Consider the following 288,358-nt stretch of genomic DNA (forward strand, 5'->3'; position numbering starts at 1 on the left):
TCGGGGGCTACATGGCCTTATAGATCTTTTGGCCTCTCCATATAAATACATTTAGTTGTTTTGATTTCCTGTATCTTCCTTTCTTCAAGAAAGAGACTGCAGTCCCTACTCCAGACAGGGTGATTGCCAGAGCAGTTGACACACTTTGGAGGAGATGCACAACCAGCATCTTCATGGGGAGCCTTACCACATTTGCCAAAAGTGGCTGCTCCCTTACAACCTTAGGTGGTGTGTCCAAAGTGCTGACATGTAAAACAGCGCATTGGGTTAGGAAAATAGGGCCACGTGCAGAGGCGGAGGAAACCAGCCTTAATGTGCTATAGAAGTTTTGTGCTGCCAACAATCAGTATAAATGAGTCTGATTTCAAGAGATCACCATCTACTCATTTCAGTATGTTCTGTACATCAACGATGCCTTCCTAGGACCACTCAGCTTTCAGTTCTCCTCAGGGAATGTCAACCACACCCTTGCAAGCCACAACACCATTGCTATAGTTTAAGGTTTTGTGCAGTTCACTTTCTATTGCATACTCCCCAAGGCACTGAGCTTTCTGGATAATCTTCACTTGTTGGGAATTGGATGTTTCTACCAACAGGGTCGTGTTTCGCAACTGCTTGACAGATTTTAAGCTTCCAGCGATTCCCTCTACCCCTTTTTGTATGTAAAAAGGTGAAACTTTCTCAAAGCTCCCTTCTTTCCATTTAAATATAAGAAACACATTGTGGCCACCAGTATGCATACTGTTACTCAATACAGACTAAATCTGTGTAACGCCCAATTCTGGAGGGCTGGCTACATGAGCCCTCTTGTTTAATTGGGTGTTGGTACGTATCAATGGCCCACCATTTCACAGGGAGGAGAAAGAGAAGATTTAGAAGGATTCATGCTGGTTTCACAAGTAGCTAGGGAAATAAAAGTCCACCTAGACACAGGCCTGCATGTCTAGGTAAGCCTTATACAACTGAGGTGTGGTAGGTTCACCAGAGGTTGCCTGCTAATGACTGTTCCACCTCAACAGCCATGCATTTCATCAGCGTATAAGCTCACCTTGAGATTGAGGTGTTTTTAGCTTTTTACCATCCTCACAATCCAGGTGGTCAAGCCTAGATCCTCGTTTCACTGCCATGCTGAACAGTGGTCGCTGAAGCATGTCCAGAGCTTATGGTAACAGAGGACTGGCAGTATGACCAGTCCCCAGCTCAGAAACCCTATGGTCACCAAGCCCGTACCCAGCAAATTAATGCCGAGCCCCTGAGGGGGATAATATTCATAACAGTTGGTCATCACAACTGGGGAAATGTTCAACAAAAATCGCCATGGTCCATTTGGCCTTAGAAAGCTTCCAGGTGGGTGTAGGTGCAGGTGGAGTAGGAGTCAACAAACAGATAGCATACAGGAAGTGGTTGCTTGTGTGATGTCAGAAAGAATGGGAACAGGTGTGTGTAGAGTCTGAAAGGAACTTGGGTGCTCCAATGTTAAGATAGATGAGATTGAGTTGATTGAGAAGATCAGCCAAGAGGGAACCTGTTGGTCAGGTTCTCTAAGAGCTCTGTAGGGAATGGTAGAGTGTTAAGAGTCATCAAGCAGTCAAAACAGGTGAGGGAGCTGACCAACAAGTTGGGGAAAGTCTGCTCTGGTGACAGCAAATGACGAAGGGATGTAAACATTACAAACAGGAAAGGCGAAACAGGGAAGAAAAATGCAGACTGCAACAGCTTGCAGCCAGGTGTTCAAAGGAATGGTTTGGCTATGGATATCATCCCAAATGAGCAGTAAGATTCCCGCATGAGATGTAATGCTGTCTTCAGGGAGAGAGCAGCAGTAATTCCTCCTTGTTGGATCTAATGCCATGAACATTGCACAAAAGAAGAGTCATAACAGGGACTGGGGAGGAGGAAACAAATGAAGGACAGTAACCTTGGTGATTGTCAGTGCCAACCTTCGAAGACTCACTGGGTGGAGGATCCTGTTCCAAAAATCTATGAAGATGTCAGCATTCTCCCTAGGTCAGCCTGTGGACTCTATGGCAGAAAAACGGTACACACTGCACGCTGGCAAAATGTAGGTTGGCGGAGTGAGGGTTATCATGCGGTGTCACCGTTTAAGAGGATCTCCGAGTCAGGGAGTGATACTATTTCCCTTTGTTAAATTTCTTAGAGCCTTTATGGTTGACAGACAAAGACTAAGACTTTGTTGGCTGAAAGGAAATAGAAAGTCTTCACGGGAGTGTTGCTTTTATCCTTTCCAGTCTGCTGGTTGCATTGCAGGTCATTTCGCTGCTGGAGGCAAAGATTCAGTGGCTTGTTGTGCAGCTCTAGGAGGAAGAGACGCGGATGCTACCATGATACTCGGCAATTTCACAACTGCGCTACTAAATTGGAGGTCGCAAGTCTGCATGGGCATATATTTTGTGGAACAAGGCATAGCAAGAACTGTACTATAAGTGCCTTATGGTAAAATGCACAGTTTCAACTGGCCAACAACTTGCAAGTGACAGGGTAGAGCACTTTTTCCTTCGTTCTGATCTCCAGTACAGCCTGCTCATCAAGATACATGGGACACTCACTGGATGAGATGGCATGGTTGCCAATACAATTGATACAGCATGGAGAAGAAGGCGGGCATTGTGTAGGTACATGGTGAAATAACCGCAAGATATATATATATAATGCGGTGTCACCGTTGAAGAGGATCTCCGAGTCAGGGAGTGATACTATTTCCCTTTGTTAAATTTCTTAGAGCCTTTATGGTTGACAGACAAAGACTAAGACTTTGTTGGCTGAAAGGAAATAGAAAGTCTTCACGGGAGGGTCTTTAAATATGTCTGCTTGTGTCTGTATGTGTGGATGGATATGTGTGTGTGTGCGAGTGTATACCTGTCCTTTTTTCCCCCTAAGGTAAGTCTTTGCGCACCCGGGATTGGAATGACTCCTTATCCTCTCCCTTAAAACCCACTTCCTTTCGTCTTTCCCTCTCCTTCCCTCTTTGCCGATGAGGCAACAGTTTGTTGCGAAAGCTTGAATTTTGTGTGTATGTTTGTGTGTCTATCGACCTGCCAGCGCTTTTGTTCGGTAAGTCACCTCATCTTTGTTTTTTTATATATATATATATATATATATATATATATATATATATATATATATATATATATATATATATATAAAAAGAGCAGCACCAATTGACTGTAAGCATCAGCAAAGACATTAATTATGAATGCGTGGTAAGGCAAAGAAAAAAAAATCATTCATTTTTCTTTGTACATGATTTTGTTTCTCACTCTTTCGTTTGTAGAAGGACGATGAAGATGTACGGCTTTAAGTATGAAGTATTACGAGTGTTATGTATCATACGTAGGCCTGAATAATAGAATATTTAACAACTGTATTAAGTATTTTTATTGAAGTGAAATGGAACAAAGTAAGGAGGATTTTCTTCATTTATTTGACAAGCACTAGTGTCCTGGAAGTAGGCTGACTGCATCTACAATTGGAATGTAAGAGACGAAGTCCGATTAGCCTACATTTGTAAATGCAGAAATTTCTAATAATGCAATTATATTAGCCTTTAATTGTTTTCCATTCATATGTATGTTCTTCTTTTATTATTATAACACAACTGGTGACCTGGGTGCCATGACTTCAGGGCATTGGTTGTAAATAGGGATTGTTAACTATTGTTATAGTAAGAAATTTCTGTGACATTGTTATGAGTCAGAAAAACTACTTGTCTATATTTTCTGTTTACATGAATCACAAAGGGAAGCAAGTAAAACAAAAAGGCAAAAACTGAGGAGAAAATTTTGGAAAGCAATAGGAATTGGACGCAGATTATGTAAAATTTTCCGTAGTAAGCTGCTTTGTTCGGCACAGCAAAGGTAGGACGGCTACGCAAGTTGCTTGCATGGTTACACGTGGTAGTGTCTCTTTTGATGTAGATAGAAACCTTTTCCTCATTATTCCCTTCCTTGAATTTTATGGTGGAAAATTTACAGTAATTTTTTACTGTGACATGCATGATCAGTACAACATAAAGAATTGCGACCAACAATTTGCGTATCATAATAGGCATAAAACAGGCTATGACATCACGTAAATTAAAATTATCAAGTGTAATAATTAGCATATTAAATTTTAACATTTTTGTGAAATTTTTATTTTTGCATATTCATATAACACGGTCAAAAAATATATGTCCACTGTTGATAGCAATAGCAAAAAGGCAATCAGCCAAGACGGCATAGAATTGTGCAATCAAACAATTGAAGTTTAGGTGCCATGCATACCTACTGCAGAAAGTTTAAGTAGGTCAGAGATGAGTGACGCATGTGTGACAAATGATAACAACACTCCACAGCAGAATAATCTTGACAACACGTTTACAATTGATGAGACAATGTCACGCATCTCCCAGAGTGATCTAGCATTCATGAATGAAACATCAGAGAGCAGTACAAATATGAATCTTGACAACATGTTACAAACACCACTTGTTCACAACACCAACATTAACTTGGAAAGCACAGCTGACAGCAGCCAACATAGTACAACTGATGCACTGCTATGGCAGTTATCTAACATAAACACAAAATTAGATAATATGAACACCAATTTCAATTATATGAAACAAGATATGGATACCAAAATTGATAATTTGACACAGAATCTGAACACTGCCTCACAAGATATGAACACGGTAAAACAGCAACAAAACACTGTTACACAAGATCTAAATACAACGAAGCAAGACCAAAAACAAGTATATTAAACACACAAACAAAGTTGACACATGGCACGGTGTCTGATGGGAGTGACTGTATATGGCAAATGCCTTTACGGTCGCTCCCAGCAGCCACCATGCCGAGTATCAACTTTGCAAATACAGTACAAGGATTTCCAAGACACGGTCTCATAGAAATTCAATACCCTAGCCAAAAATTTTCACACTGAAATCAAGGAAAAATTGAATGATATGAAAAAACAAGTAAAGTATGAAGTACTTCCTGAAGTTAACAGTAACATTACGGAGTTATAACAGAAGGTAGATTCTTTTAATGACCTTCATGATCTAGTAGGGAAATAGATAAAGAAAATCGCAGATGCAAACACAAACATTAAACCCACACAAAACTAGTTATTTTTGACAGTAAAAAAGGTAACCACTGTCATTAACAAACTAAATAATGACTATGAAGGTGTACCGCTAACTGTAGAAGAGCTTACTTTAAGGATAGCAACATTAGAAGTTGACTCGGCATGTGCTAAGAAGGAGAGAAAGAGAGAGAAGATCAATAAAAATCTGAGTGATATCATTAGTCAAGCTGAAGCAGGTATGTTAGATAAGGGTAATACCATAGCAGAGAAGTTAGTAACTGATTGTAAGCTATATACAGATGTAGGAGAAACGGCTATTCAGAAAAAAGAAAATGAAATCGTGAACAAGGTAAACATTAATCTACAAGGCGCGGAAGATAGGATCCACAATTTTTTAGAAGAAAATATTACCAGATCTCAAAATATGCATGCAAATAACACACAGGCTACAGTGAACAAACCACAGCCTGTCAGTATATGTCTACAAATTGTTACGAGTCCCACAGCTGGTACGAGTAACAGTTGTAGAGTGCAAAATGTAAACATACCCACAACTCCAATACCTGAGCAATTACCAATCAGAATTACAGGTAACTACAATAACCACATAAATATGTCAGAAAATGCCATGTGTATATCACCTACATTTGCAGACGAAGGTTTGCTGAGACATCGACAGTTTCCTACACTCAATACCAAATGTAAAAAAAATGAATCCAGTAGTGTTTATCAGTGCTTTTCATCATGCATTTCCATGCAACTGGGCAGAAGCACAGAAAATCAGATTTGTCTTGGGATATATGCATGTGATTTATGGGCAACTGAAGTTGAACGTGCTTTCCTCAACAAATACTGGTCTGAGTCAGTGCAAGAAATCTCAGATGCGAGGTTTTCCATCCCACACCATTCAATGGCAAATACAGTAGTCTACGTGGATACTTTCAAAAATACCTGAACAAGACATGCTAGTGGATGAACTCTATATCACAGGTAGACATGTTGAAAATTTTGAAAAGTCATTTACAATTGCAAATTAGAGATAAATTAGTTACAATGCCAGAGCACGACACTGAGTATTTTCTGTCAGTGCTTGATTCTATCGACATAATCTATGAGGAAAGACCTGTACCCAATAGAGCAACAGAAAATCAGGTACAACACCAACAACGTTATGTAAATCAGTAAGTAAAATGTGTAAAGCAAAAAAACAAATGATTTTAAAGAAATTTTCAAAACAACAGGAGTAATTTCAATGCATGAGTGAATTACAGTCCACTGTTGCAAGGCCCTATGCCAAACATGAACAGAAACAATTAGCTGCATCAGTGGCCAGTGCACGGCAACAATGCCATGCCTTACGCTGTACCTCAGCTGACCTTTGGGCATCAAAATAGCAGCACAGCAGCTAATGACATAAATTGGTGAAGTACCCACACAGTGCAACTAATCGAAATTACTCCAGGTAACGAATTAAGTCACATTACGCAGTCTGAAAACACCAACTGGTCATAGTTAAGCCCCAGGCTATTGACCTCTCTGGGAGTGGGGGAAAAGCAAAACTACAAACATATTTCATAAGGTTTGACAAACAAAGTGACATTAAGGATGCAAATGGAAATGAGCATTTGGCATTATTGGCCGGGAGGTCCCTTACAGGGCAGGTCCAGCAGCCTTGGTGCAGATCTTATTACATTCGACGCCACATTGGGCGACCTTCACACCGGATGAGGATGAAATGATGATGAAGACAATACAACACCCAGTCCCTGAGTGAAGAAAATCCCGACCCAGCCGGGAATCGAACCCAGGCCCGTACGACAGCAATCCGTCACGCTGACCACTCACGACATTAAGGATGATCTGTATCAGCATGAGTTAGATACAAAAAATAATATCCAGGAAGAACAAGTACAAGCAATCATTATGGTCAAAATATTTAATATTGACACACAGTTAATTTTAGATACAGGTTCAACTACCAAAATAATGTCAAATGCATTTTTCTGTGAACTGAAGAGATGCAAATTCCCAACATTTCCTGTCCAGAACTGCAAGGTGCAAACTGCTACAGGCAGTAAGACTAAATTGGTTAAACATCAGGCACTTATTCCACTAAAAATTGACCATTTTACAGTGATGTGCAATTTTCTTATATTGTCAAACTTATAGTTAATTGTCTTATTGGCATGGACATGTGTAGAACATACAAAACACAAATTGACATAAGTAATGGTAAATGCCACTTTTATGTAAAGGATCAGATTTTTTCTATTGATTTAGCCAAAGCACCTGATGAAAGTAACAAAACCAAACCAGAGTCAAATGTAATTGTACAATATTCCTTTCCAACTGTATATTTCACAAACAAATTTGATACTGAACAAGAAGCAAACACTGAGGTTAATTACAAAATGGTAGAGCAGAAACTAAGTGAATCACAGATGCTAAATGATACGCAATGACAAGAACTTTCTAACTTGTTATTTAAGTATGGAAATTTTTTCAGTAAGGAGCTAGGAGTAATCAAGGACTATGAATATAAATTTGAAGTCTGTCCACATGAAACATTTTGTGTAATGCCATATCCTATTCCATGGGCAAAACGAGAGGCAGTAAGGGAAGAGATCAATCATATGATTAAATGGGGAATTATACAACTTTCATTTTCACACTATTGTAATCCTATATTACCAGGGAGTAATCCAGATGGTTCTGTAAGGTTAGTTCTCGATGCTAGAGGTATCAATAACACTATAGTACTAGTACGCATAAGACCCCAAAACTTGGACGAACAGCTTCTAAAATTTTATAATACAAAATATTTCAGTATACTCGATCTCAGGTAGTCCTACTGGCAAATAAAGCTCCACGAAGAAAGTAAAAAATAAACAGCGTTTGTTTGTGGTGGCAGAAGTTACGAATCCTGTGTTCTACCTTTTGGACTGAACATTAGCGCAGGCATGTTTATATCTGTACTGGACAAGGTTATAGAACCAGAATTGTTTAGCAAAGTCACTGTTTACATAGATGACATGCTAATAGCCACCGACTTGGTTGGAACATACTAGGCTCATTGAACAGGTGCTTCAATGATTTGCAGATTACACAGAAAGAGCCAATTTAAAAAAGTCTAGTTCTGGTAAGGAGCAAGTCAAATTTTTAGGACATATTGTATCAGAATGAGGAATATTACCTGATCCAAAAAAGACTTGATGCAATATGTAATTGTCCAGCTCCAAGGAATAAAAAACAAGTAAAAGGTTTTTTTGGGACTAGCATTTTTTCTGTAATTTATACCACAGCAACTGATGAACAGTGATGCATTGATCAACTTGTTACAAAAAAATAAGCCTTGGTTATGGGATGATAAGTGTCAGGAGGACTTTAATAACATCAAGCAGGCATTAGCCAATGCAAACATTCTTAGCCACCCTGACATGTCCAAGGATTTTTGTCTATGCACAGATGCCTCATCTCAGGGGCTGGGGGCATGCTCATTACACATGCGAGAAGAAGAAAGTAAAGATCAAACAATGGAAAATCCAGGATGGAAAGTAACAATAACAGAGAAGGAAAGTCGCTAGTCACCATATAGCGGAGATGCTGAGTCGCAATGTGCACAACAAAAATATTCACACAATTATAGCTTTCGGACATTAAGGCCTTTGTCAGCAGTAGACACACACACACACACACACACACACACACACACACACACACACACGCAAACACAACTTGCACACACGTCTGCAGTATCTGAGAGCTGAAACTACACTGCAAGCAGGAGCACCAGTGCATGATGGGAGAGGTGACTGGGCGGGGGTAAGGAGGAGGCTGGGGCGGGGAGGGGGAGGGAAAGTATGGTGAGAGTGGCGGACAGTGAAGTGTTGCAGTTTAGACAGAGGGCAGGAGACAAGGTGCGGAGGGGGGAGGGGTAAGTAGCGGAAAGGAGAGAAATGAAAAGAAATTAAAAGACTGGGTGTGGCAGTGAAATGACGGCTGTGTAGTGCTGGAATGGGAACAGGGAGGGGCTGGATGGATGAGGACAGCGACTAACAAAGGTTGAGGCCAGGAGGATTACGGGAATGTAAGATGTATTGCAGGGAAAGTTCCCACCTGAACAATTCAGAAAAGCTGGTGTTGGTGGGAAGGATCCATATGGCACAGGCTGTGAAGCAGTCACTGAGATGAGGGATAGCATGTTTGGCAGCGTGTTCAGCAACAGGGTGGTCAGCTTGTTTTTTGGCCACAGTTTGTCGGTGGGCATTCATGCAGACAGACAGCTTGTTGGTTGTCATGCCTACATAGAATGTAGCATAGTGGTTGCAGCTTAGCTTGTAAGTCACATGACTGATTTCACAGGTAGCCCTGCCTTTGATGGGATAGGTGATGTTAGTAACCAGACTGGAGTAGGTGGTGGTAAGAGGATGTATGGGACAGGTCTTGCATCTAGGTCTATTACTGGGGTATGAGCCATGAGGTAAGGGATTGGGAGCAGGGGTTGTGTAAGGATGGATGAGTATATTGTGTAGGTATGATGGACGGCGGAATACCACGGTGTGAGAGGTGGGAAGGATAGTTGAGTTGTTCCAGTCCCGGATGGTACTGAATTATGTGGGGAATGCTCCTCTGTGGTTCGACTGTGGGACTTTGGGAGGTTGTGGGAGACTGGAAAGATAAGGCACGGGAGATTTGTTTTTGTACAAGGATGGGAGGATAATTATGGTCAGTGAAGTTTCAGTGAGACCCTCGGTATATTTTGAGAGGGATTGCTCGTCACTGCAGATGTGACGACCACAGGTGGCTAGGCTGTACGGAAGGGACTTCTTGGTATGGAATGGGTGGCAGCTGTCAAAGTGGAGGTATTGCTGGTGGTTAGTAGGTTTGATATGGATGGAGGTACTGATGTAGCTATCTCTGAGGTAAAGGTCAACATGTAGGAAGGTGGCTTTTTGGGTTGAGTAGGACCAGGTGAAGCAAATGGGGGAGAAGTTGTTGAGGTTCTCGAGGAATGTGAATAAGGTGTCCTCACCTTCAATCCAGATAGCAAAGATGTCATCAGTGAAACTGAACCAGGTGAGGGGTTTAGGATTCCGGGTTTTTAGGAAGGATGGCCCATGAATAGGTTAGTATATGATGGTGCTATGCGGGTGCCCATAGCCGTATCGCAGATTTGTTTGTAGATAAGGCCTTGAAAGGAGAAGTAATTGTGGGTGAGAATGTAGTTGGTCATGGAGACTAGGAAGGAGGTTGTTGGTTTGGAATCCATAGGGCATCTGGAAAGGTAGTGTTCGATAGCAGTAAGGCCATGGGCATTAGGAATGTTAGTGTACAGGGAGGTGGCATCAATAGTGGCGAGCAGGGCACCGTGTGGTAAAGGGACAGGAACTGTGGAGAGTCAGTCAAGGAAATGGTTGGTATCTTTTATATAGGATGATATGTTCCGGGTAATAGGTTGAAGGTGTTGGTCTACGAGAGCATCTCCGCTATATGGTGAGTAGCAACTTTCCTTCTCTGGTACTGAAGAAAGTAAAGAAGTACCCAAGGTCATGTTTTGCTAGTCACACATTATCAGGAGCACAAAGATCTTAATCTGTGTCAGAAATGGAAAGTTTAGCTGTAATATGGTCATTTAAAAAGTTTGAAATTTTTTTTTTTTTTTTTTTTTTTTTTTTTTTTTTTTTTTTTTTTTTTTTTTTTTTTTTTTTTTTTTTTGTGGGGCAAGAATACCAAAGTTACTGTGACCATCAGTCACTGTCAATTCCTTTAACATGTAAACTATTGCACCGTAGATTAGCTAGGTGGTGTCTATATTTACAAGAATTCAATTACAAAATCATTTATATTAAAGGAAGTCAGAACATTATTGTAGATGCCTTGTGTAGGCTACCACTAGGTTTAGAGGAATTTAGTGAATTAACAGAGCAAGGTGCAGAAATCAAAACGTTATTAATGCAAGGTACAACACAACTGTCTGATCACCATAAGTTTAGTAAGCAAATGAAAATTATACTACAGCAAGATCGCAGATGGAGTAAGGTCATACAAAACCTTAACCAAGATGAAGGTGGAAAGGTAAGTAAATGGTATCAGGAGTACTGGGCCGTTTTGTTTCATAGAAAACATGAAAAATCTGATCAGTGGTGTGTGTGTGTATTCCTGAAGATTATATCGACGAATTTATAAGACACACGCACTAAGTATGGGGAAATTATGGAGTAGGCAAATGTACTGAAAAAATTGCAGCACTTTGTTACATTCCAAATTCGAGAAGGTGAGTCCTACAGGTATTAAGAAAGTGTGCAATATGTCAAATGTCAAAACACTCCATTTTGTCAGAATATACTGAGTTACACCCAATACTCACAAAAACCCTCTTGATATAGTATACCTGGACATAGCTGGTCCATATCCAAGAAGTAAATGAGAAGTAAGATACATAGCAGCACTATGTGATATTTTCTCGAAACATATCAAAATGTACGCCATTAAAAATGCAACAGCCACAAATATCAGAAAAAGAAATGAGGGAGACTATTTGAGAAGAGTAGGTCAACCAAAGGTACTACTAACTGATAACACTTCATATTTCGTTGGGCAAAAGTGGAAATAATTCATGACCTCGCAGGGTATAAAGCACATATTAGTAAGCTTTTTTCACCCTGAAGCAAGCCCAGTAGAGTGAGTCTTTAAAGAATGTAGCTGGTTTATTAGGACATACACCCCTCACAAACACACCCGATGGGTAGAATACGTAACTTCTTTCATGCAAGTTGTCAATAACCTTCCACATTCTTCAACAGGTTTCACACCTAACGAATTGATGTTCCGGACAAAACAAACAAATGAGTGGGAGTCGTCCATACCGAAGGTATCCACTACAGAAACGACACTACAAGACAAAATCAAACAAGCCATGGTTACACTAGAAAACAGGGCTGAGTATAGAAAGAAAATTTACAATAAGAAACTGAAACATGTTACACAATTTTTTGAAGGGCAAGAAGTCCTCTTAAGGATGCACCCTAAATCAACAAAATTTGACAAAATGAATAGGAAGTGGCATTTACCATATGTAATTTCCAAAATACCATACCCTAGGACATACAGATTAGTCTATGAGACAACAGTCTCCACTCTCACAAAGATATAAAAGCTTTTATAGAATGATGAAGCTTCCTATCACAATGTAATTGTACATAGTATACATAAATATAGGGGTAATTTTTCTTCTGGAGTGTATTTTAAGATAAAGTAATGTGTACGGGCATAAGTAATTCTTTTGATTTGTACACATAGGCATAAAATTAACAGCAATGAAAGGTAATACACCACTTCACACAAAGCAAAAGTATAAACAAAATTAGCTTATGGCTCAGCTGTCTGCGCTCAACAATATGCACTGATGTCAGTAGTAGGAGAGCAGACATTAACTTGGGTGCATGCGTGACAGACTGGCAGAAGGGGCAACCAAATAGGAATGTGATACGTTCAAACACTTAACTTGAATACAAAGTAAACGGAAATACTAAGCAATTACATCCACTGTCTAAGAACTAAGGAACCTATTGATATATGTACACAGAGATTTAATTAAATATTAAGCATTACAGAACGTATTGGCAAGCAAAAGGAAACATTACGAAAAAATATATATATTTATATACAAGACGTGTAAGCTAAGGAGAAACGACAAAACACTGTAAGAAGTATCAAATGATTTTCTTTGCAGGGTAAATGATCATAATGCATAAGAGAATAAACAAATGTCTATGAATTTACACGAAGTATGGAAATATCTGCAGACAGATGTAATGACCAAATATATCAGTGGCCATCGAGCTACATAATGAAATTAGTTTTAAGTTTTATTCTTTCAGTGACCAGTGAATGGTCATGACACAGAAGAAGAGAATTACGTCGAGAATAATAGGTACCAAATGAAGAAATGGGATGCACCTCGAGTAAACAATTTAGTTATAATGATATTTATACAAAGGTCATAAGGCAAATGAAAAATGAAATATCCGTCGCTGCAGTATATCTCTGTGACATTTACCAGTTCCTATTCACTGCAGAGTGCACATAAACATTTAAGCATGTGATTTTACAAAAACCAATTAATTTTTATCATGTCACATGAAAGCTTGAATAATGACATTTCCAGGCATTTGAGAAAGGTAAGACTACAATGGTCAAAACTTCTTCATATTTCACACTAAGCTACACGTGAATTGAATTAAACAGCACTAACACATGAAGAAACAACATGAGACTACGTGAATGATTAGTCAGTACACATTATTTCCAGAAAATAAATGTTCCTTGGCAACTAATCCATGATTGTATGAGTAACATTTCCTCATAAATCCTTCAACCAGTAGATAAGTATTTCCTTTCTTCCCTCCCAAACAAAGGACGCGGCGCCAAGTGTAGTTAGGCCAGCAATGCATAATGTTTTAGTCCCATTTTGAATGTTTTTCTCCCTCCTCTACCCAAGGAAGAAATGAGCTCCCATGAGTGATAAAAGCCTATCTATAAAATGAAGCATAAATGTATCATAATAATGTGATATGTAATTAATTTGTATATGTGATGTGAATGAAGATAAGTTGAAACTAACAGTCAAACTGTTGTAACAGAACACAGTTAATGAAGAATTTATGACGTTTTAAACTTAAGAAATTTATGTTCATAATGTAAGCAATGCATGGAATGTCAGCCATAGGTGTACGCTATCATGTCATGTATATTGTTGTTAACTCAATACTTGTATGAATTTTTTATTGGAAACCAAAATCCACGTGAAGGAATGAACTTCGACGACAAGCAATTTATACAATGTTCTGGACGGCTATATGTGTCTTTCAACAAGTAGACGCTCAAGTGTGGTGACAGTAACATAAGTGTGGAACAAAACAACTTCTAAGTATAGTGGCTCACAATGCTTCACACATTAATAAGTGAACTACAGTTGTTTGAGTCACTACTTACTTCGTCAACACATGCTGTTGGCCAGGGTTCTCTCTGCTGAAAACACGAGTATGACCGGTAATAATGACACCCGGGCCATAAAAACGGAGATCTTCTGCCACAGCATCGGATTTTGAGCAATAAGCACAGACCCACTGCACCACAAATGAAGAGAAATGCCACGGCAATTCTTCAATACGTGAAACTCAGATGAAAGTGTGACATTCAATATGAAATCAACACTAAGAAAACGAGTGCATGCATGTGCAATGGTAGCATCTGACATGTTGACCATTAGCGACTAGTTCTTAGCCGCCAAATCTGTCAGTGCGCAACATGGCAGTGAGGCCGAAGCAAACTGAACATTATTGTCAGTGCGCTAAACTCAAATATGTAATGGACTGTCATATAAAGTCTATAACCTTTTAATTTCTTGCAGAACTCTAGCATACATAGGATAAGCTGACATATCCATTCCATTAAATAAAAGAAAAGCTGACAAAGGGCACCAACCCCTATCAGTAAATGTAAAATACACTGTACATCTCCATACCATGTCAATGTACAGTGTGGGGGCAATAATATAGATACATGGTGAAAGACCGTCGGGGTATCATAAATTTAAAATTTATTAAAACAAAACAAAAAAAATGAAACATCCATCGACCAATCGCATCGGCAAAGACATTAATTATGAATGCGCAGTAAGGTGCAGACAAATGAAAAAACAACCCATCATTCATTTTTCGTTATACATGATTTTGTTTCTCGCTCTCTCATATGTAGAAGGACGATGAAGATATACAGCTTTAAAGTATGAAGTATTACGAGTGTTATGTATCATATGTGGGCCTGAATAATAGTATATTTAACAACAGTATTAAGTATTTTTATTGATGTGAAGTGGAACCAAGTAAGGAGGATTTTCTTCATTTATTTGACATGCACTGGTGTCCTGGAAGTCGGCTGCCTGCATCTACAATTAAAGTGTAAGAGAGGAAGTCCGATTAGCCTAAATTTGTACAAGCAGAACATTTCTAATAATGCAGTTATATTAGCCTTTAGTTTATTTCTTTCCATTCATATGTAGGTTCTCTTTTTTACTATTATAACACAGCAATCATCCTGATGAACACCTCTACCACGACAAATACATTTGGCAGAGTTCTGACAGGACACGCAAGTATGGTTATAACACTAACACTGGTAGCAATGCATTAGGTTTGGAATGTACCGTCAGACTGTGAAGACTTTATAGCCTGCCTTTATCTTTGATGGAAGCACTACTTGATCAAACATGAGTGTAGGCACTAAATTTGCATCAATCGTTTTCATTACCCAATGAACTGCAGTTACATCTTGATCAGAGAGAAAATTTTGGATTTTTCCCTTAGTCAAACCATAAAGCAGCTGAGTGTAAATACACCACACGAAGAATTCATTGTACGATGGACCTCCCAAACATCAGACAGAGGGACGAATTAGCAATTGGGAAAGTAACAATTCAAGCAATCACCCCTCCCATGCCTAGCCTGTACCACCAAGTATGTGCAAAACCATAGCAGCTGGGACTGGGAATTATGCATTAACCAGTCACTTGTTAAGCATCAAACACCTAGGTTCAGTCTTCAGGAGCACACAGGCAAGAAGAAGAAATGAGGAGATACCTCAAATGCCGAAGTGGAGGAGATGGAGAATGGAGACAGGGGGAGAAAGTGGACTAGGGACTGTTCTGATGTGGGCTACTGAAGCTTCAGAATGCATTTTCGAAAATATCTATGACATGTTCCTGCAGGGAGAGGAAAAAGAATAGCATGAGGATAGACACACAGTACAGAAAGGAAAGAGCTGGTGCAAAGACTGGAGGCAAGTAGTAGCCCAGCATGAACTCGCCAGAGAGTGGTGAGGCTGCTTAATGCATCTACTTTTCTGCATATCTTCCCTGGTTTGTGGATTACTTTATACTGAAATTCACCGAGTTTAATGCCCCTCTAATTCTGTCTACTAGATGGGTGCTTCAGACCAAGTAATCACTTCAAAGCATCACAATTAGTCACTTCTTTACGTTTCCTACCCTGCAGGTACCACTGGAAGTATGTTACTCCGTACACATGGCTAAGCATTTCTCTCTCTCTCTCTCTCTCCCTCTCCCTCTCCCTCCCTCCACTGGGGAATAATTTCTCTCCACTCCACTCCACTCCACTCAGTTTTTCGATTCCAAAGCAATAAGGTGTTCTTCCATTGACTTCCTGGCTCAAAATGCACCCAAGAGCATTATTCAATGCATGCAAGATAATAATTCCTTCCCAAAATCTGGGCATACCAACAATGGATTTGACAAATGCTTTCCAACACTCCTCAGGCCACACAAATTTGGTACCTTTCCTCACTAATAGTGCAAGCAGTTGAACTCGTCTGCAAATCCTCTCAAGTTTTCTGCCATAATTCTTTGCTTGTTCCAAGTACTAGAGAAATCTTGCACTCCCTGTATCAAACTCTGATCAGCCCCTATACCATCCTTACTAACTTCAGTGTCAAATGTGCAGCCTGTAACCTCTGGAACACTTCCTTTAGTTTTTTCCTATGTTCTTGCACATCTCTTGAAAAAACAATTATGTTGTCCACATACACTAAACATTGATGAAGCTATAACCCTCCCAACACCCCATCCAACAAATGCAAGAATGTCACTGGCACTCTTCAAACCAAATGGCATCCTTCTGTCCTCAAGGTATTGCAAACGCAGTCTTCGATGTATCCTCTGCACACAATTCCCACTGATGGTACCCCACTTCACAAGTCCATTGTCAAGAAATACAGGCACTGCCCCAGATTATCAACGGTTTATTTAATTGTTTGGAATGGGATAAGCATCTGTTGTCATCTTACTAGTCAAATGGTGGTGGTTGCAGTAGAACTGATATTTCCTCGACTTGCCCATAAGCTTCTTTTGTACAACTGCAATTCTTGCCCCACCCCCAAGGGTTACTACTCTGTCCTGTTATGCTGTCAGCCGCCTATTAATTGCTAAACTACTCTAAAATCGGCTGCAGACACCATGATATTCTGTACAGCCTCCAGTGCAACAGTACTTCATTCCCTGTAGAACCTTGTGTTGAGATGTGCTGCAGCCAACTGCTCCTGCGGAAAGAACAAATCTTGAAACTGTTCTCCCAAAAGCTTCACTTTCTCATGCAATGCAGACTTAGTGGCATCCTGTGCCCTTTCATAGTCCACATCTTCTATGCAGCATTCTTTCTCTTCCAAAATTCATGATTTTGCCACTAATATTCCCTTTAATAACTTAACCTCTTCAGCACCAAAATTATCCACACTGAAAAGTATCATCCTGCCACTATCCTTTTCCTGTACATGTACAGTACTTCATCTTACTAAAATGTACTGCATCTAATACATCACTATACTCCATTGGCTCCATTTAGTAAGTCTTGCTCTACGCATACCCACAACTTCCCCATGCCACTTGACACACTACCATGTGAATTAGGCCTTAATGTCGTCGTTCATGGTTTACCTAGTTTGCCTTGTACAACAGACACTTCCTGCAACAGATCAACATCAATGACAGTTTCCTCCAGCCAGAACGTCTTCTCTGTAAGTTCCACGACACGTCATCGAGGATCAATTATGGCGTTATGCTGATGCAGAAACTGTAACCCTATGATCACGATGTAGCCCTCACTTACATGGGACACCACTTCTACATTCTGCTTAAACTTTGTTGCCTCCAATTGATCATTCACCATTGTTGACACCAGTGGCCACATATCCTTATCCCCCCACCCCATGCAAGTTATATGTGGTGGGCCCCATTGCCTTTAACCCACTAAATCTCTCAATGCCGTTGACAAATGCACCCATGTGTCCAACAACCACTTATACTTCCTTCCACCTATTACACCCACTACAGTATTTCCTTCCTCTGCATTACCACTGACTGCATTTGTTTTTACTGGGAATGCCTTTTGGCAGTTCTGGGGTTTCCTTTTGAGATTAACAGGTGCTTATCACAATCCAGCCTTATCATTATTCCCATACTATTGCTGCTGGTTCCTTCCACCCCTACTGTTATTCCCATGAAATCACTGATTGTTCACACCAACCCTACTACTCTGTGACTGGCAGCACTATCTCTGCATGTCCTGGACACCAACAATGAACCCTTTCAGACCCTCTGGATACATTTGTGCGCATTAACTTTTGCTGTATTTTAGCTGCAACAGAAGTATTTTTCCCAGTGGAAACATGAGTTACACATTTGTGAATGTTGAATGCTGATGTGTTGGTTCGCTATATTCCACTTTATAAATGAATATAGTTATTGTTATTTTGCATGGTAGTTATTGAATGATCATTGTACTATTTATGACAAAAGAGAATATTTCTTAATTAGTTATTTTAATGCATAAAATGAATCAAGTGTACAAAGTACGTTTTGAAAATAGGTGCATATTTTTGTATAAACCTTGCATCTAAAATGATTTTAAAAAAATCACGTAAGAGGATTACCACAAAGAAAATTTTTCCTTCCTTCAGAAAAAAAAACAGGTCTGAATGGGTTAAAGCACCTTTTTATTTACTGCAAACACATTTCATCAATCTCTTATCCCAGTTGTAACATCAGTCTCCTCCAATTCCTTTGCTAGACAAACTACCACATGGAGACACATACGCACTCCAGTACGCACCCTGTTACACATCTCTGGTGCTAAACCCCTTAGAAAAGCATAGCGTGTCCTTTGATCAACTTCTTGTCCCAATACCTTGTTTGCCTCATCAGCCTGTGTCAACTCGTTTGAATACAATTTTAACTTTTCTAATTCTGTCCACAAAATTTCCTATGGCTTCATCAGGCCTCAAATTCTACTTAAATGTTCAGAGCAGCACGCAAACAAATTGGTAGTTCACTCCACCAGAGCTTTGGTCCAGTTCATGCAGCGGCTCTTAGCAGCCAATCGATCAAAACCTGTTTGGAAACCACCGCAGCAGGACCTATGACTTTCCAGCGATACCCTGAGACGTACCTGTTGGCCAACTCGCCAAATGCTCAACCTCTGGCATTAGGGATTATCAATGGCATGGTCTCCACCTCCCATGACGTTTAATCCCTGTGTGTTCCAGGCATATGCCCGCTAGTGTCTGAGAAGTTGTATTAATTTTTATTGAGAAAGGTTTTCCTTTGTTATTAATTTTCTCTACTGTGTTGTAATAAACTCTTGTTCTTGTTTACATGTGTCTTATTATTTCTTATCAAGCATCTTCACATGGTAGATACAGCAGCATGTTCATGCAATACGTTAAAGGAACTTTTACCCGAGACAGCTATTTGTAACTAATGGATAATAATGTCAATGATATGGTCTAACTTAGTATCAGTTATTTCAAACATAATAGTGTGCACATGAATACGTAAAACAGAAGTACAACAGTTAATGTTTCCTTTCAAATTTTATTTAACAGGTATTAACAATTAGGTCAATGAATTTCAAATCCATGAGAGAAAAAGAGGACTTGTTATCAGTGATGTGTGCTTGCTAAGGAGCTTGCAGCATAAAGTTCCCATAGAACTTTTGTGCACTACACAAAGGTACACATATCTGGATTTAAAATTGCAGGAAAAGGAACAGTGGCAGTGGCAGTGACTTATCTTCAAAGACAGGAATAATAGACGTAGATCTACTGAAGAATAATCCTATAATCAACAAGTGATTCATATATAAGAAATGTTAACATCCAGATCTGTATAACACTGAACGGAATGTAAATTAAACAGTTAAATATTCCAGACTGATTGTAAAGTGTGGGATTAGCAGCATGTTCTAGTTAAAATTTTTGTGATGTATGGACCTTGTGAAGGGCTTAAATCAAAAACAAAGTGACTGAAGGAATTCAGACTGTTTCCAACATGTAAATTCAAGATGATTCTCATGTTTCTGTTTAATTTATGTAAGCATATTTATACAAATAACTGACCTAACATACTGTGTTTTGAGTGTGAAATGTGAGTGATGGATACACTCACACAGGAACAATTAATGTATAACATCAGGAATCAAATTTGTTTAAAATTTTGTGTAATAATAGTGAATGAAAGTTAACAAAATATCTTTGCTAACAGAATGCTTCAGGAGGGAGCATGTGTGTTCTAAAATACGAGGGGTGTCTGAAAAGTCCGTGCAAAAATAAGACTACTTATGTGTTTGTGGTAAACCTTTATTTTTTGACACAGTCTCCTTTTAGACTTACACACTTTACCCAACACTGTTCTAATTTGTTGATCCTTTCCGAATAATAGGGATTGTCCAAGTCTGCAAAATAGCTATTAGTTACTGCAATCACTTACTTGTTTGAATAAAATCTTTGTCCCGCCAGCCATTTCTTCAAATTGGGGAACTAATAGTAGTCCGAGGGAGCCAAACTGGTGAATAAGTGGAATGTGAAACGAGTTGGAATCCTATTTCCATTAATTTTGCGACCACAACTGCTGAAGTGTGTGCTGGTGCATTGTCGTGATGGAAAAGGACTTTTTTGCGGTGCAATCATCGGCGTTTTTCTTGCAGCTTGGTTTCCAAATGATCCAGTAATAATGAATAATATTCACCTGTAATAGTTTTACCCTTTTCCAGATAGCCGACGAGGATTATCCCTTGCGAATCCCAAAAGACAGTCACCATGACCTTTCCGGCCGTCGGAATGGTCTTCGCCTTTTTTGGTGCAGATTCTCCCTAGGTAACCCATTGTTTAGATTGTAGTTTGGTCTCAGGAGTATAGTAATGTACCCATGTTTCATCCACAGTGACAAAACGACGCTTGAAGTCCTGCAGATTCTTCCTGAACTGCTGCAAACCATCCTTGCTACACTTCACAAGATTCCTATTTTGGTCAAGTGTGAGCAATTGCGGTACCCATCTTGCGGAGAGCTCTCTCATGTCCAAATGTTTATGTAAAATATTATCTACCTGTTCATTCGAGATGTCCACAGCACTAGCAATCTCACGCACCTTAACTCTTCTATCATCCATCACCTTACCATAGATTTTATCAATGATTTCTGGAGTCTTAACCTCCACAGGCCGTCCAGAACATTCAGCATCACTTGTGCCCATACGGCACTCCGAAAGCTTTGAAACCACTTATAAACTGTTCTAATCAAAGGTGCAGAGTCACCATAATGTTTATCAATCTTCTCTTTAGTCTCCTTAGGCGTTTTGCCTTTCATAAAGTAATGTTTAATCACCACACAAAATTCTTTTTCGTCCAATTTTTGACAATAAATTGACTTCCTTGATTCACAAGAATGCCAAACACAAAGAAATAGACCAATATGGCTGAAACTTGGTGAGCATTCTTTCCAAAGATGCCACTAACGAAACATGACCTCGACATGCACTGGTGGTGCCATCTCACGGACTCTGCACCAACTTTTCAAACGCCCCTCATATGTATTAATGGTACCTGCCATTTTCAGGAAGCAGATTAACTTCAAAGTTAGTAGTGACTCGAGAATTTCGGGGTAAATTTTAGAGACCCTTGTATTTCCACCACTTCAAACATGCATTATTTTAGAGATGAGTGCAGTAAAGTAAAACTGTGACTACCGCACCACAATTGTGTGTGCGCAGGACGGATGTGTATCGGGCGGATGAAAGGCACGGGCAGGTAGTCACCAAGCCCGCCTAAGAAGTTACACGTCCAGCTCAAGGAACAAACGTGCCGTACTCTGTGCGGCGTCAAACATTATTGTGTGAACATTTGAATGTTGTTGAAAGAAGAGAAGAGACAATTACTTATTCATTCATTCTTGTACTTTCGTAAGGTCTGGACAGTTGTCTTGTTTAACTGGAAAGATTTGCAGACTGTATTTAAGGAAAAATGAATTTGAGAGTTGACGGACCGGAAGGTGTCAAGCTTACAAAATATGTTTCAGTTGTATGAAAACTGTTGTGTTGATGAAAATACAGTGAGATTGAGTTCAAAGTATTCTCAAGTGTACGGAGTTATTTTAAAGGTAAAAAGTAGAATCTTATCTTCGGAGAAGAAGTTGTGCAGGACATTGCAGCCAGCTATCCTGAAAAGAAGATCGGTGAAGCAACTCCAAGTAAGCTTGATAGCCGGGGGGGGGGGGGTGAGTCTTGTTGTACACCAGTACCACACTGCCATCCTTAATCACCAGAAACCATTAGAACATGGGTATGTAAGTGAGCCGCACATGAAACGGAGGATTTTTTTTTTTGAAGAAGATTGAGATGAGACAAAGTTGAGAGTTGCCATAGCAACATATAATAACGAGATGAAAAAACTGGTCTGCAAGATTCAATTAAGAAGATTTGGTTATGGCCGACACGGTAACCAGCCGATGCCAACGCAGTCGCAGTAACCCGCCATCGTTGCTGGTTACTGTTTGAGTTGCTGACTGCGTGCCCACCAATGCCACAACCAACATTTGATGCTGCCGGCGTCCGTGCAGTTCACCAGTGCTGTTTCTACACCTCACTTGACACAGCCTACAATCCTATGACGGGTGAGTTCAAGATAATAACTATTTGAATGCAAACTAGGGTGGTCATTATTTACAGAGGTGATTTTCTTTTTAATGATAACAAGATTGAAGGAAATTAGGACTATGGAGAAGGAACAACACCCTACAGAAACTGTAGAACCAGCCATGGCAAAGACAGTGACTAAGGTCATGCCAGACTGGACTGAAGTAGCAAATTTAATTAAGGGACTAACCCTGAAGTTAGACTCGGTGAAGACTCAGTTAAATACTAAGTTAGATGTACAGAGACAGTGACCAAAATGTTGCTTTAAATGAAAAACTAGAAGCACAGAGTGCTACTTTATGTGAAAGGTTAGAAGCACAGGGTGAAGCTTTAAATTCTAAATTTGAGATGTTAAATGATAAAGTGGAAAATTTATGAGTAGTTTCAAAGAATGAACTAAGTAATTCTTTGACTGTACAAATGAATCAAATGTTTATGGACTTTAACCAAATGCAGGATGATCAATTTCAGAAGTTGACCCAGAGATTAGAATTTAATATTGAGGACAAGTGTACCAAAATAGGGTCTGAATTTAATGAGAAGTTAGGGTCATTTCAAAGTGTGAGTGTGAGTGTGAGTGTGAGTGTGAGTGTGTGTGTGTGTGTGTGTGTGTGTGTGTGTGTGTGTGTGTGTAATGTTACATACGACACAGTGAAACACAGATTACTTACCATAAAAGATACCATTGAAAGAAAAGACGAATTGATCCCTATTGTCCAATCGCAAATTGCAGGGGTCAACACTCGTGTAGATGCGGTAGAGAAATTTTAATGAAAAGCTAGCAACCTCAGACACCATAAATATGAGTGGTCTGGAGGAACAGGTAGAGGAATTAATTGACCGGAAAGTTGCTGAGAAGGTGAAAACAGACAATGTTCCATCACATTTAGTGTCGGAACTTGATGATACTAAAAAAGGCTTAGTCGATTTGTGGAAGGAATTTAAACTTATCCAGACTAAGACAGAGAAGGGGGTAGCTTCATAGAATGTAGTGTTGACTAGTAAAGTAGTAACAGATTTACAATGGGGAGCAAATTCTGGACTCACCAGACAATTGCCCAAATTTAGACCAGATGGAGACATGCACCCAACCCATTTCTTAAAAAGATTTAATCAAGCCTTACCAAAAAATTGGGAAGTTGCAAGAAAGATAGAATTTGCTGTAGGTTACATTCTAGGAGAGGCTTCCAAATGGGGCACAGTGAATATAGAAAATTTCTTATTCTGGTCGGATTTTCAGAGAAAGTTTAAGGAGAAATACTGGTTGACAAGTGCCAAGGAGAAGTTATATCTGATTTATGGGACCCAAGGTATTACTATAGTATGTGGGGTACAATGAGAAAATATTTTCACTGGCATTTAACAAGAGCCAAATATTTAGATAAACCAATGGAGGAAGAGGGATTGGTACGGATTTTGATAAGGTGATTACCCGCTTGAGTACTGCTCGAGCGTTGGGGTCCCTATCAGGTTGGATTGAGGGAGGACATAGAAGCAATTCAGAGGCGGGCTGCTAAATTTGTTATTGGTAGATTTGATCATCACGCGAGTGTTACAGAAATGCTTCAGGAACTCGGGTAGGAGTCTCTACAGGAAAGGAGGCGTTCTTTTCGTGAATCGCTACTGAGGAAATTTAGAGAACCAGCATTTGAGGCTGACTGCAGTACAATTTTACTGCCGTCAATTTACATTTCGCGGAAAGACCACAAAGATAAGATAAGAGAGATTAGGGCTCGTACAGAGGCATATAGGCAGTCATTTTTCCCTCATTCTGTTTGGGAGTGGAACAGGGAGAGAAGATGCTAGTTGTGGTACGAGGTACCCTCTGCCACGCATTGTATGGTGGATTGCGGGGTATGTATGTAGATGTAGATGTTACGCTATGAAAGACAAATTATGTAGCGGGTGGAAGACAGTGTAAGAGTTACCATCCTTCGTGGATGCACTAGATGCAATAAATAAAGACCGAAATGAGAATATGCATCAAAATGAGAATCAAAACTAAAGAAGAAGTAATAATAATAGCTCTGGTAATTTCAAAAGACATGAGATGAATTTGGCTAGAGTACACTGATACAATCAGAACAAGGGTAATGAAAATTATCAAAAAAAGACATCGTCCTTCGAATATAAGCCCAGTAACTACATGAGAATTTGTACCTGGCAATAATAGGGCTAAAACTTAAAAAGTCATACATAGGTTTGGTAACCAGCGAGTGATTACAAATAGTGAGGAAAATGGAGGGTGTTCTGGACCCAGGGCTGGGGCCCAAGTCGTATCAGTACATTAAGAGTCCTACCACATAATAAGTTTGTTTCCTTTATGCATAAAATACCAACAAAAGAATGGTTGCTATTAGAAGAACCTGGCGTAGCTACGGTTACTCCACAACTAATTATAGCTGAAAACGTAGAACATTCCAAAGTGGACATATTTATTGATTCTGGTAGTGAAGTGTCACTTATTTCTAGCAGATTCTTTAATACGTTAAGTACTAGCAATAACTTACCTGTATTACCAGTAACAGGAGTATATATAATCAGTATAACTGGAACTAAAAGTAAGGTTGTTAAACACGAAACCCAAGTAAACTGTATCATTGGTGAGATTACGTTCCGGCAAACACTGCTAGTAGTAGAAAATATTAATAGAGAGATATTATTTGGCTTAGATTGGCTGGCAAGAGTTTAACGTTATACTGAAATTTGAAGAGAGCTGCCTTTATTTTGGACTTGGGGAAGATAAATATTGTGTTAAGTTTCTAGCAGACAGTTATGTTGATAAACAAACAACTGAATACGAGAGTTTACGATTAACCGTGACAGCACAATTGTCACCAGAGATGGAAAATATAAGTCATGCATCACAACGAGATGACATACAAAATAAAGTAAATAAATCCCCAATATTAACCGATGACCAGAAAACAGATTTAGCTGAAATTCTATTAGAGTATGAAATGGTATTTTTGGATAGTCCAGGTAGTATTAGTGACTATGTATGTAAATTTAAGATCAAAGATGATACACCATTCTTCCGTAAACCGTACCCAATACCGGTGAGTTTAAAAGTGGTTAAGGAGGATATAAATAAAATGGTAGATAACAAAATAACAGAACACAGTACAAGCATTATAAATAATCCCTTGGTAGTAGTGAGAAAGGCTACAGGCAGTGTGCGGCTAGTACTGGATGCGTGCACCCTGAATAAACATATAAAAACTGAAAGAGAGAGAGAGACCCGTTAACATTGACGAGTTATCCAAATTTGAGAAGGCACAGTACTTTAGCACGATGGACCTGACTGCTGGGTACGGGCAGATCTGGTTACATCCAGATTCAAGGAAATATACAGCATTCCTTTTTGATGGAAAATCATATCATTTTAATGTGTTACCATTTGGGCTAAAAATCTCGGTATCAGTGTTTATATGCGCACTGTACAAAGTGATAGGGAGAGAGTTATTAAAGCATTTAATTACATATGTAGATGATATATTGATAATATAACCCACCTGGAAAGAGCATTGCCTAAACTTGAGGAAAACCCTGAAAAAATTTAAAGAAAAAGGTATTACAGTGAACTTGTCTAAGTCACTCTTTGCCAGGAAAGAACTAAAATTCTTGGGACATATCATAGGTGTTCAAGGAATTAAACCCGACCAAGAATGTATAAAGGCTATTAAGGAGGGTCCACCACTTAGAAACATAAGATAATTGAAGGGATTTCTTGTAATGGCAGGGTATTACAGACAATATGTACAATATCAAGAGTTGAACGACCCTCGACTATTGCGTTTATTATGAAGGGGAATACCATGGAGTTGGCACCAAGAGGCACATGGTGCTTTTGAAAACGTAAAGAGGGCGCTATCAGAATCATCAATACTGCACCATCCAGTGATGGGTGAACCATTTAAGATTTCAACCGATGCATCAGACTACGGTATAAGCGCAGAGCTTAGATTGTATAGACCATAGGCCAATATCTTTTGCTAGACGGAGTCTCAACAAACACGAGTTAAATTATACGGCAACAGAAAAGGAATTATTAGCCATAGTATGGGGTATACAAAACTTCCAAACACTGATATAGGCGTTTGAAATATATGTCTATACAGATCACCAAGCTCTGTTATTTCTAATGAATAGCCGATTACTACATAGTATATTGATGCAGTGGATGTTGTTTCTTCAAGAGTATGACATTAAGATCCAGTATGTAAAGGGTTCGGAGAACACTGTACCTGATGCTTTGTCTTGGCTACCAGTAGGCATGAAAGAACTAAAGTGTTTGGAAGGACATGGCGTAATTTTTACAATCAATTTTCTGACATTAGAATACCCATACAACAAGAGATAGCTCAGAAAATAACAGAAAACATCCAACCTAACCCTTATTTTATGGACATCTTTGCTATGTGTGTTAGGAAACCGCTACCGTCTAATCAAGAGGGAAGATGGAAGATTGTACGATATAACCTGTTCTGGAGAGACAGTAGGACAATACAACATTGGCTTTTATGTATACCAAATTTAGTAGAAGAAGAGTTGGTGTGGTACATTCTTAAGGGGTATGGACATTTCGGTATAAAGAAATGTATTGCACATATGAATAAATTAAATTACTTTAAAAAGCTAGGACATAAAGTAGCATCAGTCATTAAGACTTGTGAGATTTGTCAGAAAGTAAAAGAGGATAACACCCATGTTAAATATAAAATCTATCCAATTATTAAAGCATTACACGATCTAATGGCTGCAGATTTCTTTGGACCAATTCCAAAAGGAAGAGGAGGAGTGGCCTACAATTTTGTCCTCATAGAGTGTTGGTCAAAGTATGTTTAATTCTATCCAATTAAAAAAGCAAATACACCAACAGTGGTACATTGTCTACAACAATACTTTCTCGAAGTAGGCAAATCAAAACGATTTCTTTCTGACAACGGACCTCAGTTTACTAGTAACGAGTTTAAAGAATTTTTAGCATGGGGAGGAATTTGTCAAATATTAATATCTAACCATAATCCATCTTTTAACCCGTGTGAAAGAATTATGAAGGAAATTGGGAAACAATGTCACACTTACTGCCATGAAAACCATACATGATGGGCGACAAAAATTAAAGATTTCGGGCTTATTTTAAATGAGTTATCACATGTATCAACTGGACTAACACCCTTGGAAATATTAGGTAAACCCTTTGTAGGTGAACCACTTATTAAATGTTTTACTTGGCCAGAACAACCTACTACTGATTACCACCTACGAACTTAGTTAAGAGAGCACAACAATGACTAAGAGAGCACAACGAGAAGGCTATAGAACCTCAATTCAAGGTCAATGACCTAGTCTTAGTAAAACGACATCTTCAGAGCTCTGCCCTACAGAAAGAAACGCATAAATCTCATCATAAACTGAAAAATATTTCCAACCCACATTACGTAACCAAAATGCACTGAGAGCTGCAATATGTAACTGTTCCATTTTATGTAAACACTAAGTGCTATTGTGGTTTAGTATGTCAGGGAAAGAGATTTTCCTTAAAGTTATGATTATTTCAGTTTAAGTTTTAACTAAAAATAATAACCACTCACTCAAACACGTGAAGGATGTCAAATGAATGTGGATTGTGGCACGAGTTAAATCTGTAACCTAACGAATAGTCTGTAAGTGGTGGCTCTGTCCATATCACATCTCTCTTGGCTGTGACATTACTTTTTTTGGTTAGTCTTTTGGTTTTAGGTATCATTTTTGTTATACTTTTTCACATCAAGCATTTTTTATTATCGTCTGGACACTCACTTGAGTAATTTCATCTCAGCCACGACCTCATTTTCATTTATGTCGAAACAAATGAAGAAAGGTAGACCAATTTTTTCTTCCCACGATAGATGCAGAATTAAGTGAACATAATGAGAGGCACTCTCATGTCTTCGAACCAAATTTGCTGATTAAATGACAAGTTTCAAAATATGCTGGTGTGGACTATGATATTTACTTTTCCTATTTCATCATTTAACATTTACTTAATACACAATGGCTGCTGGATCAAAATTTGTGTCAGCTTTTTCAGACATTATATATATGACGCGCACGCGCGCCCGCCCGCACACACACACACACACACACACACACACACACACACACACACACACACACTTGGTTTAAAAAAGGAGGGAAGGGTCCAAACCGCTTGGTCATCAGTCCCTCGTTCTGAATAAAACAATGCCACAAGGGTGAGAATAAAACAAGCGCGACTGACAACAGAAAACAGACAGAAAGGAAAAACTACAAGAATGACGAAAGGGCAACAAACACTTAATGGACAAAACGGGACAAGAAAACCACAGAAACGCCAGAAACAGGTAGAAGAGGTTGAAACGACAAAACATATTAACATGGCTGGCTGACCATGAGAACAACAACGAGAAGCCAGCCACACTGCAACACATTAAAACCTCCATCCTAACAGCACTAAGGTGGAGGACACAGAGGGACAAAGGACATGCAGTAAACCTTAGATCAAATGATGAAACCCACCCTCACGAATAAAGCGTAAAACTAAATCAGCCAATGAGGTGTTGTCAGATAAAATTAATGGCAATGAGTCCAGTAACCAAAGATTTCATTGCAGGACAATCAAAGTAGGACAGTGCGCCAGAATATGGGCCACTGTCAACCAGGTGCCTCACCGACACTGAGGTGGGTCTTCTCAGCGCAGGATGTAGACATGGGTCGCCCCAGAATGGCCAATGCAGAGCCAGCAGAACCACAGAGTCGCTGCAAGAGGCCCGCATGGAGGACTGTCACACATTTGTAGTCTCCTTAATGGCACACAATTTGTTGTGCGTACTGAGACTATGACATTCTATCTCCCAAAGCCAAAAAACATTGCGGCATAAAAACGAATGCAGGTCCGTTATTGGAATGCCGATCTCCATGAGCAGTTTTGTGTAGCCTGTTTGGTCAACCTGTCAGCAAGTTTGTTGCCTGGGATTCCGACGTGTCATGGGGTCCACACGAACACTACTGAACGACTGGGTTGTTCCAGGGCAAAGATGGCTCCTGGATGGTCTCTACCAAAGGATGACAAGGGTAGTACTGGTTGATAGCTTGTAGGCTGCTCAAGGAGTCAATACACAGAACAAACAACTCCCCAGGGCATGAATGGATGTGCTCAAGAGCATGAGATATAGCCACCAAGCTCAGCAGTGACAACACTGCAGCCATTGGGCAAGGAATGCTGTCTTCCACGGACATACATGAAGCTGGCATGATCATCAGCCATCAAGTTATTGGTGTAAACCACTTGACTTCATGGCCTCGGTACATATCAAGAATCGAGTCCTTAAGGCCATGTGAAAGGTCCAGGCGAAGCCGCGACCTAGGTGTATTCCATGGAGGTGTAAGTGAATGGATCTCAAGCATAGGTGGTAATGGCAAGAACTACAGTTCAGACAGAAGGGATCGGACGCAAACTGCAACTGTAAGCCCTGACCTGGGCCGCCACTGCAGGAGATGAACCACTGCGGGTGGGAAAAGGAGACAGTAATTCGGATGTGCAGGAGAACTACGAACCTGTGCAATGCAACTGGCCAGCAGTTGCACAAGCCTGAACTGCAATGGAGGGACATTAGCCACCAGACTCATCCTAAAAGCTCCCTCCGGTAGTCAAAGTGGTGCACCGGGTTGAGTAAACGCAACGCTGAGGGTGCCGTCGAACCATAAACCTGACTCCCACAGTCAAGGCCGGATTGAACGAGGGCTTCGTAGAGCTGCAGCAGCGTAGAGTGATCTGCATCCCAGTTGGTGTTGCTCAGGCAGTGGAGGGCACAGGGCACTGAGGTGCTGCCAGCACTTCCACTTAAGCTGACGAAGGTGAGGAAGCCATGTCAATCGGGCATCAAAAACCAGTCCTAAGAATTGATATGTCGCCACAACAGTGAGGGGATCATCAGTAGAGTAGAGTTCTGGTTCCAGATGAACAGTACGATGACGACAGAAGTGCATGACATACAACTTTGCGGCCGAAAACTGGAAGCCGTGGGCTAGAGCCCATGACTGCACCCTGTAGCTGGTTCCCTGTAGGTGGCACTCGGCAACAACAGTACTTGTGGATCAGTATGAAATTCACAAGTCGGCTGCATACAGAGCAATTTGAGAATATTGTACTAGCAACCTACAGATTGCTTCCACCAGCCTTAGCAGCAACAAAAGAATAAGTAATATGAGATTTAGTTATGAAACGGAACAGTAATTACCACTCATAGGACTATTACAACTATTTTCCAGACTATCTTATGGAAATAATGTAGAAAAAGTATTAATAAAATTCAATTTTCCAACAATTATAAATGTTTCTGCTAAGCAAGACTTTTTTAAATTACGTTGTAATAGTCATCATTGATACAGTCTGTCAGTATTTGTAAGTGATCAACATATTTCTTTCCTATGTACTAGTTTCCAGCTGGATTAACAAAAATTGCCCATTGACAAGAGTTTAATTTTCCTTTTTTTATTACTTTTTTCCTACATCTCTCTGTCTCTCGCGCGTGTGTGTGTGTGTGTGTGTGTGTGTGTGTGTGTGTGTGTGTGTGTGTGTGTGTGTGTCGGGGGGGGGGGGGGGGGGGCGGGGGGTCATGTGTGAATCCATCTGTATGTTGTATAAAGCCACCTGCCACTTCAAAAGAACAGTGTAAGCACAAATAGTATTAAGCAGTGTAGTGACACTTTATTGCTGACAGAGTGTACAAATGATTTTTCTCAATACTGCATCAGTTTTCTTAATGTGCATCTCAATTTATTTCGTAAGCCTTAAGGTTATCATTGATGAGACCTATGGAACATAATGAATTAATATATGAATGAATGTGTTTTACAATGTACAACAGCCGATCTCTATGACCAGTTGCCTTTCATAATGCAATTATCAATTATCTGTTCAATACCACAATTGTTTAACTCTTTGGCACTGTGCATCGTATGGTTTGAGATACCGAAATATTTCTCCTTCTCTCTTCAGGAAATACAAAGGTACTAAGAGCTTTCACAGCAGTAAATTGACTAGAACTTCTGCTAGTTAACAGCAATATAAAAATATATTTCAAAACTCATACATCATAAACAAAACAAATATTGATGCAGGTATAAAAAAGCAGTCAGTTTCAGTGACAGGAACAGCCAAATGACATGTACCTTACTGTTACACATTTTTCATTAATATTTACATAGTCAGAATACTTTCAAAACTGTCAGTGCATTTCCTTTTCTTCCTAAATCTATTAAAAAAATGCCTTTCAATCTAAAATAAGACCATCAACACATTTCAATTCATACAGTTTTAATATAAAAAGACACATTCTGGTCCTCTATGACAATTTTAAGAGTAGAACTTCTTTGTACTGTCATTAGCATGGGACACCAATAGCTCACAGGGCTTAAATGGCTCCCCATAGTGGGCTTGAAATTGTTCCATTTTCTGTACAAGATTCTTTGCTCCATAATGGTCAACCCATCTGAATGGTCCACCACTGAATGGAGGGAAACCTAGTCCAAACACTGCTCCAATGTCACCTTCCAACTGAAATATAAAAGGTTTCTTTAGTACACACCAGAGACATACAATATCTTCTGTCAATTTAATCTATTTCTAAGTAAACTTATATACTTTCAGGCTTCCGTAAATATAAAATTTACTTAGTAAATTAAGACTTAAATTAATGACACACAAATTGACAAAAATGAGAACATCTTGGGTGTGAGAGCTACATGTTTGTCCGAGGTGGGGATGACCTTTTCAATTTCCCCAAATTCTGCTTCTCCACTGTGATTCTATTCCTGACACATACTTATTCTGAGGCCTATGTCCGATATATTACAAAAGATAAAAATTGTATTTGGGGACAAGTAAGATAGCCATCACCTCCACATCTTCTAACATGCTGTCTCCTCTTGCATTCTTAACCTAGTCCTCAAACAGCAGTAATTTGAAGCACCCAGGTCAGCGTGCAGAGATATATTGGAAATGAGTCACACCCAACTGACGCATCAGGTACTACACCCATGCTGCAACATTACTGATGGATGAACAAATAATACCTGACAAAAATGACAACCATATCAAAGAACCTCAACAACAAAAACTACCACGCAGTAGTGTAATAGCTACAGCTCCATTGTTGAGCAAGTGTATTTTTCATTTTTTTACTTTTTTTAAATTATAATGAATATTACAGTAATATGTGTTATTTTGTGGATCTGCAAGTTTTTAAAGCAGAGTCAGTTTTGATTATTTCAATATTTATGTATATCCAAGTTCACACAAATTTTTCAGTTTCAGTACACAGCACGAAACAAGGATCTTTTCTCGCAAAATTAGGGTAATGCTGATATGTGGTGAAACAACGCTCTGGTGGGTGGTTTGCAGGTTTAAATCACCTCGGGGTATGACCATGTGGTGCATTTGACCTGCGGTCATCGCACGGTGGCACTGGCAGTCGTCCACATACGCAGAGGTGTGTTGGTGCATGTCAGTGTACGGTGCAGCGAGTAAGTGTGCAGACGTTTTCAGAAGTGCTAATGGTGACTGTGTTGAAAATGGCTCAAAGAACACACATTGATGACCTTATGAGAGGTAGAATACTAGGGCGACTGGAGGCTGATCAAACACAGCGGTCGCAGCAAGGGGCCCTTCATGTGCCACAAAGTGTGATCTCAAGATTATGGCAACGATTCCAGCAGACAGGAAACTTGTCCAGGTGCTACAGTATGGGACATCGACAGTGTACAACCCTGCAAGAAGACCGATATCTCACCATCAGTGCCCGCAGGTGGGCCATGAAGTACTGCCAGTAGCCTTGCTCGGGACCTTACTGCAGTCACTGGAACAATTGTCTCCAGACACAGAGTTTACAGACGGCTGAACAGACATGGTTATTTCGCCCAGAGATCTGCAAGGTGCATTCCACTGACCCCTGGTCACAGGAGAGCCTGTAAAGCCTGGTATCAAGAACACAGTACATAATCATTGGAACAGTGGTCCCAAGTTATGTTCACGGACGAGTCCAGGTATAGTCTGAGCAGTGATTCTCGCCGGGTTTTCACCTGGCGTAAACCAGGAACCAATTACCAACCCCTTAATGTCCTTGAAAGGGACCCATATGGAGGTCATGGTTTGATGGTGTGGGATGGGATTATGATTGGTGCACGTACACCCCTGCATGTCTTTGACAGAAGAACTGTAACAGGTCAGGTGTATCGGGACATCATTTGGCACCAGTATGTCTGCCTTTTCAGGGGTGCAGTGGGTCCCACCTTCCTCCTGATGGATGACAATGCATGGCCCCACTGAGCTGCCATCGTTGAGGAATACCTTGAAACAGAAGATATCAGGTGAATGGAGTGGCCTGCCTGTTCTCCAGACCTAAACCCCATCGAGCACGTCTAGGATGCTCTTGGTCGACATATCACTGCACGTCTTCAAACACCTACGACACTTCAGGAGCTCCGACAGGCACTGGTGCAAGAATGGGAGACTATACCCCAGCAGCTGCTCGACCACCTGCACCAGAGTATGCCAACCCGTTGTGCGGCCTGTGTACAGGTGCATGGTGATCATATCCCACACTGATGTCGGGATACATTCGCAGGAAACAGTGGCGTTTTGTAGCACTTGTGTTTCGGGACGGTTTTCTCAACTTATCACCAATACTGTGGACTTGCATATCTGTGCCGTGTGTGTTCCCTACGTGCCTATGCTATTAGCACCAGTTTTGTGTAGTGCCACATTGTGTGGCACCTCATTCTGCAATTATCCTTAATTTATGAGCACGAGTATATATGACAGTGCAGGTGGTGCATTGTCTAGAAGTTTTTTTGAGTGCGCTGATTTATTGTGTGGAGGAAGGAAGGTGGAAGGTCAAGGGAAGGAAAAAGTTTGACAAGTCTGATGGAAGAAAATGATAACTAGTATAACATTTTTTTTTAATGATTTTCTATTGTCCTACAATGAACAACTGTCCCTGTACCTGCTAACTCAGTGTAAGAGCTGTCACTTAAAGCATTGGTAATAAATCTATGAAATTCTCTACCATGATTTGCCAATTACAGCACAACACACACGTAATTTCTTGACAACTGTCCCTTTAATTTACAAACTTACACTATATATGTTCTATCTGGTTGTACTAGTTCATTGAGGGAAGAGCGAAATTTCTTCCTTTCTTGTGTCTAAAATAGAAGTTCTCTCACTTCTTGAACATGTGGCATGACCCTTAGATAAATCACCATTTGACACCCATTGCTTGCAATAGGTTTCATTTAGGTCTTACCAGGCATTGAAGTCTTCCACTACAAGCATTCACAACATTCATGCACGTGTTCCAATTGCTCTACCCACATTCCACCAGGTCATTGCCTTGGTCTTTACTGATGTTTTTGGATCCAACAAAGAAGCTTCTTGGTGAATCTCCCATTCAACTGTCTGCCCACATCTCAGCTACCTCAATTTCAGAAACAACTATAATAATGTCTTTCATTCTAGTCTTTTTACTGATCCATTTGTTTGTTTTAATCTCTCTATTTGTAATTCCAAATGTGCAATTCACTAAACAATCATCAATTTTTTAATGTTTTTAACTATCAAATTCCATGCCTTACAGTTAGAAGACATAACTGGTGATACACACTGACTGCAAACTTTTATTTTCAGACACGTCCGAAGTGTAGTTTTGAAAATCCTATTTAGTGCACCAAACGCACTCCAGGCCATTTCTACATTCATTTATTTCTCCTTTGTCCAACTACTCATTGCCTTCAACTTCTTTTTCTGTTTTCACTCTTTATAGATCTGAAAACTACTCTAGAACTGTTGAGCATAGTTTTGGTGATAAGGAGTTTGAAATTTTATGGCATTAGTGATCAGTTGTGTAACATTTAACTTCATGTTCCATATTTTTATCTATCTTATTTCTATCAATATTAAGCAGAAGCAGTCAGTTTAGGGTTTACTCATCCATAATGTGTCTGGATGTGCATGTGACTACAGGTTAACGTTCACACAGCTAGCGTTTTCTGGCAGGTATATCGGCCACCAGGTGCAAGTCTTTTTAGCTGACACCACATCATTGACTTGCATGTTGATGGGGACAAAATGTTGACGAAGACAACACAACATCCAATTCCCAAGCAGAGATAATCTCTGACTCGGCTGGGAATCGAACCCGAGCCACCTGCATTGCATTCTGTTACACTGACCACTCGGCTGTGGAAGTGGGCATATAACTACATACTGGATATTTACAGATTACTAAATAACCTAAGTTGAACTGAGTAAGACCTCACCTTTTCCATCACTCACACTGATAGGGAAAACACCCTATAATCTAACAACAAAAGTAAACCATCTATGTCTTCCACATTATAGAGGCTACTAGTTTTAGTTTAAATTTATCAGTTGGGGTTAGAAGTTGGGCATAGTACTCCAAGGAGCCATGAGCAGGTCATCTGTAGGTACGGAGAGGATTACATAATTATAAGTCACAAAAATAAATTATAAACTTAACACTAGTTAACTGCAGTAGTGTTCCAGGTAAGATTTCAGAATTACTCCCACTCATTACCGGTAATAATGTACATGTAAAACTTGGATCAGATAGTTGGCTGAAAACAGAAATAAATACCAGTGAAATATTAAATTATAAACGAACAGACACCACAACAGACAAGACACCAATGATGGTTGTATATTTATTGCCATAAAAAAAACCTGTAATGTTTATTAAGCTAAATACAAAGTAGAAATTCAGATAATCTGGTAGAAGATAACTCAATGGGAACTCATTGATTTTTCCATCTTCCTTCAGAGTGGAAATGCCAATACTAATACCAGGAAGTTTCTTGGAAGGACAGAAATTGCAAAAAATGGCTTAGCCACATCCACGATAGTATTTGCTTTGCTTATCTGCACTTCAAGCAAGTAGCATGAAGTCCTACCTAACAGTCACACTCTGCAAACTACCGAGAGATGCTTGGCAGAGGGTACATCCCATTGTACCAGTTATTAGGTGTTTTTTCCTGTTCCATTCACACATGGATTCCTGTTCCATTCACATATGGAGCACGGGAAGAATGACTGATTGAATGCTTCCATGCATGCAGTAATAGTTCTACTCTTATTTTCACAATCCCTAAGTGAGTGATATGTAAAGGACTGCAGTATATTCCTAGAATCACCATTAAAGCCAATACTTGAAACTTTGTTAATAGGCTGTCTCAGGATAGTTTACATCTATCTTCAAGTGTCCTCCACTTCACTTCCTTCAGCACCTCTGCCACATTCTCCCATAGATTAAACAAACCTTCGGCTATTCATGCTGCCCTTCTCTGTATATGTTCAATATGCCGTGTTAGTCCTATTTGGTATGGGTCCCACACACTTCCGCAATATTCTAGGATGGGTTGCATGAGTAATTTACAGGCATTCTCCTTTGTAGACTGATTGCACTTACCCTGTACTCTATCAATTAACCGAAGTCTACCACCCGCTTCACCCATGAATGAGCCTCTGTGATCATTCCATTTAATATACCAACAGTGTGTTAACCCATGTATTTGTAAGAGTTGGCCAATTCTAACAATGGCTCATTGATATTTTAGTCATAGGATAATGTGTTTTTTTCCATTTGGTGAAGTGCACAATTTTACATTTCTGAACGTTGAAGCAAGATGCCAATCTTGAAATCTTTGAAATCTTATCAAGCAAGATCTGACTTAATATTTATGCAGCTTCTTTCAAATAGTACTTCATTATAGAGAACTGCATTATCTGCAAAATGCCTCATGTTACTACTAATATGGTCTGCCAGATCATTAATATACAACATCATCTTACGATGACTGTCCATCCAAGATGACATGCTGCGTCCTCCCTACCAAACGTCCTCAAATCCAGCAACAAACTTCAATTGATACCCCGTATGATTGAACTTTTGACAACAAGCACAGGAAATCAAGGAATTCTGCAGCTACCTGACTGCCTTGATCCAAAGCTTTCAGTACGTCATGTGAGGAAAAAGCAAGTTGGGTTTACATGATCAAAGTTTTCGGAATTAATGCTGGTTGGCAATGAAGTGGTCATTCTGTTCATGATACACCATTATGTTTGATCTCAGAATATGTTCTAAGATTCATTACAACATCATCTTACGATGACTGTCCATCCAAGATGACATGCTGCATCCTCCCTATCAAACGTCCTCAAATCCAGCAACAAATTTCAATTGATACCCCATATGATTGAACTTTTGACAACAAGCACAGGAAATCAAGGAATTCTGCAGCTACCTGACTGCCTTGATCCAAAGCTTTCAGTACGTCATGTGAGGAAAAAGCAAGTTGGGTTTACATGATCAAAGTTTTCGGAATTAATGCTGGTTGACAATGAAGTGGTCATTCTGTTCATGATACATCATTATGTTTGATCTCAGAATATGTTCTAAGATTCTACAACAAATTGATGTCAAGAATATTGGACAATAGTTTTGTGGATCACTTCTATTACCCTTCTTGTAGACCAGTAAGACCTGTGCTTTTTTCCAAGAACTGCGCAGTTTTTTGTTCAAGGGATCTACAATAGATTATAGAGAGAAGAGCAGCTAACTCAGCCGCAAATTCAGTATAGAATCTCATAGCGATTCCACTGAGGCCTCGAGCTCTGTTCAATTCAAACAATTTCAGCTGTTTCTCAACATCCCTGACACTAATACTTATTTCATTCATCTTTTCAGTGGTAAGAGAATTAAATTGGGGCAAATCTCCTGGGCTTTCCTTTGCAATGGAACATTTGAAAATAGAGTTAAGCATTCTCCCTTCTAATAACATTCCATATTGATTTGATTTTATTGCCAGAGTTGTTAATTTCTTCTGTAACATACATATTTCTTGATTTCCTTACAACTTTTCTCAGTATGTTACCACAATTATTCTAGTGTAAAACTACTTCTGGATCTTTACTAGTTCTTGCTGTCTCATACAGTTAATTGGAAAAGGTTGTTGCAGCAGGATGGGTGGCAGCCTGAGATGGTAAAGCCCATTGCTTGGGATACCATGTGCTAGACAGGATTTTACAAAGAAGATGTGTAACTGGAGTTTTGGAAGGACAAAGCAGAGAATTGACAGAGGTAGAATGAGCAGGTTTCATGGCTGGATGGTTGAGAGACAAATGGAATAACTGAAAATTTGGTAAAAAAAGAGTTCACAACAAGAAGGTGAAGATTTACAGTTGAGGTGTTATAACAAAAATAAAAGGTAGCTGCTATAAAGAGGGCTGTGTAGGAAGTTCAGAAAATGTTGTATAGAAGTAGAAAGTAGCGGGCGCGCTTGTAAGTAAGTTTGACAGCAAACTGATGTGTGTGACAGTAAGAAATACAAGCGACCGTAAACACACACACACGCAGTCTGCAAACAGTTAAGTTGGTTTGCATGAGCTGATAGAGGACATGTTGCTGTGAGAACAGGGAGTTGTAGCACACCAGTATTTAGTGTGGTGCACCTCTACAGAAGCAGGTGTTCAAATTTTGCAACAGAGGGTTGCCACTGTGTGTTTTGAAGGCACATACATAAGTCAGCTGTGCATTCTCAGGAGCTCAGTTCATCAGCACACCTTATGATGGCAACATGTCTGATAGCCGAAATATTGTACCCATTGGGCATTATGAACTAGCAGTAAACCTGTGGACTGCTTGATCAAATGTCAGATCTGTAAGTCAACTGTGTAATTGTTTTATTGAGCAACAAAATGAAGGGAAGTTACATCAGTTTGTAGCAAGCTGACATATTTGTGAGCTCTCTCACAGCCATCAACCCTCTATAGATCATTTAATAACATCACATGGTATAATTAGTGGAATGGCATAGCAGGTCCACAGTTTCAAGAAAATACAACAAGGCAACCAGTGATTAATTCAACAACAATCTATCATCAGAATTTTTTTTTTTATTTCACTTCGACACACTACATTTCTGAATGGCTTCCTGCTCAACTAGTCTTTGTATCTTATGTATTTTACTCTGCATCTCACAAATCTATAACCAATTACAATACAAAAATGGTTTTGTTTCTGTGTTATTTGATGAAATGCACCAGGTTTTATTTTTAGTTTCATTTGGTCCTTGCCAAGAATATTTTATTTTTAACACTGTAGCAAAAAATACGATTGATACTTACCATGCAGGATACACATTAAGATGCAGACAGGCACAATTAAAAGACATTTACATAAAGCTAACAACCACAGCCATCATCAGCAAAAGAGAAACACACACTATTCATACACACAAGCAAGCATGCCTCATGCACACATGACTGCCAACTCCAGCATCTCGGGCCAGAATGCCGACATTTCAGCCCAAGATGCTGGAGTTCCCAGTCATGCGTGCAAGAGGTGTGCTTGCTTGTGTGTATGAATGGTGTTTTTTTCTCTTTTGCTGATGAAGGCTGTGGACAAAAGCTTTATGTAAGTGTCTTAATTGTGCTTGTCTGCAACTTAACATGTCTTCGTTATAGTAAGTAGCAATTTATCTTTTCCTACATTGTTGATATTCTTACCTGGAGTTTCCATTGTTCTATATTCTTTTTACTTTCTTTAGAAAGACTGTGTCAAGCACAAAACTTGTTATATGAAAATTCTACTTATTTCTGGTATCATAACAAACGTTTTCTACTGAAAAATTTTTCTTTAGTTTTTGTCCTACTTTACCATTAAAAGTGCTTAGCGTAGTCTTATAGTGTGATTTGTTGTTAATCATTAGCTTCCGTAACTTTTCACATAGGTCTGTTTTCAAAATGTTAGTGTTTTGTTGTACAGACTTTATAGTTCACATGGAATATCTTTTATTTATTTTTGAAACAAGCCCTGCTGCTCTATCCAAGGTTTCCTGAACATCTAGTATTTATCGTAATTTCCTTGTTCACAATGAAGTTTATCCCAAAATTTCCTCACTGTCCTGTTACTCTGTAATACAATACATCATCAATTTTAATTCATTTTTTTTTCTTTCCCCACTCCAATACTGATAATCTTACTACAAGCTACTTGATCTTATATAACTCCTCTTCCAACTCTATTAACTTACCTTCATATATTCTTCCAGTAGTTAATTATCGCTATAATAAGTGTGAGCACTTGGTCTCCCAAGGCGTGTGTTATTATCTATTCAGACAAACTTAATGTAGTAAGGTACGGGAGCCTTTCAAAATCAGATGGTCATAGTATCATCCATAAAACATCAAGTCAAGATGGTTTATTGATGAACTCACCATTCTTTATGCAGTGTAAGTTTGTGAGAAACCTACCCACATTTGTTCCCATTCAAGTGATGCATTAACATTTTAAGTACTATCATCTGCATGGCATGAAATGTCTGGATTGGACATTCATATCTAACCCAATTAGTTATCTTAATCATCAAATGCAAGCAATTAAAGCTCCTCCCTCCTCAGCCTAGTTCTTAGTTGACACCTTTTACTATGCTAAATCCATCTAACAAATAAAAAGAAAGAATTTAAAAATGCAGCAAATCATCTTTTCATGGTTATCTGTTGAAGCAATGTTCACTTCCGAATGACAAATTGTAAGTCTGTTTTCACTGTCAATCAAGATTCATATTGCAATTGTCCTTTGCAGTCTAGTACATGCTTCCTTGCACAGTTTAAGTGGACCCAAGTCTCATTCAGATCCCTAATCGACCAACTGCAATTCCCTTTCCTGACTATTCCCATTTTTCTCAGAAATCTACACCTAGCTGCTACAATATCTGCTATTTCCATGTGAACATCTTTCACTGTTGTATCCTTTGTAACTGAATACAATACTTAAAGTTCTGCCTTTCACTTAAAGTTCTGCCTTTCAAATTTTATCCTCTTGTGAAGCCTGTTGTAACGTTCAAGGTATCCGTCACCTTTTAGTGTGTGGGCATACTCTCCATGAACATAGAATTATGAAACAGTATAGTGAACAATGTTCTCCTAGAAAAGGTCCCAGTCACTTGGCAGGCTTTCTTCCATACACATGAGAATTAACAGTGTATAGCTTTTTGAACAACGGTTCTACTTATTTTCAGTTAGAAAATTACAGAGGGTGGATATTTAATAGAAATTAAATAGAAACTTACAGGATTGGCTAAGATGTTTTCTTGCAAACAGAGAACTGCTTCATTCACAAATCTTGACACCATTCGCAACTGCTGGTCTTCAGTTTCTGTGGAACCTTTAGGTTCAAGTTTGTATCTTTGAATAATGTTTTTCGCTTCTTCATTCATATCCCTATCCTTTCGCCCTGGTTCATAAATGTAGCATCCTTTCCCAGACTTGCGGCCTGCAAATGATGGAAGCACATTTCCTCAAAACCTTTAAAAATGTACTTCAAACTTTTATATTTTGCATTTGTCGTTAGCGCTTAACAGTAATTAATGTAAAAGAATATCACAAAATGAAATGTTAATGAACAAAATGTTATTCAAGAGGAAATTATAACTTAATTACAGTAAGTACACTTGTTAACATTCACAAAGTTAGATGGTGTAAACTATTCTTCCTATACAATCTCAAGCTATAAATTAGGAAAAGAAAAAGAAAACTAACACACACTTTTGCAATAGACTTGGGGCATACTATAGGAAAAGTGCAAAATCTGAAACAACTACAAAAATTAAGAGCCTCCAGAAAAAAGATTCTTGCCATAACTTCGTAAAATAACTAGATCGCCAGCTAATGTGGTATTAATAGCAAATGAGAGAAAGTTACTAGAGTAATTCAGACATATATATTACTCTAAGGATTGTAACAAAGTCTTATGAACCAGAAATTCTCAAGTTTATGAAAAACTTCAATTCATGCCTTCAGCATTACAATTTTAGAAGGGGAAAGTAAGCTGAAGGCATGAACTGAAGTTTGTGTTACCTATACTGCTACAGTGGTGTAATGGCTAGCACATCTGCCTAGTCGAGTTCCTCTCAGTCATAGTACAAAATTTAATTCATTTCTTCAGCTTCTGTCAGCATAGATACACAATATTATTACTGGAAGCTTGTTTCCTTTTTAAAACTCTTTAGTTTTTATTACTTTTTGTTACCCTCATGAAGGAGGCCTTTCCACAGCCTCTTTCAGACAGTCCAACAGAACTGTATGTGTTGCAGATCTGCTGTTATTTCAGATAGAAATTATACTGCAAAGTGTTAAGGAATTTACAAAAATCCTGAGAAATTAACATTTCTTATGTTATCAGCCTATTCATGTCCCAAAAATAATTTACTGATAATACTATAAATGATCTCTTTGTCAAAGTGGTTGGTTGGTCGGTTGTCTTAAAGGAGGGGGGAAAGGGACCAAACTGCGAGGTCATCGGTCCTTGTTCCTGGTAAAATAATTACAAAAGGGAAAGAAGAAAAGAAAGGAGAAGTACAGTACAAGAACAGGAGAATGGAAGAACCAGAAGAATGAAAGAAGGACAACCAACACTACTATGGAAAAAACAGGAAAAAAATCACAGAGAGAAGCAAGAAACAGGTTGAAGGAATAAAAAGGAAAAGCCAGCCACTCAGTGACACATTAAAATGTTCAGCCTAAAAGCATTAGAGTGGAGAACACAAAGGGACAAAGGACATGCGCGAAAATTTATACAGGGTGTTACAAAAAGGTACGGCCAAACTTTCAGGAAACATTCCTCACACACAAAGAAAGAAAATATGTTATGTCGACATGTGTCCGGAAACGCTTACTTTCCATGTTAGAGCTCATTTTATTACTTCTCTTCAAACCACATTAATCATGGAATGGAAACACACAGCAACAGAACGTACCAGCGTGACTTCAAACACTTTGTTACAGGAAATGCTCGAAATGTCCTCCGTTAGCGAGGATACATGCATCCACCCTCCATCGCATGGAATCCCTGATATGCTGATGCAGCCCTGGAGAATGGCGTATTGTATCACAGCCGTCCACAATACGAGCACGAAGAGTCTCTACATTTGGTACCAGGGTTGCGTAGACAAGAGCTTTCAAATGCCCCCATAAATGAAAGTCAAGAGGGTTGAGGTCAGGAGAGCGTGGAGGCCATGGAATTGGTCCGCCTCTACCAATCCATCGGTCACCGAATCTGTTGTTGAGAAGCGTACGAACACTTCGACTGAAATGTGCAGGAGCTCCATCGTGCATGAACCACATGTTGTGCCATACTTGTAAAGGCACATGTTCTAGCAGCACAGGTAGAGTACATACTGACGAAAGTAAAATGAGCTCTAACATGGAAATTAAGCATTTCCGGACACATGTCCACATAACATCTTTTCTTTATTTGTGTGTGAGGAATGTTTCCTGAAAGTTTGGTCGTACGTTTTTGTAACACCCTGTATAGAATGATAAAACCCACCATCATGTATAAAATGTAAAACTAAAAAGCTGATGAGGCGTTGTCAGCTAAAATTAATGGCAAAGAGTCTGGTAACTGAAGAGTCCATTGCAGGGCAGCCAAAGGAGGACAGCTCACCAAGATATGGGCCACTGTCAGCCAGGCGCCGCACCAACACTGAGGTGGGTCATCATGGTGCAGGAGGTAGCCGTGTGTCGCCCAAGCATGCCCAATGCGGAGCTGACAGAGAACCACAGAGTCCCTGCGAGAGACCTGCGTGGAGGTCTTCCACATGTTCACAGTCTACTTAATGGCAGGCAGTCTGTTGTGTTTACTGAGGTTATGCCATTCCTCCTCCCAAAGCCGAAAAACCTTGAGGCGTAGTACTGAACACATGTCAGTTGCCGTGAAGCTGATCTCCATAAGCAGTTTCCGCATAGCCTGTTGGCAAGTTCGTTGCCTGGGATTTTGATGTGACCTGGGGTCCACACAAACACCACTGAACGACAGGACCATTCCAGGGCATAGGTAACTCCTGGATGGTCACTACCAAAGGATGACGACGGAAGCACTGGTCGACAGCTTGTAGGCTGCTCAAGGAGTCAGTGCACAGAACAAACAACTCCCCAGGGCATGAACGGATGTGCTCAAGAGCACAAAATATAGCCACTATCTTGTCAGTGAAAAAACTGCAGCCATTGGGAAAGGAATGCTGTTCAGTATGTCCTCTATGGACATGTGCGAAGCCAACATGATCATCAGCCATCGAGCCGTCTGTGTGAAACCACTTCATGGCCTCAGTACATGTGAGGAATCGAGAGGAAGTAGCAGCGGAGAGCCGCAGGGTTAACTGAGTCCTTAGGGCCATGTGAAAGGTCCAAGCAAAGCCGTGGTCTAGATAAGCACCATGGAGGTGTACGAGAATGGACCTCGAGTACAGGTGATAAAGACAAGGACTCCAGTTTGGCAAGAAGGGATCAGACACAAACTGCAATTGGAACCACTGACTTGGGCCACCGATGCCGGAGATGAACTGCTGTGGGTGGTAAAAGGAGACAGTTATTTGGATGCGCAGGAGAACTACAAACGTATGCAGTATAACTGGCTAGCAGTTGTGCACACCTAACCTGCAATGGAGGGACTCCGGGCTCCACCGGGAAGCTCGTCACTGGACTCATCCTAAAAGCTCATGCCACTAGGCAACCACCACAGTGGTGCACTGGGTCGAGTAAATGTAACGCCACCGAACCACAAACTAGGCTCCCATAGTGCAAGTGGGAATGAACAAGGGCTCTATAGAGCTGCAGCGGTGTAGAGTGATCTGCATCCCGGTTGGTGTTGCTCAGGCAGTGTAAGGCACTGAGATGCTGCCAGCACTTCCACTTAAGCTGACAAAGCTGAGGAACCCAAGTCGATTGGGTGTTGAAAACCAGTCCTAAGAATTGGTATGTCTCCACTACAGTGAGTGGATCGTCAGTAAGGTAAAGTTCTGGTTCCAGATGAACGGTATGATGCCGACAGAAGTGCAGAACACACAACTTTGTGCCCGGAAAATGGAAACCGTGGGCTAGAGCCCATGTCTGCGCCTTGTGGATGGCACTTTGTAGGTGCCGCTCAGCAACACAAGTACTGGTGGAGCAGTACGAAATACAGAAGTCGTCAGCATACAGAGAAGGTGAGATGGACGGCCCTACAGCTGCTCAGCTGATGCTAGACCATTAATAGCCACTAAAAATAGAGACACTCAATACAGAGTGCTGCGAGAACCCATTCTCCTGGATATAGTGGGACACGGGAAGTATGAAACAACAGGAAATTTTGGATAAAAATCAGGAGTAGACCTTGGAGATCCTACTTGTATAATTTGGCAAGGATATGATGTCGCCAGGTTGTGTCATACGCTTTTTGTAAATCAAAAAAGATGGCAACCATGTATTTGCATCTGGAAAAAGCTGTTCGGATGGCAGACTCGAGGGACACAAGATTATCAGTGGTAGAGCAACCCTGACAGAAGCTGCCCTGACATGGAGCCAGTAGGCCACACGACTCCAGGACCCAACCCAACTGCCGACACACCATACATTCCAGCAGCTTACAAAGAAAGTTGGTGAGGCTGATGGGCCAATAGCTATCCACATCAAGCGGGTTTTTACCAGGTTTGAGCACCAAAATGATGGTGCTCTCCCTGCATTGCGATGGAAAGACGCCATCACACCAGATCTGGTTGGAGGTGACAAGGAGATGTCACTTGTAGTCAGATGAGAGATGTTTAATCAAGTGACTGTGGATCCGATCTGGCCTAGGAGCAGTATCAGGATGATGTGCAAGGGCACTGAGGAGCTCCCACTCTGTAAATGGGGAGGAAGGTGAAGTATGACACCCAATGGTCAAGACTTATCTCTACCAACACTCCAGCTTCCATTGTTTGATAAGTTGGCGAATGTGGGCACGGAGCTGTTTAAAGGCTATGAGGTGCTCCAGGGAAGGGTGCCACTTATGCTGCAGTAGAGTTTGCCGACGCTCCTTAATTGCTTCAGTGACTTCTGGTGACCACTAAGGGACTGCCTTTTCCCAGGAGCACCCTAAAGAGCAAGGGATCACGTTTTCTGCCACAGAAACAATTGTTGTTGTCACCTGCTCAACTACCACACTGATGTTACCGTGTTGGGGAGATTCAACGGTGACAGCAGAGGTAGAAGTTTCCCAGTCTGTATTGTTTAAACCCCATTTGGGCAGGTGTCCATGGGCCTGACACTGGAGCAGTGACAGCAAGATGGGAAAGGGGTCACTACCGTACAGGTCATCATGTGCTCTCCAGTGGATAAATGGGACAAGTCCTGGGCTGCAAATTGATAAATCAATGGCCGAGTAACTACCATGAGCCACACTGAAAAATGTGGCAGCCCAAGTATTTAGGAGACTGAGAAATGTAAATTTTCATCATCTTTGCCTCAGCCAGTAAGCACAGTACTACCTCACAAGGGGCTTTTGGCGTTAAAATCTCCCTTAAGTAAGGAAGGTTTAGTGAGTTGATTGATCAGTGCAGCTAATACATTCAGGGGTACTGCACCATCTGGAGGAAGACAGTTATTTCCTGTGTCGTCCTTACTTTGACAGCCACAGCCTCAAGAGGGGTTTGAAGGGGCACAGTTTCACCACATACTAAGTTTAGGACATGAACACAAACTCCACCTGACACACTACTATAGTGGCTACGGTTCCTGTAATATCCCTTATAGCCACGGAGGGCAGAGGTCCACATTGCTGGGAACCAGGTTTCCTGGAGGGCAATGCAGAAAGCAGGTGTAAAGCTTAACAGTTGCCGTAGCTCAGCTAGGTGGTGGACAAAACCGCCACAATTCCACTGGAGGATGATGTCATCGTGAGACTGGGAAGGAATGGAACATTCAATGAGGCAGTTTACTCCTCAGAGTCACCTGCTGCCTCAGACTTATTGCCTGAGCAGACTATATCCATTGTGTCTGAGGATGTGGCGAAATCTAAGTCCTCAGCTGATGCCTCACCCCCAGACACAGAGCTGGTAGGTAGCAGTGATGTGGGTGCCACCGCAATTCCCTTGGTCTTGGGGATCATCTTTTTCGATTTTTCTCACTGCTCCTTGGGTTTCCCTGTCTGGGAGGACTTCACTGATTCAGTCTCCGGGACTGAGGATGGGCGTGAAGCCCTACGACCAGTTGCTTTTGTGCTCTTCAGCGACTGGTGGGTGTCATCTTTTCCACTAGCAGAAACCTGGGAATGGAGTGACCCAAGGGACCCCTTACTAGCGAGAGGAGCTGAAGAAGACTCCCACTTCTCCGGCACAGAAGTGGGGACTGATATCTCCAATGGTTGGGAGGGTGTTGCTCCCGAAGTAGGTGGTCCAGGAGCAACAGGGAGGGAAGTGCCCCCCACCCGCAAGGAGGCAGGTGTAGTCTCCGACTCTGAGAGGTGACTGGGGTTGGAGGAGCTGATGGGGCTAGAACTGTTGTAGCACTGATGTAAGGCAATGCCATACGTACAGGATGTAGGCATTCAAATTTCCTCTTAGCCTCAGCATACGTCAGTTGGTCCAGGGTCTTGTACTCCATCATTTTACTTTCTTTCTGGAGAATCCTGCAGTCAGGTGAGCAAGGCGAATAGTGATCTCTGCAGTTGACACAGATGGGAGGCGGGGAACATTGAGTATTGGGATGTGATGGGTGTCCACAATCTCGATATGTGACACTGGAAGCACAGAGGGAAGACATAGGTCAAACTTCCAGCATTTAAAGCACCACATTGGGGGAGGGATATAGGGCTTTATATCACAGAGGTAGACCACCACTTTAACCTTCTCGAGTAATGTATCACCCTCGAAGAGCAAGTTGATGGCACCAGTGGCAACCTGATTATCTCTCGGATCCCGGTGGACATGCTGAATGAAATGAACACCTCACCACTCTAAATTAGCGTGCAGCTCATCATCAGACTGAAAAAAAAGGGTCACTATGAAATATGATACCCTGAACCATATTTAGCTCTTATGGGGCGTGATGGTTACAGAAACATCCCCCAGGTTTTCACAAGCGAGTAACACCCGTGACTGGGCAGAGGATGCTATTTTGATCAAGACTGACCCAGATTTCATTTTGGACAAGCTCTCCAGCTCCCCAAACTTGTCCTCTGAATGCTCAACAGAAAACTGAGGCTTAATCATCATGAAAGATTCCCCATCAGCTCTCAAACATACAAGGTACCGGTGAGAATAACGGCCGCTGCCATCCTTAGTCTGACGTTCCTCCCATGATGTGTCCAGGGAGGGGAACGATTTGGGGTCGTACTACTGTGCGTTGAATAGAGCCCACGAATGCTTTGAGACTGCTGGTGTTTGACCACCAGCAAGAGATGATGTATTGTGCTTCACCATGTGTCATCTGTCCTGATGCCACCCACTCCAACCAGGGGCCCTCCCCACAGGCGACACCCAGCCGCAGCGAAGGCCATTGCCCAGAGTCCCAATGCTCCAGAGTGACAGGCATCTACTCCTTGGCATACATGGGGAGTAACAGCACAGGCATCAGCAGAGTGATCCCTGTGTGATCTGGGGGCTACAACCAACAGGGTACGTGGCAACCCCACCAAAACGGACTGGCTACTGTGCTGGATATCAGGTGCAACCAAGCAAACAAGTCCATTATCATCACTAGTGTAGAAAACGACACTGCACAGTTCATGGAAAAAATATGCACCCAGGAGGATGACCTCGCCCAACAGTTGGAGAATGTGCAGAAGTGCAGATCCATGCTGACGAAGCATGTGTAATAGGTCTCAGCGCATGATTGACACAATGCACCATGTAAGGCGCCCTTCCCCAACTGGCTCGCTCTTCGGGAAAATTTTGAAAAATGGAAGTTAATCCCTACAGGGGGCCCTCACACAAAGGCCAAAACATGTGAGACTCCTTTTAGTCGCCTCTTACGACATGCAGGAACACCTCAGGCCTATCCTAATCCCTGGACCCGCAAGGGGGTGTCAAAGTGGCCATACATGAAAAATTTGCATGCTAATAATTACTTTGTTGCTTATTCTTTGAGTTGCGCCATTCATCTGGTCCAATTTATCACATTCTATCTGATTACTGTAAACTACTGCTTTCTACATTTTCTCTAGTTTCCTATTCCTTACAGTCCACTATTAGGTCACTGCCAGTTTTATTTATGAAATCTTTCACCCATCCCCTCACCCTGAAATTGTATTGTATTGACTTATTTTTCTCTCATCCTAAGTTCAGGGTGTGTATGCAGACAAGAGAACTTCCCAGATTTTCCCTGGATTTACAGGTTAAAAATACACTTCTTCCAGGTGAAAATACACTTTTTCTGTGTTAAGTGACAATATTTTTTCCCTCAAAACAATAAAACTTACCAATCCTTTGAAAGGTTAACATCTTATACACCAGCATAGAGCTTACCGGCACTTTAGAAAACGAACCCCCCCGCACCCCCACCCCCCCAAAAAAACAAAAAAAAAAAACTTTTGGAAAAATCTTTGATGTACAATAACATGTACACTGCATATTTTCATATTATGATACTGCGTATTTTCATATTACAAAATTATATATTTGAATTCCACCATACACAGCACATTAGTTTCTGAAGCATTGAAATCAAGATTGAGATGCACTTTCAGAAGCCAATCATAGTTCGCGTCACATGATTTCACCAGCCGATGACAGCAGATATTCAGAGCACAGAACCTGTGATGTAGCCAGCCAATAGCAACATCGCTGTTAAGTAGAACAAACACACAAATTGGAAAAGTTGATGGATTAAATATATATGCATAGTATAGCTACGAGAAAACCTATGCTTTCACTTTTCAGATCATCAGTCAAATGTTCCAGTGAAATTTTAAATAATGACATAAGTGTCTGGTCTTCTGGGCTCAAAATTATTGTGTGTGTCTGGCCCTCAGAGTGTTAAGCTATAACTAAGAATCGTACACACTGTCATTTAAGAAATTCAAATCATGTTCACACACATAGCAATTTATCTTGTGTAAAATGAAATTTACTTTGAAAGTAACACTTTTCAAACCACCATTTGCAATATTTTCTCACAAATGTTAGAATTCAATTCATAAGTTGTCAGAGAGCACCATAAAACACACATTACTGTGTGGGCAGCTATGATGATGTAGGAAGCCCTTATGTTCTTATGTATATAACATTAAGAGATCTTACATTATATCATAAATGAAAAAGGATATCAGAGGATACTCAAAGAGCATCGGAATTTCGTAAACCATACAAAAATGCATAATTTGCCTTAAAGTGCACACTCATATGTCCAGATGCACAAAGTAGTAGGCCCCAACCTGACATTAAGCTTTTCAGTGTGGTTTTCGGGATACAAATTTTCTTGGAGTAACAGTACTGCACTATCTCATGTTTGGTTCTTTGTTACAGTGTAATAGCATATGTACCAGAAGATGAAAATGTGCATTTGAAATTCAGCAAACAGTTGACACTAGCCAACAATGTTTCAAATAAACTGACTATCTTTGCGGAAAAGGTTAATGAAAGTCAAATTTCTTTTGCAAATTGACAAAAGTCACTTCATTGTTCTGCATGGCAATTAATGCCAGACTGCCAAAAACCTAGAAATAAAATGAAATTGGAAAAGTGATACTAACAACACATTTTAGCCTACCATAATTATGTGAATGTATTTTAAATCACTTGATAGTTCCCAGCCAGAGAAATCTGTTTTGTTTTCATTTGGCATGAAAGATGTAAATGAAGAGGAAACAGCAAAATCGCTACATGTAAACATGGGTCACACGGAAACTAACCCCCCTCCCCACTATCACTCAGACTGCTCTCCGCGAATCTGCTGGCTTGAGCACACCAGAAAAATTATTCTAGATAGCATTCGGCTGCCTGTTGCTATTGCAAGTACAGCAAACAGCCACACTTCAAGCTGCCAGAAGTGGGAAAAGTATGGTATGGGAGAAGTATGGTACTCAAGTGAGCGTGCATATGAGCACACTGGCAACTGCTCAAACAAACATAATGTAAACCGTTATGAGGTCACACTCATCGGAAGCAGTTTGATTTTAGAAAGTATTGCATAGTCTTCATCCTAAAGCCTTTGACATGTTTTGCTGTTGGCAGATGCTTGTGTGTGCACTGTGTTTTGTTGTCACAGATAGTGCATTTCCTCTGCAGCTTAAGTTTTATTTCGATTTTTTATAGCTGCAGTATTATTCTGCAACAACAGGCCAAAGTAAAATTTTTTGTTACGGTATCAGTTGTTACCAGCCAAAACAACAAAAATTTAACAGAAAACTAAAACAATGAAAGATTTCTGGAATTCTAAAAATTTCCCAGTTTTTCCTGTATTTCCTGGTTGTCCTGGGGTCTGTACACCCTGAAGTTACATTTCCCTTGACTAAGGTTGTAAGTGCCTTTGTGCCCTTCAGCTTATGCTTTTCAACAATTTTTTCCAAAAAACCACAGAGAGAAACAAACATCTTTGATTCTGGAACCTAGCAATTAACAGACCTTTTGGTACATGTCATTTGGTCATTTGGTAAGTGTAACATCACTCATTCTTTTTAGAGAAAGGGAGGGAGCCATTTAAGAACAAAATCTGAACTTTAATCACTCAGAAGTTTAACCACTTCTGACACCAAAATGACTGAGGTTAGAATTTAACAAACAGTATCCAAATTTGCAACAAGATAGTTTGCCATGCATATTGCAGGAAACAATTATTCATACGTACTCAGCTACCTTTACCTTTAGATCACAGTGTGGTAATACTCTGGGTTATTTTTAATGAACAATAACCCAGACCATTGCTCATTAAAGATTTTAATATTCAATGACTGATTTTCGTATGAGGAGCTACATTAATGACTCTTATATTATCCACTGATATTACACTCCAAGTCAATGAAAGTGGCATATGTAATGAAGTAAATCATTTTAAGATAACCTAAGACGATTGTAACATTTTGTGCTGTGTGTCATTTCAATCACACAACCATTAATTTCAATGAAATCAAACTTCAACTCATTGCTAAAGATCATTCAGGTACTCATGAATGCCAAATAGTGAGCCAGCTTATAATAAAGCTGTCACAGGGCACAAAGATGATAGTCTTCACAAATTAGTAATTGGAACTTTAAGTAAAAGGCAAGCTACAAAATGTTATATTAAAATGGAAGATAAGTAGTTTGTTACCTATTACAATACTATGATGCCAGGTTTCATATTTAATTATAATTAAAATAAACCACTTTTGATTAATAAATTACCCAAAAATCCCTGCTTAACCATGTCCTGGAGAACTCCAATGTCACCACCACCAAATCTTGTTCCAAATTTGCTTCCCAGGTCCTTTGCAATGTGTGATGCAACATCAACACCAACTTCATCCAGCAATGTAGCTGCACCCACAGGGAAGCCAAATGTTTTGCTAAGTTTATCTAAAGTCTTGAACTCCACACCTTCCTGAAAAGGTTAATTTAGTTTTCAAATTATTGTAAAATGTCCAATGATATGTGCAACAAATACAGTCCAAAAGCTTAAAGAACCTATAAGATTAAACAATGCTCAATTTCAAAAATCAAGTAACAAACCATAGAAGAGCAATATTAAAACCAGTAGCAAGTAACCTGTGAAATTCCTGCAAGTTCCTTTCTTTAATAAAGTGCATGCAGAACATAAATATTAGAGCAATAAAATTAAAAGCTGTACTGAAATGACAAAAATTATTATACATGAAGTACAATACTGTAACAACCAGTGAATGGGGCTACCACATTTGAACTTTTTGGAACTTAATGAAATTAAAAACAGTAATAAGTTACATACTGCCCAAAGGGATTTGCCCTGTTCTCTTAATTCCTTTGCCTTGAACTAATTATTTATCATTTTAATTTACACAAATGCTGGTTGCAGAGAAGATGTTACAACAGCTTAAACCCCTATGTGAAGATTCTGTGTTCATCAACAACATAGAAATTCCACATTACATCTATACAATCTACAAAAGGACGAGAACTTACTTTCTTCACATAATACACTGAAATTGCAATTCTGTATTAGCTATGACTTGATTATGTACCTGTAAAAGCCTTAGTGCTTCAGCTTGCATGGCTGCAAGAATTCTTGTTGTATAAAAACCTGGTCCATCTCTCACAGTTATCACCACTTTTCCCTGTTTCAGTCCAACATCAACTGCAGAAGCTGCAGTATCTTTTGAAGTCTGATCAGTTGTTATCACTTCCAATAACTGCATCTTGTCAACAGGTGAAAAGTAATGCATACCAATAACCTTGGGAAAAAAAAGGATTGACGTTACTGTCTTCTCTTTTGCTGAAAAACAAGTCAGACACTCCCACAATACATTACCCTGAATGGGTGTATATGAAAACTGAACTACAAGAAAATGAACACAAATTGTAAATATAAGATTTATTTTTCTTGTTAAACTGTTTTAACTGAAAAGTTATCAACTTTCATTCAAAATAACACAGTATTTGCTTGTATGCTGGCAAATCATACAAGAATTTTCATTGCTGGTTTTCTCTACATTTAAACAATAGAATGAATAAAAATAACCACCCAATTTACAGTCCAAGGATTTAGCAATAGGATAACTTTAACACAGTTCAGCATACAGACACTTGGGTACACCTTTTCACACACACACACACACACACACACACACACGGGTCATAATACTGGAATACTGACTGGCTGTTTCCATGTGCTCCAAGAAGATGAACGAACAAACGAACAACTGAACAAACAAACGAACAACTGAACAAACAAACGAACAACTGAACGAACAAACAAACAACTGAACAAATCAACAGACTGTATGCAAGTCTGTAAGCTATATTACAATATTCAAGTGCTTTTTTTGTGCATTGATATATACTTAACACCTACACCATAATTATAGTGCACATCTTGATTAATTTTATTTTTTGCTTTTGTTGTGTACATGGAAAGAGTTAAACAGCAATACCAAGAAAGGTCATCACTACACAGAGAGAATCATTTGCAGGGCATCACCTCTGTTCCGAACAGCCACCTCCAGGTGGTGCTAGCTATCAGAACTACACACTGCTTCCATGCCACTTCCATCAACACACGATATCTGTCCACTGATAGTGTTGCCAGCTGCCTGAAAGAGCACTGTTAACCGTGGTCTATTTCGCTCCTGCCCAGAACTGATGGGGATGGAGCTCTTTTCCCAAAAGGCACACAAGCCAATGTGCCGTGGACATTTGACAGTTCCTGCACTACATCACAGTTCCTACAGTTAAGCCATTCTGACAGTGCCAACATTTTCTGCTCTGGAGCACAGTTCCAGAAGTTCTGTTCAAAAGACATCAGTTCCGACTTAGAAGTCGCTATTTACACAATAATTGGCACAGTCAACTACGAGTGTCTGCATAAGTACTTGCAATCATAGTGACAATATCAGTCTGCCAAGAGACAGCAAAGTTATTTAGATTTCAATGTATTAGGTACAGGACATCAACTGCCACACCTCAAACTGTTACCAAAGTTAAGTTTTGTATCACAACTGTGGCGAAGGTACGAACTTTGAACAACAACAGCTTACTTAAGCTGCGCAGAACAATCTGGGGTTCTGTTGCAGAAACTATGCACACTTCAACTCTAGTCTATGATGGTATACAGTGTTCCTGTAATGCTCAATAGAGCACACATACAAATGCTCAATAGAGCACACATACAAATGCTCAAGGCAGCTGAACAACACAATAAGAATATCAGTGGAGCACTCAGATCAATCCTTGCTGAGTGGCAACCCGTAACGAGCCACATTCAATCCCTGCACCTCTGGCAAAAAGCAGTTATTCTCTGTGAGTTTAAATGCATATCAAGCAACCTGCGGCTCGCTGACCATCAAGCCACGGTTGTCCTAGAAAGAAACTAGCTTCAATTAAGAAAATCATCCATGAAAATAGCTAATGGAACTGTATATGCCTCAGTTCAAATTAACTGATTCATAGGAATGAGACTAGACAAAGGCTTGCCCTTCACATTGCCACAATTTACCTAGCATAAAGAAGAAAGCCCCTGTCTTCGAACAATCGTGCAGAATATGGACAACAATTAACAGAATATGCTCCAATCGTGGCAGAAGCACTGACTCTCTTTACAGATACGGTAAGACTCCATCTGTTCACCATTTAGTTACAGATAGGACATATTGTGGAACTTTCAATGAATTCCTGGTGGCAACAAATGGTGCAACTGATTGTATTAAAAATTTAAGTGTCCATAAATTACCGGTGTTATTGCTTTATTTTATTCAGTATTGTGCTTAAAAAACAATATGATATGCAAGTAAGATAAATAAAAGTTAAATGAGTATTTACCATGTTGCCACACTTCTGTTCTAGTGACGCCATGTCAAGCAAGTATACTTGCATCAGAATAACAAAGTAATTGCCGGTTAGGCACTGAAAGGCTCAATATTTTGTTAGGTGATATGTGCACAGCCAATATAGGTGTAACACTAACAGCTGCTAAGGTCACTGCTGAATTCTTTTTTATGTTTTCCTTCAATCTGCATTACTCTGATCACCTTACAGTAGAAGAGAAGCCTTATCACTTTGTTGCTCTGATTCACTATTAGCTACAGACATTCTTTTGCATATTATAAAAAAGAATCAGCATAAGGAAAGAAAGCATATGATGAAAATTTATGGCAACAATAATGCTATCAACCGCAATCATTAGATAATGATCACATGCTTTCTTTCCTTATGCTGATTCTTTTTTATAATATGCAAAAGAATATCTGTAGCTAATAGTGGATCTGAGCAGCAAAGTGATACGGTTACTCTGCTCCTGAAAGGTGGTCAGAGTATTGGCAGAGTGCCATGACAACGGTTGATTAGTTGTTGCTGTGGCAGCTCTTTCGTAAAACACTACCTGCCAATCACTTTGTTATTCTGATCCAGGCACAGATCTTACTACCATGCACACTGCCACCTTTTACAGAATTGTAGTGGAAATACTTTTGCTGCTACCATGGATGTTTGGGGTGAAATTGTATTAACATTTAATTTCAATAGCCTAATAGTTTTGCAGTCACAATTTTCCTATATTACAGAATAGGTGAAGAGGATAGCACACGATGGACCAGCATGGCGAGTTGCATTAAACCAGTCTTTGGACTGAAGACCAAAACATGTTTAGGTTGTTCTAAGATAAGAGCTCTGGATAGAGTACTCATTCTATTGCTGTTGTAATTTGGGAGACCAACATCTCTAAATTGGGTAAGAAGATGTATAAGACATGTGAAAGAGAACTGTTTTACCCTTTCTAGAATATATGCCAAGTTGCTTAAACAGGAGAAAGTTGATACGAATACTGGTCTGATGCACAATTTTCATACTCTTGCTTGCACAGATAGTAATCTACTGTGTGAGCCTTCTGACATGCAGAATGGACAGATTCAAAGCTTCTGTTCCCCACTGGCTCATATCTATTCATTCCTTTAACTAAAGACTCTTCAAATCTTAAGTTGGTGCCTCAGTTTTTGAAATGTGCTCTCAATATACCGTGTAAGAAAGAAAGATAAGTAGGTTCATGTCACAATTCGATCAAATCACTAGATTTGCAGATATTAAACCATACATAATATTTCACCTCTAAAGATGTACTCTGCAGATAGGGATGAACGGTCAGTGAACAATCTTATTTATTGATCATGGTCTCATGGTATAGCAGTTCAAAAAGAAAGAAATTATGTCCGCTTTTCTCACTTTGTTGGCTGTCAAATGTTGTTATTGAGATATTTTTACTTTTCAACTAACCTTTTCAGGTCGCTTGCTTGCCTTTGCAATATCTGTAATAGGAAGAGCACTGGTGTTGGAAGCCACAACACAATGCTCTGGAATAAGCTGTTCAATCTCCTTGATAACCTTATGCTTGATGTTTAAGTCTTCAAATACTGCTTCTATTACCATATCACAACTTTTAAAATTTGAATAAGATAGTGTTGGTTCTAGGTTTGACATAAATCGATCCATTTCAAACCTGAAAATAAAACATTTGTCATCATTTTTGAAGTATGCCAGAGATGATTAGATTTCCCAAACACCACAGTAGCATTAGTTAAAGAAGTAGGTTTTTAAAAAAAAGTAGTTTCATTTCAGTACCCAGACAACTTCTTCCTTTTCACTGCTTTATCTAGTCCTGTTTGTATTTGTCCAACACCGCGTGCTAGCCCTTTGGGGTCAGTATCCTTCATAATAACTTTATAACCTTTATCTATTGACACATGTGCTATGCCAGCACCCATGAGACCTGCACCTATTACTGCAATATTTCTGAAACATAAATATAAAAATATATTAACAAACAATTATGAACAAAATAAGCATTTTTAAAAAATCAGCTTAGCATGAGACTGATTTTAAATACTCTTTAGGGAACACAAGGGGAAAAGTGAATATTACTACTGTCTGTCAAACCACTGGTCAAAAACAAAATGATTTTCTCAACATTTTCATGGTCTCTTCTGTAGTGCTTCGAGAATTTCGGAGTAAATTCCAGAACCACTCAGCCTTCCACCTTTTCGAACACCTGAGTTTTTAGAAGTGAGTAGGAGAAAAGAATACACCCTAGTACACATCACCTATTTGTATGTACAGGTCAAGAAACAGTTACGAGAAAAAGATAGACCCAGCGGCCGAATGGCAGCAGACAAGTACCTGCTGTACGGTCCACGGAGTTTCTGTGTACAGGTAGAGAAGAAAAGAAAAGTTGATGTAGTATTCTGTGCTCTTTAGTGTCTCTTGATTGTAAAAAGACTAACTAACAATTTAATATAGATTTCTATATACATTATAATGGAAGGAAACATTCCACGTGGGAAAAATTATATATAAAAACAAAGATGAGGTGACTTACCGAACAAAAGCGCTGGCAGGTCGATAGACACACAAACAAACACAAACATACACACAAAATTCAAGCTTTCGCAACAAACTGTTGCCTCATCAGGAAAGAGGGAAGGAGAGGGGAAGACGAAAGGAAGTGGGTTTTAAGGGAGAGGGTAAGGAGTCATTCCAATCCCGGGAGCGGAAAGACTTACCTTAGGGGGAAAAAAGGACAGGTATACACTCGCACACACGCACATATCCATCCACACATACAGACACAAGCAGACATATTTAAATATGTCTGCTTGTGTCTGTATGTGTGGATGGATATGTGCGTGTGTGCGAGTGTATACCTGTTCTTTTTTCCCCCTAAGGTAAGTCTTTCCGCTCCCGGGATTGGAATGACTCCTTACCCTCTCCCTTAAAACCCACTTCCTTTCGTCTTCCCCTCTCCTTCCCTCTTTCCTGATGAGGCAACAGTTTGTTGCGAAAGCTTGAATTTTGTGTGTATGTTTGTGTGTCTATCGACCTGCCAGCGCTTTTGTTCGGTAAGTCACCTCATCTTTGTTTTTATATATAATTTTTCTATATACATTCACATATTGGACTCACTTGAGACTGGAGAGTTATAACTTACTTTGTGTCTTGGCTGTGAACGAAGCAAGACACATGTATGATGTTCATAAATTATTTGGTTATCAAACCAATGATATCTGAATATGTGTAAACGAGTCTAATATTTAAGGACTAATTTAACTTGCAGAAGTTATTGTCCATGGAAGTTGAAAATATAAAGTGATTGAACTGAAAAGTTCCCAAATTATTTCAAGGATAGAGAAGTAGTTTAATAAATTCCTTTAGCCAGCTATAGTCTTCAGGGAAGCAGCTTTTGGGAGATCGGGGTAGCTGATTACCCAGAGAAGAGGACTGGCTACACACATCATACAAGTTAACTGACTTGAGAGATGTGTGAGCCTTGCAACCCAATACCACACGTGTCTTGTCAACCGAAAAATGTTAGAACGTGGCGACCCAAGTAACAGGACCCGAAGAAAGTGGGAATTTTAAGACGGAAACGGGAAGAAGATATGAGTTGCCATAGCAACCAGGCATAGCAAGATATGAGAACTGTTTCCACTAATTGTATTGAGTCCAATAAACCAATGGAAGAAAGTTGCAAGTACAACACAGTAAAAGACACGCAAAAGTAACAGCGGCAAAAATCCAGAGAAAAGACCTCAACCTTTCGACTAACAAGATTGAGCGTGGAGAGTAAGCCGTCTTCACACACGTCCATCACGCCGATGCAGTAACCAGCCACTGACATGGACTGCACCAGCTGCTGCTCACTGGTGCTGACTCTGCATCCACTCGCCAACAATGATGCTGAAACCAAAATTCAATGCCACCGGCGCCAGTGCTGCCCACCGGTGCTGATTACACATTCGCTTACCAACACAGCTAGATCTCTACACAGGTTGTTAAGAGGATTGTGCCTGTTAAGTCGCCTTCACACTCCGCTCTAGTCAGCGGTGGCCCCGATTGTAATGCCAACAGCAGCTGACGCTCTCCACATATAGTTAGCTCTTATTTTTACCTAGCCAGCCAGTCTCTCCTGCCATCCACGTATAGTTAGGTCTTATTTTTACCTAAGCCGCTATTTGAATGTAATCTCTTAGGCCGTTGGTCTACACAAACCTGGGTGCAGATTAATAAACTGCAAAGCATGTTAGATTAATAGAAAATATGATTTTGTATGAATCATTACATAATTGTGATAACATAATACATATTTTATAAGTAATGCAGAACGTTTGTTTTACCCCTTTATGATATGTGATGTATAGGGGAGGGTTTATATTAGTTTTGAAAGGGGTGGGTAGTGTAGGTAAAAGCACAACTAACACAACACACACATCACACCTTTCAGACAACCCTCGCAGACAACTGTGACTGGTTCCTCACCATTTGCTGTTCCGTAGGGGTTGCTAAGATTTTTCTTCAGTGACTTCAAAGGTGAAGGTGAGAATGTCTGTTCTGCAGGAGACGTTTAACATCATACCTCCTTCGGCTTCTCACTCAAGTACTCGCGAAGTAGGGATCCTGGGGAAGGTGGGATGGCAAGGGTTTCCAGTCTTTGGGACTATCTTCTTTCTCTTCTTTGATTTTAGCAACCATTTCTACTTTTTCCTTTCTTACTTCTCATCTGAGTACTGGTCTATCTTTCCCTCTTTCCATATGCATATACTTCTATCACTGAAGTTCTTATTTTCCATGGTTTCCAATAACCTTCAACTTATTTCGTATAAGTAGGTTGAGGAATCAGGCTACACAAACACCACAAACACACTTCCGCATACACAAACCATAACACAAAGACACAAACAAGGAAAGTCTGGATTAAAAGGATGTGAGAACCGTCAAGTGTTGTAGGGGGAAAGAACGTGCACATAGAGAAATATGCACTTATGGCTGTTCATTGTGATGATTCTACATTGCCTAGGTACTTGAAAAAAACTACCATTTTGTTGAAGAGCATAACTGATAAGCGTAAGTCAGGGAGGAACTAATTGTTATAATTATTCAGGAATGTCAGTCTAACAAATATTCTGATGACTTGTAGGATAGTGGGACTCTCATAACTTAAGTAAACATATTATATATTGAACAATGTATGTATTCATGAAGTAGATGCTGGAAACATAGAAGTTGATAAGTAAAAGAGGACTCTAAGGTATAAAAGAGAAGTATGAAAAGGCGAGCATGAAGGGTGAAGCAGATTTTTAGTTTTACCAGATAATATTTAGTTATATTGTACATAAAGATGTATACTAGGGTAATGAACCATGAAGCCTACTCGAGAAGGATAAGGGAGGATGCACCCAGCATATATTTGATGAAAAGGGCAGATAGGCAGACCTAAGAAAAGCTGACCTATACTGTATGGACAGGGGCACCAAGAAGGGGATTAACCTGTACCATGGGAAAATAGGAATTATAAAAAGGGGTGCACCTACCAAAACAGAAGGAGAAAGGGTACTCATAGGATCAATCCGTAATGTGAGGTATACGTACTGTTTCTAGAGGGGAAAGGGCAGTATCATGATGAAAGTCACAAAAGTTTGTAGAAATTATTTTGGTAGCATTATTACATTTTATGAGTGTCAATAGGAACACTTATTTTGGCCACAGTTCCTCCAGACTATAAAAAGTTTATAAATAATAAGGCCATTGCATACTAAAGAAGTAGTACAAAGAAATAAAATAAAGTACTCAAGTGTCGTGAACACCTGGAGTTTGTGATTGGAAATTGAAACAGAGTCCTAACAAACCCTAACTATTAGGAAAACTTACCAGATCACAATGGAATATTCAGAGTTGATGTCAAAATAGAGCAAGAGTAGAATACATGAAACATTACCTAAAATTTATTCTAAATGAGTACAAAGATCAATGTTGGAATGTACATTGTTAGAATTGTATGTGATATAAATTTACATGATGATTGTACAAAATATCGCGTATTTCATTTAAGGAGGTGGGGTGGGGGGTGGGGAGGGAATACGTAGTGCTTCGAGAATTTCGGAGTAAATTCTAGAACCACTCAGCCTTCCACTGTTTTGAACACCCGATATTTTAGAGGTGAGTGTGAGAAACAAATTCGCCCTACTACGCATCACCATTTGTATGTGCAGGTCAAAAAACAGTTATGAGAAAAAGATGAACCCGGCGGCCGAACGGCGGAAGACAAGTACCTGCTGTAAGGTCCCTCACTTCCCGTGTACAGGTAGAGAAGAACAAGAAAAGTTTATGTAGTATTCTAACTATTTGCTGACCAGTTCCCTTTCTAGGCAGTGCCTAGGCCAATTATCCTTTTCCTTGTACACTGTCAAGGTTGTCAACTTTCATAAACCCTGAATGATACTTTCACTCTGCAGTGGAGTGTGTGCCGATATGAAACTTCCTAGCAGATAAAAACTGTGTGACGGGCCAAGACTCGACCTCGGGACCTTTGCCTTTCACGAGCAAGTGCTCTACCGTCTGAGCTACTGAAGCACTCATTCTGGAAACATCCCCCAGGCTGTGGCTAAGCCATGTCTTCGCAATATCCTTTCTTCCAGGGGTGCTATTTCTGCTAGGTTTGCAGGAGAGCTTCTGTGAAGTTTTGAAAGTAGCAGACGAGGAACTGGCGGAAGTAAAGCTGTGAGGACGGGGCGTGAGTCATGCTTGGGTAGCTCCAATGGTAAAGCAGTTGCCCACGAAAGGCAAAGGTCCCAAGTTTGAGTCTCAGTCCAGCGCAGTTTTAATCTGCCAGGAAGTTTGATAAACCCTTTTTGAAAACTAGCTGAATACCTGCAGCTTCACCCGCATATGCATATAACACAAACATCTCTTTTCCCCTGCAATCCCCTTCTCTCTTCTCTTGGTCCCTCTCAATCCCCCCCACTCATCACCCCTCTTCCTGTACACACTTTCTGTCCCCTTTCTCTGCCCATCTCCTCCGTAACCCTGCCCCACCTCTGTACCCCCAGCCACTTTCTCTTCCCAACCCACTCAGCCAACTATTCCTCCCCCCCCCCCCCCCCCCCCCCCTCTCTCTCTCTCTCTCTCTCTCTCTCTCTCTCTCTCTCTCTCTCTCTCTCTCTCTCTCTCTCTCACACACACACACACACACACACACACTATTCTCCCTTCTCCTTACCCCTCTCTCTATCAATCCTTTCGTGGAGCCCCTCTCTGTCCATTCTCTCTCCTGCCCTCCTCTCCCCCTACTTATCTTTTTCCCCATGGTTTCACACGCATACATGTTAGACAAATATATTGCATGCATCTCCCCTTCCTTCCTTCCTTCCTTCCTTCCCTCCTCGTCCATATCATCCTCCTCCTGCTCTCACCCATGATCTCCTCTTACTTCCATCTCCCTGTCCACACCCTTCTTATCCCATCACTCTGCCCTCTGTCCATCTCCTTAGCCCCACTCAGCCTACTCCTCCTTGCTTCTCTGTACACCCCCTCTCTTTATCCATCTTCTTCTCCGCCCCCCCCCCCCTCTGTTTACCTACTCCTTCCTCAGTCCCTCTGTCAATTCTACCCTCACCCTATCCATCTACTACTCCACCCAATCTTTCTCCCCCTCTATCTGTTCTTACATCCTCCTCCTCCATCCTACTGATCTCCTTCCCCTCGATTTCCTTCCTCCTACCCCCTCCCTCTACATTCCCTCCTGTGCATTTCCCTATCCATAACTTCATGCCTCCCATCCCCCCTCCCTCCTGTAACACCATTCCCTCCTCTATCCATCTAAACCTACTTCCAACTACACCCATCCGCACAAGTCAGTAACCCTTGTACAAAAGGTCAGTTAAGCAGGCCATTAGCATTCCCCAGCATGCCCCTTGTGCAGGCAACCTACTTCAGATCAAAGGCTTGAAAAACCTAGGCAGGCTAATACTATTTGTACAGAACACAACTGGTGTGCAGGACAGCCTATACAGCACAGGCTAAAAAATGTTTCTGCCCTCATCTCTGATCCTATTGGAGTAGAGCACACCCCCACACCCCCACACACACACGTGATAAGCATGCATATGAAAGTGTGCGTGCACCCACGATTGTTCAGTTATCCAATAAAATATTGAAATCTGGAGATCAACCAGTAAACTTCTTGGAAAAAGATCAAGACTTCAACTGAGAGACAGAAAATAATAAATTTCAACGTGTAAAACACTTAAGTACACTCATGCTTCTCTGCTTAAAAGAAGAAAGTTCGTCAGTAATGGTGCAAACTGCAATTAAAAACATTGTGAAAGTCAAGGTTTAACTTCATTATAGTCGAAAATAACGAAAAGCTTGCTTATGCTACTATTTTTTATTAATTTATATGACCATGATTCATGTAATACGAAATAACGGACTTCGTGCAATTTTGGAGTTTCTACAATATCTTCATTAATTCAGCTTATATTTATGTCAAGTGTCGAAAATCAAATACTGACAGTTCCTAAGAAGACCAGCTTCAGTACAAAACCACAATTATCAATATTTAAAGTTTATCACTCTCTTTTAAACCATATTGCTCTTACTTCACTTGATGAGATGGGTTACCAAAGCGATTCTTTTTGCATTCTGTCTGTCCTTTGAAAAGACCCATTAGTCCTCTACTCTGTGGAGTCATTGCCAGCTGTCCAAATGCAGCACTCTCTGCAGCATATCCTGACTCTGGTCCTTTTTCAATGCCAGTTCGAATGACTTCCAGTATCTGGTGGGAAGAAAGAGTGAGATCTAATGTTAATATGTATCACCTGTAATGATACGTTGTGCATACTATAATATGCTGTGACTTACCAAACGAGAAAGCGCTGGTAGATAGACACAATATTAAATTTTTCTCACGTGCAATGTTTCCTGACTTACCAAACGGGAAAGTGCTGGAGATAGACACAATAAAAAACACACACAAATATCAAGCACGCACACACACACACACACACACACACACACACACACACACACACACACACACACACGTATATATCCATCCACACATATACAGACACAAGCAGACATGTGTAAAGGCAAAGAGTTTGGGCAGAGATGTCAGTCAAGGCGGAAGTACAGAGGCAAAGATGTTATTGAGTGACAAGTTATGTATGAGGGGTGGCAACTTGAAATTAGTGGAGGTTCCGGCCTGGTGGGTAGTGGGAAGAGAGGATATATTGAAGGAAAAGTTCTCATCTCCGGAGTTCTGGTAGGGTGGTGTCAGTGGGAAGTATCCAGATAACCCGGACAGTGTAACACTGTGCCAAGATGTGTTGGCCGTGCACCACGGCGTGTTTAGCCACAGGGTGATCCTCATTACAACAAACACTGTCTGCCTGTGTCCATTCATGTGAATGGACAGTTTGTTGCTGGTCATTCCCACATAGAAGGCTTCACAGTGTAGGCTGGTCAGTTGGGAAATCACGTGGGTGCTTTCACACGTGGCTCTGCCTTTGATCGTGTACACCTTCCGGGTTACAGGACTGGAGTAGGTGGTGATGGGAGGGTGCATGGGACAGGTTTTACACCAGGGGCGGTTACAAGGGTAGGAGCCAGACGGTATGGAACGTGGTTTGGGGATTTCATAGTGATGAACGAAAAGGTTACAAAGGTTAGGTGGATGGCGGAAAGACACTCTTGGTGGAGTGGGGGGGATTTTATGAAGGATGGATCTCATTTCATGGCAGGATTTGAGGAAGTCTTATCGCTGCTGGAGAGCCACAGTCAGAGTTTGATCCAGTCCCGGAAAGTATCCTGTCACAAGTGGGGCACTTTTGGGGTTCTTCTGTGGGACGTTCTGGGTTTGAGGGGATGAGGAAGTGGCTCTGGTTATTTGCTTCTGTACCAGGTCGGCAGGGTAGTTGCGGGATGTGAAAGCTGTTTTCAGGTTGTTGGTGTAATGGTTCAGGGATTCGGGATTGGAGCACATTCGTTTGCCACGAAGCTGTAGGGAAGGGACTGTTTGATATGGAATGGGTGGCAGCTGTCATAATGGAGGTCATAATGTTGGTGAGTTTGATGTGAACGGATGTGTGAAGCTGGCCATTGGGCAGATGGAGGTCAACGTCGAGGAAAGTGGCATGGGATTTGGAGTAGGACCAGGTGAATCTGATCGAAGCAAAGGAGTTGAGGTTGGAGAGGAAATTCTGGAGTTGTTCTTCACTGTGAGTCCAGATCATGAAGATGTCATCAATAACTTGGCAGGCCTGGGTAACCTAGAAGGCTTTCGCCATGCGACCCATAAATAGGTTCGCGTACAAGGTGGCCATCCTGGTACCCATGGCTGTTCCCTTTAATTGTTGGTATGTCTGACCTTCAAAAGTGAAGAAGTTGTTAGTTAGGATGAAGCTGGCTAAGGTGATGAACGAGGTTTTAGGTAGGGTGGCAGGTGAACAGCGTGAAAGGAAGTGCTCCATCGCAGCGAGGCCCTGGACGTGCGGAATATTTGAGTATAGGGACGTGGCATCAATGGTTACAAGAATGGTTTCCGGGGGTAACACATTGGGTAAGGATTCCAGGCGTTCGAGAAAGTGGTTGGTGTCTTTGATGAAGGATGGGAGACTGCATGTAATGGGTTGAAGGTGTTGATCTACGTAGGCAGAGATACGTTCTGTGGGGGCTTGGTAACCAGCTACAATGGGGCAGCCGGGATGATTGGGTTTGTGAATTTTAGGAAGAAGGTAGAAGGTAGGGGTGGGGGTGTCGGTGGGGTTAGGAGGTTGATGGAGTCAGATGAAAGGATTTGTAGGGGGCCTAAGGTTCTGAGGATTCCTTGAAGCTCCGTCTGGACATCAGGAATGGGATTACCTTGGCAAACTTTGTATGTAGTGTTGTCTGAAAGCTGACGCAGTCCCTCAGCCACATACTCAGGATGATCAAGTACACTGGTCGTGGAACCCTTGTCAGCCGGAAGAATGATGATGGATTGGTCAGCCTTCAGATCACGGATAGCCTGGGCTTCAGCTGAGGTGATGTTGGGAGTAGGATTAAGGTTTTTCAAGAAAGATTGAGAGGCAAGGCTGGAAGTGAGAAATTCCTGGCAGGTTTGGAGAGGGTGAGTTTGAGGAAGAGGAGGTGGGTCCCGCTGTGATGGAGGACGGAACTGTTCCAGGCAGGGTTCAATTTGGATAGTGTCTTGAGTTGGATCATTGGGAGTAGGATTAGGATTATTTTTCTTCATGGCAAAGTGATATTTCCAGCAGAGACTACGAGTGTAGGACAGTAAATCTTTGACAAGGGCTGTTTGATTGAATCTTGGAGTGGGGCTGAAGGTGAGGCCTTTGGATAGGGCAGAGGTTTCGGATTGGGGGAGAGGTTTGGAGGAAAGGTTAACTACTGAATTGGGGTATTGTGGTTCCACATTGTGTTGACTAGAATTTAGAGGTTTTGGGGGGATTGGAGCTGGAAGTGGGAGATTGAGTAGATGGGAGAGACTGGGTCTGTGTGCAATGAGAGGAGGTTGAGGTTTGTTGGAAAGGTTGTGGAGGGTGAGTGAGTTGGCTTTCCGCGGGTGGGAAACCAGGATATTGGATAGTTTTTTGAGGTGGAGGGTGGCATGCTGTTCTAATTTGCAGTTGGCCTGTAGGAGGATGCTCTGAACAGCCGGTGTAGATGTGGGAGAGGAAAGATTGAGGACTTTGATTAGGGATAGGAGTTGATGGGTGTGTTCAATGGCTGAGTTGACGTGTAGGTGAAGGATTAGGTGGGTGAGGGCTATGGATTGTTCAGTTTGGAACAGGTACAGGGACTGACGGAAAGAAGGGTTACAGTCAGAGATGGGAACTGTGAGTGTGAGGCCTTCAGGGGTAATGCCAAATGTCAGACAAGCCTGAGTGAATAAAATATGGGAGCGTAATCTGGCTAGGGCGAAGGCATGTTTGCGGAGGGAATGTAAATAAAACTTAATGAGGTCGTTGTGGGGATGTTGTGAGGGTGACATGGTATTAGAAGGTGGAAAGTGTAACATGAGGCTAAAGTGAAAATAAAAATATATGGGGAGAGATGAAGGTGAAGTAGAAAGCAACTGGAGTTCTGGTGTGAAAAAAAGTCGAAAAAGTGTTGGTTTAAGCTGAGCTATGTTGATCCTGTGGTGAGCTTGGGTTGGTAAACAATGATGTGCACAAAGGTTAGGTGGTTGTGCTGCCTCCAAAACACATTAAAGGGTGGAGAAATACGGGAAAATTTCGAAAAAATTGCGTGTAAATGTACTAAAAGGACTGGTTATGTGGTGGCAGATTATGAAAATGAGGCTAACAATCGTCTGATGAAGAAATAATGTTAAAACCTGTGGGAAGCTGCTAAAAAATTATCGGTTATGTGGGAAAAATGTGAATGGAAATAAAACGAAAGTTGTTAGAACTAACTGAAATGGTTGTTTAACAGGTGAAAGTAACTGAAGCTGTGAAATAACATTCACGAGGTTACACAAGAAATGTTTGTAAACTGGGAACAGTGGATTTTATAGCAGTGGTAGTGTTGAAAGTGTTAAAAATTTTTTGGTTATGGTTTGGAAGTAAATTACGTATTATTGAGTATATATAGACAGGATAAATTGTATGGTATATTACGGAAAAAAGGGAAGGTGAATACAAAGTGAAACTACTTGCACAAACAAAAACGAGAAAGAAAGATGACAGAAAAGATTTTGAAATGCAACAGTGACAATAAAAAACGTAATTGTTGGGTTCAAATTAATGATATGAATATAATAGAAAGAAACATTCCACATGGGAAAAATATATTAAAAAAAGATGCTGTGACTTACCAAACGGGAAAGCACTGGTAGATAGACACAATAAGAAACACACAAACACACACACAAATATCAAGCTTTCACAACCCACGGTTGCTTCATCAGGAAAGAAGGAAGGAGAGGGAAAGACGAAAGGATGTGGGTTTTAAGGGAGAGGGTAAGGAGTCATTCCAATAAATATATATTCTATGACGGTTCTACATCATTTGTTTTTTTTTTTTAATTTTTTGTAGGTATACATATGAAGAGGTGAATGTAAAGAAAGAATGGAGGTGATAAACTCATTCACAAAGAGAAACAGAAGCATGGGAGTTAGTGGAACAACTATAAAGCAGTAGTGAGCAGGGGATAAACAAGGAAGAGGAGTGAGCAAAGAAAGAGAACGTAAGCTAGAGTGGAATTAATCGTGAAAGTCATTTAAGAAAAGTCAGTTTAATTAATACTCTGAGGAATTGATGGATTGTAGGATAGTGGGACTTACCATAGCGTATGTAGACATATTATCTATGCTGAGTATAGGCGTTGAGAAGTAGAGGAGGACTCTAGGGAGTAAATGAAGCAGTAAAAAGTGAATGCAAAGAGTAAAATAGATTTTTTTTTTTTTTTTTTTTTTTTTACCAGAGAATATTTATAGTATACATAGGAACACACACACACACACACACACACACACACACACACACACACACACACACACACACTATAATCATTATTTAATTTATACTGTGCATATATTTTTGTACATTCATATTATAAATATGCTGGGCCAAATATGCGAAGGGGAAGAAAAAACTACCTTTCAAGAGTACAAAGCTCATAATTATTGCACCTGTAAATTTGGTGTAAAGATTATCTGGCTGCTGCAATTGATTTTTAGTTTTTGTGCATATTTAATACAAATATAAGAAATCATCAATATTATTAAAAAAATATATATATTAAATTTGGCTTCACTGTGACAGGACACATTTTTGAGCATTACTTAAACACTGGGTGAATTTTATGTTGCATGTGCACGAGAGAAAAGAAGACAAGGCCTGTTCCAGAAGTCAAAATTTTGTCACAACCTACGAGAACGTCGGTCAGGCCAGACAATATACAATTAAATTTTTGTAGATAGAAATTTAGAGTAACTATTTAAATGTCTATCGGTTTGAATCGGATTGACTGAGTGACTGTTGGGTTGAACTTTAGATAGGAAGTGTTTATTATAAGTGAGTATTATGCAAAGTTTAGGTCAGTGACATTATTAACTTAGATGCGAGTGACTTTATATGTTTGTTGTTCTTTGTATTAATGGTTCTTACTAGGGCGGCTTATAAAATGGCAATGCAACAGCAGAGCGAATCACAACAGCCCTCAGCTGTTTCTGAGGTTAGTGAAACATTAGACGCTAGCTTAACTGAAGTAGTGCCTAGCGGCAGCATTAATCAGGCCCCACAACAAAGCTTAAGTGTTTCGATGTCATCTGAGCAGGATGAAATAAACCCATTGACTGTAATCATGCAGCAGTTAACACTGTTAGCCAAAAATGTAACAGACTTAACTAAAGTGCAAATAGAGACTAAAAGGGAAATCAATGAATAATTAGCAGCCAATCAAGTGAAAGTCCAGGAGCAATTACTAGCTAATCAAACAAAGTTGAATGAGCAATTAGAAGCTAATCAAGTGGAATTAAATAATAAATTAGTAGAGAGTTTTCAGAAACTTAATGATAAATTAAATAAAACTGCAGAAGAATTGAAAATTCAGAATGAAAAGACAGAATTAAAATTAGCTGCTCAAATTGAGCAAGCCACTCAGCAGTGTAATGAAAATGCTAAGAAGTTACGCCTAGAGTTAACCAAGTATGTTGCTACTAAGCTTGATACTATTAAAGAGCAGGTCGAGTCAATCCCACAGATAGTTCAAGCACAAGAACAGATGGAATGTTCTATGGCGGTAATTCCGGTATTAGTTGAAGTTAAAGATGAATTAAAACAACAAGTAAACGAGATGTCAGCAGATATGCAGGATTTGAGACAATCACAAGACAAGATTCCGAAGGACATCCAAAATTTGGATAAATCCATAAATAACATAAAGGAGAGACAAGACGAGGTTGATCATAAGGTAAACATTCTCACAGGAAAATTCTCGCAGTTAAGTTTGGAAAGGCAAAGCATTTCTTCAGACAATATTGAACATACGGTCAGAGCAGGTATACAATCTATGACCAAGAGTTCTGAAGAAAATTTATTTAATAAAGGTTTGCGAGAAGCCAGAGAACAACTAGGCGAAGAACTTAAACAATGGAAAGAAAACATTGAGAGATCTTTAAACCTATCTCGAGAAGATTTGCGTTCCACGCAAGGAAGTGAACCCATAACGAGATCTATCAATGAAGCTACATTATTTAACCGATCAAGTGCAGAAAGGGACATTAATGCACACGTTCGTTTTTGCAATCAACATCAATCACAACACTATGAGGGTAGTCATAATGACTGTAATTGTAAAGGCAATACTGAGGAGAAAAAACTGAACAACGTCCTGTCACGATCGCCAAATTTAATATATTTTTTTTGTGGTATTCAAAAAATTTCAAAACTTCTCTCACACCGGCTTGATTTAGCTTCACTGATCAGGATAGTAAAAACATGCATATGTCAAGGGAATTTTCATTCACAAAGCAGGCTAATCACATTCACACGATTCAATACTGTTCTATCCTGATTAAATTGAGCTTAACTTAAATTCCATAAGGCAGTGAAGCAATTTCCAAGTCTCAGTGCGACGAAAATTGTCAGTCGATCTCCTGAAAACATTTGTAATAATTATTAACTTTCGGTGATCACATGGGGAAGACCGGAGATCTGCTGGTAAGACTGTGTTAGCCAATTTATTTGAAGTAACTGGATATCTTGAGCATACCGAACGGCAGGTTCGTCCAGTGTAAATCAGACGTTCCCCACTGATCCCGTGCAACACAGCATAGTAAGCAGACACTGTCAATAATAATCAGTTAAATAATACGCGAACACACTTACTTTAGTTTAGTTCATGTATTAAATTCCTTCTCATACAGAATCTCATCAAGATGGCGACTAGCTAAACAATACATACATATACATCCTCCTCCTTTCACGGCTAATCGGCAAGCTCTGAATCTTTCTTTTCATAAGAGAAAACATAGATAGCAGAGAAGCTATTCCATGGAGTAAATGGACGCTTCAAGGAATAATAGGGCTTGAAACTACTTTGCATTGATAATCATCGTATATTAAAGTTTAGGAATCGGTAAGATAAGAAGAGATATTTAGAGATATGCACTGAGTTATATAATTTATAAAATTTCTGAAAATATCGCGGAGAGACTGCTGCAAGAGACATTACAACACACACGTTTCACAGGTTGGCAACACTCGCAATGTGAACAAAAACAAACGAACAGACAAAAACACTGTTGCAGGGCGGAAGGAGAAACAGTTTCAGAAAGTGAAGTGTAAATAATGCAGTGCAAGAAATAGTGCAATATGGCAAAAATTGCCAAGTGCAATTGAAAAATTAAGCACTTCGACGCCACCCAGTGCTACCAAGGAGGGAAATAGCAGAATATGTAAAGAAACACCATAAGTAACTTGCACACCAATTTTATAATCAAAACACTGTTTTTAACCTAAAACAAGCAAAAACATCCAAATGTATGTGTCCAATTTGCACAATAACCACGGATAAATAAAAGCGAAACACATCTGGTTTAATTCTTTTTTATTAAATTGCAGTCAGCTCAAGACAGATAACCTATAGCAACAGATTTTAATAGCTGCTGTGGAAGATGGGCATGTGAACAAATGTTTGAAAGCAAACCACCTCCGATACCTTGGCCAGTGAAGTCAACATTTAGAGCGAGTTTATGCAATCCACCAGTAAATAACTAAAATAAGAGGTGCAGCGGGGAAATGGGTGATTTGGAAACCCTGGAAATAGCATGCTACATCCAGAATCAGAAAACTAGAGTGGTGCCATCTGGCCAACATACCTCTGGCATTGACCATGATACTGATGTTTAGGTGAGGTGGCATTGTGGACCAGTGAACAACACACTATCACTGTGAAGGCATTTTACAAAAACAATTACAGCTATTTGGCTGTGCAGGTGTATTTCACGCTCATTACAAACTCGCATGTTATGTCCTAGCCCCGTCAGCAAGTGCTATCATAGTGTGGGTACAGAACTTTGAGGAAACGGCTCATATGGTGCAAAAGAGGTGGTGGAAGTGCATAATGCATTCGTGCAACAGAGAGTGTTGCAAGATTGGAAGAAGCCTACAGCGAGTGTCTCAGGTGTTATGCATACATGCACATGTTTCAATCTGACATATCTGATCACAGTGTAGAAGTGCAATACTACCCATACAAAATTCTGAGAGTGCAAAAATTGAATGCAGATGGCCTCCCAAAAAGAATATGCTTTTGCTGGGAATTGTTCTAACTCATGAATGACAATCTGAACAATGAGGCCAATTTGTGTGTGTATCAGGCTTGTTAACAAGCATAACTTTAGATACTGGTCATGTGAAAATCCCGAAATGATACACGAAATGCCACTTCACAGTCAGAATGTGATAATGTGGTATGATGTATCATCATCATTTGGAATCATAGGATCTTAGTTTTTTAAAGATTATCGTGGCAATGTTGTTCTGTGAATGCAAAATGTTATGTTCACATGCTCTACCATATCCTAGTGCAACAATGTGCTGATCTTCCTGTAACTGCAAACACATTCTTCCAACAAAACAAGGCCCCATGCCATACCTCATGGCATCTCATTAACATGTTAGAGAACACCTTTCCTTGTCATCATCTCCAAGAATGGGGACATTTCCTGGCTCCGTGATATCCTGACCTTTCAGCATGTCTTTTCTTGCTTTGGGGTCATTTGAAATCTGGTGTGACCCAGAACATGCCATCCAGGAAATGAAGGATCAAATTCACAGGGAAATTAATTGAATTCCAGTGCCTGTCCTAAAAGATGTGATTTCTAACTTCCGAAGAAGACTTGAAATGTGCATGAAGGAAATTGGCGACCGCCTGCGTGACACTCTTATATGATGGGCATTTTAAATGGCAGACACTGTAAATACATACTGTATTTATTTTGTATCACTAGTGGAGGTTTCAAGATTACCCACTGTCTGAGCCACCATTTAAAATACCACTTACTCTTATTGTTTTTTTAAAGATTTATTTTATGCATGTAGTCTGTACCTTGTGGGTACAGTGATTACTTTGTTCATTAAACTGTCTGGTTATTCCACTTGCCATGGAAATGGACATATAAAGCTTTTTCTGTTTCAAATTCCTTGTAAGAAGTGTGGCAATTTTACTGTTAGTTAGTAAAGATGTAACTTCTGTTTGAGTTTCACTTATTTTAGGCCTGATGTGGTCTTCTTGTATTTTTATCATCATTCTGCTGATGACATCTTTGTGGAATGCAATTTATCCCGTTAAGCACTAGAAGCCCAGTCTGTTTATGCCAACTCTGTAATATTGGTCAGTTATTTTGTGAAGTTACCACAATGCCAGATAACCAGTCCACCTATGTTTATTTATCAAGAATATTCTGAACACTTTTTGATATTTTACGTATCATATTTTGTCACTGAAAAGGATGTATCAAATCTGTCTTGCAATGCACGCATGTTCAAGATCAGCTACTTCCCTGCGAGTAGTCTCATAGGATGAGAATTTGTTTTAATATGCAATTATACCTGCCAGAGAAATTCCAAAGTTTGCTCCAAAGCCACCTCTCAGAATTGTTGAGCTTTTGGTTCTGATGGTTTAACTACAGAATGTCAAATCCACAGTTCTGTAAAATCTATTCTGTTTGACTACATTTTCAGTACTTCATTCCCAATGATTCCTCTGTACTTGAAGTGTTGAACTGAAGCTAATCCCATCAGTCTCCCGTTTTAAGCACCTATTTGCCCTCTTTTTTTCTAAGCATTGATCATAAGAATGGAAAATACCTTTTTTGTCCGCTGTGATTTTCAAAGGAACATGTTTCTTTCCATATTTCTGTGTAATGTTTAATGTCAGTGAAAGCTTTCTTTCAATTGTATTCAGTGAAACTAACATGCACAGTATTTCTCCCCACTTGTCTAAGTGGTATAGCATTTATCTGAAATCCAAGCGGCAATATTCTATGGCACACCTTGGTACTTTTCTTGTGTGGTAACCTTTGTCACTTTGGTGCGTGTGTGTGTGTGTGTGTGTGTGTGTGTGTGTGTGTGTGTGTGTGTGTGTGTTTTCACCACACATTAGTTTTGAAGGTTATGGTCAATGTATTCTGAATTTCTTATTGACTGAGACTCTACAGAAATTCACCAAGTCCCTGAGAAAAGCTTTATTGTTTGCAGTGATCAGTTTTCAATTCGTATACAAAATTACTATAGGAAAATACTGTCCGATGATGAACAATTTTTAATTGTGTTGGTGTCCATGCACATACAAAAAGTTGTTTGTCCACCGATACAGAGTGCACATCATATTACACTGTCCCAAGTGTGGACTGGACAGCCACACACATGTTCATCCCACAAATAGTGGTGATACTTACCAGCTGATGGTACGCAGTCCTTCAAGGTCATTATAATAATGAGCACAAACATGTCATGACAGAATCTAAAAGTGCTTTCTTCCCTCCTCTCTCCTTATGCACCTTTTAGTACCCCACTTTACAGTTTCCCACCCATTGAGACATGGCTTACCACTAGAAGGCAACACAACCTCCTCCTGCCTCTGTTAAGTAGGAATTCTGCATTAGCGGCTTATCCCAGTCTCCCGGCCCCTCTTTTTTGTCTCTTGCCTACAAATGGCTTTTGTTTACATTTTCTTTTAAATGATTTGACAGCACTGTCACATTCTCACAGTGTGGCTTGTCACACTTTGAATGTAGCACTTTAATATTTTGTACACTGATTGGAAACTGGATACATTCTTTCCTTTCATTGTCATATTTATAGTGCTATTTTGTCACTTTTACCAGGATTGTACGTAAAGAGTGTAGTTGCATGATTTACTTTTCACTGATGTTTAAGCTGGCCCTTTTGTTTACTTCACGTTACATGTACTTGATTAATATGTAATTCTAATTCTTGTAGTTTGATTTTTCAAATGAGAAAAATGATACAAGTATAGGGTTTTTTAAGTTTAGAATTTTCATTTTATGTTCAGTCAATATTTTTAAGTCTACTCACAAACTGTGCTCTTTATACAACCATACCAAGAACTCTAATGTGACTAAAGAGAGGTTTTTTTTAAACAATGTTGAATGTGCCAGTTGTATTTTTTGTTGTTTACTGCATAGCTAATGAATATTTATCATTTCTGTTGTAACTACTACTGCAGTTCAAGCTACTCACATTACATCTTTATTGGGTTTAACCATTTGTAGTATGCAAATGTGGTTAAGGGAGATATGACTCTGATAGACATTTGAGGACATTTCGGTTACATGCTGTGTGTTACGTACATACAAGTTACTATATTAAGCTTAACTTATCTTCATGGAAAAGCTTTCTCTTTTCCCAGTTTAAATAACTGCCTTGCTTAAATCAAGTCAAAATACTTACACTTACACATAATTTTCACTATTTCTCATGCAAGCATGATTCCTGGCCCTCGTTACATCGGATTTTTTTTTTTTTTTTTTTTTTAATTTATTTTGTATATTGTTCAATTTTTATTGGCTTAATACACTTTAGTTTAGCTTCATGAAAAAAGTAGTTTTTCTTTTGAATAATGCAGTGTACCCAGGTGAAGCTTAATATCCATGTTTGTTTATATTCAGAACTGTAGTATCACAATGACTGTGGCAATGTGTTATTCTTCCTGTTTTCTACACCATTCTCTTGATTATTAGGGAACTTAATTTTTGTTCATCAGGGACCTGAGATCTCACTGGATTATAGTTCTTAGCATTCAATGGATTCATTTAGCTGTATTCTGTAATTCAAGTTTAACTTAAATGTTGTTGTTGTTGTTGTTGTGTTTTTCAATCCAGAGACTGGTTTGATGCAGCTCTCCACACTACTCTATCCTGTGCAAACTACTTTATCTCCAAGTACCTAATGCAACCTACATCCTTCTGAATCTGCTTAGTGTAATCATCTCTTGGTCTCCCTCTACGATTTTTATCCTCCATGCTGCCCTCCAATACTAAAATGGTGATCCCTTGATGCCTCAGAACATGTCCTATCAACTGATCCCTTTTTCTAGTCAAGTTGTGCCACAAATTCTCTTCTCCCCAATTCTATTCAATACCTCCTCATTACTTACATGATCTATTCTTCGGCATTCTTCTATACCACCACATTTTGAAAGCTTCTATTCTACGATGCTACCCCTAGACCGCAAATCTACAAATACTAGAAACCTAGGTTTGCCTTTCCCTAATCTATCTTCTAAGATAAGTGGTAGGGTCAGTATTGCTTCACATGTTCCAACATTTCTACAGAATCCAAACTGATCTTCCCCAAGGTTGCTTTCTACCACTTTTTTCATTTGTCTGTAATGAATTTGTTTTAGTATTTTGCAGTTGTGACTTATTAAACTGATATTTTGGTAATTTTCACATCTGTCAACACCTGCTCTCTTTGGGATTGGAATTATTATATTCTTCTTGAAGTCTGAGGGTATTTCGCCTGTCTTATACATCTTGCTCACGTAATGGTACAGTTTTGTTAGGGCTGGCTCTCTCAAGGCTATCGGTAGTTCTAATGGAATATTGTCTACTCTCAGGGCCTTGTTTCGACTTAGGTCTTTCAGTGCTCTGTCGAACTTCATCCAGTATCATATCTCCCATTTCATCTCCATCTATGTCCTCTTCCATTTCCATAATATTGTCCTCAAATACATCGCCCCTGTATAGACCCTCTATATACTCCTTCCACCTTTCGGCTTTCCCTTCTTTGCTTAGAACTGATTTTCCATCTGAGCTCTTGATATTCATGCAAGTGGTTCTATTCCCTCCGAAGGTCTCTTTAATTTTCCTGTAGGCAATTTCTATCTTACCCCTAGTGATGTATGCCTCTACATCTTTACATTTGTCCTCTAGCCATCCCTGCTTAGCCATCCCTGTTTAGCCATTTTGCACTTTCTGTTGATCTCATTTTTGAGATGTTTGTATTCCTTTCTGTTTGCTTCATTTACTGAATTTTTATACTTTCTCCTTTCATCAATTAATTGAACATCTCTTGTGTTACCCAAGGATTTCAATCAGCCCTCGTCTTTTTATCCGCTTGATCCTCTGCTATCTTCACTATTTCATCTCTCAAAGCTACACCTTCTTCTTCTACTGAATTTCTTTCCCGCGTTCTTGTCAATCGTTCCTTTATGCTCTCTGAAACTGTCTACAAACTCTGATTCTTTCAGTTTATCCAGGTCCCACCTCATCAAATTCCCACCTATTTGCAGTTTCTTCAGTTTCAATCTACAGTTCATAACCAATAGATTGTGGTCAGAGTCCACATCTGTCCCGGAAATGTCTTACAATTTAAAAACTGGTTCCTAAACTTCTGTCTAACCATTATACAAGGGTTGTTTTTTTAAGTAAGGACCGTTTTTATTTAAAAAAAAAAAAAAAAGATACAAATACTTTTGTAAAAAAAAACTTTTATTTTCTGATTTCAGACACTTTTACCTATTTTTCTACATAGTTGCCTTGTTTATTTAAGCACTTGTCATACCGTAAACTAAGTTTTTAATTCCCTCTTCAAAGAATTTGGCCGCCTGCTCCGACAGCCAAGAGTTCACGGCCGCTTTCACTTCATCATCGTCATTGAAGCGCTGCCCGCCAAGATGGTGTTTCAGGTACCGGAAAAGGTGAAAATCGCTAGGAGCAAGGTCGGGGCAGTATAGTGCATGGTCCAAAACTTCCCAGCCAAAAGAATCAATCAAATCCAGAGTCTTTTGAGAGGTGTGAGGCCTAGCATTATCGTGCAGGAGCAAAACTCCTTTTGTCAGCATGCCGCGCCTTTTGTTTTGAATTGCTCTGCGGAGCTTCTTTAGAGTTGCACAGTAGGCATCTGAGTTGATTGTCATTCCTCGTGGCATAAAGTCCACTAGCAAAACACCGCGCCGGTCCCAGAACACAGTTGCCATAATCTTGCGCTTTGACAGTGTCCGTCTGGCTTTGACCTTGACGGGTGATGATGCGTGTCGCCATTCCATCGATTGCCACTTGCTTTCGGGAGTGATACGGGATACCCATGTTTCATCTCCAGTGACAATTTGACTCCACATGTCATCCCCTTCTTCCTCGTAATGAATCAAAAAGTCCAATGAAGTGGCAAATCTCTTCCCTTTGTGGTCCTCTGTGAGGAGTCTGGGTACCCACCGAGAACACAGTTTCTTAAAGTTTAGGTTTTCAGACACAATTTTGTACAAAACCGATCTTGAAACTTGTGGAAATTCCAAAGAAAGAGTGGAAATTGTGAATCTTCTGTCCTCACGAATCTTTGTTTCGACTGCAGCCACCAAATCATCACTGATCACAGAGGGCCGGTCTGAGAGTTCTTCGTCATGGACGTTTTGACGGCCATTTTTAAACTCTCTAACCCATTGACGCACTTTATCTTCACTCATTGCATTCAAGCCATAAACTTCTGTTAACTGACGATGAATTTCTGCAGCTGATAGGCTTCTCGCGATCAAAAAACGTATCACTGACCGTATCTTACACGCAGCGGGCGATTCAATAACCGTAAACATTATAAAGTAGCACAGCGATGCGTACACATCAGCCACAGAGCTGCAACTTGCATCAGTGTGAACGGGAAGGATGCCGGCAAGTGGCGTGGTGGCTTGTTGCGGCGTCCGCACGGACTACGGGACTATACGCGCGAACGGCCCTTACTTAAAAAACAACCCTTGTATAATTAACTCTCATAAAAAATTTATGTCCCTTCCGTGGATTTTACCACTAAAGTTGTAGACTCAAGAGCCAAAGTGTACTCGACTAATGTCTGAAGTAGTGCTGGAGGAAATTGACACCATGAATCCTGCAGGGCCGTTCATAAATCCATAAAATTACAAAGGGATAGAGATCTCTCTTGAACAGCATGTTGCAAGGCATCCGAGATATGTTCAATAATGTTCATGTCTGAGGAGTTTGGTCACCAGCAGAATTGTTTAAACTCATAAGAGTGTTCCTAGGGCCACTCTGCAGCAATTCTGGAAATGTGGGGAGTTGTCCTGCTGGAAATGCTCAATTCTGATGGAATGCACAATGGACATGAATGGATGCTGGTGATCAGACAAGATGCTGATGTACATGTCACCTGTCAGAGTCGTATTTAGATGTATCAGGGGTCCTGTATCACTCCAACTGCACACTTCCCAAACTATTATATAGCCTCCACCAGCTTTAACATTCCCCTGCTGACATGCAGGGTTCATGGATTCGTGAGGTTGTCTCCATACCAGTACACGTCCATTCATTCAATGCAGTTTGAAATGAAACTTGTCCAACCAAGCAACATGTTTCCAGTCATCAACAGTCCAATGTTGCTATTGACGGGCCCAGGTGATTTGTAAAATCTGTGTTTCGTGCAGTCATCAAGGGTACACGAGTGGGCCTTCAGCTCCGAAAGTCCAAATCAATGGTGTTTTGTTGAATGGTTTGCACGCTGAGACTTACTGATGCCCTAGCATTGAAATCTGCAGCAATTTGCAAAAGGGTTGCACTTCTGCCACACTGAACGATTCTCTTCAGTCTTCGTTGATCAATTGTTGCAGGATTGTTTTCCGGCCGCCGCGATGTCGGAGATTTGATGTTTTACCAGATTCCTGATATTCATGGTACACTTGTGAAATGGTTGTACAGGAAAATCCCTACTACATCGCTACCTTGGAAATGTTGTGTCCCATGGCTCATGCGCCGACTATAACAGGACATTCAAACACACTTAAATCTTGATAACCTGCCACTGTAGCAGGAGTAACCAATCTAACAACAGCGCCAGACACTTGCTGCCTTACATAGGTTATTCCTGACCACAGTGCCGTATTCTGGCTGTTTACATATCTCTGCATTTAAATATGCATGCCTATACCAGTTTCCATAGCGCTTCAGTGTATTTTGCCTATGAGAAACTTGTTAGTTCAATCAGTATTTACTCTTCAAAATTGAATTTTTATATAATGAAGATGACTTCCATGCAATCGTTCCAGTGTTCCCCATGAAAACTGTATTTGTGCTTCCATGGCATCAATTCTACATATGAAGTGTTACAGGTAACTTATTGTACCTCTTGCTCACATTACTCAACTGCTGTGGATGACAATGAGCAATACTATCTTCTCTTGTATCACCATGCCGCCATTTTTCAGAGCAGTTAAAAAAATATTTTTGTTAAAGTTTTATGTAAACTCATCTGGTAAGCTTACCCTATCACGATGCCCCCCCCCCTCGCCCCCCTAAAAGTAGGCTGTACCAAAAGGAGGAGGAGTGTGCATGATATCTAGCTAGTCTGATAAGTATTTCAATTTATTTATCTAATTTTTCATTTTAATATTGATCTGTAATGTTCTAGCACAATTCATTGTGGCCTGTGTGTTGTGTAGGCTTATTGCTTCTGCAAAGGTTTTCATTCCCGTGGAACGTGCTCTGTTGATAACACACACATTTTGTACCCATTCTCAGTAGCCAATAGAAAGTAGAAGAAACAAATCACATGTCAACTGCAGGCCACCACTTGTATCATTGTTTCCAGACTGGACTCGCTCGTTCTGGCTTTCAGCTAGCAATGACCTGATTTCTTTCCTACTCCTTTTTTCCTGCAGTTACTTTTGACACTGAAATTGACTACTTCTTAGGACTGCCATGACTGGCTAATGGCCTCATAAGCCAACCTGGGCAGGCTCCATCTGTATTCCAAATGCAGAAGGAATCTGTTTGTTCATGAAAATCCACATTTTATAATTCAATTGCTCCTAAAAGATTCCTATATCATGCCCATCCTGACCAGAATCCTTCAGTACCTGGACACTGCTTACGATGGAACTATAAGGTATTATCAAAAAGTAATGGGAATTTAGTTTCCTGGCTTTATACATCATATTTTCAAATTTTTATCATCTTGTTGGTACATGTGTTCTTGATGTATGTTTGCATTTTTAGCTGCTTTAAATATTTAGATCATTGTTGACAGTCAAAGAGGTTACACGTGTTTTCGAGTGCTCAGGGAATTTTTACTCTTGAAAAAGGTGGATCAAAGAATTTACATTAAATTTTGCTTGGAAAATGGAAAAAATGCAGCACCACATTCGAAATGTTGACTGTAGCTTTTGGCAAATCTACTATGAGTAAGACAAGTGTTTACAAGTGGTATAATCATTTCAAAGATCGTCAAGAAAAGACGATGACCACACTGGACACATTAGCACTTCAATTACTGACAATGTCGGAGAAGTAAAGGAAATGGTTCTAGAAAATAGTGTCATCACCTTATGAGAGGTTGCTGATGATGCTTGGATCACAGCAAGCAATTTTTTCAGATGTTTTGACATGAAACATGCAGCAGCAAAGTTTTTCCAAAACTGCTGATTTTTAACTAAAAATGATGACGTGTAGACATGCTCAGAAATTGTTGAATGAAGTAGTCAATGATCAAGAACTTCTAAAAAGGATTATAACAGGTGGCAAAATATGGATATGCGGGTATGACATCGGAACCAAGGTCCAATTGCCCAAATCAGAACTTTCTGTAGAGCAAAGATTGAAAGAAATTCAACAATTTCAATCACATGTGAAGATTCTTCTCACTGTTTTCTCCTGCACACTTGCGTGAAGAAATCCAAAGAAAATGACCAGAATTGTGGCAAAACCATTCGTGGAAATTTCATCACAATAATGCTCCTGCTCACACCTCAATGCTTGTTCATGATCTTTTGGCAACAAACAAAACCGTTACGTTGTCTCAGTCACTGCATTCTTTGGACGTGGGCCCCCTGTGACTTCTTTCTTTTCACAAGGCTGAAAAGAACCATAAAAGAATGTCATTTTGCCACCACTGATGAAATAAAAACAAAATTGCTGAATGAGCTGAACTTCATAATGAACAGTGAATTCCATAAGTGCTTCCAAGATTGGAAAATGCACTGGCACAAGCCTATTATATCTGAGGGAGGATTACTTTGAATGGGACAAAGTTGATGCTGAATAGATAAAGATTCTTTAAGGAAAACAGAAGTTCTCATTACTTTCTGCTCACACCGCATATACTGGACCTAACGGCAACAAACGGATCTTACCTCTTTGAGGATGTTCACACTGAAACTGTTATTTACGACTATGAAACAGTTGCAGCAAGAATAATGGTTACTCAAGTACAAAGGACTATTGGAACAAGTATAAAGACTTATATGTTCAGTGAACTAAATAAAGAAGCATTTGTTTAGTTTCATCAGGAGGAAGAATTCTGCTCGGAACAGAAGCATGTAGAGAAACTGGGGCACTAGTTGAGAATAATAAACAGTTTATCACTGGGTACATATGTACCTACCACAACAATCTGTGATGAGAGAGACCTCCGTGATGTACAGTCTCTGCAAAGAATCTTCAAAAGAATCTGAACACTGGACAACATACGTAAACCGCAGCATAAAACTATAGATGTTGTTGTTGTTGTTGTTGTCTTCACTCCAGAGACTGGTTTGATGAAGCTCTCTATACTACTATATCCTGTGCAAGCCTCTTCATCTCCGAGGAACTACTGAAACCTCCATCCTTCTGAATCCGTTTAGTGTATTCATCTATTGGTCCCCTCATACGATTTTTACCGTATGGACTATAGATATAGGATGCTAAATTAAATACAATGTGCTGTCAAAATTACTATGTATGGAGCCTCCACTGACTACCATGGCAAAGTCTTATCACAAGACCTCTCTACCTAAAATAGAGGGTGTCAAAGCCAAAGCTAACAATATTATGAAAAGGATAGTTACTATTCACAATACAGCAAAGATGCTGGATCACTGATCGACACAACAAAAGGACTGTCAGAAAGACAGTTTTCGACCAACAAATCCTTTGTCAAAAATAGACAAAAAACAAACAAAAAAACAAAAGAACAAACACACACACACACACACACACACACACACACAAATGCAACTCACACACACATTATCACTGTGTCTGACAGCTGAGGGCAGACTGCGAGCGGTAGTGCATGATGGGCAAGGCAACCAGATGAGGGTAAGGAGGAGGCTGGGGCTGAAAGGGGGAGGGATAGCAGAGTACGGGGTGGGGATCAGTAAAGTGTTGCTAGTGGGAACGTGCAGGGACACGGTGCAGAGAGGGTAGGGCAGCTAGGTACAGTTGGGAGGTTAGACAGAGGGCTGGGAAGTGCGCAGCAGGGAAGGTGGGGGAAGGGTTGGGGAGAGGGGGGAGAGTGTTAGCGGAAAAGGAAAGTAGTAAAAAGAACGGGTGAATAGGTGGAATAGAGGGCTGTGTAATGCTGGATGAGAGCAGGGAGGGGCTAGATGGATGTGGACAATGACTAACAAAGGTTGGGGTCAGGAGGCTCATCGGAACGTAGGATATATTGCAGGGCGAGTTCCCACCTGCGGAATTCAGAAAGTTGGTGTTAGTGGGAAGCATCCAAATGGTACATGCTGCGAAGAAATCATTTATATGGAGAATGTTGTGTTGAGCGGTGTGCTCAGCAACAGTATGGTCCTGTTTCTTGGCAACAGTTTGTTGGAGGCCATTAATGCAGACAGATAACTTGTTGGTTGTCATGACCACATAGAATGCAGCACAGTGGTTGCAGCTTAGCTTGTAGATCACATTAATGGTTTCACAGGTAGCACTGGCTTTGATGGGATAGGTGACATTTGTGACCGGACTGGAGAACGTGGTGGTGGTGGTGGTGGTGGTGGTGGTTGTTTTGGTGGGGTTGAGGGGGGCGGGGAGGGGGGGGGGGTATGGGACAGGTCTTGCATCTAGATCTATTACAAGAATATGCGCCATGAGGCAAGGGGTGGGGAGCAGGGGTTGTGCAGCTATAGACAAGGAAATCGTGTAGGTTCAGTGGGCGGTGGAATACCACTGTGGAGGGTGGGGAAGGATAGTGGACACGACATTTCTCATTTCAGGGCACGATGGGAGATATTCGAAACTCTGGTGAAGAATGTAATTCATTTGCTCCAGTCCTGGTAATACTGGGTAATGAGGGGATTGCTCCTCTGTGGCCAGATAGTAGGACTTTGGGAAATGGTCAGCGACTGGAAAGATAAGGCATGGGAAATTATTTTTGTACAAGGTTGGGAGGATAATTATGGTCTGTAAAGGTCTGAGTGAGACCCTCGGTATACTTCAAGAGGGACCACTCGTCACCACAGATACAACATCCATAGGTAGCTAGGCTGTATGGAAGGGACTTCTTGGTATGGAATGGGTAGGTATGGAATGGGTAGAAATTATCTAAGTGGAGTTATTGCTAGTAGTTGGTAGGTTTGATATGGACAGAGGTACTGATGTAGCCATCTTTGGGGTGGAGTTCAACATTGAGGAAAGTGGTTTGTTGGGTTGAGTAGGACCAGATGAAGGAAATAGGGGAGAAGGTGTTGAGGTTCTGGAGGAATGTGGATAGGGTGTCCTCACCCTCGGTCCAGATCATGAAGATCATCAACGAACCTGAACCAGTTGAGGGGTTTGGGATTCTGGATGTTTAGGAATGATTTCCCTAGATGGCTCAGGATTAGGCTGGCATAGTATGGTGTCAAGCAGGTGTCCATGGCCACACCCAGGATTTGTTTGTAGGTAATGCCTTCAAAGGAGAAGTAATTGTGGTTGAGGATATAGTTGGTCACGGCAACTAGGAAGTTGACTGTTGGCTTTTGGAATCTGTAGGGAGTTGGGAAAGACAGTGCTAATTGTGGTAAGGCAATGGGCATTAGGGACATTAGTGTATAGAGAAGTGGCATCAATAGTACAGAGCAGGGCGCCATGTGGTAAATGTAGTGTCCTGCGATCATCAGGAAAGAACTAACAATCAAGTCTGAACACACTTTATTCAACTAAAATGCCTTCTTGGTGGACACTAACTAACAAATGCAAGAACAACAAGAAGCATAAAAATTCTTGTGGTGGCAAAAAGCCAGATACGAGTATAAGACACTGAAAAGAAATAATAACCAAAATACTATTCTACACAGTTGTGAAATGGCATTCGCCCAACCAAATACAACTTTCTACTGAAGGCTATGACAAGAGTCTACTAGCCTAGAGCAGGCGTAGCTGTAGGTACACACTGCCGGTCTGACTCTACTGGCATGCTTATAACACCAATTCGGCAGAGTGCTACACATAGTCACATTAGTTTCAATTGGTGGATCTCTGTCACATGGCTTTTCACAAAGTAGTGCCATGTTTATGCGGTAAGTCTGTTGATGTTCACAACCACTGGCAATGTTTTGATCTGAGCTCTTGAAGGAAGGTCGGAAGCCTAACTGATAAGGGGCCACTAAGACAGTGAAGGACTAGGAACTGTGGAGAATCAGAGAAGGAAATAAATGGTATCATTTATATTGGAGCTAAAATACTCAACTCATGTTTCAAACACCCCTTTACAAACAGTATTGCCACTGCTTATTTGTTACATTACTGTAAAGAGAGATTATTTTGATGTTAGTGTTGTTGGTGGTGAAAAGAAAATGCTGAAATCTCTAAAACTTAATGAACCTCCAGGGCCCAATGGAATCACTAGCAGATTTTATAAAGAATCTGAAGTTGAGCAGTCACTCTTAACCGTAACGTATCATAAATACCTCAAAGAAACAAATGTGTCTAATACTTGGGAGGAAGCACAGGAGTCACTGATCTACAAGAAGGGAAGCAGAAGTGGTCCACTGACTACTGTCCAATATCCTTGGCATCTGATTATTGGAGAATCTTCTAACAAATCATGTGTTCAACAGTAGGAAGCATCTTGAACAGAATGACCTCCTCCGTGCCAACCAGTATGGCCCCCTGAAAACATCGGTCATGCAAAATTCACTTTGTACCATTCTCATATGGCATCCTGAAAGCCATGAATCGAGGCACTCAGGTAGATGCAACATTTGTTGACTTCTGATAATCATTCGACTCAGCAAGTTATCTGTGCTTATAATCGAAAGTACAACTGCATGGGATATCAAGCAAATTTTGTGACTGAACTGAGGATTTCTTTGTAGGGCAGATGCGGCATGTTATCTTGGACAGAGACATTTTGTGTGCCCACAGTAACTGTGCTGGGACCTTTTCTGATTCATTTTTATACAAACGTCTTGGCAGACAGTATTAATAGCCACCTCAAACTTTTGCAGATGACGGATTTACCTATAAAAAAATACTATCTTAAACAAGTTGCACAAATATCATGTCGGTTTTTGTTAAGATTTCAGAGTGGTACCAGGACTGAAATTTAAATTCTCGTAAATAAAACTGTGCACTTCACAAAACAACAAAAATATCGAAGACAACAACAACAAAAGCCATAATGTCCTATAGCTGCAATGTCAATGAGTCACATTACCTGGAATTAGTCAATAATGGTTGGAGTTTAAGCAGCAAGTACACATAACGACAGAACTCACAACACATGAAGAAGATGACTGCATCAGTTGCTGAAATACTGTGCATAAAATAGAAAAAAACTCAACTGAGCAACCAAAAGTACATCATGTCACAGTGGTTTGTTGAGTATAGATGTAAATGTAGATAAAATGGTCTTCCTTTCAAGCAGTGGTGAGCAGATTGCTCAAGTCGCGTTAAAAACAAATTATATAAACGAACATCGCATACTCTTGAGTCCTGCAAACTGGCTTAAGGATAATTCTACACAACGTTTAAAACATGCCATGTTTCTTTCCTACAGCAGCAGGCATATATAAAAACCAGCACACTGAATGTGAAATGTCTTACATTGAAAAGACTGGCAGAAAGAGTAAAATGATATACAAAGAACATACCAAAATCTGTTGCAAAACCAACTGAGAAATCTTTTTTTGCATACCATCTGAACAGAAAGGCATAATGTCACAAGCATAAAAAATAACCTTACCATGCCGTGTGAAGCTATATTTCTCCTGCCATATAAAATGTTAAAATAAATTACAGGAATAGAGATGGTTAAGTCTTCAATAACTGCTGATATTTCAACATGTGACAACGCAACCACGCACGCACCCCCCTCACTCTTCAAGCCCTATAGGGCACTTCCCATTGACCTAGAATCATGAAAATTGGCAAGAACCAAAGTTTCAAAGTGCAAGTAAAGGGAAAAAAATAGAAAATTGTTAATCTGTAAACATGAAAAACTTTTTCTGTAATTTTTCATCTGTCTGTCACAACCTATTTTTCTCTTGAACAGATTGGCGCATCCAGTTCAAACTTATGTCACAAACTAAGGTCTAAGGTCCCTTGGTGCATAAAAATTTTAAGCTTCTAAGTCAATGTAATCAAAAGATATGGCCATTTATATCACATATTTTGAGACTCGAAATCACACTCATTGAAACCAACAGAGTACTTCCTATCGACACAGAATCATGAAATTTAGCAAGAAGAAAGTACAAGTAAAGTAAAAAAGTCTGAAAACTGTATGACTGTAATTATATCACATAAAAAATAGCTTTCTTCCATTAGAACATACATTGCACTCGTCCCTCAAAAGCCATCAGACAAACTTTACTGCAGGAGAAGAAAATATAAGTTGTCATGTTTTCATAAGTAAATAATATTTTATTAAATCTTCTATACGTAAATTTAAAAACTAAGTTCCCTGCTTGCTTCTTTTTGTATACCTGGTCTAGTCCGAGGAACTACTGAAGACATTTTGAAATGGTCTTTGAATTCCCGGGAGCAATATCTTTCCAGTACCTACATCGAGAACATGCACAAACTGTCGACAGTCTCAATTCCAAGGATGGATGAACTACATACAATGATTATCCTGAAAGTAATGAACGTTTTGGTCTATCATGACAATGGGCCACCATCTTGGTGGCCAATATTTCTACACTTAGTACGCATCCAGCGGTGTAGTCTATGGTATACCTTTGACTACTTTACTTTCTGTGACTTGTTAAAATGTGTGCTGAAGCAGAAAATCCCACCACTTAAGGTGCATTCTATGGTATGGAAAAGGAATAATGGTGCATTGATACCTTGGTTTACAGAGCTCAAGTCAACTCTGACAAAGTTTGTCAGCTGAATTAGCCCATCTCAAAGTCACCTTTCATCAGAATGGTTACAGTGAAAGACAGAGCAGACGTGTTGCAATAATGGCCAACCATGTACCAGGTGAGTGATGACAATACTAAGATGGTACCATCGCCTATGACATTTTTGCCACACACAGCGAGCATTTTCAAGAGGATTGGCTGTATTTTGTGGAAATGTGATGTGAAATACGTTTTTCAACCACCACCTAAGACCTGTGCCCTTTTCATTAATCAAACGATGATCTCTATCTGTGCAAAGCAGGTGTCATCACATTCCTCACAGTTGTGGCATGTGATATTTTGGTCAGACACATGCTTACAATAATTGAGCAAATCTGCTTTGCAGGATACTGCTTTGGCACCAGTCATCCTATGGAATATGATATGGAGATTCTGATATTGACTTCCAGCTAGTGGGTTAGTGTTGAAATTTAATAAGTAGCCAACCTTACTGATAGAGATGAAGGTTTTTGCCTAAATTCTGCACGAAATCCTGATATCTGCTCTCTTCCTTGTCACAGGTGGACAAGTTAATGCTACCCCACACATTGGTTATTAATATTCATTACCTATAACATCCAACATTGGTCATCCTGGGTTATGTGGTGGTCCGGATATGCCCTGCAGATCTAGGTTTTAAATTCCCTCAGACAGCACTGCCTTGTTTTATTTGTGCCTCTGAAGTGACAGGGTGTGCACCTGTCAAAAATCGGCAGTTGTCAAAGATGTCACCTAGCTGCAGTCCAAAAGTTATTTGTACCACCACACCATTTTGCATAAAATGGGAAAAGGTGCCTTAATGGACATTCTTGAATAACTTTAAATCCATAATTAAGTATATAGTTCCCACTGAACAAAGAACAAGTCCCTTATCACCCTTCAAAGTACCTTTCCTGTGTTTCAATGTAAATGAGCCTCTGACCCTGAATAAAATCTTGTATTATTTGTCTGCTTGACTCTACCTGCTTAGCTTGTGAGCAACAGTATATCATGCTATACCGCTCAGTACACCCTTACTTTGAGTACTGAGATTCATCTACAAGTTATCTAGCCAATCGTTATGTCGGTTATTAATTTACTGATGTTTTGTGGCAACTCCATTTGTTCGCATCCACTAACAGTAGCACACAATGTACCACACCAGCAAAACACTTGCAAGCCAACTTTTCACACATTTCTCCAACACACATGCTTGTAACTTCTGCCACAAGTAGATCTTTGACTGCCACGTGGTTTGTGTCCCTAGCTGCCGCATTTCACAAGAGGCCACATTAACAGAAGAGGTTCACGCCAATATTCAATTTCCATGTTTCCTCAGAGTCTGAGTCATGAGATGTTCTACTGTCTCTCCCGTGCCCAGTCCTCAAGCTGCATTTCCTCAAAGAAGTTTAGTCACAGTCCTGCAAAGTCCATGGCCAGACATCTGATTCACATCCCCAGTATCAGCACCTGGAGTAGTGCAGTGAAGTGTGTTCTGTACAGTGTTGTCTAGTGAGTGCCAGAAGCACCAGGTGGCTTACCGTATTTACTCGAATCTAAGCCGCACTCGAACCTAAGCCGCACCTGAAAAGTGAGACGAAATCAAGGAAAAAAATTTTTCCCTAATCTAAGCCGCACCCAAAATTTGAGACTCGAAATTCAAGGGGAGAGAAGTTTTAGGCCGCACCTCCAAAGCGAAACAAAGTTGGTCCATTGTAATATGAGACACAATTTAGGTCGAATGAATGACGATAGAGCTACAGTAGTTTCGTTCGAGTCGTAAGCTTAAGATTGGATTGTTTGGGGGAAGAGACCAAACAGCGAGGTCATCGGTCTCATCGGATTAGGGAAGGAAGTCGGCCGTGCCCTTTCAAAGGAACCATCCCAGCATTTGCCTGGAGCGATTTAGGGAAATCACGGAAAACCTAGATCAGGATGGCCGGACGCGGGATTGAACCGTCGTCCTCCTGAATGCGAGTCCAGTGTGCTACCACTGCGCCACCTCGCTCAGTCGTAAGCTTAGCAGTTAAGCTTTACCAGGTAGCCATTGCTATGCGTCAGGCACTCCATCCGTATTTATACGGGTACCCTTCCTTTTTCACGTGCTTCGTCTGGTTTGAATCGATTGCCTATTTTTCTTTGATCTGATAAGTGCCGATCTATTTGTTATAGGTGTTTACATCACTAAGTTGAAAATGCATTATTGTACTGTGCCATGCATTGTATGTCGCATTCTGATAGTGCGTGTTTACGACCTGTCGCCGCTCGCGGCATGGCTTGCTTTTGGGCGCGCTACCGCCGCTTACAATAAAAAGAGAGAGGAATTGTCTCATTAGCGAAACGATGGCAAGATACTGCTATTTGTTGTTACTTACACTGCTGCTTTCTTTGATAATGATCAACAAGAACCAAATAATAGACTGCGTGTGATAGAAGTTGTTCTGAACGAGAGCTTAGCTAAAATTTTTCTCCGATTGAAAATCTTTGCAGATGCCTCTTTTGTACATTACATTCTGCACAGAAATTAGAGTCATCTTATACTTAAAAATCTAGTCAATTGCCGTCACTATTAGGCATAAGAATAATACGAATATAAACATGACATGATATGTGTATCCTTCCGCGTTTGCTGTTGTCTTACACTAGTTTCATAGTTTATTAGGCAGACAGGATTTAAATGAAATAGCAGCAAACACGAAAGAATACATGGCAAAATGTTTATATTCGTATTATTCTTACGGTGAAGAGAATACTGCATGTGATTCACAATTCATAAAAAGTTCCTGTTAGCAGCCATCCCTTCTCGCAGGTAGGAAAAAATTCAGAACATACAGTTGGCCATATTGACAAACATCCCAAACAGTCTTGCCAGTCGGATTTTCGTAGTACATTGAAATGCTGCTACATTTGAAGATGAACAATACGGAATTTGTATTTACTTCGTTGGATAATGTATGAAAATACAGTGGTCGAAACTCGGGGCGGAGAAAAAAAGCTCGTCTTCCACCTTATTTTTAAAAATTATTTAGTGACGCAGAGGTTTTGGCGCCAGTATTTATCTTTGTGCCTGCAAAGCATGCCTGTGTAGCGCTACATATATTCGACGGCAGAAGTTAGTTGTGGCGGCACCTACCAACATTTTTCAGAACTTCCGCTTACTTTGCACTCGATTCTAAGCCGCAGGCGATTTTTTGGATTACAAAAACCGGAAAAAAAGTGCGGCTTAGATTCGAGTAAATACGGTACATTACCATTTCTTTCCCATTTGCTTTGGTATTCCTTTATCGCCAATGCATCCAGAAATGTGTTTCTTTTGTCTATGCGTGCTGGCTCCCTTCACCGTTAAGCAAGTCCATCTTCGCCCCGATTGTCTCGTCTTTTGGTGTCCATATTGCACCTGTCAAAGTTGTTCCAACAAAACCTTGCAGCAACATCTTTCTTCCAGTGTTCATTCATTCGAGTCACCAGACGTTGCCCACCACACACTGTAACCAGCAAATTGATTTGCCCTGTTTAAAAGACTCCACCATGAGAAAGAGCTACCCTTAATTCCGAGAATACAGGTTAATTATATTTTGTTGTAGTAGTTCGCCGGCCGGAGTGGCCGTGCGGTTCTAGGCGCTACAGTCTGGAACCGCGTGACCGCTACGGTCGCAGGTTCGAATCCTGCCTCGGGCATGGATGTGTGTGATGTCCTTAGGTTAGTTAGGTTTAAGTAGTTCTAAGTTCTAGGAGACTGACGACCACAGCAGTTAAGTCCCATAGTGCTCAGAACCATTTGAATCATTTGTAGTAGTTCATCTTTAGGAATAAATATCAAGCAAACCACCTCGCATGTTTCCTTCAGCACATTTGTTATTTATCCTTGCCAAATTTGTGTAAGTCAGGAAACTTGGAAGCCCCTAAGAGCGAAGGAAAAAACACTTAACATCGTCTGCCAATCATCACCTGTAATATGGATCGTGTTAATTTAACATGTAGGTCTACTACTTTCATGATTATTTTGTAACACTGTATCTATTTATGTATATTCCTGTATCATCATTTGTCTTTATGATTTACAAGGGGACCTTATGAAGTGGCCCTCTTAGATTTTCTTCACGAATACAGGATTTGAACGTCAGTGCCCAATATCAATTTCCTACAGCAATATATGCAATTCTCAAAACAACTCGAAAAAATTGCCTTTGAACTTTAGATTTCCATGCAGTGCTAAGTACAAAACAACTGTGAAGTATTAACAAATTTGTCTGAAGCTTAGAGCTTAGCATAACAGAACTGCCACTATATATTCGCTGGTTTCAAGCTCGCTAATGGCAAACTTTTGCAAATCCATGTTTACTACCAAATACTATTTTTTAAATAAATAAAAATATTTTTATTTTTAATTGCTGGACATATCTGATATTTCTAATGTTTGCACTAAATTTTAATTTATTGTGAATACTTGCATTTTCATGTGAATAGTAGCTAAAAATAAGATAATCTCATTTTTATTAAAAAAAATGATTCCATAATTGTTAATTAACATTTCCATTTGGTACAAAACATGGAATTTAAAAAAGCAGAAAAGTAAGTAAGTAGCATGATTCAAACCTATGTCTTTATGACAACTGCGTAATTACATTATGCATTGAGCCATTGAAGAATTCCTTATATAGCCCTGCTTGAAAACCAAAAGTTTTTTTTAATATAAATACCATCATATTACTGTACGAATTTGATGCCCAGGCACTGACCTCCAAATCCTTATTTTAAGATGTTTCTTGTTTCTCTTTTATAGTGAACACTTTAGGATAGCCTTAGGACTCAGTCTTGGAGAAATTTTGGTGCAACTGGTGCTGCAATGGAATAAAATGTTTTCAAAGTATCTACATTCCAAAACTACACGCAATAACAGAATACACAGCTTAGACCTGTCACATAAAAGACTGTCTTACCTTCAGAGGGGCAGGATATAAGCCTCCTGTCATCTTCATGACTTGATTTTTTGCTCGACCAAATATCTGGTCTCTGACCCAATTATATTTCAGTCCAAAAGCGAGTAGTTTATCTGGAAGAGCTTTTGGGGAACGATTCACTTTTAGTTCACCAGATGCTAGTTGTTTGGCACACGAAACAGCAACATCTTCCAAATACCGCAATGTCCTAAAAAATTAAATTACGTTCCTAAACATGTGTAACAATACAAATGATATGACTAAAAATTACTAAATGGTAGTGTTGCAAGAGCTATTATAAAACTAGAATTATATATTAATTAGTGTATAAAACTAACAGGTACATATTTACACAGATTTTTCTTTTTATGTTGACAATGGGGATGGAGTGCACAATTATTTGCATACAAATTTGATTAAATTAGTAAAACAGTATTACAACAATCTGTTACAGAAACAGGTTCCCAAGCCACGCATGCACACAAGAAAACAGGAGGTAGCTGAACAATGCACAAAACATTGAGAACTATTTTTCATTATCATCTCAATGCTGTCCAAACAGAACCACATAAGAAGAAAATTCTGGCATTGCTATCTTGTCAGTGTACAAAACATAATGTGCAATACAGTGCATAATAATCGCACACCTTGCAACGAAGCAAACTGGGATAATGTTGTTTTGCCATCTGCCTCCTTAAATTCATTTTTTCACTTTGAACTAATTACCATTAACATACAAGAGTATAATCTGCAATTTCATACAAGAGAAAGACTGACCCTCAATTTTAAAGAATATAAACACCAGATCTAATTTTGTGCTTAGTTTTATGTATGTAATTGATTGTCTAATTTATTTTGACTATTTCTAGTTAGTATCTTTTGTCATAGGCTGAAATGAGTAACCCGTTTCGTAACTTAAATTCTATTGTTGACGTATAAACAAACATAAATTCTGTACTAATCATAAACATTTGGAAGATGAAATACTAATAAACTTAAAGTATCTATTTAGCTCTACTCAAAAACATGTTAGCAAAGCGGGCTCTTAATTAATTCCAAAGTAATTAACGGTTTTGTCCAAAGTATTGTTTGCATAATTATATTTGTTAATTTCATGATTTAAACAAATAATTTGGCTAACTCTTGCAATAGAAGAAACTGTTAAAAAGATGCAATTTTTCGATTTAGTCAATTAATTTAATAAGTTAAGTTTTAATTGTAATTTCTGTAAATTTAACTTCGAACAATGGGTAGTTTCAGCACCTATTATTGTGATGATATGAAAGGGCCTGGTTTTTGGTCACGAGACAGTCAGTCCACGGCCACGTTTCAGACAATGAACCTGTGTTGGTTAGAACAATGACAATGTGTCAACATAACAGTGGAGTAAGTGTTAAACAATTAGGCTGTGTGTAAAAACAATTGCAGTGTCTGCTCCATATGTACCTTTCTATTCTTCAAGAACTGTGAACTTTGCTGTTAGGGTTTTACTGCTCGTAGATGTTCAATAGTAAACTATTGTAGCAATATGTGGATGTTCACCTGCAACCTATTAATAAGGCTTATCGAAAGTTAAACAATAGTGCACTGGACACATATGACACTGTAATACTGGGGAGTTGTGAATAGTTAAAGTAAAAAATTGTGAAATGCAAATGTGCACCTGTTGGCTACATCATTTAAAGTAGTGTGACTTCCACACCCCATTTTTCAGCCAGTATAGCAACGCAGTATGTTGACACCGAGGACAACAACGGAAGAAATAAATAAAGAAGGCAAACAACTACAACCTCACCCAACACAGACCACAGTACTTCTGGATTGGCATTTGCACTCAACATAAATGTAACACTCCGTGAAAAATAGATAAAAGATCCATTATTGTCTGATTATATGATTACAGAACAACCACATGCATTAGTCACAACCATTACATGTCTGGAAGTAAGCCTATGGAATGATTAAAAGTGGAACATTTACACAAAACCAATTGTAAGGAAGGCTCATTGGCTGTTTTCAAGGGGCCAAATTACAAGGTCATCAGCCTCTCATTTACCAGACAAGCCCTAGAAATTAGTGATGCTGGCTAGTGGTAAGGACCATCAGGTCATACTCCTACTGCATGCACCAATGGTAGAATCAATAAATTGGAGCAATAACAATGCTTGCATGTAGAGTTGCTCCAAGATATATAATGTGACTGTCAGATCAGGTTGGCATGTGGACTGGGAAGCAGATGTGAGGTAACCCCCCTACCTTCTCTCGAGGCTCATTTGCCATGACCCTCCTTAACGCCTTCCCATGCCACTTACTCACTTTTCACACACTCTTCTACATAAGATAAATGTAACACATACCTAAGTACTTCAAGTCAGTCATTAGGCTGAGTTACACTTAAATTTATTATCGATATCATTATACTGAATGCACTGATTTCATCAGTGAACGGTAAACAACAGCAAGATCTTTAGTACCCATAATAAAATATAATGAGATGATCGTGGAGGAATATCATAACATGACTAAAATGAGAGCTGTAAATAAAAACATAAATTAAATCTTGAAAAACCTTAACATACACACTCACATATAAAGCAATGAAAGTAACAATGTACATCTAATACTAGGTAAAAAATTGAGAAAAAGCAGTGGAAAGCATTAAAAGAAGACAGCAGAAATCTGTGGCTGGCTGGCTGTTGGAAAAAAAGGCTGTGAACCAGCCAGTCTACAACACATTAAAATCTCCAACCTAAAAGCTTAGGCCAGAGTCCAGACATAGCACAAAGTTTCAAAAGTTTCACCACAATCATCTTGTCATCAGATAAAACAGAGGGCAGAACCCCACCTATATCTACTTATGCCCATTTGTCATGAAGTAAAATGCACTCAGTTAAAATGTGACACTCACTGATTTGAATGCTACAGGCATCACAGACAGGGAGATCCTCTCGGAGTAAAAAGCCATGTGTGAGGGGAGAGTGCCTAAGGCATAGGCACATCAGAACCACCTCGTCTCGTCAGCGCAACTGGCACAAGGATCTATATAGCCAGACAGTTCAGTTCACTAATCACAGGTTATTTTCCATCACTGCCAGCCACTCCTCCTCCTCCTATAACTGTAGGGATCTGTGACCCACGAACAAGATGACAGCCTGCAAAGTAATGGTGCATTTTGTAGCAGTACATTCCCTGCATGTCTCCTCCATGGTTTTGTCGGCCTCTTCATTTCACCAAACCTCCATGTGCTCTAGTACCCAGAGGTTTGATGCTTTCTTCCCACACTGCTGCAGGATAGCGTTACAGAGATGTTTAGCAAACTCAAGTGGCAGACTCTGCAAGAGAGGCGCTCTGCATCGCGGTGTAGCTTGCTGTCCAGGTTTCGAGAGGGTGCATTTCTGGATGAGGTATCGAATAGGAGACACGAATGTAAAGTTAGAGAGATTCGAACGTGCACGGAGGCTTTCCGGCAGTCGTTCTTCCCGTGAACCATAAGTGACTGGAACAGGAAAGGGAGGTAATGACAGTGGCACGTAAAGTGCCCTACACCACACACCGTTGGGTGGCTTGCGGAGTATAAATGCAGATGTAGATGTAGAAGTACAGTTGATTGCATATGAGCTGCAACAATTTCTCTACTGGGTACATGTATCACAACAATTGTAGGGCATTGAGGGAATCTGAGCAGATTAGAATTGCTTGCCTGGAAGATGCCTCATCTGGTCCAGTGCCTTCAAGATCACATGGCGCTCTGCAGAAAATACAGTATGGGTATCGCAAAGGCAAATCCTAAAGACACGATTGGGGAAGATGACAGAACAACCAAGGGAATCGTCTTTCTTGGGGGCCATGAGTATACGCACAACTGTAAAACTTCTATGCCTATCTAAAATGTTAAAAAACAAGAGACTAAAATGTTAAAAAACAGAGACTGAAATGTAAAATTGGGATGGAAATCTTTCTTAAAATTTGTCAAATCTAAAATAATTCTCGTCCTCTGCAGGAGCCAAGGCAGAGATCTGCTCCAACCTTTGTATAAAACATTAAAACCAGTCACACCCATCTATAGTCTGATTACAATTACTGATAGTTGACGTCTGCCATTTGCTGCTATTATGTTGCCACATTCGCTGCCTGCTACTGCTCGGTTATAGGCAGAGCAGAGCGCACACGGATGCATGTGCACACATGACTGGTCATTTCACAATATAGAACAATGTTGGAAGCAGTCACTGTTAGGCATGACGGGAATGGGAGGTCCTCTGCCAACAGCTGATTTCTAATGACCAATGACTGAACTGTGGCAGACCGCGTTTTGTAGCCCTGAATTTAAACTCATGTCCTAAATTAACCACAACCTCATGATGTGCAATGTATCCAAGAAATGGTGATCAACAATCTGTGACAAAACTAAAAGCCTCATCACTTTGTTCATGGCTAATCTCTTCAAAAATACTAACGAAGGAAAATTTTCAGTTTCACCAATAAAAGCAAAGTGTAACTGCTGGCTCTCATTGGTTACCTGAAACTATCCTCACAGTGACTGCAAGAGCTACCGCATTACCAAGTCATGAGCAGTCCTGGTGGGCCCTTGCTTGCAGATTATAGGCGACAAGCAGATTAAAAATGAAAAAAAGAATGATATGAAGAAAAAGAAGAGTAAACAAAAAAACAATACAGTGATGAAAATGATGCAGCAAGGTATTAGAAATATAAACAAATACATTCCAGCAAATTAACTGAATAAAAATAATAAACTACTCTGATTAGATTTAGAAAAATAAAAAGTTTTGTTCCATTTGACGAGCTTCGAGCCTATGACCTTCCATACATCTGGTGTATACGCTATCAGCTACGCTATGACATTATACTGTGAAGTTTTGTATTTAGTGCTCCAGCGACCCAGTCACAATGGTTAATTGCAACCTTCACAAAATCCGGCTTCATCTATTGCAAGCACATCTCTGATTACAATAACTGTATGTGTAACGCTGAATGTAGTCTTGTGCATAAGAATCCAGTAGTGTTTGGCTAGTGCTGTGTATGAAACGTGTGCATTTCATTAGCATCATTTCAGTGTGTGTGTGTGTGTGTGTGTGTGTGTGTGTGATGGAATATGAAAAAGGGTCAGATCCACAATTTGGGAACCACATACATAAAGAAAGAAAGCCATACAAGGAATTGGAAGTGAACTAATTTTAATTGGGCTCTAACAAGCAATCCTTAGCACACATCCCAAAGAGCCTTGTCGCTCATAGGCATTTACGAAAAAGTCCTTCCATAGGAGACAGTGCTTATGCTAGCATATATAGCATGAATAGAGTTTTATATGCTTGGTGCACAATGAGCTGTCATCACCTGATGTGAAGTGGTGGCTTAGCAGCCTCAGCAGAGGGGCTCAGTATGTGGCCTGTCAGGTATGCCCCATGTGCCAGCCGGATCCCTTCACATGGTTGTATATCCCCTCCAACATCTTTAAATAAGATGGTCTTGCAGACAGATACACTGTGCACCCATAATCAAGCTGAGGTTGCATGAAGGCTCTGTAATATCGGAGCAGGCAAGCCCTGTCTGCCCCCCACGAATTAAATTGTGGGTCTTTTCAGCTCCTTCAGGTGTGGAAACTATGTTAATTTCTAGGCAGATCTGGGGCCCAGAAATCTCACTATGTCTTTAAAATTAAGAACGAAGTGTCACTCATCGTGAACTAAGTGAAGTTTAAAACAGAACGGGAACTGTTAAAATGAACACACACTGACTTCTCAGTTGAAAACTGAGAACCCCTCCTCTTTGCCCATTCATCCAACCATCAAAGAGTTGTAACTGGCATGTTGTCATTGCAAGGCTTAAAGAGGAATGAAAGCTGGAGAAGCATCCACAAAGAACACTGGCCAAGACATTTAACTACTGACATAATATTATTAATAGCTATGGCAAAGACAGACACGCTTCAAACACTTCCTTGAGAAACACGATTCTCCTGCTCAAAGCAATTAGACAGCATGTTGTCAACTAGCATGACAACAGGAAGGACCGGCTAGATGTGGGAAGCCAACCATAAAAACACCTTTTGTGAAGCTGCCCAAGGATAAGATGCCTCTAAGTAGTATCTTAGGCCTTTTTGGTGTAAAAAAATATACCAAGGAAGTGATCCCAGTGCAGAAAAGCTTGTTGTATAGCTATCTCCAAGAAGGCCAGGTTATCAAAGGTGGAGTGATACCTGAATGCACACTAGAAGTGACTTAAGAGCTGCCTGAATTCTAGGACCCAAACAAGGCAGCAGCTACCCATCTACTCCAAGGTCTTCCCCATGCAGCTAGTGAGGGTAACACTATGATAACCACTCTGGCATGTGTGAACTTCCCTGGGTTTTAAAAAAGAAATTAAAATGCCTCTCGCCACAAGTCAGGAAAGTGACCTGATGCCCAAATGACATTTACAAAGGGTGAGTAGGATTTTTTTTCTTCACTCTGTGAAATGCCACAGCACACTATAATTGATCCTATCATGACCAGGAGATGAGTCACATGCTGCAAACAGTGCAGAATCCAGCTCCCACATGGAAAAGAGGCAATTGTACTCTATCAGTGGTGTACAGGAAGTCCCAATTGCCCCTCTCTACACCCACTCTGTGGCACCAGAAAGCTGTATCATGACTGGCAGTAGTGGTAACTGTGGCAAAATGAGCTGTCATGGTTTGGGCAGTGTCTCAGAGTGGTCTGGAGACTTCCAGTCCTCACTACAGCAGATGCTGGGCACTACCCTCCTCTATCAAGAATCCTCCTGATGACTTCCCATACAACTGCACTTCTAGTTTTATGGTTTTAGGTGGTCAAGAACTGTTGCCATGTTCTCTTCTAGCTCTCTTTAATAATGCAGTGACATTTTGCACTCACTACCCGAACGGCTGCAAGGTTCTCTCCTGTAGGCTGGCACTTGAACCGAGCCAGAGATGCCTGCCTGGACATGACTGCAATTCACATTCGTTGCTCCACCAAGGGACAGTTTGCCTTTCCAGCTGGCCTGAAGACCACGGAATGGATACTTCAGCAGCATGATGTATCATTTGGGTAATATGACCCACACGTTCCTGGATGTTGTCTTTGCATTCAAACACGAGTTGGCTGTAAAGTGTCCAGTGTGCCCTACGCAGCATCCATCATAGCTGATGCCTTAGGGCACCACTACATCTGGCAGATGAATCCATAATGGGAAGTGGTCACTTGCACTCAAGTCATCAACCACTTCTGAATGTACCAGTGTGTGTGAGGGCTTGGTCTTTATCCCCAGCTTGGATTTCGGGGTTGGTGGCAAGGTCAATGTAACAGAAACACCCTGCTCAATCTCTTACAATGTCTGCCGTGAAGGTTTGCTATCTAGGCTGACATCACGTTTGAAAACTTCCAGTGCTTCAGCAATAGGAAGGCTGGTCTGCGCAGGACCAGTGGCACAGACTGGCAGCTGCATTTACAGGTGCAGGTAGATTTGCCCTGCTCAACTGTCATAGTCTAAGTGCTAATACTGATCTTTGTGACACGCTGCTTCAATGCCAAGGCAAAATATTTCACAAAACTTGGTGGTGTGTGGCCCTAATTCCTTCTTTGCATCTGAGTATGAGATATGTTGAGTGGCTTATTTTCTGCATCATCTTTTCTTCAGCGAAGACAGGAGAGTGCCTGCCCCAAACTGGATGGGCCTGGGAGCAATTAACACACTTGAGCAGTGCAAAGCATTGAAAATGATGTTTGTGGACTGTGGCACGATACCTACCACAGGTAGCCCCACCATTAAAACCCATAGTGCTGTAGTAGCTGAGTGCTGGCATTTGAAGCAGTGCATTGGACTTGAGACATAATGTCTAACTTTAAGGTGATGAAAGTCTGCTGCAACATACCCAGGCAACTTCAGTAGACAAAGTCAGGATGAAAAGATACTAACTTCTGAAGCCCAGCAATCAACCCTTTTCTTAACATTCTGGGCTTTAGTGACCCATACACATTCCTATCCCTGTTGCAGTTCGGGAACCCCAAGGTCACCAAGCCCGTATGAAGCAAACAAATGTTGAGCCCCTGAGGACAAGATAATTAATATAAAAGTTCCGTACCATCATATTTTCTGTGTAGATTTTTCCTCTGTGCTTGTTAGATTCTGAACTATGACAATACTTTTGTTACCCTAATTTATATGAATCCAATGATACCCCCCTTAATAATTAAGATTTTGTATAAAATAATAACAGTGTAAAATAATTTTCAATATTGCAACCACATTCGTAAGTAGGGTAATCGCAACAGGGACGCATAAGAAGGTTCTACCAATTTTCATAATGTATTAACCTTCAGCATATTTTACAAATCACATTATCATATTTGCACACAGTGCAATATGTAAATTATGAAATCAGCAAACATCTTTATGTCAGTCTCTATAAGACTAACCCCACCGCCAAAACTGCCAGACTGTTTTCCAGTCATCATGTTAACATCACTGGTAAAGTCAAGGCTTACATATAGCAAAAGTAACATCTATATTTAACTAGCCTGTAAAAAGTCTGCAGCTAGAATGTCAGGCGAGCTATTTAAGGTGTGACATCTCATGTTAAAATGCTCATTAGCAAACCGGGCTCATTAGCACACATAAAACATCTGTGTTTAATTCTCATAAGTAAAGTTCGCATTTGGAAAGAAAACGTGCAACATCTAATAACAAAACATCACCAACCTGACCTCTTCTGTTAAGGGAGAAAAAGCACACTTGCATGATACCGGCATCAGCAATCGATGCCGCAAGAAAATTTGGGCCACAATTCTGATTGTACAAAGTGGTGCCCTTCTGCAAGTACAGCTTTTAAACTTTCATGCGCACTGTTCTTTGTCTCTTCCTCTGACCCACTGCAACTGCCTAATGCCCAAGTGTGAAGTACTGTGTAACAGAGTAAGAAGTTTGAAATATGTTTTGACATTGGTAACACTTGTATCAAAGTGAGCAGTTTCTCACATGTATATGACACTAAAGATCTCAGGTTTTGGCAACAACAAAATCTACTACTGGTGTAAAAAATATTTAGTTCTAAAAAGGAAAGCACTATCTGGTTTAAAAACATACATTCCACCTTCAGGTGCATCTACAAAATTTTAAAAGCATATCTACATAGTTAAGAAACTTATGAAGGAAAACTTATGAAGCACTTTGAGGTCATCATTAATTATAGCAGAAGCAGTTAATTACAGCAATGTTTATCACATTAAGAATAAAAAGGCCAACGTCTGATTTTTAAGGAACGTTGCTCACAACAGAACTGACCAAATCACAAATTCCCAATAAAATCAAATTAAATTAACAAACATCACTGGTAACAATCAAAGCATTAACACGCAGTAGCCTTCAATCAATAAGGAAACCCTTACATGTGCTGCAGTGCACTGGTCACAAGCGCATTTACTTTTGTCTAACCTTAATGGTTGAGTTGTAATGTATTCAAACACATACACAATCAGTAACTGGTGCCTTACTGGTACACGAGAGAAGTTAGCTTTCACTGCAACAGTTACAGTTGGTGGTTTCCTAGACCTTTTGTTGGCCGGTACGTTAATGTAAATTTTGAGCATCAGATGGGATGAGCAACCCACTTGCTACAGCTACGGATACACAGGCACTCTCACTGGTATTTTAACTTAGTATCGTGTGATGTACTGGTATGATGGGTGCTATGGAGACTGATGAGTAGCAAACTTTACTCAGTGCATTAAACTGTACATCAAACATCATTAACTTCATTTCATAATAACTCTTCAGTAGCTTCGGTTTGTTTATTTTGAGTCCGAGACATATACAGGGAGTTTCAGGACCTCAACGACAAACTTTTCAGGAATGATAGGTCACACAAAGAGGCTCTTTTTTACTGCAGAATATATATAGGGTGAATCACCAAAAACTTGAACTGTAAGTTGCAGAAATGGGAAGTGCTATTGATGTGCAGTTTTCATAGAATGGATTGGTAGTCAGGGCTTGTATTGCTACACAATGAACAGACTGTAATATTACTTAGAAAGTATTTTTGTGCAAACATACAGTTTTTTAAATGGAATGATGCTTGTTGACATTAACAAGCTAGAAGTAGAATAAATTAGAATGTCAGTGATGTTCACTGCAGGATTCTAGTGCGAACCATTTTTGAGAAATCATATTGTGAAAAGTTTCCACATCAACACTTGTTTGTGCCATTCAACCTGCGTACATGCGATATCATTATGTTTGCTTGCGTTATGCTTGTGTGTTCCTTGTGTGCACTGTGACTTGCTGGTCAGTGCATGACAGTGATAGTAGTAGGTTGTGAGTGGACAATGAGATATACTCATGCACGAAAAGCCAATATGCTCATGGCTATGGAGAGAATAGTAGGAAGTATGCAGATCTTTCTTGTACAGCATATGAGGCAAGATACCCCAATAGACATCAACCATCTTGGCAAGTATTTATCACCCTATTCAACCAGTTATGTCAAAGTGGTAGTGTAACACCTAGACAACATAACACGGAAGAAAAGAAGTGATGACAGAAGAAGGGGAAATTAATGCTTTTGCTGCTATTATAGCTGATCTGCACGTTAGCTTGTGCACAATCACGAGGAAGTGGCATGATTCAGGCACGTGTCCAACGCATTCTCCATTAACATAAGTTCCACCCCCATCACATCTCTCTCCATGAAGAGCTGCATGGAAACGATTATGAAAACCATGTTAACTTTTGTACACAGGTCATAGGACAGGATATTCCAGAAGTATCATGTACTGTGTTTAGTGACAAAGCCATATTTACTAAACATGGCCATGAAAACTGTTGAAACATGCACTACTGATCTGTCGACAATCCCCGCCAGGTGGAATGCCAGTGTCCATAAAACATCAATGTGTGGTGTAGGATAGTGAACCAGAAACTCATAGGCCCATTTTTCGTAGACAGGACACAGAACGCACACAAGTACTGCAGCCTCTTAACAGACATCTTCAATGGCTGATAGAAAACTTCCTCTGTGGACTAGGAGGAACCAATGGTACCAATGTGATGGCCGTCCCATCTGTAGTCCAAGTACTACAGCATGTTGTCATAAGCTGTTTCCAGATTGTTTGATTGGACACTAAGGACTTGCACCTTGACCGACCCATTCCCAGGATTTGACACCTGCAGACTTTTTTCTGAGGGGCAGACTAAAAGACATTGTCTAGAAGGACATTCCAACTACACCCAATGATGTATTACTGCAGCTTGTCGGGTATCTCCACTGAAATGCTAGCACGCGTGCAGCAGTCTTTCCGTACCAGAATGAAATTGTGTATTGCTGCTGCTAGTGGTCAATTTGAATGCAACTTATGATGATAAACTGTCATTACTGACCAGAATCCACAGAACTAGTGTATGCACTTGTGTTGTTGTTTAGTGTGTGCTAGCACAGGTATTGTACAAGTATCAACTTGGGAACTTCTCAGAATACGATATCTCAAAGGACTAGCACTAGAATCCTGCAACAAACACCACTGACCATTCTAATTTACCCTACTTTTAGTTTGTTAATGTCAATAGACGTTGTTCCTGTTAAAAAGTTTACGTTTGCACAAAAAATACACTTTCTCTCCAAGTATTATTACAATCTGTTTATTAGCTAACGATACAGAGCGCTGACAACCAATCAATTCTGTAAAAGACACACATCAATAGCACTTTCCATCCCCCCAATATTTGCAATACTAGTTTTAGGTGGTTCAATCTGTAGTCTTAACTGTGTCATCATTATAACTGCAACTGCACACCAATTATTCGGCCTGTTCTCACTATAAATTGCATTAATGGTTCGAACAAACCACCCTGTGCCACAATACATGCTGCACACTTTTTTATTAGTGCCCTTCCAACTCTGGGGTCACATCACATCAGGATTCTGTTGAATTTGGTGAAATACATCAGTGATTTGGGCTATCAGATTATCTCTAGTGGTAATTGGAGTAACGTAAACAATACTTATAACATGTCTTGAAAGACTGTAATCAAGGGGCATCACTTCAGGCAAACACACTGGCCACACATCAGGTCCTACTTGTCCTACTCAATGTTCAGGAAAATCAACGGTTAGTTGTGCTCGAGTATCAATGCTGAAGTGTACTGGGGCTTCATTATGAAGGAACCAGGGTTTCTTCACAGATGAAGTTGCTGATTTTCCAAAAATCCTGTAAGTGTGGTTTGCAGGAGCTTTAAGTGAGCTGTTCGAGTTGATCTAGGTGGCAGTGTACAGGTTCTAGACGACTGTTACCTACAATCCTGCCTACTTGTTCATGGAGAACCTTTGTTGGTGAAACCCACCAACTGCGTGCAGGTTCTCACAGTCCCAGGTGTGACTACTGCAGCTGTAAAAATACCAGTCATGTGTAAAAAAGGCCGCTATGTAAATAAAAGATGTGCAGAATGCAACATCAATTACTTTTGGTGTACAAACCTGCACAAATTGCATATGATGTGGGTAATCAGCTGGTCTTAAAACTTGCACCTTCTGAAGATAGTATATGTGTAGGTTGTACTCTTACAATACTCTCCAAACAGGTCTGCATCTTCGTCTGCATCTACGTCTATGTCTACATCTACATACATACGTACTCTGCAAGCCACTATATAGTGCATGGTGGTGTGTACCCTGTACCACCAGGAGTCATTTCCTTCCCTATTATACTCACAAACAGAGCATGGGAAAATGACTATCTATACGCCTAACATCTCTTATCTCTGTGGTCTCAGATGAAATGCATTTTGGCACCAGAAGAATCTTTCTGCAGGCAGCTTCAAATGCTGGTTCTCTAAAATTTCCAATAGTTTTCCTTAAAAGAAAGTCTCCTTCTCTAGGGATTCCCATTTGAGTTCCTGAAGCATCTCCCTAATACCCGCATGTTACTTCAAACCTACTGATAAAGCTAGCAGCCTGCCTCTGAATTGTTTCAAAATCTTCCTTCAATCTGACCTGGTGAGGATCCCAAATACCAGAGCAGTAGTCAAGAATGGGTCGCAATAGCGTCCTGTACGTTGTCTCCTTCACAGATAAACCACACTTCCCTAGAATTCTCCCAGCAAACTGAAGCTGACCATTTGCTTTCTCTACAATCCTTATATGCTCATTCCATTTCACATTGTTTTGCAACTTTATGCTCAAAAATTTAAACAATGTGACTGTGTCAGGCAGCACACTGCTAATGCTGCATTCGAACATTACAGGTTTGTTTCTCCTATTCATCTGCATTTAATTACATTTTTTACTACGTTTAGTGCTAGCTGCCATTCATCAAAGCAACTAGAAATTTTGTCTAAGTCTTCTTGTATCCTCCTACAGCCACTCAATGACACCACCCTCCCGTACTCCAAAGCATCATCAATGAACAGCTGCATATTGCTGCTCACCCTCTCTGCCAGATCATTTATGTATATAGAAAATAACAGCAGTCCTATCACACTTCTTGGGGCACTCCTGATAAAATCCTGGATTCTGATGAACACTTGCCAACAATGATAACATATTGCAATTATATTAAATTTCAGCCTCCAGTTGCATAAGCAAAGAAACTTTACCTAATTTTCGGCTATAATAATGTAGCTTCCTTCAGAAATGTCACAATATAAAATTAAATTAAAACATGCCAGATATTGGCCTTGTCAAACTTAAAATGTTAGTATTACAGTATATAGTCATAAGACTGCGTCACTTCTACTAATGTTTTGCCGATAGGTCACACTAACAGGCCAGACACCTATCTCGTCTGTTGGTGTGACCAATCGGCAAATCATTAGTAGTTACAACTCAGCACCTGCGGCCCACCTATCTGGCCTGTTGGTGTAATCTATTGGCAAAACATTAGTAGAAGTGATGCAGTCTTACGACTGTGTACTGTAGTACTAAAATTTTAAGTTTGACAAGGCCAATATCTGACATGTTTTACTTTAATTTTTTATTGTGACATTTCTGAAGGAGGCTACATTATTATAGCCAAAACCTAGGTAAAGTTTCTTTGCTTATGCAACTGGAGGCTGAAATTTCCTATAGTCAAATTTTACAGTTGCGGACTCTGCTGCAACTCGCTAAAAATATAATGTATTGTGTTCTCTTACTTAAGAAATCTTCAAGCTACTCATATAGCTGGGAATCTACTCTGTATGTTTGTACCTTCATTAACAATTTGCAGTGGAGCATCATGTCAAATGGCTTTCGGAAATCTAGCAGTATGGAATCTCCTCGTTGCACTTCATTCATGGTTTGCACAGGATGTCACATGAGAACAGGGCAAGCTGAGTTTCGCACAAGTGATGCTTTCTAAAACTGTGCTGATTGACACAAGGAAATTTATTATTTCTGAAGTGAGAACATGTTAAAGAATTCTCCAGGAAACTGATAAGGATACTGGTCTGTAATTTTGCAGGTCTGTTTTTTTTTTTTTTTTTTTTTAAATACTTCTTATATGAAGGAGTCACCTGCATTTTTTTTCCATTTGCTTGGGATTTTGCACTGGGGGAGAAATTTGCAATAAATGCAAGCTAAGTAAAGTCTCAATACCATAAAGCACTCTTTGTAAAAACAAACTGGAATTCTATAAAGACCTGTTGACTTACTTGCTTTACCTCTAAGTTGTTTCTCTATGCCAGAAACACTTATTACTATGCCCGCCATAGAAGAGTTGGCGCGAAGGTCAAATGACAGTAGTTTGTAGGATTCTCCCGTATGAATGATTTCTTAAATGCGGAATTTAAAACTCTCACTTCCCTTTTGCTATCTTTTACTGCGCCACCAAACTGGTCAGTGAGAGACAGGATAGCTGCCCAATATCCGCTTAGTGATTTTACATTGAGCCAGAATTTTCTAGGGTTCTCGGTACGACATTTTGCTGATGGTGGTAGTTGTATGCTCCACACACCGATATTTTTACAGCACATGAATTTCTGGTAACTTTTGCCTGTCATATTTGTGTGTTATTGTTTAAAAGATGACTGCAACAGCATTTGGTTCCTACGCATTTTCCAAATTACGTTGTTAAATCACAGTGGGTCTTTTCTTTCCTTAATCCATCTACTCAGCACATACTTGTCCAGAGTACAATTTACAACCCATTTAAACTTTGCCCACAATTCCTCAATATCCATCATACTGGAATATGTCAATTCACTGTCTAAGGTGGACACTAACAACTGCTCATTGTTCTTTCTAGCAGAAATACTCTCGTAACCTTCTTGATTGATTTACTAACTTCGGTACCCGTAGTCACTATGCCATCATGGCCACTAATCCCTTTCTCTATAATGACATCATCGATAAAGTCAGACCTGTTTATAGCTACAAGGTCTAAAATATTTCCATTGTGTGTGAGCTGTCGTACTAGCTCCTCAAGACAGTTTTTGGGAAATGTGCTCAAAAGTACTGCACAAGACTATCTGTCCTCCTCTGCACTGAATCCATAGATGTCCCAGTCTATACTTGGTAGGTCAAAGTGTCTCCAACTAATATTGCATGATCCGGGTATTTCCGCACTACTGACTGTAGACTCGCTCTAAATAACTCAAACTATCACAGCTCGTAAGACATCCAACAGTTAACTTCATTTCACCTTGACCTGTTATACATGACCAGATAACTTTACTGTCACACTCAAATTTGACATCAATAGAGCGAATATTTTTGTTAGCTGCAATGAACATTACTGTTCCTATGGCATCTAATCTGTCTTATTGACATACATTCCATGGCTCTTAATATTCGAGAGCTTCCTATTTCAGTTTTCAGCCAGCTATCGATACTGAGAATAATTCAAGCATGAGAAATTTGCTGGAGGGCAATAAATTTGGGAACCTTGCTACAAATACTTCAACAATTTACTGATAAAATTTAGACAGTCGAAGTGTCATTATTCTGCACACAGTCTGGTTTCGTTAACTGTGTGGTATCTGGCAAGTATTCATTAGAGTAATTCAGACTGCTGACTAGCCTAAAAAACCAACATGTGCATTCCACAAGTACTCTAATACCCGAGTAGCGGCTTCCTCTGTGTAGCACACTGACCTATCAAGAGGAGTCCTACCATTACCCACCCAGTAACACAGGTCTAAGATCTGCAGCCATGAATGTCACAAAGTCAACGAACTCTTTGATTAAGACTCTCCAGTCAATTAGCAACCGAAGGACATCTATCAACTCTTGGAACAATGCTGCAAACAGCGAGCTCTGCTTGCAGCCCATGTACAAGGTCAGGAACATTCACCACTTCCGCTAGAAGCCTATATGAACTGCAGTGGCCCAGAAACCCAAGTGATAAGCATCTCGGTGCCGACTTGAGCCACAAATCTACTACACCTTGCATGCTCAACAGCTACATGCAAGGCCTGCTCCTTGTCTCTGATGAGGCCCTCTGACTGATACTGAGTCCACATTGGCTCTCTTTCTGGCCATGAATGCTGTTCCCCTGAGGGGCTCCATAAAGCGGCTAACGGTGGCACTCACAATAACTAGCAAGCCACTGCCGCCGTGTGCCTGCTCTGACCACACTGAAAGTGTGCCCACCTGTCCCATCACAGAGTGAATAGGCAAGGCTAGACTTCACATTCGCCCACCCACCTTGAGTAACGTGAAAGCGTTACCACCTACCACTCATCATGCTGTGAGAGTACATCTACCAAATTGGGCGCACTAGCAGGTGCCTCAGCAGCAGAGCCCATGGGTGGATCAAATAACACATGAGGTGCCCAATGTGACACGCCAGATGCTCCACCACTGTTACAACCCGAGGCAGAAGCCTGAAGATGACTTACCACAGAGAAAAGCAGATTCAGCTGTTTGTCAACTGCAGTCAGCTCTCCCTGTGCCCGCACACAGCATGCACACATCTTATACATCCTAGTATTAATAAATTAAAACTTGACAACAAGAGCACTCACAAACACCTGCATAGGCAACTTTCTAACCTCTTGATGTGTCACCGATGGAGGCTGACATCTTATGACCCGTGTAACATGAGATTATATCTCACACAGAAAACCACACATGGAACTTGAGAAATATACTACTATGAAAACAGTGTAAAAGCTAAATATGTAACTTGCTGCTCTGCAGGGACGGACTGACTGGCTCACTAGGCTGAAACAAACAATCCCAGCCTCTTCCAAACAAATCTATAACTAGTGTGCTGCAACTGCCTGAATTTACACTTGCAGTTACAAAATGCAAGATTGAACTTCTTTAAAAAATCACACACACACACACACACACACACACACACACACACACACACACACACACACAGATGTTTAACTTGTCCCCATAGCATGCATGCTGCTTGAAGTATTACTACTAAATCTACAGATCAATTAACCCTCAAAATTTGGTGTTCTCACATCACACCTACCACTATCAAAATGCTGAGGACTCAAACTCCTTGTTTCTTGTAAGCAAATATCAGTTGCAATGTGCCTTCTGTTAGCAAACATTTTTTCTGTAGATACAGGGTGACACATGGGAGACGGACAATTTTTAATGAAATAATACTCAGCCAACTTTAAAATTAATGCATGTTTATTTACACAAAACCAAAGCTCATTATTTGCAATTTTAATTAACAAAATTATTTGTGAAAAATAATGTTGTCGAGGTGATGTCCACATTTCGAATGCAGGACTCAAATCTCTTCTCAAAATCCTCCTTCACATGAACTAAAATCTCTGCAGGGGTGGCAGCAATTTCTTGAATGATTGCATTCTTCAACTCGTCCAAATTTCATGGTTTGTGGTTATAGACAGAGTTCTTAAGGTACAACCACAGAAAAAAAAGTCACATACTGACAAGGTGGGAGACATGGGAGGCCAAGGAACATTGCCAAAACATTAGATAATCCGGCCAGGAAACATGCGTCTAAGAACTGTCATTGAAGTGTTTGCGGAGTGTGATGTTGCCCCATCCTGCTGGTACCAAACGCACTTTAAAGGGATTCGTCGTCTTCTTAGGTCTGGTTTCAAGAATGTTTCAAGCATACGAATGTAACGAACCGAATTTACAGTAGCTGTGGCCCCGTTCTCTTAATTAAAAAAAAAAAAAAAAAGTCCAATAATGCCAACAGAGCCAAGAGCACACCAGACGACTTTTTCTGAGTGTAGAGGACACTGGTGGATAAGGTGTGGATGCTCTGGAGCCCAGTAACGTAGGTTTTGCCTATTCACGGTCCCGTTTATATGAACACGAACTTCATCGCTCATCAATAAAATTTCATTTTCATTCGATCCCAAAATCACTTGCATTCTGTAAGTGAAGTCTTCTCGTACAGCAAAATCAGTTTCCTTAAGTTGTTGGACAACGAGCATTTTGTAGGGATGGAATTTTAATTCTTAATGCAAAATTTGTCTAACCGATTCACGATTGATTTGTAACTCACTAGCAAGACGTCTAGCTGACGGGCCTGGGCTTCTGACTGTCGCTTGCCTTACCCTTTCAACATTTTCTGGTGTTATTACTCTGTGTCTCGAGCCAGGACGCTTCTTATCCAGTATGTTTCCAGTTGATCTGAAGTTTTCCACCCACCTGAGGATTGTGTTACGGCTCGGAACAGCTCCATGTCGACCGACATTAAACCACGCACGAAACAATCGCTGCGTAGCAATAATAGACTCACCACTTTTCACGAAACTGTCACAGACAAACACTCGACGTTGCAAGTCTCACTGCTCCATAGTGACTGAGTAAATGAATGGCATCTTGTGTGGATCAGAACTATCCCCACCTCCCACCACCGCGCCCTCAGTACTATGCAGTTCAAAACCGTCCGTCTCCCGTGTGTCACCCTGTATGAAGAGATGCTCTTCCATTTCCCCTCACACTTCACTGTAACAGATAGTCATGTCAGTGTCGTCATCAAATCCATATTCTTTGTTTCATTGTATACTAACAGCAAGAAAACCTGAACTGAGAACTAGTAACATGCACAACACTGAAGACACACCATTACAATAACATTAGCTCAATGCAACACTATAAGATGAATGTCAACATGGCAACAACACAATCTGTGTGACAGAACTGATACAACTTGAAACAAATCGGTACCACTGTCACCTGTTCAGACATCAAATATCTCTTTTTAATTAACTGTTCAATACCATTCATGTTTGAAGATTTATCTGAAAATTGCATACCTTATGTTCTCTGTGGGAATGTTTGAGAGTATTATATTGTTTGCTGGCTAATATTTGATGATTCATTTATCTTTTTATATTCTTTCCGTTATGTTTTAAAAATTCATTTCTTTCATTTTCATGTTGCTTATGAAAACTTTAATTATCCTATGAAACTGCATCTGCTTCTTTTGTTGTTAGCTGGCAGACATTTGAGCATGAAACATTATTTAGATACCAAAAAATACATTATAGAATTATAGCCAAGATTATTTATTTGAATTATTAATATAAAATCTGTTTATATCTTTTTTTTTTTTTTTTTTTTTTTTAAATATGAAGACGGACACCAGGCTTTCATGTATTGCAGGGGCAAACAGTCTGGATGATTGACTGATCCAGCCTTGTAACATCAACCAAAACAGCCTTGCCATGCTGTTACTGCAAACGGCTGAAAGCAAGGGGAAACTACAGCTGTAATTTTTCCCGAGGAGCTGCAACTCTACTGTACGGTTATGATGATGGCATCAGATCTCCGGACGGGGACTACTCAGGAGGATGTAATCAGGAGAAATAAAACTGTCATTCTACGGATTGAAGCATGGAATGTCCACGAACAATACACGACTGGCATAGAAGGGAGAACCGATAGAGGTACTCCAGGTACCCTACGGCACACATCGTCAGGTGGCTTGTGGAGTATGGATGTAGATGTAGATGTCAGATCCCTTAATTGGGCAGATACAGTAGGTTACAAAACTTGAAAAGGGAAATGGAAAGGTTAAAGTTATGATATAGTGGGAATTAGTGAAGTTCAATGGCAGGACGAACAGGACTTCTGGTCAGATGAATACAGGGTCATAAATACAAAATCAAATAGGTGTAATGCAGGAACAGGTTTAATAATGAATGAAAAAACAGGAACACAGATAAGCTACTATGAACACCATAGTGAATGTATTATTGTAGCTAAGATAGACATGAAGCCCACACCCACCACAGTAGTACAAGTTTATATGACAACTAGCACCACAGACAAAGAGATTAAAGAAATGTATATGTGATAAAAGAAATTATTCAGATAATTATGGGAGACGAAAATTTAATAGTCATGAGGGGCTGGAATTTCAGAGCAGGAAAAGGAACAGAAGGGAAGATAGTAGGTGAATATGGATTGAGGGAAAGGAATGAAAGAGGAAGCCGCCTGGTACAACTTTCCACAGAGCATAACTTAATCATAGCTAACACTTGGTTTAAGAATCATGAAAGAAGGTTGTACATGTGGAAGAGGCCTGGAGACACTGGAAGCTTTCAGATAGATTATATACTGGTAGGAGAGAGATTTAAGAACCAGGTTTTAAATTGTAAGGCATTTCCAGGGGCAGATGTGGACTGACCTCAATTTATAGCTTATGAATTTTAGATTAAAACTGAAGAAACTGCAAAGAGGTTCGAATTTAAGGAGTTGGGACTGGATAAACTGAAAGAACCAGAGTTTGTAGAGAGTTTCAGAGGGAGCATTAGGGAATTATTGACAAAAACAGGGCAAAAGAATACTGTAGAAGAAGAATGGGTGGCTTTGAGAGACGAAATAGCAAAAATATTGGAGGACAGAGTACGTAAAAAGACCAGAGCTGGTAGAAATCCTTGGTTAACAGAAAAGATACTGAATTTAAGGAGGGTAGGACATCAAACGGGCCAACTTGGAGCAGGAGACGCACCACAGGACATTTTCATTTCCACTGTCTATACTTTTACAAATAAATTCATAAAACTTTGTCAGCATGACCAGGAAGGATTCAGAATTCACACTCATAGGAGTGGAAGTTCGAAAACATAACGAAATGATTTTTTTTACATGTGAAATTTCATCATTTTTTTCACTTACTAATGGCAGTATTTGTTGCTACAGGTACACTTTTCTTCATAAGTAAGAGAGATTCTACGAAGAATTTTGCATAGCATACAAACTATATTAAAGGTGTATGAAACTCTACAATTTTCCAAATCTATTAAATACTGTGGTAAAAATTGAGGTAATGAACTATAAAATGTGTGTTTTTTTATAAACATGAAGTTTAAAATATAACAGTTCATTCGTTTTTTCATACATTAAATAAATTCTAGAGTTTCATATACCTGTGATTATGGTATGTATGCTGTGAAAAATTCATTGAAGAATCTCTCTAACTTATGAAGAAAAGTGTACCTATAGCAACAAACGAAGCCATTAGTAAGTGAAAAAAATGATGAAATTTCGCACATAAAAAAATTTTGTTATGTTTTCGAACTTCCACTGCAATGAGTGTGAATCCTGAATCCTTCTTGGTGTTGTTGGCAAAGTTTTATGAATTTATTTGTAAAATTATAGACAGTGGAATTTAAAATGTCCTGTGAGGCCTCTCCTGCTCCAAGTCGGCCCGTTTGACGTCCTACCCCCCCCCCCCCCCCCCCCTTAATTGATGAAAATAGAAAAGAAAGAATGCAGTCAATGAAGCAGGCAAAAGGGAATACAAAAGTCTAAAAAATGAGATTGAAAGGAAGTGCAAAACGGCTACGCAGTAATGGCTGGAGGACATGTGAAGAATTTAGAAGCGTACATCACTAGAGGAAAGATATATGTTGCCTACTGGAAAATTAAAATGACCTTCAGAGAAAAGAGAACCACCTGTATGAATATCAAGAACTCAGATGGGAAACCAGTCCTAAGCAAAGAAGGGAAAGCAGAAAGTTGGAAGTAATATATAGGGGGGTCTATACAAGGGAGATGTACTTGAGGGCAATATTATATAAATGGAAGATGATGAAGATGAGGTGGGACAGATGGTACTGCATGAAGAATTTGACAGAGCACTGAGAAAACGGCCGAGGAGTAGAGAACTGATAGCCTTGGAAGAGCCGGCCGTGACAAAACCCCTCCATCTGGTGTACAAGATGTATGAGACAGGCAAAATACACTCAGACTTAAGGAATAAATTCCAATTCTTAAGAAAGCAGTTGGTGACAGCTGTTAAAATTACTGAACTACCAGTTTAATAAGCCATTGTCGCAAAATAGTAAAACAAATTCTTTACTGGAGGGTGGAAGAAATGGTAGGAACTGACCTCAGGCAAGATCAGTTTGGATTCCAGAGAAATGTAGGTACGCATGAGGCAATACTGACCTTACAACTTCTCATAGAATATAGTTTAAAGAAAGGCAAACCTACATTTACAGCATTTGTAGATTTAGAGTAAGCTTTTGACAATGTTGACTGGAATATTCTCTCCCAAATTCTAAATGTGGGAGGAGTAAAATATAGAGAGCGAAAGGCTAATTACAATTTGCACAGAAACCAGATGGCAGTTATAAAAGTCGAAGGGCATGGAAGGGAAGCTGTCGTTGAGAAGGGAGAGAGACAGGGTTGTAGTCTCTCGCTGATGTCATTCAATCTGTAAACTGAACAAGCTGTGAAGAAAACCACAGAAAAATTAGGAGTAGGAATTCAAGTCCAGTGAAAAGAAAAAGAAACTTTAATGTTTGCTGCTGATATAATTCTGTCAGACAGCAAAGGACTTGGAAAAGTAGATGAAGGAATAGAAAGTATCTTGAAAGGTGGATATAAGATTAACATAAACAAAAGCAAAACAGGGATAATGGAATGTAGTGAATTAAATTGTGTGATGCAGAGAGTTAAATTAGGAAATAAGACAAAGCAATAGTTGAGTTTTGCTATTTGAGCAGCAAAATAACTGATGATGGCCAAAAACGAGTGGATATAAAATGCAGACCGGCAATGACAAGAAAAGCGTTTCTGAAGAAGAGAAGTTTGTTAACATCAAGGAAGTCTTTTCTGTAAGTATTTTTATGGAGTGTAACCATGTACGGAAGTAAAACATGGACGATAAACAGTTTAAACAAGAAGAGAATAGAAGATTTTGAATTGTGATGCTACAGAAGAATGCTGAAGATTAGAGGGTTGAATTACATAACTAATGAGAAGGAACCAAAGAGAATTGGGGAGAAAAATTTGTGGCACAACAACCTAACTAGAAGAAGGGATCAGTTCATAGGATATATTCTAAAACATCGTGGTGGGGCGAGGGGGGGGGGGGGGGGGGGAGATATTAGAATTTTAGAGGGAGACCGAGAGATGAACACAATAAGCAGATTCGGAAGGAAGTAGGTTGTAATAGTTACTTGGAGATGAAGAGGTTTGTACAGGATAGAGTAGTACAGAGAGCTGCATCAAATCAATCTTCAGACAAACAACAACAAATATGAACTTAAACTTTTTGTAAATATTCATCTCTGATTCATGGTACCCACAAGTAATGCTACCTTTATTTACTACATTATGAAAAGGAAAGTTGTTACATATAGCAGAAATGCTGAGTTGCAAGATAGGCACAACAGAAGGACTGTCACAAATAAAGCTTTAAGCCAGTGAGGCCTTTGTCAAAACTAGACGGCACACGCACGCACGCGCGCGAGCGTACACACACACACACACACACACACACACACACACACACACACACACACTGGGGCAGGGAGGGAGAAGGATAGTAGGGTATCAATGACGGACAGTGAAGTACTGCATGTTAGACGGAGGACAGGGAGAGATGGGCGGGGGGGTGGGGGGGGGGGGGGTGGGGGGGGTGGGGGGGGGGGAGGTGGGGGGGGTAGCGGAAAAGGAGAGAAGTAAAAAGACTGGGTGCACTGATGAAATAGAGGGCTGTGTAGTGCTGGAATGGGAACAGGGAAGGAGCTGGATGGGTTAAGGAGCATAGAGAGTATTTCAAGGAAAAGTTCCCACCTATGCAATCCAGAAAAGCTGGTGTTGGTGGGAAGGATCCATACGGCACACGCTGTGAAGCAATCATTGAAATGAAGGATTTCATGTTTGGCTATTACAGGGGTATGAGCCATGTGGGAAGGGGATGGGAGCAGGGGTTGTGTAGGGATGGACGAGTATACTATGTAGGTTTGGTGGACGGAAGAATACTACTGTGGGAGGGGTGGGAAGGATAGTGGGCGGGACATTTCTCATTTCAGGGCATGAAGAGTGTTGGTGAAAACTATGGCGGAGAATGTAAACAGTTGCTCCAGTCCTGGGTGGTACCGAGTTACAAGGAAAATGCTCCTCTGTGGGCAGACAGTGAGACTTTGGGAGGTGTTTGGAGACTGGAAAGATGGGAAATTTGTTTTTTTTAGAAGGTTGGGAGTATAATTACAGTCTGTGAAGGCATCAGTGAGTTTTGTTGTGCCTATCTGCGACTCAGTATCTCCGCTATATGGTGAGTAGCAACTTTCCTTTTCATAATATTGTTACACTCCATCCTTGATTTTCCATTGTTTGATTATCTTTGTTTACTGTGTGTCTTGCATGAGTTTTTGGGAGAGTCTTCGGTGTAAGCTGGTAGAGGAAAGATGTGGTTAGGCATGGCTGTGTGTTGACTCGTAGAGGAAAGATGTGGTTAGGCATGGCTGTGTGTTGACTTCAAATTAGATGGAATGCAGCTTTTGCATAGTAAACTTGAATACTGTCAAATACGTGACTCAACAATCACGGGAAAGAATACGAATACATCAGTGTCTATTTTCGTAAGTGACAATCTAGAGCCAATCTTTTACATGATAAAAATAAGCAAGTAACTGTTGGCTGCAAGGAGCCCATGAGAATTTAACTAGGACAATTTATTTATGAACAACTAAGCTCCTTTGCAGAAACATGCCGGACCTGGGCCTCTGAGGATTCTCTCACTAGAGGTAAGATAGATACTGCCTACAGGAAAATCAAAGAGCCCTTTGGAGAAAAGAGGAACACTTGTATGAATATCAAGAGCTCAGACGGAAACCCAGTTCTAAGCAAAGAAAGGAAAGCAGAAAGGTGGAAGGAGTATATAGAGGGACTATACAAGGGCGATGTTCTTGAGGACAATATTATGGAAATGGAAGAGGATTTAGACGAAGATGAAATGGGAGATATGATATTGCGTGAAGAGTTTGACAGAGCACTGAAAGGCCTGAGTCGAAACAAGGCCCCAGGAGTGGACAACATTCCATTAGAACTACTGACAACCTTGGGAGAGTCAGTCCTGACAGAACTCTACCATCTGGTGAGCAAGATGTATGAGACACGCAAAATACCCTCAGACTTCAAGAAGAATATAATAATTCCAATCCCAAAGAAAGCAGGTGTTGACAGATGTGAAAATTACCGAACTATCAGTTTAATAAGTCACAGCTGCAAAATACTAACGCGAATTATTTAGAGATGAATAGAAAAACTGGTAGAAGCTGACCTCGGGGAAGGTCAGTTTGGATTCCATAGAAATGTTGGAACACGTGAGGCAATACTGACCTTATGCCTCATCTTAGAAGAAAGATTAAGGAAAGGCAAACCTACGTTTCTAGCATTTGTAGAATTAAGAAAGCTTTTGACAATGTTGACTGGAATACTCTCTTTTAAATTCTGAAGGTGGCAGGGGTAAAATACAAGGAGCTAAATGCTATAAGAGTCGAGGAGCATGAAAGGGAAGCAGTGGTTGGGAAGGGAGTGAGACAGGGTTGTAGCTTCTCCCCGATGTTATTCAATCTGTATATTGAGCAAGCAGTAAAGGAAACACAGAAAAATTTGGAGTTGGTATTAAAATCCATGGAGAAGAAATAAAAAGTTTGAGGTTTGCCGATGACATTGTAATTCTGTCAGAGACAGCAAAGGACTTGGAAGAGCAGTGGAACGGAATGGACAGTGTCCTGAAAGGAGGCTATAAGATGAACATCAACAAAAGCAAAACGAGGATAATGGAATGTAGTTGAATTAAGTCGCGTGGAAGTAGAGAAGATACAAAATGTAGACTGGCAATGGCAAGGAAAGCGTTTCTGAAGAAGAGAAATTTGTTAACATCGAGTATTGATTTAAGTGTCAGCAAATCATTTCTGAAAGTATTTGTATGGAGTGTAGCCATGTATGGAAGTGAAACGTGGACAATAAATAGTTTAGACAAGAAGAGAATAGAAGCTTTCGAAATGTGGTGCTACAGAAGAATGCTGAAGATTAGATGGGTAGATCACATAACAAATGAGGAGGTATTGAATACAATTGGGGAGAAGAGAGATATGTGGCACAACCTGACAAGAAGAAGAGATCGGTTGGTAGGATATATTCTGAGGCATCAAGGGATCACCAATTTAGTATTGGCGGACAGTGTGGAGGGTAAAAATTGAAGAGGGAGACCAAGAGATGAATACACTAAACAGATTCAGAAGGATGTAGGTTGCAGTAGGTACTGGGAGATGATGAAGCTTGCACAAGATAGAGTAGCATGGAGATCTGCATCAAACCAGTCTCAGGACTGAAGACCACAACAACAACAACAACAACAACAACAACAACTACTACTACTACTACTACTACATCTTGTTAGTGCTGCAAAATTACAAACTACAAGAAGCTAAAAAAGTTCCAAACAGCTAACCACACCACAATGTCCAAGATATATGTTAAATATCCAAACATAGATATCTCTCTGCTTTTCAATATGCCAATATGATTCAAGAGGCATTCCATATTGGATGCTTACAAAGCTCACAATCAACCTCTGTAAGTGCTTGTTAATGAAACAGTAAATAATTAGTATAAAAGTTGTATGTCTTGAACCTATCCAGCATCAAGTGCTCAAAATCACTGACAAGTGCATAACAGAATAAAACATAAAACACATCTCACTAAGTGACAAATATTTAACCACACGCACTGGATACAATTGAAACAAAAACCTACATTAAAAAGAAAGCAAGAACAAAAGCTGTGAAAGATTTGAGGAAACCAACACAGAAACAAAGGAGGGGAGGGAAAAAATAGCTGTATACAACACACAGGCACAAATCACTAAACATTTCCAAATTCAAGCCATTAACATATCATACCAGACAAAAAGAGAAACCACAGAACCCTTAACATCAAATCTTTAAGTGACTGGATGCATATTATACCACCACAAATTGCCAAGAGCAAGCATGGCAAAACCCATGTGAGGATCTCAGTAGTAAACGTAAGCCTAAAAGAATCAATAATATAAAAACAAATTAACAGTTTTGACCTAAATGTTATATGTAAGCTTAACAGTCCTGGCCAGTGTTGCACAACACAGATTTGCCAATTTGTTTATGAATTATTACACCATGACATGACAAATGCACTGTTATACAAAAGAAGAGCAATTACAAAGCAGTACGGCGTGGGTTGGTATATAGAACTTGAGAAAGGTTGCTACCAGCAATAAAAATCTTTGAAACATTGTAGACAACTTCATTGATACCCGATTTAACCATATCTACCTACATTATGAACATGAGAAAAGTAAGTGCTCATAGGAAAGACGACTGAGGGGTTAATTTCTTGAAATGAAGAACAATTAGAAACACATTTCAAGGATGTTTTATGTTGGGGAACATAGGAAAGACGACTGAGGGGTTAATTTCTTGAAATGAAGAACAATTAGAAACACATTTCAAGGATGTTTTATGTTGGGGAACATAACAGCCAATACATATGCAATAAAAATACTCCATTTAGATTATAGCCATAACGTAAAGAGTGAATTCGATGCAGAAACTGAAAAAAGGTAATTTAAGATAAATTTTACACAATACAAGAAATGACAGGGGTCATGTTAAAAGGATTTGTGGAAAACAATAAAACGATTGTTCTGAAGAAACCAAATGGAAAACATACTTCGCATGAACTAAACGGAACTACAATGAATTGATTATATTTGATCAAACACAAGGAAATTAAACAGAATGCAACAGCCTTATATAATTTAACAGTTTCCAGAAGACATACTCTCATAACAGGCACAGTAAAAATAGATAAAAAGAAAGACTTATCACACAGGACATCAGGAATGTAGATGAGGATTTATTTAGGATTACCGAAGTATATTAGAATCAACTGAGCATCAAGTTCAATAAGAAAATGAGAATTATGTGAACATAGACAAAAAGAATTTATTTAATAATATTACTATTGCAAACACCACAAGATGATGGAGATGGAGAGAAAACAGAAGAAAAGAAATTCTAAAATGAAACAAGTTAGATGTTACAGAGTGGAGATCTGCAGATTGGGGATTTTTGCTGACTTGTAGTCATTCAAGCTATGGTCGACTTAGGTGCCGTCGGGTAGGAAGGGCAAAGGCTGCCCAGCCTGGCATGCTCACTGCCCTGGTGTTGTGGCCATAATAGAAGCTATGTGTATGCCAGCTGGTGTGGCTTCTGGTATATTCCACCAGCTGATGAAAGTACACTCATATCAATTTAGTTACGCTCCAAATGTATATTCCTGCATGGCAGCATCCAACACCTCACACAACAAATAAAATTTGGAAATAGTTAAAGTCTCGCATGCCTCATCACTTACTTTGTAAAACTGCGATGTCAGTTCATTGTTGCAAGCAACTACAGACAACATAAACTCAGTTTCAACATGTTAATGCTTTTTCAGGTATGCATTCATTATTTTCCATACAATTTCTTTGTTTATGAATAATCTTGTCTCTACTTGATCATGTTAAGGGTAATCTTTGTTTTAGAATACCTTCAGTTTCAATAGCTACTATTTTTCGTTGCTTGTAATTAACCCAAAAATTACACAGTACTAACACTAAATTTGGGCTATTATGTATTGTCTAAATTTGAGCTTAGTCAGACTAAACAATTTTGTCAATATGACTAATCTGTGCCATTCCCATTTTAGAATGCTGAGAACAAAGCCAAAATATATTGGGTAGAGAAAAAGGAAGAAATGTAATGAAATAAAATGACCAAGGCAATACATGCTGAAAGAAATAAAACTATATAAACACTGAAGGCTGCTAAAATATTTAACAAGTCATGATTGATGTTACAAGTATTTAGCAAGACTTAAGTTTCTCCTTCAATATTAATTTCATGTAAATTGGAAGAAAATGTTGATTAGGTGCACAATTGGAAAAGAAACTAGTGCCTTACCTTCTTCACATATAACAGAAATTTTATGGATTCAGATGTGTTGACCTACATCGAATGGCTTACTAATTAACAAGAAGGAATGGTCTACAACATCTGTTTCAGAAGAGGGAGGTGGGGAGAGATTGGGTGGAATTAATTTTGCAGTTGATTATTTAACAAAAGTTGGTTAACATTCAGAAATGTGTAGGAACAGTACTGAGAGACAGATGACTAATGCACAGTTAAGTCTAGAGCAACCTTTTATCAAGCACTTTATATCAAATGCCTGATAATAACTTCCATCTTTTTAACAACAGATAAATTTAATGGCAAATTTTCAGGATCTATATCTAACCTCTCCTCTGGTTTTCCAGCTCCAGGACCAAGTGGGTCAACCAGTAAATCCACAATACCCGATTTCTTTGCCTTATCTGCTTTCACAGTCTTTCCAGTAAGTGCCATATCCAAGGCATTTGGCAACTGGGTAATCTTTGGTAATCTTTGAGTTCCACCAGCACCTGGCAAAAGGCCTAGCATGACCTCTGGAAGTCCTAAACCAGTCTTTCGGTCCTTCACCGCTATGCGATAGTGGCAAGCCATGGCAACCTGAAAGAGAAAAAATAAATAAATAAATAAAATAATAAAATTAAGATTAATCACAAGTCCTTTTACAGACACTAGGAAATGAAAATTGAAGACAATAAATTTAAATGAGTAGTAAATAGATGGGCATGATGAGCAAAAACTAAAAAGGCGAATGCTGTCCAGGTCATTAAGTGTGATTTGGATTAATGGCTCAAGCAAATACATCAATGAGCGTGTGTCAGGGTGTGTGTGTGTGTGTGTGTGTGTGTGTGTGTGTGTGTGTGTGTGTGTGTGTGTGTGTGTGAGTAAAGGGAGGGGGGGGGGGGATGGTGTGAATATAGGTTAATACTAGTAATGTACAGTAGTGATCTACCTTCAGATGATATGATATGATCCTGCTTTACCACAATTGCATATTAACTTGCACATGTGGTTAATGTTATGTTTTGTCAGATATGTTTCTCAGCATGACAATGCAACAACAGTACAATGCATGAGACTGCCCTCAGGAAAAGCAGTCGACTGAACCAGGTACTAAAGTAATGATGGGTGTGACAACATTGGCTCACATATGCAGCAAGAAAAACACGGTAACTAAAGGTGATATACTGTACTGAATTTGTTTGGACATAAAAGTTAATAAATGACAGGTTTTTGTGGGAATATGAAAAAGTTTTTGAAGTTGCTAAAATAGAGACCACAGACAGCATCAATGGCTAACAAGGGGAGGCCGCCAATTGTGAAATTCAGATTCGATTCATGCTGCGCATAATAAAAGCTCATGGCCAGAGGTGTAATGTGGCAAAGTACCAAGATGCACTTCTCAGCCATTGTCGAGAAAATCGACAGTTAAAAAAACCGTTGTGGTGAAATACTCTCTACGATTAATACTTCTTCTACAGCATCGTGGCGCAGCGGTAAGCGCTCGGGTTCGTAATCCGAAGGTCACCGGATCGAATCTCGCGCCATGCAACTTTTTTTATTATTTGTTTTTCGTAATTCAAATGTATATATACACACACACACACACACACACACACACACACACACACACACACGATGGAACAATTTTTCAGAATGTGAATCAGGTGTGTTTCCCAACAGAATTTAAGGAAACAATTGTTCTTGTGAAAACGCATCGTTTATCAGATGTGCTCGATGTCGTGCTGTTTTCTGCTTTCCATGTTTCTATGATAACTATCACTCTGGTTCGTGCGATACTCCAGCTACTTCTGGTCACAAATTGTTAATTACGTGCGAGTGTATACCGAACTTGACAATAAATTGTATCCACTTGAATATTATTTGTGATATTGTGTTTTATTTTAAATATTATTTTTCCACGACAAAGACTTTCAACAACATATTATATGCATAATTGTTGCAACTGATTGCCGGAAATTATATATATATATATATATATATATATATATATATATATATATATATATATAAAAAACAAAGATGATGTGACTTACCAAATGAAAGTGCTGGCAGGTCGACAGACACACAAACAAACACAAACATACACACAAAATTCAAGCTTTCGCAACAAACTGTTGCCTCATCAGGAAAGAGGGAAGGAGAGGGAAAGACGAAAGGATGTGGGTTTTAAGGGAGAGGGTAAGGAGTCATTCCAATCCCGGGAGCGGAAAGACTTACCTTAGGGGGAAAAAAGGACGGGTATACACTCGCGCACACACACACACATCCATCCACACATATACAGACACAAGCAGACATATTTAAAGACAAAGAGTTTGGGCAGAGATGTCAGTCGAGGCAGAAGTGCAGAGGCAAAGATGTTGTTGAATGACAGGTGAGGTATGAGTGGCGGCAAATTGAAATTAGCGGAGATTGAGGCCTGGTGGATAACGGGAAGAGAGGATATATTGAAGAGCAAGTTCCCATCTCCGGAGTTCGGATAGGTTGGTGTTAGTGGGAAGTATCCAGATAACCCGGACGGTGTAACACTGTGCCAAGATGTGCTGGCCGTGCACCAAGGCATGTTTAGCCACAGGGTGATCCTCATTACCAACAAACACTGTCTGCCTGTGTCCATTCATGCGAATGGACAGTTTGTTGCTGGTCATTCCCACATAGAATGCGTCACAGTGTAGGCAGGTCAGTTGGTAGATCACGTGGGTGCTTTCACACGTGGCTCTGCCTTTGATCGTGTACACCTTCCGGGTTACAGGACTGGAGTAGGTGGTGGTGGGAGGGTGCATGGGACAGGTTTTACACCGGGGGCGGTTACAAGGGTAGGAGCCAGAGGGTAGGGAAGGTGGTTTGGGGATTTCATAGGGATGAACTAAGAGGTTACGAAGGTTAGGTGGACGGCGGAAAGACACTACCCTCTGGCTCCTACCCTTGTAACCGCCCCCGGTGTAAAACCTGTCCCATGCACCCTCCCACCACCACCTACTCCAGTCCTGTAACCCGGAAGGTGTACACGATCAAAGGCAGAGCCACGTGTGAAAGCACCCACGTGATCTACCAACTGACCTGCCTACACTGTGACGCATTCTATGTGGGAATGACCAGCAACAAACTGTCCATTCGCATGAATGGACACAGGCAGACAGTGTTTGTTGGTAATGAGGATCACCCTGTGGCTAAACATGCCTTGGTGCACGGCCAGCACATCTTGGCACAGTGTTACACCGTCCGGGTTATCTGGATACTTCCCACTAACACCAACCTATCCGAACTCCGGAGATGGGAACTTGCTCTTCAATATATCCTCTCTTCCCGTTATCCACCAGGCCTCAATCTCCGCTAATTTCAATTTGCCGCCACTCATACCTCACCTGTCATTCAACAACATCTTTGCCTCTGCACTTCTGCCTCGACTGACATCTCTGCCCAAACTCTTTGTCTTTAAATATGTCTGCTTGTGTCTGTATATGTGTGGATGGATGTGTGTGTGTGTGCGCGAGTGTATACCCGTCCTTTTTTCCCCCTAAGGTAAGTCTTTCCGCTCCCGGGATTGGAATGACTCCTTACCCTCTCCCTTAAAACCCACATCCTTTCGTCTTTCCCTCTCCTTCCCTCTTTCCTGATGAGGCAACAGTTTGTTGCGAAAGCTTGAATTTTGTGTGTATGTTTGTGTTTGTTTGTGTGTCTGTCGACCTGCCAGCACTTTCATTTGGTAAGTCACATCATCTTTGTTTTTAGATATATATTTCCTACGTGGAATGTTTCCCTCTATTATAACCATATATATATATATATATATATATATATATATATATATTGTGTGTGTATGTATACATTTGAATTACAAAAAACAAATAATAAAAAAAAGTTACGGCGCGAGATTCGATCCAGCGACCTTCCCATTACGAATCCGAGCGCTTACCGCTGCGCCACGACGCTGCAGAATATTATTAATCTTAGAGAGTATTTCACCGCAACGGTTTCTTTTAACTGTCGATTTTCTCGACAACGGCTGAGAAGTGCATCTTGGTGCTTTGCCAAATTACACCTCTGGCCATGAGCTTTCATTATGCGCAGTATGAATCGAATCTGAACTTCACAATTGGCGGCCTCCCCTTGTAAGATGTTGAGGAACGATGAGAGACGCAAAACATGGAAGTTCATTTATCTTATGGGCTAAACAAGTGTAAATTTCATGTTATGGAATGCACGGAAATGATACATCTGGTGGCACCAATACCATGGAAACCAATGGAAAGAAACATGAGGACTCCACTGAACACTGACTTTGCGAACATTTTTAGATGCTCAGAGGCCATGCTAAAGATCTTGTACATCTTCAAAAGTAGCAAATAAATTCGTAAAAGTGTTGCAGCATGGTTCTACCTGGCAAAGCAGATGACTCTTGTGACTGACTCGGCAAAATTACATCATAAGGAAGGTGTTGCAAGAAGGCTCAGTAACTAAATGCATTGGCACAAGAACATATATTCAGTACACTGGCATTGCAGAAGTCACTGCCCATGGCTTCTGAAAGGAGAAATTGTGACACAGTCTTGCCAGGACTGTGGCGTTGCTAATACAACAGGAAAACTAGGGCAATGATGTCGTGGTTGCTCCAACAGTCAGGCCTCACATCTTGACATGGAGGGCAGAACCGTTACCATATCAGAAATTATAGTGGGCCAGGCTAGTGTATCTGCTGCCAAATTTAGACTCTCAGTCTCAACTATCGCAGCTTCTAGTGACGAGAGGGCGTTCACAGCAGTCTTCGAGCCGAGATGAGTCAGCGAATGGATACCACCAGATGGTGTCTTTGTTAGCCACATGCCACTGCCTGTCCCGAGTGTGGATGCTGCCGACTTGGCACCTTCCTACCAGAGGGCCACCTGTTTGGTGACTGTCATCTGACGCCAGCTGATGTGGACTGAGATTCGAGCCTGGGCTGTCTAGCTTACACCACTCATATGGGCAAACACTGTCTCTGTTCACCACCCTGTACGGGTATATTGTACTGCCATCATTCACGCTAGGGCCACAGTTTGATCTCACCTGGTCCAGCACACTTAGTGCTGAGCTACAGGGGCAGGCCAGCTGCCACAGGGGCTGTGCACTGTCTGACACATTCAACTCCACTCCATTCCTGATTCAGCACAACAGCTGCTGTGCTGATGCTCACCTGAGGATCCCACATGCTCTCCCTCCGTTGGACTGTTGTCGACACCAGCAAGCTTAGCTGGCCAGGGTCAGCCTACATCAGAGAGAGCACTGGCCACCATTTTCATTTTGGAGCTTTCTAACAGGACTTTTTCAAACCAATACCGTCTCCATGACAGATCACTGTCCAACATCTGCCACTACACCACTGCAGCCACATACAGAGTGATGAATTGGAGTTATCCTGAACATATCACCTACACCCATCCCAACCACTGCAAGTGGTGATAGAAGTGGTTGCTGCCACCTCTGTCGATAGCCACAACTTGCAGCATCAACATGCCATAGGTTGTCTTCTTTATTGCGTTCTGGGTACTGTAAAAAATGTATATTAATTTGCACCATTCAGTACAGGAAATGTATTGTGAGCAAGGAGTACGGCTCACTGTTTCTGTTTGTGTAATAAGTTAATGGTTATGAACGGCCGCTAAGGCAAAGAGACTAAATTACACTAGTATGATATTTGAGTGTCCTCCTTGTCATGTTATTTTGCTCTCTCATTGTTTATAGTCGTTTCTGTAACTGGTAGATGACCCACCATGTCAGAAGAAGAAGAAGAAGAAGTTGAGTAAACATTGCAGACTTTAGCAGTTCAGTTAGCTGAGTTGAGGGGGGATGGGGGGGGGGGGGGGGGGAATGGATGAGTAACAGGAGGCTACAGTAGAGAACAGGCCTGCATCCAGTGTACCTACTCCTGCATATGTAAGCATAAGACAAAAAAATGGGATGAGTGGTTGACCGGATATAATTAACAACTTGTTGCTCTGGGGATAAGAAATATTAAGCATATAGAGAGACTGAGTGACTGCAGGAAGATAGAATATGTCTTAGATAAAATTTCTAGTTGGTGTGATGAATGGCAGCTAGCTCTAAATGTGGGAAAATGCAAGTTAATGCGAATGAGTAGAAAAAACAAACTTGTAATGTTTGGATACAGTGTTAGTAGTGTACTGCTTGACACAGTCATAACATTTAAATATCTACGCATAACATTGCAAAATGATAAGTGGAATGGCGTGTAAGGACTGTGGCAGGGAAGACAAATGGTAAACTTCAGTTTATTGGGAGAATTTTGTGAAAGTGTGGTTTATCTGTAAAGGAGACTGCATATAGGGCACTGGTGTGACTTCTTTTTGAATACTGCTTGACTATTTGGTAACTGTAGGTGACAGAGCAAATTGGGATATTTTTACTTCCCTCTTGTTTGGCCATCTGCCTCCTTAAAATTCATTTTTTTTTTTGTCTGACTAATTACCATTAACATACATCGAGTATAATCTGCATTTTCATAAAAGAGAAGGGTTGGTCCCCAGTTTTAAAAGACGTAACACCAGATCTAATTTTGTGCTTAGTTTTATGTATGTCAATTTCCTAATTTATTTTGGCAATTCATAGTTAGGATCTTTTGTTATAGGGTGAAATCAGTAATTGTTTCATAACTTAAATTCTATTGTTGATTTATAAACAAATATAAATTCTGTACTAATTATAAACAAGTGGAGGAACAACTAATAGTTTTCTTAATGGACCTATTTGACTCTATTCAAAAACATGTTAGCAAAGCTAGACCTTTATTAATTCCAAATTAATTACCAGTTTTGTCAAAGTATTGTTTGTGTAACTATATCTGGTAATTTCATGATTTAAACAAATAATTCAGCTTAACCCACATGATAGAAGAAACTGTTGAGAAGAACCAATGTTTCAATGCATTCAGTTAATTTAATGAGGTATGTTTTAATTGTAATTTCTGTAAATTAAACATTGAACAATGTGTAGTTTCAGTACCTATTATCGTGGTGACATGTAAGGGCCCAATTTTTGGGCTCGAGACAGTCAGCCCACAGCTGAGTTTCAGACGAGGAACCCATATTGGTTAGATAACAACAATGCGTCAATTTAACAATGGAATAATGGTAACACAATTAGGCCATGTGTTAAAACAATGACAGTGTCTGTTCAATATGTAGGGTACCATATTATTCTCCATGAACTGTGAACTGTTTGGTTAGGTTTTACTGATCATAGATGTTCAATGGTAAACTACTGTAGTAGTATGTTGACTTATGCCTGCAAACTGTTAATGAGGCTTATCAAAATTTGCCAACAGTTAACTGGCCATATAACTGCGCATTATTGGAGGTGGGGGAGAGAGGGGGGGAGGGGCGGAGGAAGGGTCGTGAACAGTGAAAGATCTGTTAAACGCAAATATGCACCTGTAAGCTACATCATTTAAAGTAGCCAGTGTTGAACTTCCACCCCCCATTTTTCAGGCAGTATACCAACACAGCACATCGACACCAAGGACAATCAACAATGAAATAAAACAGGCGAAAATATCACATTTACAAGGTCAGACTGGAGAAGGACATCAAAGCAGTTCAGAGGCGTGCTACTTGATTTGTTACCGGTAGGTTCTAACAACACTTACGTGTTGAGGAGATGCTTCGGGAAGTGAAACGGGGTTCTCTGGAGGGAAGGCGACATTCTTTTCAAAGAACATTATTCATAAAATTTAGAGAAGCAGCATTTGAAGCTCACTGGGGAACGATTCTACTGCCACCAATATACACGGTATGTAAGGACCACAAAGATACAAGAAATTAGGGCTGATATGGAGGCATAGAGACAGTCACTTGTCCCTCACTATTTGCGCATGGAACAGGAAAGGAAATGCTAGTAATGGTACAAGGTGCCCTCTGCCACACACCGTATAGTGGCTTGTGGAGTACCGACGTAGATGTAGACTTGAGAGATTAAATAACGGTAATATTTGTGTAGAAATAAAAGGTCAGGGGAAATGAATTTAACTCGTGCTGATGTTGTTGTTGTTGCTGTTGTCTTCAGTCCTGAGACTGGTTTGATGCAAGCTCTCCACGCTACTCTATCCTGTGCAAGCTGCTTCATCTCCCAGTACCTACTGCAACTTACATCCTTCTGAATCTATTTAGTGTATTCATCTCTTGATCTCTCTATACGATTTTACCCTCCACACTGCCCTCCAATGCTAAATTGGTGATCCCTTGATGCCTCAGAATACGCCCTACCAACTGATTCCTTCTTCTAGTCAAGTTGTGCCACAAATTTCTCTTCTCTCCAATTCTATTCAATACTTCATTAGTTATGTTGTCTAACCATCTAATTTTCATCATTCTTCCGTAGCACGACATTTCGAAAGCTTCTATTCTCTTCATGTCAAAATTATTTATCGTCCATGTTTCACTTCCATACATGGCTACACTCCATATAAATACTTTTAGAAAAGACTTCCTGACACACAAACCTATACTCGGTGTTAACCAATTTCTCTTCTTCAAAAAGGCTTTCCTTGCCACTGCCAGTCTACATTTTATATCATCTCTACTTCGACCACCATCAGTAATTTTGCTCCCCAAATAGCAAAACTCATTTCCTAATCTAATACCCTCAGCATCACCCAATTTAATTCGACTACATTCCATTATTCTCGTATTGCTTTTGTTGATGTTCATCTTATATCCTCCTTTCAAGACACTGTCCTTTCCATTCAGCTGCTCTTCCAGGCCATTTGCTGTCTCTGACAGAATTACAATGTCATCGGCAAACCTCAAACTTTTTATTTCTTCTCCATGGATTTTAATACCTACTCCGAATTTTTCTTTTGTTTCCTTTACTGCTTGCTCAATATACAGATTGAATAATGTCAGGGAGAGGCTACAACCCTGTCTCACTCCCTTCCCAACCACTGCTTTCCATTCATGCCCCTCGACTCTTGTAACTGCCATCTGGTTTCTGTACAAATTGCAAATAGCATTTTGCTCCTTGTATTTTACCCCTGCCACCTTCAGAATTTGAAAGAGTATTCCACTCAACATTGTCAAAAGCTTTCACTAAGTCTACAAATGCTAGAAATGTAGGTTTGCCTTTCCTTAATTTATTTTCTAAGATAAGTCGTAGGGTCAGTATTGCCTCACGTGTTCCAACATTTCTACAGAATCCAAACTGATCGTCCCCGAGGTTGGCTTCTACCAGTTTTTCCATTCATCTGTAAAGAACTTGCGTTAGTATTTTGCCGCTGTGAATTATTAAACTGATAGTTCGGTAATTTTCACATCTGTCAACACCTGCATTCTTTGGGATTGGAATTATTATATTCTTCTTGAAGTCTGGGGGTATTTCACCTGTCTCATACATCTTGCTCACCAGACAGAGTTTTGTCAGGGCTGGCTCTCCCAAGGCTGTCAGTAGTTCTAATGGAATGTTGTCTACTCCCGGGGCCTACTTTCGACTTAGGTCTTTCAGTGCTCTGTCAAACTGTTCCCGCAGTATCACATCTCCCATTTCATCTTCATCTACATCCTCTTCCATTTCCATAATATTGTCCTCAAGTACATCACCCTTGTATAGACCCTCTATATACTCCTTCCACCTTTCTGCTTTCCCTTCTTTGCTTAGAACTGGGTTTCCATCTGAGCTCTTGATGTTCATGCAAGTGGTTCTCTTACCTCCAAAGGTCTCTTTAATTTTCCTGTAGGCAGTATCTATCTTACCCCTAGTGAGATAATCCTCTACATTCTTACATTTGTCCTCTAGCCATCCCTGCTTGGCCATTTTGCACTTCCTGTCGATCTCATTTTTGAGACACTTGTATTTCTTTTTGCCTGCTTCATTTACTGCATTTTTATATTTTCTCCTTTCATCAAATAAATTCAATATTTCTTCTGTTACCCACGGATTTCTACTAGCCCTCATCTTTTTACCTACTTGATCCTCTGCTACCTTCACTATTTCGTCTCTCAAAGCTACCCATTCTTCTTCTACCGTATTTCTTTCCCCCATTCCTGCCATTTGTTCCCTTACGCTCTCCCTGAAACTCTGTACAACCTCTGGTTTAGTCAGTTTATCCAGGTCCCATCTCCTTAAATTCCCACCTTTTTGCAGTTTCTTCAGTTTTAATCTACAGTTCATAACCAATAGATTGTGGTCAGAGTCCATATCTGCCCCTGGAAATGTCTTACAATTTAAAACCTGGTTCCTGAATTTCAGTCTTACCATTATATAATCTGAGACCTTCCAGTATCTCCAGGCTTCTTCCGTGTATACAGCCTTCTTTCATGATTCTTGAACCAAGTGTTAGCTATGATTAAGCTATGCTCTGTGCAAAATTCTACCAGGCGGCTTCCTCTTTCATTCCTTACTCCCATTCCATATTCAGCTACTACGTTTACTTCTCTCCCTTTTCCTACTATTGAGTTCCACGTCACCCATGACTATGAATTTTCGTTTCCCTTCACTATCTGAATAATTTGTTTTATCTCATCATACATCTCATCAATCTCTTTGTCATCTGCGGAGCTAGTTAGCATATAAACTTGTACTACTGTAGAAGTGGTGAGCTTTGTAGTAGCTTACCCGCATTCCTATTTTCCTATTCATTATTAAACCTACTCCTGCATTACCCCTATTTGATTTTGTATTTATAACCCTGTATTCACCTGCCAGAAGTCTTGTTCCTCCTGCCACCGAACTTCACTAATTCCCAATACATCTAACTTTAACCTATCCATTTCCATTTTTAAATTTTTTAACCTACCTGCCCGATTAAGGGATCTGACATTCCACACTCCCATCCATAGAACGCCAGTTTTCTTTCTCCTGAAACAACGTCCTCCTGAAAAGTCCCCACCCAGAGATCTGAATGGTGGACTATTTTACCTCCGCAATATTTTACCCAAGAGGACGCCATCATCATTTAACCATACAGTAAAGCTGCATGCCCTCGGGGAAAAATTACGGCTGTAGTTACCCCTTGCTTTCAGCCGTTCGCAGTGCCAGCATAACAAAGCCAGATCAGTCAATCATCTAGACTGTTGCCCCTGCAACTACTGAAAAGGCTGCTGCCCCTCTTCAGGAACCACACGTTTGTCTGGCCTCTCAACAGATATCCCTCCACTGCAGTTGCACCTACAGTACGGCTATCTGTATCACTGAGGCATGCAAGCCTCCCCACCAACACCAACAACAAGGTCCATAGTTCATGGGGATGAAAGTGGTAATGTTAGGGAAGTTAAGGGAAATGATGTAGGATTATCAGCGTCCAATTTGGAGTCTAAATCAGCCTTAGTGCCAGACAAAGTAAGTGTGTGCTGGAATATGTGAATAACAACATAGGTGATTTTGATTTATATGCAGTAGTATCTACCTCACTGAGAGATAATGGGTGTTGTATACAGGCTGTGGAGCCTGGTCCAAATGCGACCCTGGATGAGCACATACAGGGAAGCACATGTGCCAATGGTTTTTGTGTCCTGCAGAGTGTAACTGTACACAGGAATTTTGTTGTACATTCCGCAAAGAATTCACAGGAATCTACTGCTGTTAATTACAGTAAAACCTTGTTTTCACATTCCTGCGTTTCACATTTTCCTGCATTTTACATCAATTTTTGACAGCCCCAAAAGAAGTCCTATTCTCTCAATACAATGCTTTCCCGTCATTAATGATTCTACGTTACAACATTTTGCCCTTTTTTTAACTTTATCACTACTTTTAACAATGATTTTCAAACAGATTCCAGCAACAAAAATGCATCAAATTTCTGCTCAGTCAGCCTTGGAAGAAAGCAGAAAATGCAGACCATAAGCATAGTTGTTGGTCATGTAACATAACGTTAGTGTGGTAATCAAGATTTTCATTGTCGGCATGACAGGTGTTTGGAAGGGTGGCAAAGTACGCCATGTACCTTAATAATGATAATCTGATGAGAGTGACTAGTAGCAACATTCCTTCTGCACACCGTGTTGTATTACAACAGCTTTACTTTCATTTCACAGTCATTTATACAAATACCCACTGCTTTTCAAGATGGTGGTTACTTCTGCGTGAAATACTCTAATCCGTATTAGGCACACAGCTTTTGGTTGGTATGACCTGATACCAGATGTAAACATTCCTCCACAAGATGCTCCATAACATGGTGACAGTTTGTGTCTTTCTCACCCAGAATGTCCCTGAACAGTGTGACCTCCTTGGCAGCAACAACTTTTGGATTTGATGGCAATTTTTTTCTGTTTATGAATACTGCCAACTTAATTGTTTCAATCAATATTGTGTTACAAGTTCTATTTACCATAATTTGATAATGATCACAATATAAAGAGAATGACAGTACAAGTAATTTATTTTTGCTTTTTGTGTTTCCTATGCTTTCCTGTGTATATTTTCCTCCATTTGACACTTTGTTAGGTCAGTCCATTGAAAAGTGTGAAATGGGGGTTTTGCTATATGCTGTAGATAATGAAATGGTACAGTAACATTTATTTTTGAAAGACGCAGATTTGTCGTCACCTTTGATGGCACCACTCCCTCAGAAGGTGGAAGGCTAAATACTTTCAGGAATTGGGGCTTGAGGATCAGGAGGATCATGAAGTTGATGGATGACATATATACTAAGTGTGAGAGAGAACATTGCCTGAAAACTGATATTTTGCAGCAAACTGTGTGACTCAGTGGGACATTGTTACAGCTCAGGGAGACTGCTGCCAATGATGCACAGTCACAAGACTCTCCTGTGTGAAGGATGAACCAACTAAACTGTGTACAATGCCATCAAGATTCAATGACATTAAGTAGTCTGTACAGTCAAATAAGTATGGCACTGGGAGTAGCATCCAATCTGTAATTAGCTCTGAAGTAAAGGAAATATGTAGCACAGTTGATTAACATTTGTGTGTGGAAGTACCATGTACGGTTTATGGACGAGAATAGTTTTAGAGATGTATTTTCTAGAAAAACTTAAGGTGAAGTTTTGTTCCGAAGATAAAGTTCTGAATGTTGTGCCTAAGCATTGAGTTAAGAAGCCACTGAATAAACAAGGAGAAATGCTGAGTATGAAACACAACTGGATAGTGTTTACTAACAAATCTATCACAGTTGCAGTAGATATGTTTGGTGACTAGTTTTGAACCAACTGGTTCATTCTCATACCTGACCTACTGAGGCTGCTCTGAAAGTGCCTGAGTAACAACAAACGTCAAAATGGCTATACATGCTACACAAAGTAACTACAGCTGACAGCTGCGACCAGCATGTACTCGCCTAGCAAGTTGGAACCAAACTACTTGTTAAATGGGCACATGTTGATTGTGCAGGCATCCATGATTACTTTTTATACCATGTATTGCCAGTGTGATGTTTGTTTTAATATCAGGCACTTTCAGAGCAGCTTCAGTGGGTGAGGCTTGAGAATGAACCATTTGGTTCAAAACTGGGCACCAGACATATGTATTGCAACTGTGATATTTGTTAAGAAATGTTTCATGAAATATTGTAAAAAGTTGCTGGTTCTGTATCAAAAAAGGTTAAAACTGAAAAAGCGATTGAGTATGTTGATTTGCTGTGGGGAAAAAAGTGAAGAGAACTTACTAAGAAGAGTGTTTTGCAATACTATTTTATTAGTTTGTTAAATGGTGATTCAATGGAGTGATATCTATGTGCGGGAAACGAGAAAGTTCAGTGGGCAAATAGCAAATCAAGGTGGATGCATCACTGTTGAGCGCACACGACAGTACGCACAGCAATACTGTGACGAATGACACAGCAAAGTCACTACAATGAGCATCTTAATTTCCGATACCATCATGCTTCCCAACTCTGCTTTGCATAATCTGTATCTATTTTAAGCAGAAAACCACCTGATCACTTGAGCTCCCAGTGTATCACTTGCCAGCAGACTGGGTTAAATATTAAGAAATAGTAATTAATTTAATAAGCTGTTAATTTATGTTGTGGTTCACTGCTGGATTAGAATAAAGAGAATTGGAGTAACTTGCATGTTAAATCATGAAAAGCATTGTTAATTTTCCAGAAATTTAAACAGACAATTATCTGACAGACTGGCTCTCCCAAAGGGGATAAGAGGGTTGTGCCACAAATCTACCTTAGTAACTAGGTACCATGGCACAAGGACATCTATTCAGCAGTCTGATGCTGCCAAAGTCATGGTCCAGGTATTCTGAAAGGAGAAATTGCAACACTATTACAGTATTGCCAGGACTGCATAGTTGCTGATGACAGGAAAACTGGAGCAATGTCACAATTGGTCACCAGTCAGGCCTCACACTTTGAACTGGAGAGCAACATCGTTACCATTTCAGAAACTATAGTGGACCAGGCTAGTACACATACTGCCAAAACTAGAGAGACAGTCTCAGTCATTACCAGCTGCTCGTCAAGAGGAGAGGTGCACACCAATCTTCGAGCTGAGACGAGTCAACAATCTGCCATTGCCAGACAACATCTTCACCAGCTGCTTGTACTCAGTCTTAATGCTGCTGACTTGGTGCCTCCCACCAGAGCCCACCATCTGGATGATTTATCTGCTGCCAGCTGCCTTTCTACTGGACCGATGTTCAAGCCTGCCTGGATCATCTACTTATCTATTCAGCCATTTGCCCAGCTGTCATCACTCAAATGAGTGAACATAGTCACTGTACAGGCATGTGCCACAGCTGCTTGCCTTTGCCCTATGTGGGCACACAACATTGCAATTATCCATTCTGGAGGCTGTCATTTGATCTCGCCTGGCCAGTACACTTCTTGCTGGGTGATGGGGACAAGCCAGCTGCTGCAGGTGCCGTGCACACTCTTGTCCTGATTTAGTCACTGTGCTGACGGCATCCCCTTGCCTGGTGCCCCCATTGTCTGAGGGAAGATGTCACACATTGTTCTTTCGCTGGGCCACTGCGTACACTAGCACACTTTGCCAAACGAGCCTGGTCTACGTCACGGTCAGCACTGACCACCTTCACAGTACCATGTTCACAACTGTATCTTATGAAGTAAAGGGGTTTTTCTAAGCAATACTGTTTCTATGATCATTCACCACTCAACATCTGCCATCACAGTAGTGCAGTCACAACCCAGGGTGGTGAATTGCAGACATACCAACCTACCATAGACAGCCTCACAACCCACCTCAGCATTCACCCTGGCCGCTGTTAAAGTGAAGGTACACTCTGCTAATAAATGTCTGAAAATGAAGCTAAGACAGGAATTATAATAATAATAATAATAATAATAATAATAACTGTGCCAGATGATATGTTAATGAAGATTTTATAAATTTACCAGTATGAGGGTGAAATTTGCTCAGATACAAATAAAATGATTCAAGATTATTCTTAACATAAATAAAAAGGAAATGAATTTTGATCTGTGAAAGAAGACGGAAGATAAAACAATTTTTGAGTAATGTGGGGAGCAAGCAGATTAGGGTATGAATAACTACATGTATTATGTAACATTAAATATAGAGAAAGGAGTCTGAAGGACACTGCCACCAATAGCAATAATACCAGAAAGAACGAGATAGACAAAAAACATAAGACAAAATAGTGGCTTGGTCAGGACAGACGACATTGTTCTGATCATAGCAAGTAACAATAGCTTATTACAGTAATTTGTAGAAGATTTTCTGCAAGAAAGAAAAACTTCAGCAAATACCTAAGAAAAATGAAGTGAAACTGCATAACAATTGTGGCCAAACTCAACATAAACAAAATGGGAAACAAAGTTCACAGACTTGAATATTTAAAAAGTAGAATGTAAGTAATATGCTAGAAATATATGATGTAGGCTTTTTGTTTGTGATGACAATCTGTGTAATGCTGCTTTTATATGACACTACAACCGGATTCTTGAATGATGACTGTTCACACAGGTCAAGGTATAGGTAAAGGATTGCAGTTTTGTCAGTTCCAAGTGACAATTGCAGTATGCACATACATAAGTTTAGCAGTTGAAGAAAGCATGTATCCTGCAAATTGCGTCTCTGCTTGCTTACGCAGAATTTGGTGCTTACCACCAGTCACCTGTGACAACTCACAACAAATGGAAAAATTCACTAAACAAAACTCTACGATCACATTTAATGCTCGCATTGGCTGCAATATTTACAGCAAAATGCTCAGAACGCAACTGAATGCTCATTGGATGTCAGAATGCGTGACATACACTATGTGATCAAAAGTATTCAGACACCTGGCTGAAAATGACTTACAAGTTGTGGCACCCTCCATCAGTAATGCTGGAATTCAATATGGCATTGGCCCTCCCTTGGCCTTGATGACAGCTTCCACTCTTGCAGGAATACATTCAATCAGGTGCTGGAAGGTTCCTTGCGGAATGGCAGCTCATTCTTCATGGAGTGCTGCACTGAGGAGAGGCATCGAGGTCATTCTGTGAGGCCTCACATGAAGTTGGCGTTCCAAAACATCCCAAAGGTGTTCTGTAGGATTCAGGTCAGGACTCTGTGCAGGCCAGTCCATTACAGGGATGTTACTGTCATGTAATTACTCCAGCAAAGGCCGTACATTATGAACAGGTGATCAATTGTGCTGAAAGATGCAATCACCATCCCCAAATTTCTCTTCAACAGTGGAAAGTAAGAAGGTGCTTACAACATCATTGCAGGCATGTGCTGTGATAGTGCCTTGCAAAACAACAAGGGGTGCAAGACCCCTCCATGAAACACACGACCACAGCATAACACCACCGCCTCCGAATTTTACTGTTGGCACTACACATGCTGGCAGCTGACATTCACTGGGAATTTGCCAAACCCACACCCTGCCAATGGATCGCCACATTTTATACCGTGATTTGTCACTCAACACGATGTTTTTCCACTGTTCAATCGTCCAATGTTTACACTCCTTACACCCAGCGAGATGTCATTTGGTATTTACCGGTGTGATGTGTGGCTTATGAGCAGGCGCCCAACCATGAAATTCAAGTTTTCTCACCTCCTGCCTGACTGTCATAGTACTTGCAGAGGATCCTGATGCAGTCTGGAATTCCTGTGTGATGGTCTGGATTGATGTCTGCCTATTATACATTACGACTCTCTTCAACTGTCAGCAGTCTGTCAGTCAACAGACGAGGTTGGCCTGTACGCTTTTGTGCTGTACATGTCCCTTCACATTTCCACTTCACTATCACATCAGAAACAGTGAACCTAGGGATGTTTAGAAGTGTGGAAATGTTGCATACAGATGTATGATAGAAGTGACACCCAATCACCTGACCACATTCGAAGTCCATGAGTTCCGTGGAGCACCTCATTCTGCTCTCTCACGATGTCTAATGACTACTGAAGTCACTGGTATGGAGTACTTGGCAGTAGGTGGCAGCACTATGCACCTAATATGAAAAACTTATGTTTTTTGGAGTGTCTGAATATTTTTGATCACTTAGTGTAGGTATGCACAACAAGCCAAAACAACTGTGTATCATTTCTGACTCCTACTGTAACAGTACAAAATAATGTAAGGTGAATATAGCAGTGTAATTACTTTTAAGTATAGTAGGTCTAATTTTCAACAAAGCATAAATTTCAGACATATACTAGATCCTGGGTTTACTATGTAATCCATGTCACAGCCTTTACCTTACATAATGTCAGCCACTATTTTGTGTTTATCGGATTATCACTTGTGTCGAAAATCTTATCACAAGATCATACCTTTTCTCGAACTGAGTATCTCTTTTCCATCAAAACTTAGCATTACCCTACTTCTAGTATTCTGCACCAACACCCAGCTTAAAGAATACAAAATCAATTGGCGTCTGAACAAAATGGATAAATCAGCTACTGCAGATCATGCAATGTGATTAGGAAACCACTAAATTCCATTTTCCAATATCACAGTTTTATCAAGATCCAATCATTACTATGCTAGGAAGTACACGTAGGCCAAAGAAAACACTAAAATAACACTAAAATAATTAACAGAAAAAAAGCAGAAATTATATAAGTTGTGAGCCTAAGTAAACAGCACCAAATCTTTTGCAGGACAAGCTTCAAACATGGGTCAGATGACTGATACACGGCACCAGACGGATGACATCATGACTCAACCACTGCAGGATTGTAAATATTCTATACTAGTCTGAGTTCAAAAATAGATTAATGAAGTCTTGATAGCTTCTGTGGAGGTCTCCAGTATTAGGATAGTAAGATGTTAGGTGCAGAAACATGCCTTAAAATGGAGCATTAATTAAAATCATCACAGATCTTTAGTTTGTTTATCTGCTACTGCCATTGATTTTCAGTTCTTAGTTATGTACTAAACATCTTTCTAAATACAGAAAGGTGACATCTTGTCCCTTCTTCCCCATTAAGCACAATAAAGATTCTCTGGTGGGCAAGTACCTTGATACCATTCAAATTTTTAACATTAAGCATTAATTATTCTGGATGGATGGACACACACACACACACACACACACACACACACACACACACACACAGAGAGAGAGAGAGAGAGAGAGAGAGAGAGAGAGAGAGAGAGAGAGAGAGAGAGAGAGAGAGGTGATGGTGGGGGGGGGGGGGGGGGGGGGCACACACATTAATTCTAAAGGTTTGTCTGCAAGCTTATCAAAACATCTTCCTTTTTTATGTGCCTGTATATTGCTCAGCAAATTGTCAATATCCAGCATTGTGATAGCTTCTCTTGCACACAATGAATCACTAACATGCCTTTCTTTCATGTAGCATTTTTTCTAAGAAAAGAGCAGCTGTTTTACCTTTGGAGGGCCACTTTGTTGTATTTGCAACATGCAACAGCTCTGCCTCAAGATTGTATGAAATCTAAATCTCTGTATCAAATGGCTCTGAGCACTATGGGACTTAACTGCCGAGGTCATCAGTCCCCTAGAGCTTAGAACTACTTAAACCTAACTAACCTAAGGACATCACACACATCCATGCCCGAGGCAGGATTCAAACCTGCGACCGTAGCGGTCACGCGGTTCCAGACTGTAGCGCCTAGAAGCGCTCGGCCACTCCTAAATCTGTGTATCCTTTGAGGTATAAGGAACATATTGTTCCCACACAATTCAAGTAACGGTTGTTCACTAGCTCTTTTCGGCACTGTACTGTAGGCAGATTTCCCATCTTTTCTCTTGGGAACAATGGGAATGTTGTACGATTTTAGTTATGTTTTCCTGGCAGGAGAATACGAACTATAAATAAAGGGAGGTAATAGGAAACCTTTCTCAACAAATGCTACATGACAGAAGACAAGTCCAATACATTGATTCACAGAAGCTTCTTCAGACACTGTGCCAAACAGACATTTCCTGCTAGTTTCTTGCCTTTGTTGATCACGTCTTCTGGTCAGTTGTCCCACCAACAATGTACTCAATTTCATATTGATGCTTGAATTTTGAACACTGCCATGTTTTACAGGTCTCTTTCTGAAGAAACAGTATTTGTGTTTACTGCTATGCACACACTTGGTTGAGAACAATATTTCCTAACAATCTGATTGTCCAATGTAATTTCTCCTGATTTTGCTCTCCCACAGCTAAAAGTCATGACCCAGTCCTGTGTTATAAATTAGTCTGGGGATTGTTTTGTCATTTTTCACACATAAATAATGCCAAGATTCTGGATAATTTAGGGATATTTGTTTTAAGAGAGTTTCAGTTACACAATATGAGCTGTTAACTTATGCCTGCACAGACTTCAAAGGCACAACTGAGTGTAAGATTCCTAATGGCAAAATCATGATACAGACAAGCTCATCTGCATCTTTCAGTTTCCAAGTACTCTTTGATGCTTTAGATTTTCACTTTTGGAACTGACTCTGAAGAGTCACTTAATTTGTTGTCTTTAGAAGCCCACAAAATTAACATTATAAATTTTTAGACCTTGAGTGTTCATTTATGTAAAGTATAAGAAGTGTATTACAGAAACTTACTAAGTATTGGTTTAGCAGATGTCAGTATCTTTTTCACATGCCTCATACTTTGACACTGTTTTAAAATACACCAATGAATGGTTAATTGTAGGGTGAGATCAGATGATTCACAGACAACACCACCACCACCACCACCACCACCACCACCACCTATTGCACATACAAATGTAACATAACAGAAATTTATTACACATGTTTGCCTTTTAACTTCAGTCTTGGGCATATTCAGTGCTGGCTGTTGGATCTGTTTCTTCCAGGGTCACTAAGGTCCTGTCTTCCACCTTGTTCAAGTACAACCTCTTGGACATCTACTCTGTTACAGAGATTGCCCTTCTGCTCATAGAATGTGTCCTGCCCATTATAGCTTTCTCCTTGCAATCACTTTGACAATATGAGCATTCTCAAAACAACGATCTTCATTATGTCTTCTTTCCTATCTTGCAGTTTCTGCATTGTATACATGGCCATATATTTTCCTTAAAATCTTCCTCTCAACAACAACATAAATAATTCTTAGCTCTTGAATATGTTCAAAAAGCTCCTTGTGATAGACAGAAATAAATTTATAGTGGCCATTTTCCTTTCTATGAAACTGTTGTTATTAAAAACAACATATTCTTAGACACTGCAGCATAGCTTAGCATTTTAAATAAAGGTCTTAAATATAACACCAAAACTCCTCAATATAATACTACTGTTGCTGTTGCAACTTGCTTGGATACCGCTAAGTTCAACAGGTAGGAACAAGCGAGACCAGTCGCAAGGTTAATGAGCTGATCACAAAAGAAACGAACTACAGCAGTCACAGAAAGAAAAAGAAAAATAGTTCTCTTTCTACACTGAAGCGCATTAATAAGACAATTGAAGAAGAAAACGCTTTCATCATAAAATCAGATGAAAGCAATTCTTCTGTAATCTTGTATAGAAATGACAATGTAAATAAAACAGCGCAATTCTTTTCTGACAATATTCACACCATTATCAAGGCCACCCAAAACTTCACTAAAGCACTTAAAGTGGCCTTTGATTCCAGTAATTCTTTTTTCCCTCCCAAAGACTGTGCTAGATTACTAAGCACAATCCCAACACAACTACTTTATATTCCTGTACATGAAACAATCCACATTACTGAAGACAATTTCACTAAATGAAATGGATGAATGGATTCAAATGAAATTAAAGAATTTTGCAGTAAAGGAAGACATGAAGGACATCAAATCACTTAGATTTCACTGAATTGCTTCCATGCTAAACAAAATTTACATATGACATAGGAAATCAACATAATGAAATTAGTTTTCTGGGCACGAAACTGCATTTAGTTGACGGTAAAATTAACTTTGATATTTAAAGGAAAACAATCACAACAAGTGACATCATTCGCGCCTCTTCTTGTTACCCCTTTAAGCACAAATTTGTGTTCTTTCACACTATGATCGTCCATATTATTAAGGCGCCCCTAATCTCTTCTGCTATTACTACTGAACTTAATAAACTAAAGTATACAGTGGTCAAAAACAAATGACTTGAGCCTTGCATGAAATATTTATAAATATAAAACCAACAAGAACATACATTTGTCAGCAATCAATAAAAATGGTCTTACTGTTAAACACACTACTATCCCGTTTCTAGGGGACATTTCATATTGTATAGCTGCTTTGTTTAAAAAATATAACACTGTGACTCTTACCACCAATAATGTCACCAAGTTTCTCTTTATACACAAGCTGAAAATTTCTCAAATCTGGGGTATGTAAAATATAACATAATGTATGTCCGAGTTTTACAAAGCACAGACATTCAGGGCATTTAAAGACCCGCTTTCATGAGCACTTGCTCAATGAAGACTGTGGAAATTCATATAAATCAGCTTTTGACGAACATCTCAAAATCCCCCTCCAGCCTTGCTTAACATGGAAATTTTGCATACGATTGAGAAGTGCTACAAAATGAACCTTTTAGAAGAATTTGAAATATATAGACAGTCTCAGCCAAGTTTCCAAAAGTGCTCCTCTGTAAGCAATGATCTATTAAATACAGTTATGCCAAAGGAAGGGGTGTCACTATACTGGTCAGTTTTATAGCTCATTTGCTAATTTAATCAGTATGAATAATGTGGAAATATACACAGTGTGTCCCAGTTCCATTAGGACTGCTTGTCTGAAATTCCGAACTGCAATGCCATCTCATGGTGAGCTGCAGAATTTTGATCCTTGAAGTTACAACAGCAGCAGAGTAGAAGGCCAAAGTGTTAGCGTTGTGCCAGCAGGTGTCCTGGCAGTGAATGAATCAGCATGTGTCTGACACTCGTTGGAAAACTGTGATGGAGTAGCAAGGCAACAAGTTGTGTATTGAGTACTGTGTTTGTGCGCAAGAATTCATCAAATTTTACCCAGATACCATGAGACATTTTCCACATTGCTCCTCCACAATAATGCCTCAGCCCACGAATCGATGATTTTGTGAGAGTTTTTGGCCAGCAAATGGGTCACGCTCCTGGATCACCCATCATATTCATATTCACCAAATTTGACCCCAACTGAGATCCGATTGTCCCCCAAATTGAGGCAATGAAAGTACACCATTACAACACAATTAAGGACATCTAAAATGATTGTATTCCAGCACTAAATGCAGTTCCAAGAAAGGATTACAGCGACTGTTTCTCAACACTTTCAACACAATTTCAGCTGCATACTGATTCAGCGGAAGACTATTTTGAATGAATACAGTTATTTTGTGAAGACAATCCATTACTTATTTTTCATAGTCACATTCCTAACAGCACTGGGACACATTGTATAATGCAACATTACTTGCCAAAAGGTAGAACTGAGAGATTTGGGGTGATGTGAAATGATGACATAGCCATCTCTTGAACATGCTTAAGAGGGGAAATTTCTCCCAAGATACAGGCTGTACTCTTTCTTTCTGTTCCATCACCTGCAAGGCTGAATGAGTTCCCTTCAAGACAATACAGTTTGTGAAAGAAAAGTGTGAAGATTTAAGGCTTAAAATTCCAAAGATGTGGTTGTTAGGACACAAAATAAGCTTGGATAGCTCAAAGACGGAGAAAGAAAACTGAGCACAACTTTAAAAATGAACCACATGGTGTTCACCTTCTTTGATTTTGAGAAATCTTGGGGAAAAATAATTTAGGGTGGCTGCACAGAGATTTGAGAAGCAACATTCCTAAATATGAGTATATACTCCTTGGTTTGTGACACTTCCAATCTGTGACAGTCTCCTTCAATCCAAGGACTTAATTCAACTTCTAAGAAACACAGCTTCTTAAACTGCTGGTTAGTTGCTCTTGGGGAGGGGACCAAACAGCAAGGTAATCGGTCCCATCGGATTAGGAAAGGATGGGGAAAGTAGTCAGCTGCACCCTTCCAAAGAAACCATCCTGGCATTTGACTGAAGTGATTTAGGGAAATCATGTAAAACCTAAATCAGGATGGCTGGACGTGGGTCTGAACAATCGTCTTCCTGGATGCAAGTCTACTGCGCTAACCACTGTGCCACCTTGCTTGGTGGCTTGGAGACTGTGTCTATGGCTGGGGTGAGGACTTTCAGGAATCTCCACAATGGAAAATAATGTATTTATTTGACTAAGACCAGGCAGGCATAAGATATTATATTAAGAAGACCAACAGTTACAGATCTAGCGAAGTTACACTCCTGTAGACTAGAGTACTAAATGGGAAACTATTGCACTTCACAGCTGGCCATCTAACAAGAATGTCAATGACAAAAAGCAGTTTAAGCAGTGATTTACTTTGAAGTGCTGTTTTACTTGGAATACGCATGCACATTAACAAATGGCCTTAAACTTACCAGTTTAAAAAAAAAATAAAACACCCTTGCTGTTGCACTGTACTATGCAGTAAAATGAGCTACACTTGTGGTAGCACATATCACTTTGATAAAGTGATCTTGTAGATTAAAACTAAAGAAACTGCAAAAAGGTGGGAATTTGAGGAGGTGGGACCTGGATAAACTGACTAAACCACAAGTTGTACAGAGGGATGAAATAGTGAAGGCAGCAGATGATCATGTAGGTAAAAAGATGAGGGCTAATAGAAGTCCTTGGGTAACAGAAGAGATACTGAATTTAATTGATGAAAGGAGGAAATATAAAAATGCAGTAAATGAAGCAGGCAAAAAGGAATACAAACGTCTCAAAAATGAGATCGACAGGAAGTGAAAAATGGCTAAGCAGGGATGGCTAGAGGACAAATGTAAGGATGTAGAGGCTTCTCTCACTAGGTGTAAGATAGATACTGCCTATAGGAAAATTAAAGAGACCTTTGGAGAAAAGAGAGCCACTTGTATGAATATCAAGAGCTCAGATGGAAACCCAGTTCTAAGCAAAGAAGGGTAAGCAGAAAGGTGAAAGGAGTATATAGAGGGTCTATACAAGGGTGATGTTCTTGAGGACAATATTATGGAAATGGAAGAGGAGGTAGATGAAGATGAAATGGGAGATATGATACTGCGGGAAGAGTTTGACAGAGCACTGGAAGACCTAAGTTGAAACAACACCCCAGGAGTAGACAACATTCCACTAGAACTACTGACAGCCTTGGGAGAGCCAGCCCTGACAAAACTCTACCATCCGGTAAGCAAGAGGTATGAGACAGGGGAAATACTCTCAGACTTCAAGAACATAATAATTCCAATCCCAAAGAAAACAGAGGTTGACAGATGTGAAAATTACCGAACTATCAGTTTAATAAGCCATGGCTACAAAATACTAACACGAATTCCTTACAGATGAATGGAAAAACTTGTAGAAGCCGACCTCGAGGAAGATCAGTTTGAGTTCTGTAGAAATGTTGGAACACGTGAGGCAATACTGACCCTATGACTTATCTTAGAAAATAGATTAAGGAAATGCAAACCTACGTTTCTAGTATTTGTAGACTTAGAGAAAACTTTTGACAATGTTGAGTGGAATACTCTCTTTCAAATTCCGAAGGTGGCAGGGGTAAAATACAAGGAGCGAAATGCTATTTACAATTTGTACAGAAACCAGATGGCAGTTACAAGAGTCGAGGAGCATGAAAGGGAAGCAGTGGTTGGGAAGGGAGTGAGACTCGGGTTGTAGCCTCTCCCCGATGTTATTCAACCTTTATATTGAGCAAGCAGTAAAGGAAACAAAACAAAAATTCGAAGTAGCAATTAAAATCCATGGAGAAGAAACAAAAAGTTTGAGGTTCGCCGATGACATTGTAATTCTGTCAGAGACAGCAAAGGAGCTGGAAGAGCAGCTGAATGGAAAGGACAGTGTCTTTAAAGGAGGATATAAGATGAACATCAACCAAAAGCAAAACGAGAATAATTGAATGTAGTTGAATTAAATCGGGTGATGCTGAGGGAATTAGATTATGAAATGAGACACTTAAAGTAGTAAAGGAGCTTTGCTATTTGGGGAGCAAAATAACTGATGATGGTCGAAGTAGAGAGGATATAAAATGTAGGCTGGTAATGGTAAGGAAATCATTTCTGAAGAAGAGAAATTTGATAACATCTGAGTATTGATTTAAGTGTCAGGAAGTCTTTTCTGAAAGTATTTGTATGGAGTGTAGCCATGTATGGAAGTGAAACGTGGACAATAAATAGTTTAGACAAAAAGAGAATAGAAGCTTTCGAAATGTGGTGCTACCGAAAAATGCTGATGATTAGATGGGTAGATCACATAACAAATGAGGAGGTATTGAATACAATTGGGGAGAAGAGAAATACGTGGCACAACTTGACAAGAAGGAGAGATCGGTTGGTAGGACATATTCTGAGGCATCAAGGGATCACCAATTTAGTATTGGCGGACAGTGCGGAGGGTAAAAATCGAAGAGGGAGACCAGGAGATGAATACACTAAACAGATTCAGAAGGATGTAGATTGTAGTAGGTACTGGGAGATGAAGTTTGCACAGGATAGAGTAGCATGGAGAGCCGCATCAAACCAGTCTTTGGACTGAAGACCACAACAATAAGAAAGTGATGCTTTGCCCACACACTACCTAGAGGACAAAGAGTAAAGAGCATACTGTGACAATGCTGCTGATGTCATCAAAAATGAAGACGAGGAGTTATCTGTAAAATCTGGGAGCATTCTGTAGTTGTATCTCAAGCTGTCAGTTTGATATTTACAATGAAACTGAGTGATAACTGTGATGTTTCCTTGGGAAAATTTTTAACATGTAAAGTAATTGTATTTGAGAGTACAAATTCACCTCAAAATAATTTTTACCTTTTTTGGAGGTGATTCCTTTGTTAAGAAGACTGCCCTTGAGCAGAGAGATCTATCAGCTGACTTCAGTCTAAAAATTGTACACCTGTAACACCAATTACTACACAAAGTTTTCCACGACTGGTCTCACCACCTCCCACTACACTGTCACAATCTTTGCCAGTCTCTCCTTTCCATACCTACTGTGATGCGGGTCATGCCTAATGAAGCCCAACCTATCCACTGACTCAACTGGCAGCAATGCAATGTCAGTCATGTCCTCTGTGCCCTCAAGCCCCATGTTAATATGTCTGACAGAATTTTCACAATAATGGAAATTCCTGGATGGAGCAATACGTAAAACAAGTGAAAGGCAACCACTCACAATAGTGGAATGATTCGTGAGACACAGAAACACACAACAGAGAACATAACAAAATAACAAAACAAGCTTTCGAGCACTAGCTCTTTTTCTAGTGAAACTACCTATTCACACATGCAGCTAAAGAGACACCAAAACACCAACAGCAGTATCAAGATGAGGTCAAATCATGATGATAAGACAGGTGCGTAGATGCACATTTGTGCCACCAGTTCAGCCGTCTAATTTCCAAATTGTTATTTTATTAGGCTACCAGTTTCAGAGATTTATTGTGACATTTTCAATATGAAATAGATAACAAAAAGGGGGTGGTGCAAGTCTTATATAAGGTGGCAATATGTAATAACATAACAATACCAAACTATAAACGAAGTTACAGCAAAGGTGCAGATAAATTGAGGAATACCAGGTGTACCGGTATGAAATGAGCGTTTTTTGAGAAAATGAAACACTAATTTTGGATTTAAAAGTAAAAACATTTTATTCGAAGTACTGACCATTGCTTTCTATACATTTTGACCACCTCTCTGGCAATTTGTGGACACCATGCCAATAGAAATGTTCGTCTTTTGAAGCAAACCAATCAGACACCCAATTTTCGACTTCTTCGTAGGAATCGAAGTGTTCCTCAGCCAATGCATGTCCCATTGATGAAAACAAATGGTAGTCGGAAGGGGCCAAGTCTGGTGAATACGGTGGGTGGGGTAGCAGCTTCCAGCCAAGTGTTTCGATTGTATACTGAACCAGTTTTACTCTGTGTGCAGGTGCATTGTCGTGCAAAAAAATTACTTTGCCATGTCTTCTGGCCCATTCTGTCTTTTTTCAATCAATGCATAGTTTAAATTGATCATCTGTTGTCTGTAGCGATTAGTATTCACAGTTTCACTGGGTTTCAGAAGCTCATGATACACTACACCTTTCCGATCCCACCAAACACAAAGCATTGTCTTCTTGCCGAATCGATCTGGTTTTGCAGTCGATGTTGATGGTTGTCCCTGATTAACCCATGATTTTTCCCATTTAGGATTCTTAAAATAAATTCATTTTTCATCACCAGTAACAATTTGATGCAAAATTGATTTTCTTTCATGTCTTCGAAGCAAAATTTGACAAATGGTTTTTCGGTTTTCCATCTGTCTTTCATTCAATTCATGTAGCACCCATTTTCCACACTTTTGGATCTTTCCCATAGCTTTCAAACGGTCATAAATTGTTTGTTGTGCAACATTTAGCATTGCTGCCATTTGCTTCTGACTCAAAGTATCATCTTCATCCAATACTGCTTGCAATTCGGCATCTTCGAAATTTTTTGGTGGTCTTCCACGTTCTTCATTTCTTACATCAAAATCATTATTTCTGAACCATTGAAACCATCTTTTGCATGTTGCTTCTGATAGAGCATGATCACCATATGCCTTGACAAGCATTCAATGCGACTCTGCAGCACTTTTTTTCAAATTAAAACAAAAAATTAATGCTTTCCACAAATCATCACTTTCTGGTACAAAATTCGACATTCTTAACACAATGAAAACATATGATGATGTTTGTTCCATGACTTTATGTATACTAAATATTAACAAAGAGATAGAGGGGCTGGCCAGTACTTACCTCAGCTCAGTACAGCCGATAGATACACACAAAACAGAACTGAAAATTTACATTCCTAGCTTTCGGAACTTTGTTCCTTCATCAGGGAGGAGAGAGGGGAAAAAAGGGAAGAAGGGAAAGTGGATTCAGTTACTCACAACCCAGGTTATGAAGCAACAGGGAAAGGTAAACAGGGAGGGTAGCAAGGATGGAGGCATGGTTGTCAGAGGGAAGCCAAAGATATTCTACTGTAAGTACTGTGCCAGCTTCAAACCAAAGAGGATGCATACAGAAGTAAAGAGGTGTATAGTATAAAGATAAACACAACTATGTAGGATAAAAAGATGCGTGAATGGCTAAAGAGGAAAGGGAAAGAGGAGAAGACTGAAGAGTGAATGGGAGTGAGGTTGTTTAACGTAGGTTCAGTCCAGGGGGATGGCGGGATGAAAGGATGTGTTGGAGTGCAAGTTCCCATCTCCGCAGTTCAGAGGGACTGGTGTTGGGTGGGAGAAGCCAAATGGCACATACGGTGTAGCAGGTTCCTAGGTCCCTAGAGTTATGCTGGAGGGCATGCTCCGCTACTGGGTATTGGGCATCTCCTAGGCGGACAGTTCGTCTGTGTCCGTTCATGCGCTCAGCCAGTTTGGTTGTTGTCATGCCGATGTAAAAGGCTGTGCAGTGCAGGCATGTCAGTTGATAAATGACATGTGTAGTTTCACACGTAGCCCTGCCTTGAATTGTGTGTGTTTTACCAGTAGCGGGGCTGGAGTAGGTGGTTGTGGGGGGATGCATGGGGCAGGTTTTGCAGCGGGGTCGGTTACAGGGGTAGGAACCGCTGGGTAGAGAAGGTAGTCTGGGAATATTGTAGGGTTTAACAAGGATGTTAACTTGAGAAAGTCATATCCCTGGCGGAGTAATTTGTTGATGTTTTCGAGGCCAGGATAATATTGGGTGACAAGAGGGATGCTTCTGTGTGGTCTGGGGGTAGGAACATTGTTGTTGGACGGGGAGGAATGTATTGCTCGGGAAATCTGTTTGTGGACAAGGTCTGCAGGATAGCTGCGGGAGAGGAAAGCACTGGTCAGGTTATTGGTGTAGTTGTTGAGGGATTCGTCACTGGAGCAGATACGTTTGCCACGAATACCTAGGCTGTAGGGAAGGGAGCGTTTGATATGGAAAGGATGGCAGCTATCAAAGTGAAGGTACTGTTGTTTGTTTGTGGGTTTGATATGGACAGAGGTGTGGATGTGAGCTTCAACAAGATGAAGGTCAACATCCAGGAAGGTGGCTTGGGTTTTGGAGAAGGACCAGGTGAAATTCAGATTCGAAAAGGAGTTGAGATTATGGAGGAAATTAAGGAGTGTTTCTTCACCACGAGTCCAGACCACAAAGATGTCATCTATAAACCTATACCAGGCCAGGGGAAGCAGCTGTTGGGTCTTCAGGAAAGCCTCCTCCATGCGGCCCATGAAGAGGTTGGCATAGGAGGGAGCCATCCTGGTTCCCATGGCCGTTCCCCTGATTTGTTTGTAGGTCTGGCCTTCAAAAGTGAAATAATTATGGGTGAGGATGAAGTTGGTAAGTGTGATAAGGAACGAGGTTTTTGGAAGATCTTCGGGTGGGTGTTGGGAGAGGTAGTGCTCAAGGGCAGAGAGACCATGGGTATGTGGGATGTTTGTGTAAAGGGATGTAGCATCTATGGTGACAAGAAAGGTTTCAGGTGGGAGAGGAGTGGGAATGGATTTGAGGCGTTCTAGGAAGTGGTTTGTGTCTTTGATGTAGGATGGGAGTCTGCGGGTGATAGGTTGTAGGTGCTGGTCTACCAGAGCTGAGATACGTTCGGTTGGGGATTTGAAGCCTGCTACAATGGGATGGCCAGGATGGTTCTCTTTGTGGATTTTGGGTAATAGGTAGAAGGTAGGGGTACGTGGCTCAGGTGGAGTGAGTAAGTCTATGGAAGCCGTTGTGAGGCCTTGTGAGGGACCTTGGATTTTTAGGATTTTTTGCAGCTCAGTCTGGATGGAGGGAATGGGATCCTGGGTAACAGCTTTGTAGGTTGAGGTGTCAGAGAGTTGACGCAGTCCTTCTGCCACATACTCCACACGGTCAAGTACGACAGTTGTGGAGCCTTTATCCGCCGGGAGGATGACAATAGAGCGGTCTATTTTCAGCTCCTTAATGGCACGGGATTCAGCTGGGGTGATGTTGGGGGTTGTCGGTATGTTCTTCAAGAAGGACTGGGAGGCAACACTGGATGTGAGGAATTCCTGAAATGTCTGCAAGGGATGGTTTTGGGGGAGGGGAGGAGGATCCCTTTGAGAAGGCAGTCGGAACTGTTCTAGACAGGGTTCAACACTGGGTCTAGTACTTGGGGGCTGTGTTTGGGTAGTGAAGTGATATTTCCAGTTGAGGTTCCGGGTGAATGAGAGGAGATCTTTAACCAGGGCAGTGTGGTTGAATTTAGGTGTGGGGCTAAAGGTTAAGCCTTTTGATAGAACAGATGTCTCTGGAGGAGAGAGGGATCTGGATGAGAGGTTTAGGACTGAATTGGGACTGGTGATATGTGGCATTTGACTGTGGTTATAGTTGAGATTTGGTCTGTGTGGGGTATGTGCTGGGATGGGGAGATTGAGTAGGGTGGCTAGGCTAGATTTGTTGGCTATGAGGGGGGTTTTTTGAAGGTTCTGTTGTGGTTGGTGTTTGTGAGGGATAGGGAGAGGGACCCCACTTCTTAGGTGTTGCACTAGCACTGTGGATAGTTTTTACAGGTGGTGTGTGGCATGGAACTCAAGTTTGCAGCTGGCTTTTAGGATGATGTTCCTCAGTGTGTTCTCCAAGCAAGGGTTTGAGAGGTGGAGGACTTTGAAGAGAGATAGGAGCTGTTGGGAGTGGTGATTACATGAAGTAGTGTAGAGATTCAGGACAAGTTGGGTAAGGGCTAAGGATTGAAGGTTCTGGAAGTCCAGGAGAGACTGGTGGAAGGAGGAATTGCACCCGGAGATGGGAACTTTTAAGGTAAGCCCTTTAGGGGTAATTCCAAAGGTTAAGCAGGACTGGAGGAAAAGTATGTGGGATTGCAGTTTGGCTACTGTGAATGCATGTTTCCGGAATGAATGTAAATAATGTGGTATAGGATTAGGGTACATAGTGGGTAACTGGTGGGTAGGGAAATTAAATAACTAAAGTTGAGATAGTAATCATAAGAAGGAGTAAAACACGGAGGGAAGGACGAAAAGGAAAGAAATTGTGTTGGTAATGTTCAATACCAAAGGAAGACCACTAAATAAGAAAAATACGGAAAAAGTTGACCAGACCAAGCAAGTATGTCCAGATCAGGGGAAAAAGAACACACGTAGCTCAAAAACAGAGATAGCGAGTGGCGAAAAAAGATCGCGCGTGCCGCAAAACAGATCGCGCGTGCCGCAAAACAGATGGCGCGTGCCGCAAAAAAGATCGCGCGTGCCGCAAAAAAGATCGCGCGTGCCGCAAAAAAGATCGCGCGTGCCGCAAAAAAGATCGCGGGTGGGGCAGAAATGTCCCAAAAAATTCTTCTTGTGGCAGAGAAAGACAGCCAATGGCACAAAAATATCGCCAGCAACAAGAAATCGACGGAAATGGATGATACTGGTAGGTGTGGAAGAGATTGTTGGCAGTGATTGTTGGCTGGGAAACAGCGAATAACGAACGTTAAAACTATGGAATGTTGAATAAATAAATCAATAAATAAAAAAGAGAAGAGGACTATAAATGGAACAAGATACTAGGAGGAAGATGAAACTAGCACAGTTGGTGACGAAAATATTTATTTATGTATATATAAAACACTGAAGAAGAGAAAGTGTTAAGATGACAGACGTAAGTGATAGCTAACAAAAGGGACAAAACAATGAAGGATGTGGACCATATAGGTGATCTAAATGATTAATGGAAAATCTCATAAGATGTGAAACAAATACTAACAAAGAGATAGAGGGGCTGGCCAGTACTTACCTCAGCTCAGTACAGCCGATAGATACACACAAAACTATCCACAGTGCTAGTGCAACACCTAAGAAGTGGGGTCCCTCTCCCTATCCCTCACAAACACCAATCACAACAGAACCTTCAAAAAACCCCCCTCATAGCCAACAAACCTAGCCTAGCCACCCTACTCAATCTCCCCATCCCAGCACATACCCCGCACAGACCAAATCTCAACTATAACCACAGTCAAATGCCACATATCACCAGTCCCAATTCAGTCCTAAACCTCTCATCCAGATCCCTCTCTCCTCCAGAGACATCTGTTCTATCAAAAGGCTTAACCTTTAGCCCCACACCTAAATTCAACCACACTGCCCTGGTTAAAGATCTCCTCTCATTCACCTGGAACCTCAACTGGAAATATCACTTCACTACCCAAACACAGCCCCCAAGTACTAGACCCAGTGTTGAACCCTGTCTAGAACAGTTCCGACTGCCTTCTCAAAGGGATCCTCCTCCCCTCCCCCAAAACCATCCCTTGCAGACATTTCAGGAATTCCTCACATCCAGTGTTGCCTCCCAGTCCTTCTTGAAGAACATCCCGACAACCCCCAACATCACCCCAGCTGAATCCCGTGCCATTAAGGAGCTGAAAATAGACCTCTCTATTGTCATCCTCCCGGCAGATAAAGGCTCCACAACTGTCGTACTTGACCGTGTGGAGTATGTGGCAGAAGGACTGCGTCAACTCTCTGACACCTCAACCTACAAAGCTGTTACCCAGGATCCCATTCCCTCCATCCAGACTGAGATGCAAAAAAACCTAAAAATCCAAGGTCCCTCACAAGGCCTCACAACAGCTTCCATAGACTTACTCACTCCACCTGAGCCACGTACCCCTACCTTCTACCTATTACCCAAAATCCACAAAGAGAACCATCCTGGCCATCCCATTGTAGCAGGCTTCAAATCCCCAACCGAACGTATCTCAGCTCTGGTAGACCAGCACCTACAACCTATCACCCGCAGACTCCCATCCTACATCAAAGACACAAACCACTTCCTAGAACGCCTCAAATCCATTCCCACTCCTCTCCCACCTGAAACCTTTCTTGTCACCATAGATGCTACATCCCTTTACACAAACATCCCACATACCCATGGTCTCTCTGCCCTTGAGCACTACCTCTCCCAACACCCACCCGAAGATCTTCCAAAAACCTCGTTCCTTATCACACTTACCAACTTCATCCTCACCCATAATTATTTCACTTTTGAAGGCCAGACCTACAAACAAATCAGGGGAACGGCCATGGGAACCAGGATGGCTCCCTCCTATGCCAACCTCTTCATGGGCCGCATGGAGGAGGCTTTCCTGAAGACCCAACAGCTGCTTCCCCTGGCCTGGTATAGGTTTATAGATGACATCTTTGTGGTCTGGACTCGTGGTGAAGAAACACTCCTTAATTTCCTCCATAATCTCAACTCCTTTTCGAATCTGAATTTCACCTGGTCCTTCTCCAAAACCCAAGCCACCTTCCTGGATGTTGACCTTCATCTTGTTGAAGCTCACATCCACACCTCTGTCCATATCAAACCCACAAACAAACAACAGTACCTTCACTTTGATAGCTGCCATCCTTTCCATATCAAACGCTCCCTTCCCTACAGCCTAGGTATTCGTGGCAAACGTATCTGCTCCAGTGACGAATCCCTCAACAACTACACCAATAACCTGACCAGTGCTTTCCTCTCCCGCAGCTATCCTGCAGACCTTGTCCACAAACAGATTTCCCGAGCAATACATTCCTCCCCGTCCAACAACAATGTTCCTACCCCCAGACCACACAGAAGCATCCCTCTTGTCACCCAATATTATCCTGGCCTCGAAAACATCAACAAATTACTCCGCCAGGGATATGACTTTCTCAAGTTAACATCCTTGTTAAACCCTACAATATTCCCAGACTACCTTCTCTACCCAGCGGTTCCTACCCCTGTAACCGACCCCGCTGCAAAACCTGCCCCATGCATCCCCCCACAACCACCTACTCCAGCCCCGCTACTGGTAAAACACACACAATTCAAGGCAGGGCTACGTGTGAAACTACACATGTCATTTATCAACTGACATGCCTGCACTGCACAGCCTTTTACATCGGCATGACAACAACCAAACTGGCTGAGCGCATGAACGGACACAGACGAACTGTCCGCCTAGGAGATGCCCAATACCCAGTAGCGGAGCATGCCCTCCAGCATAACTCTAGGGACCTAGGAACCTGCTACACCGTATGTGCCATTTGGCTTCTCCCACCCAACACCAGTCCCTCTGAACTGCGGAGATGGGAACTTGCACTCCAACACATCCTTTCATCCCGCCATCCCCCTGGACTGAACCTACGTTAAACAACCTCACTCCCATTCACTCTTCAGTCTTCTCCTCTTTCCCTTTCCTCTTTAGCCATTCACGCATCTTTTTATCCTACATAGTTGTGTTTATCTTTATACTATATACCTCTTTACTTCTGTATGCATCCTCTTTGGTTTGAAGCTGGCACAGTACTTACAGTAGAATATCTTTGGCTTCCCTCTGACAACCATGCCTCCATCCTTGCTACCCTCCCTGTTTACCTTTCCCTGTTGCTTCATAACCTGGGTTGTGAGTAACTGAATCCACTTTCCCTTCTTCCCTTTTTTCCCCTCTCTCCTCCCTGATGAAGGAACAAAGTTCCGAAAGCTAGGAATGTAAATTTTCAGTTCTGTTTTGTGTGTATCTATCGGCTGTACTGAGCTGAGGTAAGTACTGGCCAGCCCCTCTATCTCTTTGTTAGTATTTGTTTCACATCTTATATGAGATTTTCCATTAATCATTTGTATACTAAATATCTTTGACAGGTGTCATACCAACCAAACAAACAAAAATTAAGGCTTGTTCACAACAAATGTTCCCTATTTGTATCTTAACGCTCATTTCACACCGGTACACCTGGTAAAATAAGAGGACAGTTGCACACTGTATTAACTTACACTAGGGAGTAAATTACATACGTCCTATAATCGTAAAAAAGAATCTACTAAATGGAGGTCAATATTGCATGTTACACATAGATAATAACGGTGTAATGCTAATGAAATGCCTGTGAAACAACTGGAGCAAAACAATATAGTCATATACGTATGAATACAGACTGAAGGTAAAACATTTGATTACAAGTTGTCACTGAAGACATTTCTGTGGCCATAAGCTGTTGATTGAGAGGGACAATGGAGCTGCTTGACAATGCCAATTTTTAAGGAACACCTGCAGCATAAACATTAACAAGGTAGTGTGGCTTGACGAAATGTGGGTCAATTGTGGTCACACTGTCAAATAGGGCTGGACAGAAGACACCGGTAAAAGGAACAATGGCAATCCCTTTTAGCAAGAGGGCAGACTAATTCATCTTCATGCAGGCACCTTGCAAAATTCTATCTCAAACAGTTTCCCACTTTTTAAATCAGAGAAAACAGGGGATTATAACAAACAAATGAACCATGCTACATTTACAAAGTGGTTTGAAGACTCTGCAACAGCAAAGCTTAAAGAACTGTCAAGAATTGTTCTAGATAAAGCTTCTTAGCATCCAGTAGTTGTTGACAAGGCACCTACCACGGCAAACCAAATGGAGAAAATGATTTGATTGGCATCAGCATTACAACATGGATATTAATGATGACCTTAAAAATGATGGACCTTACGGGAAAAATCTCTCTCCATAAACCACAGTTACCCTATACAAAATCAACGAACCAGCAAAGAAACATGGACGTACAGTCATTAGGCTACCAGCTTTCCACTGCCATTTCAAACCAGTAGAGTTAATATGGGCCCAAATGAAAAGTTAAACCGTGAGGAATAATAATAATAATAATAATAATAATAATAATAATAATAAACCCCGTGGAGGCCCGGGAAAAGAATAGGCCTCCGGTATGTTCTGCCAGTCGTAAAAGGCGACGAAAAGAACAAACCACTAATAGGGCTAACCCCCCTTTTAGTGTGATTAGTTGGTTCAGGACAGAACTAATGAAGCCTCGGACAAGCGCCGTCATGGTCGGGGACGACGCTTGAACCCTATGCCCGCCCACAATGGTAACGACACTGCTAGCCAACTGGAAAATGATTTAAATCCGAATAGAGGTGTTTTGCAGGATATGCTTCCTGCAACCACCCTAGAAGGAAAACAAAGACAGAGGATGAGATGGTCAGATGAAGTTAATCGACACCTCATGTTCTGTTATTACCAAGCAACAAACCTAGGAACCAACACAACTGGATACAGATCACAAGTATACACAACATTTATTACCAGATACCCGGAATTAAAATTTTTAACAGAACAACGTCTAGCTGATCAGATCCGTGTAATAATAAAAAATAACAGGATACCCCAGTCAGAATTAGATAACATCAAACAACAAGTACAACAAATACTGGAACAAAATAATGTGCAATCAGAAGAAGAAGAAAATACAGTAATGGACTCAAACATCCCAGAGCAAACAAACAAAGAACAACATGCACCAATTAAACAATCAGAGGAAAACGAAATCTTAAGGCAGCCACCAGAACAAGCACAAATGGAACACAAAGTGACACAGATATTAGATATAGAAGAAAAATTTCAGCTAACATATATAGAATACAAAGACACAAATACAGACATTTGACCATTCTTACATAGACCACCAAATAACCCACAAGTCGAAACAACAATAAAAACTATCAACACAATCATACACAACAAAATAAATGAAAACACAACTATGGAAGAGTTACAACTACTGGTATATATAGGAGCACTCACTACACTAAATATACACACTAGGCAGAGATCAGAACCAACCAACACACAGAAGAAACCCACAAAACCAGCATGGCAACACAGGCTACAGATCAAAATAGAAAAACTGAGAAAAGACATCGGACAGCTAACACAATTTATAAGAAATGAAATCTCGGAAAAAAAACGAAAAAGGTTAGGTAAAATCTCACAACAAGAAGCGACAGAGCAATTAGACGAAAAGAAGCAGAAATTACAAGCATTCGCCAAACGACTCAGAAGGTACAAAAAAAAAGTGAAAATAGAAGGAAACAAAACCAAACATTCAACACAAACCAAAAGAAATTTTACCAGACAATAGATAACACACACATTGAAATAAACAATCCACCAAACATAACAGACATGGAACACTTCTGGAGCAACATATGGTCAAACCCGGTACAACATACCAGGCATGCACGGTGGATACAAGCAGAAACAGACACATACAAGATGATACCACAAATGCCTGAAGTGACAATTTTGCAACATGAAGTCACCCAAGCAATTAATTCTACTCACAATTGGAAAGCCCCTGGAAATGATAAAATAGCAAATTTCTGGTTAAAGAAGTTCACCGCAACACATTCACATCTAACTAAATTATTTAACAATATGGTTATAATCGAGGGAAACATTCCACGTAGGAAATATATATCTAAAAACAAAGATGATGTGACTTACCAAATGAAAGTGCTGGCAGGTCGACAGACACACAAACAAACACAAACATACACACAAAATTCAAGCTTTCGCAACAAACTGTTGCCTCATCAGGAAAGAGGGAAGGAGAGGGGAAGACGAAAGGAAGTGGGTTTTAAAGGAGAGGGTAAGGAGTCATTCCAATCCCGGGAGAGGAAAGACTTACCTTAGGGGGAAAAAAGGACAGGTATACACTCACACACACGCACATATCCATCCACACATACAGACACAAGCAGACATATTTAAAGACAAAGAGTTTGGGCCAACTCTTTGTCTTTAAATATGTCTGCTTGTGTCTGTATGTGTGGATGGATATGTGCGTGTGTGCGAGTGTATACCTGTCCTTTTTTCCCCCTAAGGTAAGTCTTTCCTCTCCCGGGATTGGAATGACTCCTTACCCTCTCCTTTAAAACCCACTTCCTTTCGTCTTCCCCTCTCCTTCCCTCTTTCCTGATGAGGCAACAGTTTGTTGCGAAAGCTTGAATTTTGTGTGTATGTTTGTGTTTGTTTGTGTGTCTGTCGACCTGCCAGCACTTTCATTTGGTAAGTCACATCATCTTTGTTTTTAGATATAAATTATTTAACAGTTACATTGCAGACCCATACACATTCCCTGATACACTTACACGTGGAATAACTTATCTGAAACCTAAAGATCAAGCAGACACAGCGAACCCAGCTAAATATCGCCCCATAACATGCCTACCAACAATATACAAAATATTAACTTCAGTCATTAAACAGAAACTAGTGACATATACAACACAGAACAAAATTATAAATGAAGAACAAAAAGGCTGTTGCAAAGGAGCACGAGGATGTAAAGAGCAACTGATAATAGATGCAGAGGTGACATATCAAGCTAAAACTAAACAAAGGTCGCTACACTACGCATACATCGATTACCAAAAAGCTTTTGATAGTGTACCCCACTCATGGTTACTACAAATATTGGAAATATATAAAGTAGATCCTAAATTGATACAGTTCCTAAACATAGTAATGAAAAACTGGAAAACTACACTTAATATCCAAACAAATTCAAATAATATCACATCACAGCCAATACAGATTAAGTGTGGAATATACCAAGGAGATTCATTAAGTCCTTTCTGGTTCTGCCTTGCTCTGAACCCACTATCCAACATGCTAAATAATACAAATTATGGTTACAATATTACTGGAACATACCCACACAAAATCACACATTTGCTATACATGGATGATCTAAAACTACTGGCAGCAACAAATCAACAACTCAACCAATTACTAAAGATAACAGAAGTATTTAGCAATGATATAAATATGGCTTTTGGAACAGACAAATGTAAGAAAAATAGCATAGTCAAGGGAAAACACACTAAACAAGAAGATTACATATTGGATAACCACAGCAACTGCATAGAAGCGATGGAAAAAACAGATGCCTATAAATATCTAGGATACAGACGAAAAATAGGAATAGATGATAGAAATATTAAGGAAGAGCTAAAAGAAAAATATAGACAAAGACTAACAAAAATACTGAAAACAGAATTGACAGCAAGAAACAAGACAAAAGCTATAAATACCTATGCTATACCAATATTGACCTACTCATTTGGAGTAGTGAAATGGAGTAACACAGACCTAGAAGCACTCAATACACTTACACGATCACAATGCCACAAATATAGAATACATCACATACATTCAGCAACAGAAAGATTCACATTAAGCAGAAAGGAAGGAGGAAGGGGATTTATCGACATAAAAAAACCTACATTATGGACAGGTACACAATTTAAGAAAATTCTTTCTAGAACGAGCAGAAACTAGCAAAATACACAAAGCAATCGCCCACATAAATCGGCTACACCACTACAATTTCATAACCACCTCTACAACCCTTTAGATCACATAATATCAACAGGTACAAAGAAAGTAAATTGGAAAAAGAAAACACTACATGGCAAGTACCCGTATCATCTAACACAGCCACACATCGATCAAGACGCATCCAACACATGGCTAAAAAGAGGCAATATATACAGTGAGACAGAAGGATTCATGATTGCAATACAGGATCAAACAATAAACACCAGATATTACAGCAAGCATATTATTAAAGATCCCAATACCACAACAGATAAATGCAGACTTTGCAAACAACAAATAGAAACAGTAGATCACATCACAAGCGGATGTACAATACTAGCAAATACAGAATACCCCAGAAGACATGACAACGTCGCAAAAATAATACATCAACAGCTTGCCTTACAACATAAACTTTTAAAACAACACATTCCTACATACAAGTATACACCACAAAATGTACTGGAGAATGATGAATACAAATTATACTGGAACAGAACCATTACAACAGATAAAACAACGCCACATAATAAAACCTGACATCATACTCACCAATAAAAAGAACAAATTAACATAACTAATTGAAATATCCATACCCAATACAGCAAATATACAGAAGAAAACAGGAGAAAAAATTGAAAAATACATCTAACTGGCTGAGGAAGTCAAGGACATGTGGCATCAGGATAAAGTTGACATTATACCAATTATACTTTCAACTACAGGAGTCATACCATGCAATATCCACCAGTACATCAATGCAATACAGCTACATCCAAACTTATATATACAACTTCAGAAATCCGTAATTATTGATACATGTTCAATTACCCAAAAGTTCCTAAACGCAATGTAGCATATACCGTACAGTTAAAACGAAGTGACGCTTGATCAAGGTCCGCGTCACTTTCATTCCGAACCAGACCTAAGGTCTGAGAAAGGAAAGATAATAATAATAAATTAATGCAAGAGAAACCATCAGGAACATCAACTCTGAAGACTGGAAGAAAGTTGTCAAAGATAGAAGAGCATTATGGAAAGAACATGGCAGAATGAAGCTCTTTTGGAAAATTTCACTAAATGACAACAGTGACACTGACACTTCAAGAGCCCATCGCAGAAATGGGGGAGGATATTTTCCATCATTGCTGTGGAAATGGAGCACAAGCCGATTCAGCTTCATGTCCGGCATAAGTTAGGGAAGGGTGGGGAAGGAAGTCGGCTGGGCCCTTTCGAAGGAACCATCCCAGCACTTGCCTCAAGCAATTTAGGGAAATCACAGAAAACCTAAATCATGTTGTCTGGATGCAGGTTTGAACATTCATCCTCACAAATGTGAGTCCAGTGTGCTCAATACTGTGCCGTCCGCCCCTGGTAGCTGAGTGGTCAGTGCGACGGAATGTCATGCCTAACGGCCCGGGTTCAATTTCCGGCTGGGTCAGAGATTTTCTCCACTCAGGGACTGTGTGTTGTGTTGTCCTTATCATTTCATCCCCATTGACATGCAAGTCACTGAAGTGGTGTCAACTCTAAAGACTTGCACCAGGCGAATGGTCTACCCAATGGGAGACCCTAGCCACACGCCATTTCCATTTCCAGCACTGTGCCACCTCGCTTGGTTATCAGTGGTCTGGAGGAGGCTTGTATTACAAGTACAACTCATCTGCGTGACATTACTGCTGAGCAGGGATGGCTCTAGTATTGACACAGGTATCACACTGCTGCTGAGGGAACGAGGCATGCAAGTACACTGTGTTTCAAAACAGTGACAAGGGTGAAGCATCAGCTTTAGGTAGTTCAAGCAGGTATATTAGCTACTGATTAAAACTTGTGTGGGAATAGTCATGATTTCTGTAAAAATATTACATCTTTAAATTGTTTTTGTCCACCTGATGCCTCTTTCCCTGTGTGCAGTTGCAGATGAATGGGGAAAAAGCATGTACACAAAAATTACTGGAAAGAACACACTATGCATGGATATTCTCATATCCATGTTGCCTCAGTGCTCAAACCCTCTGCTTTGGATCCCTTTCTTTGTTCAGTAGTTGGTGCTGCATTTATTGTGACCAAAAGGCGAAAAAAAGCCATAAAGGCGACTGTGGATAAAAATGTAAATAACAGAGGTACTATACTACAGTGGATCGATACGTGGAGCACAGTAACACACAACAGAAAACTGCATTCATCATACTAGCTTTCTAGCACTAGCTCTTTTTCTAGCAACAGTGCACTCATTCACAAAAACAGTGTACTATTACTAGAGGAAAAAGGGGTAGTGTAGTGTAACATGGGTTATTCTTGGGAACAACCTGTTCCACTGAAGTAGCTCACGCTGGTGAAAAATTTATATAATGTGAAAAATAAACTATACGCGCCCCAATCTGTAATCTGTGCAGATGGTGCGTACGCAGTGACATGACACAACATGGTGAGCGCATTAGCGCTTGCTGGACATGGACTTGGTGATGCCCTTTGAAGGTGCCATGAACACCTCAGAGAAAATTGAAATCTACAATGTAAACCCTTGGAAGAAATGGAGACTATAAACTTTTTATCTTAAGTTGAGTTCAGTGTGGTCAGAAATTATGAGTTATTGATAATTGGATCTGTCTTTATAATTAACGTACACAGTTTAAACAATACAGAAGATTATCACTGAAGAAGTGTTCATTCACTTAGCTGCTAGAAATAGTGAGACACACTCTTACAGCATCATCCTGCCTGGAGACAAAGTCGAGAAGAATAAATTCGAGCACGGCAATGGTACGGAGTAGCCGGACCACAAGGACAAAACGATAAGGCAACCATATTTGATGAAGAAGAGTAAGAGGTAACAGATCACATCAAACAGACAGAGCTGCCATTCAGTGTTCCCTGCTCAATGTGTGGCAGTCAAGTCGTCATACTCACACATGAAAAGGAAACACTGCACTAGTGCTCAAAAGCTAGTGTGAATGCTGTTTTCTGTTGTGTGTTACTGTGCCCCACGCCATGATCTGCTACAGGTGAGTGGTTGCCTTCCCCATATTTTATGCATTGCTCCATCCAGGAACTTCCATTAGAGATTCTACACTGTGAAATGTACAAAGTGAAAGCTATGTTTTATTTGTAAATTTCACAAGAAATGTTGCAGCATGATTTTCATTTTTTTGACTGGGAAACTGAAAACCAACATCTCTAAGCCACGATACTGTTATGCGAAACACAGTTTCTGTAGAAAGAAGGGTGGCTATAACACTTCACTACCTGTCAGCCAGTGATTCATATGGCAGTTTCAGATATTTGTCATGTTTCAAAACAAAGCATTTGGTTGATTATTCGTGGAACTGTTAAGCGCTTGAGGGAAGTTCTTATGATTACGTGAAAAAATAAATAAAATTACAAAATGTCTTCCTTTTACTCCACAATTTTTGGTACAGTGGAAGTACCGATTTTAATTAGAAATGACACTTCAGCATTATTCCAATGGCTGCATTAGATAACAGTTATTCATTTAATTGCTATGATCTACATTTTACCACCCCCAAATCAACTTCCAGGAAGGAAACTATGCATTCCAAATGTTCTGTTAACTGATGATGCTTTTCCATTACCCCACAACATAATTAGACAGTTCTCTGTTGCACCAAAATGAATATACAATTATAGACACAACAGAGGTGGTTTTATAGTGGAAAATGCATCTGGTTTGATGGCATCTGTTTTTAGAGTTTTAGGAAACCAATGGAATTAAAAGTGGAAAATGTTACTGATGTCACTGCTGCGAGTACTTGCATAATTTTCTATGGAAGTAACAAATATCTAAAAATATTTATACCCCTTTTGGTGAGGTAATTGCAGGATCATTGAGAAATATAACTTTCCCTGATACAGGTTTTAGCTATTTATTTGTACTCCATGAAAACCACCAGCTGATGCCAAAAAATTAGGAGATGAATTTTTAGAATATTTTATAACTGAAAGGGGATCAGTATTTCAGCAAGGCAAATAAATGTAAAATTGATCACGAGTGTAATACAGATCTCATAAATACGTAAATTGCTCAAATGAATAGAAGGCAATTTCACTATCCCATGAATTATAACAACTGTACTAATTTCTGGCACTGTATCATGACCATAGGCTTATTTGCGTCCTTTAGAAATGATAATGCCAAAAAAGCTAATCAGTTCTCTTGTATGCCAAGCAAGAGCTACATAACTAATACAGCGAGAGGCCACTGCCACATGGGCACAACCACTCTCTGCTGTATGTCAGTGCCACACAGCTGCTCCCAAATGCCACTCTCAAACTCCTCTTCATGTTTCTGTGAACCTTCATTCAAAACATCATTTATGTCCACCGGAAGTGTGGGCAGCCAACAAAGAACAGTGCCAACTGCAGACTACTTTTCTTCCGCATTGTACTGGCAGCCATAAGCCTCGAGTTACTATATTTGGCCCAAACAATACTGTTCCTGCATGGACAGTTCATTTCAATATTTGCTGGGGGGGGGGGGGGGGGGGGCACCACTTCTGCTGAATTTTGACGATGAAATTATATTCAGGTCCACAGCACATGTGGATGCAGACTTGCTTTCACAAATGTTAACAGGGCAGGCATGTTTTGCTTAACAGCTGACGTTTTGTTTTTCAACAGATATCTGTATTAAAGACACTGGGTAATTCCTGATAAGAAAATTGTGTCCACAGAATCTGGCAGAACTTCAACACAGAAGGCCTCCGAAAAAGCCTGTGAATTGTCTCTGTTGAATGTATTCATGACATTTGTCTCACAAATGGAAATTTGGGGAAAACATCAATGAGGATCAGCTAGTAGCTTCCGAAAAATGGTCCTCCAAAATCAGTATACAGACATGAGCAGCATTCTACTGCCTATGGCCACAGAAAATATTGTCAAGGTAGAGATGGCTCAAATTTTTAACATTAATTTGCATTTAGCCAACATCATTACAATGGCTTTTTCAATATTTTTCTAGAACTGATTAATTTCAATTTTAAAGCCACTCGTGCAGCAACATACCAAGCGTCAACAACAGTCTAAACAAAAAATTTTACACTTTGAGGACTGGACAGCTAGGGTGTCATTCAACTGGTTGATACTATGCATTTTCATTTTCATAGTTTTCCTGAGTTTTGTGTTGCAGGTTCTATTGAACAGAACTTAGACGAATTTTTGGCATTTAAAAGAGGGGTCTTTAAGCTATGAAATACTGCCAAGAAACAGGTGCATCTCAGTGACAATTTTTTATACTTAAAGAAACATGTATTGTCTTAACACTGACAACAATTTTTTTCCATCTTTAATTTCCTAAATGGAGATAAGTTTAGAATTAGTTTGTACTAAAATAAAACATGGTTTTCTTTATTGAAAATTGTTACATTTGCCTTAGTGTGAAAAATTTCAAAGCATTATAGAAAACAAAGTAAACATCACATTCTTCACAACAGTACCTGGTTTTCCAGATCTTCCCTTGTTGCTTTTAGCAGACTTCTTGTCTGTCTGTGAAACCTATGGTCTCCCTGAGTGTGGTTCATCTTCAACATGTTCTCAACCTTCTAAAAATTTGAGATCTTGATAAGCCATGTTCCCCATTGGCCCATATCAACTTTGGAAAGGTCACACTCACCGATTCCCAGGTTTAACACAAAACTTTCTGGCATAACATTACTCTAAATTCTGCTGTTCCATTTTCATAACATAAAAATTGCTCGCAATGTTGCCAGTATCATTACTTTTTTCACACCCCGAACATCGCTTGTCTTTTTGGAGTTAATCCAAGTGAGAAATGAGATATGTCACTCATCATCATAGGGTTAAAGTCAATGAGCTGGTACTCATTTCAGTGTACATGTATCGGGAAAACGGCATGGGTACCAGGCACAGTCACAAAGCACTCATCAATGCTCTGCTTTAGATCTAATGTTGAAATGAAGTTTCGATGTGTCATACAAATCATATCCAGCACCACTTTACTGATATGCATATAGGCAGAACTCCTAGACTGTTTTCTTTTCACAATCAGAAGACCTATATGTGCTAGACAGCTGATGGACCTTATGATGCAGCCAGTAGGCACCCCCACTAGTGCCCACACCTCTAGCAGCAGGTCCCAACTACATCCAGCATGTGATGAACTGATGGACACAGACATTGCATCTTCCAACTGAGACCAGCCTACAGCCATCAAAAAGTTAATGCTTGACTGGCCTCCCCTTCATCATGGTTTTGCATGGGTTTCCTCCACAGTGCTGCAGGTTAATGCCAGGGGAAGAAACATATGTGCACCCACCAAATACACACACACACCATCAAACAGGAAGTAAGACACTAATGAATGGCTTCATCAGCACCCCACCCCACTCCCCGTGGGAGGTACGTTGTGTACCAGTATTTGTACACAACAAATACTGCGAGAAGCTGACACCACATGGGAACAGACACTCACTTGGCATCACCCAGTGCTGTGCAGCAGTCTACAGATGGGACACACACAATTATGGACTTCCTGCTCCTCCTTCAGCACATCATTTATGTCCACCAATAGTGTGAACAGCCAATGTGAAAAGCTGTCAACTGCAGACAACTTTGTTTCTGCTTTGTACTGGTGGACACAGAGGCACCAAAACACGACCCATCACGGACACTCAGGCAGTCTTGAACCAGCAATTAGAGAGCTCACTGCACTGCCTGCAGCCCACTCAGTACTAACAGTCACTATTTATGGAGTAACTGGACTATCAAGTGTCCACTCAACTATATATATAGTGGCAATATACCGACTGGCAAGAGACAACAAAGTTATTTAGATATCATTCAATTAGGTGCCATGCATCAAATTGTACCAAAATGAAATACCATTTTGCATCATACTCTTAAATATTATTTTTTATTATGTTATCACAGTTTTGTTAATGCCGTGCCATCAGGCAAGTGTTCATTTGAAATATTAAGGAACCATAGCAGGAAAATAGTTTTCTGTTAGAGTGGATGTTTGACTCAATAAATAGCAGCATTCAGTTGCTACATTCACAACTTTGATGGAGAATTTTCTTCTGCCCCACTTTCACTTTCCTTATTTTGATACCTTTCGTATTCTTTGCAAATAAGAGCAAAGACTTAATTTTGTTTTTATTCCGGCCAAGTCAAGGCCATAATTGGCAGTAAGTTCCTGTAGTGCATTGTGCCTCAATGTTTAATTCAAATAATCTTTCGACTAGGAGTCCTGCAATACTTCTCTTTCCCCCAAAACCTTTAATAAATTTGAGTGTACACTCTTTCGAGTCAACAGAAATCATTTCCACTGATCAGTCACTTGGAACACACAAAAGTCACAGAACACAAGAACATACATGTGAGCAACAGCTTGTAACGGAACTGAAATGATGGTGGGCTGACAGTAATTTGGAGCCCGCGCGTCGGAAACGGGCGCGCTGGTGTGAGACTGCCAGGGAGTGCACCCTGATGCCATCTATTGGCGAAACTGGGAATTAGCGCTCTCTCAGACAATGCACTAAACTCTCGGAGTCAAATGTATTCTTTTTGATGGTAATTATAAGTTATTACTGTATGATTTAATGTTATAAGGCGCTAGTAGTAAATTATTATGACTGGTATGAACTCCAGGGTAATAAATATAAATATTCTTAAATACTAAATGATTTCGGTGAAAAGGTGGTAGGGGAACGCCCCCACTCTGGGTGATACGAGCGTAGCTAGAGGTAGCTGGAGACACAGGGACTGAACAATGGAATGGCCTGGGGAGTGTTGACGTGAGCGGACGTGCATAACTGTGCTCATGCAAAAGTGACTGTGCAACAGCGAAAAGGCGAATATCGTCGCCGTTTGTGGAGTGGAACGCGACGAATGGTTGTCGAAGCCGTCTCTATGCCACTGGGGCTGAGTGTAAGAGTTCCTGCGCCCAGATTTTATGGCGGACGCGCAGTAGCTTATACGAGTGCTACAGCTCGTAGTTCCAGCCGCCATTAAGGGCACGAGGCGTGAAGAGGAAGAGCTGCGTTAGCCACATGCATCTCACCACCAGCACCGACACGTCTACCCAAGGCAAGACTGCTTGAAATTGTTAAGTCGAACTTTGTATACATGTAAAAGGAGAATACCAGTTTTCTTTTGTGCAAGTGCAGAGGACAGAATATAGTAATGAGCAAAATTACGACGCATGTTGTTCATTGTAAAGTGTAGTAACCTGCAACATAGTGTAGTGAAATCAGACTGAGGCCACCATCGCCTCTTTCATTTACAATTCTTTTGGTTGTAGAATACTTTAGCGTTTAAGAATGTAGAAAAGAGCAATGGTCACACCAGAATGAGTCGCCTATTTATAGTTACTTAAATTTTTCTGAGTAACCTTTCAAGTAAAGTCACTTAACTAATTCTATAGCAATTGTCCAAAGAGTAATATCCAAAATCACTAAATAAGTTGAAGGGTAGAATTTTGTTAACCTAAGTTGCATAAGTTGTCTTGGTGGTAATTACCAAACCAACTCACAGAAATTGAGAGAGTATTTGCTTTGTAGAATCACCTAGAATGAGCAGAAATAGTAATATTCAGAATTAAGTTTAAATTCAACTCAAGCCGTTTCACTTTGAAACGAGTCAAAAAATTGATTTATTCTTTTGCTCCTTCAGAGCTGGCGACCGTAGTTATAAGTATTTTCAGGAGGATTCGATGGTAAGTCTGCTGCTCTCGTCGTGCTGATAGGATTATCTACTGCTGCTAGCAGTGGTGATTGGATACATAAGCTCACTACCAAGTTAAGTGGGTCAGGTAGGCAGTGTTACCGTGTGAACTGTAGGGCACTGTAGGCCGTGGATCGAACCCGTTCAATCATCACAGCTCTTTGGGAAATAGTCCGGTTAGGAGTGTACTAATCCAATAGGTAAATACTGGCGAGTAACGGTCAAAAATGTATACGCAAGTGAATTTAGCAAGGTCCATGTAGCACCTAGTTAATGTGGTGTAATGGCGATGGTAGGAGTGGAGTAAAAGTGAGTTGAGCTTGTGGCAGCTGTGCTGTCCTCAAAGATTAATAATGTGAATTCACTACTACCTCGTACCATTAGGGCTGAGCTATTTACGGTTAAAATACGTAGCAGTAAGCGCAAAGGCGTGACAGCTACAAGTCCGTATTGGCTTTATACATACGGAAGTAGGAAGCGGGTCATTCCGTCAGTGGGGGGGTTAAAACAACTGAGTCAGTTGAGAACATACCCCATTTACTGATGGAAAGATTCGGCGGTTCGGTCGCAAGCTGATTAGAAGTACTTGTCACCTGCTAAAAAGCAACAGATTCCCAAAGTGGAAAGGGATGCATTTTTACACATGGCCTCCATTTCAAGGAAATTATGCATGCACAAATGCACATGTGTAAATGCACAGTTGCAAACTGAAGTGTATCCACAACATCGAACGGAATCTTCAGCAACACTTTTGTATTCCATCTGTATTTCAACCTTTACTGGTTCCTGCCACATTTAAGCATCATGATGCCAGTATTCCTTTCAAATATTTTTTACAAGTGCACATATTTTCAATCATTCTTCTACAGATACTTCTTTCATGCTCCTTTGTGTCAGGTACTCTAAAGCTTCCAACAAAAGGTCAAAATTTGTGATTTTTGTTTGCATAACTTCCAAATCACTTTTACTGCATACATATCCCAGGGATAGGGAGGTACTCTCAGAGCAGGGAAGTTATTTTCTACTACAATCTGTTCACAATATAAACAGGCTTAGATTTATTTGCCTTAACATTTACCACTTATCACTAGGTCAAGTATTTTGTCTACGAGCTATGTGGCAAGGAGCACTGTGAAAAGAACGAAGCATTTGTATGCGGGATCTGTGAAGTGTCATTCCTGCAACTACTAAATGTGACATGTACTGTGTTGTCTGAAAACTTTTGTAATTAAATAGAAAAGCTTTTCTGTCTTCATTCTGTGTGAGAGTTGTCTACCCCAAGACATAATCACTGATGTCTCCTTTCTACTCATGTAATGAATAAATGTAAAGACAGATTCTGTGATACATACAGAAGACACCTGCATTACAGATTACATGTATTAGTCACTTGCAAGTGACACATGAATGCCCCACTCCCTGGCCCTCATTAGCTCTGATAGACTCAAACTAACTTGCAGTACTGTCAACTTTCAACTCTAGGTGGTTGAACTTCTAACCTGGAAAAGAACTAATTATTAAGATATAGCACTCATCAAACAACAAGGTCGACAGGCCACTGTGGTAAAGTGTACGAGGAGAAAACAGGCCAGAAATTCTTAGGAGAATTTCTCATCTGGTCCCCACATTTATTTATGACCTCTGTGGCAAAATTTTCATTACTTATGAGGCTGTTAACCACCTCTTCATGGGATGCACATATTTCCTATGGTTCATCAAATAATACATTAAAAAAGTGAGCGTTAAATGCCAAAGGTTCACAAGAGTTGTTTTTGGGTGCAGTGTTAAAATTTTAACTACCTCTTGTGAATTTTGCAATGTTCTTACCAAATAACTATTTGCAAAACAATGACCTAGAACATCCAATGTTCACTGGCCATACTTATTATCAATGAGGAAACAAAGAAGTACATCTCATATGTTGTTGTTGTTGTGGTCTTCAGTCCTGAGACTGGTTTGATGCAGCTCTCCATGCTACTCTATCCTGTGCAAGCTTTTTCATCTCCCAGTACCTACTGCAACCTACATCCTTCTGAATCTGCTTAGTGTATTCATCTCTTGGTCTCCCTCTACGATTTTTACCCTCCACGCTCCCCTCCAATACTAAATTGGTGATCCCTTGATGCCTCAGAACATGTCCTACCAACCGATCCCTTCTTCTGGTCAAGTTGTGCCACAAACTTCTCTTCTCCCCAATCCTATTCAATACCTCCTCATTAGTTATGTGATCTACCCATCTAATCTTCAGCATTCTTCTGTAGCACCACATTTCGAAAGCTTCTATTCTCTTCTTGTCCAAACTATTTATCGTCCATGTTTCACTTCCATACATGGCTACACTCCATACGAATACTTTCAGAAATGACTTCCTGACACTTAAATCAATACTGGATGTTAACAAATTTCTCTTCTTCAGAAACGCTTTCCTTGCCATTGCCAGCCTACATTTTATATCCTCTCTACTTCGACCATCATCAGTTATTTTGCTCCCCAAATAGCAGAACTCCTTTACTACTTTAAGTGCCTCATTTCCTAATCTAATTCCCTCAGTATCACCTGACTTAATTAGACTACATTCCATTATCCTTGTTTTGCTTTTGTTGATGTTCATCTTATATCCTCCTTTCAAGACACTGTCCATTCCATTCAACTGCTCTTCCAAGTCCTTTGCTGTCTCTGACAGAATTACAATGTCATCGGCGAACCTCAAAGTTTTTATTTCTACTCCATGAATTTTAATACCTACTCCGAATTTTTCTTTTGTTTCCTTTACTGCTTGTTCAATATACAGATTGAACAACATCGGGGAGAGGCTACAACCCTGTCTTACTCCCTTCCCAACCACTGCTTCCCTTTCATGTCCCTCGACTCTTATAACTGCCATCTGGTTTCTGTACAAATTGTAAATAGCCTTTCGCTCCCTGTATTTTACGCCTGCCATCTTTAGAATTTGAAAGAGAGTATTCCAGTCAACATTGTCAAAAGCTTTCTCTAAGTCTACAAATGCTAGAAACGTAGGTTTGCCTTTCCTTAATCTTTCTTCTAAGATAAGTCGTAAGGTCAGTATTGCCTCACGTGTTCCCGTGTTTCTACGGAATCCAAACTGATCTTCCCCGAGGTTGGCTTCTACTAGTTTTTCCATTCGTCTGTAAAGAATTCGTGTTAGTATTTTGCAGCTGTGACTTATTAAGCTGATAGTTCGGTAATTTTCACATCTGTCAACACCTGCTTTCTTTGGGATTGGAATTATTATATTCTTCTTGAAGTCTGTGGGTATTTCGCCTGTTTCATACATCTTGCTCACCAGATGGTAGAGTTTTGTCAGGACTGGCTCTCCCACGGCCGTCAGTAGTTCCAATGGAATATTGTCTACTCCGGGGGCCTTGTTTCGACTCAGGTCTTTCAGTGCTCTGTCAAACTCTTCACGCAGTATCATATCTCCCATTTCATCTTCATCTACATCCTCTTCCATTTCCATAATATTGTCCTCAAGTACATCGCCCTTGTATAGACCCTCTATATACTCCTTCCACCTTTCTGCTTTCCCTTCTTTGCTTAGAACTGGATTTCCATCTGAGCTCTTGATATTCATACAAGTTGTTCTCTTATCTCCAAAGGTCTCTTTAATTTTCCTGTAGGCAGTATCTATCTTACCCCTAGTGAGATAGGCCTCTACATCCTTACATTTGTCCTCTAGCCATCCCTGCTTAGCCATTTTGCACTTCCTGTCGATCTCATTTTTGAGACATTTGTATTCCTTTTTGCCTGTTTCACTTACTGCATTTTTATATTTTCTCCTTTCATCAATTAAATTCAATATTTCTTCTGTTACCCAAGGATTTCTACTAGCCCTCGTCTTTTTACCTACTTGATCCACTGCTGCCCTCACTACTTCATCCCTCAAAGTTACCCATTCTTCTTCTACTGTATTTATTTCCCCCATTCCTGTCAATTGCTCCCTTATGCTCTCCCTGAAACTCTGTACAACCTCTGGTTCTTTTAGTTTATCCAGGTCCCATCTCCTTAAATTCCCACCTTTTTGCAGTTTCTTCAGTTTTAATCTACAGGTCATAACCAATAGATTGTGGTCAGAGTCCACATCTGCCCCTGGAAATGTCTTACAATTTAAAACCTGGTTCCTAAATCTCTGTCTTACCATTATATAATCTATCTGATACCTTTTAGTATCTCCAGGGTTCTTCCATGTATACAACCTTCTTTCATGATTCTTAAACCAAGTGTTAGTTATGATTATGTTGTGCTCTGTGCAAAATTCTACCAGGCGGCTTCCTCTTTCATTTCTGTCCCCCAATCCATATTCACCTACTATGTTTCCTTCTCTCCCTTTTCCTACACTCGAATTCCAGTCACCCATGACTATTAAATTTTCGTCTCCCTTCACAATCTGAATAATTTCTTTTATTTCATCATACATTTCTTCAATTTCTTCGTCATCTGCAGAGCTAGTTGGCATATAAACTTGTACTACTGTAGTAGGTGTGGGCTTCGTATCTATCTTGGCCACAATAATGCGTTCACTATGCTGTTTGTAGTAGCTTACCCGCATTCCTATTTTCCTATTCATTATTAAACCTACTCCTGCATTACCCCTATTTGATTTGGTGTTTATAACCCTGTAGTCACCTGACCAGAAGTCTTGTTCCTCCTGCCACCGAACTTCACTAATTCCCACTATATCTAACTTCAACCTATCCATTTCCCTTTTTAAATTTTCTAACCTACCTGCCCGATTAAGGGATCTGACATTCCACGCTCCGATCCGTAGAACGCCAGTTTTCTTTCTCCTGATAACGACATCCTCTTGAGTAGTCCCCGCCCGGAGATCCGAATGGGGGACTATTTTACCTCCGGAATATTTTACCCAAGAGGACGTCATCATCATGTAATCATACAGTAAAGCTGCATGCCCTCGGGAAAAATTACGGCTGTAGTTTCCCCTTGCTTTCAGCCGTTCGCAGTACCAGCACAGCAAGGCCGTTTTGATTAATGTTACAAGGCCAGATCAGTCAATCATCCAAACTGTTGCCCTTGCAACTACTGAAAAGGCTGCTGCCCCTCTTCAGGAACCACACGTTTGTCTGGCCTCTCAACAGATACCCCTCCGTTGTGGTTGCACCTACGGTACGGCTATCTGTATCGCTGAGGCACGCAAGCCTCCCCACCAACGGCAAGGTCCATGGTTCATATGTAGACATAATTATTTTCCACGTTACGCTTGGGAACAAAATTTCATCTTATTAATCAAATGAGGCAGTGTGTTTTATTGAGAGAGAGAGAGAGAGAGAGAGAGAGAGAGAGAGAGAGAGAGAATCATCTGGTTAACATGTAAACCAAACAATTTAGTATCATGTTGTACAACTGCTGCTCTAAGAATCTTGCCATTCAATTCTGCCATTGTCTTGTCTCAATTACACTTAAATGACAAACTGTAGAAAGCTAGCTCTCTCTCTCACTCACACACACACACACACACACACACACACACACACACACACACACACACACGCTAGAAACATGATTTTTACAGGCATGATGTTTTACTCATCAGCAACTGACAAATGAGCGAACATAAGTGAAACATCAATAGCGATTTATTGGATCCCAGCGCACATTCAGTACCACTGAAAGTTCAGGCACAATAGAACATTCAAAAATATGTTCCTCTGATCACCAAATAATGGAGAATTGAAAGACTAACTGCTTTAGTCTTTAACTAACTCTTTGACAGGTGTGAAATGCCTTCACATCTGAATTATCCAATACACAGTATAATTCATTTTCACTGAGAGCTGAATTATTGTAGTGCGAAGAAAATTCAATAAAAGTAATGCAATGTAAGACAGCCCTTGCCTCTGTAAGAAGAACCAGTTACAGCAGATTAATTTTGTAGTGACCAAAGTCCAAGTCTTAAAATAGAACTGCAAGTAGGTAACAGGTTACCTCACCGTAATGTCGCAAGTATAGCTTCTGTCTTAAGTAATGCTTCTATCTTAAACATAGGCAGTATAAAGGTATAAAGACAACTGCAACAACTGTCAGCTCTTCTGGTGTGTTCCCTGTGAGAAACACAAAACATGAAAGGGAAAAATCACACATTAGCAGTTAAAAGGTGCTGTTATCCTAAATTTGTTTTGCTGCATTGGCCAAAGATAATTTGTTTCTTATTGCACCCAGAAAACAGTTTATACCTCAATTGCAAACAGAAGTTTTACAGATCTGCCACATATATATATAGTGTCTTATAAAATGCTTGGCTACAAATAGCACATCAACGTGAAGTGCAGAATCATAAGCAGCAGACTGTGCTGTGAGTCTGTTATTTATGATATTGCAATTCACACTGACATGCTATTCAGAACCAATAATTACATATCTGATCATTTTTACAGCACTGGGACCCTTCAGATTTTTAAAATACTTTGTGATTACAAAATTTCTATGTCTCTAACAGTATTGTGATTGCTACATCCAGTGATGTCACAATTTCAAATTTCTAAGGTCTAATGGAACTAATTGCCCTACCAAACTAATTCTCCTCTCCACGATGTTTTCAGTACCACTGTCTTTCTATCATTCCATTTCACTTTGTTTTGTATGCTTCAATTTCATCCAACCGAATTAAGTCTTCTTTCACCATAAAATTAAAACATTTTTTCTTCTGGTTACACTTCAAACTACTCCTAATTTCTACTGACTTTACATCCCTGTCATCTAAAAATTATCCCAGTATTTCATTTACTCATATACTGTGTTAGAACTGTAAATCCTAAAACAAGGGATAACCTACTGCGGCATGAAATACGTGTATGAATTATTTGCTACACAGAATTAGCTACTGTAAGCAGCTTTTATACAACACAAATTCACATAACACGATATTAATCACAGACACTTGCTTTTACTGTTAATTTTTCAGTTTGCCACAAATATCTACTTGCGCACATATGAAAATATTAATTTAGACAAGGGAAGAGTGGTTGCTGATTTAGCACTATTCAAAAGTGGTAGTTACAAAAGAGTGAATTACTTACATGAATATGTAAATATTCAGTACAAAATAATTATGTATGCTACAATAATGTAAGCTTACTGTATCACAGAACTTTTTCACTGTTGTAAATGTGTTCAAAATATTTCAAACACATATACTGCAGATAATACATTGTTTGGGTTTATAAGTTCTTTCACTTATGTCACATAGCAATTTTTTATCAAGCCATTTTGTGCCTCTTTTAGGCAATTTATCCTCTATATTGGCCTTTTTTATTGTAGAAACTAATTTCAAGCTGTAAAAGCTTTAGGTTCAATGGTTTCAAACATTTATACCAGCAATATTGGAACTTTTTGTAAAATCAACCAGCGCATTCACATGTATTACATACTTTAAAGATATGTACTGCAAAATATATAGGAACTGAAAGGTTACGGCAGAAAAAAATCATTCCAGACTATAAGCATCCATAACACTGATAACATTTCCTACAAAACAAAACGTGCTGTTACTGAATTGCATGTGAAACAGAAAAATGTAATAATTTAGACTTGCCTCAAGTCCACCTCCAAGACAAGGACCCATAATAGCTGCAACAATGGGTTTTTTACTATTTTCTATGCTGGCCAGAAGCACGTGGGCATCGCGAGATATCTTTGAGACTTCAGCTTCTGTTTTACAAGCTTGTAACATGTTAATATCAGCACCAGCAATGAAACTTCCTGGTTTTCCTGATATTATAACAGCTGAGGTAATTGCTGGATTGCTTGATATTTGTCTAAGTGCATCTTCAAATCCTGCAGCCACATCCTTTCCAAGTGTATTGACCTGAAAAATCAGCAAGTCAGTTTCAGAACAGATCAAAGCAATACATGGTTAATACTTCTGACAATACATTAATATAAATTATTACACAATGAGGTCTCTATAATTTTATTAAACTAGCTTATTCACATAAATAAAACACGACAGCATCACAGTATCGTTACACTAGCAATAAGCTCCTTCACACATTTATAAGCGCTCTTCATAATGCTATTCCTAATATAATGCAGGTGTCATCTCACTCTAAGATAAATACTCTGCTTTCACTCAGCCCTAACATACTATATCATTATCAATTAATATTTTTACAAGCAAAATTTGACAATATAAATCACTTCATAGGTATGCTGTTTGACACACTTTCCTTATTTTACACCACAACCATATGTGCCGCATCATAGTAAATTAGCACGTTCAGAAACATGGCTATATGAAGTAAAGCAGACATGTATTGATTTCAGTTGATACTGTGTGAGTAGTAGTTTCAATACGTGATATTCAAGTACAGTCACTACCCTCTATTTGCAACTATATGAGGTCTGGCACTTAAGTGGCAACTATTTATTTACAACTTACACAAAACAGACACATTTCAAAGTTTTGCAGTCCTTCGGAGTAGTCACAATCCTTGTTTATAACATGTTGCCAGCAATATGGAAGTCTTAGGATACTCTTAGCAACACCAGTTCTGTTGATACTTCAAAGTGGAGCGGTCTATTGCTCAATATATCTCTCTAACAGTTCTGTAGTTAATGCCATGAAGTGCTACCTTCAATTTAGAAATCAAGTTTAAGTCATAAGGACTTACGTCTGAGGAGTGTGATCAGTGGTAAAGCACTTCAGAGGCCCATCCATCAAAGAAATCAGTCAACTTGGGCCATATGTGCCCAAATATTGTCCTCCAAAAATACGAGCAGGTCTTGCAGAAAGTGTTGCCACTCTTTTCTCTGAGATAGTTGCAGGCAGTTACCACTTCTTTCTCTAAACTGTTCACACAAAAGTGAAAAAAGTGAAAACACTTTCCAAAGGAACCGCCCATCATTTTCCAGGACAATGCTTGGGCACCTAAAATGCAAGATGCGATTTCAGAATGAGATGTTCACTCTGCAGTGGAGTGTGCGCTTGATATGAAACTTCCTGGCAGATTAAAACTGTGTGCCAGACCAAGACTAGAACTCTGGACCTTTGCTTTTCGCAGGCAAGTGCTCTACCATCTGAGCTACTCAAGAACGACTCACGCCCCATCCTCACAGCCTCACTTTTGCTAGTATCTCGGTCTCCTACCTTCCAAACTTTACAGAAGCTCTCCTGTGCACCTTGCAGAACTAGCACTCAGACGGTCGAGCATTTACCCGCAAAAGGCAAAGTTCCCGAGTTTGAGTCTTCGTCCGGCACACAGTTTTAATCTGTCAAGAAGTTTCATATCAGCGCACACTCCATTGCTGAGTGAAAATCTCATTCTGGAAACATCCCCAGGCTGTGGCTAAGCCATGTGTCTGCAATATCCTTTCTTCCAGGAGTGCGAGTTCTGCAAGGTTCACAGGAGAGCTTCTGTGAAGTCTGGAAGGTAGAAGATGAGGTACTGGCAGAAGTGAAGCTGTGAGGACAGGGCATGAGTCGTGCTTGGGTAGTTCAAATGATAAAGCACTTGCCTGCGAAAGGCAAAGGTCCCGAGTTCGAGTCTCGGCTCGATACACAGTTTTAATCTGCCAGGAAGTTTCAAGTTGTGCTTTGTTCAATCGATGGGACTGGGAGTGTTGTACCACCCATCACATTTCCCACACTTCATACCTTGTGACTTAAAACTGATTCCTAAATTGAAGGAAGCACTTCACAGCATTTGCTACAGAAGTGTTACAGTGATTCGTTGGCAATAGGCCACTTCACTCAAACTATCCACACGACTGGGACTGCTAAGGGTACCCTAAGACTTCCACATAACTGGCAACAGATTATACACAATGCTGGTGACTACTTTTACCGGCAGATAGTTTGGAACGCCATATCTAATGGCAACAAATAGACCAGACCTCTGAGGATGTCCACATCAAAACTGATATCAGTGAATACGACACGATTGTGGCAGCAATTATTACCAAAGTGCAAAGGACAACTGAAACAAGCAGAAAGATAATTATGTTCCATAAACTAAATAAAAATCAGTAATGTTGTACCCCAATGAGGAGCTTGAAACTTTCAGCATCAAGCAAGAGCCTGTAGAAGAACTAAAGCTCAAGTTTTACAAAAAATAACTGACCATGTTCAGGATAGATGAGTATCCAGTAGAACAGTTCATAATGGGAGGGACACTATGGTGCACAGTCACTGCAAAGAAACTTCTAAAGAGACAGACTCCTGCATAATAGGGATAAAACAAAGCTTAGGGCTACATACAGACACTGAATGACACATTTGGCTTTCAAGAGAGCAATGCGTGCAGCCACCAATGAAGAATGTAGCATAATGTTGTCAAATGATCTTTCACAAAACCCAAAGAAATTCTGGTCATATGTAAAGGCTGTTAGTGGCACCAAAGTTAATGTCAAGCCCCCAGCAATTGAGACAGGAACTGAAATCTAGAGCAGAAAAGCAAAAGCCAAAATGCTTAGCTTGATTTTCAAATGTTTCTTTTACAATGGAAAATTACCCCAATTTAATCCCTATACCTCTGAAAAGGTGAGTGAAATACTTAGTGTCAATAGGTTGAGAAATCGTTGAAATCATTAAAACTGAGCAAATCTCCTGGGCTCAATGGAATCCCGGTCAGATTCTATACTTTTCGACTAAGTTAGCACCTCTCCTAACTATAATCTACTGTAGATTCCTCGACAAAAAACTCTCCCCAGTTCTTGGAAAAAAGCTTATGACACACCTGCCTTCGAGAAGGGTAGCAGAAGTGATTGATATGTTGTAGAATCTTAGAACATATTCAGGTTTCAAACATAATGAGGTATTGCTAACAGAACGACCTCATCCATGTCACCCAGGGTGGATTTCAAAAACATGTATCATGTGAAACACAACAAGTCACTGTCTGAATCTACCAACTCATACAAATACCTGGTTGCTTCATAGAGCTATGAAATGGAAAGATAACACAGGCTCAAGTCTGGTGTAAAGCAGGTGGTAGACTTTGGTTTATTGGTAGAATACTGGGGAAGTGCAACAAAGGAGATTGCTTACAAATCACTGGTGTGATTCAAATATTTGGAACCAATATCACGTAGGACTAACAGGGGATACTGAATGTATATAGAGAAGAGCAGCACAAATGGTCACCGGTTTTTTTGATCCATGGGGGAGTGTCACAGTAATACTGAAGAAACTGAACTGGAAGATTCTTGAAGATAGTTTACATCTATCATGAGAAAGGCTACTAATGAAGTTTTAAGAATAGGCTATAAATTACTCTAGGAATATAGTACAACCCACTATGTATCACTCACATAGGGGTTATGAGGATAAGAGTAGAATAATTACAGCACTCACAATTATTATTCTCACAGTCCACACAAGAATGGAATGGGAAGAAACCCTAGTAAATAGTACAATGGGACGTACCCTCTGCCAAGCATTTCACAGTGGTTTGCAGAGTACAGATGCGCACACAAAAACTGCGAAACGTGTATCTAGTTTGTATAAAGTGTAAATAAATAGTTGCCAGAGTAACAGTTCCACCCTTCTTATGTAGTATTACTTGCCATCCTACATGGATCTACATCTACTCTGCAAACCAACGTGAGGTGCATGGCAGGAGGTACATCCCAATGTATCAGTTATTAGGGTTCCTTCCTGTTCCATTCAAGTATGATGCATGTGAAGAATGACTGATTGAATGCTTCTGTGCATACAGTAATTATTCTAATCTTATCCTCACACTCCCTGTGTGAGCAATTTGTACAGGTTGTAGTATATCTCTAGAGTATTCATTTAAAGCAGGTTCTTGAAACTTCATAACGTCTGTCTTCAAGAGTCTTGTCATTTCAGCTCCTACAGTATGTCTGTGATACTCACCTATGGATTAAACAAACCCGTGACCATTTGTACTGACCTTCTCTGTATATGTCCAACATCCCCTGTTAGTCGTATCTAGTACAGCTTCCACACACTTTAGCAATATTCTAGGATGGGTCACGGAAGTGATTTGTGAGCAATCTCTTCAGTAGACTGATTGCACTTCCTCAGTATTCTACCTGTTCTGGCATAACCACAAGTGCTGAAACGAAGATGGAGAATGCTGGGCCAGAGAAGGTGGAGAGTAAACTTCAGTGAATAGCCCTCTGACAAGGACCGCACCGCACCAGGAGCGACCTCTGCAAGAAGTGAATATAAGCACCGTTCCTGCCAGCCTTGGCCACTCAGATCGGCTCTGTATACAGACATTAGTGGACAGTAGAGGCACTGTTGTAGACCAGCACTCGCAGATCAGTTCTTAGCGACATGTGTCAAACTTGCACAAACATTGCATAGCCCATAATATTACTGTTTGCTTGTCGCCATCGCTTGCGACTATTCCTTGTAAATCTCCACGTTAAGTATTGTCAATCTGCTTTATAGAAATAATACTACTAATGTTATTTGCTTGAATTGTTGTATAGCATTCCAAGAATGCAGCATCCCTTAGGCATCCTAAATGAGACGAGTGGACAAGACCCAACACTACCAATTAACCTAAGTCTACCACCTGTTTTATCCATGGCTGAACCTACGTGATCATTCCATTTCATATCCCTACAAAGTGTTATACCGAGGTACTTGTATGAATTGGCTGATTACAACAGTGGCACATTGATATTGTAGTCATAGGATACTACTTTTTTTCGTTTTGTGAAGTGCGCAATTTTTCATTTCTGAACATTTAGAGATTTTGCTGAGTTGGTTACAAGAGTTGTCTTCTTCACCTGGTAGATTTGTGGCACAACCCTCTTATCCCCTTTGGGAGATCCAGTCTGTCAGATCATTGTCTGTTTAAATTTCTGGAAAATTAACAATGCTTTTCATGATTTAACATGTTAGTACAAGTTACTCCAATTCTCTTTAATCTAATCCAGCAGTGAACTCAGCTGCAAATTCAGTATAGAATCTGACAGTCCATCGGGGCCTGGAGCTTTGTTCAATTTTAATGATTTCAGCTGTTTCTCAACATTACTGACACTAATATTTATTTCATTCATCTTTTCAGTGGTAAGAGGATTAAATGGGGCAAATCTCCTGGCCTTTCCTTTACACAAGAACATTTGAAAACTGAGTTAAGCATTTCCGGTTTTGCTTTGCTACCCTCAATTTCACTTCCTCTCTCATTCGCTAGGGACTTGACATTAACTTTGGTGCCACTAACAGCCTTTACACATGACAAGAACTACTTTGGATTTTGAGAAATATACTGACAATATTTTGCTATGGTAGTCACTGAAGGCATCATGCACTGCTCTCTTGACAGACAAATGTGTTTCATTCAGCATCTCTCTTATCTATAGGCTTACACTTCGTTTTATATCCATTTTGCAGTAATCTCCATTTCTTTAGAAATTTATTTACAGTGACCTGATATCATGGAGGTTCCCTCACATTATGAACTGTTGTTCTAGGTCCACATCTATCCAGTGCGTGGTCAATTACCTTCTTTTAAACTTGAGCCACAGTTCCTCTACATGCTCCTGACCTGTGCTGAATGTTTCAAGTTCCTCCCTGAGATACGAAACTACTGATTTTTTATCTAGTTTACTGAACATATTTATCTTTCTGCTTGTTTTAGAAGCCCTCTGTACTTCGGTAATCACTGTTGCACACAACCACATCATGGTCACTGATACCAGTTTTGGCGTGGACATCCTCAAGGTGGTCAGGTCTATTTGTTGCCATTACATCTAACATTTCCATCATGAGTAGCATTCCTAACCATTAGTTCTAGTTAGTTTTCAGAGAATATATTTATCAAAGTTACACAGAAGTTTTATCATGCTCACCACTAAAAAACTGTAATTTTCCCCAATTAATTGTTGGATGATATAAGTCTGCATTAATGATTACACTATGATTGGGAAACTTACGTACAAGTGAAATGAGGTTTTCTCCTAAGTTTTCGATTATATCAGGAGATGAGTCTGGTGCATGATAGAAGGATCCCATTATTTTATGCCCACCCCTGATACTGATTCTTGCCCAAATAATATCACATGCAGCTTCAATTTCTATCTCGATGGATCTCAGTTTTTTGTCTACTGCAACAAATACAACACCTTCACTTCCCATTTTCCTATCTTTTGGTATACACTTAAATTTTCCCCAAAAATCTCATTGCTATCTATTTCAGGTTTAAACCAGCTTTCTGTACCTTGTATTATGTGAGCTTCACTTGTCTTCATACTCGCTTCAAACTCTGGCACATTGTTGCAAATTCTTAGGCAGTTTACCATTAAGATTTTAATATTTTTCTTTCGATCTTACACTGATACTTCTGGGTTTCCTACAGCTGTCGTTATCTGAAGTAGATGGAGAGTCACCTAATCTAAAAAACATTTGTGTGCACCCCCCCCCTCACAATGAACTACCTGAGTAGCAACCTCTGATGTGTAGTGCACACATGACCATTTTGGGGGACCCTATGATTCTCAATGCTACGAAGGAAGTGCAGGAAGTCAGAGCCTACCTTGTCACAGAACTTTTCAAGTCTCTGGTTCATTGCTTCCACTCGACTCAGAACCAAAGTGCCATGATCAGTTCTGGAGACAATGCTGCAAATTGTGAGCTACACGAGGGAATAAGCAAATTTTCAACAAAATTTCATACCTCTATTCTTTTTAAGCTTTTATTTCCATGTCAATTGGAAGTTGTTAATACAAGTTTACAATACAAGGAACTATAGGGTGTTTCATAGCCAGAAAGTAGATTCTTACACATTTCTAATTCCACAGCTCAATAATCAACTGACTTAAATAACTTTTGGATTATGTAGGTTGCCATTCGCTTGCCTGTTGTTACCACTGCATGAAAGATTTTCATTCGAGGTTATAAAGAAGCAGTTTTTTAGTAATGGATTAAGTTTCAAATGCAAGCAATCTGAAGTATTTTGCCGCACCCTGTTTCACTGATATAACTTAACATCAAATTTATAAGAAAACTGAATAACAATATTTGTTTACAGTTGTTAATTGTAAACACTTCAGTAACATCATAGGTCACAATCAGAGAATTAGTAAGGCCAACAAATGGGAATGGAAATTTAAGGTTGTGGTAACACTGATTTGTGGTGTAATCCTATGTCTACATTTGCTCGAATTTTAACGATATCTTTGCTACAAAAAATGGCCGGTAAGTCATAACAAAAAAAAATAAAATAAAAAACCCTATCATGTAACATACAAATTTATGACAAGTTTTTTGTTTCATACATTTACATCAACAACAGGGGAACAAAAAGTGGGCACTCCATGGCTAATGGAACGAAACATCTATATATCTACGGATGCAAGACAGATTTTCGGAAGCTCTGCAAAGATTTTATATTGATCTGTCCCTTGATTTTAAAAAGTATTTACTAAAATTAATGTGAGAAGTGATGTTTATCAGTCGGTTGCATGTATTCTTGTACGTCCATAATATAGCTAGTGTATTTTCGAGTTCAGCATAGTTCTGAAAAAGATTTTTCCCCAAAGTAAACGCTGTAGACATTACTGTCACTTTATATGATAATCTACAAGAAAGATGGGTATATTAAGACGACCGGGTGATTTCGATTGAACATAAGATTGACAAGCGATGCACCTTATTACAAATTACAACAATTTATAGTTCATCTTTTAGAGTATCTCATTTTGATAGGGTATTTGTTTTATCTTTTTACTCAAAAAATATAGGCCAACATACCTTAGAATTTGGGGCATCTAATGTTACAACACATACGCCATCAACTATCTTCGTTCTTACGGGGCCGCTCTTTGCTGCCTCTGTTGCATACAGCCTTCGCGACAAGTTACCTTGAAAGAAATATTATTTTGAAATTACAAAACTATAGCCAGTGTCACAGTGGGGTATCTACATCGGTCAAATTTTAGAACACTGAGTATTAATTTAATAAATATTAAAGGTTATACGGACATATGCAGAAAGTCACAATATAACTTCTATATTGGTATATACGAGTTACAGTTAATTACCTATCAACCGAGAAACCTTCATATTCCGCCTACCAATGCAACCCAGGACCCCACAAACCCTACTGCTGGCCATCACCGTCTCCTGAGGCCAAAGATCACCTGCATTCTGTTACCACAGTAGCTCAAAGTTCATAAACACGCACCGAAAACAATATTCATCGTACTTGACTACTAGCGGTTGTTGAAGCATCTTTATGAAGCTTGTGTCTGTGCACTGAAGAAACAATATTTACATCATCAAATGCCCGAACAACGGACGCTACCTTTTTTTAAATAGACAATACTTTAAAAAAAAAAAACAAGGAACTCGTTGATCATTAAATAATACATTCGTTTAATTAAAAGTGGTATCGAAGAGATGTACTAATTAAAACTAAACTTCCTGTTGATAATTGTCTATTACGTTAAAAAGACATATAATATTTCGCTCTGTTCAGTTGGGAGACGTTTAAATGGTACGTTCTCATGTATAGTTGTGTACATCGGCGGTATTTTACGTGTGTGTTAACAACATATACACACACAAACAATAGCATTCGCAAGTTTCGGTAGTAGGGTAAGGGCTGTGTTACATTAAGCGACTCACGATAAACCGTAATCTGGTTGTCGTGTATGACAGCGGATTTTAAACAGGCATGTCAAAATTTTGCCAGAATTTTAATCGTCATGCGGATCCTTATTTTCATCAGACTTCAACGTACTATTGAAAACCTCTTTTGATGTAGTTGCCAAGGAAAATATGCATTTTTTGACATTATGTAATATTATACCCTGTGTTCATTGTATTTTCACAAAGTAATTATTTCTTGTAGTCCACCAATTGCTATCTGCTAAGATACTATTTCGAGTGGTTTACCGAATTGATATAGACTAAAGTAATACTTAGCAGTAAATTATTTTTGTAATGTCATTGTCATAAGTCAGTCTCATCAAATTTCTTGAATATACACAACAGTCCATGTTGCCACCTGTTTTATTTAAATTTTTGTTAAGTGTAGTAATATTTGTAATATAATATTTTTGGAATGAAATATTTTCCAGGCATGGCTTCAGTGAAAGTGCCTGAACAAAAGGTTATACTTTGTGGAGAATATGGTGTTGGCAAAAGTTCTCTTTTCCGTCGGTACTCCACAAATACCTTTGTGACTGCAACAGATAGGCAGTCAACATTGGGTCTTGATCATTTTGACAGGGAATATAAAGTATCTGGAAAACACATAAAAGTATGTTAAGCACCATGAAGTAGTAGTATCCTTTTGTAGTGCAGTGGGAATTTCTCATAAGCACCATATATGTTTGTGTTTTCAGCTACAGTTATGGGATACTGGAGGTATGGAACGTGTTGCATCAATCACGTCCAGTTATTATAAATTTGCAGAGGCGGCCATACTAGTATTTGCTCTAGATAATGCTGCTTCATTTCATGTTTTGTCCCAGCATCTCCTGGATATAGTGACATATGCAGAAAATGCAAAGATATTCCTGTGTGGCAATAAATCAGATTTGGAAGGTCACACTCCACAAGTTACTGAAAGTGATATGGAAAGTTTTTGGTATGATTAAATTATGTATTTTGTAAATGCTGTTATATTTTAAGTTATTTATCCATGATGTTAATATTCACTGTTTTTTTTTTTTCCTCTACAGTGAGCAGTGTCATAATCTAATCAGTGCTACATACAAAACTTCATGCAAGACTGGTGAAGGAGTAGAAGAAATGTTTGCTGATATTGCACATCACTTAGTGCAGGCAAATAGGTCACGTTTAGAATTACAGACAATGGACCAAGAATCTTTTAAAATCTCAGCCCCAGATGAAGCTACAGAACCATCATGTCTGTGTTAACATATTTTTGCATGGTTGTGCTCCTTGAACTGAACTGTGAAACACAGTGAAGATCTCTCTTTATATATCAAGGGAGTTTACTCATTTAATTACTGTCTTCCTAGGTAAGAAATGAAAAGGCTACTTTCATTTTCATTGATTAGCTCATGGTAAAATGTATTCCAATTAATGAAACAATTTAACATCAATTTTATGTAACATTATTGATTATTATATATAGCAAAAGATTTTCATCCATTGGTACACTTCTCGACAGTCCATCCATTATATGTCCTTTATTTATGCCAATATTTTGCAGTTAAATGGTTTGTATGATAATACTAATGCTGTACAAAAGTGATTTTTTACAAATATATTTTGTGTGTTCTTTGTAACTATGTAAAGTAAATTGTTTACTTGATCATTGGAAACTTATTTTTTCAGACATTGTGCTTATCAGGCTAGTGAGAACAATGCTGTTAAGAACTGAGTGCATGAGATGCATTTTGATAAACTACTGAAGTGTAAATGTGAATAGACTTGAACTTCACAGAGTTATTCTTGATTGTGTTTTCACATTCTTCTCTTTATCCAGCATCCCTGAGTTCTGTGTGATTCATTCATTCATTCTTTCTTTTCTTCCTGTATGTTTTGATCAATTAAGAAATGAAAATCTAATAGGCTACATTGTCTACATTTTGTTGATCTTCCTTTGTGTTTCCATTCCACGCTGTATAAATATCATGCGTTGTTATTAATTGTCATTTCTAACTTAATTAGGTAGATGAGACCTATGAATCTCAAACGTGTGAATAAGGGACATAAGTCCTGCATAGTTTGCAAGTATTATGTACTACCATTTCTTAAGATTTAAATTTGGGGCTTAAATTGTTTTTGTTACTACACAAAACATTGTCACTAAGCTGACAAAACAGAACTATAAGCGGTAGAGTAGAAATAATAATGGAGAACTAGATTTAGATTGTCAGGGCATTCTCCTTTCAGGTTGGGCATAGGTATGAATAAAATTATCTAAATTAAACATCCATTGTAAACAAATGAAAGCAACAAACTACATTATAATTGATACAGAATTGCTGGACAGAATTTCCTTGCCGAATATGAGATATTTAGCAATGCCAGTAAACTTGTTTAAAAGTATATGACACTGTCATAGCTTTCAAAGCTATTAGTTTCTCAAAGGAACACTGGAAAATACTGAATACTAACATCTTACCTTGTATAATGAAACGAAATTTTTAGAATTTTCAGGGTCACTTCAGTCGTCTTAGCGTTACCTTAAATGGGTGCTAGAGTTTAAAGTAACTAATTTTCAGGAATTATGAAAGGCTTCAACAAATCCTTTATTACATACTTACTGCACTGCATGAAATGTGCAAACTACACTTGTTAGTAATATGACACTTCAGTTTTACAGTGGTGGTCCCCATGTGCAATTAGGGCTAATCAGTTAACAGAAGTGGATCCCAGTCTTCCTGGGATGACAGTGACCTGTAATCCTTATTTAACTTTCCCTAACATCTCTGTCCCTTTAGCTAGAGGAAGGAAGTAATATTTCCAAGTGCTGGAGTAGTGTCGTATTTTTTTGTGTGTTTGTTGGCAGTACTAAATTTTTCATTTCCCAGAGGTAAGTACTGGCCAGAGATTACATCCTATAATTTTATAGTTTTCTGGAATGGATTTTCCTTTTGATACAAACTGCTCTATGACAAATAGGGGGAGGGGGGAGGAAGATTCTTAAATCATAACACTAACTGGACAAATAGGAGTGCCGAGAACATGACATCCTGCTGCAAATTTTTCTAAAGCATGTTTTGCAACTTTGGGTTTTTAAGAGCAAGCAAATGTTGCCATTAATAACACAGAACAGACTTAAACGGCAACACATTTTGTTTTGTAAATTTGAATGATTTTGCGATTTTGTAGTTTTAGATTCCAAAAGGTGCCTAAAAACCAAACTATGAATTGTATGCAATTTTAGTAAATAGTCCTATAGCTATACTGTGTTGCTTGTTATAGTTTCTGATAGATAAAAAGTACCACTGACAGTCTGATTTGCTAAACTGTGGGGATCTTCTGAAATCAAAATCACTTATGTTCTTTATAGGTTTGGAGTTACATTAATACTGTGCATCTTTAAATATTAATTGTCTAGTGCAAACACATCCTGTACTTTGCATGTGTATAGGACACTCAGTTGTTATAAAATACTCAAATTATCACAGTTACCTTCTTGCCTTAGATCTGTGCTGAGGTAAGACATTGGACTTGTATTTATGAAGATTATGGTTCAAATCCAGCCATCTAAATTTATCATTGTTTCCCTAAATTGCTCAAGCAAAATCTGGGAGTGATTGCTTTGAAAAGGATGTGGCTGATTTGCTTCCCCATTCTCCCACAGTCTGCGCTTACGCTATGCCTCTAATGACCTCTTTGTCAACTAGACATTAAACCCCAATCTTTCTTTCTGCTTTAGATAACTAGCACCATGTAGCTACTACTGATACAGAAAAAGTGGTGTGTAAAACTAGTTGTCTGTGGAATCTCTCTTTTGTGTATTGTTCGCAAATAAAAGTAAGAAATGAAAATTAATAATATTTGATACACAGTAGAAGTGTCTAGTTATCAGCTGCTGAAATGGGAGCAATGCAGTAATATTTGAATGGGATATAGTGAAAAATCTCAACAAAAAAGAAGTAGCCTCCACCTCCACTCCCAAAAGAAAAGAAGAATAATTAGTTAGGTGATTGTTACAGCACACAACTTAGTAATTGTACACTGGCTGAGACATGAAAAATAAATGTCCTGTGGCATACAAAAACCACTGCTAGATAAAATAACTTAAGAGGGAATATGACATATGTCAGGTAAGGTGGTAGAGCTGAGTACCATTACAGTTTTGGGCTAGTTGTGACAGATTAGCTATGTCACAAAATAGAAAAATAAGTACCACTTTTCATACAGCTGTACTAGGTAATATCAGTAAAATAAATCTTCAACAGTGGTGCTAATTATTATGATATGAACTGTTTGACTGTATTAAACAACTAGGGAATGACTTGATCTTAAAATTATTATGGAGGGACAAGTCTAGTATAGTTGGCACTGAAAGCCATTGCAAGCATGTTTAACAATAACGGGCCTGCCTCTTGGTGACAATGATTTCCTATGGAGGGGTACACGGATATAATTATCCTCTTATGTTCACGGTGATGTTTATTTACCGTAAATCCTACTTTGACAGTATGCAAGTCTGTACCAAGACAAAGTTGACAAAGTGAGCGCATGGTGTGAAAGCTTATCCCATGTTGATATACCTAATTAGAGCTTTAACACTGAAAATATAACAGTGTTACTGATTCGCTAGGATGTTTTGTAGCCTTGTTAAACTCTTGGGCCCATTATCATGTATTGTCTGGCGGAAGGCTTTCAAATTTATTGCAATGACTCCTTTTTCATCTTGTGTGTAGGCAATTCCCAACTTAAAGCTGTTTTTTAAACTGAGAACATAATCTTTCATGAGATAGAATGTGCATATTTGGGCAAAGTAAGGAAGGAAAGAAAGAAAGCTGAATATATCAATAAGAATAACAGACTGTTAGTGAAAATTATCAATAATGTAGCAGTAGCACTGCATTTTTCAAAATGTTGGTAACTGACTTCCCACACTGAGAACATGTCAAGAAACAGGTAAGAGCCATTGGAAATTGTGTAACCATCAGATAAGATTCTTTGTCACTTATTGAAATTTAAACTATGATTGAATGGATTTTCTTGCTAGACTCCGTGTTTTGCCATCTATGGCAGACTTCTTCAGGGTGCATGAGACTGATGTGAAATTTTGTGCTGAGGATGAACTGGTGGGTTGACCTCGAGAATTCATTTAGCCACAGCTAAATAACTGAGAAAATTTTAATAACTGTAACATTTATGATAATGAAAGCCTGTATTTTTTTCAAGATTTTTATTACATCACTTATTTACACACATCCAACCCTCTCTCTCCCACCATCCACATCAGTCATTGTATCTTTGTCATGTTGGTTGATAATTTCATATACATTCTATTTTATTTTTCTTGTTGCCCTACTAAAAGAAAAATCTTTTTTTCAGCAATTAAATATTTTTTGGCTATTTATGTATAGTCTACTGTAATTTGTGTTGTGATGAGACTCATATTTGCATGTGAACTTAAATATGTTTTAATTAGCAGTCTCTTGAGTACTGGAATGTATTCAGTTCAGATAGAGGTGAAGAAATGTATAAGTCTCAGTTGTTGGCTGTTGAAATATAGTAAGGGAAGGAGGAGGAGTTTTATTGAGATATGCTGGTCCAGATTCATTATTGTTGCATGTCTTTACATGTATTAAAATTAATTGCTAAATACAATTCCAGAAAATGAATGTTCACATACTGTTGACCAAATTATGCGATTTCAAGAAACTTATGAGCTTTTGTAAGGTCTGTCATTTGGAACTCCATTTTCACTTTTAAGTAAAACTTGAGTACTGATGCTGTGATTGGCCTGCAGCATTTAGTAACTGGTGTGATCTACTGCAGATTCCTGTCTTTTGTTCACCTTTTCTGTACTGTTGTTTCAGTGTCATAAAAATGTTTCTCATGTCCCCACATCTGTTGTAATACAACATGTATTTAAGACTTGGAAGAAAATACAGTGCTTCAGAAAATTCCGCCCATATTGTATCAACAAGGTTTTTTAAATATGTACTGTTAATCATAACTTGTAGGTTTTGGCATGCAGGAAGGTACATACTAAGTTCTTTTTTACAGTCATAAATTTTGAGTGTGTTTATTTCACTGTATTTTATTAGTGGTGCTCATACGAACAGTTTCTATGTGTGTATGTGTGTGTCAGAAAGGATTGCACAGTTAGCACAGAGAAACTGTGCATTTGTTAAAACATATTTACTAAACAATATTAAACAGTACTAATCATTTTAACCCTTGAGTGGGCGTGCCTTTGTATAAAGTGCGCTAACAAAAAATAAAATGATTTTGCACAATTCTGTTTTTGTTTCACAACTGCAGACCCATACCTATTCCTTCATTATTGCTTCAGGCAACACAATGATAATTTGTGTTGTCATATGTCCAACTGAGCAGCAGTAATATAAAATACAAAGTGAGCTAGGCGGAAAAAATTTACGATCTGTGCAAAAAAAGAGAGAGAGAGACCCTGATTATGAGCTAGCAGCCTAATGCCACATTGAGGCAGTTGTCTATGAGATAATTAGTGATTGAATGATTGAATAAACAGCTGGATGGGATCTGATGTCACAGCACTGCTTAATGCTTTGAATGGGTCATTTACTGTCTCTGTAACACCTGTCCTTGGCAACAGAGTGTTGTACTGAAAATTTATTTCATTATGGTTTAACCAAACAGTGGTGTAGCTCATATTATGTAAGATTACTTTCTTGTTCTTTAAATAAACTAAGGTTAAACTGTGATTTTGATCATACATGAATCACCTAGGCAACATAAATGAAGCTATTCTATACGTGTGTACAAAGTGCACCTCGCACCCACTCGAGGGTTAATATGATTTTCTTATAATTTGATAAAGAGCTTAATTCTATTTTACAAATGATGTTATTTGTATGTACAATATTACCATGTATGGCTGTATTCTTATTACTAGCATAATTAAAATTCTACTGATGTATCAGAAATAAATGTTTGTATTTATCTCATATTAGTAAAAAAATATAACAAATAAATTCTCTCTGTTTTGATACAATACTGAAAAGTTCTGGGTTGAATATGTATAACAGAATGAATAAATGTGACCACTTTATTTATAGTTAGGTGTTAAGCAGTTGGCAGAAACATGAAACGGAACAAAACTGAAAAATCTGAAATGAATTTTCTCTCTGCATCAAAATGTGTATTGATTTGAAACTTCGCAGCAGATTAAAACTTTGTACCCTCAAATGAGACTCAAACTTGGGACTTTGCCTTTGATGGGCTAATGCTCTACGATCTGAGCTATCCAGGCACAACTCATAACCCACCTTCACAGCTTTACCTCCGGCGGAAATTTTGTCATGATATTTCCAGCAGAGAATTAGTGTGGAAGGGGTGGGAGCTGACAAAGTGGAGGTACTATTTGTAAATGGTGGAATTTATACGTTGGTATTTTTCTGGAGCCATTGGAAAAGTGACAGTCAGCATTCAGTATAGTAGAATGATGCACTGGAGAGAACAAGATACTGTGGCAAAGGAGGGATAACAGGGTTGCCACAGGTTCTGGAAATCAGATAATTTCAGGGAAATTTGGAAAAAAAAGACTACTGGAAAAATCTCGTTTTTGTCTCAGTAGATGAAATGGTTTGTTTACTGTGGTGTCGTGCATCGTCGCTGGCTGGGTGCAGCTGTGTACGTGTGTTGCTTACCTACTCCTTCATTACTACTTCTTCTCCCCTTCCTATTACTCCCCTCTGCTTGCAGTCAGTGCTGCCTCAACTTCGCTAGCCCAGCAGCTGCTGATGGGTGGCATTAGGAGTGGTTTGTTTGGATCTGATTTTCAGAGACTATAGACACAGCGGCATTAGAAAGTGGTCATGTGTGTATGAGTTGTGTCTGATTGTGTGAATGTGCGTGTGCTCTCGTTTTCTGACAATATCTACGGCTGAAAATTTAGTTGTGAGAGGATGATTGTCTTTTCTATGTGCCTGTCTGTGGCTCAGCATTCATCTTTGCTGTGAGTTGCTACCTATCCCCATTATTATTGATTCTCAGAGTATTTTAATATGTTATCTGTCACATAGATTGATCACCCCAGTCTAATTTCATTGACATGCTGTCTGTGGCTTGTGAATAGCTAGCCACACAAGTGGATTTCCACCACGGGCCAAAACTGCAGACCGTTTATGTAGTCATCTGTAATGGATCAGACCTGCCAATCTGAAGCCATTCAGTTCCCACTAATGTGCAGGCCCTCCCTGATGGATCTAGTCTTACCGATCTGCCCGTAGGCTGGGTCTGTTTATGTGTGGCATAATGCAGTCGATTTTCTTGGTTTCTTCATGGGCCCAGGACTGCAGTGCTCCTCAGCAGGTCAGAGGCCATGGGCGATGGATTTCAGGAATTGCGACTTTCTCACCGCAAGTATGTTGTGCTTGTGGCGTTTTGTAGACATTTTATTTGTGCTAGTATATTTTGGCACTTTAAAATTAGTTTATATGTTAGAAAGTATGAACAATAAGAAGAAGAAAATTGTGTCAGTTGCTGGCAGTTTGTACGCTATGTACTCATATATTTCTTGAAAGAAAAACCACACAATACCTGTAAAACAAGACATAACACAATGGGTAATGCCTGACAATAACAAACATAGTAGAACCAAAATTTTATTGGTGGTCACCTATAGTGTTCATTTACACAACTCTTCCCTTCCTTTTACACCTCTTTCAAGAGGCCTACTTTTTCTGAGGTTATTTCTGAAATCAGTGAAGGTATTTTAAATCTGTCTTGCAATTCCAAGGAAATGTGTATTTTTGTGCCTAAATGTGTTTTGTTTTATTGAAATAAAATAACATCAGTGGTCTTAGTGAAACTCATTTACCACTTGGCTTGCTTTCTCCATCTAAAAACAGTTCATGGCAAAAGGAGTTGATGTTAGTACTTAAGATTATTGCTCACACCAGGAAACGCCATCTGCTTGCATGTTTTTTTTTTTTTTAAATATTTCCTCGTTTGCACTATTGTTTCTTGTTCCATGGCTGCAAAGACAGAGTGTCTTAACTTACCCTTGAGATCCCAAAATTTTTCAGGGGAAAATCTTAAAACTTGTCTGGAAATCAGGGAATCTCACTTGGGGAAACTTGCGCAATCCTGATTGAGGATAGTGCGTCTCGGCCCTCAGTGCAAATCATGAACATTTCATCTGTGAACCCAAGTCAAACAAGGGATTTATTATCTGGGCTGACAAGAAAGGTTTCCAATAGATTATCCACAAACAGTTCACATTTGAGGCTGCCTGCACCCATGCTGCAGATTTATTTGAATGATGTTCAGTCAAAAATATACAAAAATTTTCGATTTTTTTTTAAAAAAAATTTATTTATTCATCTACATCAGTGTTGCGCTTTTCAAAATATTTCTCCATTACATATTGTACATTTATGCCAACACTTTTTCCAATACCTGAAACGCTTCTAAAACTCTATCTTTGGGGTAGATTTTAGCTCTCTCGGTGATGGTTGTAATATGGTAGAGCTTTAAGATTTTTAAAAACAGAAAAAGTCACATGGGATGAACACTCCACCTTTGTGGTTGTGCAGTTACTGAACCTAGTGTGTGCCACTGTGTGTAGAGGGTGCGTATTTAGTACTTTGATTTTGGGAAGACTACTGCAACAATGTACATTCTAAGCTCTCTATATTCTATACATTGTTAAAATTAATTTTTGAGGAGACATTTAATTTTTCAATTCTTTACAGAAGCACTACACTAATCTACAATTCGTAAATTACAACCACTGATACAGAAAGATTGCTGCAAAAATATCATTCACTGACAAAATAATGCATAATTCAGAAAATGAAAGCAAAGTAGTATGGGATGTTATAAAATGTGAAACTGGAAAAGACAGTGACAAGTATAACAATATACAAATTAAACATGGCATAGGTTAATTGAAAATACTCAGTAATTGGCAAATTTTGTAAATGTCTTCCTCTGGTATTGTGGACGAGTTGCAACAAAATCTTTGTGAAACACATGTAGCACCCACCAAGACTTACACAGCAAGCACAATGATGCTGGTTTCCCACAACAGACCTTGAAGTCAGGAAGACAATACAGAAATAAAAAAAAAAGAATAAGTGGAAATAGTTGAGATTCCAGTCTTTGTTCTGAATGCCTGCATAGACAGCTTACAAACCCCATCATGAAACATAATGAATGATTCCTATTGTTCTGATTTTTCCTGAGTACCTAAAGCATTCAAGAGTTTAATCTTGATCCACTGCTGAATATGTTGCTAAAATAACTATTCGCTTTTCTGTTCAGAAATGATTTATCAACGCATTTCGGGCTCTGCCCATTATGAGAAATATTAAAAACAAGTACAAAATTCTTATACAGAGTATGGATCCATGTGTGTCACCCATCAGTATCAGAACTTATGCATGACTTGTGCTTTTACTAAAGAAAGGTAATGTGGAGACTATTGAAAACTACAGACCGTTTCACTACTGTCTGCATTCTCAAAAATAATTGAATCAGTAATGAAAGATAGACTAAGGAATTGCATGAATAAATACAACTTTTTAACAAAGTACAGTTTTGTTTCCAGAGTTGGAGAAGTACAATATCAACTATTACAGAGTTCACAAAAGTGGTACTGGAAATTTTTTACCATAAAATACTACTAAAAAAACGTAGAAGCACTAAGTGTAAGAGGAATAGTGAGTGAATTGTTAAGTCTTATTTGGAACACAGGGTGCAGAAAGTAGAGATAGTTCATGTGTCTGCTGATGATAGATTTTTAGCACAACAGTTGTCAGGAAAGAAACATATAAAGATAGGTGTGCCTCAGGGCAGTGTATTGCATCCAGTTCTATTTGTAGTATGCACTGTCTGATCAAAAGTATGTGAACACGTCTACGTATTGTAGACCACTAGATGTCACGAGAGGGCGCGCGGTTAGAGGCGCAGGGTCACAATGGCATGGCCCCTCCCATGAGAGGTTCGAGTCCTCACTCGGGCATGGGTGTGTGTGTTGTTCTTGGCATAAGTTAGTTTGAGTAATGTGTAAGTCTAAGGAGTGATGACCTCAGCAGCTTGGCCCCTGAGAAATTCACACACACACATTTTGTCATGAGACGTGAAGACACCAGTGTAAAAGGATGTCAGCAGTTTTGTGTTATCAATAGAGAAACAGTTAACAGCAGAATAGGTTGGCCACAAGAGCTCACTGGCTTCAAACCTGCACTACTCATTGGATGTCATCTGATCAACAAATCCATCAGGGACATTTCAACTCTTCTAAAGCTGTCCTAGTTGGCTGTTGGTGATATGTCAGTGATGTGGAAACACAAACTACCACTGCTAAATCACAATCAGGCAGACCTCATGTACTGTTGGATAGCGACAATTGAGCGTTGTGAAGGATGATAGTGAAAAACTCTCACAAATTCAGAGAAAGGAGTCACTCATGAGTTTCAAAGTGCTGCCAGCAGTCCGGCTAACCCAATGACTGCATGTTGGGTGTTAAAAATAATGGGCAACAGTGGTTGAGTATCTCTTCACAAGCCCCACATTTCTGTAGTTAGTGCTAAAAGACACCCGAGGCAGTGTAAAAAGTGACATCACTGGACAGAGGATGAGTGGAATGAGTGGTTTGAAGCAATGAATCATTCCACATGCTGTGACAATCCATTAGAAGGGTTTGGGTATGGTGAAGGCCTGGAGAACGCTACTTGCCATTGTGTGTCATGCTAACCATGAAGTACAGAGGTGGTGTCATGGTATGGGGATGTGGTTCCCTTAATGTGCTTAAGAAAATGCTAAATACAGAAGGATATGATAACATTTTACAGCATTGTGTACTGTATATAGTTGAGTAACAATTCAGAGATGATGGATGGTTGCTTGTACCAGCACAACAGTGCTTGCCGTCATAAAGCAGCATAGATGCCCAGATATTATGATGAGATAGTTTATATCAGTGACTTTCGAGACAGCTAATGACAACAACTCAGTGTCACTGATAAAACCCAGAACACTTATTAGAGAAATCAAATGAAACCCCAAGAATGTTTCTGATTGGACAGTATGTGATAAAATAACAATGAATATAAAGAAAACGAACAGTGGACACTTCAGCATAAAGAGGGCAAACAACTTTGTTGCATTAAGCATACAGTTTCTTATGACATACTGTTCCTTCATACGCTAAATTCTCGTCTATGGGAGTCAGCTATGGATATCAAAGGTGCAAAACATGGACACAATTTTTATATTGCGGAAAAGGGCCATAAGAATAATAACTAGAAGTAGTAGCTGGGCTCATTGTAAAGAGTTATTTAAAAATAACTGGGTAGCCTTGCTGCACCAGGTAAGTACATCTACCAACCTGTTGTACAAATCAAATCAGGGAAACAGTGCATAGTATTTCACTAACAATTCTGTAGATAATCATGGAACAAGAGTCAGTTTGGACTTACATTTACTAAGGAAAAACAAACAAAAACTCAAAACAGCATTTTTATCAAGAAATAAAATTGTATAATAAATTGGCCAAGGCAGTGTAAAATATAACTAAAACATATCTATTTAAAAGATGTCTAAAAAATTATTCATATGTAATACATGCTACACAATTAAGAACTGCTTAGAGGGCTCAGAGTAGTGGTTAATAATGAAAGGGGACGACTGAAACAACCTCTCACATGGTCAGAATGTAATGTTTTACAAGAAAATAATGTCGTAAGCTCTGTGGTGCATGCTCGTTATGCCTTGACATTCTCCTGACCTCAGCACCTCACTCATCATGAGGGAGTTCTGACTCAATTTTCCAAGTGGACCAGGGGAAGGACATGAAGACATGCATAGGACACAGTTGTATGTTTTGGGCCTGGAATCAGTTTCCCAAACAGATTTAGCATACAAATGATCTATGAAAATAATTAACGGGAGGGAGTGTAAGAAGCCTAACAGCATGTTTGTGGTCCCGGAGTCAGCAGCCAGTGTCCTTAGCATGTGCTGTGAAAAACTACATTTTATATTATGAGTTAAGCGAGTGCAAATTGTGTGTAAGTCAAAGAACATTGTGCAGCAGTGACTAACTAAATGAGGTAGTGTAGTTATTAAGACAATGATCTCATATCATGGGGAATGGAGTTCCATCTTTCTGGCCTTTTGGTTTTCCATGGTTGCCCTAAATGATTTTAGGCAAATGCTCAGATGGCTTCATCATCAAGGCCGTGGTTTACCACCTGTCATCTCCTCATAAAAGTGTAGTTGTGTATACTATGTGTATGTACATTTTGCACAATTTATTTTCATTGTGTTATGATGACAAATCTTACATCTTTGTCAGATGATCCTTGGTTGAGTAAATAAATCAAATCAACCAAAGGAAACTATTGACGCCATATGTCGCCATTGAATATGGAGAAAGGTCCTTTGGACTGATGAGTCATAGTAGGGTTTACTATGTCAAAAATCATGAGGTGATGCAGATCATTTGCCAAAAGGACACAGTTGAGACAAGCGGTGGAGGTATTCTTATTTGGGGGATGTTTACAGGAGATGGAATAGTCCCACGATACCTCTTACACCAGCTAACAATACAGTACATTTGTTTTGATAATTAGCATCTGTTTGCCCACAGAACTTTTCAGGTACCTGTACCCACAGCAAGACAGTTCTCTGACCTGTCACTACTAAATTCTCTCAGAATGGTTACACTCGACAGATGCAAAGGTGCTTGTCAGGTCACCAGAGCTTGATCCTATTCAGTACATCTGGGACACCTGAGAAGATGTGCACATCCTGGAACAGCTTGTACAAATTTTCATGTGTTGTGGTGATGGCTGTGCAGTCATTAAGCAGGATGTCTCCCCACACTTGCCCTGTTTTTTGGAGCTCTGTTCATGACAAGATGCTGCCATCATCAGGATGGAGTATGGGTTCTACATGCTACTAAATAGGTGTGTGTAATTCAATTGTTTATGAGCATTTGAACAGTCCTCTACCTTCATAGCCTGTCAAGTCCTCGCAGTCTCATAGATTGAGGTCTAGGCGAAGTAAATGAAAACTGTTTTCGGGGCTCTTTCAAATGATGTACGCCACTCAGTTTTTGCAGTTAAAGGGGTCTCTCCATATTTATTAGTACTACAAACCATGCAATGACCAGGTCCAGTTTCACATCCACACTTCTTATACAGGTAGACATCTCCAGACATAACCTTAATTAACGCCATCTCAGTTCAGTGGCTCACTAATCAGTGAACTCAATAATGGCATGACACAGCTGAAGAATAATAGAAAGAACTGTGCACATGATAATGCTTTGAATAAAGTCACATCAGTGAAAGAACCAATTGGTAAACCAATCACTGTCAAAATCCAGGTGTTCTATGGTAGCTATTAGATGCATAATTTCACAGATACTCGCAGTTGTCAAATAGGTGTTATCCGTACTTGCTACATAGATGTAATGTGAGTTATTTCTGGGAGCATGCTCAATATAGGTGTTGCCGCATAGATGTTAAGCAATTGCTTTCTGGTCACAGCCTGAGAATTATGGGTGTTGTCTGACTGTTTATAGACTGGCGTACAAACATATTGTTATTATGGAAATCACCTAATCATCTGTGGTATAACAGAGGTAGTGGCGGAGGACATACGGTGCCATTTGTAATTTTACTTACGTTCGAAATAGGCTTATGTCTTTTGAAGTTATTTTATTGGTCGTGACGCAGCTGCTGGGCTAAGACATTTTTCATTTATTAGTGTGTATGACTTCTGAAGAAGGCTATATTATTGTATCAGAAACCATGGTCAAGGATTAAAATAAACATAATTTAGTGTAATTGTGGGCTGTTTTTCATTTTTAGTTTCATTAGTTTCACACACTACACTGAAAAATATTTTGGATTTAATTACATAGACTTCCAAACGTCACCAGATCCAACCATTGACAGGACATTTTTCTCGTGAAACAGTATTAAATTTTTTTCTTCCATTCTCCGATATGGTACTAGCATATATTTACAAGCAAAAAACCAGTCATTGAGATAGTAAACTTTTACATACATAAGTACTGAGCAAAGTAGCTGATGACTACTTTTCCTTATTCTTTATGGACAGGATGGTTAGACAAGAGGAGTGATCTATAAAATGAAGAATAGAATCACTCAGCTGTGGAGGCATTACTTGCCATGTAATACAGTCACTCTGAGCCCCCTGCTTATTCATGGGGTCACTTCCCCTTCATCTGATTTTGCAACATTGGGTGAAATTTCATATTTACTTTTCAAAACAGCTGCAAAACACAACAAAGTTTTTGAACATTTGACCACCTACAAGTACAAAAGCTTTGAACATTACTTCTACATTGAAAATTACCTTGTGCATATTTACATCGTAAATTTATTCCTTCAAATTGTTTACTTCCACATCCTATTTTAATAATTTGTACATGGCTACTGCTGGTAACTTCACAACAGGCTTCTTTAGTTAGACACCCTGCACCTTCTTTGCCTGTCCACTTTTCATTTCAGTATTATTTACATTAACTTTTACTACTGCATTTCATTTATCTTATTACTAATCAAACAACCCCCACTCCTCCCTTCAACAAGATCATCAGCTCTGTCCACAGTTTCATTCATTACTTGCACGTATTCAGTTTAATTAACCATGTGAATACTTACATTAACAATTTCCTGATCTACTCCCAGAAGCTTTCCATTGGAAATAATTTCATTACTATCACTACAGAGGCAAGTATGCACTACTACTGTTAATTCATTCTGACAAAAATCACCAACTTCCAACTTCCATCTCCTCATTACATAGTTTTTCAAGCTCAACTCCATTGTCCCACAAATTCTAAATCCAGTATCTAATTATGATCTCACTCTTTCTGCAAATTCGTCTATTTTCTCTTCTCCGCAGACTTGCATTGAATCTATTTTCTTCATTTAGTATTCAGCTACTAACTTCATTTGTTTTTTTTATATCACTACTATTTTTGTCCAGTTTTAATTTTTGTTGAGTGGCTAATGTCAGTAACAATTTCATGTCCACAGCTCCAGATTGTTTCTGTGCCCCTTGACTTTCTTGCTAGAATTCCTGCTGAACATTAATTTGTTCAATCAATTCGGAAGTTTTCTGTTACTCTTCCACATTACAGTAATCAGTGGGTGGCACCCCTGACCTTTTGTACAAGGACTATTCAGAAAGTAGGGAACGTTTTGGCATTTAAAACAAAACTAAGTTCAAGAAATACATTTTATTATATACATCTGAAAGAGTGACTGACATACTACTTTTCCACGTAGTCACCAAACACATTGACGCACTTATCATGGCAGTGGACAAGCTTTGAAAGACCTTCATCATAAAATTCTGCCGCCTGAGACTTCAGCCAGTGAGTCATGCCCGCCTGGAGTTCCGCGTCGTCATCAAAGCACTGCGTTACAAGCCAGTACTTCATCTTGGGAAACAAGTGGAAGCTGCATGGTGCAAGATCAGGGCTGTAGAACAGTGAGGGAAATTTTCCCATTTGAATGAATTAATGAGTTCTTTAGTGCAGTTTGTTGTGTTAGGTCGGGCATTGTTGAGCAAAAACAAAATTTTGGATGTCAGTTTTCCTCGGTGTTTGTTTTGAATTGCTCTTCTAAGGCTGTGAAAAGTTTGACAGTACCGGGCAGAATATATGGTTGCTCCACATTCGAGAAAATCAATAAGAAGCACACCTTGCCTATTCCAAAACACTGTCACCATCAACTTCCTTGCTGACAAGGTTTGCAAACATTCTCGTGGTTTTGGGGGGCACTTTGTGTGCCCCCACTCCATGGGCTGTAATTTTGTCTTGCAATTGACATGTTTCACCCAAGTCTCGTCACCGGTTACAATTCGATCCAATAATGAATAACCATGTTTGTGGAAGGTCTCCAGAAATGTCAACGTTGCCCCCATTTGCTGTTCTTTACGGTGCTCTGTAACCATTTTGGGCACCCATTGTGCACAAAATTTGTGGTAGCCTAACTTTTGAGTGACAATTTCAAACAACAAAGTTTGTCAAACTTGTGGAAAAGAAAGTGAAAGCTCCGTTATTGTGAAGTGAATCGTTTCATCAACTTTAGCGACAAGATTGTCAGTCACAATGCTCAGGCGTCCACTCTTCTCTTCATCATGAATGTTGGTTCGGCCATTTTTAAACCAGATGCACCATTTCCGGATGGACCATTCACTCGATATGTTGTTTCCGTACACTTCACACAGTTCACGATAAATTTCTATAAGTTTTAATTTTTTTGCCAACAAAAACCATTATCACAGACGGCACCTCAAAATTGGCGGGATTTTTGATTGCTGCGCACATGTCAAATTCGAATATCAAAAAAACCAGACCCGCAGAGATGTTCCAGCTATCACAGATGGATGCTGACTCAGCTGCTGACCACGCACATACCAAAATATACACGATCGGTGCGCACCTAGCAGCGTCAGATGGAAATGTTCCCTACTTTCTGAATAGCCCTCATATATTATTATGTTAGTCACTTGATCGAAAAGTTGTATTTTTCTAATTTTGCCATGCTATCATCACCATGAAGTTCACTTTTAATTACTACATTTTGTTTCTTTCCAGCATATAGTTCTTGGTCCGTATCTTCAAACACACTGTCGTCACAATGTTCACTTTTGATTTTTACCTCCTGTTCCTCAACATTAAGTACACTGTCTTCTCCTTCCTTGTCATTAATTTGGGCAAACAGTCAATAACAATCAATAATGATAGCACTTTACCTTTAAAATACCTCGCCCACATCTCGTGGTCGTGCGGTAGCATTCTCGCTTCCCACGCCCGGGTTCCCGGGTTCGATTCCCAGCGGGGTCAGGGATTTTCTCCGCCTCCTGATGGCTGGGTGTTGTGTGATGTCCTTAGGTTAGTTAGGTTTAAGTAGTTCTAAGTTCTAGGGGACTGATGACCATAGATGTTAAGTCCCATAGTGCTCAGAGCCATTTGAACCATTTTTTTTAAATACCTCAGCACCAGTTGCTGCTGTCAGCTGTAGATGTTGTCTCCTTACTGCATCTCGTAATAACTCCCACACCTAAGCTCACTAAGTTGCTGACTTTCTGAATCCCCATCCATCTGGTACCTTATTGGTTGCTGCACTGTCCAAAATGATGTCGGCATCCTCATCTAGTATTGGCTGAACTCTGCACATAGCAGTTCCACAATTAATTCTGTGTCATTAATGTTCCATGCGGTGACCTATTCACAGCTACTGCTTGCCTTTGTGAATTCCTTCACTGTCGCTTCTTTATTATGTAAGCCTTTTCCACAGTGCTTCTCCTGCAAAGTGAACCAGAATATCAGGGGAATAAAAAATAAAGTAGATGAGCTATTAGTGTGTTTAGATTATCTCAAAAATATGAATGAGATTGATATATTCTGCCTGTCTGAACACCATGTAACTGTGGGCATGGGCAGTGTCAGTATTAGGGGTATAATTTAGCATCTTACACTTGTAGATTTAGGATGGATAAAGGAGGAGTTGCCATTTTCATAAAACAAGGGTATAAATGCAAAACTGTAGAAGTAAGCAAATTTTGTGTTGATCAGCACTTTGAGGTTTGTGCATGTGAACTTCAGCTAGATAATGTAGTATTAATATTAGCAACCGTGTACAGGTCCCCATTAGGAGTCTGGGAACTATTCATAAAAAAATTTGACTCCCTAGTATGCTATCTGTCAGACAAAAAGAAGAAGTTATTAATCTGTGGTGATTTCAATGTAAACTTGCTAAGTAATTATGATAAGAAAAGTGAACTAGAAGTGTTATTAACAACATATAACTTAGAATCAGTGATCAATTTCCCTACACGTATAGCTCAGGACAGTAGCATGCTAATAGATAATGTATTTGTACAGAAAGAGGATGTAAAACAAACACATGCTTTCTCTGTAGTAAATGGATTGTCAGATCATGATGCACAACTGATTAACTTACAAAACCTAACAGGGTGTACAGTTCAGAAACCATTAAGTAAAAGTGTGAGGTCACTCAACCCGGTATCTATACAGCACTTCAGAGAAAGCTTAAGAATTGTTAATTGGGGAGATGTATATAATGAGCCAAATGCTAATGATAAGTGCAACCTATTTCTTGATAAATTTATATCCCTCTTTGAACATTGTTTCCCAAAGGAAATTACTAAGTGTAACACCACACACTTTTCAAAGAAACCTTGGATTACCACAGGTATTAAAGTGTCTTAAGAAAGAAAAAGAAAACTGTATGAGACAGCAAGAATTAGTGAAGATCCAGAAGTAGTTTTCCACCATAAAAATTATTGTAACATACTGAGAAAAAGTAAGTAAATCAAGAAATATGTATGTTAGAGAAGAAATTAACAACACTGGCAATAAAATCAAATCAATATGGAATGTTGTTAAAAGGGAGACAGGAAAAGTAACCACTGAGGTAGGTAGTATTACTGTTAAAGAGAACGAGACCATCCTAACCAACAGTACACAAGTAGCTAATGTATTTAACAATCATTTCTCAAGTGTAGGAGAAAAAAATTGTGAGAACAGTTCAAAACAAAAAAGCTAGGCAGTACATGGAAGAGTCTGTTTTGAAAAAAATTTGTCAGATTAAGTTTCGCCTTAGAACCCCTTGTGAAATAAGTAAAATTATTAAATCTCTGAAAAGTAAATGTTCTGTTGGAGTAGATGACATCTCTAATATGATATTAAAACAATGTGGAGCAGTTACAGCTGATGTTCTGACTCACATATGTAATGGATCACTAACTCAAGGTATTTTCCCAGACAGGTTAAGATATGCCTTTGTCAGGCCTCTCCACAAAAAGGGGGACGCCACAGGTGCCAATAATTATCGGCCAGTATCCTTGCTTACAGCATTCTCAAAAATCTTCGAGAAAGTAATGTACTCAACAGTGGTTAGCCATCTCAACAGTAATGGGATAATTAGTACATCACAGTTTGGATTTCAAAAATGCTGTTCCACTGAGACAGCAATATACAATTTCACTGTCCACTTAATAGAGTCTTTAAAAAGTAAAATGTCACCAATATGAATTTTCTGTGACTTGTCCAAAGCATTTGATTGTGTGAACCATGACTTTATGTTACAGAAATTACAATTCTATGGTATAAATGGAATAGCATTTGAGTGATTTGAGTCATACCTTCAGAAGAGGAAGCAAAAAGTTTCCTTGTATGGGTCAAGTGATTTAAATAAGTTTGCCACTTCATCTAACTGGGGTGAAATTACATTAGGTGTTCCACAGGGTTCAATCATGGGTCCCCTTCTGTTCTTGATATAAGTGAACGACCTCCCTTCCTATCTGAAACAGGAAGCTAAACTGACACTGTTTGCTGATGATACAAGCATCGTTATTAATCCAGTAAAAGACAGTCAAATTGAAAATGATACAAATAAGGTCTTTGGAAGAGTCATTAATTGTTTTTCTGCAAAAGGGCTTGCTTTAAACTTTGAAAAAACACAATACATCCAATTTTCTACTGCAAAAAGTACAATTCCTTCAATAAATGTAACACATCAACAGAAGTCAGTAGATAGGGTGTGCATATAGATGAGAATCTTAATTGGAAAATTCATATTTTGGATCTCCTAAAGCGACAAGGTTCAGCAGCTTTTGCGATCAGAATAATTGCCAATTTTGAGGATATAGAAATTAGTAAGCTAACATACTTTGCATACTTTCACTCTCTGATGTCATACGGAATAATATTTTGGGGTAACTCAACATTTAGACAAAAAGTATTCACTGCTCAAAAGAAATTGGTTAGAATAATGTGTGGGGTTCATAGTCGCACATCTTGTAGGCATATTTTTAAAAGTTTGGGAATTCTTACAACAGCCTCACAATAAATCTACTCACTAATGAAATTTGTTCTCAACAACATGTACCAGTTTAAGAACAACAGTGACATTCATGATTATAATACCAGAAAAAAGAAAGACTTACACTGTCCTTTACTCAACCTATCTTTGGCGCAAGGGGTAAAATATGCTGCTATAAAAATTTTCGACAAAATACCAGATGAATTAAGGTGTCTGATAGATAGCAGTAATAGCTTAAAAAATAAATTGAAATTATATCTCCTTGACAACTCCTTCTATACCATAGATGAATTCTTGAATAGGAATAAATAAATATATAAATGTAGCATATGCATTTTGTGCCATTAAAGCGAATGGGGTAAATAATAGAAATATTAATCTTTAACTCTGTATTATATATAGCTGAAACTGTTTTCAAGGATTGTACAGTTAAGTAGCTCTCTCCACTTTTATTAGCACTTTAAATGCTGTAATGACCAGACACAGTTTCACAGTCACGTGTCTTACACAGATAGACACCTTAACACTGTTGTCTCCAGACATTATCTTAATAAAACAATCTCAGTGCGCTAATCAATGAACACAGTAATGGCATGAGACAATGGTGGAATAATAAAAAGAACAGTTCACAAGAAAATATTGCGAATAAAGTCACATCAGTGAAAGAAACAACTGGTAAACATATCACTGTGAAGCTCCAGATGTTAAATGGTACCGATTCACTTCTAGCTTAACACAATTTAGGCACCATAATTTAAGACAATGACTGTTATAGCAAGTTGATCAGCAATTTTGATCAGACAGGCTGTGTAGATGACACATTCATAAATGCATCTTCAGAATATAATTGTGACATGTAGTCAGTGAGAGCACTAGATACAATTGGCAGCAAACCACTTGCTGTATAAAAACAGGTAATTCAGTTTTTTAATAAGATCCACAGTCATCATTCCTTTTAGATCTTCTTGAGCTATAAACTTGGCTATGGAATCATAAGTACTTATAGTTACTTCTCCAAGAACTGGGATAGTACAGAGTGGTTGGCAGTAGTCAAGTCTCCAGAGCTCCTGTTAAGATTTGACTCTACCAGTCTTGTAATGCCTGCACTGAAAAAGAATGTGATTGGTATCACTAATTGTGACATCATCACATTGGCATTTGTTTGTCTCTAATATGTCTATTCTACATAAGTAATCATCAAAAATTTGTAGCAGTAAGGAAAATTTAAGTTAGAAGGCATTAAGAAACCTTTAATAGGACCCACCCTCAAATCAGTGAAGGTTAATCTTACAGTTGAAAAAGAATTTTTAAAATTTTACCAGGCATGTGTCCAGACCATTAGCATCTGACAGACTTTTGTCCAAGAAGCGGTTAACATAAACATGGGCCATAGCCCTCACAATGTTTAAGGAAGTGAGATACTAATTTTCTTTGCCCAGATTATAGTAGCAAGCAGTGACATTTGTACAAATGGCTTATTTATGAGGGCCGATGGACAAATTGTATATGTCCTTTAAATACTTAAATAGAGAAACTTCAGTAAAATAACTATAATCAGAGTAGCATAAGAGAATCACGTGTAACAAAGCAACACGTCAGACAACTGTATATCATTACAATACATTTGCTACCAAAAATACAAATGGAGTGTGCACAACTTCATTCCTTATTCTGGTGTTGGCTCAGTCCCACGTGGTTGCTGCCGGTATTTTTATTTTTGGTTGCCAATGGTACCACCTACCGGAGTCTCTTGCTAATAATCCTAGTGAACACAATAATAAACGGGCTTCTAAAACAGACAAAGACCCAGGAGTAGTTTACACTTCATGGCAGGGACATTCGCCTTAAATAATCTCTCCACCTCATGTAACATTCCCCTAGGCCAATGTATCACTTCATAGCATCCCCTCTGCAGAATGACAAACCCTAACTTCTAACCTACTGGACTCCCTTGGACTGTGTGGTACTGTAGGCAGTAGATTTACAGGGGTTCGTGGCAGGTTGTCTTTGTGGCTTACCTGCGCAATGGCAGTGTAGTCAGCCTCTGCACTTTCTCGACTTGCCCTTACCTGCAGTTCAGCCACTTGTACACTATTCGGCTCCCTGTGAATTCTGGACTTAGTAAATACGTAGAACTAAGGTTTGGAGACGAATTCCGGTGCTACTAAAAACTGCAATGCAGCTCTGATAAAAGCAATTATATTCTAGAGACACATTGGCCTCAAAATCCTTTGATACAATTTATTACAAAACAGATTGCAAAATCATAGTTTACATGCCAGAAACAACCAGATAGTGGCCAGACGGATATCCCCCTCTAAGTGGGTTCAAGACCACCATTGGATACTGATTGCATTTGGTTGTTGTCTCAATCAGGCTAAGCCCAGTTGTGATTGTATTAATATAATTCACTCAGCTGCCATGTGGGTCTATTAATGCACAAGGCCAGGATCTTGTATTACCAGCTGTCACGGAACTCAGTCTTTACTTGCACTTGATACCCTACATAAAAATAAGCATGATCATAACCAATTGATCATAATGATTATCAGCAGAAAACAAAAACAGAATTGCAACAGCAGTACCGACCACAACAGCTGAGCCGGCCGAAGTGGCTGTGCGGTTAAAGGCGCTGCAGTCTGGAACTGCAAGACCACTACAGTCGCAGGTTCGAATCCTGCCTCGGGCATGGATGTTTGTGATGTCCTTAGGTTAGTTAGGTTTAACTAGTTCTAAGTTCTAGGGGGCTAATGACCTCAGCAGTTGAGTCCCATAGTGCTCAGAGCCATTTGAACCATTTGACCCACAACAGCTGACTTACCATTTTCAATGACTGTCGTGTTGTTGCATGCAATAAGCTTTGCTCAATTAACTATTTGTGTCTATGCCTCAGTAATTGTCACATATTATGATAAACATTCATTCACAGTCAAGATAACTTCACCACCTACATGAACGTTACTTTATCACAGTCTTATTCAGATGTAGCCAAAAAGCAAAGAATGTTTATTCCTCTCATAACGTACAGTTACGAATCAAAGATTTTTGTACTGCGGACACATCAGATTACTTAAAAAAAAAAAAGTTATAATAATTAACATATTTCAGCAGGCATTTCTGTATTTTTACACATGAACAATTTAACAAGAATGTATATAACACTTATGATCATTTTGCAGCTTGCAATACAATTTACATAATATATTAACAATTTATTATACAATACATAATCTTTATAGTTTCTTTTCTTTTCAAATTGCCAAACTGTCTGCATGAATTCTTTGATTGAGTCATAACATTTTTCCACTAGTGTATTATATAACAATCTCTTTAGTGGGTCAAACTCTATATTTAACAGATATGTTATTTGATTTATTGTGAATTTTTAATCCTATGTACAATGGTGTTTGTGCGTAAAGTTTTAAATTATGAGAGGGAAGTTTGAAGCTGTGTCTGTGATGAGTACTGTAATTGCAGTTGAAATGAAAATTGTCAAGTGAGTCTTGATTTTTATATATGAAAATAAAAATTTCGTAGATGTACAGAGAAGGAATGGTTAGTATTTTTAATTTAGTAAATAATGGGAATTGTGATGTTATTTTTTGGACCAAGCACATTTCTTATGAGTCTCTTTTGAAGTGTAAGTAATCTTGGGCTGTTCATAGAGTTCCCCAGAAAATTATTCCGTATTGAATTATAGTCTCAAAGCAGCTGTGGTAGACTACCTTTCTGGTGTCCATAAGGGTGGAACCAAATAAGACATTCATCACATAAGCTAAGCTGTTTAGTTTGTTTGCTAAGAAGTCTACATGTGCCTTCCAATTTAAATCTTTGTCACGGTTTAGACCTAGAAATTTTACATAACTTGCTTCAACCATTTCCTGATCACTGTACACTATTTTCATGGAAGACACTGATGTTTATTTTAGCACTGAACTGCACTAATTGTGTTTTTGTGAACTGAGTTTTAATCCATTTTGCTGAAACCATAATTCTAGGTTTCTCATTATATTTCCCACAGTATCATGAATTTGTTCTAAATTGTCATTTTCAATTAAAACCGAGGTATCATCTACGAATAAAATGGAGTGAACATCAGTGTTTACAGGTAAATCATTTACGTACATCTGAAAAAGATAAGGTCCTAAAATTGAGCCCTGCGGGACCCCTGTGCAAATCTTTCTCCAGTCCGAGAATTATTTTTTTTCTATTTAAATTTAGAATAACTCTCTGTTTTCTTTCTGACAAATAAGATTTGAACCACTTCAGTGCTCTGTCCACGATCCCATACCTCTATAGCTTGTGTAGAAGTAGGTAGTGACCAACCGAGTCAAAAGCTTTGGCCAAAAACAAACTGCAACCTTTTTACCCTTGTCTAGAGCAAAGCTTATCTTTTCAGTGAATTCCCTGATAGCATTTATTGTATTTTTCCCTTTTTGAAATCCAAATTGACTTTTAACTATAATATTGTTTTCTATAAGAAAGTTTTGAAGATGTTTTGCAACAATCCTTTCTATCATCTTAGCAAAAACTGACAGCAGGGAAATAGGGTGGTAATTTCCCTTGTCATCTGGTGAGCCTTTCCTGAACGATGGTCTTATTTCCGCATATTTTAACACATCTGGGAAGTATCCTTCCTCAAATGAGTGATTAATAATTTTAGCTAATGGATGAGAAATGATGTTATAAACAGCCTTGACTATGTGGTTGAAATTTCATCCCACCCAGCTGATTTCTTGCTTTTTAAAGACACTATAACATCTTCTACATCTTCTGGGATAATTCTTCTAAATGTTTTAAGGCTTGCATTTTGTTTTATATTTACAAAGTTGACCTCTACCTTTCCTGATGGGCTGTGATATCTACTTCTGATTTTGCCACATTTATGAAGAAATCATTGAAACAGTTTGACATTTGAAAAGGATCTGTAATTATATCATTTTTAACTTTTACTTGTTCTTTACTCCCAACTCAGATTTGATGACACCCCAAATTGCCTTTTGTTTATTTTTGTGTTTACTAATATTCAAGTTGTTTGCCAATTTTTTTGCTGGCTGTACCATTTTTTTTTTAAATTTATTCTTATATCTCTTTACATACCCCACAAAGTCATCATTTTTGTTATGTTTTAACTCATTGTGAAGCTGTCTTTTCCTTGCACTAAAAACTTTTATTCCTGGTGTAATACAATTTATTTTATTGGCTACTCTCTGTCACCAGGCTTGAGGAGGAAAAGTTTCGTTGAAAACGTCTAGGAAACAATTTAGGAATGTTTTGAAATTTTATTTCACTTGACATGCTATTCTCTATAGGCCAGTTTATAGTTCTCAGTTTGTCAGCAAATATATTTACATTCTCTTTGCTAAAGTTCTTTTTAAAACAAATATTCTGGTTTCCCTATTTTTGGAAGCTCTATCAGCAGTGCTGAATGATCTGATATGCTTAAATACAAACAGAATTTGCTTCCATCCTCAAACTGATAACTTGTCAGAATATTGTCAATACATGTATCAGAGTGGCTATCCCTTCTAGTACATACAGTGAAATTTAAATTGAAAGCATATTTCTGAATTAAGTCACAAAAATTTACAATGTCATTATTTTTATTTAATACATTTATATTAAAGTCTGCTGCAATTACAATTTTTTCTTTCTGTTTTTTTTGTAGTCTTTCTAATAAACATTGAAAATTAGATAAAAAGAATTTTGTTACAGCACGTCCAGGAATTCTGTACAGAGATACAATTACAGTATTTAAATCAATTAGCTCCTCAGCACAAGTTTAAAAATTACCTTCCTCATTCAAACAATTGAACTCAGTTCTCTCTTTAAAATTTATTGAGTCATTTAGAAGGATGCAGCACCCCCCACAAGGTCAGTTACTTCTATAAAAGCTACTGGCAACTGTAAAATGTTCAATTTTGTTTGGAATCCCTTACTTCCTTTTGTCAGCCAATGTTCATTTAAACATACAATTTTTAAATTTGGACATTCCGAAAGTAAAACTTGAAGTTCATCAGTTTTTGAATAACTTGGTTTACAAAAATCTGAGACTATACCATTTATATCCAATGCATTGGAAAATGTTTATCGCTGGTTTGAATACTTTTAAGTAAATCATTAGTTTGTAATCTTGCGGGAGTGCAACTGCCGGCCACCCGTACTTACCCCCAGTTTAACAGCTAGTCCTCAACAATGGCATCCTGTGCACCCTTCTCCCCCACTAAACCACTTGTGACATCAGCCACCATCCTTTCCCTTACAACAGGCACATTTTATCTTACACTTTCCCTTTTGCTTTCTGCACATATACACTTCTGATTTACACTCTTCCGCCAGTTTTACTCTGGCCCTCTACTCTAATTTAAGTTTTTTCAAACAAACCACTTTTTTACCCTTCGGCAGCCTCTGGTTGGACCAGTCCACTTTCTCCATCCCCAAGGGGTGTCCATTTGTGAATACTGCGTCATATTTCTAAGTTACCCGTGGCTTTTCTGTATTCCGCCTTCACATTCTTGCAAGTCACTGTGCCGGCCTACCGTGCCCGACTTTGCTCTTATCGCAACCCTTAGGCACACTACCTCTGCTCTGACCGTCCGTCTGTTCGCTATCCCACTGAATTCTAATCAGTGCTCACTTAACTGAAAAGGCTATAACATTAGTTCATTACCCGTTCAACAACCAGGTTTCTTTCTGAAGCCACCTCATATTCTTAGCTATCAAATGAAGTTTTTAAAACTATTGCTTATCTGTAATCATTCGTGCACAGCACATTGCTGCATTTCACTCAGACTGGAACTAATAACAATTTTTGTAGACTGAACAAAGCTTTTAGAAAAACATCTTGCTTTAACACCTTGTTACACCAGGAGCTGAGTTAGCAGATCAGTGGTAAGCAGTGCACAAGTGAGGCCATGACTTTTAACAGAATTCTACACACAAGGATTGAAACCCATGGCTTATTAGGTGAATGTCACTGAAACTGTAGAACATAATTTGTAGTTTTGCAGAAAACAGCACTGCAAGTAGAGTGCAAAAGATGATAACCATTCATTCCACAGCAGACAGGCAAGGTTAAAGCAAAATCTCAGTATTAAAATGGCATGTACACATTGTACCAAAAGTAATAGACCAAAGCAGTGTGCCCACTGTCCCTCTGTATCTCCCTAGCATACACACCAGTTCACGTTCACCAGGTTCACCAATTAAACAGTTTTATTTGTAGCATGAGAAATAGACTCATAAATTTGGAATAAACACGATAAATAACTTCTGAAGAAAAAAACAAAAAAAAAACAACTTCATTAACTGAGTGAATGCTCAGATAATCTTAGTTCCAAAAGGTAACAGCCACAGGCTGAGTCCCTTTAATGACTGTAGGAATGAATTTTGTAATACTGGCACTAAATGTGACATTTCTGAAATGTAGAATATGTAGCAAAATAGAATACCAAGTCCTCTCCACTTGGCAGCATCCATCCTGTTTGGCCAGTCCCTCTTCATGATGACAGCAAAGAATAGAGGAGTTGACCGTGGTAGCACATCATCCAGGTAGGTCTCCCCAATGCAACTGACTGCGCAGGAACTGCTGGGTGCCACCACAGTGCAGTCGTAAATAATCATATCAGGGAGTAACACTTTTGTGTGATGGGCTCAAACTTAGTTTTGATAGAAATAGGAAATAGTTTGGCTTGCATGCACTGATCAGGGCTACTACTTGTCTGGCTACTGTCATTTCCCTCTGTTGATCTGCTAGGAAGCTGGCTGGCTTGAATTTCATGCTGGTGAAGACTGGAGCCTCGTCGCCATGGTGTATGTTGTGCAGGCTGCTGTTGGTGCTTGTTGCACTTGTTGCAATAGCAACCCCCACCCCCCACCCCTCCCCATCCCCCCACCCCTGGCTGGCGGAGGGATTCTTCTGAGTTTTCTTCAGCGTCCATGTCCATCTTTTGGTTAATGTCAATGCCAGCAGATGTAGGCTGCACAACTTCTGGGAGTGGAACATTTGACGTCAGGGTGTCTGGAACAAAAAACCAAATAAGGCCCTCTGTGGGTGGAGAATGATCCCAACATAGTCGAAATCAGCTGATACACTTCTGGTGATGGGATCCATCCAGAGGCTCAATGTCAACTGTGGCCCATCCCAGAAGTTGAATGATGGAGGCTTGTACCCAGCAGGAGTGTACACTGGTGAATGTCTAGTCCAGAGGGGATCATGCATGAACAGAGGTGGTGGCCAAGAAGTCTTTCAGGAGGTTATGTACCTTCTTGAGGTGTAGCTCAATAGGACGAAAGGAAAAGGGACATCATCTCATCAATGGGATGTTATTGGCAAAGTTTAGTCATCTGATTTTTGAAGGTACACACAAATCTTTCCGCTAATCCATTTGAGGCTGGAAGAAATGGAGCAGTATGTAAAAGAGCAACACTGTTAGTGATGCAGAAATTGGAAAATTAGGAAGAAGTGAAACGTGAGCCATTATCTGTAACACCAATGTTTGAAAGGCTCTCAAGAGCAAATATGTGGGCTAATGCTTTGATGGTATGGGCAGAGGATGTGGTAGTCATCCTGGTCACGAATGGAAAATTTGTTCCCACATTTATAGCAATGAACGATGAGGAGCCTAAAAGGGGGTCCACAAAATCAAGATGAACACAGGACCAGAGGGCAGAAATGGTGAGCCACATAGGAAATAGCAGTGGGGAGGGCCAGACTGTTTGCTGCGACATGTTGCACATGAAGAGATCAAAGCAGTGATGTCTGTGTCAATGCGTCTCCAATAAGTGTGTCACTGGCCCATAAGTAGCAGTGCGAATATTCACTGTCATGTCATAGTGCTTGGCAAATGACCACCTGTGTGTGCCTGTTGTCCTCTTGGATGAGGCCGATGCCCTGGATGGTGGAGAGCTCATGGCGGCATCCCCAAAAAGCCTGGACTTCCGGGTGCAGTAGCTCCTTCCTGTTACTGGGCCAACATCATTGGATGCAGTGTTTCACTTGCTGGAGAACGGGATCTTCCTCAGTGTGGTGACTGACAAGGTGGGCATCCAGTGGGTGGCTGTTGATGGTGCCTCAACATCAGCATCTAAGTGACAATACACCAGTGGATCAGTGTCGAAGTCCGCATCGGTGCCTATAGACAGCATTGAGAAGTGGTCTGCATTTGCATAATGTGCAGTGGGCCTGTAGCAGATGTTGTATGGAGTCAACTACCCCTTACATATTGAATATGATACATCTTTGGCTCACGCATGTTGCAGTATGTACTATCGATAGTTGAGCATCCGGTGCGCCAAGTAGTCAGTGTTGAGACTCCGGTTGAGTAAGTTGTTGGCTGCTAAATGAGCAGCAGGGGTTTTGGCAGGACAGCCATTGGCATTTATAGTTGTTTAATGGCTGTGTGTGTCACCCAATGCCGTGAGCCTGACCTCCAGCAAGTATGTATATTGCATTAATTGAGTGATTTGTTGATGTGTTTAAGTGTTCATTTGTGCATCATGATTACGCAATGACCACACCTGGCATCCATGATTTGGATTTCAGTGATTGTGCATTCAGTGCTACAAGTAGAATATTGGCATGTGATGATATTAATGCGCGACCCGTGATGAGTTAATCATTACTATTTTGTCAGACAAAGGGAGGTAACTGCCTTATTCGTGCTGTTTAGACAACATATATAGAACCTTAACAACAAATTATGTACCAATTGTTGCTACCTGACATCCTAATTAGCTTTGTTGCATTTGATAGTTAGTTAGTTGGTTACGTGTTCCATTGATCAGTCGCATGGTACAGTAGCCTGTGGAATGTGTAAAGTGCACAAGAAATGCACATATGAAACAAAAATCTAAAAACAAAGATGATGTGACTTACCACACGAAAGCGCTGGCACGTCGATGTGGTTGTAGATAATGTCATGGTTCACACAATCAAATGCTTTGGACAAGTCACAGAAAATTCCTATTGGTGACATTTTACTATTTAAAGACTCTATTATGTGGACAGTGAAATTGTATATTGCTGTCTCAGTGGAACAGTATTTTTGAAATCCAAACTGTGATTTACTAAGTATCCCATTACTGCTGAGATGGCTAACCACTCTTGAGTACATTACTTTCTCGAAGATTTTTGAGAATGCTGTAATCAAGGATACTGGCAGATAATTATTGACATCTGTGGTGTCCCCCTTTTTGTAGAGCGCACTGACAATGGCATATTTTAACCTGACTGGGAAAATACCTTGAATTAATGATGCATTACATATGTGACTCAAAACATCAGTTGTAATTGCTCCATATTGTTTTAATATCTTATTAGAGATGTCATCTACTCCGACCGAACATTTGTTTTTCAAAGATTTAATAATTTTACTTATTTCACAAGAGGTTGTTAGGTGAAACTTAATCTGACTAAATTATTTCAAAACACTCTCTTCCATGTACTGCCTGGCTTTTTCTTGTGAAGTGTTCTCACCAATTTTTTCTCCTACACTTAAGAAATGGTTGTTAAATGCATTAGCTACTTGTGTACTGCTGGTTAAGATGGTCCAGTTCTCCTTAATAGTAATACTACCTACCCCAATGGTTACTTTTCCTGTCTCTCTTGTAACAACATTCCATGTTGATTTTGTTTTAATGCCAGAGTTGTTAATTTCTTCTCTGACTTACATATTTCTTGATTTCCTTACAAATTTTCTCAGTATGTTATAATAATTTTTATAGTGGAAAACTACTTCTGGATCTTTTTTAGTTCTTGTTGTCTCATACAGTTTTCTTTTTCTTTCTGAAGACACTTTAATGCCTGTAGAAATCCAAGGTTTCTTTGAAAAGTATGTGGTGTTACATTTAATAATTTTCTTTAGGAAACAATCTTCAAAAAGGTATATAAATTTATCAAGAAATATGCTACATTTATCATTAGGATTTGGCTCATTATATACATCTCCCCAATTAACACTTCTTAAGCTTTCTTTGAAGTGTTGTATAGATATCGGGTTGAGCGACCTTACACTTACTTAATGGTTTCCGAAGTGTACACCCTGTTAGGTTTTGTAAGTTAATCAGTTGTGCATCATGGTCTGACAATTCACTTACCACAGGAAAAGCACATGTTTGTTTTACATCCTCTTTCTGTACAAATACATTATCTATCAGCGTGCTACTGCCTTGAGCTATACGTGTAGGGAAATTGATCGCTGATACTAAGTTATATGTTGTTAATAACATTTCTAGTTCACTTTTCCTCTCAGAATTATTTAGAAAGTTTGCATTGAAATCACCACAGATTAATAACTTCTTTTTTTCTGTCAGACAGCATAATAGAGAGTCAAACTTTTTTTATGAATAGTTCCCAGTCTCCTAATGGGGACCTGTACACTGTTGCTAATATCAGTACTACATTATCTAGCTGAAGTTCACATGCACAAATTTCAAAGTACTGATCAGCACAAATTAGCTTACTTCCACAGCTTTGCACTTATACCCTTGTTTTATGAAAATGGCAACTCCTCCGTTATCCAGGAGTGTAAGATAGAAATACTCGATACAAGTAGCAGAAAGCGCCTCTTGCAGTTCACCTCCCATGCAAATATTAACCAATCTGCCTTTATCAGTTGCACTCGGTCAAACTATTGTAAACTGTTAGGCTATAATCCACTAGTAAATACCGATGGGTTAATAAGGGAGTGTTTCAGAGTCATATGAATATTCTGTGAGGAATAAGGCCTACCTTCATAACCTTTTGCGAATTGGTCAGAAATGCAACTGAGGTCTTGAGAAGTGGTAATAATGGTGAAAGAGCAACCATAATCAAAGTAATGAAATTTTTAATGCAAAAAATTATTGCTATTACCACCTTCTTTATTTGGCTGTAATTTCTCTGAGCAGTATTTAAAGTCTTTGAAACAAAAGCAATTGGGTATGCTACCCCATTGGCAGTGTGGGAGAGCATTGCACTGGTGCCGTAAGGTTCTATGCAGTGATGCATGTGGACTGGAGCAGAGCTTGTTTTAAGTCTCGGAATGATTTCTCTCAATGTGGGGACCACTGTCAGGTTACATTCTTTCACAGGAAGTGATGGAGTGGTTCTGCAAGTGACACTCCATGTTGAATGAAGTGATAGTAGTAGTTTATTTGACCTAACAGTGATTTAAACTGGGATTTGTCTTGAGCCTCTTGCACCTTCTGTATTTTGGCTGTATACTATTATGTGGGTTGAACACCCAAAACACTGACAATGTGTCTAAGATATTCCACTTGTTTTACAAAAAAATTCACATTTTTCCAGGTTAAAGTGAAGGTCCACTTTTTTAAACACAATGAACAGGGCCTCTAAGTTCCTTGTGACATCTTCTGTATCTTTTCTAGCCACTAGGATGTTATCGAGATAGTTTAAAGTCCCTGGAATCTTGTGCAAAGTATCATTGGAAAATGGCTGGCACTAACTGTAAATAACAAAAGGCAACTGATTGTACTGGAATAATCCAATGGTGTGTTAATAACCAGCACTTCTCGGGTAGCAACATCCAAAGATAGCTGTATGTATGCATCTTTAAGATCAATCTTTGCATACATCTTTCTGCCTGTAAGTCATACCAAGACATTGTCATTTTGGCAATGGGATACATATCGACAAGTGATTGTGAGTTGACTGTTACTTTAAAATCCCCACAAATTGTCAGTGCCCCATTAGATTTCTCGAAGATGACTATCAGTGTTAGCCATCGGTTATTAGAGACTGGAGTCAGAATGCCTTCATCTTGGAGGGGTTCAGTTTTTCCTGCAACATGTTGCATAAGGCAAAAGTAGTAAATGGCTGAAGTGGGGTTGTGCTCACTGTTTGATACTGTTTGATATATTGGCCAGTTTATCATTGTGACAACAGATCCAATGTCTATCTTAAATTTGACTGGAACAGCGTTAAAGCTTACTGTAATTGCCAGTAACTTCTGGGAAAGTGATAGAACTGCCTGGACAAAAGAATATCTGAGTGTTGAAGGTCTCTATGGGATGATCAGTGCTGCAAAGGTTCTATGTTTATCTAGATGACTGACATTCTTGGAGTGGTGTGACAAACTTCTGCCTTGTGTTCTAATTTTCCACATGTTGCATATTTTTTCCTTTGAAATCTACATTTCTGACATGGATGCTTGATGAAGTATTGACTGCAGGAAGGTAAACTTCAAGTTTTACTGTGGCTGGATGGTTCTTTGTCATCCTTGGAAGCCTGCTGGGTGTGGGCTGCTGGGTGATATGAGAAAACTAAAACCAGGTCCTGTAAGGAGGCTTTGGAGCATACCGATTCTCCAAAAGCGCTCATGATAGGTAAGCAGGTGTCCAATGTGGGGTCCTTCAGTTTTAATAAGTCTTGGCATAAGGCCTCATCAGGTGCATGAATAAGCAACATGTCCCGAATGAGGGAGGATGCATAGGATTGTCTGCATTGTTTGTTGGTACTTTGGAAATGACACTCCCTTAATAGAACTTGAAGCCCTGCCATCCATTCTCTATAAGATTCAGAGGGTAGCTGTGGCATCTAAAAAATTTGTGCCAGGCTATGGCCACATGCACTTGGGAATCAAAATATTCTGTAAGGCTGGCTTTAACCGTAGCATATGACAGGGAGTTGGGCCCTGATTCAGAATGCAAATAGAAGGACCAGAACTGGCAAGCAAAAATGCAAATTGCTGCATATCACCATCAGTCATGTGGAAGATGAAGTGTTGCTCCATCTGGGCTGTATAGCAGTTCCACGGCTGTACCATCTGTTCAAATACTCGAATGAAGGTGATGTTGGGCAAATGTGGGTAATAGTGTCAATCTGCTCCTGTAACCTTGACATGGTGAGCACTGCCAGTCATTCTACCAGTTGTTAATTTGTTTGGTGAATTCGTTGTAATAGAATGGTCACAGAGAGTGTCAAATCTACTGGCTTGTTGGTTGTGGCTATTTGGAAACAGTCTTAGAAGGCTGTAATGGCTATCTGGAACAGTGTGGATGGAAATTTCAAAATGGTTCAAATGGCTCTGAGCACTATGGGACGTAACATCTGAGGTTATCAGTCCCCTAGAACTTAGAACTACTTAAACCTAACTAACCTAAGGACATCACACACATTCATGCCCGATGTAGGATTCGAACGTGTGACCGTAGATTGTAGATTGTAGATTGTATTTTATTGATCCTGTTGTCTACATAGCAGCATAGGTCAAGCGGTTCCAGACTGAAGCGCCTAGAACCGCTGGGCCACACCAGCCAGCCTAGGAGATGGAAAATCAATTTGTTCTTTTAAACCTTGTTGCCAACTGGTATATCCCTTCCTTTGTTAATATCGCACGAAATGTTCAGTAGGTACACCAGTAAAACAGTTTTATTTGCAGTACAAAAAATAAACTCACAGATTTGGGATAAATGCAATAACTAATTTCTGAAGAACAAAAATAAAAACTTTCTTGACTGAGTGAATGCTCAAGTAATCTGAGTTGCAAAGCATAACAGTCCCAGGTTAAATACCTTTTAAATTTGTAGGAATGAATTTTGTAATACTGGCACTAAGTCTGAGACTTTCTAAGTGTAGGAGATGTAGCAAAACAGAACTCCAAGTCCTCTCCACTCAGTATTGTTCCATTTGGCCAGTCCCACTTCATGGTGACTGCGAAGGATAGAAGAGTTAATCCAGGTGATGTCTCCCCAATGTGACTTACTGTACAGAAACTGCTGGCTGCCATCACAATGTGGTTCTAAATAATTGTCTCGCAGAGTAACACTTCTTTTTGTCTGGCCCAAACTCAGTTTTGGTGGAAGTAGGAAATAGTTCACGCTCTGTGCACTGACTGGGGCTGTGTTTGCACTATGGAGCTGCTACTGTTCTGAATACTGGTGTTACCCTCTGTTGATATGCTAGTACACAAGCTGTGTGAATTTCCACCTGGTGCAGACCGGAGTATTGTTGCCGTGATGTGTGTTGTGTGGGTTGCTGTACCTGTGCCTGGCACTTCCTACCATAGCACTTATTCTTGGAAGAAGGCATACAAACTGTATAAAAGCATTAACTATTACAAATATGAAATGATTACCATTCTTTGAATGTGGAAGCAGGCTAGGACAGTCAACAAACAATTTATTGAAAGGATAAAACTCATAGGTGAACTGCAAGAGGCGCTTCTGCTACTTGTATCGAGTATTTCTAGCTTACACTCCTGACACCTATCCACTAGCTTCCAAACTTTGGCTGCAGTGTCTTTCCATGTTACATGCATGCTAATTTTCATCCAAGTATTAAGGGTACCCAGCTGCCTGCCGCACAATGATTGGTGTAAAAATTTAAAACTTCTGCCTCAAGGTGCCTAGGTAGTCAGATTTTTGCATACCATCCTGTCTAGCATGATAACAGAGTATCCCGTTTTTAGCCCCTTGGGAACTGGGCTCCTTTGCCATGCCAGCAGATAATCTACATCTATAGTCTCAAACCACTATGAAGTGCCTGCCCTTCTCTGTATATCTTCAACACCTTACTGAATTCATACAAATTATAATGAGTACAAAAGGAATTTAGCATTTGGAATCCGCCATTAATGGCATTTGATAGTAAGCCAATAAGTTTAGTAGAGTAAAAACATGAGTATCAGTAAACCAAGTGAAACATTTGTGTAAATTGGGAAGTGCCATGGAGTCTAAAACAACTTTCTGCTTCAGAAGCCAGTAGTCCACCACTGGTCTGTATCTGGCATTATTAGGTTTTGGAACCAGGAATATCGGAAACACATATAGGGAGACTGATGATGTAATCACTTTATCTTGCAGTAATTTGCTCACAATCTTACATACCTCCTTCATTATAGGTGAGAGCCGATAGGAAGACTGACTCACTGGAATTTGGCTGATCAATCTAATTTGACACTTTATTTTATGTGTGACCCCTAACCTCTTCAGAAGAAATTACAGTCACTGACATAGTAATTCCAGCAACTGCTTCAACTGAGATTGCAGTAAGTGCCTGACATCGAAATCCAATCCTTCACCTTGTACCTGCCACACACCACCTAGTACACAGTGATTAAAAAATTTAAACCTTTCAGTAGAGCAAAATTAAATATAGAATTCCTTCAGAGCATAAACAAGCACACAGCAAGTTGTGAGTGTACAAGCTGTGAGGTGGGATAAGAGCAGCAGTTTCTCGCTGCACAGCAGATGGCTTGCGGTTGCTACGAGGCCATGGTGAGCAGCTAGTGTTTACGTGGCCTTCAAAAAACCTGAGCGCTTGGCAGGGGCACATTTGGCCATGTTTTTGTGCTTGGAGGCATTTATATTCCAGAGAAAAATTGATAAATCATAACTAAGAGTGACACGGAGGTGTGAGTTTGCACTCATGGACAGAAAAGCTAAATTATCTAGACACGCCACTCATGATGGCCCCCAAGGGAGTTCACCAGCCCAGCTGAATGCTATAATTAATGGCATGACACACAGAATTGTCACAACAGAGGGGCCACCAGTGCGTCATAAAGTGTGCCGACTGCAGCCATAAAGTACGCCTTGCTAAGGCCGCGGTGGAGGAACTTCTGCGGGCAGGTACTGTTCTTTCATTTGACAGTAGCTGGTCTTTGCTCATACATTCAGTCCCCAAAAAGGATCACACAGTGTGCCTCTGCAGTGACTATCACCGTCTCAATGCACAGACAGTACTAGACAATTATCCGATACCTCATATACAAGACTTCACGCAAGTACTTAGTGGAGCACATATATTCAGTGTCTTGGACTACCGCAAGGCATATTTACAGATACCCATGGAACAGAGTGACACACCAAAGGCAGCGTTGAACACACCTTTCGGCCTCAATGAATTTTGTTACATGTCTTATGTTCTCAAAAATGCAGCCCAAACTTGGCAACGTTTTATTCACTCACTTCTGTTTAATTGTACGTATTGTTATTCATACCTCGGCGACATACTCATTTTTTCCTCCTCTGACAGAGAACATTAACTCCACCTGTCCATGATACAGGACTTACTGACATGCAATAGAGTCAAGATCAATATCAACAAATCACAACTTCGATGCACCTCTGTCACTTTTCTGGGGTACATCTCCTCGAAAGGTATACGCCCTCTCAGGAGCGGGTTGACTGCATTCGTGATCTATTCCTCGCATTGTCGTTTTGTGAATTATGCCAGTTTTTAGGAACTATCACGTTCTAGTGTCGTAACTGCCAATGGCAGCAGCAATTCAAGCCCCTGTGAGAGACACATTTGCAACAAACTTCGGGCAGTCACCAGGTACAGTGGTCTGACAATATGATGAGAGCTTTTGAAGACCTTTAATCAGCAATAGCACGTGGTATCACTCTTGCCCACCCTTTTCCAGGCATATTTACAGATACCCATGGAACAGAGTGACACACCAAAGGCAGCGTTGAACACACCTTTCGGCCTCAATGAATTTTGTTACATGTCTTATGTTCTCAAAAATGCAGCCCAAACTTGGCAACGTTTTATTCACTCACTTCTGTTTAACTGTATGTATTGTTATTCATACCTCGGCGACATACTCATTTTTTCCTCCTCTGACAGAGAACATTAACTCCACCTGTCCATGATACAAGCAACTTTGAAATCAGTGCAGTTCTCCAACAGCACGTCGGTGACATGAAGCAGCTACACACTCCCCCCCCCATAAAAATATCTACAGCTCAACATAAGTGGTGAGCATTTGACAGAGAATTGCTTGCAGTTTATGAACCTGTAAAATATTACTGCACAGATATCAAAGGAAGGATCATAACAATTTTCACAGATCATCAACCCCTCCCGGAGGCTATACGTAACCCCACTGCTGACCTTCCACCATGTAGGTTTCAGCAGATGGACTTAATTTGCCAATACACAACAGACATCTATTACATCTAAGGCTCAGAAAATGTGGTGGCCGACTACATATCATTTATCACTGCAATTTCACCCCCCATTCATTTCAATGCATTGACCTGCTTACAGGACAATGATATCAAATTGCACAACCTCCAACAGGACCCAGATGCTTCCCTCCAAATCATTTCCTGCATCCTATCGGGCTTGGTCAGGCCACTGTTTTGCAATATGTCCATTGGCACTGCTCGGCTTATTGTTCCCCCTGCACTGCATCACCAAGTATTCACTAAATTACATAACCTTTCACATCCTGGTGCTAAGGCTACTATGCACCTTGTTACAGAATGCTTTGTGTGACCGGGTGTGAAGAGGGATTGTCATACTTTGGCTCGTGCTTGTCTACAGTGCCAGTGTAGCAAAGTCGGCAGACACACACAACACTGTCTAGGTAAATTTGACATCCCGAAAGGCCACTTCCAACATGTGCCTCTGGACCTCATAGGACTGTTACCCATATCTATTGGTTTCAGGTACATCCTGTCTTTCTATCACTGCATTAAACATTGGATGGAGGCAATACCCTTGCAGCACGTCACAGTGGACTCCATAACACGTGCATTCATATCCTCCTGGATAGCTCGATTTCGCTGCCCTGCATCCATCACAGCTGAACAGGGAAGGCAGTTTGAATCTCTGCTGTTACACCCTTCCCTGGGTTATGCTAGGAATACGCACAGCTTCATTTGCAGAACTTCCGTATGGCGAGACACTAGTTCTCCCCACAGAGTTTGTCAAAGACCGAGCAATCGTCAACCTCTCTGGCCTCCCCGCTCTAGTTGAGTGCGTCTGGATGCACATAGCTGTGATCCGCACACCGCCTCCATGACTACACACCCATCCTCGGAGTCTTTCTGCATTTGGCACTGAACTCTTGCGAATTCGTTATGTTACAGCATGACACAGTCAAACCAGGATTACAGCCGCCTTACTCTGGCCCACATCGAGTGGTGGCTCACATGGACAATACTATGGACATTCTTATTGGTGGCCATCCACAGACAGTTTCCCTTCAACGCATGAAACCGGTCTGGACAATCGAGGAATCTGTACCACACACTCTCAAGTCGAGTGTTCCTCTGTCAGGTGATGACTCCGATCTCACACAGATCTCTCACTCCTCTGTGTCCCACCATGATCACATGTGCGCCGAGCCTACACCTGTGGGCAGCTCAGTTGTTGCATGTGACGATACTCTACTCTCATTTCACTCAGGCATTGTGTGTGACAATCCACAACCTCAGGCTCAACCACATGTTGTGTGTGACATTAACCAGTTATAAGTGTTGGTACCCAATGCCAAAAGAGAATGTTCTAGTGTTTCACCTGAACTACGTTATATTTCCCCACCACCACCTCTACTGCCACCCATCGACCGCCAGTAACTGCCACTGCGAAGTGCAGAGTAAACGGTCTTTGGGGACTCGTAGTTCTTTGGGATGTTCTTGTGGACTTGGATTATAAAGTTTGTGTCAAGATTTTCTGTATTGTTCTTCTTATGTTTTGTGTTATTATACAAACCTTAACAAAAGTGCCTGATCGTAATAAGTTGGAGTTTTCTGTGCACGGTCAGTTGCTATACCCAGAAAACCCACAAACTGATTCAGGCAGGCAGTTGTGTGACACAAAGAACACTGAGACAATGCAAGCTCTGGTTGATGTGGATCAGAAGATTGTTGCTAGTTCTAATAAAACCAGAACTTTATTAGTAGGTCAACTGCAGGTACAGCTAGCAACCTAAGAAAGGAAATTGAAAATGTGGCTGCTGTTACTGTAAAGAGTAATGTAGAAATTGATAAAGTTAACAGTAGATTAAGTAACATAGAATTATGAGGGGCTAATGGAAGTACCCAGTGGTAAGACTTTTTCAGGGGAAATCAAGCACCATGCTGTAGATTTTCTGGCAGCATGCAGGGATTGTTTTATTGGTGGTGTAAGTGACAACAGCAAAATTAAATGGTTAAAAAAATTGTTGGAGGGTTGTGCTCAGAGATGGACAAATCAATGTAGTGAACAGTTTAAATCATGTTTCTAAATAGGTATTGGAGGCAAGCAAAACAATGCAGATTACAGAATGATTTTTTGAATGTGCCAGTTTACAGAGGAGGTAGGCAAACTGTGAGAGAATTTTGTCAGGAGGAATTAAGAAAGTTGGTACATCTGGATATGCCATTAGGAATTCTGACTGAGATTTCTACTCTAAGGAGAAGGTTACCCGGAAACGTACAGTGGGAACTGATACATTGTCCAACAGATTCTATAGATAATTTCTTGGTGTTTATTGAGAGGATGGACCAGGCAATGTGCTATAAGCCAAACTCAGGCAGTAATAATTCAGGTAACAATCAGAGGAATAACGGAGAGTGAAGAAATAATGTGAGTTGGGCTAATAATCATCATAATTCAAACAAGGAAGGAAATCAGAATGCTAATTGGAAAGAAACCAGAGATAGAATTCAGAATGACACTTTGAGGGATAACAGGGAAAGATTTAATGATGATGTCAGGTACCAGAGAGGTGCATGGGGAAATGGAAACAGGAGAGGTCAAAGGCCAAAGCAGGAACATAGAGATGGGAGAGGAGAAATTAATGCAAGGGAACCACAGGGATGAAATTCTTTAAACTGAGATTTGTTCCAAATAGGGTCCGATCTGGGACAATAAACCATGCAGGAAATAGGACCATGAGATGGGAAAATAATGGTGGATCATTTACTAGTGTTAGGCAAATTAATGGGAAGTATTTTAATGAAAGCAAAAGCAATGGAAGAAGGGAAGAGAAAGTATGGAATAAGAATTAAGGGAAACTAACAGGGGTTTGTTGATCATAATAAAAATAAACAAGTGAAGGAAGAAGGGATTTGTGGAATGGAGGCAATTATGGGTAATGATGAGATGTTTGAATACTGGTTTAATCAGCATGATAAGAGGAGGGCCTTTAGAAACAAACATGATAGGAAATCTAGGAATCAGGAGGGAGAAATTAATGTTGGGGCTTTGTTAAATGAAAAGGATCAAAATGTGGGGATAATGAGTCAAATAGTATTGGCTTGGCAATTGTGTTAAGTAATCCACATGTATCAGTTGTGCAATCTGTGGGAGAAAATGTATGCTGTAATGTTGAGAGTGTGTATGTGAATGACAGCAGAAATAGCAATGTGTTGAATGAAATGGAACTTTCACCAGTGGTAAGAGGTATAGATTATGTGGAGTCTACAGTGCTTGATGCAAATGTTGTGTGCTCTAGCAGTGTGAATGAATTAAATAGTGAGCAGGCAGTAGATCCTGTATCAGATGTTATCATGGGTAATGATGTTGATATGCAGCACAAGACTGCAGAATGTGTTGTTAATGTATGTGGAGGCACTCACTCCAGTAATGATAGGAAAAGTAACAGTGAGCAGTCTATAGTTCCTGTAACCGATGTATGAGCATTACTTCTGGGTGAAGTTTTTAATGTGCAGAATGAAGCTGCAGGTTTTAATATTGTGGTTGAAACTGTGAGGGATTCTGTTGATTCAAATAAGTTTATGTCTGTTGCTAATGGTATGAGTGAAGAAGCTGGACAGACGCATTTTTTCAAGGAAGCATGGGAGAATAAGGCATAGAGTGATTTTGATTCTGATGGTTGGATAGCCGGGGCAAAATGGTTTCAGACATGGGCATCTTACGATTGGAAGATTAGAGAGCAAGATTACGCTAGGCAAATCAGGGATTTATGTAGGGAATGTAAGGTGTTCAAACATGCTTACAAGGAAAAAGTTAATGGGGATAAAGATGTTAAATCATTGGATGAAGAATGTGTATTTATGAAGGGAAAATATAGCACAGGTGATAATAATACTGTGAATAATGATACAATTAGTGAGGAAGGTCAGGATGTTGATGAAATCTAAATTTTCGTAGTGTATAATGATGAACAACAGCTAGCCATACATGAGGAGCTAAATACTGAATGGATGGGGAAAGGTGGGTGTGATTTTTATGCTCATGACTGGGTTAATTTTGCAAAGTTGCACCAACAGTTGATACCAGAGACCTGGGAGGAAGAAAAATATAGAGTTGCTAGAAAGCTAGGGGGGTTGAGTGTAGGAAACTCTGGAATTAGAGAGGCCTTTGATTTAATATTTGCAGGGGATAAGGATATTAAACCTTTTAGTGAAGAGCAGGTGTGCACTAAAGAATGCATACATGAGACTTGTTGTCTGAAACAGAATTGAAGCATGATTTTATTGAAAAGGTACAGCCGATAATAATTGTTGGTGTGGCAGGGGTCTGTGAAAGTGGTTTGGTGGATACTGGATGTTCTGTGTCTGGGGTGGCTGAGATCTTTCATGATTGTATTAAGAATAGGGAAACAGTGGAATTTCCAGTCACAGGGGTGAGAATTAAAAATGCTGCAGGAACTTTCAGTAAACCAGTGAAAAAGGAAGTAATTCTAGATGTAGACATTGGAAGTGAAGTGTTTAGTCACTCATTTTTGGTAGTCCCAAATTTAAGTATGAAGCTGGGGTTGGGGATAGATGTCTGGGGAAATATGAGGCATATGTAGAATATAAGCACCATATGATGGAACTGAATGCTGTTGAGCTAAGAACGATGGTTAAATTCAAAAATGCACTCTATGCTGAAGAATTGGTGGCTAGTTTGCATGTAGCAGAGTCCTTAATGAGTCCACACCCTGTAGCTGAGTGGTCAGCGTGATGGATTGTCAATCCTAAGGGTCCAGGTTTGATTCCTGGCTGGGTCGGAGATTTTCTCCACTCAGGGACTGGGTGTTGTGTTGTCCTAATTATCATCATTTCATCCCTGTCGGTCACCGAAGCGGTGTCAAATTGGAAGACTTGCACCCGGCAAACAGTCTACCCGACAGGAGGCCCTAGTCACATGACCTTTTTTAGTGCTTAATGGATGAGATAGAGGTTGAGAACAAGATAAGGAGTAAAGTAAGTGGAACAAGGGCAATTTTTGAGGATGAGAAGGCAGAATTGTATCAGTTATTGGGTAAAATCAAAGATGTGTTTCCTGAAAAACCAGGGAAGGTGACTAATGTTAAGTATTCACTCAAAGTGAATCTGCATGAACCCATTAAGGTTAGGCAATACCCTAATAGCATTCACAGAGAGGGAGGCAGTTAGAGTATAATTTTGCATGTGTATGTTAGCTACTATTTTTTTCTTTTTGCAAGGGACTTCTTGATTTGTGCTATTTACATATGTGTTTAGTTTTAAGAATTTTCTGGATGGCCTGGTAGTTTTCATGTTTATCTTAGTAAAAGTATAGTGGTACTTGAAGTAGTAGGACAGCTGGTTGACACATCTAATCCTCTCATAATGACTAGTGATACAGGCTACAACAGTTCTAGTCACTGTGCAGCACTTATATGTACATCATGATAGGATGTGAATGTGAGAGGGGGACACTGAGTGGCATTTTTCTGTGTTTATAATGATACGAATATTGATTCAATTTTTCATTAGTGGTGATTGTGATTTGGTCACACACACACATTTTTTTTTGGATGGGGGTGGAGATAGTTCAGCATGGGATTGATGCGATTGACTGTTCTGGTCCCATATTTTCTTAGTTTCATTTTTGTTAGAAAAACTTTGTGTCAGTGTTGTGCAGCTGCAAAAAGTTTGGCCATTTCTGTTCTTGTATAGAAGAAACGGCTGCAATCAAAGAAAAGTCTGTAACCAGCATGTATTTCTTGGTTACATTACCATCTGTGTGTCTGTGTCAGGTTTTGCCCTGAAATTTGGTTTTAACTGTGTCAAGTCTGGAGAACAGAGATGTTCTTGGTATCCAGACACCTATGCTGATAGGAAACTGATTGGGTGAATTTTGTTTGTTCCAGGTAGAATCGGGTTAGCTGACTGGCAGGAGAACTTGAGAAATGGTGCTTGAGGTCCGAGCTGTAGCACTGCTGCAGGTTATGGGCACACCACAGAAGACAACAAAAGGTGTAGTGCTTACTGTATGTGTTGCATAAGAAATATAGTGCACCAACAAAAAAAAAAAAAAAAAAAAAAAAAAAAGATTGAAGAAAAGAAAGACAATGTTTAGAGGACTTTAAGAAACATTGTTGGTCCACTTTTGATTCGTTTATATTTTGTTACTCACAACCTTTGGCCAGTCATATCAGCATCATGGAAATGCTGATGAATAAATGTATTTAGCATAAGATTAGTTAAGTTAGGGTAGGAAGTGCTGCTGCATAAAATAATATAGGGACTTGTTAATTTCGATTTTTCTGCTATCATATGTAGAGTTTATTTTTGTGTATTATTTCATTTCTGAGGGCACAGATTGGGTTTGGTGCTACTTGCGACACCATGCACTGCGTTTATGGAACAGCAAGTGGGGGTAATTGTGAGCATACAAGCTGTGGGGTGAGATTAGAGCGGCAGTTTCCTGCCGCAGAGCACTTGGCTTGCAGTTGTTATGGGGCTGTGGTGAGCGGCTAGCATTTATGTGGCCTTGGAAAAACCCAAGCACTTGGCAGGGGTACATTTGGCCATGTTTTCGTGCTTGGGGGAATTTATATTCCAGAGAAAAATTGATAAAAATATAACTAAGAGTGACACGGAGGTGTGAGTTGGCACTCATGGACAGAAAAATATGCAAAGCTAAATTATCTAGACGTGTCATAAAAATATATGATAGTTTAAATGTTATTGCTCTCTTAAAAATTGTAAATTTTTGAAAGTTCAAAAGCTAATACTTCGGCAATCTCATTCTTTGGACACCTGATGAGAACTCCAGAAAACAGAATTAGTAAAAAAATAATACAAAAATTATGGAATAGCAAGAGCAATGTTAAATGGATCACAGAAATTAAGGAAGATATAAAAGAACTCCAAATTACAGTAGATGACCTAAAAAACAAGACAGAGAAAACCAGAATACTGCAAGACCCGCAAACCAGACTACAAATGAAAATCAATAAAAGGAGTACAGTAAGAGTGGTCTCAGATGAAGAAACAAAGAAAATATCTGAAAGAATGAAGAAATATTGGGCAGACGGAAGAGCAAAACACCTTTCGTATAAGAATAGACTCTAATAATTATATTACCTAAATATCATATTAAGTTATTGTTGAGCCAAATTGTATCCCTGTGTAACAACTTGTTTACAACTTTGTATTTTTGACTAGAGTGGTCCAATGAAGGCCATAAAATAAAGAATAATAATAAATAAATAATAAACTTCGGATATGCTTTGGCCAATTAATATAAACAAAGTGTCTACGGATGGAGATAGTAGAGCTGCATGGAGCAATCATAGCCGATTTAGCAGAATCTGTACCGTTTTTGAATGAGTGGTCAGAATATGGGATTCGACAGAGAGAAACTGTGTTTTTGGTAAGAAATAAATTTAAAGAGACTAAACTAGCGGCAGCATTGCAAAGTTTAATGAGGTAGATGAGTAAAGAAATATGTATTTTTATTTGTTTATTTATGTTTAGTGTCAAAAATCTTGGACAAGCAAAATCACACCACAAGAACATTATTTGTGAAAAAACAGTGGAAGTTTAAAGTTTGGACTTCAAATTGTTATTGCCCAGAAAATTTCCATATTTTTCAATATATCATATGTGTTTTTGTGTTTAGTTTTAGAATATTCGTAATTTTTGTCAAACATTCTTTTGAGTTAGGCAGTCCTTTCAGGAGTGGATAGGGTGGCCATCTTTGAGGACAGTAGAGTTTGAGCAATGCTAAGAGCCAGACGTGCCACCCATCTGGGGGTAGTAGTGCGTTGGTAGCTATGTTTGGGGAAAAGTATGCATGTAGTGACATTCAAAAACAATCAGGCGCATTATAGTGGATTGGACAGCAGACAGCAGTGTATTTTGTGAATTGTGAACAGACTGTCATATGTCGTGATCACAACATATGAATTTTATAGTGAACTGTTGTAGCATCAGTTATTAATGGCCACCCATAATACAAGCCTGTCAGACTGCATTTTAAGTGTTTACTCAATATATTGAAGACTATTCATGTAAAAATAGAAATAAACTACTTGTTCAATTATAAATCGACATGAGTGACTCAATATTTTCAAATGTCACTGCAATACCTGCCTGCATTGTTTTGTTATATTTTATTTCATCTTAAAAATTGAGTCTACGACAGGTGTGACCTGGCATCCTATGATAAAAAACGACCCAAAAATTGAGACCAGAAACATCTCTGGGCCTCTCAATTAAGCTGAGTGTAACAAATATTCAGACTCAATGTGTAGTGTCCAGTAGCATCGTAAAGTACACATCAAAAAGACAGACCCTGATAGCATTTGCATAGCCAAGTGCTAGACCACAAAGAACCATAGCCACATTAACTTGCCTGTTCTAAGTTTGCAATAAACCTGTCTGAGAACCTCCATGGTTTGGTTCAGGACTGTTCCGCAACACCTTAACCAATTGAAGTTGTGAAAAACTGGCAATACTTCTATTGACATCGTACCACTCATGATCGACCTAGGATACGCTACTTCCTGAATCAAGAAATCCACACATTGGTTCTGAACCCTAGGTAGCACAGACTAACAGAAAGTGCATTATTTTAAAGCCACACACTTTGCAGAAGCCATATGGTGGCAAGGATGCACCACTCCCCCACACCATCTTCTGGAGTCAGCTATTTGTGCCCTGTTGCCACAGTTCATTACTGTCTCTAACAAAATGCTACTCACTCCTACATCAAAAATGCACTAGCCGCATTACCATGTGCTCTCTTGAATCAATAAGATCTTGCTTAGAACTTTCTCAATCATTACTGAATAACAATCCACCCCTCCAACTCTCATCCCTGTACTTAACATTCTCTACACTGATTACTATACAATCTAAGCCATAAAGTGAATATGGGTTGTCAGTAAACTTTACCCATGACCAGTCTTGTGGCCACATGCTCTCTAGAATGATAGCCATTCACTTTCCAGGATATCTTCACATGAGGTAAGCATGGCCATCTGTACACTCTCCACATAATCAGCCAGTGTGTCATCAGCGACCTGCACTTTATAAAAATATTCATTGGTCAGATCCTACCACATATATGTTCCCAAATACTTGCCTATAATCCTTTCAAGGAGGACAGTAAGAGATCCATCATCCTGCAATACTTTGGCTATTAACCTTGTCAGCCACCCCTTTACTAACAGAAAAATGATTTGATGTAATCCATCCAGAAACCAGAAAACTTTGGATTTGTCTTGCAATAGGACTGTCAACCACAATACCTCTTTGATATGATTGATATTCTTAATGGACAGAACATGAACACCCTTAATCACCAGAAGCAGAGGGTTAGGAAATTTCCTTAATGGATTCCATTGATAGACGTTTCTATTCAAACCTGTGTGCAAATTTTATATTAAAAAAATATATAATATAATTAATTAAACAAATTGATTTTTTTCTCCCTTTTATCATTTTGATTCCTTATAGATTTTTAAGGGAATGCAATGTCCTTCACTTTTAACTTACATTGATTCCTGTATAATTAGTTCTCATTCTTGACCGTGTGTACAATATTGATTCTTAATCGGACTTCCTCTTCAGATGCAGGTAGCTAGTGACATGAAGTCACACTTCATATTTTCATAAAAATTATTATTCAGATAATACAATGTCTACTACACACTTCTCATGAGAATACGTCTTCTTGCCACGAGATCTAATGACAGAGTGTTTCTAATAATTGTCAAAAAAAAAAAAAAAAATGAAAAAGGTTTCCATCATTTGTCTTTTGCCTTCCGGCATAGCAAAATATCTCTTTGCCAATGATTACAGTGGCTGCACTAGTCTTTATCATAGCATGTTGGGGGTTTTCCTGTATGTACCAATACACCTGCATACTCCCTCAAATCTTGACTCCCTCCCACTTTACTCTCCTAATCCTTAAGAGAGGATGATGTCACTTTATCGAAATAGTTTCATCTTGGAGGGCTTGTCTATCTGATAGCATTTAGGGTCCATATAAACAACATATATCACTAACCAGAGCGTGCAGACACAACATCTGATCTCAGTTGGGGGAGGTGCCTTCTAACAAATCAACACCCTCTCTAACCACACCAAGTAAAGAAGTACAGGTGGCGCATGTTGTCTTCACTTCCCCAACTGTTTGTGTTGTGATGGTTGATAACTTGCCCAACATTGCATTCTTGTTGCAGGGTGTCTTTTCTAAGGTACTTCAAACCCAACACAGTTTTGGTTTCCATGGTAAGGAAGTGGCAAATGCACAGAAAGATGTTACAATTCACTGATAAACAAACTATCACCAACTACTAATTTATCCTAATTCTTCTGTACTAAGGAATGCACTCACCTAGCACAAGCATGCTCTGTAACCATTTGAAACCGATGGTAGAAGATTAACCTTAGAGCAGATTTGCTTGGATACAAATTTTCTTAAGTTGAAAGCCACTAAGCTTTTATTAAAAACAACTTTTCACATTTATTAACGCAAAAGTTACAACATGTAAGTTTTTTCATTCATTGATACTTGAACAGATACATTGTTTGCAATATCTTTAGTCACCAAACAGTAAAAAGAAAAAAACACACTTCTTCGTCCTTTTTTTTAAATGGATTTTAAAATCTCAATGGGCTCTATCCAACTAAGAATTTAACCAATGAAATTTATTTATTTATTTATTTTAATAACAATAAACTTTCACAGGGCTCTTGCCCCAAGTAGTTGGACACACCCAACAATCTTCTTCCCAGATGAAGAATTAATAACAACTCAAGTATAGCCCCACAAGATCAGTCAGTTAATATTCTATGGAAGACCAAAAATTCATAGCCACAAGCAACATTTAAGTTAAAAGGCATTAAAAAACCTTTAACAGGATCTCCCCTTAAATCAATGAAAATTAGTCTTACATTGAATAAGAATGTTCAAAGTTTTATGAGGCCCTTGCTCAGACCATTACTTATTCAATGAACTTATGCCCACAGAAGCAGTTAACATAAACATGGGCTATAACCCTCACAAGGTTTAAGGAACTGAGATACTAAATTTCTTTATCAAGATTGTAGTAGTAGGCAGTGACATTTATACACAGGCCTCATCTGTGAGGGCCAGCAGACAAGTTGTATGTGCCCATTAAATACTTTAAGGCAGAAACTTTTATAAAATAACTATAATCAGAGTAACTTAAGAGATTCACTTGTAAATAAAAATACAACTTACAAAAAATCACTGTGTCAATAAAACAATGTCATAACAGTACAATACATTTGCTACCAGAAATACAAATGGATTGTGCATGGCACCATTCCTTGTTCCAGCACTGTTTCAATTGCACTGGGTTAGTGCTGATATTCCTATTTTTGGTTGCCAATGGGGCTGCCTACCAGTCCATCTATGCTCTGCACTAATAATAGTGAAGAACACAATAATAAACAGGTGTCTATAACAAAGACCCATGATTAGTTTATGCTTCATGCCAGACGCATCCAAATTAAATAACCTTTGTACCTCAAACTTGAATTAATAACAGTTTTCATTGACTGAACAGAGTTGTGAAAAAAACAGCTTGCTTTAATACCTTGTTATACTAGAAGTAGAGTTTGCAGATCAGTGCTGAGAGCAGCATGCAAGTGAGGCCCACCTTTCTAACAGACTTTATTCTACCTAGTGGGATTCAGACCCAGGGAATATAAGATGAATGTCACTGACATGTACAACACAGTTCATAGCTTTACAGAGAACAGCACTGCTAGACAGAGCACAAAAGATGCTCACCATTCATTCTACTGCAGACAGACAAGATTAGAGTACAGTCTTGTAAAATTGCTTGTACCACAAGTAGTACATGAAGGCAATGCCATCCGCTATCACTCTGCTGTTCCCCAGTATACACTCCAGTCATCCACGGCTGCAAGAATGCCCCTGCCCAGTCCAGTCAAAGTGGAAAATAGTCACTCACTTTAGGATCACAATGCCACCAATCAGCCCTCATGTCAACTGGACACAAAACCAAAGTTGTTACTGTCCTTCCTGCACACTGCTTAGAAGTCTTTTTTTTTCCCCTGTGCCACATACTCCATAGGCCAGAGTCACAATAAATATCTCTGTGCCAGATTTGCAGTCATGGAGAATAATCAATATTCTCATATCAGTTGCCACACACAGATTCATTCATTTGTGAACATAAATTTATGCAAAAAAGAATAAATGTGTGGATTTAATTAATTTAGCTCAGTGATTATTGATTGTCAGCTAATTCATAATAGCATTTGGACAGAGCTTCAGCTTCATTGTATTTGTTTAATACCCATGGAAAACTACCACTTCGTGTACTGAAGAATCAGCTTAAAAACAATGTCCATTACATTGCCTTTCCAGCATTGTCCATTGAAAATTTCAACATTGATGTGATTCAAATGGTTTAGAGTTTCATAAAATATGTTGCTCCATAAACAGCTGAGATAGAGCATGAACTGTATTAAAAACTACGAAGGTGAACAATGTCTCTCTTTCAGTAAAATCATAATCTCTAATAGACATCCATACAATATTTATTGTTCCACGGATGAATAAATAAATAAATAAATAAATAAATAAACATGAGCAAAGAGAGTAGTAAGTTAGACAAATTCTGTTAGTTAACAATTCTTACTTAATTAACCATGCAGCATGCCAGACGAGAAGCCATAAGTACCTTAGCTAAGTTTCTTTATAGACTACAGAATTTGTTATGAATCAGATTGAGCTTCTTTGGGGATATGTGAAACACACAGCATTTTCTAATTATATTTCTTCAATTCCAGAATTCAGTCTCTATTGTTTTCCTCCCAGTGTGTTGTCAGTGACCACAACATTTGAAATACATATGTCACGGGACATTTTATATTCAGAGTTTCCACTGGAAGATAATGACACTTTTGCAGGAATGTACACAAAATATGTAAGTCTGTTAATGATGAATTCTTGTTACAGCTCAGAGACCTTATGATGCCGAAATAAGATTCATGTAGAGCACGATTTAATTTTTCTGTCAAGACATAGCTGGAAACTCTTTTCCACACATATTCAAATATTAATAACATAATTTCAATAGTTACTCTGAGGGAGAGAAGGTTCTTCTGGAAGCAAAGGTAATTCTTTTATCACCTTGTAGCAAGCAGAATATGTCTGGGGTCTTTTAATGTTGGTAGCAGGTTGGGTAAGGTCGGTAAGCTATTGTGTACCCAATGGGCTGAATGTTTATTAAGTGATAATGTGGCATGTAGTTTTTGTAGACTAAGACAATTCAGGGAATTAGTAAGCTACTTCGAAAGTATGTACTCACTGAACAATCGTATAAACATCTGTTGCCAAACTGTGATTTTAAAATATATGAAATTGCAAATAGTCTTGAGTGAAGTGTTTAAATGTTAGGAGTTTGTTCAGATGATTAATATGTTGCACAGACTAATGTGTTTGAATATACTATATGCCATGAAAGGCCATCATTCTTAATAATTTGTTTTTTGAGACAAATAATAAACTGAAAGTGAATCTTATTTCAGTGGGCAGGGTATGTTTATATCCTAGGGGACAATACCTTCAGTCTTTCTGTTTAATAATTCACAAATAGTTTGTTCAATATTTAGTCACTGAGTGTCCATAAGGCTTGCCTATAATCTATTGAAATTTTTCTTAAGGTCACAGGACAATGGTTTACAACCAGACCTCTATATGAGGAACTGAGCCACTAAACTGAATTATGATTTTGAATTTGGCCTAGAGTTATCAGGAACAATGAACTATTTAGCTGATGAATAATTTAACTCCATTTATTGGTTACCATAAACAGTCTGGTGCAGTTTCAGTTGTTTGGTATATTCATCATCATCATCATCATCATCATCATCATCATCATTTAAGACTGATTATGCCTTTCAGCATTCAGTCTGGAGCATAGTCCCCCTTATAAAATTCCTCCATGATCCCCTATTCAGTGCTAACATTGATGCCTCTTCTGATGTTAAGCCTATTACTTCAAAATCATTCTTAACCGAATCCAGGTATCTTCTCCTTGGTCTACCCCGACTCCTCCTACCCTCTACTGCTGAACCCATGAGTCTCTTGGGCAACCTTGCTTTTCCCATGCGTGTAACATGACCCCACCATCTAAGCCTGTTCGCCCTGACTGCTACATCTATAGAGTTCATTCCCAGTTTTTCTTTGATTTCCTCATTGTGGACACCCTCCTGCCATTGTTCCCATCTACTAGTACCTGCAATCATCCTAGCTACTTTCATACCCATAACCTCAACCTTATTGATAAGGTAACCTGAATCCACCCAGCTTTCGCTCCCATACAACAAAGTTGGTCGAAAGATTGAACGGTGCACAGATAACTTAGTCTTGGTGCTGACTTCCTTCTTGCAGAAGAGAGTAGATCATAGCTGAGCGCTCACAAATTTGGTATATTTAGTGATCAAACCATCTGTAGGACAGGAAAGTTACAATATGCTAGTTGATAGTCATGAAAGTGTCTGTAAGATATTCAAATTCACTAAAACCCAGAACTTAATCAGCATGGTATTTCCTAATGTTTAGAATTAATTTTGCTACAGCAAATAACAGAATAATTTTTGGTATTGTAATCATGTGCCTTTTCATTGAGGGTGGTTTCTGGAATAAATCTAGTGTCATTGAATGGCTTCCATCCAGTAAATTTCTGTGACCTGTCTCTGACTTATATCATATTTTTACACTGGAAAAGTAGTATTATATTTTGTAGTTGGAAGATTAAAGATAAGTTAGAAGATGTAAAACCAAAGTTATTCATCTACAAACTAAATATTAAATACCTCTGCAGCAAAGGGGGAAAGAGGCAGATGAATGGTAGAACATTAGAGACCTATAGTAACACTATATATTTCCTGTTTGTAATGAGAGATCCCGGCAGATTGGAAAAAGGTAATCATATGCCCAATTGTTTAAAAAGGCAGTGTCACAAAAGTGCATAATTATCAAGGGAGCTCACTGCTGGAGGTAGGACATAAAGTGTAGATCACTCTATACTAAGTCAACTAAAACCATTGCTTGGAGGGATTGTAGGTACATACCAGTGTGGATTTACCTCTGGGCTTTCAACCAGCTACCACATCTTTATATTGAGACAAATGATGGAGAAGTTTAATGAATTTGATAAAGACCTACCTACACCTTATATTCATTGACTTCCAGCAGGCCTATGACAGAATTAATCAGACCACACTCTGGAACATAATGCAGGAGTTCAGAATACCAGTGAAGTACATTAGGCTGATTGCAGCTTGTTACAATAGATCTAGTTTCCAAGATGGTTGGCACCCTTCACAGTTAAGAATGGGTTGAGACAGGGTGATCCTCTCTCACCAGTTCTGTTCAACACAATGCTGGAAAAGGTGAGAGTGCAGTTGGCTGTAAAAGAATGATGGAGTTGGTTGGAAGTGATACGATCCTTGCATTTGCAGATGATGTGATTGTGGGCGAAACTCTGAATGAGGTGACAGTTGATACCTCTTGATTTATGCTAGAAGTGAGCAAACTAGGGTTATTGGTTGATGATGAGAAAATAAGGTATTTCTCATTGACAAAATGATATGAATGCCATCAGTATAGACATTTACAATTTTGAAAGAGTTTGAAAATTCAAGTACCAGGGGTCAATATTGTCGAATAAAAGTGAGATAAAGAAGGGAATTTACAAAAAATAGTAAGTGAAAACCAGGTGTATTGCAGTTTATACCATGTGTACGTCAAGCATCGTATCCCAGGAAAGCAAGATACAGCTATACATGTCACCAGTGCGACCTGTATGGTTGTATGGTTGTGAGAGATGTGCAAGTACATAGACACTGGAAGAGTTCATTCACACATTGGAGAAGAAGATTTTAAGGAAAAGTTATGACCCAGTATACAATGCAGAAACTGCAAGATGGGAAAGAAGGCACAATGAAGATCTGTATCAGCAGATTAAGAAAGCTGATATTGGGAGAGTGATTCCAAGAACAAGACTACAGTGAGCAGGACATGATCTATGAGCAGAGGGCACTATCCCTAATAGAGTATTTGTGCACCAGCCAACTGGTAGACATACAAGAAGTTGTCCATGAACAAGGTGGAGATTCAGGACATTAGTGACCCTGGAAGAAGCAGATCCAACAGCCAGCACAGAAAATGTCTGACACAGAAGTAAGTGGGTAAATATATGTAATAAATTTCTGTGATGTTACAACTATTTCTCATGATTCGTGGACATGATGTGTTAATCATTTCATTGTGTTCTCTGTATGGCTTATACTTGCATATTTTTGCCTTTTGCCATGGGCCTAAATGGCCTGTGTATGTCCAAGAAATGATGATGATGATTATGATAATGATGATAATTTGTAGTAAATAGATGGTTTATTTATTTGAATGTCAGGTATCCTCATTTTACAGCTGTCACCATGAGCTAACAGATTATGTGCTGTAGGCATTTGTAGTGTGTCTCTAGCTCTTGTTACTGTTGTAATAAACAATTTCCTATACAAATGTTAATAACCTAATTCATAACTATGGCACAAACATGGTGATAATTTTGTAGGAATCATCTCTTAATTGCTATTACGAAGCTGTCTTTAGATTTTTTTGTAACTCTTGTGGAAGCAATTTTAGTGTTTTTGGTGAATATATATTTTTTATTTCTAGTCACAGACAGAACCTCACATACTTAGCATCCATAGCCTCATTGTGGTTTAGTTTCACCCCTCTCCCCCATGTGGAAATCCACACAGCATCTGTTTAGTGGCTGTCAGTTATCCACCTACCCTGTCACCTCGCTTACTGCGGCCCCTATGACTGTTCAACAGTTCTTACTTACCGGTCTGGCACAGACACTATGCTGCCAATTTTCCAGCCACATATTGAGCATCTAAACCTTCCATACTGTACAAGGGACCTCCAGGCACTGAACGTGAGCAATTTTTATTATTTAAATTTTACAGAGTCCACTTATTTTGCCCATTGCCTTTCAGCTGATGTTACAACAACTGACTGGTTCAAGCCGGAATAGGCCAAATTGCCATCAGCAAAGCCACCTTGTCAATCAAATCACATTGCCAGATCACTTAACTGGTGGGACTGAAGGCTCTCAGAGCCACAACCAAAAAATATCTCTCTTCTCTTCTGAGTGACTGCCTACAGCAGACGCTAAATGGCTTAGTTCCTTCATCTTTGAATATTCCTTTCTCCTTCAAGATAGGTCTGGGGCTACTGACGTTATCATCTCTTGTCCTCCTGGCAATCCTTGCCATTTAATCCATTTAATCTCGAAGTGCAAATAAATCAATAAATCAATAGGGGGGTGCTTTTTTTTTAAAAAAAAAAAAAAACAACTGTGCACCATGTATTAATTACAAGCCCACTACACCTCAAATGACATGTACAAACAGGTATCAGAATTGGGATACCGAATTCACCCTGTTTTCAGTTTTGAGGTGCTGCAAGCAAATTACTAAGCCATGAGCGGCTGTGTGAAACTGTTACGTGGGGCCACCAGACTGCAAGCTGTGACACAATGGATGACTGCTTAATGCGTTCAGTTTGGGCTACTTGCCCCAGCCTACCCAGAGCCACTGCTGCTACAACTGCATGAGGTCAACAGACCTTTCCTGTTGCTTCTGATCCATTTGCAAAAGGCCATGTCGCAGGTACGATGAGCCAGCACTACCCTGATGCCGGGTATCACTGTCAGATCACTACCCAACACTGCCATACTGTTTATCAATCAACAAATGTAAGTCATGAGCTTCGCTTTTAGGCAGAAGACATCATCAGCGGCCAGTGCTGCCTGAGACAGATCTGAAAGCTACTGCTGAAGACTTTTTTTCCATGTGTGTAGTTTAAATCAATGTGCACCATCAAGTCACAGGACAGCTAGAGATGACTCCTGACAAGCAAGCAAGACTTGAGCGACACCAGGTGGAGAATGATTATCTACAAAGGTGGCTTAATGAAGCATTAGTAAATCCGACACCACAAAGCAGTGCTATACTGTGCCTGCAACTAGCCTCATTTTCAGGGTTCCCATAGATGGTTCCACCCTGGGCAGTAACTGATGTTGCAATGAGTTTGGTAGTTACCACCAGCATGTGCAAATCAGGCGAAAATGTCCACACTTGCATACAAAATATAACAGATGTGGGGAAACTGTCCTCATGGAGTAACAAAGTGTTGGTATGAGTCGCCAACCTAGAATTGCAAGGAAAGCCACATGCTTATGTAAATTCTATGGAAGAACTCAGAAATACTAAGACATTTGACTTCCTTTCAAAAGGGCAAGTGTATAGATATGGAGATAAGTATAGCATTAGCTATTATATGACCAACTTTTCAAAATGGTTCAAATGGCGCTGAGCTCTATGGGACTTAACAGCTGAGGTCATCAGTCCCCTAGAACTTAGAAGTACTTAAACCTAACTAACCTAAGGACATCACACACATCCATGCCCGAGGCAGGACTCGAACCTGTGACCGTAGCGGTCACTCCAGCCGGCAACTTTTCATCCTACACCGCTTAGTGATCTCTAGTCTGGAAGAAAGTATAATTCTCGCTATGGATTGGATAGTGAAATATGAGGTTGGTTTTGGATGGAGTGCTAAATAATTGTTTACTTTGGAACCTAAAAATAATACTTATGTGAAAACTAATTTCTGTCTTTTAAGCTGTGGGAAAAGTTGTAACTATTTGCAAAACATTGTGATCCAAGATGAGTACGAGATGTCATATGAAGATTTAAATCTACACGAGACTGATGATCCGGATTTTGAAAGTGTAGTAGATTGTAAAGTGACGGAAGCTAAAACTCTCAATGACCAACAAAAGGAACAACATAGGAATTTGTTATTGGAGTTCAGAAATGTGTTCAGTGAAAGACCAGGGAAAGTGAAAAGCTATCAGTGCATGCTTTACCTTAGAAATCATCAACCATTCTTTCTGAAGCCATATAGTATATCATTTTCAAAAAGAAAAGATGTGGAGCAAGAAATTCAGAAAATGGAAATGTGGGGAGTAATTGAGAGAAGTAGGAGTGCTTACAATAATCCTTTGCTTGTGGCAAGTAAGAGAAATGGTGGTGTGAGAATTGTTTTGTGCTCTAGACATCTTAATAGGATTCTTATCAGAGAGAATGACCATCCTGAGAACATGGACTAGCTGGTACACAAATTTGATTATGTAAAATTCATGAGTAGTTCGGACTTGATCTCTGGATTTCACCATAGTCACTTGAAATTAATTCTAGAAAGTATACTGCATTTTTGAATGGCGGTATCTTCAATACTGTGTGGTGCCATTTGGGCTAAATGTATTTGTAGCTGAATTCATAAGAGCACTGGAATCTGTCTTGGGAAGTGAATTACTAATTGTGTACTTGAATGACATTTTGGTCACTGAAAATACTTGGGAACAACATTTGGATCTGTTAAGAGACGTGTTTACAAAATTGGAATAAGGAGGTATGACTTTGAAAATAAGTAAGTGTAAATTTGGCGTTAAAGAAATACAATTTTTAGGACATGTTATATCTGAAAAAGAAATTTCATCTGATAAAGAGAAACTTGATGCTATTGCTAATTTTCTTGCTCCTTGTAACAAGAAGCAGTTTAAATCATTTTTTGGGTTAACTGGATTCTATAGAAAATTTTGTAGCAGCCAAGCTTTGAATGCTTCACACCTGAGTGAACTTTTGAAGAAGAATACTGTTTGGGATTGGAATCAGGAATGTCAGGATGCTTTCGATGAGATCAAAGGTCAGTTGTGTCAAAGTCAGATATTGTTCAGACTGGATTTGTCCCATCCTTTTTGTATTATGACAGACAGTAGTGATGTTGGTTTGGGTGGTCATTTATTTCAGGAGGTTGAAGTTGAAAGTGTTATTGAACATAGATCACTTCATTTGCTAGTAGACTATTGCTGAAGCATGAAAAGACACACACTGTAACTGAGAAAAAACTCTTGGCTGTACATTTGGCATTCAACAAGTTTAAAAATTATTTACTAACTCACAAAGTCAATATCTGTACTGATCACAGAACATAATGTTATCTCCAGGAGTGTAAGCTGTACCATAACAGAATTTCTTGGGCCTTGTTTTCACAGCAGTTCAATTACGAAATCAGATACATTAAGAGCACAGACAATGTACTTGCTGATGCTTTATGTTGGCTACCTTTAGGGAGTGACTCATCTAACAACTTTGGAGAAGGAGGGAAAAAGTTCAAACTTTTGTTCTCGTGAGGTGTGAAAGAGGAAAAAGAGATGCCGAAAATTTGCAAAGACATCTGCAGGTATCAAAATCATGATCGAAACTGGAAAATAGTAAAGAGCATGTTGGGTAAGAAAGGAGGAGAAAAGATGGAACAATATTACAAGGTACATAAGGGTATTTCATTCAGGAGACATAAGACTGACTCAGATGATTGGAAATTATGGTGGCCAGAACAATGTATTGATACTTTAATTATTTATACACATGAGAGATTTGGTCATTGTGTTTCAACTAAATGTACACAAAAGATCCAGAAAAACATCTATTCTTATAACATAGGAAGGAGAGTCAAGAAGAAGAATGCCAGCTGTGGCAGATGTTAAACAGTGAAGGTAAGTAACCAAACAAGTAGAGGTCAAATGCAAAACATACTGCTTAATAGTAATCTAGACCTTGTGTCTGTGGACATCTATGGACCTTTTCATAAGTCTAAGAATGAATTTGTTATGTTTTTTTGGTGGTTGATATATTTTCAAAGTTCATAACCTGTTTCCTCTTAAGAAAGCTACCAGTAAGCAATCATCTCCAAGTCTGAAAACAAATTTTTTTATTAGATGGTATTCCTATTTGTTGATCATGCAAAAGTGAGGCTTATTCTAACCTCTGTGTACCATCTGTCAAGTAATCCTGCAGAAAGATAGATGAGAGAAATTTGGAAGACTGTTTAGAACATGCTGTAGTAAGAATCTTACCAGTTGAATAGGCTAAGTCAGTGATTTTGAGGATATTATGAGCAGCTTACAACATTCTTCAACAGGTTCTTCACCATTTGAAATCATGTTTAACCGAAGACTAGCTAACTTTATTTCTGAAAATGTTAAGTTTCCACCAAGTAAAATTATTTTACCGCAAGAGAGAGATGAGTGTGTCAGGGAAACGATGAAAAAGCCGGGGGATAGGAGAAAGCAGAAACTTGATGGTAAAGGCAGATTTTCTAAGTTTGAGGTAGGAGATCTTGTGTTGGTGAAAGCCAAAAAGAAATCTAAAGTGTTGACACCTGAGTTCTTTGATATTCATACAGGACCATTTGAAATTCTTGAAAATACACATCTTAATGCATACAGACTTGAGTATCCTAAATCTAAGACATTTTTTGGATTATGCAATATCACTTAACTGAAAGCATATAGATATGATCCATAAGTATCTATTTTTTTTTTCTTCTTTGTTAGGAATGTAGTATTTAAGATGTGATTTCTAAAGCTCTGTCTTGTCTATTGACTGAGTTTAGGTATATGCTACACTATATTTACAGGCTCATACAACTATATAATTCTGACACATAATAGATGTGTGCTTTATATTTTGATACACATATGCCATGTCACTAAATGGGCAGATCCTTTTACAATTTTGAAATGTGACATGCTATTAAATATCTTGTAATAGTTTTCTGATTTTAGAATGATGCTAGTGTTACCTATTATTATTATTCTTATGTACTCTGCAGAAATTGATTTAATTTAACTGTCAAGAACTCTTTTGGTAAAGTCATGGGTGTTTTCGTAACTTGAGTGAAGACTCATTTTCTTCATGTGCACTGTAAATATTAGGAATTGTATCTTGAAATTTCATATGTGCAAACCAAACTCATGTATAAGTTAAATACAGAAGTCTTGTCAGTACATCATGGACTATGGTCCATACCTCATTTTGTAGGCATTTGTCATGGACTGCATCAGTGCAGTCCAACTTGTCTTGCTTGTGTACATAATTTCTTTTTATCTGCTAATTGCCAAGTGAATGTTACTTTGAGATATCTATAGTATATATCTGTATCTTACCTTACTAGTTCAGTTTTTCATTGCATTTAGCTCTCTTTATTAATGTACTATAAGGGTGAACACTTTTAATCCATTCTGATGTAACACTAAATACTTAATTTTTTTCAGTATAGATAGGCAAAACATGTGCCGTGTGATGTGAGGGAGGTGCTGAACAGCATACTTAGTAGATAAAACAATGTTTCAGGATTCAATATGAAAGCTAGACAGGAAGTTACCTATCCGTTGGAGCATGTGATGAGAAATCTAGGGAGGAAACTGAAATATGTGGGTGGATTCATTCCCACACTCCTGTATGGCTGTGTTGTTGGTCCTGTCGACTTTCAAGAAATCATAGGTGCTGGGTAATGTACCCAAGCATCTGTCAACTACATCAGTCTTGTGACTGAAATTTGTAAATTGTTAGCCAACAAATTATCCAATATGCAAAGTTCTTGTATTTATATGAATTTCAAGGAACTATTTGTTTAGAAAAGAAGTCACTGCTGTGGGCAGCGTTATTCCACATAAATGTATGTTTTTCCAAGTAGGGGGCTTAACCTCCCAATACCATGTGTAACTTAAATCATGTTTGACTTGGGTGTAATGCTGAGCAACGTTGATGTTCTATGACTGATGATTTGTTATGTTCAACACATAAATGTGAAAACTTAAAAATTTCAGAAGTATGTTCTATGAATATGTTCTATGAACCATGTTGTAAATAATTATCAGAATCTGGTAAAACTTAGGTACTGTTAGGTTAGTAATCATATTATTTCAATGAATTTTCTTGTCTCAACACTCAGTATGTATTTTTTTTTTTTTTTATCGATTGTAATCTTCCAGGTTTCTATATATGTAAGTTAGTTTGTGTGAACAATTATCAAATAGTGTAGAAGACACTTACATTTGTGATTATTAATTGTGTATAGACCGTATAACAAGATGTATACATTTCTGATTTCACCCACTGATTTTGGTCCTCATGCTACTAGAATATGTCATCATTCCAAGCTATTAATGACTCTGAGTGTGCAACTATTGATTGAGGCTAGTTGCTTCCTCTAATTATCATTTACATGTGATTGAACTTATTGATATATGATTATGAACTTTATTCATTTTGTTGTGTCAAAACATTTCTGATAGTGTGTAACTGGTGTGGTTTGGATTCACGGGTCAGTTCCCACATCGTGAGCATAGGCCCTAACATTTTTTCATTATTTTCTCTTTTCATGAGGCAGCATATCCTTACATATTGTGGTTTATGTGACTGATTGATTTTCTGCTATACTCCTACTTGCGATTGAGTATATTCTTCTGGTCAGTACCCGTTGTGAGTTTTTCGAGTCATCTCACTCGTCATACACTTATGCTCTGAATTCTTTCTTCTCTTTTGATGAATTTGAAGGTGTGACTTTATAGATGGAAAGTTGCAATTTTTAATTCTAGTACTTTACATTACCTCTGCACTTGTTTCTATAGTTTAGTGTTGTAATGTTGTAGTTTTGACTTTGTATCATTTGTCTTGGGACAGAATGTTCCACAGATCTGAAAATTTGAATGCCATGTCTTCATATATGTATAGATTATCACTTGTAGAGTAGATATTTTTCTTATGTTTTCTGTAATATATATTGCACTAAATTGTACTTGCTTCTTAAGTTACTGATTTGAAGCACTGTTTCTGGTGTAACTTCATTCTTAATTATCAGCATGTTAAAAGAGACCTGTAAACTGGTGTAATCAATATTCTTGTAGTTAATATGTTATGTATCAGGTACTTCTATACATCTGAATTCCACTTTATGATCGTTAATATGCTTACACTAGTGGTATTTACTATGTTTGTAGGAACTATGTTTCACTTTTGTATTATGTTCATTTACATTAGATTGTTATGGTAACACTTTTCTATAATACTTTAGTATTCATTTTTACATACCAGTAACATTAACAGACACTTAACCCTCATTCGTTGCAATACTGAAAGAGACTTACACATTATACTAGATTAGAGCATTCTGTATGACACTAGATATGTTAGAACAACTTCATGTGAAGTTTGTCCATACTTTTATGAATTGTCACCATATGTTAATTTTGCCATTTCACTACTCAGGTTTCACACTTATTTGGACTATATACAAATTGTAAGCAAGGAGAACTCTGTTTGTTGTAATCAGAAATTTGTCAGATGCTGTATATTTCCTTCTATAACTTTTGGAGATTTTTGTAAGCTAACCTATACTTATGTTCATAGGGAAGTGATGTTCATAAATCCTAAAATTTCTTTGTGATTTGGAATTTAACTTTGACAATCTGTATTCTATCTTTTGTCATCATTTTGCACACCATTTAGCAATAGCAAACCTTATTGTAGGTCACAGAATATTGTAAACACATTGTTTCCATATTATGTAAGGAGGATGTTGTAACAGGACACCTACCTCCAGCATTACTTTTTCTCAACACTAGTTGTCAATACCTGTAATATTTTTCGAATTTTGAATAGGTCAGTATTATTTCAGTTGCTTTTCTGAAAATTTTCATATAATTTTATACACAGTATGTTATATTTCAAGCTAAACTTTATGAAAAGGAATTACTTAATATTGATGTTATAATCAACAAGCACTAGTTCTGTATGTACAGTTGAAATTACTTTTTTTTAGAAACATTTGAAATTAAGAATTATTTACACACTTAAAATTTCTGTTATTAATTACACAATCCTGTACTGTTCACTGTGTTTATTTCTGGATTCATTTATGAAATAATAATCAAAATTAATCATGTATGGAAACTAGTAGGAATTCATTTGTTAAGAAAAATTGTATACTCTTTGGATTATTGTTATTTCCGCAGAATGTGAGAGTCATACTCCTAAGCTTGCCACTGATGTGATTGGACATATTTTTGCATAACAGGTGCGAACAACATAATTTCAGCTTTGTTAATGTGAAAAATCAAAATAGCGCATGATATACTAAAACATGAGAAAATATATTTATGAAAAAAATTCTGCAACAACAATCTTCCAATTTACTTAGTTCAAACCAACCATGAGGACCTGAGGTTAGATTTTCAGCTTCAACAATCAGACCCCTAGACAAGAAGAATGGAGTCATCTCAACATGACAAGCTAGGTGAACTAGAAAGTTTATTGTAATTTTCGCTCCTCTCAAATCTTCATGAAAGACTTTGCTTATTAATTACTTGGACTGAGTATTGTTTAATGTGGGCAATAGATGGATGAAGGAAGGAGGGTGGAGATTTTAGTAACCAGCAGAAGTGTTTAAACTCAGAAGAGTGTTCCTGGAGTCACTCGGTAGCAATTCTGGATGTGTGGGGTATCACTTTGGCTTGCTGGAATTGCCCAAGTCCATCGGAATAAACAATGGACATGAATGGATGCAGGTGATCAGACAGGATGCTTATGTATGTGTCACCTATCAGAGTCATATCTTGACGTATCAAGAGGTCCCTTATCAGTCAAACTGCACACGTCCACCACCATTACAGAGCCTCCACCAGCTCAAACAGTCCCCTGCTGACATGCACAGTCCATAGATTCATGAGGTTTTCTCCATACCCATACACGTCCAACTGCTCAATACAATTTAAAATGAGACTGCTCCAACTAGACAACATGTTTCCAGTCATCAACAGTCCAATGTCAGTGTTGATGGGCCCAGGCGAGGCCTAAAGCTTTGTGTCATGCAGTCATCTAGGGTACACGAGTGGGTCTTCTGGTCCAAAAGCCCATATCAATGTGTTTTGTTGAATGGTTCACACGCTGACACTTATTGATAGTCCAGAAGTGAAATCTGCAGCAATTTGTGGAAGGGTTGCACTTCTGTCATGTTGAATGATTCTCTTCAGTTGTTGTTGGTCCCATTCTTGCAGGATCTTTTTCCAGCTGCAGCGATGTCACAGATTTGATGTTTTACCAGATTCCTGATATTCACGGTACACTCGTGTAATGATCATAGGGGGAAAATCCCCACTTCATCACTACCTCAGAGATACTGTGTCCAATCACTCATGCACTGACTATAACACCATGTTCAAACTCTCTTAAATCTTGATAACCTACCATTGTAGCATCAGTAACCAATGTAACAATGCGCCAGACACTTGTTGTCTCTTGTAGGTGTTACCGACCACTATATTCTGCCTGTTTACATATCTCTATATTTGAATATACGAGCCTACACCAGTTTCTTTGGTACTTCAGAGTATATGTGATTAATGGGTAGAAGGGACATAAGGCGGAAGGAATTCTTAATGTTAGTGTATATCTTGTATGGCTGTCTGCTATAGTATTCCACAAAGTCAATGTACAGTGTCATGACCAATAATTTCCACTACCTTTGGTGGTTCAGTAGAATTACTTTCTTGCTACCTAATTTAAAATTACTGCATCAGTGTTCTCTAAGAAGGGCGACATTTCTATATAAAGCTAGATCTTTCACTGTGTAGATAATTTATTCTACCGTTTTAATAGTATTAAGTATTTAGCTGTAAGAAGTTTTTATTTGTCTGTCTTTCCTCATACATTTGTACTATATGAAATCAGAGCTTGGAGCATGGGGGAAATGCCTTCATTACTGATCAGTTTGACATACGTAATATAACTTGACAATATTATGAAAAGAGAAGATTCTGAGTTAAAGGTAGGCACAACAAAAAGATGGCAAACATGTAAGCTTTCAGCCAGAAAGGCCTTCATCTGTATTAGACAAAACACACACACACACACTTACTTTCGACTGAATCAAATTCTCCACCAGGGTTTCAACTACTGTTGTGCGTTGTGCCTTGAAGTGAGGAATGTCCTACCCACTATCCTTCCCACCCCTCCACCGTCCATCCCTACAAAACCCCTGCTCCCAACCCCTTGCCTCATGGATCATATCTCTGGAATACACTTGATGCAATACCTCTCCCATACATCCACCCACCGCCAACTACTCCAGTCCCATCAAAGGCAGGCATACACATGAAACAAGTCATGTGATCTACAAACTATGCTGCAACCTCTGTCCTGCATTCTACGTAGGCATGACAACCAAAAGCCATCTGTCCACATTAATGGCCACCAACAAACCATCTGTACACATGAATGGCCACTGACATACTGTGGCCAAGAGCTGGACCACCCAGTGGGTGAGCACACTACACCAACAATGTTGTTCATTTTAGTAATTGCTTCACAGTCTGTGCCATCTGGATGATTCCTACCAACAGCAGCTTTTCTACAGTGTGCACATAGGAATTCTCCCCGCAATATATGCTATATTCCGATAAACCTCCTGGCCTCAACCTTCATTATTCATTGCCCTACATCCACCTTTCCAGTTTCCTGTTCTCATTCCACCACTACACAGCCCCCTATTCCACCAACACACCCACTGTCTTTTTACTTCTCTTCTTTTTCACTGTAATTAAAGTGCGCTAAAGGGACTAATAAAACAAGTGCATTGATGAAAGGAGTACCGGAACATTATTCAGAGTACTTTCTGAGTGGAGTTCCTGCACATCTACGTAGGGCAGGGGATATTTATCAGTTTCTGTGACTTTGTTGATGACACTCATGTCAGCATACAGGTGATAGGATTTCTCACCCTAACTGGTATTTTGGGAACAATTGCATTGGTGAGATCCAGGGGCTGAAGAAAGGTTGCTGTTGCTGAATATTCTCTTCCAGACTGAGTACAAGTGATACAGAATTTAACAGGGTTTCTGTGCTATCAGCCTGGCATTGCTGGTCAGAATTTTGTGTTATGTTAAGTCAGCGGCCAACAAACATTGCCTCTCCTCAAACAACCACACAAATTCTTCTAATAATGGATACAAAGGCTTCATTCTAATTACGAAAAGTGTGACAACTTATCCAACAAGCGATTTTTAAGGGGTTAAATGATTGCATAAATGTCTTTTATGGGCAATGATTTCTGTTTCTTATGCTGCTGAAATTGCTTTCTCCTGTCAGAGGTAACTCATCATCAAATATCTCCTCTTTATTGGTCAGTATAGTTCCATGTAGTATTGCAACATATTTTACTCCGAAGTTTTCTAAGCAAACTGGGACATATATTTTCTGCCCTAAAAAGCCTTGTTTCAGAAGTACCTGAAATATATCAAGAATGTAATTCTGAGAGAAAGGGTCAACAAGAAAGACAGTTCCTTTTGCTCTCAGATTTTGACTACAGCCAGAACATCTTTCCAGTACTGCCACATAAAGTGCCAAAGAACCCACAAGAATAACACCCACCATAAAACCAAAAGGATGAAAGAATGGTACACACCACAATTAAACAATTTTAGAACAGTTATGCTCATGTATATTAACAGGTCTCACCATAGTGAAGCAGATAAAAATATCTACAAACTAGCCAGAAAACACTATAGGCCTGAAATCAAGATGGTAAAATGCAAAGCCAATCACACATTCATACTCAATTCCACAAATAAATGCAAAGCAGTATGGAAAGTCATTAAAACAGAAATAAACTGCCAAAAGAAAGAAAACTGTATACAAATTCATCCACATATATTAAATGCACATTTTGCCAATCCTGTCTCTGACATTAAGATATAGGAAAATGTGAGAAAAGCATCAGTACTGCTACCTACAATACACAGAAAACTGAGTAATAAATTGGAATGGACATTAGTAACTCCTAGGTAGGTCAGTGAATTAGTAACTCCTAGGTAGGTCAGTGAATCAATAGCCAAGCTCAGTAACTCCAGAGCTGAAGACTGCTATGGTTTATCTAATTATGTTATAAAAAATATAAGAGAAGAAATAATAATCCCCTTAACAAGGGTAATAAATAAGATATTAAATGAGGGTGTTTACGCATATTGTTTAAAAATTTCTGTTATCATACCTTTGTATAAGAAAGACGACAAAGATTTACCTGACAATTACCGACCCCTCTCGCTAGTTCCCATAATTTCGAAAATAATAGAGTACTGTATCCACCAGCAAATGAGCCAGTATTTTGAATTGAATAAACTGCTATGTTCCACACAGTAGTGGTTCAGAACTGGTCTCTCAACTGCGAAGGCAGCAGGAAGCATTGTCACTAAAGTATAAGACTCCTTTGGGAATAAATGCATAATTAGTGCAAGACTGTTGAACTTAAGAAAGCATTTGATACTGTATCCCACAATATTATTATAAGAAAGCTACAGTATTATGGAATAGGGGAGAGTGCTCTCCAGCTATTACTATCTTACTTATGCAATAAGAAACAAACAGTGGTTATAAATGAAAAAAGATCCAGTTTCTTGTGAGTTACCAAACGAGTACCACAGGGCTCCATACTTGGACCTTTTCTTTTTGTAGTCTACATAAATGATTTGCCTTCTTCATTACCTTGTGACACAGCACTTTATGCAGACGATACAATACTAATTACTCAGGGAAACAACTTATATGAATTACAGAATAATGTAACAGTAGCAATGGACAGATGTACCAGCTGGTTTCAGGCAAATTCGTTACAGATAAACAATAATAAGACAGAAGATATTGTATTTAATTTGAATGCCCTCAAAAATGAAAACAAATCTGTAAAACTACTAGGGTTCCATATTGACCAAAAACTTAACTGGGAAACTCACACAGGCATGCTATGCAAAAAACTGTCACATGTAATCTTCTTGTTACATAAACTGAGAGGCTCTGTTAGTAGAACACTCCTACCATATGCATACTTTGTCTTCTTCCACTCTCATCTCACTTATTGGATTATACTATGGGGAAACCCCCCAATTTCAAAGACTGTGTTTAAATGGCAAAAAAAAAGCAATCAGATGTCTTGTAGGACTACCACCCAGAGACTCATTTTAAAGAATTAAATCTAATGACAGTCTCTGGCTTGTATACTTATAGTTTCCTGATGTATGCAAAGGAAAATTTAAATAACTTTGCCCTTAAGATGGCAATGCATTCACATAATACAAGAAATGGACATACAATTGACATCCTGTTTGCCAGACTATCAAAGATTCACTGCAGTTATAAGTATCTAGCACCCACATTTTTCAACAAATTACCCAAAAGTGCTCATTCTATGCCCATGGATAAATTTAAAGTAAAATTAGCAAAATGGATAAAAAGTAAAGTATTTATACAGTTCAAGAATTTCAAGAGAGTGCAATAAATGATATTGACTTTTGATGGTACTTTTGTGAAAGGAGTATATACTGCAAAATTAGAAATATAATATTATGCAGGCAATTTGTCTTGTCAAATAACTGTATATATAGATGTATACAATGTATCTGTAACTTTTATTATATGACACCAATTACATATAAAATGTTTAAAGGTGAATAAATATGAATGAATGAATGTATGTTACAGGGGCATTGGCTTTTAACATATATGAATACTAATACAGGAAAACAACTACAAAGTGATATTACCTTAAAAATAAATGGAAAATTAGTCTCCAGTGGGAAAGAAACAGCAGAGGAATTCAATAACTACTTTACAGAAACAGTAGAAAACCTGGCTAACCATCTTAAAAATAGCTGTCCCTTCCAACTAGAACCAAACTTATGCTCTGAGACTCAATTTTTAAGGCCTACATCTGAAATTGAAATAGAAAAGACACTTCATAGCAAAATTTTTTTAAAAAAATCATCTGTTGGACAAGATCAAATTCCGTGCTTCCTCCTTCATAATTGCAGTAACTTTATCAGTAAACCCGTAGCCCACATAATAAACTTCTCATTCCTGAATGGTGCATTTCCTGGTATGCTCAAAATTGCAAAAATTATACCCGTCCACAAAAAAGGAAGCAAAGAGGATCCCACTAATTATCGACCCAATGCACTGCTTTCAACTTTTAGTAAAGTATTTGAATATATAATGGCCACCAGAATCATGTCCTTTCTAGACAAAGAAAATATCCTGTCACCGGCTCAGTTTGGCTCCCAAAGTAAGAAAGCTACAACTGATGCAATACAAGAATTTCTAGATCATGCACTGGAGCTTGTGGACAAAAAACTCCCAGCCATAGGTATCTTCCTAGATCTAACAAAGGCCTTCGACATGGTTAATCATAGTATACTTTTGCAAAAGATGCATTCCTATGGAATAAGAGGAAATGCCTATGACTGGTTTAAAAGCTATCTGGAAGATCGACAGAGTATGTTGAATTAAATGAAACTAAGCTCTCAGATACAGCTAGCACTGTACATTGCTCCATACATACCATAAAGCAAGGCATTCCCCAAGGCTCCATCCTGGGCCCCTTGCTGTTCTTACATTACATAAATGACCTTCCTCACAGCCTACCAGACACAAAAACCCTTTTGTTTGCTGATGACACCTCTGTACAAATTCTCCAATCTAATATAGATAGGACCACAGATCAAATAAGTCAATGGCTTCTTAATGCAAAGTTTCCTAGTACAATCAGACTTACCATCTCTTATAAAACATGGAATGTAACAGGGTTAACAGTTCTTACTGGGAATGGAGTAGGATGGCTGCAGCTCCCCCCATCAATTTCCCTTATTAGATCTTATTTCCTCTCTGAGTCAGAAAACCACTTTGGCGATAATTTACTCTACTCCATGACCAAGACCATTTACTACTAGATGTCCAATTTCTTTGCAGTTTGGACAACAAGGGGCTCTAGGTCTATTGGCAGTGTGACCTGTCAGCGATTTGCTTCATTGGTGAACACACAATGCAAATTATTACCTCGTGAAGGAATGAATCGAAATTGCACTGCTTCCTCTCACAGTAGTGCTAAATGGACTGCTCCATGCAAGGAAGATGGAGATGCCCTCTTGACATCAATGCCAATTTGCCCATTGATGACACAAATAAATATATCCACTGTGCACACTTCAGCTTCCTCTACTAGTTATTTATTAGTGTTACATCCCTCCACAAGGTGTATGTCTGACAGGAAATCATTCTAAATCATTCTGATTCTTTTGGCAAATGCCTCAAAAACCTACCCTCCCCCCTTCTTTGTATGAGCATGGATAATTTAGCATGGTAATAATTGATCCTTCTCTCATCTTAGTCCCATTCCACTAATGCTTTCACTAAGGTTTCAAACCTACCTCCACTATTCAGGGTATCGTCTGATTCCATATAAGTGTTTCTGCTTCCTGACAATTTCAGTCATGCCACATTTAACAGAAAACCATCTGGCCAAGAACTGATGCAGGCAGTGCCATGGGTACTTTGCAAGAATGTAGTCACATTTTCATTAGAGCTCCCTGAGAATGAAGGAATAAAGATAACAGCCAGAAAACTACTCACATAGCAGATGGTAAGAAAGCTGTACTGCCTTTATCTACCTTAGGGTTGTCTAGAGTGACCTGAACATTAGAATCTGATCTCTGCACAACCACCTGTACTCTTAGCTGATCAAACTGCTCTACTAACTCCCTATTTTTATTTGTGAGCTTACGTACTTTTTTTCTGCAAAGCCCCAATAGAGTTTCTGCTACCACTCTTTCTGGGAGCACATACAGGCATGGTTACAAACAAAGGGACCCATTATTTAATAGTTAACAACAGTACAATCAAAGCAAAAGTGAGAAACGGTACCTACAAGCAAAATATTTCTTGCTACCACTCTTTCTGGGAGCACATAGAGGCATGGTTACAAACAAAGGGACCCAGAATTTAATAGTTAACAACAGTGCAATCAAAGCAAAAGTGAGAAACGGTACCTACAAGTAAAATATTTCTCTGATCTCAGTGCTGCTACAATTGCATATTCATTCACTGGAAGATCAGTGACAGGAGGCTAGCAACACTCACATTAGTTGTGGTGTGTGGAGACAATGGCACATTGCAGCGAAAGGGGATACAGGACCCATGATCCTCAGAGAGAAGACATCACAGCAAGTGTGAAAATGAGGCAAAGGTGCGGCTGCTGTAATGACAAGCCAATGATGACCCTCGCACTAACATACAAAATCTCATGGAGACGACAGCAGGAAAAGGCAGTTGCAACAAAGGCTGCCTGGCAGCAGGTGGCAAGGCAGCAGTGACTAGAGTCAAGTTGGGGAGAGGAAAGGCTGGCATACGGCAATGAGGGGGCCTGCTTCAAACAGGGACTCAACACAGCTGGAGGCAACAGTGGCCAGCATGAGTTCACTCACGCACAGTGCACATGGTTGTGTCAGGTGACCAACATCAGCGGAGTGTGCTGGGTGGCACAAACAAATACCAAACCCCACAGCACCATCTGACAAGAGCAAGATGTGAATACAGGGCCATGCAGAAATTTAATGGCTTCCATCCACTGACAACACTCTCATAGCAGTACCTAGCTGTGAAAAGGCAACATAATTACTGGTTCAAATGGTGGGCCTTATCCCACTGCACTGACATCAGATGTCCACGATAGGAGAGGTTAGGCTAATGAGTGAGTATCCATGGAGAATAAGTTTTGTAAAGAGCAGAGAAACCTGTTCAAAATATGGTGTCAGATTTATTTTTCCTTTCAGGGATACAGAAGGTACACCTGGGGAAGATGTCAGATGTGTGGTGGGCCCACATGGGAGCAGGCTCTGATGGGTTTCCTGTCCTCATACCATTCTCAGCCAGCGAGTGGCACTTCGCCTGTGGAACTACTGTAGTTGCTGTGGTTGGCCTGTCCCCCACACCTGAAGTGCAGAAGAAAAATAATGTCATATTTTTAAAAAATTGTAATCAATTACATTTTCTGTATGGTAACCCAAAATTCCATTTGTTCTTGTAGGTCATCAAAAACAGTAAACTCTAACCTAGCCATATTTTCAAAGCATTAAGAACTTTTCAGAATAACAGTTTGTCCTTACACTCATCTATAAGTAGTCAGACATAACCGAGAATAGTCAGCTCATAGTTTGAAAACAAACAGTTAATATCTATATCATACATCAAGAATCAAGAATTTTTATTCATCATTGGTCATTTTACAATGAAATAGGCTTCTTCAAAGATATAATTGCCATTTGACTGTACAATAAATAGGTTTTATTTCACAACCTAGATGTCAGCCTTAGGCCAGTATCAAGTGTTATAACTGCAACAGATTAAAGCACAATAAAAGTACAAGTATCAGAAAAATAGCAGGGCAAACAGTTAAATTAATGGATGGACTGCATGATTTGCTCTCTTTGTTACATATCAAAAATCATTGGGTTGAATAGAACACAAGTCATCATCAAAACATGTATCTTTGGTTATATAAACCAATTTTGTCAAAAGTAAATGTGAGAACACTTGTGTAATAGGCTAATTTACTGCCAATTAGCATGACTTCTGCATTTGACATGGTTGTAGGATAAAATAGATGACAAAATTACAGGTTTTAAATTTTGTTACACCGTGTCTAAGCAGCCACTGATGTAAACATAAGGGAAACGATCACCAAAGACCGTCATTAAGGCATCACAGTTTGCACCACGTGATCCGTGGTATGTCATGAAAACAGGTATTGGGACTCTTTATAATACAAGATGGCTAAATTATCTCTGAAGTGGGCAGAAAATGCCAGAGTTTACATAATATGGCATGAAGAGCCAACTTCCCAATATACATGTAAATATGCGACTCACACTATTGAAATTAAAGACACATGGAACACAGTCTTCAATTTCAATTTACTGCTCATAATATGTAATTTTATATGCATGTGCATTTACAGCTAAGAATAAAGTTATTACAATTACAATTTTTTTAATTTACATTATTTCTTGTTACATTATAATCCATGTTAAATTCAAGTTATAAGGGCATTTTTAGATAAGCCGCTGCTTGACTTATGACGTTTGCCTGCTTCATTTCTTTGTTGATGGTCTTCGGTGTCGACGTACTGCATTGTGATACTGGATGAAAAAATAGGGGGTGGAAGTGCAATGCTGATCACTGTAAATGATGTAGCCAACAGGTGCACAGTTGCATTTGAGAGTTCTTTACTTTCACTGTTCACAAGCCCCCCAATATTACACAGTTATATGGCCAGTGCACTACTGTTTAATTTTTGATAAGCCCCATTAATAGGTTGCACGCGAAAATCTAGATACTGCTACAATAGTTTCCTGTTGAACATCTACGAGCAGTAAAAGCCTGACCACACAGTTCACTGTTGTTGTACAATAATAAGGTACTTATGGAACAGACACTGTCATTGTTTTAACACATGGCCTATTGGTGCAACACTTATTTCTCAGTTAAGTGGATGTGCATTTATGTTGATCTAACCAATACAGGTTCCATATCTGAAACTCGGCCATGGACTGACTGTCTTGGGACCAAAAATTGGGCCCTTATATATCCTCACGATAATAAGCACTGAAACTACACTTTTTTCAATTTTCAATTTACAGAAATTACAATTAAAATGTAATTCCTTCAATTGACTGCATGCACTGAAAAATTCCGTCTTTTTAACAGTTTCTTCTACTACAATAGTTAGGTCAAATTATTTATTTAAATGATGAAATTAGCAGATGTTGTTACACAAACAATACTTTTGACAAAACTGTTAATTACTTTGGAATTATTAAGGGTTGACTTTGCTAACATGTTTTCGAATAGAGCTAAATAGATACTTTAAGATTATTAGCATTTCGTCTTTCAAATATTTACAATTAGTACAGAATTTAAGTTATGAAACAGTTACTGATTTCACCGTATAACAAAAGATACTAACTAGGAATAGTAAAAATAATTTAGAAAAGCAAATACATACATAAAACTAAGTACAAAATTAGATTTGGTGTTATATTCTTTAAAACTGAGGGCCAACCTTTCTCTTTTATGATTATACTCATGTATGTTAATGGTAATTAGTTAAAAGTGAAAAAATGCATTTTAAGAAGACAGATGGCAAAACAAGGTGGAAAGTAAAAAATATCCCAGCTTGTTTTGTTACAGACTCACTTTTTAAAAGTATCCCCTGTCAATATCTTAACTTCATTTGGTGACATGTTATTAAAATCAGCTCCTTTGACATAGGGGCTTTTTGCTGTTAAAGTTAATCTTCTGTTAACCATAAGACAGTCTTTTCTATGCCTTGTTTCATAGTTGTGAATATCCATGTTTTATTTTGTGATCTTAGTGTCTTCTTTCACTATCATCATAGTTTCTAGTATACACATGGCATAATCTGTGAGAATATTGTGTCTAATTAATAGGAGTTTGCAAGAAGTTCCTGTTTTTACTTTAGCTGTGATCCTCAGGGTTTGCTTATGCAGTATGGAAACCCTTTACACATTAGTTTGGCATGTCCCGCCCCACAGTATTATTCCATAAGACAAGAAAGGGTACACTAATCCACAACATACAGTCCCTAGGGTTTCCGAATGAAGAATAGTGGTAATCTTCCAAATACATATAGACTGGGAGTTATTTTTTTACAGGCATAATCAGCTTGCTGTTTCCATGACAGTCGATCATCTATGCATAAACCCAAGAATTTACTACTTGTACAAGTTTTTGGAGTTTTTGGTGTATCTGTACTGGTTTTTGGTAGAATTTCATCAATCACAGTATTTTGCCTGTTTGGACCACTTGGTTTAAAATGAATAATATTAGTTTTTGTATGTTTACTTTTGTTGTTGTTGTGGTCTTCAGTCCTGAGACTGGTTTGATGCAGCTCTCCATGCTACTCTATCCTGTGCAAGCTTTTTCATCTCCCAGTACTTACTGCAACCCACATCCTTCTGAATCTGCTTAGTGTATTCATCTCTTGGTCTCCCCCTACGATTTTTACCCTCCACGCTGCCCTCCAATACTAAATTGGTGATCCCTTGATGCCTCAGAACATGTCCTACCAACCGATCCCTTCTTCTGGTCAAGTTGTGCCACAAACTTCTCTTCTCCCCAATCCTATTCAATACTTCTTCATTAGTTATGTGATCTACCCATCTAATCTTCAGCATTCTTCTGTAGCACCACATTTCGAAAGCTTCTATTCTCTTCTTGTCCAAACTATTTATCGTCTATGTTTCACTTCCATACATGGCAACACTCCATACGAATGCTTTCAGAAATGACTTCCTGACACCTAAATCAATACTGGATGTTAACAAATTTCTCTTCTTCAGAAACGCTTTCCTTGCCATTGCCAGCCTACATTTTATATCCTCTCTACTTCGACCATCATCAGTTATTTTGCTCCCCAAATAGCAAAACTCCTTTACTACTTTAAGTGCCTCATTTCCTAATCTAATTCCCTCAGCATCACCCGACTTAATTAGACTACATTCCATTATCCTTGTTTTGCTTTTGTTGATGTTCATCTTATATCCTCCTTTCAAGACACTGTCCATTCCATTCAACTGCTCTTCCAAGTCCTTTGCTGTCTCTGACAGAATTACAATGTCATCGGCGAACCTCAAAGTTTTTATTTCTTCTCCATGAATTTTAATACCTACTCCGAATTTTTCTTTTGTTTCCTTTACTGCTTGCTCAATGTACAGATTGAACAACGTCGGGGACAGGCTACAACCCTGTCTTACTCCCTTCCCAACCACTGCTTCCCTTTCATGGCCCCTCCACTCTAATAACTGCCATCTGGTTTCTGTACAAATTGTAAATAGCCTTTCGCTCCCTATATTTTACCCCTGCCACCTTTAGAATTTGAAAGAGAGTATTCCAGTCAACATTGTCAAAAGCTTTCTCTAAGTCTACAAATGCTAGAAACGTAGGTTTGCCTTTCCTTAATCTTTCTTCTAAGATAAGTCATAAGGTCAGTATTGCCTCACGTGTTCCAGTGTTTCTACGGAATCCAAACTGATCTTCCCCGAGGTTGGCGTCTACTAGTTTTTCCATTCGTCTGTAAAGAATTCGCGTTAGTATTTTGCAGCTGTGACTTATTAAGCTGATAGTTCGGTAATTTTCACATCTGTCAACACCTGCTTTCTTTGGGATTGGAATTATTATATTCTTCTTGAAGTCTGAGGGTATTTCGCCTGTTTCATACATCTTGCTCACCAAATGGTAGAGTTTCGTCAGGACTGGCTCTCCCACGGCCGTCAGTAGTTCCAATGGAATATTGTCTACTCCGGGGGCCTTGTTTCGACTCAGGTCTTTCAGTGCTCTGTCAAACTCTTCACGCAGTATCGTATCTCCCATTTCATCTTCATCTACATCCTCTTCCATTTCCATAATATTGTCCTCAAGTACATCGCCCTTGTATAGACCCTCTATATACTCCTTCCACCTTTCTGCTTTCCCTTCTTTGCTTAGAACTGGGTTTCCATCTGAGCTCTTGATATTCATACAAGTCGTTCTCTTATCTCCAAAGGTCTCTTTAATTTTCCTGTAGGCGGTATCTATCTTACCCCTAGTGAGATAGGCCTCTACATCCTTACATTTGTCCTCTAGCCATCCCTGCTTAGCCATTTTGCACTTCCTGTCGATCTCATTTTTGAGACGTTTGTATTCCTTTTTGCCTGTTTCACTTACTGCATTTTTATATTTTCTCCTTTCATCAATTAAATTCAATATTTCTTCTGTTACCCAAGGATTTCTACTAGCCCTCGTCTTTTTACCTACTTGATCCTCTGCTGCCTTCACTACTTCATCCCTCAAAGCTACCCATTCTTCTTCTACTGTATTTATTTCCCCCATTCCTGTCAATTGCTCCCTTATGCTCTCCCTGAATCTCTGTACAACCTCTGGTTCTTTTAGTTTATCCAGGTCCCATCTCCTTAAATTTCCGCCTTTTTGCAGTCTCTTCAGTTTTAATCTACAGGTCATAACCAATAGATTGTGGTCAGAGTCCACATCTGCCCCTGGAAATGTCTTACAATTTAAAACCTGGTTCCTAAATCTCTGTCTTACCATTATATAATCTATCTGATACCTTTTAGTATCTCCAGGGTTCTTCCATGTATACAACCTTCTATCATGATTCTTAAACCAAGTGTTAGTTATGATTATGTTGTGCTCTGTGCAAAATTCTACCAGGCGGCTTCCTCTTTCATTTCTGTCTCCCAATCCATATTCACCTACTATGTTTCCTTCTCTCCCTTTTCCTACACTCGAATTCCAGTCACCCATGACTATTAAATTTTCGTCTCCCTTCACAATCTGAATAATTTCTTTTATTTCATCATACATTTCTTCAATTTCTTCGTCATCTGCAGAGCTAGTTGGCATATAAACTTGTACTACTGTAGTAGGTGTGGGCTTCGTATCTATCTTGGCCACAATAATGCGTTCACTATGCTGTTTGTAGTAGCTTACCCGCATTCCTATTTTCCTATTCATTATTAAACCTACTCCTGCATTACCCCTATTTGATTTTGTGTTTATAACCCTGTAGTCACCTGACCAGAAGTCTTGTTCCTCCTGCCACCGAACTTCACTAATTCCCACTAAATCTAACTTCAACCTATCCATTTCCCTTTTTAAATTTTCTAACCTACCTGCCCGATTAAGGGATCTGACATTCCACGCTCCGATCCGTAGAACGCCAGTTTTCTTTCTCCTGATAACGACATCCTCTTGAGTAGTCCCCGCCCGGAGATCCGATTGGGGGACTATTTTACCTCCGGAATATTTTACCCAAGAGGACGCCATCATCATGTAATCATACAGTAAAGCTGCACGCCCTCGGGAAAAATTACGGCTGTAGTTTCCCCTTGCTTTCAGCCGTTCGCAGTACCAGCACAGCAAGGCCGTTTTGGTTATTGTTACAAGGCCAGATCAGTCAATCATCCAGACTGTTGCCCTTGCAACTACTGAAAAGGCTGCTGCCCCTCTTCAGGAACCACACGTTTGTCTGGCCTCTCAACAGATACCCCTCCGTTGTGGTTGCACCTACGGTACGGCTATCTGTATCGCTGAGGCACGCAAGCCTCCCCACCAACGGCAAGGTCCATGGTTCATGGGGGGGATGTTTACTTTTAGGTTATCAAAATATCCACAGGTATACTGCTGGTCTACAGTGTCCAATGGGCATAATATTTCGGCGATCATACATGTCGCCATCATCAGGTGAACTGACGGACTGAGCTCCTGTGAATGTGTCGGCACAGAGATCCTTACGCTATGGCTGCTCAGATGGAACTGGGTTCAGTCGCAGTAGCAGCCAATTTAAATACCCTCCGCCTGTGGCGCGCTCCTTCCGCTGACCATGCCCCGCGCCACGGTCGCGCAGTGGATCAGATTGCGACGGCATCTGAGATGACGTCGGAGTGATGGCTCTGTCCGCCATGGTCGTCACAATTATACGTTTTCTCGACTTACTCTTGATTAATCCAATCGCTGGTTCCCAAGCCTTGCTAAGATTATAGCCACAGTCACGATTTACGAGGTCGTCATTGGTGCGAATTTCGATGGCCTCTCTAACAACGCTGTCCCAGTATCTCGACATCTGTACCACAATCCTCAAGCGTTCATACTCCATAGTATGATTTTCCAACAAACAATGTTCAGCGACCACTGACTTGCTCAGATACATCAGTCAAGTGTGCCTCTGGTGTTCATGGCATTGATCCTCGACGGTACGCATCGTATGACCAATATACGACTTGCTACATTGACACGGAATCTGGTACACGCTGGCCTTTCTCAAACCGAGGTCATCTTTGGTGCTCCCCACCAGTGCACGAGTTCTATTCAGAGGACTAAACACAGTTCTGACCCAGTGTTTCTTCAAAATGCGGGCGATTTTTCCTGAAAGTGCGCCTGTATATGGAATAAACGCAGTGCCTACCTCCTCCCTCATGATTTCATCCATCTCCACATGTTGTGCTGTAGTGGTTGGGCGGAGAGCACGTTGAATCTGCCACTCTGAGTACCCATTTTTTCGAAATACAGTTCTCAGATGTTCCAATTCCTGAGGTAGACTCTCTGCATCAGAGATATTGCGCACCCTATGTACTAGAGTTTTAAGTACCCCATTCCTCTGTGAAGGGTTGTGGCAGCTGTCTGCGTGCAAATACAGATCAGTGTGCATTGTCTTCCGATACAACCCATGACCTAGGGTGCCATCAGCCCTTCTCTTGACCAAGACGTCAAGGAAAGCTAATTTACCCTCCGTTTCAGTCTCCATAGTGAATTTGATGTTGGGGTGTATGGAGTTTAGATGTGTAAGGAAGTCAAGGAGTTTATCCATACCATGTGGACCGATGACGAACGTGTTGTCCACGTAATGGAAAAAACAAGTATGTTTCCATTCAGATGACAACAGGGCTTCCTCCTAGAAGTTCTTCATGTACAAATTCGCTAGCACCGGTCGCAGAAATTGTTAGTGCTGTTGAACAGGTTGCAGCTCGACTTCCGCCTGAATCAGCTGAGGAAATACGTCGTGAAACTTGTCATGTGTTGACAAAATCCAAGCCGATGAAGTCAAATATCACCAGTAAAGAGAGGGCGACCATTCGTGATCTGAGGGAGCGCTCTGAAATTGTTGTCTTACCAGCTGACAAAGGCAATGCTACAGTTGTTGTCTCCCATAAGGACTACACTGATAAGATGCAGAGCCTGCTAAATGACAATTCCTACCGGAAGATCAGTGTTGGCCCTACAAAGAAGGTGGAGAACAAGATGAGGTCGCTTCTCAAGGATGCAGAGGGTGACGCTAAGAAATTGTTACCCCAAGGTCCGGTACCGCCCAACCTATATGGACTCCCGAAGGTTCACAAAGAGGGGGTACCATTATGCTCCATTGTCAGCAACATCAGGGTCACCTACATATTTGTTGGCCAAATACCTGACGGGAATATTAAGGCCTTATGTGGGTAAATGCCCTCACCACATCCGTAATTCCATGGATTTTGTTAAACGCCTTGATAGCTTCAGGTTGGATAAGTCAGATATCATGGTGAGTTTTGACGTCATTTCCTTGTTTATGAGGGTACCCCTGCGAGAGTCACTACAATTGATTAGTCAGAAGTTTGACGAGAAGGCCACTGAACTTTTTAGATATGTCTTGACTTCCACGTATTTTCTTTTTAATGGAGAATACTACGAACAAACGGAGGGAGTCGCCATGGGTAGCCCACTCTCATCGGTGGTAGCAAATTTGTACATGAAGAACTTCGAGGAGGAAGCCCTGTTGTCATCCGAATGGAAACCTACTTGCTTTTTCCGTTACATGGATGACACGTTCGTCATCTGACCACATGGTATGGATAAACTCCTTGACTTCCTTACACATCTAAACTCCATACACCCCAACATCAAATTTACTATGGAGACTGAAACGGAGGGTAAATTAGCTTTCCTTGACGTCTTGGTCAATAGAAGGGCTGACGGCACCCTAGGTCATGGGGTGTATTGGAAGACAATGCACACTGATCTGTATTTGCACGCAGACAGCTGCCACAACCCTTCACAGAGGAATGGGGTACTTAAAACTCTAGTACATAGGGCACGCACTATCTCTGACGCAGAGAGTCTACCTCAGGAATTGGAACATCTGAGAACTGTATTTCGAAAAAAATGGGTACTCAGAGTGGCAGATTCAATGTGCTCTCCGCCCAACCACTACAGCACAACCTGCGGAGATGGATGAAATCACGAGGGAGGAGGTAGGCACTGTGTTTATTCCATATACAGGCACACTCTCGGGGAAAATTGCCCACATTTTGAAGAAACACCGGGTCGGAACTGTGTTTTGTCCTCCGAATAAAACTCGTGCACTGGTGGGGAGCACCAAAAATGACCTCAGTTTGAGAAAGGCCAGCATGTACCAGATTCCATGTCAATGTAGCAAGTCGTATATTGGTCATACGATGCGTACCGTCGAGGATCAATGCCATGAACACCAGAGGCACACTCGACTGATGTGTCCGAGCAAGTCGGCGGTCGCTGTACATTTTTTGTGAGAAAATCACGCTACGGAGTATGAATGATCGAGAATTCTGGTACAGACATCGAGATACTGGGACAGTGTTGTTAGAGAGGCCATCGAAATTCGCACCAATGATGACCTCATAAACTGTGACTGTGGCTATAATCTTAGCAAGGCTTGGGAACCAGCGAATGCGTTAATCAAGAGTAAGTCGAGCAAATGTATAGTTGTGACGATCACGGCGGACAGAGCCATCGCTCCAACATCATCTCAGATGCCGCCGCAATCTGTTCCACCGCGCGACCTTGGCGCGGGGCGTGGTCAGCGGAAGGAGCGTGCCGCAGGCGGAGGGTATTTAAATCGGCCGCCGCTGCAACTGAACCCAGTTCCCTCTGAGCAGCCATAGCGTACAGATCTCCATGCCGGGACGTTCACAGGAGGTCAGTCCGTCAGTTTACCTGATGATGGCGACATGTATGATCGCCGAAATATTGTGCCCGTTGGACACTGTAGACCGGCAGTACACCCACGGATATTCTGATTATCAAATACGCCAGGAAAAACTCAAGAATTACTTTTAGGTTGTCTCTTTCAAAGTGGGCTCTTGACATTTCAATAAAGTTATGTACCTCTTCAGCTAGACGGCCTTACTGTCTGCACAGCAGACACCATATGTATTGTCTGCATATGTAGTGACCAATTGCTTATTGCCAAGAGAACCTGGGAAATCATTTACATGGCATATGAATAGGACTGAATCTAAAATGGAGCCCTGAGGAATACCAAAACGCATATTTCTTACATTTGACTTTCTCCTCTCCAGTATTTCTCCATTACTGTATATAATAACTGTGCACTGCTGTCTACCCTTTAAATATGTTTCTAGCAATTGTGTGAGTTTTTCAGTGACACCACTCTTTGCAATTTTTGATAAGAGTATGTCATGATGTACACCCTATCAAAATCCCATGAGAGGTCCAGGAGTACTCCTGCTGCTTGGGGTTTTTCAAGTACATGATGGACAAATTGTACTGCTGCTGATGTGGTACTTTGGCCTCTTCTGAAACCATGCTGGAAATCACTTATTATGTCAGCATTGTTGTAATGTTAAAGGATTTTTTAATTATTTTCTCTATCAGTTTGCTGAAAGCTGAGATTAGGGCAATGGGTCTGTAGTTCTGTACAGGCTTTATTTCCCCCTCTCTGTGTATTGGTTTAACGACAGCCAGTTTCAGCTTCCCAGGGAACACACCATCTTTGAGTACACAGTTTATTAGATAAACTAGTGGTTTCATTAGTCTGTGTTTGCATTTCTTTAATAGACATGGAGAAATTTTATCTAATCATGCTGATTTTTTGCTTCTGAGGCTATTAATAAGCTGCAGAATGTCATATGTACTTCCTGGGCTTAGTGTACTGCAATTCTGTTTGTTACTGGACTCAAATGTTTGCTGTATATCCTGTTTCATAGAGACATCATTTTCAACAGTATCTATGAAGTAATTATTAAAAATAGTGCTGACTAGAAGGGGATCAGAGATATCACCATTATTCACATTTAATTGTATATTATTAATTTTAGCTTCTATTTCATTGTTTCTGATTTTATTTACAACTGACCAGCAAGTCTTTGAAACATTATCTGAACCTCATATCTGTTGGCTTATCTTTTCTGATTTTAATCTCTTGACTTCTTTGTGGTACTTATATATGTACTGCTTGAAGAGTTCTTTACGTAACTCTGAATTAGTCAATCTGTGTAAGCTATAAATGTTTTCCATTTTTTCTTTATCATTTATTTTAAAGTCTAGTGGCACAGGTTTTGATTTTGAAGGTTGATTCTTCTGGAAACTCATTTTTTTAATGCCATGGCTCTATTTAAGTGCTCAATCAGAATTTCTGTGAACATGTTCCATTTACTGTTGACCCCAATGGTAGCCATAACTGATTCCCATGATTCCTGGCTTAAACTATGTCTTAGTATGGTATTTGCCTGGGGACGTAAATTTTTCTTGGTAGTGAAATTTTTAATACATGGTAAATTATAAAATAGGCAGTTATACATTGTTATGAATTACAACCGTGTTTAATAATTGGTCATTTACATAAAATAAATGGTCACAAACATAGTTAAAATTTAAAACCCTTTACATAAAAGCATCAGTGACTGTTATAAAAGACCAAGTGTACAATGCTACAAAATGGGGAAAAATTGGGGGTGGGTGTATAGTGAATGAGGGGATGGTGTATGTTAGGATTAACGGAAATAGATCAGAGGTATTATAGACATAAGGGGGACAAGTTATTCATGTGGGAGGGTAGGAAAGATGGGGTAGTCAGATTAAGTCGATGAAGTGATCGGGGGGGGGGGGGGGGGGGGGGGGGGCAACACTTGTAGTGCAATTTTATTTACACAGGTGTTTAAAAGGAATGTTAAGCCTCTTACCATATGAAAGTTAATAGCTGTAGTAAGTGTATTAAATATTAATAACCTAAAATATTCAGGACAGTTCTTCATTATAAATATAGAAATGTAGTACATAACACCAGTTGTTCCATTATTTTAAATTGTATGAAACTATAAAGAACAATCTTCACTTTTTAGATAAAGGTTCGTAGAGAATTAATGTTCTATTATTAAAAAGACTGAACAACAGGCCAGATTGAATTGTGGAAGGGGAACAACATCTGAAAGAAACTTGGTGTCTGGTGTGGGAGGGGTAGTCTGAGAGGAAAGGAGGTAGTGTGAAACAGGAGGAGGAAAAGTAATGTTTACAATGTACACATTGTTCACCATATTTACACTTATACTACAAAATAATTTGCACAACTGTTTAGAAGGAACAATAACTCACATTGTATGAAGGCTAACATCTGTAGTATCTATATTGAACATTGAAAAGATAAGATGTACAGGACAGTTTTCCATTATAAATATAGTACTGTACAACAAAACACCAGTTGCTCCATTATTTCCAAAAACAATACAGTCTAATGAAGAATCTTCATTTATAAATAAAGCAGGCAAGGGGTGGTGGGATATTGATGATATGGAAGAGAATGTAAGGTAGGGTAGTCTTATTAAGTAGGTAAAGTTAAGAGGGAGGGGGCATCGATGTTATAATCTTTACCGTATTACCCATTTATGCACTTACACTGCAGTATTATTTATACAAACATTTAGAAATAATGTTAAACCTCACATTGTATGAATGTTAGCAACTGTAGTAAGTGCAATAAATGTTAAAACATAAAATGTACAAGTTAAAATCAAACAATGGAAAATCCAGGATGGAATGTAACGATACCAGAGAAAGAGAGTTGCTCCTCACCATATAGCGGAGATGCAGATTTGCAATAGACACAGCAAAAAGATTCACACAATTATAGCTTTCGGCCATTAAGGCCTTTGTCAGCAGTAGACACACACACACACACACACACACACACACACACACACACACACACACACACACACTCATGTAAATGCAAGTTGCACACACGTCTGTAGTCTCAGAGAGATGAAACCACACTGCGAGCAGCAGCATCAGTGCGCATGATGGGAGTGGCGACCACCAAGAAGATGCTTAAAAGTGAGGAGGTTAGTTTGGGAGGGGCGCTGCTTAAATCGCTGCTGCGCCCGACGGCAGTCCTGAACAGCGACTGCAGTGTCCTTGGTCCACCATGGTACCAGTCAATGACGAGGGGGCCCTGTGGATAGGGGGACAGCAGTGTCAGCAGCATGAAGAAGAGCAGCAGAGATGCCTTGTATGACTACATTGATGGAATTCAAGAGGGAGGTATCAAAGGGGACACAGACATATATAAAGATCAATTGGCCCTGCGGAATGCCCAACATGGGGGCCTGTCTGCCTGGCGACAGCAGGGGAACAATAGTGCCACTGGGAATTGGTCACTGTCACAAAGGTCATCATGGGATGACCAATGTAGAGAAGCCACGAGGGCAGGGGAGAAGATCACAAGATCGATAGCAGAGAAGGTGCCATGAGCAGCACTGAAGTGGGTAGGGGAACCATCGTTGAGGAGACACAAATCGAAGTCCGTGAGAAGTTGGTCGATTAGGATACCCCAAGCCATTGATGTAACACTCCCCCACAGTGGATGGTGGGCACTGAAATCCTCAAGGAGGAGAAATGGGGGCAGGAGTTGCTGAAGTAAGGTAGATTAGTGCAACATAAGCAAGTGGCCTACCTGCAGGGAGGTAGACATTGCACACGTTGATTGCCAGAGTCGTTTGCACCCTAACCACTATCATTTCCAAGGTAGGGGAATCCAGTCACTAAGGACATCGGAGCGAACCAGAGTGCAGACCCCAGCAGATGCTATCCCAGGGCCAGCATGGTTCCGACAGAATGCCCGATAACCACATAGAGTGGGAGAGTGGTCATCACAGATTGGAGAACAAGACAGAACGCAGAATAAGAGGAGACAAGACGTTGTATTTCTGGTAGGTGACAACAGTGGCCATTGCAGTTCTGCTGGACGATCATGTGGTGTGAGTCCAAGGTAGGCATGAAGGAGCCAAGGAGGAGGTCAGGTCACTTGGTCAGTAGTTGTCACCGACAAGGATGGGGTGACATCCATAAATAATATGTCAGACTCAGATTGCGAGAGGGGAGTTGGCACCTCTTGGGGCACCAGAGACACTTTCACTTGGGATTTATGTTTCTTCTTCTTCTCTTTCTCAGGTGGAGGAGGACAGGACACAAGAGGAGTGCAGGCATCTGCAAGATTGCGAACCAAAAGAGAGCGGGCGACCTTGGGGCCCACAGATGGTGCATCTCATGGCCGAGTGGTGGTAACAGTCTTCTGGCCTGAGAGACACCGAGGAGAGAGTTTCCAGGAGGGAGCCCAATCACCAGCAAATGCCAAAGAAGGGGGGACCTTCTTCGGCCGGGGTGGGGGAGGGGGATTGACACTCTGACGGGAGAGTGGAAATGGCAGGGGAGGTGGAGGGGAGAGTGGGGTGGGGCTGGGATAAGGACAAGGGAGTAGGAGGAGGAGGAGGAAGAGGAGGAGGAGAAAAGGAAGTAACAGAGGCAAAAGTTGAAGACAGTGACACCGGATAGAGTCTCTCATACTTTTGGCGAGCCTCGGTGTAAGACAGGTGATCCAGTGACTTATATTCTTATATCTTCTTTTCTCTCTTGTAAGCAGGGCAATCCGGTGAGCGAAGGGAGTGGTGCTCAGCACAATTAACACACACAGGAGGCGGAACACAAGGGGTTCCTTCATGGACAGGTTGGCCACAGTCACCACGAAGGGTCCACCATACAGCAGGAAGACATATGCCCAAAACGCAAGCACTGAAAGCACCGCACAGGTGGAGGGATGAACGGCGTCACATCACATCTGTAGCATATAACCTTGACCTTCTCTGGGAGGGTATCCCCATCAAAAGCCACAATGAAGGCACCATTATTGGTGCCGTTGTCTTTGCGACCCTTCTGCACACGTCGAACAAAATGAACGCCATGCTGCTCCAGATTAGCCCAGAGTTCCTCATCAGTTTGCAGGGTGAGGTCCCTATGAAAAATGATTCCCTGGACCATATTCAGTGATTGGTCAGAAGTGATAGACACTGGAACATCGCCAAGATGATCAAAGGCACAAAGAACTGTGGATTGGGTGGCAGAAGAAGCTTTGATCAACAGGGAGCCCGACCGCATTTTACTAATAGACTCCACTTCACCAAACTTGTCCTCGGTATTTTACATGAAAAACAATGGCTTTGTGCCAGTGAATGTGTCCCCATGCGCCCTAGTACAGACAAGGTAACAGGGAAAAGGTTTCAGCCCAAGATGGCGAGCCTGGTCCTCTTCCCATGGGGTAGCCAGGGAAGGGAAGAATGCCGGGTCATACGAGACAGCATTTAAGGATCCTTCACCATTCGAAGAGATGGCTTTGTGAGAACGGCCAGATTTTTGCAGCTTGATATGCTTCATGCACCAAGCATCCACCTTGATACCATCCACTCCAACCAGGGGCTCTCCCCATGGGTGCCACCCAGCCACAGCAAGGGCCGACTGGCACGGCAGCCATTGCCAGGAGTTCCGATGCTCCAAGAAGACAAGCTACCACTCCTTGGCATACATGGGGAGGTAACAGCTCAGGTATCAGTAGTGTGATCCCTGTGTTGTCCGGGAACTCAGCCATATGGGTACATAACAGCCCCACCTAGCAGGGTGGAAGGGGACTACAGTGGGGAAGAGAGAGGGGAGAGGAATCCACACCATAGATGTTAGGGAGGGAGTTCTTCCCTGTATGGCTCACACTAAAAACAGGAAATTTTAAAGTGGAGGTCAAACCTCAAGTGGGGATATTCAAATGCTTGTCCAGAATATCCAGGACATCGGAAAGCTTTGCGGTTGGGCAGATGAACTTCTCTTAAACATGATGAAAATGAAACTCACCGGCGAAGCGCGGAACTACGTGCAGTCGGTCAAGAGCTTGAAAAATGCCCCAACCTTCCAGTCCCTTGCTACAGGGTTGATTGAAAGGTATACAGACAAATGTGGTACTAGATACTATTGCGACTTGCTTTCCACCCTTAAGCAAAAAACGGGTGAAGATTTAGAAGCATTCGCGGACAGGATTAGAAGCGTCGCATGCCACACATACGCACTAAGTGCCAGTTCTGCTCGTAACGAGGTTCTGTGGAAGAATCAGAATGTCGTGCAATAGATGTGTTTATTCGTGGCATAAACCCTCAAATAGGGGGCGAAATCAAGGTAGCTTCCCCCCGCTACTTACACGAAGCCGTGCGATCAGCACTCTTGAGAGAGGAGGCGAGCCGATTTGTGGCTGTCTCCGGGCGGCAAAGCGAGCCCCAACGTGTCTTTTCGAGTGATACTAAGTGTGGGTGCTGTAATAGACAAGGACATGTGGCAGAGCAATGTCGTGTGCCATATTGTCATCAGTGCAGGAACATGGGTCACCAAAGCGTGCATTGTCCAAATAATAGGCCACAACCGCCTGCAATTTCCAGGCGAAATGCAAACCAACCACAGAATTCGGGAAATGGCCGTGGGGCAGGAAGTGCCACCCCTAGCAGCAAACTTATGCGCTGGGCCATGAAACTGTCAGAATATGATTTTGAAGTTCGGCACAAGCCTGGTCGGTTGCATCAAAATGCTGATGCGTTAAGTAGAAAAGTGCGTGTCATTCAATCAGATGAGATATCAATTGAAGAGTTAAAAGAAGCACAGCAGGTGGACATTCAATGTCAAAGATACGCCACCTTGCCAGAATTTGAAGTAATAGATGACCTTGTGTATCGAAGAACTCCCCATGGAAATCGTTTGGTAATACCGGAATGCTTGCAGCAACGTATAATACGGCAATGCCATGATACAATCCAAGCATGTCACAGCAGAAAACGCGCTACAAACGCTCAAATTGCGACACGTTATTGGTGGCAATACCGACAACGTGACGTGGACAGGTATGTAAGATCTTGCCTGCCGTGTGCACAACGAGCACAAAATAGGCATCCGCGAGTGCTGCTGCAAACACTTCATCAGGCATCTTCACCCTTCGAAATTCTTGTTTTAGATTTCCAAGGTCCTTTTCCACAGTCGCAACAACCTAACAAATACATTTTGTCTGTTATTGATCACTTTTCATGTTATCTAATTTTGGTTCCCTTCCCCGACATGACAGCTGAAACTGTGGCGAGAGAGTTTGTAAATCGTGTGATACTACCTTTTGGAAGTCCTGATGCCATTTTAACGGATCAAGGAACCAATTTCAGTCTGCTTTATTTGTACAAGTTTGTAAATTGCTAAGAATCAAAAAATGGCGTACAACTCCCTTCCATCCTAAAGCCAACGGTCGCGTTGAACGCGTACACCGTACAATTTGTAAAATGTTATCCTATTATGTTGCAAAAATGCACGCTGATTGGGACAGATATGTACCGTATATTTCTTCTGCATACAACACCCGAATACATGAATCCACGGGGTATATCCCTTACGAAGCTGTGTTTGGACGGCTGATGAATTCGCCGTTCGAAATAGACAAACTACCTCAAGGTGTAGAAATAAAGGAAGTAAAAGGTTTAGCCCGCCGGATAAAAGCAATCTGGTATAAGGTAAAGAGGAATAATATCAAAGCTACTAATAAACAGTTGCACAGGCAGAACAAAAATGCTGTTTTACCGACTTATCAAACAGGTGTTTTAGTGTTACTACGAAACCCGGCAATCAAAAAGGGACGAACTAAAAAGTTCTCTCCCCGCTTCGAAGCCCCATATCGGATTGTACGGTTGGCCTCACCAGGCAATGCAGAACTGCAATTAACCGATCGTACGGTGGTAGTGTACTTTGACCACCTGCAACCTTACCACAGTAGGGCTGTGTCACCACAACAGGTCGCAGCCCCCGATCCGCCTGTGTCACCTCCACCTCAAGTGGAACAAAGACGAAAGAAAAAAACGGAGGAGATTACCTCCACAGGGTTGTAGATACCCTTTGCGGAATCGACACCCTTATGGGTTGAGGTCACGTGATTAATCACGCTTAGTTAGAGTTTTGTGTTATGTTTTATTGCAGCTTAGTTTAAGTCATTTTCTCCAGGGACTTGGAAGCAAGATGTGCCTGGCCACCACGGAGTTCCCAGCCATTCTCAATTGTCAATTTCCAGTCCTGTCATGTATTTTTTGCTCATTTTTATATGTATGATTATGTTTTATGTTTTGCAACCAATGCCACACAGTAGACATCATGCAACTGACTTGCTTCAAATGCAACCATTACACTTGGTGTTGGCAGTACCGTGGCTGTTAACTCCGAATAATATTCTTCAATGTCCTCTACTGCCATCTATTTGGCAAACCAGTACATGTGGAGTATTTTTACTCCGAGCTTTTCTTAATACTTGTTATGTAGATGTCTAGTGTATTGTACTATATGTCGTAGTTCTGTATTCGTTGCAGCTAATCGTAAGTAATCGGAACAGATAAAGCCAGGACTTGAAATGCATACGCATCATATGCTTTGTTTACGGGACCAGCTGTTGGCGGGCCAACACATCAGCTGTCGCCTCCCCTCCTCTCTTCAGCGCTGTCCCATCTCCTTGCCAAGAACTGGCCAGTGGCCATCATTTTTTCTCAGCCAGTAACAGCGCTCCACGCGATGACGTATCTTATCACCACGTGCGCTGCCGCCTCCAGCGTCTCAACATGCGGTGCGTCCGAGTAGTTACAAAAACAAACTGCAAATTACTGCCCTGTCCTCTGTGTATGACAGACTACAATGCATTTACCATCATTTTATATAACTAACAGCCTTTTTAAAAAAACTCTTATTCTAGATAATTAGCAATTTCCAATTCATCGTTATTTCTTGTACACGCTCAGCGTGTGATATTTGTCGCTGCAGTAGCGGCCGGTCTCTCGCGGCTACACGCCGTCTCACATAACCACTGACGTGCCGGTGCCTACTCTGCACCTATGCGTGCGCTGCGTGCTCACTAACAGCTCCAAGCTGGTTTCTTTCATGCAGCTGGAAGACACGGCAAACAAAATTCATTCAAACATCCCAATAAATCTTAACATAAATATTAAGTAGATGTGATTCATTGTTTAAATTCTTTTCCTTGTTTTGTTTCACATTAGCTGGACAAATCACACGAAGTTCTTAACGATTTACATTATTCTGCATACCTTAGTCTGCCAATCCTATAAGTGAAGTTTCACTACTGCTTTGATTCATTGTATAAGCTACAAACTACAGCCTTAACCCTCTTACACATCGAACTATGAGGACATTTAACATTATCTTCCTTGGACAAGGCCAGATATGGGCAAACCAATGCAATACCACGGGTTTTTCATGCTACTGACGAGGCACAAACGACCAAGCGTCCGGGCTGCCGTATATCGGTGGGCATTTGTTCCTTGGTTGCTACGCAGTTATTTTTGCCCTCTCCATTTAGTTTACTCCACCGCCGTGGTCATTGTTCTATCCTGTTTTCCTTCTTCTGTCGATGAGGAGGTCCCTACAACACGTTACGTACCCTCTTCCGACAGTACTGGTCTTTTAATCTTACCACCCATTTACACCGAGATATTGCTCTCCCTTGTTGCAGTCTTGCCCCAAAATATCGGCCGATGATCCATTGTGAGATACGTACTTCGCCTCTAATTAGCCGGTGATGTAAGCGCTATGGGAACTGTGCCTAGTTGTCCTTTCAGTTCAATTTGTTATTGTCAGTTTTAAAACTAACACACACGCAGCCTAGCAGCCAGCCCCAGGTGGCCAGTGTTACATGTTAACGTTGAGCGTTCTGACTACTTACAGTGTTGTTATTATACATCATTGTGTTTTTATTTTCCTGTCAATATATGTCATTGTGTTTAATTATGTCATTATGCTAGCGCTAGTGATTTATAGTTCATGATTTTCATTTTATGTAGTGTTATATACTGCGCGCACAAAAAGTGATGCTATTTATGCATGTATGCAATTCTAGCTTCAGAGCTATTTTTATTACTTGAACAGTCGACATTTTCCTAGTACAGCAGGTCGCTAATAACGCCGCTGATACTTTTATTCCATGTATCGCAGGAAACCCATGTGCCTACACTAATTCTTATTAAGTCAGACGAACGCCCTTAGGCCTGTTGAACCACCATATCGCAGATAGCTTCAATGCACTGCCTACCCCTCAATTATTAGACAGGTTGCCTTAGCACTGTCCGCAGATTGCTCCATTGCCCTGCAAATTATATAATCATCAATCCAAGTCTGCAGATTGCACTAATGCACTTCTGAACTTATTAGTTGAGTCACTCGCAGGTAGCTCATTCGCACCGCGAACTTGTACTTACACGTCACCGAATCCTGGGCTCCTCGGTTGACCACAAAACAATTCATACATCAATTACTGTGAGACAATTTGCTCTCACACTACGCCTTTGGCACTCAACCACAAATGAACTGAGCCACAGATGCTCTTTTATTACATTTTATACAACGCCGCTTTCTTCTACATGGCAATTCCATTGCAAAATCATCAGATTCTGCCAAAGATTCAGATACCGTTCCCCAGATGGCAGCCTTTTCCTTGCTGAACGGATTCATTGCTTTTCACCATCTGACAGTGCAAACTGCACTTTTAAGAACAATGTTGTTATATACACACACTGTCGGATTCTACTGACGTAGTCCCTTATGCACTTCGTCAACCAACTAAAAAACAACATCCCCTGACGGATTTCGTATCCGATTCCGAAGTTTATGTTCGGGAAATATTCCCTTTATTTTATTTCTTGTCAATCATTATTACTTCAATGTCATGTCTTATTGTTATCAATTTATAGTTATGATTAATGTTAGTACACTTTATGGTTATACGTTATTTTTGTGTCATATTCGGTATTCCCTTTTAATTTTCATTGTTTCTCGAGTGGAAGTATCTCTGATAGCACCTATTGGCCTTCAATTCGTATCCACCATCAGCTACCATAAGTCACACATTTACACAACACTTCATATGCCCAATAACAACTTACAACACACTCACACTGTTCATATCCACACTACCTTGGTGTAACTTGTTGATGTTACCAGACCTCTATTGTCATATACTAAGTACATGAACAAGGCTTTTATCATTTATGCCCTCCGCTCTTTGGAAGGGGAAAGGGAAGTACGTACGTATGTACGTTATGTTCAGTAGCAGTTTCTTTTAATCAACAACATAATCAACTCAGCACTCTGCCGGCTCAGCGCTGATAAAGCTGCGCTGCGCCGCCTCCGCTGCATGAATACAAAAAAGCCATCCTGCAAGCCAAAAAAACCTACAATGCCAACAGCATACATAATTCCACCAATAAATGCAAAACCGCTTGGAAAGTAATTAACAGTGCTGCCAGAGATACTAAAAAAGACAAAATTAATATCCCACCACAAACACTCAATGAGTTTTTTATTAATTCAGTGAGAGAAATAGGAGACGCAATTAACAAACCAGACATTAGTCCATCAGAGTTACTCTCCCAAAATTGGGGTAGACAGTCACTAAATACAAGCATGGTAACCTTCTCCGAAGTATCGCCTAGATATGTACATGGGGTCATAAAACAACTGAAATCAGCTGATAGCTTAGATATATATGGCATATCATCCAACCTGCTAAAAAAAGTGTGTGACTGCATTCTCTACCCCTTAACCCATTGCATAAACAAGTGCTTACTTGAGGGATATTTTCCTGATGAGTTAAAACTGTCTAGGATCGTCCCAGTATACAAAAAGGGAGATAAAGACTCTCCATCTAGCTACAGGCCTATTTCAATAGTATCCACATTCTCCAAGGTAATAGAATGCATCATGTACCAACAATCATCGTCTCACTTTGAGAATCTAGGAATAATTAATGCTACACAATACGGGTTTAGGAAGAATCTGTCGACCATTGATGCAATCAACACGGTAGTCAGTTACATCCTCAAAGTTTTTGAGAACAAAGGCTTTGCTCAGGTCTCATTCTGTGACCTAAGCAAGGCCTTCGACTGTGTTGAGCACATGCCACTACTAGAGAAACTAGAATTCTACGGCATCAAAGAAAACAGTCTCAGACTATTAAAAGCTTATCTCAACAACCGTAAACAGGTAGTTTGTGTTGGTAAGGAAATGTCAAACATAGAAAATGTTAAAGTAGGTGTGCCTCAGGGATCTGTACTGGGGCCCTTCCTGTTTCTGATAATGATCAATGACCTCCCCTCGTTTATTAGATCCACCACTGTATTGTATGCAGATGATACGACTTTTCTCCATAGCAGTAACAGTCTTAATGATCTTAAAACCTGTGCTGAAAATACACTCACTCATGCAGCATATTGGTTCAGAGCAAATAGTTTCCTGCTAAATGAAAATAAAACTCAGCAGATAATCTTCACTCTAAGAGACAAGCCACTATCTGATGACCCTAGTTCTGTTAAATTCCTGGGAGTTTATTTAGATGAAAAGTTATCCTGGGGCCAACATGTAAACTATATTAGTAGTAAACTATCTAGAGTAATTTATTTATTAAGACAACTCAGAAATTGTGTACCTGAAACCCCAGATCACGTAAGAAACAGATTGACCGTCCTTACGGCGGAACAGGCAACCGTAAAAATAGTTTCCCCGACGGTCAACAGATGTCGCGGGCGACGCTACAATGCTAACTGACCAGTCCATGTCACGGAATTGGCAACGCTGTATCTTCGGTGACGTGAATGACGCTGATTTGTGTTTGGCTAGAGCGCTGCGTGCGAATTGCATTTGTCACACAGCTGACTGTAGACCATGATCGGCTATTGTTTTTCCCGAGTTTTCAATCGAAGAATGTAGATTACCTCCTGTAATTCTACAAACCAAGTTTATTTCTACTGTAGGAATACTTTTCACAATCATTTGCAAAGTGAAATAAATGGAAAGTAACACACAAATAATTCTCTGTTTAAATGCAGACTGTATTGCAGTTGCATAGGTTTTACACTCGCCTTCCATGCCGTCTCTTTCCTCGTTGTTATACAGCTCTTCTGATACGGATTAGGTGGTAAAAAAGATCTCCACGTGCAGGTTAACACTAGAAAATTTTCAAAATCTTCTCAACGTCTTTGAAATTTAATTCGTTAATTTACTGACAAACATTGCACTGAGCAGTGGGTTTCGCGTCCTGACGTTACCGACATTATTATTTTCCTACGCCATTTCTTTGCTTTGTCAAAACCAGCGGGCAAAATAATCTTATCTCACTATCAAAAATTTACATCGTAGCTGTAACTAGAAGTCTGCGCAGACAGGAAAAATGCCGCCGTCCGTATGTGCACCGCATCCACAAGATCATTATCCACATCTGCCATGTTGCTTATCCGCATTCTGAGATATTAACGTTTTGTAAAGCAGTTTAACCCAGTACTGCTCTGAAAAAAGACTTGTGCCTGGCCTGAATTTTTGTCTGCTGATGTCCGCACTCGGTTGTGATGCGAATTAAGGCTTGACATATTTCAGTGTCAGTCATTTCAAATTTAAATTCTTTTACTTTGCATGTAACTTATCGTAAATGATATAAGAGTGGCACAAAATGATGAATTTTGGAGTGTTGTTGAAAGGCGGCTGCAAACGCGGTAATATACAAAAGAAAGCGTGTTTTTTGAGCATATTTTGGCGGTGTCAACTTTGAAGAGCCACAGACGGCAAACCATACTTATGTTAAAAATTTACTTTGTACAGTTTAAAGATAACCCGCAAATATTCGCAACAGATGTACGATTTAATCTGCAACACAGTTGTTACTGGGGATATCCGCACTCGCGCAAACCTGTTACTATAAGTAGTGTTGTTTTCGAGTGAAAGCCGTGTGAGGATTATTAGCGCACAGATAAAAAAAATTAAAATAGGCAGCATCTATAGTTTGCATGCTATGCTCGTTCTCTTCTATTCTCTTCCCTTCATTCCAGTACAAACGCTTGTTCACACATATAAACGAATGGCAGTGAACATTGGCGAATTATCTATGAATACTTATTTGCAGCAGTGTAAACGACGTTTTACACTCGTTCACTTCGTTCGCTCTAGTATATACCAGGATTTAGAGGGACCGATGACCTAGCGGTTAGATGATCGCTATTATTCATTTATCCCACTGTTGCGATTTCAGCCCTAGAGCCATTTTAAAGTGCCAAGGGAAAGGTCTTGTAAGGTAATGCTTCTTAAATTGTTTACCAAATGTTACCACACTATGCTTTGCATTTTGTTATCCATATCTTATATTGGTTTCAGTTTTCACATTGCACACAAAGATGCCTCTGCAGTCAAAATTACGATAGTGAAATGAATAAACAGTTTAAAAAAGCCCAAATCGCAGCAAAGATGTCATTTAAAAATTATATGATATGATTCTTGTACAGGAAGGGCTGCCACGTTATATCAGAATATGTTGTTGTTGTTGTGGTCTTCAGTCCTGAGACTGGTTTGATGCAGCTCTCCATGCTACTCTATCCTGTGCAAGCTTTTTCATCTCCCAGTACCTACTGCAACCTACATCCTTCTGAATCTGCTTAGTGTATTCATCTCTTGGTCTCCCCCTACGATTTTTACCCTCCACGCTGCCCTCCAATACTAAATTGGTGATCCCTTGATGCCTCAGAACATGTCCTACCAACCGATCCCTTCTTCTGGTCAAGTTGTGCCACAAACTTCTCTTCTCCCCAATCCTATTCAATACTTCCTCATTAGTTATGTGATCTACCCATCTAATCTTCAGCATTCTTCTGTAGCACCACATTTCGAAAGCTTCTATTCTCTTCTTGTCCAAACTATTTATCGTCCATGTTTCACTTCCATACATGGCTACACTCCATACGAATACTTTCAGAAACGACTTCCTGACACTTAAATCATATAAGATCGACAAAATTTAGATAGGATCGAATGCTTAGGGCTCTTTTTCAATTCTTACTCGTAACTAATATATTGATTTACCTGAATTTAAAATCCACTCGTGTAACCTTTCTTTATCTTTGACAGGAAATCTGAACATTTTTAGTTCAGGATTTGTTCGTCTACTCCTTCTACAGTTGATATACTCGCAGGCCCTCGGCATGACGACTTGTTTCACAACCACCGGTATGTCAGAAACAGCTGTACTTCACAGATGCCAAATAGTGGGAAGCTGCACGCGTTCGGCCGATGTTGCCACATATTTCGCAGAACGGAGTGCCATCTAGTGGTTGATTCCACAAGTAAGGGTGTGACGCTGTTGCCGCCTGGTGGCCGTTCCCTGACAAGGGTTGCCTGCTAGACCATGCGATCGGGCAATCTGTTTCTTACGTGATCTGGGCCTGAAACATACATCAGATCATCTTATTTTGCATTTTTCCAGAGTATAATATCCTATGGCATTATCTTGTGGGGTAACTGTAGTTATATACATGACATCCTATTATTGCAGAAGAAAGCCATTAGGATAATTACAAATTCTTCACATAAGGCTCACTGCAAACCCTTATTTACTAAACAAAAAATTATGACTGTAATAAACCTCTATATATACAATGTCTTAATCTTTACGAAGAAGAACCTACAAGATGTGAAACGTAGAGAAAATGTACATTGTTACAACACAAGAAGCATCAAACACATATACACGCCTTACCACAGACTATCAAAATCAATAAATAACTATGAAGTCACAGGACACAAGCTATTTAATAAGCTGCCACATGCCATACAGGATCTTCCTGAACATACATTCAAAGAAAGACTGCATGAATGGTTTATTGCCCACCCGTTCTATGATATCAATGAATTCTTCAACTGTAAAATGCAGTAATCCAACAGATGACCCACTGTACATTTATTGTAATATAAGCTAAAATATTTCAGTAGTCAATACCTTATCACACTGTATTATAAATTGTAACTTCATTTGATGTTGTCAATTGCTGTAATGGCCTAAAGACAATAAAATCTTTATTATTATTATTATTATTATTACTGCTTCATGCCCAGCCTCTGTATTCACGAGCAACAGACTCGCTCTCGCTAACATTCATTTCCAACTTCAGTACAGTTAATCTCTCTATTGACCACTTCTGTAAGTAAAGATCCTATGATTATTGAGTTAACTTGAGTTGTCCTACCCTCATTCGGGTTTTCTACAGCTGAAAAACCACTCAATATTATTTCAGAAATTTATGAAGTACTTCACCTGTCTCGCCGTGTCGATCCTTAGCGGGGTGGGTGCCCCTGCGTAGTGGCGAATGCGTGGGAGGTGCCTAGGCTGTGCAGGTTTACACTGCGATCACAGGATTCCTTCTCATTTTATTCATTAAAAAAAAAAAAAAAATTACAAAAAAAACTAACTTACAAAATCTCAAATTAATTAACGACACTTGGCCTTCGTCCCATAGCAGGTGGAAAAATTTTTTCCAGCGAGTTACGCTTAGTCTGCGCTGCGTAGTACTGCCTCCGCGTTCAGCGTCTTTTTTGCTGACGCGTGATTGATCAGCGGATACTCAGTGTTGAATTACACCATTGTCTTGCCGCCTTGCTACCCCCACAGCTGCCAAACTGTTGGTTGCCTGCCGTGATTCTACTTCGTGGCCTTCTTCATCAGTAAGCATGACTGAACTGGTCCATCGTCGCTACTTGCCAGGTAATTATTGCTACAACGTTGTACCCCCTCTGTCATCTCTGAATTACTCATCAAGTAAGCCAGGAAATTTTTACTTGTAGGGTCACTAATACTTTCTCTCGCAGTTGACCGTTATCAACATTGGAAGCTGAAAGCAACCTCCCCTTTTACTATGCTGCATTGGAGGTCCGACTTACCCGTAATTCGGATGGTATTCGGATGCGAATGAGGTTGCCAATCATGTGCACAAATTGTAAATACAAGTGCTATCAAATATACATTTTTCCAGTCTCTTGGGCTACCCTTCACCACCATGTTGTTTGGCAGACTCAAGAATTTTTAATAGTTAGTCGGGATCGACAAACTCATGCCACTGTAACGCCGGAAATGCATATCCTCCTATTTCCATCTATTGTACTATTATTTTTTTTTTCTTGTTTTGTTACCTCAAGATATGACATTTCTGTCTCTTTATATATTGTAATTGTTTTACTGTTTGTATATATATATTTATGCACTCATGTCGATGTATAATTGGTTTGTTTCGTAAATATTATTTGTATTTTTACGCTGGGTCTTGCCTAGGGAAAACTGCTATCGAACGATTACATCGATGGGTCGTGTGAAGAATCAAAGTGTGTAGGATCTTTGGTAGTGTTAACTCTGCCGCATGGAGCGCGGGCAGAGAGAGTCTGGCTGGAGTAGCGAATGGAGCAGGTGTGTTGTGTGTAGCTCCCGCAAGTTGCCGCGCTTTCGGGGTTTGGCAGCATGTAATTGCGCTCGACTCGCGATGATAGTTTCTGACATGGTGTCGCGAACGGGAAGCATTAGCTGGCGCACATCAAGAGCCCGTTTCGCCTGGTGACCGTGTTGAGAAGAAGGCGCGCCAACATCCAGCTTCTGCAACAGCGACGGCCGACAATGAGTGACTGTCGCCACCTCCTCGATCGACGGCTTCAAACCGTCAATCAACCAACAAGGAAGACTAACAGCACGTAAAGTTTCAGAACTGTATGGCAGACCTCAGCTTTTCAAATTGTTCCATTTGCCTCGCAAAATTACAGCAACTTTGCATGAACCTTTGTTGCTCATTGTCCCAATTGCATTGCCAAGCAGGGTCCCTTCCTTTTCCGAAATGAGACCGAGGGTCGTTGAAATTCAAACGCCAGCATCATTAGATTTCACTGCTTTAATTTCAAAGTTCAGCTGGCTACAATATTTAGATTGCACAAGCACAAATTAAGAGTGCGAGTTTTGTTACCGTATTTTAGTTACCTGTGACTGCAGCTCAGCTTGGTACGTACTAAATTTTACTATTGTTAATTGTTCAGAATCATTTAATTCAAGTTCAAAGTTAATTCTCTTATTTCTAAATTGCGTAGATTCAAGTAGCTTTTGAAATGATTGTTGAGGTAGTTCAAGACTAACCTTATTTTACTGAATGTCGATGTGCTTCAGAAAGAAAGCTCACTATTAACTTCAGTCACTAAATTAACTTTCGATTTTCCAGTTTTATTAATTCTTTTGCTAAATTAAGTCAGAGTGTAGCGAAATTTATTACTTCTGACAAACTTTCAGTT

General features: G+C 39.7%; 2 protein-coding genes across 6 annotated transcripts; one reads left to right on the forward strand and one right to left on the reverse strand.

The window, feature by feature from the left end:
• Nucleotides 1–31,710: 31,710 nt before the first annotated feature.
• On the reverse strand, nt 31,711–187,524 carry LOC124615407 (trifunctional enzyme subunit alpha, mitochondrial). The gene is made up of 12 exons (XM_047143260.1): nt 187,373–187,524; nt 187,083–187,192; nt 178,947–179,219; nt 123,448–123,698; nt 93,942–94,149; nt 64,550–64,725; nt 57,741–57,911; nt 57,396–57,618; nt 53,657–53,866; nt 52,845–53,040; nt 41,802–42,004; nt 31,711–32,211 (listed from the first exon to the last, which is right to left on the reverse strand). The coding sequence occupies exons 1-12, from the start codon at nt 187,443–187,445 to the stop codon at nt 32,011–32,013; spliced, it is 2,295 nt and encodes a 764-aa protein (XP_046999216.1). The 5' UTR covers nt 187,446–187,524; the 3' UTR covers nt 31,711–32,010.
• LOC124615408 (ras-related protein Rab-30) lies at nt 187,497–194,242 on the forward strand. Of its 5 annotated transcripts, none has more exons than XM_047143263.1 (5): nt 187,497–187,827; nt 188,414–188,595; nt 188,681–188,925; nt 189,020–189,322; nt 189,642–194,242. In XM_047143263.1, exons 2-4 carry the CDS (start codon nt 188,416–188,418, stop codon nt 189,216–189,218), a joined length of 624 nt encoding a protein of 207 aa, XP_046999219.1. In that variant the 5' UTR covers nt 187,497–187,827; nt 188,414–188,415; the 3' UTR covers nt 189,219–189,322; nt 189,642–194,242. The 5 variants fall into 5 exon arrangements, with proteins under 5 accessions (XP_046999219.1, XP_046999221.1, XP_046999220.1 ...); XM_047143265.1 differs by lacking the exon at nt 187,497–187,827 and adding an exon at nt 187,832–187,928; XM_047143264.1 differs by lacking the exon at nt 187,497–187,827 and adding an exon at nt 187,876–188,005.
• The last annotated feature ends 94,116 nt before the right edge of the window (nt 194,243–288,358 follow it).

The sequence above is a fragment of the Schistocerca americana genome, chromosome 5 (assembly GCF_021461395.2).
Source record: "Schistocerca americana isolate TAMUIC-IGC-003095 chromosome 5, iqSchAmer2.1, whole genome shotgun sequence".
Lineage (NCBI taxonomy): Eukaryota > Metazoa > Arthropoda > Insecta > Orthoptera > Acrididae > Schistocerca > Schistocerca americana.

Bases quoted from the DNA above. Each gene is read 5' to 3' on its own strand.
- LOC124615407 (XM_047143260.1), bottom strand. From the start codon at position 187,445: ATGGCCAGCAGTAGGGTTTGTGGGGTCCTGGGTTGCATTGGTAGGCGG. The intron at 64,726-93,941 runs GTAAGACAGTCT...TCTTCCCACCAG, and splicing joins TATATCCTGCCCCTCTGAAG to ATACTGGAAGTCATTCGAAC. The intron at 42,005-52,844 runs GTAATTTATTAA...CATCATTTGCAG, and splicing joins GGTTAAGCAGGGATTTTTGG to GCCGCAAGTCTGGGAAAGGA.
- LOC124615408 (XM_047143261.1), top strand. From the start codon at position 188,039: ATGCGGATCCTTATTTTCATCAGACTTCAAC. The intron at 188,596-188,680 runs GTATGTTAAGCA...TTGTGTTTTCAG, and splicing joins TATCTGGAAAACACATAAAA to CTACAGTTATGGGATACTGG. The intron at 188,926-189,019 runs GTATGATTAAAT...TTTCCTCTACAG, and splicing joins AGTGATATGGAAAGTTTTTG to TGAGCAGTGTCATAATCTAA.